Source organism: Scyliorhinus canicula, chromosome 19 (genome assembly GCF_902713615.1).
Source record: "Scyliorhinus canicula chromosome 19, sScyCan1.1, whole genome shotgun sequence".
In the NCBI taxonomy this organism is placed as follows: Eukaryota; Metazoa; Chordata; class Chondrichthyes; order Carcharhiniformes; family Scyliorhinidae; genus Scyliorhinus; species Scyliorhinus canicula.
The window spans coordinates 29,292,286-29,580,643 of NC_052164.1; the positions used below are offsets into that span (position 1 = coordinate 29,292,286).

Genomic DNA, 288,358 nt, shown 5'->3' on the forward strand with positions numbered 1-288,358 from the left:
TTCAGAAGGGGAGAGGAGTAAATGGGCAAGAAAAAAAAAAGTACTTTGTGCCTAGCCTGAATGGAGGCTTTCCACTTAAATAAACTCCCTTGCACTCAAATAAACTTTCACTATTAATAGAAACTGCAAATGAAGCATTCAAGATATACAATGCATTTTGGGAATAAAATTATGTCCTGTTCAGTTTTGTTTGATGATTGCTGTTAGTGTTTAACAACCAGGTCTTTAACAAACCCAATTCTTATAAATCTTACCCAATTTTCCAGGGAAAATAGTGTCAGTCAATATACATATTGACCATTGAATCCAGGGCACAGCAAACCACAGAGCTCAATTCTCACTGTCTCAGCATAAGGAATAAAAGCTATAATGAGCCCATCAAAAGAGGAAAATGGAACCAGACACATAATTGTTCAGTTTCGCAAGACGTTATTCAATTGTGGTGCTTGACTGAAGCTAATTTGAGGATTTGAAATGATAGACTTGTTATCTGGGTATAAATAGGATATCTCTGTGAAAATAAGAGATTGATTATTGCAGATGAGCATGAGAGAGAGCCCGGACAGAAATCTGGGTCAATACTGTAAAACACATTGTAGTGCAGCTGTCTGATTGCATTGTCCAGAACTTTATTACTGGCTCATAAGTGCAGCTTTACCGAGGCATCTTTCAGTTGGTTAGAATTAACTACAGAATGCAGATTAACATGAAAATATCAGCACAGTTTAATTGTGTAATGGTTAATCACCTATCATCAGCGTTCAATATACAAATTGAAAATGAACTGTCCACATCAGCTGTCAACCATCATCACAGAGCACAAAGACTTGTAAATTTGTCCTAAAAGTGAAAATATAGAAAGCACATTTTAAATTTATTTTGGCAATTACTTAGATGATCATACTCCAGGTGCTCATTTTATTCACATTTTTAGCACTCCTCTGACTGTCTGTATTTAGCTTGGCTTTCTACAGTATTATGAACCTTACATTTAAATCATATTAGTTTAGCTCAGTTGGATGGACGACTGTTTGTGATGCAAAGCAAGGCCAGCGGCATAGGTTCAATCCCCATACCGACTGAGGTTATTCATAAAGGCCCCGCCTTCTCAACTTTGCCCCTCGCCTGAGGTGTGGTGACCCTCAGGTTAAATCATCACCAGTCAGCGCTCCCTGTCAAAGGGGAAAGCGTCATGTTGCCAGGTTCGGCAAGTACACTATCTTATTAGATAAGGTTAGGTGGTGTTATGGGGATAAGGTGGGGGATTGAGCCTTACTCTCCAGGGAAAATAGTCGCAGTCTATCCAGCCTCTCCTTATAACTCAAACCATTAAGTCCCGGTATCATCTTAGTAAATCTCTTCTGCATTCCTTTCTAGTTTAACAATATCCTTTCTATAATAGGGTGATGAGAACTGTACACAGTATTCCAAATGTGGCCTTACTAATGTCTTGTACAACTTCAGCAAGATGTCCCATCTCCTGTATTCAATGTTCTGATTAATGAAACCAAACATGCCGAATGCCTTCTTTACCACCTTGTCCACCTGTGACTCCACTTTCCTTTTTTTAGAATTTGGAATACCCAATTCATTTTTCCAATTAAGGGGCAATTTAGTGTAGCCAATCCACCTATCCTGCACATTTTTGGGTTGTGGGGGCGAAGCCCACGCAAACACGGGGAGAATGTGCAAACTCCACACAATGACCCAGATCTGGGAGTGACTCCACTTTCAAGGAGCCACAAGCCTGTACTTCTAGATCTCTTTTTTCTCTAGCTCTCCCCAACACCCTACCATTAACTGAGTAGGTCCTGCCCCGATTCGATCTACCAAAATGCATCACCTCACATTTAACTTAATTAAACTCCATTCATAAGCCCACTGGCCCAATTGATCAAGATCCTATTGCAATCCTAGATAACCTTTTTAACTGTCCACTATGCCACCAATCTTTGTGTCATCTGCAAACTTACAAACTATGCCTCCTCAATTCTCATCCAAATCATGAATGTAAATAACAAGTAACAGTGAACCCAGCATTGATCCCTGAGGCATAGCGCTGGTCACAGGCCTCCAGTTTGAAAAACAACCTACAACCACCCTTTGTCTTCTGGCATTAAGCCAATTTTGTTTCCAATTGGCTACCTAGCCCTGGATCCTATGAGATTTAACCTTACACAACAATCTACCATGCGGAACCTTGTCAAAGACCTTGCTAAAATCCATGTAGACAATGTCAACTGCACTGCCCTCATCTACTTTGTTGCTTACCCCTTCAAAAAACTCAATCAAATTTGAGAGATATGATTTTCCACTCACATGATCTGCTTGATTCTCTTTCTAATAGTTTAAAGTTTTATACAAAGGAAGGACCTAACAACAATTCTGTTGACATGACGCATTTGTAAAACAATAAAACACAAATCATTGTTTGATTTAATGCATTTTTTTTGTCAAAGATAAACCACTCAGAATCGCAAAACAACTATTCAGCAGCCCAATTGTCTCGGCGTGAAAACTTTGTCTATAATTTAAGGAACCATGTCTATCATACTATCAATTTCATCACCATTGAATCATTTTGCTTAAACTGTCAGCAGCAGTTACCATGAGTAAAGGAATAATATATTCCATAGATTGTTGAAAGCCACCTTGAAATACCCAATTATCTTGAATTGTTTTAACTTCCCATTATTTAATACCAAGAAAAACCCAGTGCGTGAAAAAAACTTGGATTTTCAGCGCATGAATTTCTGAATTTAGCAAAGTGTAGAAGCTGAAAGAGTAATTTCCTGCAGTTTTATATCGATTATGGCGAGTCTTCTGACTTAACATTTTTAAGGCAAGGGTCAAGATCATAAAGTGCTTTGATTTTATCTTTAAATTATTTTATGGGGGAGGGCAATTCAAACATCACAGGTGTAGCATGGCTGCCCAACTTGCCAGGCACAAAGACTAATCAAGCTCTCGAATGTCTGGAAAGGTGGGGAGAGAGTGGGTGAACAGGTAGAAGCCTAAAAATCCTAGGATCAGGGAGATCCTGGATGAAATTCTCCGCCTCAGGCCGCCGGTAGCGGAGTTCCTGGTGAGGAGGGGAATCCAGAGTCGGGGAGAAGGATCAGTGCCAGGCACCAATCCATTTCTGATGCTCCAAACCCCCCCCCCCCCCCCACGTTGGTGACAGGATAAAGGTTCGTGTCCCAAGCCAGCGTAGCAGGCCGGCACCAGATTTTCCAGACCCGTGTGATTCTCCTTTCCCCTTTGCTGAATCACATGGGTGAGAATTACTAGACATGGACAAGCATGGCCCTGATGTGGTGGACCTTGCGGTCTCTCAAGGGGTAACTCCTTAAGCAAGTTTCCCTCAAAGTTCAACCGAGGGCCCTCAGTTCAAGGGCAATCAGGGATGGGTAAGAAATGTTGGCTCAACCATCTAAGCCCATATCCCGTGAATGAATAAAAAAAAATGCATCCTGAGATGGGCACCCATAGAGCAATTTCCATCTTCTGCAGTCTTGTTTTGATCTTTCATCGTAAGACTACTGCATCTCACAGTAAAGTGCTCTATTTAAGGTTAGCGATGCTTATTACTGGCCAAATGAAAAAGGGGTCTGTCACTTCAATCTCATTTCAGAGCCCTGACAAATGTGATTGCAGTTTATGAGCTCTTTTGATTGGTAGATTACACAAATGAAAAGACAACGTAAAGATTAAGTATCATTCAACTGACTTCCAGATATCAGTCCTGAATTTATCTTTTCCTAGTTTCAACCTGTGACCGTGTTGCAATTTGAATTTAATTTCCTGGTTTAACGTTTTCCATACCATTTACAATTTTGTACACCTCCACAGATTAATCTTTCAGATGTCCCTTTTCAAGAGTAATGAGTCTTAATTTCTCATAATCCTCTTGTTAAGTTGCAACAAAATTATGTTAAAAGGGATCTCTTTCCCCACATATCTTTTCCGAGTTCAATTGTATTTCTTTGTTTAGTGGGTGCCAATTTAATCAGGTTTTCTTGCGTCAAAGAGTATATTAGTCACTAAAAACCTGAGAAAAAATAACAGGACAAATACACACTGATCATAAATGAAAAGTCGAGTCCAAATAAAAGTTTAAAAGTGTATACACAATCAGTCCTTGCCTTGTCTATGATGGTGATAAGTTGCAGCCGTGATGCTGGGTGGCTCTGGTAGAGGTGAGTTGGGCAGTTTAGCAGGTAGTTTGGAGACATTGGATTATGCACTGTGACTGAAAAGCTGCCTTATTTCCATTAGATTGTGGCTGTTGCTGAGCCTTGCCCCCTTTCAGGTGCAACATCCCACGTTCTCTCAAAACTAGTCAACAAAATTCATATAAGAAATTCCAGAAAATGGTTACTGCACATCATCAGCCATTTTTTGCTCAGTCTCTTTGCTTGTATCACTTTCAAAAATGCATCTTCTTAAAAAGTTGGCTGTAAATAATTCAGGGCTGTAATCCACTATTGTGTTAATATCTAATTATAATAGTCACTTATGGCAAAGCATTCCATTTTCCAATCACCCCTTTCATGGAAAACATTCTACCAACTTAATTTTTCTATATTTCTGCTTATACAGTAATCCCCAGTAAATAGATTCAAAAGTCATGGGGAAATATTTAATTGATCATCCTCATTTGTAAAATTTTTATTTTGGTCTTCGTTTAGCCTTGCTGCTCAGCAAGAAAAGCCACAATATTTTGATCACCTTTTTCCATAACTAGAAGCACTTTTCAACCATTTGTTTGTTTTCTAGCTGCTGTCTATCCAAATTGAGTATGGGCGGTTTTTAAATTTGTCGGCAGTGCAGCAATATTATTGTGGACAAATTTTTTAAAAAATTAGAGCACCCAATTCTTTTTTTCCCCAATTAAGGGACAATTTAGCATGGCCAATTGACCTACCCTGCACATCTTTTTGGGTTGTGGGGGTGAGACCCATGCAGACATGGGGAGAATGTGGAAACCTCCACACGGACAGTGACCCGGGGCAAGGATCGAACCCGGGTTCTTCTGCACCGAGAGGCAGCAGTGCTAACCATTGTGCTGCCCTACTGTGGGCAAATCTACTATTGTCCTAATATTTAATTGGTAAATTATTGCAACACAAGTTCTAATGCAGTATGGATATTATGTTAACCTGTTTATGGAAAAGATAACGTAACTTGCTGATGTTACGAATTCGGTAATGTTCAGTGCAACCTACTACTTAGCTCCTAAAATATGGACCCATTAGCCAATTTATCATCCTTACCCAAGATATACCCTAATCCTAATAGCATCCATCTGAGTGTCAGCGTGGCTCTGTTGGTAGCACTTTTGCTCAAGTCACAAGGTCCTGGATTAAAATTCCACTCCAGGGTATGATCACAAGAATCAAGTCTGCCACTCCACTGCAGGAGTGCTGCAGAGCTGGAGATGCCATATTTTAGATGAGATGTTAAACCAAAGCCCATCTGTCTGTTCAGTGAATGTAAAAGATTCCATGGCAGTATCAAAGAACTGGGAAATTATCCCTGGTGTCCTGGTCAATATTTATCCTTCAATAGCATTACAAGATAACAAATTATCCAGTCATTATCACTTAGCTGTTTGAGGGAGGACTTCATTGGCTGTAAAGCACTTTGGGATGTTTGTGGCAGTGAAAACTGTCATATGAATGCAAGTTCTTCTTTCTTAAGCAATAGACTTTCATGTGATTAACACTTCTTACCACAGTCCACCTTGGATATTACTTATTCAAAGTCAAGAATCATAGAATTTACAGTGGAAAAGTTGGTGAAGCCTTCTGAATTCAGTGACTACTGTTAATTTATTATAGACAATAAAATGTATATCTGATAATAAATTCCTTTATTTTACACAAGATTTTTGGCAAAAAAATACATTTCCAATGCCCAAGTATGGTTTGTCACACTTCCTAATATTGGTACCACATTGGCTAATTTCAAATCTGCTGGTAACTCTTTATTCAGTGCTCCCTAAATGGTACTCCATGCTTCATAATTCGCTTCACTGGTCCCCTTGAGCACTCTGAAAGATTAGCATGTAATACTTTATGTATGGGATAATTAGGTCTAACATTGAAATTTACTGTTCTTTTGAACTCTAGCCAATCTAGGATTTCTATTTCAGTTACATCCATCAGTTTTTCCTGGGATAACTGAACGTTGTCCAGGTTTTACATGGGAATACTTGGTATAAATAATTCTTCAGTATTTTTTAAAGATCACTTTGAGTTTGTCACCAGTTTTAAGTCAATCAGTATCTTATATGGTTCGGACCTTACAGTGCTCGTGTTTAAAATACCGAAAGCTTTTTCTAAAAAAAAACTGATATATTTTGTATATCCAGCCTTGTTTTTCTAATTTTCCTGCTTTTTTCTGGGGTCTGTCACCTGATCACCTTTTAGGAGTCTTGCATGTTTTCATATTAGTCCAAATAAATCTCATTCTCTTTACTCCCTGCAGGATTTAGAGGGTTTAAAAAAAAAAAAATGTTACTATATCTAGGGACATGCCACTTCACCCGCTGGCAGAAAATCATATACTGGAATAAACAACCTTTTGGATTCTAAACCACTGTCTCAACAATATCAATATCTTAGATTCACCTGAGAAAGGAGCAGTGTTCCGAAAGCTCATGTTTGAAACAAACCTGTTGGACTTTAACCTGGTGTTGTAAGACTTCTTACTATATCTTAGATGAACTTTGGAAAAATACAAACACAGATGAGGCTTCTTGGCTCCATCATAAGAATTCCATTTTTATACAGAACACCACAACCAGCAATTCAGATTGGAAGCATAAAGTAACAGTATGCTAATTCAGAATTAAATATAATAATAATCTTTATTGTCACAAGTAGGCTTACATTAACACTGCAATGAAGTTACTGTGAAAAGCTCCTAGTCACCACATTCTGGCACCTGTTCGGGTACACTGAGGGAGAATTCAGAATGTCCAAATTAGCTAACAGCACGTCTTTCAGAACTTGGGGGATGAAACCGGAGGACCCAGAGGAAACCCACTCATACATGGGTAGAATGTGCAGACTCCGCACAGACAGTGACCCAAGGAATCGAACCTGGGACCCTCACGCTGTGAAGCAACAGTACTAACCACTGTGCTACGGTGCCGCCCTATTTGGTTCACACCCTCTGATCCATCAACTTATCTAAAAGAACAATAAATACAATAGCCAAACGAGTGTGGCCCTTCAGTAATTTACGAAAGTGATCAACCATGGCACTTGTATTTTAAACAAATTTTCACAATGCCAAGCTAAATTTACTAGAAGAAAAACCAGTGGACATACCAGCCACTATACACATCACTTGATAGCTATTTTTTCTTAAATGACATTATTCTACTTGGCCAAGTAATCTTGTGCCAAATATCCCCATTCAAAAACATTTGTTCCTCTGGCATCAAGTTACCATTAATGCTCTGCTCAATCTATACCATATCAAAAATGTGATACCTTTGATTTCTTTAAGCATCTGCGTCCTTTGGTAGAATGTTACTTTACTCCCTTCCAAAACGGCGGAAACATTCACAGGTTGGATTGTGCCTTGTTTTTAATTTCTCCGCATTTTAAAAAATCCTGGTCAGTGTTCATTTTTTAAAAAATCCTGGTTAGTGTTAATTTGTTTCTGTCTTATCAAGTAATTACATTTCCTCCAAGTGAGGAACAGAATAGAAATGTAAACTCTAAAACTTCCAAAGAATAACCTAAGGGAGAAATAAGCCACTCTTTCATGTATTAGATATGTGACTCGATCTGATGAAAGCTGACAAAATAGCAAATTTCTGTTAGAATATCAAGTCCTTTAAATTTGGATTTGTACATCATCTGGGGTATTAAAAAAAACATTAATGACAACTATTGAAAACACACTGTACAACATGCTTTATTCATAAGCAAGTACAGAAGGCATTACATCACATTTGGTACAACAAGTAATTAAGCAATGTTCATCAATTCTAACATTGGCACAGCAATGTCAGGCTGACAAAGTGTGTACCCCGGTTCAATTCTGAAGGGTAAAACATGTACCCTTCTACACAGACCAAACATTTTACATAGCCAACCTTTTGTTTAGTGCTAAGTTTAGCTGCCAGTGACATAAAAAGGTGTTACGACACCATGTGACAACTGTGCGTACTACAATACCAAATACAGCTCAACTCTCCAGCTTAGGTCTTTGAAGAGTAAAATGGGCCTATTTTATAGAAATCTTGTGAGAACCATTTAACAACTTCACCAACAAAACCTGTTTTGTCTGTATCATAAATTTTCCAATATAAAGCTCCCTATATATAACATGCACCTTCCCCCATTTAGACCAAGATTAATTTTTACTACTTAGGACAGTCTAGATCGGTGTAAAATATGCATCCTGAATTTGGGGGGGGGGGAATAGATTGCGTACCAAACACAATATGTTTGATCGAATAAATCAGGACAATAGTATATGTATATCGCACAGAATTTTTATTTACAATGGTCAAGTTTTTATATTTCAATACCTCCCATTAAGTATCACTTACGTTATCACATCAGTTGCCGAATGACTTCACAAAACAGTCGAATTATCTTGTGGTTCAAGAGCTTCAAAGACAAAGTTAAGCCTTGTTAAGCTGTGATTTTAATATTATGTGATATAGCAAGATAATTTTCAGGGAAGTCAGGAAATACTCCTTATATTTACCATAATTGATAAGACTTCCATTGTACGAACCATCTCATGAAAAATAAATGGTATTTAACAATTCTTTAATGAGTAGCCTTTATATAAACTTGAATGGAATTTACAATATATTAGCTCAAGAAGTCTATCATATTGATGTAACTAGCAGGAGCTTATCAGACTGCCACGAGTTAAACGCTGTGGCTTCAGCTTCCCTTGCGGTTTTCCAGCCATTTGTAAAGGGTACATATTTATAAAAGCCAAACTGCTTAAGGACTGCAACAGCTGCAAAGCATACAAAGTTTAGGACAGATGAGTTGGGAACATTCCTACCTAAATAAGTCTTTTAAAAACTTAACACGACTTAACAAGCAAATTCTCTCTTAAAAATCCAAATTGGGCTTCTGTCTCTATACCTGTTCATCTTTGATGTAGAAAATCTTCTTGCCCTTTTGCATTTGCTCAGAACAAAGTTGAACAGTAAACAAAAAATATATACCAGCCATTAAACAAACAAAATAGAAAATGTAACTGGCAACTTATGAAAGTTTATATTCCAGGTTGTGCAACTATAAATTTCAAGCCCAATTGTCTCTCCAAAGAGCAGGTGTCAAGCTGCTTTATTGGAAATGCTACCACAAACAACAAATGGAATAAAAGCACAACATTATATTTGCTGGGGTAGTACGCTTTCCTATGTCCTCTGCAGGACATATAGTGGTAAGGACTATAATGTAAGGCTAAAGATTCACTATGGGATCTTCTGTTTTGTGTACATGAGCTGTTACAAGGTGGTGCCTTTGTTGAGATGGAAACATTGGGCACTAAGTTCCTTTTGGCGGTGTCCATTTCAAACAACTGGAGTCTATGGTTTTGTTCCCATTCGTTCGTTTTGCTTCTTTGGCCAGCCACTCATCTATTAGATCCTGAAAAGAAACAAAAAAGGGGTTGTGTAAAAGTTTAGAGTAAATGTAGCAATAAATATACCCAGCATACTATATAACTGACAAATTGGCAAATAAACATTACAATTTAAGAATGCATATTAGCCATTTATAATTAAACAAATCTATATTTATGTAATAGTTACCTGACTCAAAATTAACTCACACCTGACTCAAAATTAATCTCACACGTGTGCCAGGCTGGTTTCTGAGTCAGAAAGTTAGGAGTTCAAACCCAACTCCAGAGACTTGATCATATTAATATAGGTTAATATTTTAATGCAGTACTGTGGTGCAATGTCAAGAGGCACAATTTTCTAGATGAGGCATTAAACTTGGGTCCCATTAGTTTCATAAAGTTGGCGTAAAACCTCTCATGGCACTACCTGCAGAAGAGCAGGAACATTCACTTGGCTCCCTGGTCAACATGTGTCACTCACGAAATGCCAGCTAAACGTACATCTCCCAGCTGCCTTTTGGACCTTGTGTGCAAATTGTCTGTCTGCGCTAGGATACTTTCTAGTGTAAAAGAGATATGAAAAGGGTATAAACATACCCTATCAAACTTAAATTACCTGTCGTTTTAAAACCAAGTGTTTTCCCTTCCAGTATTTCAGCATCTGTAATGCCTGAAGAGTGCTGACAATGTCCACAGGATTAACTGCAGTTTCTTGACTTATTTCTGCAGAAACAAAAATGCCTGTTTGATACGTTGTGTAATACTGGTACAATGTTACAAAAAAGGTTACTCTGATTAACAAATGTCCATGTATAAAGCTTCTGAATCACAAAGTAGTGTAGATGGGGGGTAATTTCAGTGTCAGCTCCTGAAAGAAAATGCTACGCTAATGATATCTGACACCACCCAAAAGAGTTTCACACTGCTTCGAGTTTGAATTAGACTGGGGTCCGACTCACTACTTTGCACAGCCAATTCTGCCGAACTTGCAATGTGAATTTAGCTCGAATATAGTGGAGTGGAATAAATCTGCAAAATGAATAAAAACCTGGTACCTGTATTCTCATACTTGTATTATAGTTATAGTTCAGCAGTATTATTTTAACACCGAAAAGGGCGAGTCCCTCACCGAGTTTTTGTCGAGTTTACAGAAATTTGTGGAATTCTGCGGTATGGCATCGCCCTGTCTGAGAGGTTGCACAACGGCTTGGTTTATGGCATTAACAATGCAGCCTCTCAGAAGAAACTGCTAGCCAAACCTTCCCTGACCTGGTAGCATGTCATTCAGACTACCCAGGAAAGTGCGGAGCAAGAGGTGCAGGAGAGACAGGGGATGAAGGTGAATGCCTGAGGACATGCCCCCTTGTGCCCCAAGGGGCCCCTTGAGAATTCACTACTATTTTACACATGCACTACTTTACACATGCACTGAAATATCTAATCTCACTGTACTCAAAAAATGGTGCATTCATATTTTAGACTTTCCAACTGAGCCAGAGACATATACTATAAATTTCCTTTAGCATACAGAAGTTTCAGTAGATCATATAATAAATTGGTCAAATGCAAATAAAAACATAGGTGAAAACATTTATTTGTACCATTGCTACAAGGCTACCCCCTTTAATTTTGAAAATATGGCTTTATAACTTACAACTGACTGGAAATTTTGCAATTTCAAATGAGATACAACAGACTACTTAAAAATGCAATGTCACTTTCCAAGATGGAAGTGAAAACCAAACTTCATCACGGTCTAAGGAAGCAACATTAAAATGGAAAGTGTTGGATATTGAAACAATGGTTGCCAGAGACAGACTGGCCCAAAACCCCTTGTAAATACACAGAGTTGAAAAAAACTGAAAAGCTGCATGCTCTCCTTCTCTTGGAAAATGTTTTGTATTATGAATTGCAAGGGTCTTGCAGAATACAACCTCCCCCGATAACGTGGCGGGGTTCCTCTAACAATATCTGGCTATGTATAAGTAGAGTCTGCCAGTAAGGTACCGACTGGTTAAGACCCAGGGAACTACTGGAGCTGTATATAATAGTAGTTGTAAAATAAAGTAAGTTTTCATTTCTACAAACTTGGTGGTCTTCTCATGGCCTTATAAAGCTGGCAACGAGGATAAAAACTGGCCAGCTATCAACGCTGCTGGTAGCCTTTCGGTCCATCGAGTCTGAACCGGCTCTTGGAAAGAGCATCCTACTTAAGCCCACACCTCCACCCTATCCCGTGACCCAGCAACCCCACCTAAGGGCAATTTAGCACGGCCAATCCTCCTAACTTTCTCTGTCTGTTAGCTTTGACAAAGAGTCATTGGACTCAAAACGTTAGCTCTTTTCTCTCCCTTAAGATGCTGCCAGCCCTGCTGAGATTTTCCAGCATTTTCTCTTTCGCTCCTAACCTGCACATCTTTGGACTTCTAACTTCTGGGTAATTAATGCATGGACGCACAGCAACCCCAGGGTACTCCTCCCCACAACCCCAGGGGATTCCCCCAACCTCATGACTACTGTATGCCATGGGACTCTTCCCCCTACCCCCTCCCCCAAACTATCCCAGGGATTGCCAACCTCCAACTATCCACCTCATGCGAATCGCCCCCATCTGCAAGGAAATACAACCATCCCAATCAAGAAACTATAACCACCATAACCCAGGAAATTCCTCCCACGTCCATGGGGACTCTTTCAACCTCATCAGGCCCAACTTTCAACCCCTCCATCCTCTCCCCCACCACCAGGCTGACTCTCACCCTCACTCCACTCCAAGCAGGAGCCAACCTGACCTGACATCCTCTCCCTCACCTCAGCAACTCTGCCATTCCCCCTTCCTAATCCTACACAATTATACTTACCTGTCAAATACCAGATCTTTAAACTTACATGGTTTAGGGCAGCCACTTAGTAAGGGGTCATGACTTCCTTTCTTATGCAAGACTCTGCAGTTCTTCAACACTAGGCCCCGGGATGTGCTAAGCTGGCTAGTACGAGTTGAAGGTTGGGAGAGATAGGATCGCCTAGATTTTAAGTAAGAACTTTTAAGCAGAGTGGCAATCCAACTCAATTGCCACTCCATCGGAAGTGAGGGCCCATTTTGCTTCTCAGATTCAGTAATTAGTAAATTTGCTCTTTCTTTAATTGAAGAAAACCTTGTTCAAATGGCTCCTGCTCTGTTAAATAGTTAAATTACATTTTGATTTGGAAAATACCTCATCTTAGTGAAATTTAAATCTTTGTTTGACCAACCGAGGAAGTGCTTTAAAATTCTTTCATGGGATGTGGGCATCACTGGTAAGGACAGCATTTATTGCCTATCCCTAATTGCCCTCGATGGAGTAGGTTGTTAGGCCACTTTAGAGTGCCGTTGAGTATCTTCCACTCAAACATTCTGAAAAAATTCATGAACTTTGTTTTTGAAGATTTCAAGATAAATGATTTTTGGATGCGCATCATACATTCCTATACAAATGGCGTCTGAAAAATGGCTGGTGCAGAAGTACATTTTATCTGGTCCCTATATGTCTGTTATCGGAACTACAAGACATTATCCATAACAAGCAACTGAAAGCTGCTGAGTTTCCACGGTAAACAGCACCGTCTATAAAGGCAAGTATATTCTACGACAATCACATGTTCATCATTTTGTCAGAACATTTGCTGTATACAATGGCACACATGACTAGTGGTTTTATATACTATTCAGGTGATAAGGCCAAAGCACTCCAGTGCTTATGGGAACAAGGGATGCTCTACAATATTCATGGATAAATTTTCTTCTAAGAAAATGTACAACTTCTGCATTCTAATCTTTTGCCCATTACAGATCTTCAAGTTCCACAAGACAGTCAATATACAAAATTAATTTCAGTAGTACATGCCAGTGGAAAATACTTGCTTTTTAAAAAAAAACTGCAGTTCATTGCCATCGTGACTAGTTTTCATCTAAATGCACATTTGTAAAAATTAGGAAGTCAAACGTGCATGGCCTTGTAGGGAGATTTGGCCTGTCTACTGGAACTGCTACTGATGGCTCAATTATGAATTTTCCAGCTTGGCTTTGAAGCACCAATCTAATCGCTCCAAGAAAAATAACTCAGCAACCAAGAGAAATTTACATAAATGCAGATGTGTTGCTGCTTCTGTCTAATTAAAAATAATCCATTCATAATTAAAAATATTACCCAATTCTTAAATAATGGACAAAGGATTTTACAAACATTTTCTAAAGACCGGCTAACTGCATCCACATATTTAACATACTCATATGGCCCCACCAGATTCTCCCCCACCCACTACATCACCTCTATATTTAAATAAATATTCACCCCTCTTTCTCTCTAAACCACATTTCAAACCCTGACCAAGAGGCACAGTAGAGGATCTGTTCTGTGGGCCTGACAATACTACTCTTCAACTAGTTGCAAAGAAGTGTGCAAATTACAAGGCGCTTTCAGCTACTAATGTTCATCTTGTTCCTCACTCACTTCAGGGGCGGGATTCTCTGAGCCTGTGCCGGGAATCGGCAGGAGGAGCATGCAAATCCGGCCACGCTGCTCCGATGCAGGGCCACCGATTGTCCGTCGACCCGCGAATCGGTGGCAATCGCGCCGGCAGGGTCGGGGGTCGTTGAAAGCGGCCCCCGCGACAATACCCGCACTCGACGGGCCGAGTTCCGCCGAGTCCTACCGCCGTCGTTCACGTGTGGTCCTGCCTGGCGGGACTTCAGCGTTCTGGCTGTGGGTCGTATTGGTTTGGGGGGGAGGGGCCTCCACGGTGGCCAGGCCTGCAATCGCTCGGCGGGCGGGCTCATTCCGGGGAGTGGTGGGGGGGGGGGGGGGGGGGGGGGGGGGGGGGGGGGAGACAGGCCCCTGTAGGGCTCCGCAAAGGTGCGTGAGGGCCGACACGCAGACGGCAATGGCGTGCGTACACGGACCCACTCAGGCCATGGCGCACATGCGGGGACCCACACTGGCAGTGCAGGGGCCCCTATTGGCAGCTGGAGCTGCGCGAAGCGCTCCAACGCCATGCTGGTCCCGTGGGTTGGAGGAATCACTGCTCCTCGCAGCCAGGTGATGCCGTCGTAAAACGCTCCGCCGTTTATGACAACGTCAACACTCTTGACACTTGCATAGTGGGTTAGCACTGTGGCCTCCCGGCGCCGAGGTCCCAGGTTTGATCCCGGCTCTGGGTCACTGTCAGTGTGAAGTTTGCACATTCTTCCCGTGTTTGCGTGAGTTTCGCCCCCTCAACCCAAAGATGTGCAAGCTAGATGGAATGGCCACGCTAAATTGCCCCTTAATTGGAAAAAATGAATTGGATACTCTAAATTTAAAAAAAAACACTTGATGCTAAAACAGAGAATCCTGCCTCAGATATCCAAACAACAGAATGAAGAAATCAGCAGATGAAGAAAACAGGGGGAATACTATACTTTCATTTTAAAGTATGGTGTATTGCAGTATCAGGATCCTATGCCACCACTGTACCCTGTGTACATAGCTTACAAGACTCACCTAACTGTCTTCTTGGCAAAGACACCAGTCAGTGAACACACATTTAATTCCTGGGGTATATTGAATTAGCTGATTGCAGCTAGGAAGCTACAATTGGTTGCAATTGGGCTGAGATGGTGCAGGTGGTGGGGGAAGACAATGCATTAGATAGCTGGCAAACCATTTTATTTAAAAGCCTTGGCAAGAACAGACCACAACACAGCCAGGAGACACCTTACGCAGTGTGTTACAAATAATTAATGGCAAATTTTGAAGTGTTCCGAGTGAAACTGGTCTGTTTCCATTAGCATTAAGCAATCAAAGGAATCGGGAGAAAAATAATTTAATAGCTGCAAAATATTTCAGAAAAAAATAAAGGACCGAGACCAAAGACATTATATAAATTATTAAACTCCATGTGTCAATCCCTTTTCACCTTTGATCGAAATTTCCTTGCCCTGAAAGTTGTGCAAATACCGTAGTAGCACTTCTTTCCAATAGCTGCGGTAGCTGATAAGCCCCAGGTCAGACAGGGGACGTTCCGGGGAACCAACCTTTTCTTCCACTTTGGAGAGCAAATAGCCTTTTACAAGAAAACAAAAAGTTTTACAAAAATTAATTGAGTGAAACATGCAGTACTTTTCAAGTTCATAGCAATGATTGTTAGGATCCTGTTAGGGAGCGGTAAAGTTGAAAGAGATTTGATTACCCAGCAGAATTAACCAACAGATCACAAGGTTTCATATTTTTCAACAAAATAAATGTTATTGTGTATCCAAAAATATTAAACAAATGGGTCACTTTAAAAATAAAGAGTCACCCATTTTGTTTTCACTCAAAGGGTCATGAGACTTTTACCCTCTTCCTGAAAAGCTGATGGAATCAGAGACTTTGAATATTTTTAAGGCTGAGGTTGATGAATGCTTGGTAAGCAAGGAGTGATAGGTCACTGGGGGTTCCTATCAAATCAGCAATGATTTTATTAAATGCGAAACAGGCTTGAGGGGCTGAATGGCCCACTTTTCCTCCTTGCCCATATGTAAGTACAAATGTAAGCACTCCTATAATTTATGAAGACTTATGTTATATACTCAGTTCTACTTTCTAATTTCCCCCCCAAGAGTTCCTTTATCTTACAAAATCTATAAGATTCAGTCATTTTTCCTTGGAACCAACTCTCCAGTGTTTCAGCTATTCACAATGAAGGTTGAATATTTCATGGGGGTGCTTCTATTAGCTTTTAGCTAAGCAATTGCCAGTTTCTTTACAGACTGCACAACTCTGAATTCTACAGCTCCAGCACAGGCCTCGCTGCATCTCCCATATATTGGCTTAAAACATCCATGGTTTCAGTTTGAAACCATAGAAGTGGGTTTTGGAAACCAAACTGATTACTTCCAGAACTCCAAAGCAACAAGGTTGTTAACTGCTTTTTATTGAGGTAAGTACAAAAGATTTCAAAATGGAAGCGGCTCCATAAGTGGAACTTAAAGAGCTGGTTTAGGAAGCCAGGGAGGATCTTAAGAGGTGGGGTACAATGGAGTTGATGTTGGCGGGTGGGGTCCCCAAGTGGTGTAAATGAATATTGTGCGGAGGCTCTTGTTTATTTTTACCAAATGTCTTTTTTTTTTTAAAAATTGTACACGATTATTTTGGACTTTGTATGGGCGGGCAAGGTGCTAAGGATTGGGAGGACCCTGCTACAGACGCAGAAGGGAGTTTGGCATAGCCAAACCTGCTTCATTACTATTGGGCGGCGAATGTAGATAAGGCGCGGCGATGGTGGGAAGGAGAAAGGGTAGAGTTAGGATGGAGCAGGAATCTTGTAAGAGGTCTCGTTTGAGGGCAATAGTGACGGTAGCTTAGCCAGTAGCTCCCGAGTAGGTATTCAGGGAGCCCAGTGGTGCAGTCCACAGTGAAGTAATGGATCAGTTGAGGAGGCATTGTAAGGTGGAAGGGATGTCGGTGTTAATGCCACTGAAAATGAAAATCGCTTATCGCCACGAGTAGGCTACAATGAAGTTACTGTGAAAAGCCCCTAGTCGCCACATTCCGGCGTCTGTTCGGGGAGGCTGGTACGGGAATTGAACTGTGCCGCTGGCCTGCCTTGGTCTGCTTTAAAGCCAGCGATTTAGCCCAGTGTGCAAAACTAGCCCCTATGCGGGAATCATGGGTTTGAGACGGGAGGGGGTGATAGTGTATACAGGAGGTGGAGGAAAGTGGGCCTGGCCAAGGTGAGGGATCTGTATTTGGAAGAAGGGTTCGCCAGTATGGAGCAGCTAAGGGAGAGGGTAGAGCTGCCGAGGGGGAGTGAGTTCAGTCATGTCCAGGTTAGGGACTTTGCGCAAAAGGTCTGGAGGGAGTTCCCGAGGTTGCCGGGATCCACTCTGCTGGAGCAACCACTGCTTTCGGATGTGGAAGGGCAGGGACGAATGGGGATATACACAAGTGGCTGGGGGAGGTGAGCTGGTGGCGAAGATCAAGGAGAAATGGGAAGGGGAGATCAATTGGGGAATATGGAGTGAGGCACTGCGTAGGTTAAACTGGACCTCCTCCTGTGCAAGGATGAGCCTGATACAGTTTAAGGTGGTGCACTGGGTGCATAGGACTCGGGCGAGAGTGAGTGGATTATTTCAGGGGATAGCAGATGAGTGTGAGAGGTGTGGATGGGGGCCAGCAAATCACACGCACAAGTTTTGAGGTTGCAGAAAATTGGGAAGATTCTGGGCGGGGTTTTTTGCGGTCTTAGCCAGGATCGTGGAGGAGGACCCAGGGCCCTTTGATGGTGATATTTGGGGTTTCAAAGAAGCCAGTGCTCATGGAGAGGAGAAAGGCCAATGTCATGGCCTTCCACTCTCTCATTGCACAGCGGTGAATTTTACTGGAGTGGCGGGCAGCATCGCCACTGGGGGTAGCGGCTTGGTTGGGTGACCTGTACGACTTCCTGAGGCTGGAGAAGATAAAATATGAGTTAAGGGGCTCTGCAGAGGGATTTGAGAAAAAGTGGGGATGTTTGTGGCTGGCTTTGAGGAGTTGTTCATCGTGGTGGGGGGGGAAAGAGTTAAAAAGGGGAAACAATTTGTACAGACTGCTGGGAAGTATGTTCCCCGGGGGTGCTTGTGTTATAACCTGTTCTTCTGTTAGCTTCCCTGAACAAAGGTTCCAGGTGTTTTTCCCATTTCCAACTTTGTCTTGTACTGAATACCATCTCCCAATCGCAGGCTGCTTCATGGATGATTGATCGAGCATGTACTCTGTGCTTTTTCTCTCAACTTCCAAGAAATTGCACAAGCCCAAAAGCTGACAGTCCCTTAGCTGCTATTCCAAACATCAGACATATGTTCTTGTTGGCTTTGCCCTGAATTCACAGAAATAAACTCAAAACTCAAGACATATGTTCCAGCCATCTCTATAAAAATGTGACACACAGCCTATTCGCAGGTAGAAATGTAAATTAACTACCTTTTAATTCCGAAGATTTTCTTAATTCTGGGAAATCACATTAATAACAAATCCTTTATGTAAATACCTGCACGCGTCACATCTCAAGTTATTTAGCAAAGTAAGACCACCTACTGTTTATGACTGTCACCCTTTTACTCTAACCTTATCCAGTAAACACAAGTTATCTTTCGAATTGGTTTTGAATCAGTTGGTGTGATTTGCCAGCCTCAAGTTGTCTACCAACGGGTATTTCCCCACTGAACTTTACATTTTAAAATTCAATTTCTAAAACTAAAAAGCTATACCTCCGAAACATACGTAATCATCACATTAGGCATACGCAAGATGCAGTAATTATTTGTCGATTCACATTTCAAAGATCAGTAAGGTTTGAAGGCCCACAATAACAGCAAGAAATGCCAGCTTATTAAGAGGCAAACCTTCCCCAATAACATGGATAATGCACATTTATGGGGTTTCTGACGATTCAAAGGTTGATGCACAGTTTCTCTTAAGAAAGGATGAAGCATCAGGCGGTCACTGTTTCTGAGGAACGAAACTGACCTGATCATCCCACAAATCCTCAAAATCACAACCAAGAAAGGGTCAGGTAGCTCAAGTGACCCCAAAATCCTGCATTAGTTGTAAGGAATAATCAAGTCCAGAATGTCCAAACCTTTTCCCCTTCTACAAAGCTTCAACTAACAATCCTTTGCAATATGCATGTGTGTCAAGTGGCATTTACCACCTAACCAGTAGTCACTACAATTATGCAAACAGAAATGTATGAAATATCCCATATGACTAGTGCAAGCTGACTGAACGTAACCTGTAAACATGATCAGACTTCTCTTTGTGCTAAATACATTAACCATTAGAAGGCACTCGATTTTACCATGTATGGTCACGTTTCTCATTCTTAATACACAAATACATCTTAACCACTTCAATATGTTGTTAATGGTAGGTAACCAGGTATTCCTGATGATCTTACACTCATACCAATTCTGAGCAAAGACGTTCTTTGGCAAATTGTGAAAAATGGAGAAAAAAAGATTGGACAAAAAGTTATTGGCACAAACTAGTCAAAGAAATATTCAAGGAAAGAATACCTCTAGCTTTATACAGAAATTTCTAAAGTAAAGTAAAGGGTCCTGAGAATTCCAGTGATCATGCTTCGTGCTATGGAACAGGGATGAAGCAGTTTAAAAATATCAGCACAGATGAAGGAGTGTAGCTCTTGCTTACACTCAGCTGCTTGTTGAAGAGTCCAGAACCTTTGTTTCAATAACTAGACCTGAATGCTGCATTCAAGGTACAGCCTTGCCAGAGTGTTACCCAGTTTCAGCAAGGTGGCTTCTTAGCATTCTCAAATTTTTTTCATTCTCTTCCGAGACCAATTTCATAATGTTCATGATGTTGTGCACAATGTTAATAGTGTTAAACTTTGCACTAATCTGCCAGAAATCTTCCTTTCATGTAAATTCTATATTCGTCTGTAGCTCTTTGGCCACTTCACAGAATCAAGCTCCTCCTTCATTTCTTATCTATGCATTTGACCAACTTTTAATACATTTCTACATCTAATTTATTATACAAACTTTCAGGCTTCGCACAATACTTTAACTCAAAATTTACTTAAAACGACACAAGCTATTATTGAATGGTAATCCATAGAATCCCCACAGTGCAGAAGGAGGCCATTCGGCCCATCAAAGAGTTAAAACTCAAATTCTGCAGAACTACACATGTTCTAAATATTCTCAAAGCAATTAAGCATTTGATATGCTGGAATAAAAACAGAAGATGTTGGAAACACTCAGCAGGTTAGACAGTGTGTGTGGAGAAAACAACAGTTAACATTTCTGGCCAATGGTCAGATGTTCTGGAAGATCTTCTGCATCAAACCAGGCATCTGCAAATGAGCAATCAAGCAACAAAATCACATTTATACAGTTCAATATCTGACAGTAAAACCCCAAAGTTACTACCATGACCCTTCAATACTTACTGAAGTCAATTAGCATTTTCCCAAATCCTTGTCTCATATACTGTGGCATTGTCAAAATGCATGACACATTATAGTTGAGGAATGAATTCTTCTCCTGAAATAAAAAATAATCACTTGTTATATACAAGACCATTGCTCAAGTTCAAAGCAGTATTCTTCAATCCTCAACCCTTTAACAAAACTATGAATATGAATGCCTCACTGAATTTGATGATGAGACCTCATGTTGACAGTTTCTGCCTGCATCAATCTCAACCAGATGCATGGTAATCACAAGTCTTTCTTTTGACAGCCCAGCACAGTGATTATGGTCTGCCATTTTCTAGGAGTGTGTTGTTTCTAAACTACCTTCATTCTTACTAGTTAACTATATTAGAAATGCATCATCCTTATCAACTAGCTACTGTTGTTTCTTGTCATCACATCCAGCACAAAAACAAGTGAAGCCCCATCAGCCAGGATCATAATAATTAAGAGAACGAGATTTTGGCATCTGTACTGAAGGCCTCAACTGCCATTTAATGTTATAAAAGTGTGGCCCAGAGAAGGTCCTCAACAAGGGGAGGCAACGGCCTTGCCAGAGTGTTACCCAGTTTTGTGACTGGAGTAGTAATCCAGAGACCCACGGTAATGCTCTGGGGACCGAGGTTTGAATCCAAGCATTGCAGATGATGAAATCTGAATTCCATAAAATAAATCTGGAATTAAAAGTCTAATGGTGTCCATGAAACCATTGTTGATTGTCGTAAAAATCCATCTGGTTCACCAATGTCCTTTCGTGAAGGAAATCTGTCGTCCTTACGGGGTCTGGCCTACATGTGACCCCAGGCCAACAGCAATGTAGTTGACCCTTAAATGCCGTCTGAAATGGCCTAGCAAACTACTCATTTAAAGGGCAATTAGGGGCTGGCTGAGCTAGCGACACCCACATCGCCTGAACGAACAAAAAAAAAAGTAGGGACTGATTGCTGTGAGCAGGCTTTACAATAATTTTGCATTTATAGTGTCTTTAAAATACAAAAACGCTCAAGTGTTTCACAGAAATTTAACCAGACAAATATTGACACCAAATAAAAGAGAGAGGTGGGGCTCAGTGTACAGAGAGAACTCCAAATTTCAGGGCCTATGGGCTTTAAGCTATGCCCTTTCATGGGGGAGGCAAGAGAATGGGGGATGCACAGGCTAAAAAAGTTGGAGGGTGCGTTCTTGTAAGGTTGTAAGGTTAGGAGAGTTTAAAGAAATAAGGATTTGCATATGAAAATTAGAATTTTGAAACCAAGGTGGACCCGAAACAAATGTACATCAGCAAGTCCAGGGGTAATGAGCAGGTAGGGATAGGCATATGTTTGGATAAGAGGAGGAGAGTTTCGGATAAACTCATTATTTTGAAGGGCACAAGATGGGAGGCAACAAAACCATGGATGAGTGTTTCTGTAGAAGGAAATTAGGCTGGTTAGGAGATGAATAATGTGTTGGAGGTGGAAAGAGGCAGTCTTTCTGATGGAAGTTAGAAATTGACTGAGGGACTCAGAAGCTCCTTTCAGGGTCAACTAGGACACAGTAGTTATGTAGCTAGAGATAGTGGCCAATGGAATGACAAAATTGTTGGGAAGAGAATAGATTTTGTGAAATCCAAAGATAATTACAGCTTTTCCAGAACTGGGCGTCGGACAAGCAGTCCAACAAAATGGAGACAATGGAGAGGTCAAGATAGGCAAGCTAATACAAAGTGTCATCTACGTCCATTGCATAATGTGGAACCGGACATCGAGTCTTCTAATGACGCTGAAGTTGATGAAAACTAAAAGGTAGGCAAAGAAAGATCCTTGGGGATTCCAGAGGTAATAGTGGGAAGATAATCCATTGCAGGAGATAGCTGGTTGCAACTGGAAAGCTAAGAGTGGAGCCAGACAATGGCTGTCCCACTCAGCTGAATAAGGGGAGTGGCAGTGGAGGAGAATGGTTTACAATGTTGAGGGCTGCAGAAAGACTGAGAAGGGTAAGGAGAAACAGTCACAAAGGATGCAATTTGCTATTTTGGTTTGTGCTGTGGCAGAAGTGGACTTGATTGAGAATTTCAAACATGCATGTTGTGAGAAAGATGTGCCTGGATATGGGAGGGGAAAACAAATTCAAGGACTTTGGGGTTTACCTTGGAATGCTAGGATAATCATGGAGTTAGCAACATCCTCTAGCAAGAAAACCCTGTCACAATGCAGTGAATTCAGTGGGTTGCAAGCATCTTGTATTATTGTCTCGGGAATAGATGTTGGCAATACCAGTAAAGTTCTTGTATTGCCCATACCTCGTTGCCATGTGATGATGGCGGATTCTCCACTCAAACCACCGCAGTCCGTGACTTTGACTCATTTTGAAGGAACAGGCATATATGTCCACCCTAGGACAGGTGTTATATCTTGAAACTAATGGCATTTCCATGAACTGATCGATCTTGCTCTCCATGGTAGAGATCCTAGGATAGTTGAGTGTTCAAGGTGAGTTGCTACAACGTAAATAATATAACCACAGTGCATCCCAGTGGTGGGGGAAGTGGATATTGAATTCACTGGAAGAATACCAAACCAGCAGATTGCTTCATCCTAAATTAGCTTCGAGTGTCATTGCAGCTGCTGCCATCCTGACAAATGATCAATAATCATCACTCCTGACTTCAATCAGAAGTTGTTCTGAGGTGAGCCACCCAAGGCAAAGTGCTAAGCCTGTGCAGGATATTAATATGGCTAACCCAAGTTACCCAAAAAATGCTGATGATGGAGAATGCAAGTATATCAGTTCCACTGAAGGTTAGGGAAACAGGCTATGTGTAACTTGGAGATGATCATTTCTTAGGTAACATTAATGATATCTGTCACTTTTCAGTACAGATTTGGAGGCTGTTGCAGTCTTCCTGATTCAACGGTCAACTGTTTGGCAGTGGCAATTTCTGGCAGGATGGTAATAGCACAAAAGATTGCATAGGTTCTAATTAGCATGGCTTAAACTGAGAACTGCTTACGTTTGGCCACATAAATCCTCCTGACAAATATTCAGAGAAAGGATGACAAGACACAACCCACAAATATCAAAAGTTAGATTCCTAAAGTTGTGCAAAGACTCAAATTTCAATACAGGATTTCATAAGATTATAAACTCTAGATCCAACTAACTGGTACATTATCAACTTACTGAGCAGCTTGGCCAAGTTGAATGGCCCATTGAGCAAATTCTTTCCAATTAATCTATAGCTTTGTTAAGGATGGGGGTCGGTTCACTCAGTTGGCTGCAGTTAGTTTGTGATGTGGAGTGACACCAATACCACGGGTTCAATTCCCGTAATGGCTGAGGCTATTCTCAATCTTGCCATTTGCCCGAGGCTTGGTGACCCTCAAGTTAAATCACCACCAGTCAGCTCCCAAAAGGGAGAGCAGCCTATGGCCCTCTGGGACTGTGGCAACATTTATGTTGTGTTAAGGATGGGGATCTGTGGGAATCCCCGAGGAGCTAAAGAATAACACAGATATAGCGTGTTACAAAGGAACCTATAATAAGGTAAAAATACTCTCACCCAAAAATTCAAAAGAGGCTTGAATCAATTCAGCACTTTACACCATGCTCGAAACCTAATTATACAGTGGACACTTTAAGAATTGACAATGCAGCTACTTCTAAAAGAACATAATTATAAGACAACGCAAAATGAGGTGGAAACTGGATTAAATACATAATTAGTAACAGGCTAAAACTGAATTCCTATCTGATAGCTCAATAACAATGATGGGGTTGCATTCAAGTAGCTGGGCTATCCTTCTATGAAGTATAGTTGATGCAACTAAGTAGTACATTTCATGTTACCCATATTTCACATCAAAGAAAAGTAGCCTCTTGTATAGTGCTGTTCAAACTGTGCGCCTGCCAGGTGGAGCACCAACGAATGCAAAAGCCTGACATCAGCCTTCTTGTTTATCAAAACCAGTTTCAATCTTGCAAGCAAATCCTGCCAGTGTCCTTCATTTGAGCATCAGCGTCACTTAGCGACACAGCAACATTTTGCTTCCTTTCTCAAGAGTTTCTAAATTCCAAAGTCAGCATTACAGCAAGAACTAAGAAGAAATATTCATCTCAACTCTTTAGTATATTTATATTTATCTAACCAGGAGTCAAGTGGAGCCTGAGCAACCAAGATTTGCATTTGGTATACTGTCGAATGGATCATAGTGGCCAATCGGGTTTTCACGATACAAGTAGGTATTGCTTTCACAGTTATGTTTCTGCACTAACAATCCAATTAAAATCCTACCATGACAATTTAAGAAGATAGGCCTTCTTTGTTCTTAAAAGATCTGGCAATAATCTGGGAATAAAAGATTGCTATCAGTGATCTTGAAGCTATTTGACTATTGCAAGGATCCAAAATGTTTATTAATTATCTTTAAGAATGGACACTTCTGATCTTACCCAGTCTAGCCTACATATGATTCCAATCCCACAACATGGATAACTCAACTGCCCTGAGCAAGACACACAGTTGTATCAAACTGCCAGACAAAAATAAAAAAGAGCAACCCAGAGTGGGAAATAATGCTGCACCTACACCCCGAGAATGACTTTGAAAATTATTCATATCTGTTCTCTTGTCAGTTACTGACTAATCCTCATGAACCCAGATTTATTTGAAATAATTTACAGACAGATTAGATAAAATCTTCAGGATGATCAAAATAAACACACGTCTTATGAGCCTAATGGTTTTAGGCCATTCTTTAGTGGATGTGAAGTTTCTTTTAAGATTTCAATGGTGCAATAAATCAAGATTTTTGTTGTACCGATGACAGGATAAAACTGATACTTCTGGAATTGCTCAGAATACAAGTCTAGAGGCTTGAGGCATAATTGATAACAGGCCGCCAATTATTTCCCAGATGGCTCGAATAACTATGTAGAATTCATTCATGTATAATACATACTCAATTTACATAAGGTCTCCTGGGTTAAATATACTCTGCATGAATCCTAAGTATGGATCGGAGATCCCTGTATACAGTCAACTGATTCTCCTGTTGATAAACACAAACATATTCAACAGCAGCTCATCTCTGAATGAGGTTAGGAAGGCTCATTAACTAAATTAAATTCTCAAGTCAATCTTCTTTTGAGGGTTTGGCAGTTGCTTCAAGTGTTTATAAATTCTAGTGAAGCTACAAAACCTAAACAGTAATTGAATATCGTAAAATGTCTCCCTTGGTAAATAAACCTCTTGTATTAAGATGCCTTATTTTCCAAATTGCACAAAGCATTTTTTCATGATTTATTACAAAAGTTGGACTAAGTCACAGTGGATAAACAAAGTGAGTTTGTTGATTAGGTAGAACAATCTTAGCGGTTAGGTTTTTCCACATAAATCACTATCCAGTACATATCTATGTATGAGCATAAGCTGGATATTTGCTGCCGCCTCCGTGTCCAATACAAAATAAGATAATTCAGGATGTTTTCAGTGCAAATGTCAACCACTTACGAATGTAACTAATAATCGTAATGTCCATAATGAGAAAGAAAATAAAAAGCTGGCAATTATTATTGAAGCTTAATGTGAAAATTAATGTCTCAATTGAAAGACTGAAGAGAGGCAGATCATAAAAATACATTGACCAATATTTATTGGAACCAGGCATCTCATGATGTGCTCAGTGGTTCAACATCATCCCACAACCATCAGCTTGAAAAAAAACCTTGCACCACAAAATGCTGGGAATTTTGCGCTCATAACGATGAGCTCAATAATGGTAATAAATAGGGCAGCATGGTGGTGCAGGGGGTAGCACTGCTGCCTACGGCGCTGAGGACCCGGGTTCAATCCCGGCCATGGGGAACTGTGTGTGGAGTTTGCACATTCTCCCCGTGTCTGCGTGGGTCCGTTCCACCCCCACAACCCAAAGATGTGCAGGCGAAGCGGATTGGCCACGCTAAATTGCCCCTTAATTGGAAAAAATTAATTGGGTACACTAAATTTATCAAAAAAGCAACTTGTACAGCCTTTACCTTGGAGAAATATCCAACAAGATGACACCCTGTGTTATCAGCTTCTGTCATCACATAAAACAAGAACGGCTCTACGTCATAATATAATGTCTTGTGGTCCAAAAATAACTTAGCCAAAAGGCACAGATTCTGGCAGTAAATCTAGAACAAAAAGAGAAAAATAAATCAGTCGGTGGTTCCATTTAAAAGAAGCAAAGCATTTTTTTTTTTTTTTAAATGTTTTCTTCAGAGACAGGATTACATATTTTTGCCATCTGCTTTCTTCTACTTTTCCATAAACCATGCTGAGACAACATTCCATGGGCACTAGCATGGCTTTAGCATATCCTTGCAGCCTTTCTTCAACGGAGCCAAGACTGTCTGTTCAGCAATTGAGGGTACACATACAAATAAAAAAGGGTACACATACAGACGCAACAGAGAGCATCATAAATAAAGCTGGTTCTCCCCTCAGAGGAACAGAGACAAGTACATCACCTCTTGTGCCATCACTTCTAAAATCAGTGCACTCAAAATAGACCAAACCTGGAATCTTCTATTTGGGGCATAGTCTTTGCCTACTTGACTATTAGTGGGAAAGGAAATCTCCTGTCTTCCTCATTGGATGGTTACCTCCTTCAGGGGTCTAACAGGAACAAAAAGATCAGTATCCTTTTTTACCAAATCCAAGTCAAGGAAGACTTGACATTCTTTCTTGCAGGAGAAACAAGTCTTAAGTTCAACTTCTGCAATATTGCAATTCTGCCTTCCTCAAATAGTTTAAGATCAAAATGATTTTTTTTCTGGCAAAGTCTTGAATTGAAGCATTCACTGGCAAGAAACTCTTTGCCACAACTCTGATGCTCAAGTTATTACTTGATTTCTGGTCCAGCACAATGAAGAAATAGGACAAAAGTTCTCAAACCTGAGAAAGGTGGGTGAAAGGTAGGGCAGCATGGTAGCATTGTGGGTAGCACAATGGCTTCACAGCTCCAGGGTCCCAGGTTCGATTCCGGCTTGGGTCACTGTCTGTGCGGAGTCTGCACATCCTCCCAGTGTGTGCGTGGGTTTCCTCCGGGTGCTCCGGTTTCCTCCCACAGTCCAAAGATGTGCAGGTTAGGTGGATTAGCCATGGTAAATTGCCCTTAGTGTTGGGTGGGGTTACTGGATTATTGGGATAGGGTGGAGGTGTTGAACTTGGGTAGGGTGCTCTTTCCAAGAGCCGGTGCAGACTCGATGGGCCGAATGGCCTCCTTCTGCACTGTAAATTCTATGAATTCTATAAATTCTATGAAAGAGAGTTGAATTCTATTTAGCTATGTATCAAATGAAGGTTGGAAACTGGGATTTCTGCCTTTATTTCAACTGATTTTTAGGACAGTCAAATGCAAGTCAAATCAAAAAGAGAGTTCATCATGTATGTCCCTGGAATGATCGCACGTGCAGATTCTCTTCTAAGGATGCACTGAAAATCACTGTCTGTTGGTGAATTCCCATGGTTTTCAAAGGATGCATTATTGGCATCCAACTGGAGTTGACGAAGCCGGTGCAATATGGATTTTCTTCATTGGAATTTGAGAACCACAATAATTGTGATGTGTGAACATAATTATTGAAGAAACAAGTTTCAGCTAAATTAATAGATGAGCCATCATTTCCAGTTATCTCATTGCTCACATCAGTTTGCAACAAATATAAGCATATCCACTCTTAGGATTAGTTTACTGCAGGAAGGAGGAAGGGGCAGAAAGGAAGACATGGAAGAAAAGGAAGGGATCAAAGTAAAAAGAAAAAGGAACTAAATTGTAATTTTTATTATCATGAAATGAATTTGTTTGAAACACAATGGCTTCAAGCATGGTGCCCATTCTAGGTACAGTCAAATTTCAAAAGCAGCAATGAGAGCAATGACGAGTTAATTTATATTTTTTGTGTACTTGAAGGAGGAATATATACCAACACTAGAGCTGTGAGATTCCTTCAGTGTCCACTTTAGACACTGGAATAGGCAGCCAGGGCTTAGCTCAACATTTTAACAGAAGGATGTAACCTTTCTCAAGGCAGCATTTCCTGGATATTGCATTACTCAAGATTTGATACCATAGTCTTCTAACCCAAAGGAGAAAATGTTACCTCTGAGCGACCTGATACATGCTAATGCTCAAATTTAAAACTGTAGCATTTTATACAAAGAACATGTGCAATTGCTGGAATGTAACCAACATTTTGATGGCTTCAAAAACAACTGAGTTTCACTTTCACTGCTATGGCACTTCGAAATCTTCCTTGGAAGTCTCACACCATAGGAACAAATAAAGGTCAACTTCCATTTATTCTCCTATTACTATCACAAATAACAATATGCTCTGGAATCTCAAGCAAAGCATAAACATAGATGAAAATTGTAGCATCCCAAACTTTGAGGAAATATATTTCTGCTTTGAAACTTTTAAAAACCATTACTTGGATGCTCTGAAATAATTAAGCCTTTGAAGAACAGGAATAGTAAAATATTTGTTATACTATGCCGACAAATTGTTTGGATTAGTAACATTTAGCGTGGAATTTCCACAAAGCTTTTAATCAATTCATAACACAAGAAATGCACATTATTCGTCCACATGATTAGCTTTTATTTAAAACAAAAAGTACCTTATTCTTCTTCCCATCCACCTCAAATACTGATATATTTCCTTTTCTATAGATTTCATCTCCTGGGGGATGCTTCCATACACATTTTGCCTAGTACGGAAATTGAAGAACAACTGAGTTTACACAATAAATAAATATGAAATTTCTAGACTTTGGATTTGAAAATTGCATTGATTTTGTGTTTTAACATGAGTTGTAGAACAAGAGCTTGAAATTCTGTATGTTGGAGCTCTGAATCTTACTTTCAAATTTAACAGTGAAATTTTGACAGACAAGGCACGTAACTTTCCCCATAGTGAAATAACCTACCCACCATTTCACCATCAATAACATAAAATTGCAACATTCATGTATACATTGCATAGAACATCAAATCAATATACCTGCAAGCAGTAAATTCTCAGATTAAGACACTGGCAATCTTTCCAAGCTGATTGCATCATCATGGGTACCTTGATTGATTTCCACTTTTCTAGCTACACTCTGTAATTGATGCTTCTGCTCTGGTTATATTGAGATGCCTAACTTTTTTCACGGTCTTGCTGCTCTTTTGCAATATTTAAATTGTCTTTGATTGGACTGCTGTCCTTCTCCTATTCTTGCTTTGATTGAAAGACTTCAATCTTGTGCTGAGCCTGTGTCTGGATACTGATTCAACTGATTTTCCAGCTTTAGTTGGCACAACAGGGAAGATACAACATGGGCCAGGTAGCTACGAGGGTTGGGGACTAGTAACCAAGGGCCACATGCGTGATGTGAGTCAGTGTAGGGTGAACTAGGCTGCAGTGGGCCCTCTTTGCATTGGGAATGGGGGCGGGGAAAGAGTGATATGTGTATGATCATGCGCAGACTGTGCTAATTTTTCACAGAAAAGCAGTCTCCAATCGTCTTGAAATCAAGGTCCAGGACTGTCGAGAGCGCATACTGGTTGCTGTGCAATGACCACCCCATGTTAAAATAAAAATCATGCACGTGTCTTTCACTCATCAAATTGAAGTTTGGGCTTGGTACCAGGACTCTCATGGGCAACTACAAGAGTGGCAGATGGAACGCTACACTGCCATCATCGCTTGAGAAGTCGGGTGCTTTGATATTGACACTGCCATCATTAAGACAATAAGACATGGGAGCAAAATTAGGCCACTCGACCCATCGAGTGTGCTCCGCCATTCAATCATGGCTAATATTTTTCTCATCCCCATTCTCCTGCCTTACCCCATAACCCCTTATTAATCAAAAATTTATCTATCTATCTTAAATATACTCAGGTATTTGGCCTCCACAGCCTTCTGCGGCAAAGAGTTCCACAGATCCACCACCCTCTGGCTGAAGAAATTCCTCCTCACCCGTTTTAAAGAATCGTCCCTTTAGTCTGAGATGGTGTCCTCTGCTTCTAGTTTTTCCGGCAAGTGGAAACATCCTCTCCACATCCACTTTATCCAGGCCTCGCAGTATTCTTTAAGTTTCAATAAGGTCCCCCCTCATCCTTCTAAACTTCAACAAGTACAGACCCAGAGTCCTCTTCCGTTCCTCATACGATAAGTTCTTCATTCCAGGGACCATTCTTGTGCACCTCCTCTGGACCCTTTCAAAGGCCAGTACATCCTTCCTTAGATACGGGGCCCAAAACTACTCACAATACTCCCAATGGAGCCTTATATATCCTCAGAAGTACATCCCTGGTCTTGTATTCTAGCCCTCTCAATATGAATGCTAACATTGCATTTGCCTTCCTACCTGCCGACTGAACCTGCACATTAACCTTAAGAGAGTCGTGAGCAAGGGCTCTCAAGTTCCTTTGTGCTTCTGATTTCCTAAGCATCTCCCCATTTAGAAAATAGTCTATGCCTTCATTTCTCCTTCCAAAGTGCATAACCACACACTTTTCCACATTGTATCCCATCTGCCACTTCTTTGCCCACTCTCCTAGCCCGTCCAAGTCCTTCTGCAGCCCGCCTGTTTCCTCAATACTACCTGTCCCTCTACAGATCTTTGTATCATCTGCAAACTTAGCAACAGTGCCTTCAGTTCCTTCTTCCAGATCATTAATGCATATTGTGAAAAATTGTGGTTCCAGCACCGACCCCTGAGGCACACCACTAGTCAACGGCTGCCATCCTGAAAAAGACCCCTTTATCCCCACTCTCTGCCTTCTGCCAGTCAGCCAATCCTCTATCCATGCCAGGATCTTACTATTAACACCATGGGCTCTTAACTTATTTAAGTCTCCAATAAGGCACCTTGTCAAAGACCTTCTGTAAATCAAAAAAAAATCACGTCCACTGAGTCTCCTTTGTCTAACTTCCTTGTTACTTCTTCAAAGAACTCCAGTAGATTTGTCAGACATTACCTCCCCTTGATGAAGCCGTTCTGACTCAGTCTTATTTTATCACTTCCAAGTACGTCGCGATCTCATCTTTAATACTGGACTCTAAAATCTTACCAATGACTGAACTCAGGCTAACCGGCCTATAATTGCCCATCTTCTGCCTCTCTCCCTTCTTAAACAGCGGAGTTACATTAGCCACTTTCCAGTCCTCTGGGTCCTTCCTGCCTCCAGTGATTCCTGAAAAATCACCTCTAATGCCTCCACAATCTCCTCAGCTATTTTTTTTTAGAAACCTAGGGTGTAGTCCATCCGGTCCAGGTGATTTATCCACCTTCAGACCTTTCAGTTTCCCCGGAACCATCTCCTTAAATGAGACATAATGTGCAAGGGATGGTCAAATGAAGGAGCAAGGCAGCGGGTACACCTTTTTATGGAAGTAACTTCCAGGAAAAGAACAAGGCCTCCACAGGTTGAGCTTCACCAAAGATCTAGTGCCGCAGAGGTTCTCATTTCGGATATACAAGCACCTCATTACTGCCCAGTTCAACCCAACCAGGAATCAGCATGCCACTGTCATCAGTGCATACACTCCTAGACTTAAGGCAACAAACAAAGCCAAGGAAGGATTCAACACCAACCTCCAGAAATCCCTAGCTTGAGCCCCAGAAGTCGGCAAACTGATCCTCCTTGGATATTTCAATGCCAGTATCAGGAAGGATACACATCTCTAGGATATGATGGGCAAGGAGCGAGCAGGGATAACTCCAAAGGAAATATCGGCTTGACAAAATTACCTTGTCATAATCAAGCCTCTGTTCTGCTAGTGACACAAGTACAAGCTCAAGGCAACACCTAAGATCCAAATTCTGGCACCTTCGCAAATAAACTGTTCAAGCAAGGACTACAGATAGCCACATCAACATGTTATGGCAGATATTGACAACTGCTGGATCACTGCCTTATTCAACCTACCATCTCCATCAGCCTGACCCCCAAACAACCTACCATCCCCATCAGCCTGTCCCCCAAACAATGGAGGCAACAGAAGCAATATTTTTCTTTGAAGTGTGCAAATATCCAACCAAGGCAGCCCTTCTCATCAGTCTCACTGCCACCACTCAGCCTCCAGGAGCTACAGCGGAACATAAGAAACAGGAGAAGTAGGCCATTTGGCCAGTCAAGCCTGCTCCACCATCCAAACAGATCGTGGCTGATCATCTACTTGAAACCATTTTCCCTTATATCGATCTCTGATTTTAACATATTCAGGGCAGCAGGGTAGCATGGTGGTTAGCATAAATGCTTCACAGCTCCAGGGTCCCAGGTTCGATTCCCGGCTGGGTCACTGTCTGTGTGGAGTCTGCACGTCCTCCCCCTGTGTGCGTGGGTTTCCTCCGGGTGCTCCGGTTTCCTCCCACAGTCCAAAGATGTGCGGGTTAGGTGGATTGGCCATGCTAAATTGCCCGTAGTGTCCAAATAAAAGTAAGGTTAAGGGGGGGGTTACGGGTATAGGGTGGATACGTGGGTTGAGTAGGGTGATCATGGCTCGGCACAACATTGAGGGCCGAAGGGCCTGTTCTGTGCTGTACTGTTCTATGTTCAATGATTGAGCTTTCAGAGTCATCTGAGGCAGAGATTTCCAAAGATTCCTTGCTCCGTGTGAAGGAATTCTTCCTCATCTCAGTCTTAAATGACCTGCCTCTTATTATGAGACTGTGTCACCTGGTTGTAGACTCACCAGCCAGGAGAACATTCTATCTACAGCTACCTTGTCAGGCCCTGTAAAGAATTTTGCAAGTTTTAATCAGGTTGCCTCTCATTCTTCAAAATTCGAAGACAATACAGGCTCCCTCGCCTTATTCTCTCCACGCAAGACAATCCCACCATCCCAGGGTTTAGCCTGAAGAACCTCCATTGCACTCCACTACGGTAAGTATACTCTTCCTTAGGTAAGGAGATTAAAACTATACACAATATTCCAGGTATGATCTTACGCAGGTTCTATCCAATTGCTTTCATGCCTAGACTGCAATTCCCCTGCAATAAAGACCAGTGTGTCTATACTGCTTAGTCAACCCTAAAGTCTACCACGATGAGCACCTGTGAGGAGGTCCTTAGCATCTCTACCAGGAAACGTTATTGACTGCTTCCATGAAAATGACCGAGATATACAGGAATCGAGTGTAGGCACAAAGCTTTCACAGGCTAGAAACTTCACCACATCACAAGAGAAAAGCAGCAGGGCAGTGTAATGGTTAGCACTGTTGCCTCACGGCACTGAGGACCCGGGTTCAATCCTAGACACTGTGTGTGGAGTTTGCATATTATCCCGTGCCTGTGTGGATCTCATCCCCGCAACCCAAAGATGTGCAGGGTAGGTGGATTGGCCACACTAAATTGCCCGTTAAATCAAAAATAAAATTAAAAAGCGAAAAGCAGTAATACTATAGGCAGCTGAAGACAGTGGTACGCATCCATCCAGTGACCAAATGATGAGTAAAAAGAGAATGGGAGACCCCATAACTCGGAAGCACCAATAACATGTAGTTTCATCAGCACGGTCAAGACGATCTATAAGCTCATGCACTCAAGGACCCACCCTGCTGAGAGCTCATCAAAGACAGGGAGGCAGTCAATGCTCACTGGAAACAACACTTTTAAAAAAACTTCTGAACCGAGATTCTGTATTTAACTTGAACGTCCTTCACTCCATTCCTCAATACTGCACGGCACAATCTTGGTATCAACCCAGTCTGCAGCAAAGTCAAAAAAGCAATCCAACAGCTGAAAAACAATGAAGTCCCTGGAGCAGATCAAAACCCTGCCAGAATTCGGAGACATAGCAGACAAACACTCATGGGATGGCTGCACAATTTCATATTCCTCATCTGGAAGTGGAGTGCATGCCAGGAGATTTCAACGATGTTGAGATTATGACATTATTCAAGAAGGAAGACAAGTCCAATTATGGGAAATACCAAGGAGCCTCCCTCTTCCCTGCTACAGGGAAATCATTGCAAGGATCCTCCTCACATGTCGTTCATTTATCTGACACCAGACCCAAAGCAACTGCTCTTCTTCGAACTCGGGCATGACAGCTGACTCCCTACAGGACAACAGAAATGCTCCAGAGATGTCCTCAAAGCATACATAAAAGTGGTCAAACATCTCTCGGGTTCATGGGACACCCTGGCTTGTGACTGACCAGAATGGAAAAGGTCCGTTCACAAGGCCCTGACCTCATTGAGAGGCTGCCAGGAACATGAGGTGAATTTGACTTGGAAAACCACCCAACAACTCATCTACCTGACTCTCCAAGCGCTACATGTGGCACAGTCGGCGTATCTCGCATTGAACTTAACAACTAGCTCTGAACCCACCAAGTCAGAATGGAAGCAACTCATCATTGATCCTGAGGGATTGTGTCAGCTGACTCCTTAATTATACCATTACAGGCGTTAGCAAAACACAAAATATTATTTCACAGCTTGCTTACGGGCACATTTCAAGAGCTAAATCTAAGACTCCCTTGACTGTTGCCCAAATAGATAGGTAGTGCCCTAAAAACACAAACAAAAGATACTAAATGATGGCTAGACCATGCCACAGCAGCAGAGGCTCTGCACAGTTTATGGACACTCGCAGGACTGAAGCTGCGGCTGCGCTTAAACTATATTCCCCCACACACTGATTGTGGCTGAAAAGATGGAATAGGTTGTGCTGGAGCACCCATAAAGCTTTTCTGTCGACTGGGGCCAGGGCGGGAGGGGGTTCACCTATACGACCCAGGGAACCAGGTTTTTGGCGGGCTGTCAGCGGCATGCACAGCCGCATGGTTGCCCTGCCGGATGTGGTAATGGTGTTGCGCACCCATCCACCCCAACCTCACAGCCCATCTCCTGGCCACCCCCCACTACTCCCCCCAGCTCGGCGAAGCACCCCGGCCAGCGGCATGACTGTCGGCGAAGTATGGTGGTGCAGACACTGTACGTACGCCACCCCCCCCCCCCTCTCAGCAGCCACCACGCCAGGCTCATGATTGTTGAGAGCACACGTGGACCACACCATCGGGAACTTGGCCCATCGGAGGTGGAGCATGAGGAGTGGGTTCACTAATGAGATGCAAACGGAGTTTCAACTACGCGCGCCGTGCGTCGCAATGCCGTAGTGTCCGAGGAGGTGGAGCATCGCGATTCACTGTCAGCCCGGCACCTGCCGTGATTTCAGCATCGGGGGCTATTCTCCGCCCGATCGCACACCCCGGTTTCGGCGTTTGGCAACAGAGATTCCCGTCCAGAATTTATCAACTAAATTGAAAAGCAGTTCTAAGCAGTCAAAATTACAGATATAGTTGGAAGAAACTGGAGAAGAATATACAACATAGATAACATTATACCTTTTCTCAGATTAACTTTTTCTCTGATTAACTATTTGACCAATGATATTAATTCCTGATTAATGGTTAAATAGAAGACAGAAATCTTTCAGAAATTAAATCCTAACAAAGTTGTTTTGTGAAATGCAGTTTGTCAATTCAATTCTGCTAACTGCAGGTTAAGATTATCTGATTGAAACAGCATGCACATTCCTCATTTGGCCAGGAATGCCAGAGGGGGTCTGTTTGTTTGTCTATCTGTTAGGACAGATGACTGCAAGCAATTAACAATTGAGGTATTCAAAAATTTCCATCAGACAAACAAATCGACACACGTAACTGGTTAAAAGGTCTGATGCTTTCAGCTGAAAAGAAAGGCTGAATCTGTGTCTCAGGTCGGTAATTCACTGCTGTTCAGTTGAGCACCTCGATCTGAACAGCTGCCGCTATATTCCATGGGCGATTCTGTTCAGCTTGAATAAGAATCTAACCACCATGCACACAGGGTGCCATAGAAAATGTTTAACTTCCATACTTTACAAGCTGTCACTTACATTTATATACGATAATCGATATATACAATAACTGTTAAAACAGTTTGTGGGCAAAAAGTAATACTGAATTGCTAATAGAAATTGATTTTTCATTCCATGTTCCAGTCTAATGTTCCTCCCATGTATTGTGTACAGTTGCAGAATTTTAAATCACCACCTTGTCTCTTACAAAGCATGCTGCACTGTTTAATTATCATTAAATTAAATCTAAATCAATTTAATGATTTGTTTTTGCTGACAAATAACTTACCATATGCCTGCGAAGGATGGTCTGACTTTTCATATATTTGAGACAGAATTCACACATATACAGCCTCCCTAGGCGAGCATACTCTTCAGGATATGGAGAATGGTACCAGGTATCCAGCTCATATCGACCAAACACTATGGTCTTAATCATGTTGCTGCCTTCTGTAATTTGGCCTTGTAACCTTAACTTCTCCTAGAGTAAAGAAAGAAAATTGACGGTATATTTCAAGTGCTGCCCAATCGGTGGTCACAGTACCGTGACATATTAGTCTCACATTTTATGGGAATAGGAACAATTATAATTACAAGTTCTACCGTAATAGATGCTATCAGTATGCTATAACAGAGAATAGAAGGAAACAACTTTGCATTCACAATTTTTATTTCTTTGCTGAAGGCGGAAAAAAGGCTGTACTCAACCAGTTGGAGTTCAAAAGAAATTACTGTAACAAATGCTATTATTCAGTTCGAGAATGTGGAGGGTAGGTGGATTGGCCATTCTAAACTGCCCCTTAATTGCAAAAAATAATTGTGTGTTCTAAATTTATAGACAAATAATAAACTGAGAAAGGGAATCATTTCCATAATTATGTTGCATGTGATTACTAGAAAAATTGTTTTAAAATGTGCATTTTGTTCATGAATTTTTCCATCAACGCTGCCACCTAGTGTCAGTATCAAGCGCTCAAAGTTACAGGGTAAAAGCTTTAATGCCTGGTTCTAAACCTCTCTATGCAGCATTGTATGTGTTATGGATTCCCCATCACATTTCCTTTTGGATTCTCAGCATTACTAATTTAATGCTAACCTGGCATTGAATTATGGTCATCCGTCGTTAGCAGAAACTGGTTTGAAACTGTTTAAACTCATTTTACAGGATATTCTTGCAGGCAACAGAGGATAATGTCAGTCAGCCATGGCTGGATTTATATCATGGTCTCAAGGTGAAAAAATACCCATTGTGGCACTCATGATCTAAAACTTAAAGAATTAAAGTTAATATTAACATCTGTTTTTTCTTTGATGTTGCTGCATAAGCAATAAGTGCCGATGAAATCACCAGAGGTTCAAGTTGGTGATCAAACCATATCTTGTGAGGAAACAAAGTTAGCACCATCAGGCATTCAATCTTCAACCCAGAGATCCTAGTAATCACATGCAACATAATTATGGAAATGATTCCCTTTCTCAGTTTATTATTTGTCTATAAATTTAGAACACACAATTATTTTTTGCAATTAAGGGGCAGTTTAGAATGGCCAATCCACCTACCCTCCACATCTTTGGGTTGTGGGGCGAGACCTACGCAGACACGGGAAGAATGTGCAAATTCCACATGGACAGTAACCCGGGGCCCCTATCGAATCCAGGGCCTCAGCTCAGTGAGGCAGCAGTGCTAACCAGTGCGCCAACGTGCCGCCCCTCTGTTTCTCAGTTTAGACACAGTAGCTCCTACAAGTTATTTTTCTCAGTAACATCAATACTAATTATTTCAACTAAAACAATTTTTCAAATCAACAGAAAAGATAAAAATCTTAAAGAATATTACTACGCTCTACTGTTCGGCGACCAATTTCCCCCCTCAGAAAATTAGAGGCAACAATTCCTTTGTTTTTCAGCAATTTCTCTTATTAAATTTTCAACAAAAACCATTAACGTTTAGTAAAATGGTTTAAGTCATTGATCGGAGTTTAAAACACAAAACTAATTTTAAGCATGACAGACTGTAAATTTCAAACTAGAAAGCTATTGTACAAAGATACAACCTACATGACATCATTCTTATAATTCTATTATTTATTGATAGGTAATATTTTTTACCGAATATGCATTGCTACCCAAAATGGATTACTGTATGGATAATTAAGTGAAATGGAATTGAATACGAATGCACATTATTGATCACCATTTTTACATCCACAACAATCTTTCTACTTTAACAGTGCCATGAATAAAGCACATGATAAACTGACATACCAGATCCTCTGAGGCTCGTGCTTGAGCTTTCCGGAATAATTCCAAGTCAAAATCAGATGTAAGATTGTCCAAGAGTGGCTCTCGCGTGCTTCCGTGTATCTGTCTGTGCTCCTGTGGGTTTAAGAACCACACAAATATTCCATGCATAATTAACAGTCATCAAAAAAAAGGTACAATATTAATATTAAAGTAGAATAATAGCTGAATTCTGAAACTCTACAAAGTTTCAGCAAAGCATCTTTGATACACCAATAAATATAGCCTAAACAATATGCTCCACAACCAACGTTGCCTCCCCGAACAGGCGCCGGAATGTGGCGACTAGGGGCTTTTCACGGTAACTTCATTTGAAGCCTACTTGTGACAATATGCGATTTTCATTTCATTTTTCAAACGGCCTATGTTCTTACTAACAAACGGGCTTCCTTAAGTTTTGGTAGATATATTCTTTCAAAAGAATTTGAAGACAGCCATGTCATAAATATCGATACATATGAAAATTTTGCAGTAGCAAATTTACCACCATACTTGGGATACTGACTGTTCATGCACAAACAGAATAAAAGAAGCTGGTTAAACATGCTTTTCAGCTATTTTTCTTGCAGTTTAATTTGGAGTTCCCCACCCCTTTCAGTCATTTAATGTTTTTATAGGTCTAGGTATGAGAACAAATCCATTGTTCTTGGAAAATGAATGAACAGCTGCAGATAGATGTTTATCATATTGCGCCTATTTGTCTTCTCCTCACAGCTTGCATTTCCACCAAGCTTTGCATCATCATCAGACTTGGATACATCACCTTCTGTTTCTTTGCTTGAATCATTAATATAGATTGTAAGTAGTTGATCTTTGCTTGCCAACTTAAAAATGACCCAGTTACCTCTATCTGTTTCCTGCCTGTTGTTTTAATATAAATTTAGAATTCCTAATTCATTTTTTCCAATTAAGGACATTTAGCATGGCCAATTCACCTCCCCTGTACATATTTCAGGTTGTGGGGGCAAAACCCAGGCAAACAAGGGGAGAATATGCAAACTCCACATGGACGGTGACCCAGAGCCGGAAAAAAACTGGGACCTCGGCACCATGAGGCAGCAGTGCTAACCACTGCGCCACCATGCTGCCCTCTTGTTTCCTGCCTGTGAACCAATCATCTGTCCATGCCAACATGGCATCAAAATTCGACATTCTGAATTCTCTCTCAGTATACCAGAGCAAGTGCCAGAATGTGGCGTCTAGGCGCTTTTCACAGCAACTTCACTGCAGTATTAATGTAAGCCTACTTGTGACAATCCATTATAAAAAATGCTAAAATAAATTCTTCAAACAAGATTTCAATTTTGTAAAACCATGTTGACTTGCTCTAATTATATTATGCTTTCTAAGTGCATTAAGTCTTCCTTAATAATGGCTTATTTTCCTGCCTGTATTTGTTAAGCTCATATCTTTAAACCAGCCAACTGGATCAACAATCAAGTGCATAAAAACATCCAAACTTATAAAGAAAGAACTTCTTGCCTTGAATTTCTTAGCAGTTGGAATTACAAATCAGGGAAACATTTTTAGAATCTTTTCCAATTCAAGTCAAAAGGTAGTGCAATCGGGAAGGGAAAAAGAAACAGGGGCGAGTTAGATATGTTCAAAAATGGCTTTATGCAAAAATAAATAGTGTTTATTTTGTAATATTTCACCTTAAAAAGCATTTGAGTAGCTTTATTATTGCAATCTTACTGTTTATTTCAGTAAAATGTATGAGCAGGATACTTGGGAGGAAAGGAATAACTTGTCCATGCAGCCTGAACTTACCCAGGACTGCAAATTAGCTGAAGCTCAATATACCAAAACTCTGTTCCTTATATTGACATTTGATCTAAAGTTGATAACTGACTTATTTTTTCGCGCCACCAAATAACTTAGTAAATGAAACATAATCATTATGATTATGCCAACACTAATCAAATTCAAAAATAAACACACGTCACACTGGTTCCGTGGTTAGCAATGTTCTGGAAATGCTTGTAGGAAATTGCAGCCATGACCTTGTGTCAATTGTGAGGATAAAGATGTATTATCTGTTCTACACTGCAGATTGTGAAGTATAAAACAGTGTTCAATTTTCTGGTCGAAATGGAAGAGAACCATGAGGAAATATTTGGATATTGACAGATTGTAAGCATAGTGCTATAATCAAGGTAGCCGAGGTGATTGCTCTGGCTAGGATTAATGTCACAGTATCTACATTTTGTACAAGATTATCTTCACCCCAGCAAGAAATAGATTCAGCTATCACTTGAAGAAATAAAATCTGTCAGACAAGTTTTACAGAAATCTTACCATATATTTTTCTTTTTGCTCTTTGGTCAATCCCGAATTCCTTTTCTTTCGAAGTTCTGTCACCTTTTCCTTGTATCTCAACTGTTTCTCTGTTGGAGCCTAAAAATAAGAGGTACATTTTAGTGCATTCTTTATCCAACTAGTCTAAAACTACCGAAAATAAAAATTTACAGTGCGTATGTTACTAGAAACACAGAAAATGGCCATTCGGTCCCTCATGCCTGATCCAACATTTAATATTATCATGGCTGATCCTATGCCTCAATGCCATATTCCCACTCTCTCCCCATACTCTTGATGCCTCTCGTGTCTAGAAATCTATTTCCTTCTTAAATATATTCAGTGACTTGGCCTCCACAGCCTTCCCTGGTACAGAATTCCACAGGTTCACCACCCTGTACAAAACTTTCTCCTCACCTCAGTCCTGAACTTCTTATCCCATATCGTGAGACTGCGATCACTTGTTCAAGATCCCCTTCCCACTCCTCCAGCCAGGAGGAACATCATCCCTGTATCCAGTCTGTCTAGTCCTGTCAGAATCTTACACGAGAGCTCAAATTTCCAATAAATGCAGGCCTAGCTGACCCAATCACTCTTCATACGGCAATGTCACCCCAGGAATCAGTGTGATGAACCTTCGCTGCATTCTCTCTATTAGTCACTGTCTGCCACTCCAAAAATGACCCTTTATTCTTACTCATCGTTTCTTGTCAGCTAACCAATTCGCAATCCATGCCAATATATTACACCCAATCCCATGTTCGTTAATTTTTCACGTAAGCCTCTTATGTGGGACTTTATATTCTGAAAATATAAATATAATACATCCACTGATTCTCTCATATCTGCTGGCTACATACTCAAAAAGTTGGCGTGTCAAACATGATGTCACTTTCATAAATCCATGCTGACTTGGACTGGGATTTTCCGCTCCCATTTGTGCCGGCCGGGTTTAGCGACGGGAGAAGAAAATATCGCGAGAACTGCAAAGTCACACTTTAGATCAATGTATTGGCATTCATGGTGGCGTGACGGTAGAATAGTGCGTATCACACCTGGTCAGTGCAGCGCTCGGGGAGGGGGATACCAAGATGAACTGGTTTGCTCTCTATGCGCCAAGACGGCCTTTAAAAATGGTGCCCCAATCCTTGCGCTTCTATGTTGTTGGCCAGGTGGACAAATCAGAGGCTACGCTGCTAGCGATACATCTTGGAACCTGTGGCTTGCCCTTTTTTCAAAGTACTACACTATGTGGTGGAGAACGCCGCCATTGCCATTGACGGCTTCAGCAGTGCTTTTCCTACCGGACACCAACTTTTGCCAGTACCATGGAAAATCCCAGCCTTTGTCCAAAGGTGTTGATATTTTATAAGTGTCCTGTTATCTCATCCTCTATAAGACACTTTCGCATTTTCCCTACCACTGACGTCAGGCTAACCTGCCTATAACGCCTGGTTTTCTCCCTCCCTCCTTTTTAAATAGTATGGTTATATTTGACACCACCAATCAACCAGGACTGTTCCAGAACCCTAAGAACTTTGAAAGGTGACATCCAACACAATTCTATGCTATTGATAATTGTTGTAAAGAATAAAGAATGCATTTCTAAGGGAAGAGTTCATTAGACTGACTTGAAGTTGATTATGGTAATACGACGAGCAATTTGTCTTTATATTGCAGCAACGCTACTTTGCTTATTGAATTTGGAAGCATGATTTGCACATTATCTTTTAAATTAAAGTTTAGAATCAGACCAGTGCCGCATGGTATAGTTTTATCAAGTAAAACAACAACAGGAAAGTAATGTACATAGGATAACAGAGATAGGTTTTCATTTAATAAAAAAAAAAAGAGCTCAATAGCTAGGTATCAGCATATTGGCAAAGTATTGACAAGTTCTCATTAGTTTCAGTGCATGTCCAGATATAACTGATTGTATTATATATTTCACAAACCAAAAAACATTATTAAGTCTAAAAATAATAGAAAATCTAACAAATTACTTTGACATTGCCAATTGCGATGTTCAGTAATGCCACATCAACGCTTTTTTTAAAAATGAGCCTGTTGAACCTTGCACAAGTAATTCGAGAAAAAACTGCGTGCACAAGGAAAAAGTGCAGCCATTCAACTTAACTGCCTTATGTCCTTCCTGCAAGAAAGCTTTAAATTGATACCCAACAACTGTTGTTTTTTAGTTCTTTGATTTAATACACTATTTAGTTTGCAAATACATCTTCCAATCTAATTTCCAATTTTTCCCTTTCCTTGAGACTATGGTCTACGTTATCACAAATTTCTCTTTTGCTAATTTTCATCATCTTTGCTGCGAAAATAAACTTGATTCTCCAAACAATTGTTTGAACTGTCTCAATTTCCAAAGTGGAAACTAGGACATTACAACAGCCTAGTCAATTTACGAACAAATCCAATGGATTGGTGAACAGGAACTGCTGAATGTTACTAATTACTGTTTAGCTTCATGCAAACAGAAGTAAATTGGAAATTCCTAATGAAGCTGGAAGCAGATTGAAAATTCTATAAAATTTTGGTAGAACAAAATTTTCCTGTTCTTCAAATAGTACATGGGATCTTTTATACCCACCTGCAGTGCAGAAAGAGCCTTAGTTTAACCCAAAAAGATTGCACATCCAGTGAATCAGTCCCTCAGCTCTCCACTGAAGTGGCGCCTTATAACATGTGCTCAAGTCTCTGGACTGGGATTGAACCAACAACCTTCTGTTTTGGAGACAAAAAAGCTGCCAACCAAACCAAGTCTGACACATTGTCACCTGCTGCGGTCTGAAAACTCATTTAAAACAATGATCCCCAAAATCAAGTCCCTGCATTGTTGCAATAGTTTGAACAGTCACAAATACACATGCCAACTGTTCAAGATTTCAGCTTATTGCTGCACCCTCTACTGGCAGGCATGGAAGGTTATAGCAACGAATACAAACTCAAGGCCATTGTTCGATGATCCACAAGAAATATTTTCTTCCAATCCTAACTCAAACCAGTGGAATTTTTAAACTTATAACAAATGCTGGTTTTTCTCCACTTGCCCACTGAATTTCATGTGACACACTTTCCTTCGATTTCTATATGGAAATACAACTATGATTTGATTTTGTTCTTTCTTCATTCCTTCCACCCCCCATCCCGCCCTCAGACAAAGTCTTTCTATTAACGGTAACATTCAAAACACCGCGCGTGATTTTTCAGCCCGACACCGAAGAGCATCACAGGGAAATTTAGAGAACTATTATCAACGACTCTCCAAATGTTCCTGTCCCAACCACAATGATAGCCACCAGTGTCAGAGCTGCAAATCCTGGCCATTGACATGTGTGCTTCTTTAATGATGGTTGATATCCCTTTTACTTCTAGCATTTGCTGTTTTTATTCCCTATATGTTAACCTGATATCTGAAGCTCTGAGCTTCTCTAAGATTTAAAATATCAAATCTAACCATTAGATCTTTAGTGCCATTTAACTAAGTTTGTTTTATTTTGAAAACATCAAGTGATTGCAACATTACAAATGTATTGTTCTGGTCAGTGGTGCTACAAGGTTAATGCTGCATTGCCTAACTGTACTGCGACAGCATTACTCCACCTTTAATTTCCCTATTTATTCAATTTGGAAACAGCTTTTAGTCTTACTTATCAAAAATTACTACACCCTGATGATCCCCAAGTTCCTGCAAAGTTTTCAAATTTGCCACCACTTAAAAAGTGATTTACTTTACTACTCCGTTCTCCACTTCACTGAAAAGAACCCATCACCCCGATTGAATTCTCATGTAAATAATGTGATAACACGAGTTCAGCTCGATATTCATGAATAAACCATACTTCCAAAGCTAAATAAACCCCAAGTTATATCAAAATATAGTTATACATCCAGGTTTAAATTTTTACATGATATGCATTCTCACATTAAAAGTGTCCATCTTCATGCTTTCCTAATTACCCTCAAACATGGTCAGGAAAGGAATTAACATGTAGCCAAGGCTTTGCACATTTGCAACAACCCAAGAGCAGTTGCTGTGACTTCTACTAACGGAACATGACCTCTTTAATAAGCCATTTTCATTGTAACTCCTTGCCCTAACAGCTTAATATACATTTGTCTGAACCTCCCTGACCCACTGGCTGCAAACCCCACTGGCAAGTACCACCCATTCAACATATTAACTCCTCTCAATCCGCTCTCTAAGCGGGCTGCATTTCCAATTCTCAGGTCAATCTCAAATCAGTTTAATTTCCCCACACATTTAGGTGACCATTAGCAGCTCCACTGGCTCCAATTCACAATACACTCCTTGTTGGAAGTAACCCCATAAGATAATCTTCCTATCCACCATAAGAACACCAACCTTGCCCATTGGCTTTATTTCCCTTCCCCCAACGGTTGGCTGACCATGTTTCAATCTATGTCAACATGATTTCTCGTTCCTCGTATCTGCAGCCTTTCCCTCCATTGATCCATTTATATCAATATTCACTCTTTATTGACTAGATTTTCCATCATTAGCAACCTCCCTTTTCACCCTTCTCCTATCTCCCCCTCTGGCCCTCTTTTCCCAGGTTCGCCCCCACTCATTCTATTCATTGGTTCAACCTGTGCACCTTCCAACCCATTCTCTTGAACCCTTGACCCTCTCCTGTCCTCTTTGGCCCCAAACGTTCAATCCATCCCTGCTCATTTACCCTTTTCTTATCTGGCCACCTTGTTTTCCTTCTTTTTCCTCTTCTTCATCCCCATCTCACTCACCTCTTCCACCTTTACCGCCTCCTGGAATCATCCACAAAGCAATCAACTAAGGATGGCAGGTTTTGTTCCCTCAAGATCAGTGAACCATTTGGGGTTGTGTGTGACAAAACACGATGCTAACTTTAAATCAGCAGTCGGAGCTTAGGGCCTCCGCACATGCGCTGGCCGGGAAGTGGCCATTTATGTGCAGTTTGGCTAAAAAATTTCCCGTATTCCCGTTTTCTGCGTATGCATCAGCCAGAGAATGGTCACACATGTGGAGTTAGTGGTTTCTCTCATCTTCAGGCCGGAAACCGGCCCTGCACCCATGTGCAGTTTGTTTCTTTAGTTCTTTAGGTGGGAACCGGCCCAAGTGACCTGAAGAGGAATGCCTCAAGAGGTATCCCATGGAGCAGGAGGTGGGAGGGGGACAGGGGAGAAAAGTCCCAAATAAGGAAGATCTTAAACTAAGGAATACGGCAGAAACAGGCTCCAGTAGAACTCCCATATAAAGGAGAAGGACAGAGATCAGAAACAAATACTGTTAAGTAAAGATGAGAAAAAAGCACAGAGCAATAAGCTTTGAATTAAAGAGCACGCTGTGGGAGCAGACTTGAAGCAAATTGGGCTCGAGAGAAGTCTGAAGATCCACGAGGGCAGGTGAAGATTGATGACTTGTAAAGGCAAAGATACCCTTTTGGATAAGTGGTGTTCTGTTCGACACTGTCAAAGACAAAAGTATGGTTGGAAGGTGAAGTTTGAGTGTACGCAGATTTCCAGAGGAAAGGAATCTCAAGTGAGATTGAAACCCTAGAGGTGTATCCTGGTTGAGGATGTCTCAGTGGAAGTGACATTAGAAGATAATGCTACGGCAAGCTCTTCAATTGCAGAGATTGGAAACACTCAAGATTCAGTGACACAAAGTGATCACAGTGTAACAAGCATCTGGATGGGTTGTTCAGCAATCCATAAAATCTGCTATGGTCACACCTGTCATTTACTTTGGAGAATATAAGATAGATATAGTATATTGTTATATCTTTCCGAATTTGTATGCATCTGCAAAACGATATCTGCAGAGAAGGAATAGTAAATATTTGAATCATTTTATTGTGCTTGTATTGAGATATCTCTATCCTGTGTGTCTGGTGTAATATAGCTCATTCATCTTGTTTAATAAATGTTTCATATATATTTTTTTAAAATTTAGAATACCCAATTCATTTTTTCCAATTAAGGGGCAATTCAGCGTGGCCAATCCACCTACCCTGCACAGCTTTGGGTCGTGGGGATAAAACCCAAGCAAACACGGAGAATGTACAAACTCCACACGGACAGTGACCCAGGGCTGGGATTGAACCTGGGACTTCGGCGCCGTGAGGCAGCAGTGCTAACCACTGTGCCACCGTGCTGCCTAAATGTTTAGTTCATCAGTAGATTCCTGTGAATTTGTTCAGTAATTTAACTCCACGGTTTAAAAATAATGTTAAAGATCTATCAAGCCAGGTTTCACGTTGGAACCCGACTTGTCCAGTACTATCAGCTGCAGTTGCAACATATGACAATATAACACCTTCAGGGTCACTTTTACTTTACCAATAATTTTGCTGAATTTGGGGATTTGAATAATTCTCTGAATTATTAGTCCAGTATTAGTCCAAGCATCAAGAACTTTTTATTTAGCACTCATGACATTGTACAACATGGATAATTTGGCTAAAGTGCAAGCATGAACTCAGTAACGTTAAATTTAATTGGTTAAGGGGCAGCACGGTGGTGTCGAGGTCCCAGGTTCAATCCCAGCTCTGGGTTATTGTCCGTGTGGAGTTTGCACATTCACCCCGTGTTTGCGTGGGTTTCGGCCCCACAACCCAAAGATGTGCAAGGTAGATGGATTGGCCACGTTAAATTGCCCCTTAATTGGAAAAATGAATTGGGTACTCTAAATGTATTGAAAAAAAATTTTTAATTGGTTATGCATCTCACTACTATTTGTGAAACCGTGCTGAGAGCCAATTGGCTTCTTAACAGCACTGGCCTGAAAAAATAATTGTCTGTCCTGAAGAAGTGAAAGGCACAATGTAAATGCAGTTCTTTCTTAATATTTCCAATTGTTGCGATAATTAGAACTTGCCTGATGCCTGGTTGCATGTCTGTTGTTTTCGTCTTGTCTCTGTGATAATGCTCTGTCATCAATCTGTCTTTCACGTTGCTGAGCTCTAACCTGCAAAGGACCGCCAGAAAATTAGCAGTTAAACTCTATAAATCCCAGAAACAACCAGATTAATGTAAGTGTGGCAAGTTGGGCATAAGACCGAGTAACTGGTATCTAAATATTTTATCAAACAGCCCAAATCAGAATTAATATCAGCAAACTTTAATAAGATTTAGATCTCAACGCTTCTTTAATTACTGAAGGTCAAGATTTTTTTTTTTTTTAAATGTAGCCGATTCAGATTCTGCTGGACACAAACGTACACAGCACAGAAAAGGGCCATGCAGCTACTCTGTGAACTTAGATCTACATGTTCATCTATAACATCTTCATTCTTCTCCCTTCACCACCTCCGCACTGTTGAATGAGTTAGAAAGGTTAAGCTACGGAACAGTATGGAGAAACTAAAGTAAAATTATTGATATATTAATTTAATTAGCTTCCCTGTGCCAGGCCCAAACCATTACTGGTTTATCCAATTGTGCTTCCGGTTCTCTCATTTAAGTCAGACTTTGTACAGTATTGGTAGTGGTTCTCCCAGCTCTGGAAAGGTGGATTCCAAAAGTGTTAGTGTAGTTTTCGTTATGTTTCCACCATTGATTCAAAAGCAGCGTTATAAATCTGGCTGAACAGTTAATGTTTATCATGTGAACCTACACGCGAAAGATTATTCTAGCACACAGCTCTTTATCACCAGCTACCAAGCATCAAGAACTTTTTATTTAGCACTCATGACATTGTACAACATGGATAATTTGGCTAAAGTGCAAGCATGAACTCTCAAATCATTTTGTGGCACAGTGCATGGGCATCACAATAAGTTATTTAAGATTTTATTGTCGAGCAAGAGAAAAATATGTATGACTGAAATGAGGTCCATCATTTTTCAGCTCATCATCATCGTGTGGTCTGTCTGAAGGTCAGGTCCTTGGTTCATTGCAGATGCTTCATCCCGAGCCTTTAGTATTTTTTTTTTTTTAATTAGTGGTGATTTGCCTTTGGGAGATGTTGTGGCACCCCTGCCTCTGAGCCAGAAGCTCCAGCTTCGAGTTCCACTCCAGGACTTGATTGTCAAGGAAAGTCTGTCCATAATGTGGCTCAACAGGTTGATTATAAACCTGCAAATCCTTCCAAATACACCTATTGCAGGCAGTTAAGAGTAGCACAGTGGTCAGCCATGCTTGATGTGGATAGACGTCCTTCAGGTTATAGCTTTTGCCAACAAGTTAGCAACCTGTTCCAGGAAAACTAATCATGGAAACAGACACAAATGTTTTCTTTGCCTGCCTAATATGTCACTAGATGAAGAAAAGGCTCAAAGTCTACGGTTTGCCAATGCCCTCCCCTCTTAGCAGCAGGGTGAAGAGGCAGATCCCAAGTCGATCATCATCAGAACAGGAATTGAACCCATGCTGTCGATGTTATTCTGAACCACATACTAACCATCTAGCCAGCTGAACTAACTAGCTACTAGTTTCAGCATACGCATATGTAAACAATACACAATAAAATCAATTTAGGAAGAAATGCCACTGTCTCACTCTCTTACTGGTCATCATGGCTTCAAACTAGACTTTACTGATAAGTGTTTAAAACCCATCATTTTAATTGCGCTAACCACAAAATAATGGCAAGTACAATCATAAAGTAATCTCAAAACTAGTAGCAGAGGGTGAAAGAGGTTTATGTGAAATGTTGCTCAAGGTGGTTACAATAATTAACTTCCCAAGGACCTGCCTCCCCCATCTACCAAAAACTGGAGGTTAAGAGTATTCTGAATTAGAGTCAACATCTGGATATGTTTCAAATTATAATGTAGAGTCTACATTACCTTACATTCGTCTGCAGAGAGATTATGGTACAATGGGCAGCCAGATATGGAAAAGTGCCTTTCATGTTTTCCAGTCAAATGACCTATGTTTAACCAGATAGGATAATCACATGATAAACAAGAACATATCTCAAAACATATTGCAGAATTTCTTTACCCATGTGGTCAATTTTGGATCCATTTTTAAATGAAAAAGTGTATAAGCATTCCAATTTCAGAAGTAATCATTTTGCTTCCGTTTCCCCATTTAGGAAATACTGCATAGGACATGCATTGTTATTGTGCAGCATGACCACTTTTGAAAGCAAGTGACAGGGCAGCACGGTGGCGCAGTAGTTAGTACTGCTGCCTTATGGCACTGAGGTCCCAGGTTCGATCCCGGCTCTTGGTCACTGTCCGTGTGGAGTTTGCACATTCTCCCCGTGTTTGCGTGGGTTTCGGCCCCACAACCCAAAGATGTGCAGGGTAGGTGGATTGGCCATGCTAAATTGCCCCTTAATTGAAAAACAATTAATTGGGTACTCTAAATTTATGAAAAAGAAATTAAAGCAAGTGTCGCCAAGAAGTATACAAAATAAAAAATGCTGTTAAACTCAGCAGGTCAAGCAACATCCAAGGAAAGAGAAACAGAATTAACATATCATGTCCATTATGACTCTTTTACATGTTCTGAAGAGTCATATTGGGCTCAAAATGGTAACTCTGATTCCCTCTCCATAGATGCTGCCAAAGCTCTGACAAAGAGTCATCGGACTCGAAACATTACCTCTTTTCTCTCCCTACAGATACTGCCAGACCTGCTGAAATTTTCCAGCATTTTCTCTTTCGTTTCAGATTCCAGCATCCGCAGTAATATGCTTTTATATTAATGCAGCATTACATATTTATATAATCATGAACAATCTTTTTCTGCTTTAAATGACATTAAACTCAACAGTTTCTCTTCCACCTGCAGTCTTTTCCAATTACTTTTGGGGTTCTAATTTTTTTCCCCCCTGTGACAATGTTTTCACCTGAGTTGGTAGGTAATAAATTAGAGCCCAGACGACAAGACTTGAGCACATAATCCAGACTGACAACTTCTGTGGAAATACTGCATTGCTGAAGATTCCCCCTTTTGGAAAAGATGTTAAATCAAAGCCCTTATCTGTTTATTCAGGTGACTAAAAGATCCGATGAGAATTGAGAAGGGAATTTGCCAGGTTTCCTTGCTAATATTTATCAATCAATTAATATCAATAAAACCAAATAACTGAACATTTCTCTCCTGATTGTCCATAGGACATTGTGGAATTAAAGTTAAGTGTGGCATTTTCTGACATTACAACAGCAAGTACATTTCAAAAGTACAACTTGTCTGCAAAGTGCTTTGGGATGTCCCAAGGCCAGTGCAAGGTCATTCTTGCATTGTAGAACTATTTCTAATTCTAGAATGCCAATTTTTGGTAAAATGAAAATCACATAATTTAGTTCTCCCCTGCAACTATACATCTGTGCTATCTTGTTCCAAAAACACACTTTTGTTGAAAATATATAAACAGCTCTATAGAAACCAACATCTAATGAAAAGAGAAATATTTGCTCAATTTAGCTAAAAATCCACTAGATGTCAGCATAGACATCAATATAGATTCTCCAGCTAGAGAATACACAAAAACCAAAAGGAAATCACAAAATGCTCATTAAAATTGTATCCATCCCAAACCCGTTGTTCACTGCCATGATAATCTCTCTAAATTTCTATTTTTTAAAACAGCATCACCATATCTCACTCCACGTTTTGTACGTGACTTTTCTTTATATTTGAAATACAGGCCTATGTACTTTTACTGAACAATGGTGAATTTCTAGAGTTCCTTAATGTGGCCCATTCTCATGTAGAACTTCTCTTAAAAGGGCTGAGAAGATAAAAATAAATTTAAAAATAAATTAACCATGGCTATTCTCATTGGTGTCCCCTAGAGCAGAATTGCGAGAAATATTGGAGCAGCTCCTAGTGCTCTCGAGAATTGGACTTGATTAGGAAGGTGTAGAAAAGCATGGTTTAAAAAGTGCGGGAAACAAAATTTTATGATTACATTTTGCAATTCATTTTATTTTCTCTCCAAGTTGATTATGCCAAAAAGGAACTCATAGTAACATCAGTGGTGTCAATATTGAACAAAACAAACATCACACATTAGGCACTCAAGTTTCGATGACGTTCCTGGTTTACCATTTAGGGGGGGAAAAAACACTAATAGAAACTAATGTTCAGTGACAGCCACTTTCCTTTGATTTACTTTTAACTGTGTACGGCCTTATTTTGGTCCCAGATAAAAGGATGCTCATGTCACCAGGCACAAACTCTCATAGGGCAGCACGGTAGCACAGTGATTAGCATAGTTGCTTCACAGTTCCAGGGTCCCAGGTTCGATACCTGGCTTGGGTCACTATCTGTGCAGAGTCTGCACGTTCTCCCCGTGTCTGCCTGGGTTTCTTCCGGGTGCTCCGGTTTCCTCCCACAGTCCCAAGATGTGCAGGTTAAGTGGATTGGCCATGCTAAATTGCCCTTAGGGACCAAAAGTGTTAGCTCGGGTTACTGGGTTACAGGGGTAGGTTGGAAGTCTGGGTTTAGGTGGGGTGCTCTTTCCATGGCTGGTGCAGACTCGATGGGCCGAATGGCCTCCTCCTGCACTGTACATTCTATGTGACGTCAACTTTCACTTACTTTATAATTGGGGAAGCAGGAGATGGCAAATTACATACACTTTCCTATTACTTATGCATCCCAGGTCTTTGTGTTAGAAAGACCTTCTATTGAACGATATTCTATTTTCAACTTATTTCCTTTGTCGTACAACTGGAAACAAATCATATGAAGCCTAAATTCGCCCTAATCTTTCTCCCTCACAGAAAGATTAAAAATTGGATTAAAAATTTAAAAAATATACAGTTCAGCAGTAATACATGCTTTCCTGAAGATAGTCTCTACCCACAGTTGGGAGTGCTTTCTGGATCAAGCAGTAGTATGCTTTAACTGTTCACACACGGAGCATGAGCATAGTTCTTACTGGCGCCATCTGGAAACAGGAAGAAAGCAGAGGCATAAATTTCTAATGCACCTTTCAAGGAGGGGACGGTGTGGGTAGATGGCAAAGGAGGCACATGGCAGTGATGCAGATCGCAGAATGAGAACTGTGATATCACCGCCTCCCCAAAGATGGAAAAGAGTAACTTTGGACCGTGGTTGTCCGCTGACACAAAGAGCAACAGCAGTAAAGTTTTGTAAGCAGGACACATGCCTCTTGTCCAGGCCAGGGAATAGTGCTCAAGAAAACCCAAAGAAAAAGTGAAATCTATCAAAATGGTAAGCAGGACACATGCCTCTTGTCCAGGCCAGGGAATAGTGCTCAAGAAAACCCAAAGAAAAAGTGAAATCTATCAAAATGGTAGTCTATTGACTGAATATCTGTAATCCAGTTGTTCTCTTCCTACGGTTTTCGAGAAAGTAGATTAGTCTAATGACTCAACAACATTCTTCAAATGTTCAGCAAGCATAGACACATGTCCTACCTAATGAATTGCAACCCGGAGTGGGGCACTTCATATTGAAATTATAACTCTCATGAAAACGTCGCCGCTTGGGCCTGTGTGAGAGGTCACTTCCAGAGTCTTTCATTGAAGCATCTTTGGCTATGCTCTCATCATGTGATGCATTTGGACTGGAAATGTCAATGTCAGATTCCGAGGATGGAGCATTGCCTGTTGGAGTACGTGGAGGAGACTCATCATGATCGACTGCAGTTTTAGTATCTGAAAGCAGACAGAAAAAAATGGCACAAATTTGTCACAGTGATCTTGTTCAACACATGCCCACATGTCCAATACAACTTGCTGATGGTATATAGGATCTGAAAAATATCTAGTTTTGAAACATTCAAGTTGTAGGCACCTTGCATTTCATAATAATAAAATACAACTTCAATTTTTGAAAACAGACACAACAGGACATCACCAAAGTTGAAAAGAATAAACTAAAACAAAATAAATGCAGTGAATAGGTAATATTATACTTGGGGTTTAAAAGTCATAAGAAAAATACGAAGGGAGGTAATCAGTTGCATGGTTTGGTAAAAGAGCAGGAGATGGAGTTAAGCATGAATTTCATGACAGGAGGGGTAGAGGAGGAGAAAAATGTGCCGAGTATCAACAGCAACTTCTATTTATAAAGCAGCTTGAACATAATAAAGCATGCCATGGCACATCACAAGATTATAAAATAAAGTATGACACCGAGTCATATAAGGAGAGATTAGGTCAGATGACCAAAACACTGTCAAACAGGTAGGTTTTAAGAAGCGTCTCAAGAAGGGAAAGTGAGATAAGAGGCAGAGAAATGTAGGGGGAATTCCAGAGCTTGGGCCTGAGGCAACTGAAGAGACACTAATGGCAAGTCGATTATAATTGGAAATGGAGACGAGAACCAATTTTGCAGTGCAGTGTATCAAAAGTTGAAAGTTCAGAGGACTGGCAAATAGAACAGCAATGATAAAAGGAGAAAATTAAGAAAAGTTTCAATAATGAGAATTCTATGGCAGGAAATTACATATAAAATAAATACATACACATGCATATTTATATACCAGGAAATTAGGTTTTGCTGGTAATCCATGCAGGAAGATCTGCAACAGCATCCCAAATTAAAGGAACATTATTCACCTGTTGTGAAAGATTCAGTTTAACACAATCAAGAATTGGGGTGAGCAGACATGTTTGGGTGAGAAAAAAATAATGCAAGTGTTGCAGGTGTTGGAAGACACATAAGAAATGTATTTAAAGCAGACTGAGTAAATTGTTTGTTCCATTTAAAAAAAAAAATTTAGATTACCCAATTATTTTTTCTAATTAAGGGGCACTTTAGCGTGGCCAATCCACCTACTCTGCACATTTTTGGGTTGTGGGGGCGACACCCACGCAGACACGGGGAGAATGTGCAAACTCCACACGGACAGTGACCCAGAGCCGGGATCGAACCTGGGACCTCAGCGCCGTGAGGCGGTTGTGCTAACCACTAGGCCACCGTGCTGCCCTGTTTGTTCCATTTTTAAAAAGTCAAATACACATTCAGCCACAAAGCTTTGACAAGACTGGAGGCTCAGAGCATAGAATCATAGAATTTACAGGGCATTCGGCCCATCGAGTCTGCACCGGCCCTTGGAAAGAGCACACTACTCAAGCCCACACCTCCACCCTATCTCCGTAACTCAGTAACCCCACTTAACCTTTTTGGACACTAAGGGCAATTTAGTATGGCAAATCAACCTAACCCACACATCCTTGGACTGTGGGAGAAACCGGATCACCCGGAGGAAACCCACGCAGACACAGGGAGAATGTGCAGACTCCACACAGACAGTGACCGGGAATCGAACCTGGCACCCTGGAGCTGTGACGCAACTGTGCTACCCTGCTGCCCTTAAACAATGGTCTCATGGTCATCATTATACTTGTAATTCTAGATTTTTCAGGATTCAAACCCGGGACCCGAGAGTATTACCCTGCCATGATTGTATACAATTTGAAAAAAGTTGATGAATTTAAAATTGAATTGTCATCAAGTGGATATAGTGATGTGTAAAATAGGTTGCAATTAAAAAGAGAAAAAAAGAGAAACAGTAACAAGCCAATAGAAAAGGTTAGATAAAACACAATGTAAAGGAAAGATTGAGCAACCCGAGAAGGAAATAATCACAAACAGAGCTTTGTTGGAGAGCGATATGAAAAGGCTCTTGGGATAATCAAGCCAGTGCTGGATGATTCATCAAAATATTCAAGAGCAAAAGTTCCAAAGGAATACTACAAAACCAACAAGTCAGCCAATAGAATGAGGCATTTGCTTTTTAAAAATGTATTCATCCATGGGACACGAGCATCGCTGGCTAGACCAGCATTTATTGTCCTGGAGAAGGAAAGGCTACCCAAAAAAAGACAAAATGGCAATCAATTAGCAGTAATTGAAGAGTTGACAACTCTTTAAGGGCAGTAGGAAAGTAAGAAGAATCTTTCTTCCACATAGGCCAGGCCAGCATGACAATTTTTTCAAGAAAAGAGGAGTAAAGCAGATTTAGGATAGTGCATAAATCAAGAGTAAGCTCAGAGATATGCATTTTAAGAATGACAGTAGGAAAACTATGAAGACCAGAAACCTTACAGTTAAGAGAGTGAAAAATTCAACTTCCTAACAAGGATAAAACTTTTTATCTCCCAAAGGTATAACAATGGAGCAAGGTTTTCTTTAGACGAAGAATACCAATATTTTGAGAGAAGTGCGCTAAATACGCCAGTGTTTCTCAATGGGAAAGGTGGAACGAAGAAATCCCAAAAGTTACAAGAGACAGCTTGGCAAAAGATCAGGAGTGGGTCACGAATGATGACAACAATAGATGAGGCCTGAAAAACATCAATCAGCCACTTTATTTAACAGTATAAAATGGCAGTTACGTCTCACATAATTCAAATGGTAAAATTTATCTTCAGGTTTAAAAATAATAATGAACACATTCCCACATCAAAAGGTCATCTTGCATGACTTAAAATAGATCATTCCTGGCCATTCTCTCCTGCATTTCAATCTTTCCAGTATTTTGCTGATAGGCTGCCTTGTTGCACACTTTCCAATAACTATTGACTTTGCTGCCTATGCAGATCTATTCTTTCTTTGCTATTCACAACAGAAAGGGAAGCACCTGCCAGACCTCTAGCCAAGCACCCAAGGCCATAACTGTTCAGCATAATGGTGTGGCATTTATTGATTATCTACATAATCTAATGAATTGTTTGATATTGACAGTTTATAAGGAACTAACTTCGAGTCGAACTCAGCACCATAACTATCTATCATTTTAGATCCTGTTCCAAACAAAAAAATGCAGAGCTATCCAATCCTTTAAACATTTTAAAATACTTTTTCCCAATCGTTTCTGTAGAAAATAGACCATGGATCTTAAATCAGAAAACATTCTCCACTGGTATAGCTTTTATATTTCAAGTGACCTTGCAGTCTCTCCAAGTGCCACCATTTATTCACTGCTGTAGAACCATTTTGCTTAATTACTTCATCTACCCTTAAGAAATAGATAACCAACTGAAAATTGTTTTTGACTTTTTAAGCATGCCTGAAGCATGTGCAGTTTACTTTTGTACCACTACAATGCCAAAGCAAGTAAGCAAAATACAGGAATTCCGTACGCCTGGCTGCACCAGTTGCTTAAATGATGCTCAACAATCGGTGCAACTTCAGCACTGACATAACATGTTCAAGTAAACTATATGGAACAAATGAGATGATCCAAGACAAATATGGTTACCATGGTTGCAACAAAAGCACATGGTAAATGCATGCTTTCAGCAGAACAATACTGTACAAACAAGCTTCACTGAAAGCATAGAACAATTTTAAACACTTCCTTTACAAGCACAGTGAAATTGAAGACAAATTCTAAGTTGGCAGATGCACGAAATAGAATCCAAAATTAAATTTAGTAGTAGCAGAATTGTTGATTTTTTTCCCTTAGAAATTGCAGCACAGAAAGGAAGGCTGAAAATCTGCCTTTATTGGCATGATTAAAAGTACCAAGGCAATTTTTTAAACAACAAACTTGGCCTGCTGAGAAAACCATGAGATTTTCGATCCACCCAGTTTTTTTTTAAATTTACCCATTGCAAGAACATATTATATAGGAAAACGGTGGTACACAGAGACAATGGGTCCATAGACTAACTGTTCTGACCAAATATATTTACAATATTTTTTTAAATAACTGGCGCATGATAAATATTCCAAACCAGAAGTAAAAACTTATTTCTCTTCATGTGCTGACAAATCCTGCAATCATTTACTCAACTTGAATAAATCACGAGCCTCTCCATATTACTTTTTCCCACCCTCCCCCAGCCAGCAAAACAACAATCACAATGGAACATCCTCATTTGCATTTTGATTAGAAAATAACCAAGAAAATGAAGGAGTCCATCAATGTTGCTTCAGCAACAAGATTCCTTTTGTGACTGCTGTGTTGGATTAGTTAGCTGTTTGGCTTGGTAATTGGGGCTTGAGTTTTTTTAGTACATGACAGCCTTCCAGGAGTAAAAGCTGCACAAAAATGGGAGAGAAAAATAAAGAGAAAAAGGAGGCTGAAAATTAGAAGAGGAGAATGAAAGAATGCCTGAAGGATTATATTAGATTAAAAGTAATTCACAAGTACCAACATTGAACAACAGAAAATATTAAACAGAATTTGAAAAACTAGCAGGTAAATGTGGCACGCTATTTGACATAACTTTGTTATAAAAACTCAGGTACTCTATGCAAATTACTATATAATCCACAGAACCCCTACAGTGCAGATGGCCGCCATTCGGCCAATCAGGTCTGCACCGACCCACCGAAACAGCACTCTACCTCGGCCCACTCCCCCACCCTAAGCCTGCGCATTGATCATGGCTAATCCACCTAACCTGCACATCTTTGGACTGTAGGAGGAAACTTGGGCATCCAGAGGAAACCCAGGCAGACAAGCGGAGAACTGGCAAAATCACCCAAAGCTGGAATTCAACCGGATCCCTGGTACTATGGACAGCAGTGCTAACCACTGTGCCACCATGCTGTCCATACTAAAGGTTGCTGCTCTACATATGTTTAAACATAAATCAGCAACATGACATGGTCAGATGAAAATACGTCCCATATCTTACCTTTGTCTGACAATTCAACTGCATGCTCTGTTTCTGATCCAGAGGACCGAGTCTGCCGCAGTGGGTATTTCTTAGGAGTGACTGGGGTTGTCTGCTGCTGGCTACGTGTTACTCTTCTCGTAGCATAGGCCGGTTCATCTGAGGCATACGATGGTATCTGGCGTACTGGACTAGAATCTGCATAAGGTTTGTTAAGACAAAGTCAGGTCCACAACATTTTAGACTGACAGAAATAAAATGCAGCTAGCTCTTACAAATTAAATGAATAATGGAGGGAGTAATTTTAGTACCTAGCCTCCATTTTCATGTTTATTATCTTAAATAAATATCTTGCAAAATTTTTAACCGCCGTTTATAACTAAATGAGAAATTTTACATCGAAACAGGCTACAAGCCAAACTAAATAGACCGGTACAGCAACTTGAAATTCAAATCAGATCCATCAATTTAAAAAGTAGATTTTAAGTACAAGATATTACATTGGTCAGCATATGCAGATAAATATAGTCAAAGTATTAGGTCTTTCTAATTAATCCAGCATCACTGCCAACCCATGCATGATCATGAACTCTAGTTAACTTTGGGACCAATAGGTGGTAGAGGATGTTCAAAGCTGAGAGATTTAAAACATGATTCATTTTATCTGAGGCCTTCCTGTCTTAGTAGTTGTCTGGTTACTGAATGATACTGCATCTTTCGTGGTTGGGAAAAGGTCAATCTAAAAACAAATACCCTGCACAGTATATGTCAACCATCACTGATGCTCATACAATTAATCCTGTACAGTGAAGTTCAAGCTTTTGTTTCATAAAAACACAAGAAATATGAGAAGCAGTAGACCATACAGCATTGCAAGACTACTTCACCTTTCAATATGATTGTGGCTGATTATCATCCCCAGCTCCATTTCCCTGCATAATCCTGAATCCCTGAGAGACCAGAATTGATCTATTGCATGTTTGAATACATTCAATAGGGGAATATCCACAACTCTTGGGTAGGGAATTCCATAGATTCACAACCCTCTGACGAAGAAATTTCTCCTCACCTCTGTCCTAAATGATTTGGCCTGAAACTGTGCCCAGAGTTCGAGATTCCCTAGCCAGGGGAAAGACAAACCCCTTCAAAATCTTGAGAGACAACCTGTCATTCTACACTCGAGAGGACAGAGCAATATTAATCAGACTTTCATAGATGACCCTCTCATCCCAGAAACCAATTTAGTGAACCTCTACTGCATCACTTCCAAAGCAAATGTGCCCTTCCTTAGATATGGAGACCAAATTTGTGCACAGTACTCCAGGTATGTTCTCTCAAAAGCACGATACAATTGCAGCAAGAATTGCTTGTTCTTGTACTCCAGTCCCCTTACAATAAAGGCCAACATGTAATTTATTTCATTATTGCTTGCTGTACCTGCATGCTGATTTCCTCTTACGAGTGCCCAATGTCTCTCTGAACATTAACATACGCACTTTGTTAAAAAAATATTGGCTTTTTTATTCTCAATACCAAAGTGAACTTTATACTTGTCCACATTATACTCCCTTGCTGCCTACTCAACTTATTTTATACACAGATTATTTAAAATGACGTTATATGTGGTTCTATTATTTGTTACACCCCAGCTTTTATGACAAATGATGGATATTCAACATTAAGACATTTGTTTTTAGCTTGGCCTTTTAAAAAAATACGGTTTCTTTGCAGACAATTTACTAAGTGCCTGTTACAAATTTGTCCCGACAAATAAGGGCAGGTAAAGAATATTTTTAAATTCCAGGGTATTTTCTTCCACCAGATGTTTCATCTCTTATCTTCTTTTCCTTGATATGGAGCTCCGGCATTGGACTGGGGTGCGCACAGTAAGAAGTCTTACAATACCAGATTAAAGTCCAACAGGTTTGTTTGGAATCACTAGCTTTCGCAGCGTAGCTCCTTCATCCTTGAATAAAGTAGTTTATTGTTCAACAGGCTGTCACTGGTATCTCAACCACCAAGTGACTATTATTCATCAGGCAACCTGCTCAGTGAATTTAATAAACTTGTGAACTGCAGCAAACATGCCCACTTTCACAAACTGATCACGAGATGTGATTTCTCAGCCAAATTTAGCCTAATTGTTTTGCAAAAAGGCTGACATTTAAGATTTTTCTGCTGCTGACACTTTCACAGGGAGTTAGGGACAAGTCCAGGTTGCTGACCCTCTGTTAATCAGCAAACTAGTTACAAAGAACTCAAAATTTCCGCTGGCTTTGTTTTAAAAGAAAGAGGTGAACATTCCACCTGGGAAAGGTTGCAGACACTGAGCTGGGAGAAAGGGGGGTGGATGGGAGGAGGGGGGCTACTATTGACCTTTTTCATATCTCTGTCTCGCCTCGGGTACCGGATACTGTAAAAACCCTAGGGTATTAACCTACAATTCTAGCCAAATTATCAAATTTCTGCTGCCCCTTCCACTCCACTAACACCAAGCTTATTGTTTTTCATTGCAGTTTTAATGTAAGCCTACTGTGACAATAACGACTATAAGATTATTATATTGATGGCCCCTTGATTTAGCCCTTAGTTTTCTCCACGCTCGCTGCTTTTTTTCATAGAGAAATTCCTAAAACACTATTTTCTACAGCACCATACAAATCCAAACCTGTTTATTTCAAGAACTTAATCGCCTACTTATCAGCCACTGTTCTGCACTCTTTAATTTGAAGCACTGTGTCCTAGCACAAACAGTACTGTAGAATTGGAAATAGTTGATTGGCTCAAGAGCAGTGCAACCATACCCTCACTGAATAGCTATTATTCAACATGGGCATACCTATTGGTTAAACTACTTCAAGTTATTTCAAAATGAAAATAATGATTAAAACTGATCATTGAAACTGATATTTGAAACATTTACAATTCAAGTGGGGAAATTATATATCGCGACACATCATGTGTTGCAATTCTGCGAGACATGCTGGATGGACCAAAGTTCTTTACTTGCCAGTTGATATTCATATTTTTAAAAAATTAAAGTAATTAAAATTTGAAAGTAATAATAGTTACTCCACTCTCTATAAATGTACTTTGAAATGTTATCGCATTAAGCTGGAACATGTGGGTTCGGTTTCATCCAATCAGTACACGGGTGCTTCTCAATAGCAATGTGGTGGGCGGGCATCTTTAACATGTGGGGATAACAGGTAGGATATTTTTAAAAGATCTGTAGAAGGGCTTTGAAAGTTCTGACCGGTTATTGATTAAATAAGTCACTAATGGGGTTTATAAATCAATCTATATCGATATATGTTTAAAAAGTAGAAATTTATGATTTTTAAACCAGATTTCTCAGAGTTTTAGAGCTGGATATGGCATTATTGTTACAAATGACATCACAATCATATCCCTATCTGTCATTAACACAAGCACTCAGCACACATCATCAGATCGTCAGATTGTCATCTGGAGCAAAAACAAGGGTTTCCCTTATTAAGGTTGTTGAGGCCAATTGTTTTACCCCACCACTAATCCAACTGCAATCAGCAAACTAACAAAATCAAATCAAGGAACTTTTTGATATATGTGGTTTAGCTACTCATCGGCTGAACAAGTAATTTCGAGATGTTCCAAGGTTCTTCAGCTTCACCGTACGAAGGAAATGTTATGATATTAATTCTGCATAATCTTTTTGACTGTAGAAGAAACTGCCAATCATTCTTTTAGACAAACATTTAGCAGACATTAAATCTAACTAAACTGTCCTTCTAAAATCAAATAACTTTTAAATTTCCTTTTACCTTGAGAACTCTGGCTGTTTCGCAATGAAGATCTGGTTAATCTGGTAGATCTCCGCGGTTGTCCATCACTCTCTGAGCTATCTGTATGGTCCAGATCAGCAGAGAAGTCAGAATCTTCTGTGCCCTCAGAGCTGCTGCCTGCCTGACGCTGAAACAGAATGCACAAAGGATCAACTGCTTAAAAATAATACTGCGCTCTTAAAACACATCTGTCCTCAAAAGTTAGCTTTTAGAAGGGGAAAGGGTTGATACGATCACTATGTTCTATTTAATTAATAACCTGATGCAAATAAGTTAGTGAGAGATTCCTTTTCCTATGTTGCCATGGTGAAATTCAGCTCAAGGTAATGGGATAAAGTTTCCTTCCCTACTCACTCTTAAGAGAGACTTACATTCACTCTTATGAGACTTACATTAAATTAATTTGGCTACTCTCAACTTAATGCCTCCTGGGAATAGGTACACAGCACAGAACTGCAATAATTTGACCCAAATTGGCAAATTCTACTCAAAGGGTCCAAACAATAGTGAGAAAGAGAAAAGTTCATAGTAGCAAAGCATGGTGTGGCATATTGTTAATAGAAATATGTGATTGGAGAAGAGCAGAATTTGTTTTATTATATATTCAGCCAATACCACACTTGACCCAAAGGAGGTCTTGTGGTGCAGTGGGTAGTGTCCCGACCCCACCCCAGGGGTTGATATGGTCAACAGGTTAAATATCAACCTGCAAAATCCTTCCAACACACCAATGACAGGCGATAACAGCAGGAGAAACTCTGGGTCAGCCAAGCTTGGTGTGGTATGGCACCCCTCAATGCACAAGCTTCTGCTTGACTCTCTGTGAAACAGTTATTCCAATTTTGGCACAAGCCACCATTTGTTAGTACGGTGGACTTACTGTCAGGGCTGAGTTGCCTTGTAGTTTTCGGTGCCTAAGTCGACACCAGGTGGTCCATCTGGTTTCAATCCTTATAAGCAGTTTGATGCAACTGAATGGTTTGTGAGGCCATATCAGAGGGCAGAAAGTGAAACACACTGCGATGGGTCTGGGGTCATATGTAGGAAGGACCAGGAAATATTTCCTTCTCCAAACGATATTTGTGAATCAGATAGGTTTCAATGACAATCAACAATGGTTTAATGGTCATTATTAGACTTTTAATTCCAGATTTTGTTGAATTCAGCTTCTACCAACTGTCGTGATAGGATTCGAATGCGAGTGCCCTAGCATTACCCCGAGTCTCTGGATTTCTGATCCAGTGAAAATACCACGAGGGGCCATCTTGGTCTTTCTTTGATCCTTTTTAAAATTCACCTCTTTAACTTAAGCTTTTAGCTGTCCCTCCTAATATCTGCTTGTTTAGTTTGAATTTGATCTTTGCTTGAATACGCAGTCAAATGCCTCTCGGAGATTTTCAACATTAAAGGTGCCATGTAAACCAAGGTTGTTCTAATTGTCGACAACAGTCGAGATGTTGTCAGTGCTGCCAACTATCCTACTTTTGCTCCCATGTTTCTCATTTTGATTTTAAAAATCACTTCTTCACCGAATCACCATGGGATCTCGTCACATTAATACCAAGTCAAGACTGCACAATGAATAAAAACTGAATCTTGTTGGCATTGTTTGACATTTGCCACCACCAGTCATTAAATGCATCAGTACCGCCCTACTGCACCCACTTTAGAGCAGATTGGAGTGTTACACAGACGTTTTCCAATCATAGATCTAATGTAACAATTCATAATAATGGTTATAGTCAGCCTGATAAACTTGGGCCATCAGGTACAGAAATCCTTTATTGATAATACAAATAAACAGTCAGCTGAGAAAAGCTATCCTGCAAACAAATAATTATAAAATAGCAAATCTGGCAATAAGTTCTAACTTTAAAAAAACAGTAAATTTTAAGATGTTGCTCCCCCAATGCGTCTCAATGTTTTTCTAGTGACCAGCTTACCCCCACAGGTCCCATGTGCGAGAGTTAGCTACCATCAGGCAGGCAGCAGCAGGACATTTTGGCCCCAAGGACCATTGGATTAGAGAGAAGAAAAGGGGGGGGGGGGGAAACAGGCAGAAAAAGTCCAAACTCCTGCTCCCCATCTGGTTTGTTCAAGGGCACGATCACCCATCAGCCATTTTTTATATAACCTGCTTCAAACATTAAAGGATGCATGCAAATGATGACAGATTGGATATGGTCCAAGAAGCATCCAGTGCCAGCAGTACAAATGCAGTTAAGAGTATGGTTCAGGAAAGAAACGTAACAAAGAAAACTTATATGAAAGGATAAAAGGTCAGAACATATATGCGCTAAGAATCCTAAAAGCCTTGATAAACTTGACAGTCAACATAGCCAAGCAATGCAGAGCACTATCCGACCATGCCCTTAATATTGCAAAGAAACAAAGAAGACGTTCAAGCTTCAGAGACAGAGCAGAGAAAAGCCACAAAGCTGATCACTGGTATTAGAAATATGAATTGTGAGAAAGATGGTCTTAAGGGGTGTTCATATACAGATATACACGGCTGTTAACAACATGGAAAAATGTTATTTTAATGAAATTATAGCAAAATAAAGACACTTTATAAAAAAGGGTAATTTGGGGACTTATAGGAAATTGCTCTTTACATAACATGGTTCATGTATGGAATAGACTGCCATACAAAGCACTGGAAATGAAACCTGAAATTACTTACAATACTTTAGTATGGAAGGATGAATTAAATGTGTGAAATACTCTTCCTTACCCACAATTATCCTGAAATCTAAGTGACTATTTAGTAGAGTATAATTTCTCTTTTAGCTACCAAGAATATGGGTGGGGCAGTGGGGAGCTCCATGGGGCTACATAAATTAAGAGGGATGGAGAATATATATTCCAACGAGTTAATACACAAGTGAATCTGGAACATAAAGTGACTTTTTGTATCACCCGAATTATCCTTTAGATTTGATTAATTCTTTAAACATTGTGTAACGACCAAATATTAAGAAAACCACGTGATCGAGAAAACTATGAACGTTTTCTGATGTGAAAAACAAATTCCAGAGAAAAGACTCCAGTTTCTTAGCCTTCTTTTCAAAACAGTTTTTAATCAAATGTTTTCTAACAACTGGCTGTAGACATGACATTTGAGCATATATGGTAGTTACATTGTGGAGGCAAATTTTAAGTGTAACGAAGAAAGATCATAAGAAATAGGAGGTTATTCGCCTCTCAAACCTGCTCTCCCATTCAATAATTTGACTGTGGCTTTAACTCAACTCCTGCCTGCCCCTATAGCCTTGACTCCCTTGTTAATCGAAAATCTGTCTGCCTCAGACTTGGATATATTGAATAACCCAGCCTCCCTCACTGTTGAAGAGAATTCTAAAATCTAACTTTTTTTTAAATAAATTTAGATTACCCAATTATTTTTTCCAATTAAGGGGCTTTTTAGCATGGCCAATCCACCTACTCTGCACATTTTTGGGTTGCAGGGGCGAACCCCACACAAACACGGGGAGAATGTGCAAACTCCACACGGACAGTGACCCAAAGCCCGGATCAAACCTGGGACCTCGGCACCCTGAGACAGCAGTGCTAACCACTGCGCCACCGCGCTGCCCAGATTGTAAATAGTTGAGGCCCCAGCACTTAGCCCCTGTGTCGCTTCACTAGTTACAACTTGCCAACCCATTTATTCCGACTCCCTGCGAGCTAACCAATCCTCTATACATGCTAATATCCTATCTCCAATACTATTAGCTCTGATCTATTATAGTAATCTTTTATGTAGCACCTTATCAAAAACCTTTTGGAAATCCTAATACATCACATTTACTTGTTGCCCATTATCCTTGCTGTTTATTACTTCTGAAAAATTTGAATAAATTAGTCAAACACTATATCCTTTTCCAAAAAACAATACATCTTGATTGAATTATGATTTTCTAAACAACCCATTACCTCCTTAATAATGGATTCCCCCTTAAGTCAGGAGCCAAAAGGGTTTACAGTAATCCAGATATGGTCTCAACTAAGGCCCTGTACAGCTGCAGAAACACTTTCCGACTTTTATACTCCATTCCCCTTGTATTAAAGGCTAGCATTCCATTTGCCTTCCCAATCAGGAGAGAGGTTAAACTAACCTACAGTCTCTGTCTACTTCATTTCTTGAAGAGACATGTTACATTTGCAGTTTTCTGATCTGCTGGGGCCTTTCTAGAAACCGAGAATTTAGGAAGATTACAACCGATGCATTTACTATGTCTGCAGCCAATTATTTTTAGACGCCAAGATACAAATCATCAGGTGCGTGGGACTTATCCCAGTACTTTTTCTCTCGCAATCCCCTTTCCCTCTTGCTTTGTGCCTTTTTCAGTAAGGACTGATACAAAGTACATGCTTCCGTTATTTCTTCATTTCCATTCTTCATTTCCTAGTCTCGCCCTCTTAAGGGCCAATGCTCACTTTACTACTCTTTTCCTTCTTCTATACCTGTAATAACGCTTACCATCTGGTTTTATATGTTTAGCTATCTTTCTCTCTTACTCTATGTTTTTAAGTCTCTAAAATATGATCATTCTCCAGACCTGTCAGTAATCTACATAGTATTGTACACATTTTCTTTCAATTTGATACTATTCTTAACCTGCTTCGTTAGTGTCTTTCTCTCTCAATAGAACATACCTTTGTTGAGCGATAAAATATCCCCTTACTGCAATATTTTACCATGGATTCCCCAATAAAGAGGAGCATAGCATTTAAGTATAGACTGCGATATAGAACAGAAGGAAAAGATAATGAGCAAGTGAATCTTTTTTAAGAGTGGAAATTTGAGGAGCTAAATGTGCGATGGATATGATGACCATTTCACCTCCTCCGCTCATTAGTTAAGTTTCTCCTTTACTACCCAAATGCATCTGAGCTATAAAGTCGGTGGTGCAATTCACTCAACAGTGTCCAATGGGAACCAAATCTAATTAAAACTGGAAGAACAATCAAAAGGATAGATAGATCATTCATAAAGAAAAGAAGAAAATCAAAGGAGAAAGACATTTATAAGCATGACAAAAGAAAAATATGGCAAAAATAGAAGTGGGGAAGTGATGAATGTAGGAATTTCAGATATATTGTATTGTGTATTTGGTGCAGGAAGGGTTAAAAGCCTGGGTTAGTGGTGTTTTTTTAAATCCTGGTTTGCAAGACAGCTAGGCATGTTGGAAGGAGAGCTACAATTAAGTTTGAGCTAATGGGTTTTTGTTTGGATTAAGAGAGTTCCCTTAGAGTATTTAAGTGGAGACCTGCGTGCTCAGTTAGAGAGATGATGCCAACTAGTGGAAGGTGCTAGAATACCAGGCATTTTAGCAGAGAATGTTCAGAAACTATGAAGGAAGTTTCTGAAGACTTCAGCTCGAGATCCTGCATTGTTCTAACAGGATCAGGTATTTTCTTTAAAGCAGTCAAAAGATCTCTCTTTCTCAAAGTGGAGTATCCAGACATCTCTGTACAGCAAGTAGTCCTGAGTGCTAACTGTATTTAAAACTGGATTGGAATCTGAGATGGTTCTGTTGTTTAAATGGAAATAAAGAAAGCAGTTAGGGGCCTCACGGTAGCATGGTGGTTAGCATCAATGCTTCACAGCTCCAGGGTCCCAGGTTCGATTCCCGGCTGGGTCACTGTCTGTGTGGAGTCTGCACGTCCTCCCCGTGTGTGCGTGGGTTTCCTCCGGGTGCTCCGGTTTCCTCCCACAGTCCAAAGATGTGCAGGTTAGGTGGATTGGCCATGTTAAATTGCCCGTAGTGTAAGGTTAATGGGGGGATTGTTGGGTTACGGGTATACGGGTTACGTGGGTTTAAGTGGGGTGATCATTGCTCGGCACAACATCGAGGGCCGAAGGGCCTGTTCTGTGCTGTACTGTTCTAAGTTCTAAGTTAAAGGTTGTGTCATTGTGTTGATTAACATTATTTAAGGGATAATTGGAAGCTGTTTTAGATATTTTAATACTGTGTTCAGTTTGTTTAAATATGCCATATCCCTATTTTGTGTGAAATCATTCCTAGAGCAATCCTCACAGATTACAAAATTAAAACAATATATTGGGGTTTCTATCCAGTATCCTAGCCACATTTGAAGTCTGGTCTGGGATAGCAACAGGAAATAGATAAATGGGAAGATTATGCAGTTTAGCACTGCTTCAGAAGACACTGCATAGAAATGACAATGGCTGCACTATCCCTATGATAACTTTCTAGCCCTATTACCCCAAAGAATACTGTTCTCACCTCAACAACAAAGTATATTTAACTTTCCACACATCAAACTCACGTCAGAGCTGGCACACTGCCAAACAGTACCTCTGTTCCTCTAAATAAACAGTTTAGAAACTGTAGCTCAACTGTGTTCTCATCTCTACGACTTCGTGCTCCACAGTTGCAGCACGTTTTCCATTAACCTATTATCAGAACTTTTTACAACATGAGACTGAAATACTCACAAACAGCATATTTATGATTGCATAACTTTATACTAAAATACAACATCCTGCTAAACAAATCCAGGCTGTCCCATTTGGTTAGAATTAAACAAAATAGAAGAAACTTTGTTTTGATTCTGTTCTGAAGAGGCTGGCTTGGATCATAACAACCATAACAACAAAAAATCAATAGTGCAATTGTATTGTTTGAAAATCGATAGAGGACGCACTTAAACAGTTGGCAGGATGTGATGCATCCTATGTTCCCGAGGGAAGCAAGGGTGGAAAAGCAGACTCTAGATTTCAAATCCTTCTTTGATACAGCATTGGAGTAGTGCCAGAGGACTGCAAGGTTGCAAATGTTACACCTCTGTTCATATAAACTGGGTAACTCTACGCCAATCAGTCTAATGTTAATGGAAGAATAACTATTCGAGAACATAACGTGATGCAAAATTGCTATTTGGAAGAAGTGAATTCAATGATAGCCAACAGTTTTATTGAAGGCAAATTAGTGCCAATCTTGATAAAGCTCCTTGTTATGTAATGGAGAGGGCTCTAAAGATAGCGTAGTTCATGCTCCACATATGGACTTTCAAAAGATGACAATAATAATCTTTATTCTTGTCGTAAGTAGGCTTACATTAACAACGTAATGAAGTTCCTGTGAAAATCCCTTAATCGCCACACTCTGGTGCCTGTTCAGGTACAGGGAGGGAGAATTCAGAATTCACCTCACAAGCATGTCTTTCAGGACTTTGGGAGGAAACTGGGGCACACGGAGGAAACCCACGCAGCCACAGAGAGAATGTGCAGACGCCGCACAGTGACCCAAGCAAGGAACCAAACCCAGGACCCTGCCATTGTGAAACAGCAATACTAACCACTGTGCTACCGTGCCGCCAATTTCAATAAGGTGTCACATAATAAGTGTTATTAATATTGAAGTCTGTGGCATTAAAAGGATAGGAATAACATGGAATCGGAATTCACTAAGAGACAGAAAGCAGAGAATAATGGTGAGTGGTCGTTTATCAGATTGGCAGACGTATACAATAGTGCCCTCAAGGGTCCATGTTGGGGCCACACTTTTGAATGGGTGTCAAAATTACACTTCTGTGAGCTTTATTTTGTTCAACTGGGTAAAAATCAACCAGCTGGCTTTTGATAAAATATTTTTGTAGTATACAAAATTTTTGTACAAGAGATTCAATTGTAACTTTCAAAGGGATTTGGATATATACTGGACAAGTTTTTAAAAATTAGCGCAAAGGGAAAGAACAAGGCTGACTAACTGGTTAGTTTGTACAAATATGGTGGGTCGAATGGCTTCCTTCTGTGCTTAGATTCAATGATTTTATGAAAATAACTGCAGAAGATGTACTCACACCAAGATATTAAACCAGAGATGCAATGGAGTAAACAATGTGATATGGAGCACATACAAGAATTGAAAATGGACATTTCATAAAACAATTAACACACTAGAGGAACAATTTGCACATTTGATCACTAGTCCAGAGACTTTTATTCTATTATTTAGTCAACTGATGAGATAATCTTAAACAAGAATACATCCTCTTCAGCTGAATTTTTCAATGTATTTTATTCTTTTTTTTGAAATTTAGAGTACCCAATTATTTTTTCCCCAATTAAGTGTTGCCAATCCACCTAACCTGCACATCGTTGGGTTGTGGGGTGAAACCCACGCAGACATGGGGAGAATGTGCAAACTCCAGACGGACAATGACACAGGGCCAGGATTCGAACCCGGGTCCTCAACAGTGCAATCCCAGTGCTAACACTGTGCCACATGCCACCCTAATGTATTTTATTCTGACAAGAATTAATGATTGTTAAAGAGTACTGTAAGTTTAGGAATAGCCCTATTACCAAATCATTGGTTGAATTTTTAAAAATGAAATTCCATTCTTTACTATTGCATTATTAAACCTTCCCTCTTCTACAAACATAGATACACACAGCATCCATACCTGCCTTCTTCGATCACTGTCCATTTACACACTAGGCTCCACTTCACCTTGTTAGGATGCTTCCTGAGGGAACACAATCGGCAACAGTGTAAACATGCCCCATTTATTCTTTGGTTCCTATTCGCTTCATGAACACATAAATGAGTAATGCTTCCTTAGGGGTCATTAGATCAAGGTTAATAAGGCGAGAATAGATTGTGTTCGAATAGACAGCTTATTCCAAGGATTTACGCAAGGATCGATCAGGGATAACAACTATAACTTGTATACAAATCAAGATATGTTAGATGGTGTTTTTTTTGCAAAAGAATTGTGAGCCTCCAGAGTCTTCTTGCTTGTCTGGTGGACAACAATTCATTGGATTGATTCAAATGAAAGCAAGACCTGCTTCTGACTGGGGCAGAGATCACCTCACCAGAAAGGTGGGCACTTAGGGTCAGTGTGATCTCTTGGATTAGTTTTGATCACCAAAGTGTGACTCTCTGACCAAGAGATATTTCCAAATTTTAACACCAGTGTCTGTTCTCCCCCCTTAATCCAGTCTGGGTCTTCATTTGCTTTCTCACCTCCACTAGGAGGTCAGGCGGTTTATGCAAGATGGGGCATGTATATATTGTAGACAGGTTGGATAGGTCAGGTCATTTTCTGTTTGTCACTGTTCATATGCCTTCTTCTTCCTGAATCTAGTTGAGTCTCAATTGTAATTCTTATAATTCCTTCCACGGAACATGAAGTACCTACAATTGACTACTGCAGATATTTTCAAAAAAGGTATGTGTTTTAATTAACAGAATGTTCTCTCCCATTCTTTCCCTACTTTATTTAATAGTCAGGCCCCAACCTTTATACAATGCATTCTAAACCTGGAAATGTTTTTAAGTAACCCAACATCTAAACCTACATTTCTCTCAACTGTGTTTTCTGCACCATTTCACATATTGGCTATATGTTATGCACAGTGCTTTGCACAAATCCTTAATTTACAACAGAATGTACTGAACAAAGCAGGCATATATCCTTACAAAATAACATTTCACATAGAATGGCAGCAGTTGCAAGATATTTTAGAAAGTAAAACATGCTCATGCTGGGGGTGACCAACAAAGTTACAATGATTACAAGTTAACAATTTTCATGTATATTACAGAACTTTGTAACAACATTTCATATACTACAAAAATATTTTATCAAAAGCCAGCTGGTTGATTTTTACTCTATTAGTTGAACAAAATAAAGCTCACAGAATTGCTATTTTGACACTCATTCAAAAGTGCTGAAACAAAAGCCAATAGAAATATATAGCTATGATGTCCAAGTCTATTGCACAAGAACGTGCTCATCGACATTTGCCAATTTTCTTATGATAGAAAGAATAAACAACCCCTTACTGATAAAAATAAATTGACAAGGGAAAAAACAGATAACCTTAATGTGGTTTAACAAAAAAACCTGAACGTAAAAGCTAGCACTTTTCCAGGAGACACATCCGGAGTGAGACTCATCCAGAGTGGGGATTGAAACTTGGTAATTTGGTGCAGTGAGGTAATTCGGTGCAGAGTGTGAGGAGGTGCTTTTTAACCCTGGTAAGTAGTCTCTCTTTTTCTTTTCATTGTCTAATTTATTTATTTTTATTTTGAAATTCTAGTTGTTTAAGTTTACCAAGGGTTTAAGACATGGCAGGAGATCCCAGACCCGTGTCATGCTCCTCGTGTGCGATGTGGGAGCTCAGGGACACGTCCACTGTACCTGGCTCCTTCATGTGCAAGAAGTGCGTTCAGTTGCAGCTCTTGTTAGACCGCTTGACGGCTCTGGATCTGCGGATGGACTCACTTTGGAGCATCAGCGATGCTGAGGAGGTCGTGGATAGCACGTTTAGCGAGTTGGTCACACCGCAGGTGAAGGTTACTGAGGGAGATAGAAAATGGGTGACCAAAAGAAAGAGCAAGAATAGGAAGGCAGTGCAGGTGTCCCCTGCGGTCATCTCCCTGCAAAACAGATATACCGCTTTGGATACTGTTGAGGGAGATGGCTCACCAGGGGAAGGCAGCAGCAGCCAGGTTCATGGCACCGTGGCTGGCTCTGCTACACAGCAGGGCAGGAAGAAAAATGGCAGGGCTATAGTGATAGGGGACTCGATCGTAAGGGGAATAGACAAGGCGGTTCTGTGGACGCAATCGAGACTCCAGGATGGTATGTTGCCTCCCTGGTGCAAGGGTCAAGGATGTCTCGGAGCGGCTGCAGGACATTCTGGGGGTGGTGGGGGGGGGGGGGGGGGGGGGGAGGGGGGTGAACAGCCAGCTGTCGTGGTGCACATAGGCAGCAACGATATAGGTAAAAAACGGGATGAGGTCCTACAAGTGGAATTCAGGGAGTTAGGAGTTAAACTAAAATGTAGGACCTCAAAGGTAGTAATCTCAGGATTGCTACCAGTGCCACGAGCTAGTCAGAGTAGGAATGTCAGGATAGATAGGATGAATGCGTGACTCGAGAGATGGTGCAAGAGGGAGGGATTCAAATTCCTGGGGCATTGGGACCGGTTCTGGGGGAGGTGGGACCAGTACAAACCGGACAGTCTGCACCTGGGCAGGACTGGAACCGATGTCCTGGGGGGGGTGTTTTCTAGAGCTGTTGGGGAGGGTTTAAACTAATGTGGCAGGGGGATGGGAACCGATGCAGGAAGTTGGAAGGTAGTAAAACAGGGACAGAAGCAAAAGGAAGTAAGGGGAAAAGTACACGGCAGAGAAGACATAGTCAAAAATCTAAAAGGGCGACAGTACAAGGTACAGTGACTGAGGGGAGTTCAGTGAATAGGCCCAGTAATAACAAAAGGAATAAAACTGGAGATGTTAAGATTCAAAACAGAGGTAAAAAAAAACCAACATAAGTGTACTTTACCTGAATGCTCGTAGTATTCGGAATAAAGTAAATGAGTTGATGGCACAAATCATCGTAAATGACTATGATTTAGTGGCCATTACTGAAACATGGTTAAAGGATGGTCACGACTGGGAGTTAAATATCCGAGGGTATCAAACTATTCGGAAGGATAGAGTGGATGGTAAGGGAGGTGGTGTTGCTCTGTTATTTAAGGATGACATCCGGGCAATAGTAAAGGATGACATCGGTGCTATGGAGGATAAGGTTGAATCCATTTGGGTGGAAATCAGGAATAGTAAGGCGAAAAAGTCACTGATAGGAGTAGTCTATCGGCCACCAAATAGTAACGATATGGTGGGGCAGGCAATAAACAAAGAAATAACTGATGCATGTAGAAATGGTACAGCAGTTATCATGGGGGATTTTAATCTACATGTCGATTGGTTTAACCAGGTCGGTCAAGGCAACCTTGAGGAGGAGTTTATAGAATGTATCCGCGATAGTTTCCTAGAACAGTATGTAATGGAACCTACGAGGGAACAAGCGGTCCTAGATCTTGTCCTTTGTAATGAGACAGCATTGATTCATGATCTCATAGTTAGGGATCCTCTCGGAAGGAGCGATCACAATATCGTGGAATTTAAAATACAGATGGAGGGTGAGAAAGTAAAATCAAATACTAGTGTTTTGTGTTTAAACAAAGGAGATTACAAGGGGATGAGAAAGGAATTAGCTAAGGTAGACTGGGAGCTAAGACTTTATGGTGGAACAGTTGAGGAACAGTGGAGAACCTTCCAAGCGATTTTTCAGTGCTCAGCAAAGGTTTATACCAACAAAAAGGAAGGACGGAAGAAAGAGGGAAAATCGACCGTGGATATCTAAGGAAATAAGGGAGAGTATCAAATTGAAGGAAAAAGCATATAAAGTGGCAAAGATTGCTGGGAGATTAGAGGACTGGGAAATCTTTAGGGGGCAACAGAAAGCTACTAAAAAAGCTATAAAGAAGAGTAAGATAGAGTATGAGTAAACTTGCTCAGAATATAAAACAGACGGTAAAAGTTTTTACACACTTTTGTTTGTACAGAACAGTACAGCAGTACTGCACAGAACAGTAGAACAGTACAGCACAGAACAGGCCCTTCGGACCTCGATGTTGTGCCGAGCAATGATCACCCTACTCAAACCCACGTATCCACCCTATACCCGTAACCCAACAACCCCCCCCCCCCCAACCTTACTTTTTAGGACACTACGGGCAATTTAGCATGGCCAATCCACCTAACCCGCACATCTTTGGACTGTGGGAGGAAACCGGAGCACCCGGAGGAAACCCACGCACACACGGGGAGGACGTGCAGACTCCGCACAGACAGTGACCCAGCCGGGAATCGAACCTGGGACCCTGGAGCTGTGAAGCATTTATGCTAACCACCATGCTACCGTGCTGCCCATTAAATATATAAGACAAAAAAGAGTGGCTAAGGTAAATATTGGTCCTTTAGAGGAGGAGAAGGGAGTTTTAATAATGGGAAATGAGGAAATGGCTGAGGAACTGAACAGGTCTTTTGGGTCGGTCTTCACAGTGGAAGACACAAATAACATGCCAGCGACTGATAGAAATGAGGCTATGACAGGTGAGGACCTTGAGAGGATTGTTATCACTAAGGAGGGAGTGATGGGCAAGCTAATGGGGCTAAAGGTAGACAAGTCTCCTGGCCCTGATGGAATGAATCCCAGAGTGCTAAAAGAGATGGCTAGGGAAATTGCAGATGCACTAGTGATAATTTACCGAAATTCACTAGACTCTGGGGTGGTCCCGGTGGATTGGAAATTAGCAAACGTGACGCCACTGTTTAAAAAAGGAGGTAGGCAGAAAGCAGGAAATTATAGGCCAGTGAGCTTAACTTCGGTAGTAGGGAAGATGCTGGAATCTATCATCAAGGAAGAAATAGCGAGGCATCTGGATAGAAATTGTCCCATTCGCAGACGCAGCATGGGTTCGTAAAGGGCAGGTCATGCCTAACTAATTTAGTGGAATTTTTTGAGGACATTACCAGTGCAGTAGATAACGGGGAGCCGATGGATGTGGCATATCTGGATTTCCAGAAAGCCTTTGACAAGGTGCCACACAAAAGGTTGCTGCATAAGATAAAGATGCATGGCATTAAGGGTAAAGTAGTAGCATGGATAGAGGATTGGTTAATTAATAGAAAGCAAAGAGTTGGGATAAATGGGTGTTTCTCTGGTTGGCAATCAGTAGCTAGTGGTGTCCCTCAGGGATCCGTGTTGGGCCCACAATTGTTCACAATTTACATAGATGATTTGGAGTTGGGGACCAAGGGCAATGTGTCCAAGTTTGCAGATGACACTAAGATGAGTGGTAAAGCGAAAAGTGCAGAGGATACTGGAAGTCGGCAGAGGGATTTGGATAGGTTAAGTGAATGGGCTAGGGTCTGGCAGATGGAATACAATGTTGACAAATGTGAGGTTATCCATTTTGGTAGGAATAACAGCAAACGGGATTATTATTTAAACGATAAAATATTAAAGCATACCACTGTTCAGAGAGACTTGGGTGTGCTAGTGCATGAGTCACAGAAGGTTGGTTTACAAGTGCAACAGGTGATTAAGAAGGCAAATGGAATGTTGTCCTTCATTGCTAGAGGGATGGAGTTTAAGACTAGGGAGGTTATGTTGCAATTGTATAAGGTGTTAGTGCGGCCACACCTGGAGTATTGTGTTCAGTTTTGGTCTCCTTACTTGAGAAAGGACGGACTGGCGCTGGAGGGTGTGCAGAGGAGAGTCACTAGGTTAATCCCAGAGCTGAAGGGATTGGATTATGAGGGGAGGTTGAGTAGACTGGGACTGTACTCGTTGGAATTTAGAAGGATGAGGGGGGATCTTATAGAAACATTTAAAATTATGAAGGGAATAGATAGGATAGATGCGGGCAGGTTGCTTCCACTGGCGGGTGACAGCAGAACTAGGGGACATAGCCTCAAAATAAGGGGAAGTAGATTTAGGACTGAGTTTAGGAGGAACTTCTTCACCCAAAGGGTTGTGAATCTATGGAATTCCTTGCCCAGTGAAGCAGTTGAGGCTCCTTCATTACATGTTTTTAAGGTAAAGATAGATAGTTTTTTGAAGAATAAAGGGATTAAGGGTTATGGTGTTCGAGCCGGAAAGTGGAGCTGAGTCCACAAAAGATCAGCCATGATCTAATTGAATGGCGGAGCAGGCTCGCGGGGCCAGATGGCCTACTCCTGCTCCTACTTCTTATGTTCTTATGTAATCCAAGGATTTTGAGCTTTTATTTCTATTCCCCTTCATGCAGTAATCAGTCATACCCTCCCCCCAGCTCAGAGGCAGTTGATTATTTAAATAATAATGAAATGAAAATCGCTTATTGTCACGAGTAGGCTTCAATGAAGTTACTGTGAAAAGCCCCTAGTCGCCACATTCCGGCGCCTGTCCGGGGAGGCTGGTACGGGAATCGAACCGTGCTGCTGGCCTGCTTGGTCTGCTTTAAAAGCCAGCGACCAGCCCCTGGTTAATAAGAACTTGTATTTATGTTTGCTTCAGCAAATCCATAAATCTAAAACCTCTGCCACAAAACAGAAATGAGATTCCGCAATGCAACCAGGATAAGTCACTGACGTTCTTGCAACTGCAGAAACAATTGAAGTTGCTTAAGCACCAGTCTGAAGTAAAACAAAGCTGAACACACCATAATTGAAGGAGGGTGCTCAATTCTTAGGTTTATCACATCATAGACATGATGGAATTTTTTCCAGTAGCTCAGTGAGAAAACTGCAATATACTAAACACACAGGTAGATTTTGGTCAATATTATTTGTTGCTGTGGGAAGGTTTAGTAATTTACAGAGAAATATTTCAACCCAGTTATGTTTTTTTCCAGCATGACACTATCTCCCTGTCAGGTTACATTAACATAACATTAAAACTACCTCCCTTCCTGCTACACAAGGCAAAATCATACGCTAAAAGTAAATACGAGCACCATCATTAAGTTACAAACTTCGACACCAAAGTTCACAAAGACATCGAGGGCCGAAGGGCCTGTTCTGTGCTGTTCTGTTCTATGTAACTGGACACAAAATAAACACAAGAAAGGTTCAATGACAGCATTCTATTTTGGATATTAATGAATTATACCATTTGAAAATACCACAGTGCCAGCCTCCTTCAAATTAATTTATACCAACGGGATTATTGTTTATGATGTTGCAGTATGACCTTGTGTAACAGACACCCTTAATTAATCAGTCTAGGATATAAAGTTATTAGAATGCAATCTATTGCAAAACTGCATTTAAATGTCAACAAAAATATGCAGCATTATTTCTGAACAAAGGGTGGCTGCAAATGTTGTGCACGACAGTTATTGTGGCAACTTACATTATGGTGGCAATGGCATTGTTTAAAAACACTGACTGCTTTGCATGACCTCAGAAGGCATGTGAATAAAATTTACATAAATCAGAACGGCCTGCAATACATTCCCAAATCTTTGACTGAAGAGCTTATTTATCGGGCACTGCAATTTGAAGCGTGCCGTAGCTTTGAAATCGCCACAACTCTGGAGCTACACATGCATGAACAAAATCAGAAATGACAAAAAAACTCATTAAAAAAATTATCAAAAAACCTTGTTTTCAGGTAACCACCATTATCAAGAAAATAAAAGTACATTGCACTACAGTACAGCAAATCTAACATTGAAGCTTGACAATTACTTGCTTACATTACATTAGATTTTACACTCCAATCGAACAAATCACCTCTCTACTAGGGTCAGATACAGCAAAGCACAGAATATAGTACTAATGTCTCCCCTAATAATATAATAATCTTTATTATTGTCACAAGTAGGCTGACATTAACACTGCAATGACGTTACTGCGAAAACCCCTAGTCGCCACACTCCGACGCTTGATCGGGTACACAGAGGGAGAATTCAGAACGTCCAGTTCACCTAACAAGCATGTCTTTTGGGACTTGTGGGAAGAAACCGGAGAGGAAGCCCACACAGACACGGGGCGGCTGCACAGACAGTGACCCAAGCCGGCAATTGAACCTGGGACCCTGGCGCAGTGAAGCAACAGTGATAACCATTGTTTTACCGTGCTGCCCTACATAATTTCACTAGCAACTGTGAACAAACTGTAACTGACACTCTCAGCCAATTTAAATTACAAACAGCATTCATTCATATTTTTCCCTCCAAAAGATATTTCTAGCAGTTTAACTAACAACAGCTGATTAATTAACATATCCTGCGTAAAACATTCTCTAAATACAATTGGAACTTCTGAACACAGCTACAAATACTACTACTGCATGCTCAAATTACAGATACCAAGTAGAGTAAAAAAAAGTTTTTATGTAACCATGGTCATACTCTCCCCTTCTATTTGTGCTTGCATGTGCCCAAGAATTGTTATTCTTCAGACCTCCCTGTACAGTCCCACCATTTTGTCTTGCAAATTCTACCTTTTCCAAATGGTACCCATTCCAACACCAAGTGTGCAAAACGGGACAAACATTTTAATTTTCTTAGTCCAATAGGTTTGATTTCTACATGAAGTCAATCCTGGTCATAATTTTGTGCTGCTCACTTTGCCCTTCCTACATCCAAGTTTGTCCCTCATCTACCAGAATAGTTGCCATAGTTTATCAAAAACACTGCTTGCTTCAAAAAATAATTTGATTATTCAAAAGCAAGCAGCTTTAAAACTGAATGTTGTTTTCTGTAGGATTCTTCTGCCACATGATCTGTCAAGGATTCAAAATGTGGATACAACATTGCATAAATTCCATTTCCAATTTAAATTAATCTTGGGATGCCCAAGATGGCATGCATGGAATGCAGGTTCAATTTACTATTAGTTGTTTATCCAAGGAAACTATTACAAATGTTACATTAACAGTTTTTTGTATGATATACTCTTGCATTTACAAAGTGTTTACTTCATGCCTTTAAATAATTTGCAAATACAATAGTTGTTTGAGTCTGTAAACTCTGATCAGTTTAATACGCACATTTCAGGGCAGCATGGTGACGCAGTGGGTAGCACTGCTGCCTCACGGCGCCAAGATCCCGGGTCTGGGTCACTGTCCGTGTGGAGTTTGCACATTCTCCCAGTGTTTGCGTGGGTTTCGCCCCCACAACCCAAAGATGTGCAAGGTGGCACGGTAGCACAATAGTTAGCAGTATTGCTTCACAGCGCCAGGGATCGGGTTCGATTCCCGGCTTGGATCACTGTGCGGAGTTTGCACATTCTCCCCATGTCTGCGCGTTTCCTCCGGGTCTTCTGTTTTCCTCCCACAAGTCCAGAAACACATGCTTGATAGGTAACCTAGGGGTGGCATGGTAGCACACTCCGGGTGCTCTGGTTTGCTCCCACAAGTCCCAAAAGACTTGCTTGTTAGGTGAATTGGACATTCCGAATTCTCCCTCAGTGTACCCGAACAGGCGCCATAGTGAGGTGACATGGGGATTTTCACAGTAACTTCATTGCAGTGTTAACGTAAGCCTACTTGTGATATTAATAAAGATTATTATTAAATGTAATATATTTTAATGCAAGGAGCCTGAGGAATAAAGCAGATTAGCTGAGGCATAGATAGGCACATAGGAGAATATCATAGCCATGATCGAGACATGGCTGAAAGATAGGCAGGATTGGCAGCTCAACATTCCTGGTTATAGAGTGTTCAAGACAAGATCGACAGGGGGATAGAAGGAGGGTCCCACAATATTGATCTAGGAATCAATTCTAGCACTGAGGAGGGATGATATATGGAAGCATCATCAATAGAGACCGTATGGGTAGATGTTAAAACACAAAAGCAGGGAGAGATAGAGGATCAAATATGTAATAAAATTTCAGAAATGTGTGGGAATAATAAGGCAGTAGTAGTAGGGAGTTTTAACTACCCAAATAGTAACTAGCATAGTTTTCGCGTGTAAGGTAGTGAGGGGGCAAAATTGCACCAAGGGAATCTTTTTAGCTGGTATGTAGAAAACTCAATAAGGAAGTGGGCAAATCTGGACCTAATATTCTGAACTGAGCCCTGGCAGGTGGAAGATATATCAGCAGGTGAGCATTTTGGGGATAGTGACCATAATTCAGTTAGATCTAGGATAGTTATGGAAAAGGATGAGCCGGGAATAAAAGTTCTTAACTGGGGAAAGGCTAATTTTACCAAGCTAAGATACAATTTGACCCAAGTGGACTGGGAGCAACTACTTGCAGACAAAACTGTGTCAGAGCAGTGGGAGGCCTTCAAAGAGGAGATGGGGAGAGTACAGGGCAAATATGTTCTCATAAGGGCAAAGAGTGGGATCAAGACGAGAGAACCCTGGATGCCAAGGGGTATAAAGGTCAGGATATAAAAACAGAGAAGCTTATGGCAGATACTAAAGGCTCAACAAGGCAGAGTCCATAGGAAGAGGATAAAAAGTGCGGGGAGAGAACATAAGTTAGGAAAGTTAAGCAAGTGCATGCAGAAGATGGAAGGTAAAATAAAGGAAAACCGGAAGAATTTTTTGAAATAAAGAGCAAGAGAATAACTTAAGGAAAGAGTAGGGTCAATTAGGGACCACATAGGCAAAATATGTGTGGACCCGGAAGACATGGGTAGAGTCTATGAATACTTTACATCGGTCTTCACAATGCAAAAGGACGACATAGGTGTAAACATCAGGCTGTTCGGGGAGTCAAAGGAGAAGATATCAGGGGCACTGAGAGTAATTTTCAAATCCTCTCTGGCCACGTGAGATGCCAGGGAACTGCTAAGATTAGCCCAATGTTAAAAAAGGGAGGAGGGGATAAACCAGGAAATTATTGGCCAGTCAGTCTAGCCTCGGTGGCGGGGAAGTTACCAGAAAGTATTCTGAGGGACAGAATATATCTGCACTTGGATAGACCTGGATTAATCAGTTAGTCAGCATGGAGTTGTTAAGGGAAGGTCGTGTTTGACAAATTTAATCAATATTGTTGAGGAGGTAACCAAGATTGTTGATGAGGGTATTGTATTTGATATGGTCTACAGCAAGGCTTTTGATAAGGTCCCTCATGGCAGTCTGGTGGAGAAAGTAAGGGCCCATGGGATCCAGGGCAAAGTGGTACAGTGATTCCAAAATTGGCTTAGGAGTAGGAAGCAGAGGGATGTTTGTGACTGGAGTCTGTTTCCAGTGGGGTTCCACAGAGCTCAGTGTTGGGGTCCTGGATGTTTGTGGTGTACATTAATGATTGGACTTAAATGTAGGGGGTACGATCAAGAGTTAACGGATGACATGAAAATTGGTAGGATGGCAAATAGTGATGAAGACAGCCATAGACTTCAAGAGTATAGCAATGGACTGGTCAGATGGGCAGAACAGTGGCAAATGGAATTCAACCTGGAAAAGTGTGAGGTAATGCATTTGGGGGAGGGCTAACAAGGCAAAGGATTACACACTATGAGTGCTCGGACTCTGGAATACATTGAAGCTCAGAGAGACTTTGCAGTGCATATCCACAGATCCTTGATGATGGCAGGACAGGTCAATAAAGTAGTCAAGGTGGCTGAAAGGATCTTTCCTTTATTAGCAGAGGCATAAAATATAAAAGCATGGGTGGGCCATGCTGGAACAGTATAAAATGTTGGTTATGCCAAACTGGTGAACTGCATGCAGTTCTAGTCACCATATTATTGGAAGGATATGATTGCACTGGAAAGGGTGCAAAGGGATTTTACCATGATGCTGCTTGGGCTGGAGGACCTGAGCTATAGGGAAAGACGACCCCCAGGGCCACAAAGTCTGAGGCATTAAAATGGGGTTTGAGTTACACCAGGAAAAAGTTTGGGCAGCATTGCTTTTGAAAAAAATGGGAGTCTCACATTTTGCAGGTTAGTCTTTTCTAACGATCTCAACATTATTTTCTAACACTAAACTGTGAATTTAATGCCTTTTAATTTTTCATTTTACGACACAACCATATGCAGATATATAAGTGACTGGAAAGTTAGAATGTAATCTAATGCCTTGCAATCATTACTGAATGATTGTAATATGAAACATATGCCTAGATTTCTATTTTACACACCATCTTTGTATAAACAAACAAACACACAGGTGCTATGCAACAAAAATTTGGTATCCCAGCAACGTAGCTGTTGCCAAGGCAACGTAGACGCTACATGTAAAAGCTGAGATTTACCTTCTAACTGACAGCCATCTATGCAGTCTTATCATTCAAGAGATAACTTGATGTGTTTGTACTGCAAGCACCAAAGTAGCATAAATGGGACACCATTTCTCTGGAAATATACAAATTTAATCACATAAAGTGTAAACCTAATCCAGTTGTATTAGGGTCACATTAATAGAATTTCAGGAAACATGGGAAGAGTGGTGGAAATGCTGGTGGTCAGTGGTACAGCATGTCGACAATGAAATCAAAATAGCAGAACCAGAGAATGCAGACAATGATGCATTGCTCGAGGGATATCAAAGACATGGAGAAACAAAAGAATTTGAAGGTGAGCACTAGCGCCTCAAATATAACTATTTGGGTCAGATGAACAGTGGAGTCTGTTGAGGACAAGGCTCTTTTGGGTGCAGCTCCAGTACAGATGAAGATATGGAATGCAGGTCTCTGGATGATTGATTTGCGAATGGGGAGGCTAATAAGGAGAACACTGGAAAGTCTAAGCCACGTGCTGGTAAAAGCTTTGATCAGGGGTTCAGTGGCAGGCAGAGGAGTGGGAGCGAGCATGAGAAATGTTGCAGATGTGAAAGAAAGATGTGAGAAGAAACTACGCTTGGTTAAAGCAGTATGCAGATATTTCCCCTTCCTGGAACTGTGAAAGCCATAATCCAGAGAATTAACAATACGAATCTAGGCTCAGAAAGCCAAGACTAACAATTGTGACCATAAAAATGCCTGGGGCAAAAGAAGAAAAATAGCTTCTACAAATCAAGTAGGGAGAACAATGAAGGTGCTATTAGATGAATACAGAAAGGTGCAGATAAATGTTAAATGGGAGATCAAGGAACAAAGAGGAACATGTGGGTAAGGTAGGACTGCACGCAGGTAAATTCCAAATTACTTCTTCCTTCAGTAGTATTCATAAGAGAAGGCCCAAACAAGCAACACAGCCTCCTTAATAGCAGATCTTGAGAATGAATGAAAAATTGGTAGATAAGAAGGTAGAAGTTATTTGTTAGAGGAATTATGTCAGGGCTAAGGGGGTCAGGAGTGAGTGCCCCAGGGAAGGCCTGACAGTGCTACCATTCACAGTTAAAACCAAGAACTTGCAGACTCAAGGTGAAAACCGATCAGGAATGTAGATGGCCAGGCAGCATGGTGGCAGTGGTTAGCACTGCTGCCTCATGGTGCCAGGTCACTGTCCGTGTGGAGTTTGCATATTCTCCCCATGTCTGCATGTGTCTCACCCCTACAACCCAAAGATTTTATATATATATTTTTTTTTTTAAATTTAGCGTACTCAATTCATTTTTTCCAATTAAGGGGCAATTTAGAGTGGCCAATTCACCTACCCTGCACATCTTTGGGTTGTGGGGGCAAAACCCACGCAAACACGGGGAGAATGTGCAAACTCCACACGGACAGTGACCCAGGGCCGGGATCGAACCCCACAACCCAAAGATGTGCAGGGTAGGTGGATTGGCCATGCTAAATTGCCCCTTATTTGGAAACATTTTTTAAAAAGGAATGTCGATGGCCTAGGTCTCCGTTCATAAAGCTTATCCTATATATTTTATAAGTGTTTGCTCAACTTGTCCTTTATTCTTCTACATGCTCTCTCAACTTGTCATGTCTTCTTCAACAATGTCCACATATATTCCCCAAGGTTCGCTTTAGAATTGTACCCTTATTTTATATTGCTTCTTTCAATTCTTCCTGCCAAAATGGATCATTTCACCCTTCTCTACATTAAATTTAATCTCCATGTCTGTCCATCCCATCAACTCAAGTGCTTTGAAAGTCTGTTATTCTCCTCACAGTTCACAATACTTCCATATTTTGTGTCAGCTGCAAATTTTGAAACTCCCGTTGGAAAAACCCATTATATACCTTCCTCTATTTTGAAAAACAACCATTCACTATTATTCTGTTTCCTGTCACTCAGTCAATGTTGTATGGATGTTGTTACTGTCCTTTTTATTCCATGAGCTCCAAATTTTCTCACAAATCTGCTGTGTGGCACTTATGCCTTTTAGAAGTTCCAGCACACCACATTATCTTCATCTACTTTCTCTGCAACCTCATCTGAAAACTCAACCAAGTTAGTTAAACACAATTTCCCCTCAACAAATCCGTGATGTTTTGTTCTCAATCAGAATTTGGGTAAGTAATTTTGTCCCAAATAATAGCTTCTAAAAACTTGTGCACCACAAAAGGTTAAACTGACTGGCCTGTAATTGCTTGGTTTATCATTACACCCACTTCTGAACAATGGTGTAACATTTATATTTTACTCGTTCTCTGCACCACCACCCCTGCATCCAAGGAGGGTTGGAAATTTAAGGCAAGTGACTCCACAATTTGCACTTTTATTTCTCCGTGTCCTTGGATGCAGCTCATCCAGTCCTGGTCATATGGATAAGCATAAAACAATACATATAAATTGACAGGCATACTTAGTCCAAAAATGTGTTTGATCGCCAACACAATGAAAAGCACTCCTGAAAACTATGGCAACTTATACCAGGATTGCCAATTAAACTCATAGCAGAAATTCATGGTCAATGTGTCTAATTGACTACACAGCATCAATCAAAACAGTAGACTACAAGTCACAAGACCTTATGCTCAAACTATGCATTTCACGAGTCAGAGCACACCTCGAGTTTTGTGTTGATCAAAGCACAAAGCAGATGTCCAAGTTTCAGCAATAGGCTGATCAAAGATTTGAAATAAGAGTAAGCACGGAGAAACTTGACCTTTTCACTCTGTTGCCTCCAGACTTAATTATTACAATGTTCTCTAATCCCCACTCTCCAAAAACTTTAGTTCATCTACAACTCTGCCATCTATACCTTATCCAAGGCCTTCTTTTTCATCATACCTTTTTCACCTCTACTCATCCCCCATCATCTTAAAGTGGAACTCCTCGTCCACATATTAAGTCTGTATATGTTCTTGCCTTCTCTATTTATGTAACCACCTACATCTTGTTTCTCTGACTCTGGCCTTTTTTGATCGACACCACCTTTGCCTTACCATTAGCAGTCATGCTTTCACATGTCAAGAGCCGATGCTCAGAAATTGTGTCCCTGACTCCATCTACCTCTCCAACCCCCTCCCTTCACCTTTAATATTCAGCTTCAAAATCTATCTCTGTAGTCATCTTTTTTGTCACCCTTTATAATAGCTCCTTCTTTACAGAGATGTACATTTCTACCTTGATTCTGCCTCTGTGAATTGCATGGGATGATTTTCTGAATTATAGGCACTACATAACTGCAGGATATTGTTTTGAAAAGGAAGCAGCTGAGATGATTTATTACAAAAAAATTCCAAGATAATAAACAGACTAAATTTGAAATATTGCTTCAAACTAAATTATGAGAGGAGGGCTAGGCTCAAACTAATGAAAGGCATAGTTGAGACTGAAGATACGTTTCCCAGAAGGGGTGGCCAATACATTTTGGAGTGAAAGGTTGGGACAGAATCCCTCAAATCATTTAAAAGATTAGATACTGCTTTAAGGGAAGAAGTGTCTTTTTTGATCATGAACTAATATAAATTTGTGTGTCTATTTTATGGCACAAATTATATTAAGAAGGCATAATCTGGGATGACATGGATGTCAGTGTCAAGGCAACAGAGGGATCAAGGAAAACAAGGAGGGACAATGAGTCATGGTTGCAGTAATGATAGATGGTTGCAGTTTGAGTGGTTTCTATCCTGGTGACAGGGTGGGAGCTTGATCTTGCAAAATGGTCCACACAGAATTGATAGAAGGATTACCACAATAGTCCATTAGCATGTCATTTTGTTTTCATCACTGAATTATGATTGCTGAAAGTGCCAATAGGCCTGACAGTTCCAATATTATTTGATTTTCGCAGTAACTTCATTGCAGTGCTAATGTAAGACTACTTGTGACAATAATAAAGATTATTATTATTTCAGAGTCATTTAACCCCAAAGAAGACTGCCACTAGTTTCCATTAGACAAATTACAAGCACAGTTTCCAGTCTTGAAATGTATCATACAATTTTTTGAGAATGAGCAGCACAATTCATGACAAAATGAATTGCAATGCCACTAATTCCCTGCTGCACTAAGCATGTGCTGCACCGTCCAAGGTGCCATCTTTCGGGTGAGACCTTAAAACAGGCCCCGTTTGCTTTCAAAGAGCAGAAGAGTTATCCTGGTATTCTGGCCAATATTCACCCCCCACCCAATATCACAGAAGATAGATCATCATATTGCTATTCGTCAAAACATACTGTGCTCAAATATGGCTGCTATACTTGCTCCATTACAATAGTCACTTCACTTCATAAAGTACTTGATTAGCTGTAAACACTTTTGGACATCCTGAGGTTGTGAAATATAATCCAATTCTATATTTTTAATCTTCTTCACCACAGCATGAACATTCATAACATCTTTAAATGGCAGTCTCATGAATTAAGATGAGAAATCTATATTTCAACATAACAAGATAGGTCAAATGAAAGCACATTTAAGGACAAGATTCAAAATAATTAGCATAAGCAAAAGACTTGATTCTGGAAATCGAACAAATACTTTAAAATACTGAGCAAGTAAGGTAAGCATAGGGAGAGGAATCAGACAAGGATTCTTCTTCAGCACTTTATCGATACTGTCTGCTGAACTGCAGTGTTGTTGTGATCTGTTTTTCTATTATACGAACTAGAAGCAAGTGTAGGCCAGTCAGACAATCAAACCTGCTCCACCACAAGATCATGGCTGATCTGATTGTAACCTCAACTCCACATTCTCGCCTCGACCCAACAACCTATCAGCCTTTCACCTATCAAAATTATATCTACTTTCGCCTTAAAAATATCCAAAGACTCTGCTTCCACTGCCTTTGCAGAAAATGTTCCAAAGACATTCAACCCTCAGATTAAAAACAAATTCTCTTCTGTCTTAGACCATAAGACATAGGAGCAGAATTATGCCATTCAGCCCATCAAGTCTGTTCCACCATTCAATCATGGTGGAAGAAGTCGAACTAACCAAGTTCACAAGGCTCATGTACAGTTGTTAAAGTGAACGTTCTATATTCCTGCCACCAAGAATCTGATTTTTGGCCTCCTGCCAAATCTTGCTCCACTACCCACCACGATCTTAGTGGACCAGAAGATTCGGTCCAATGTCTCTGATGATGTCACATCCCATTGGTAATGCACTGATACTTCAGTGTTCAAGCCCTGGAGTGAAACTGAAACTGTAACCACCTTATTCTGAGATCAGAGCACCAACAACTGCCACAGAAAGGAGGGTGTCATAGTGGTTAGCACTGCTGCCTTACAGCACCGGGTACTCGGGTTCAAGTCCAACCTTGGGTGACTGTGTGGAGTTTACACATTCTCCCCATTTCCATACGACCATAAGACATAGGAGTGGAAGTAAGGCCATTCGGCCCATCGAGTCCACTCCACCATTCAATCACGGTTGATTTCAACTCCATTTACCCGCTCTCTCCCCATAGCCCTTAATTCCTCGAGAAATCAAGAATTTATCAATTTCTGTCTTAAAGACACTCAATGTCCCGGCCTCCACCGCCCTCTGTGGCAATGAATTCCACAGACCTACCACTCTCTGGCTGAAGAAATTTCTCCTCATCTCTGTTCTAAAGTGACTCCCTTTTATTCTAAGGCTGTGCCCCCGCATCCTAGTCTCCCCTGCTAATGGAAACAACTTCCCTACGTCCATCCTATCCAAGCCATTCATTATCTTGTACGTTTCTATTAGATCTCCCCTCAACCTCCTAAACTCCAATGAATATAATCCCACGATCCTCAGACGTTCATCGTATGTTAGGCCTACCATTCCTGGGATCATCCGTGTGAATCTCCGCTGGACCCGTTCCAGTGCCAGTATGTCCTTCCTGAGGTATGGGGCCCAAAATTGCTCACAGTATTCTAAATGGGGCCTAACTAGTGCTTTATAAAGCCTCAGAAGTACATCCCTGCTTTTATATTCCAAGCCTCTTGAGATAAATGACAACATTACATTTGCTTTCTTAATTACGGACTCAACCTGCAAGTTTACCTTTAGAGAATCCTGGACTAGGACTCCCAAGTCCCTTTGCACTTTAGCATTATGAATTTTGTCACCGTTTAGAAAATAGTCCATGCCTCTATTCTTTTTTCCAAAGTGCAAGTCCTCGCACTTGCCCACGTTGAATTTCATCAGCCACTTCTTGGACCATTCTCCTAAACTGTCTAAATCTTTCTGCAGCCTCCCCACCTCCTCAATACTACCTGCCCCTCCACCTATCTTTGTATCATCGGCAAACTTGGCCAGAATGCCCCCAGTCCCGTCATCTAGATCGTTAATATATAAAGAGAACAGTTGTGGCCCCAACACTGAACCCTGCAGGACACCACTTTTCACCGGTTGCCATTCCGAAAAAGAACCTTTTATCCCAACTCTCTGCCTTCTGTCTGACAGCCAATCGTCAATCCATGTTAGTACCTTGCCTCGAATACCATGGGCCCTTATTTTACTCAGCAGTCTCCCGTGAGGCACCTTGTCAAAGGCCTTTTGGAAGTCAAGATAGATAACATCCATTGGCTCTCCTTGGTCTAACCTATTTGTTATCTCTTCAAAGAACTCTAACAGGTTTGTCAGGCACGACCTCCCCTTACTACATCCATGCTGACTTGTCCTAATCCGACCCTGCACTTCCAAGAATTTAGAAATCTCATCCTTAACGATGGATTCTAGAATTTTGCCAACAACCGAGTTTAGGCTAATTGGCCTATAATTTTCCATCTTTTTTCTTGTTCCCTTCTTGAACAGGGGGGTTACAACAGCGATTTTCCAATCCTCTGGGACTTTCCCTGATTCCAGTGACTTTTGAAAGATCATAACTAACGCCTCCACTATTTCTTCAGCTATCTCCTTTAGAACTCTAGGATGTAGCCCATCTGGGCCCGGAGATTTATCAATTTTCAGACCTTTTAGTTTCTCTAGCACTTTCTCCTTTGTGATGGCAACCATATTCAACTCTGCCCCCTGACTTTCCTGAATTGTTGGGATATTACTCATGTCTTCTACTGTGAAGACTGACGCAAAGTACATTTCTGCTTGGGTTTCCTCTCGGTGCTCTGGCTTCTCCTCTCACCAATGCCCTCGAAACCTGAAGCATAATCTCCCTACTTTTGCTTTCAATCCCCCACCACCATAAACAATATAATGTTTCTGGCTTTCCTAATTATTTGCCGTACCTGCATACATTCGCACACTAGGACACTCAGATCCGTCATGTTAAATGAAACCGAGTGGGATGAGCAATGCAGAAAATTGCTCCATCGCTGACACCTTTATTTGCAAAGCAGAATCGCTGAGGTGCCACTCCCAAGTCAAAACAGCAGTGTGGGGAGGGTGTAGTTTAAAGCAAATCTAGAGTAAAATGAGTTGCTGGGAGCATAGACACGTGCACGGAACCTTATAATTCAACAACTGCAAATGTGACGAGATTAGTTGCAATTATAACCCAAACCACAGCAATCAGCACGTATCACAGATGAGATTGCAGAAGACCTTGTTCGGATGTAAAAGGTGACCGGGTCGGTAAATCTGCAAACCGGCTCTTTTCCCCCCCTGTGGGGTTATTACCGGACACACGGCCAACATTGGTTTGGACCCCCCACCCATTGTCTGAGGTTGTTTCGGTGCATGCAGCGACAGACTGCAAAAGGTGTGGCAATTCCATCCGCTCCGTTAGGCTTGTCCTTGCCTTACCCGGGCTCAGCAGCAGCTTTTGCACAAACCGCGTCCCTCCTCCTGGGTGGGCGGGGCAACCAATCGGGCGGCGGGACGCCACCGGCTGGGCGTTGATGGTCAAGGGAGCGGGCCAATCGGCAGGCACGGGGTGGGGGCGGGACGCGAACGGGCCAATCGGCGGGCATCGAGGGCGGGGCCGCGCGCGGCTGGAACATTCGCAGGCCCATCGCGAGGCAGCGGCTTCTCGTACTTTCCACGGGACGGGCGGAGGGGGAATGAACGTTTCTTCCAACCTCCCCTCCCCTCCCCTATCCCATCCTATCCCCGGGTACAGCCTCGCCAGACCGGTCAGGCGGTGGATGATCGAAGCTGAACGGTCGCCTTGTCCCGAGATTTGAGGCGGGTGGCGGAAAAAATATTAATCGAGGCGGCGGGATAGCGAGAGAAATGGAACAAACCCACCCGGGGTGGGGTGAGAGATTGTAACGGAGCCGCGGCCCAAGGGCGACGCTCACCTTCCTCCGCTGCATTATCCACCCGATCGGAAAGCAGCTGCTCGCTCTGCCCGGGAACCGGCGGCGCCAAACTCGCAAAATACAATCGGCAGCCACTGGCGCGCCGTTGGCCGTTGTTGTCCTCCGCCACTTCCGGTGCGAGCGCGCGCATCACCGGAAGTCGAACCCCAGCCTTGGCATTCCGCCTCGTAAATATTCCCCCCACGCCGCTGCGTTTCTAGCCTTCAGTTCCGCTCCCTCTCCGGCAGACTGCCACTGGAGACCAGAAACCGAATGCCGCAGGGACGTGGAGTTCAAAAAGAGAACACTGCGGGTGGCACTCAACAGGCATAGGAGCTGGAGTAGGCCATCTGACCCTCTCGAACCTGCTCCGCCACTCAATAAGATCATGGTTGATCTTTTTGGGGAATCAGCTCCACTTACCCGCCCGCTCACCACGACCCCTAATTATTTGACTGTTCAGGCCGGTCTCGCATCCAAAGGTCCCTTTGGCGAGTCGTGTTCGCCGTTAAGTCCTGTGCTCATTGACCTATGTTCGCTCACCACCCAGAAATGGCTTATTTTCGCTGATTTTTGCTTTCACATCTCTTTGTGGCCTCGTCTCCCCATCCCATCTCCTCCTTACATCCTTCCTGGGGAGGTGGTGGTGCAGTGCTATTGTCATTGGACCAGAGGGTGGCACGGTAGCACAGTAGTTACATGGTTGCTTCATAGCTCCAGGATCGATTCCCGGCTGGTCACGGTATGGAGTCTGCATGTTCTCCCCGTAAGTTATCATGTGGGCTTAGTGCTCTTTCCAGGGGCCAGGGCATACTCGATGGGCCGGATGGCACTGTAAAATTCTATGAAATCTATGACCCAGGGTGGGGGCCTGGGTTCACACTCCACTATGACAGATGGTGAAATTTCCATTCAACAGCAATTTGGAATTAAAAGTCAAAGGATGACCATGAAAGCATTAGGATTTTTTTTGTCATTAAGGACCCATTCCGTTCATTAATGTCCTTCAGGGAAGGAATTTTGCTGTCCTTACCTTTTTTTTTTTATAAATTTAGAGTAGCCAATTATTTTTTTCCAATTAAATGGCAATTTAGCGTGGCCAATCCACCTAACCTGCACATCTTTGGGTTGTGGGGGTGAAACCCACGCAGACATGGGGAGAATGTGCAAACTCCACACGGACAGTGACCCAGGGCCGGGATTCGAACCCGGGTCCTCAGCACCGCAGTCCCAGTGCTAACCACTGCGCCACATGCTGCCCTTTGCTGTCCTTACCTGTTCTAGCCTGCACTCCAGGTCCACAGTAATGTGGTTGACTCTTAAATGCCCTCTGAAGTGGCCTAGAAAGCCCATTCAGTTCAAGGATGATTAGGGATGGGCAATAAATGCTGATCCAGCCAGCGGTGCCTACCACTCCTGAAGAAGTTTTAAAAGAAACCTGCGCTCTGCTAAATCTGGTCTCTTGTGCGTCCCCAAATGTAATCACTCCACCATTGGCAGCCAAGCTCCAATTGTTGCGTCCTGAGTGGTGGAATTCTTCACCTCCCCACCTTGTTCTCCTTTCAAAAAATTGGTTAAGGCAGCATGGTGGCGCCTTATTGCTGCCTCACAGCGCCGAGGTTCCAGGTTCGATCTGGCTCTGGGTCACCGTCCGTGTGGAGTTTGCACATTCTCCCCGTGTTTGCATGGGTTTCGCCCCCAAAACCCAAAGATGTGCAGGGTAGGTGGATTGGTCACGCTAAATTGCCCCTTAATTGGAAAAATGACTTGGGTACTCTAAATTTCTAAAGAAAAATATTCTTTAAAACAGATTTCTCTGACCAAACTTTGTTAACCTGTCCTAATAGATGACTCGCTGTCAAATTTTATTTGCCAATACTCTTGTGAAGTGCTCTGGATGTTTTACTATATAAATATACAAATAATATAGGTTACTATATATAAATGCAAATAGTTATTCCTATTGTAGGGTAATGACAGCAAAAATCATTTCATAGTTAGATGGAAATTAAGATAGGTAGAAAAACCCTGTTCCCCCTCTTTTATCTACTAGTCTTGGAGAATAAACTGAAGTAACAGAAGATTAAATATTTTCATAGCAAGTTTTTTTGGAAGGTGGCTATCCTCTTGGTTTAGGCCTTTTTTACTTGCTGTGATTAGTTTATTGTGCAGCAGTGGTGGACTTCTTTAATAGTTACTTATAGCTCCCAAAAGATCTATGAAACTTCCTTCCAGGAGCAGTAAATTTCTGAAAGAAATCCAATATCTAAATGCAGGTTGTTCTAACAAATTGGACTTTGACCGCCACCTGCTGGTCCTAAGGATAAATGCAATATATCATTTTTGAACATGGATCTGTTTTAAAGCTGACAAATGGAAAGTTAGTTAAGGAGTGTAAATTCATTTTAGTCAATTGATTTAAATTTACAACCAACATCACTGAAAACATAATCTGCTCATTATTCCATTGCTGTTTGTGGGAGCATGCTATACACTAATTGACGGCATATTTCTGACATTGCAACAGGGACTACTCTTCAAAAGTATTTCATTTGCTGAAAATCGCCAAGGGGTATCCTAAGTTTGTGCACTACATAAATGTCAGACTTTTCAAACACAACATTTAGAAGTAGTCTATGTCCAGAATTCTACTCACAGGAAAATGTTCCAAACACACTGGAGGAAAGGAAGGAAAATTGGAGAAGAAATTACCCTGGCTGATGTGCATTTCTGACAGATGGATATAGACTTCATTGACAAATGTTTGAAAGCAAGTAACCCAACGGAGGACTTTTCAATGAAAAAAATCGAATTGGCATAAAACCTGATTCCAAGTTGAATTTTGTTTAAAGCAGCATTATATCATACAAGTACAAATCGGTAAAGGTACATTCAATTCAAGGGTGCTGTTATGCTGCCACTTTCAAATTGATGGAAGCAATTTTATGCAAAAATGTAAAAGGATCAGTTACCTCCAGAGACTACAGACTGCTCTCAAGTTCTCCTGGATCCCATTTCACTTGAATGATTTGAAGCGTGTGCAATGTAACTCTAGTCTATGGCTACATGCTTACTGCTGATTCAATATGAAGTGGTTTGGAAATACACATCAATACAAACATGGCAGAGTAACTCAGAAAAGTACAAAGCACACCAAAGCTACTTTAGCCTGAGAAAAACACAGGTGTTGTACCTGGGTCTCACACACAAATTACATTTTTAAAATCCTTTCTGAGACACCAGTGGCAAGGCCAATGTTTTTTTTGCCTGTTTTTAGTTGTCTAAGGAAAGTTAGTGGTGGGCCAATTTTGAAATTCCCATTCCTCGTTTCAAATCCCTTTATCCCCAAATTAAACTTGGAAGCATTGTGAACTGTGAGGAGGCTAGTATTGATCTTTAAAGGACATAGACAAGGTAGTGGAATGGGCAGGTGGTGGCAGTTGAAGTTCAATGCTGAGAAATGTAAAGTGATTCACTTTGGAAGAAATAACATGGAGAGACAAAGGAGGAGCAAACGGGTCTGGGAGTATAGATGCATAAGTCACTGAGGATGGCAGGACAGGTTGAGAGAGCAGTCAAGAAAGCATACAGTACCCTAGGCTTTATTAATAGGAGCTTAGAGTACAAGAGCAAGGTTATGTTGAACTTGTTTAAGACACTAGTTCAGCCGCTGCTGGAGTATTGCATCTAATTCTGGGTGCCTCACTTTAGAAAGGATGTGAAGATTTGGTGGGGAGTGTAGAAAATATTCACGAGGATGGTTCAGGCATGAGGAACTTCAGTTCTGAAGTTAAATTGGGACTGTTTTCTTTGGAGAAAATAAGGCCGAGAGAAGATTTGATCGAGATAATCCCTACTTCCTTCAGATAGGGAGAAACTGTTATCACTCATGCCAGGATTAAAATTGAGATTTAAAGTAGTCGACAAAAAAAGCAAAAGCGAAAACATTTTCACCCAATGGGTGGTTAAGGTCTGGAATGCACTGCTGAAGTGTGGTGGAGGCAGGTTCCATTGAAGCATTCAAAAGGGAATTTGACTGTTATCTGAAAAGGAAGAATGTGCAGGATTACGGGGAGAATGGCACTTGGTGAGTTGCGCATTCTAAGAGCAGGTGCGGACACAATGGGTTGAATGGCCTCCTGTGTTGTAACAATTCCGTGATTCTGCTTTGACCCTCCCTATCTGTATAATCTCCTCCAGCCCTACAACCCTCCGAGACATGTGTACTTCTCAAATTCTGGCCTCTCGAGATTCTCAGATTTCAACCACCACACCATTGGTGACCATACCTTCAGTTGCCTCGGCCTCCAAGCTCTGCAATACACTCCCAACACCTCTCCATCTCTCTTTTCTACTTTAAAGCACTCCCTAAAACCTATCTATGACCACGCTTTTGGTCATCTAACCTAATATCTCCTTATGTGGCTCAGTGTCATAGTTTGATTTATAAGGTGTTCTTGAAGAGCCTGGGACCTTTTCTTTACATTAGCAGCACAATATAAATGTGAGTTATTTTTGTTGTTGCGGCAGAGCTTCTCCCACATCCACAAAACTGAAGGCACTAAGACCGGATTTAGAATGTTCAAAACTTGCAAATGAATGCAGTCTAATACTTGTCAAGTTTGAGGTTTGATCAAACCTCCAGATTAATTTGGATTTAATTAATGATTTGGTATTTATACCTGCTAAATAAATCTCAACTCCATCATCATCTCGTATTATGAAGAATTCTATTGTAAATGGCCAATAATTAAAATATTTTCTCATTCACATTTTACGCGATCTGTTAAGAGTAGTATATCGAACAGAAGTGTAACAAAAGCAAATGCAGTCAATATCAAAGTGAACATGTGCTGGCAATAATTTTTAATTCCCCTCTGGCCACAGAAGAGGTGCCAGAGAACTGGATGATAGCCAATATGGTACCATTATTCAAGAAGGGAGGAAGAGATAAACCAGAAAACTAAGGGGCAGACAGCCTAACCTCAGTGGTGGGGAAACTATTGGAAATAATTCTGAGAGACTGAATTAATCTGCACTTGGAGAGGCAGGGATTAATCAAGAGCAGTCAGTGTGGTTTTGCAAAGGGGAGATCAAAGAGGTGACCAGTGGCAAATAGTGAGGGGGATAGCCTTTTGTTTTACAAATTCAGAGTACCCAATTCCTTTTTTCCAATTAAGGGACAATTTAGCATGGCCAATCCACCTACCCTCCACATCTATGGGTTGTGGGAGCGAAACCCACGCAAACACAGGGAGATTGTGCAAACTCCACACAGACAGTGACCCAGAGCCGGGATCGAACCTCGGACCTCGGCACCGTGAGGCAGCAATACTAACCACTGTGCCATCTTGCTGCCCTGAGGGGGGATAGCTTTTGATGACAAGAGGATATAGATGATCAGTGGCAAATGGAATTCAATCTGGGTAACTATGAGGTGATGCACTTGGGCAGGACAAACAAGGCAAGGTAGTACAAGATAAATGGCAGGACCCTGGGAAGCACCAAAGATCAGAGGTACCTTGGTGTGCACATACACTGGTCCCTTACGGTAGCAGGGCAGAAAGATACAATGGTTAAGAAGGCATATGGTATACTTGCCTTTATTACCTGAGGCATAGAGGCAGGATGGTTATGCTGGAACTATATAAAACGTTGGTTAGGCCACAGCTGGAGTATTTTGTGCAGTTCTGGATTCCACATTATAGAAGAGATATGATAGCAGTAGAAAGCATGCAGAGGAAATGTAACCAGGATGTTGCCTGGGTGGAGAGTTTTAGCTATGAAGAGAAATTGGATAGACTGGGGTTGTTTTCCTTGGAGCAGAGGAGACTGAGGAGGGACATGTATAAAATTATGAGGAGCAAAGGTAGAGTAGACAGGAACAATTTTCCACCTTGGTGGAGGGATCAATGACCAGGGGGAGTAGATTTTAAAGTAAGAGGCAGGAAGTTTAATGGGGATGTGAAGAAAAATGCTTTCATCCAGAGGGTGTTGGGAGTCTGGAACTCGCTGCCTGAAAGGGTGGTGGAGGCAGAGACCATCATAATATTTAAGATGCGCATTAGCGATGGCAAGGCATACAAGGCCATGTGCTGGAAAATGGGATTAGAATACTTAGGTGGTTGTTATTAGATTGGCACAGATGCAATGGGCTGAAGGGCCTTTTCTGTGCTGTAGACCTCTATGACTATAACATGAGCTTCAAACATCTTTACATAAAATATTACTAAAAGCCTTCCATTTGATGTGCAATTCTAATTTGCAAACCTTATTTCCTATTGCCATTCTTTTTGATTACACTTGGTGCCAATGTTTACCATTGTAAATTGCTGTGTATAAAGATGAGAAAGAGCAACCAGGAAATTACAGACCTGTCAGTCTAACATTTATTGTGGTGAAGATATTAGAATCTATTACTAAGGATAGAAGGACTGAACAATTAAATAAATTTGTATGGTCTAGATAAAGCCAACATGGATGTATAAATGGCAGGGCATGTTGTCGAATGAACCTAATAGAACTTTAGGAGGAAATTACTAAAGCAGTGGATTATAGATGTAGTTTACATGAATTTCCTGGACAAGATTCCGCAAGATCAAGCGTTAGCTAAAATTAAAGCCAGTAGAATTGAAGACATATTATTTACCTAGTTGAGAGATTGGTTCAGGTAGCAGAGAGCAGGGATAATGGGTTTACACTCAAATTGGAAAGAAGTAACTAGTAATGTCCCACAAAGATCTGTGCTGGGACCTCAACTTTTCACTATAGTTATTAATGACCAAATAACACCACAAAAAGCTACATATCCAAGTTTGCAAATGACATAGATGGCACAGCAAATTGTGTCAGGAAGTAGTTGAGTCGGAAACATTAGGGACCTTCAAGCGGCTATTGGATAGGTACATGGATTATGGTAGAACAATAGTAGATTATGGTAGAATAGTGTAGATTAATTTGTTCTTAATGGCAGCACGGTAGCATTGTGGATAGCACAATTGCTTCACAGCTCCAGGGTCCCAGGTTCGATTCCCGTTTTGGGTCACTGTCTGTGCGGAGTCTGCACATCCTCCCCGTGTGTGCATGGGTTTCCTCCGGGTGCTCCGGTTTCCTCCCACAGTCCAAAGATGTGCAGGTTAGATGGATTAGCCATGATAAATTACCTTTAGTGTCCAAAATTGCCCTTAGTGTTGGGTTGGGTTATGGGGATAGGGTGGAGGTGTTGACCTCGGGTAGGGTGCTCTTTCCAAGAGCTGGTGCAGACCCGATGGGCCGAGTGGCCTCCTTCTGCACTGTAAATTCTATGATAATCTATGATTAATCTAGGACAAAGGTTCAGTACAACATCGTGGGCCAAAGGGCCTGTTCTGTGCTGTATTTTTCTATGTTTTAAGGAACATAAAATTACAAAGCAACACTGATTAAGTGAGCAGGCATATCAATTTCACCGTGGTTAAGTGTGACACCCTCCATTTTCAGATTTAAATATATTTTAAAATTGTGGAAATCTAGAAACAGATGTTTTGGGGCCCATGTACACAGTGTAGTGGTCAGGTACAAAAATAATCAAAATGGCTAATAGAATGTTAATCTGGTGATCTAAAGGATCAGTATATAAAGGGGAGGCCACTTTCTAACAGTTATAAATATTTTATGGTTTTGAAGGAACTATTTGATAGATGGTGAGAAAGTTGAGAGTGTAGAATAAGGGGATATAATCTTTGGATCAGAGTTAAGGCCATTCAGAGAACAGAAATACCTCTTCAGACAAAGCATGCGGTATGGTAACTCAATTAATTTTGAATCTGAGATTGATTAGATTTTTACAGACCAAGGGTATTAAAGCACATGGAGCCAAGGCAAGTGGATGAAGTTAGGGTCGATCATAATCATATTAAATGGCAAAACAGGCTCAAGGGGCTGAATATCCTACTGCTATCGGAAATACAACCACTTCTGATAAACTGAAAAACACGAACAGTTCTATCTTTTGATGTGATTTAATATATTAAAATATATTGAGCTTCCTAAAAAGCTTTAAGTTTAATTGGATTGTGTGGGCGTTATTTCAACAGCTATTTTTCGATTTAAATTTTTTGATTACTTGTTTACGAAGTGACTATAATCTCCCTTCTCAATTTTGCCATGTCAACTATCACGATGTAGCTGCAGTTTCTGGCCACTAGGTGACTCTTTCGAATGTATTTTTAAGTCTCTTTCAACTCCATCTCCGTCTTGAATGTGGACAAAATGAAAGCAATTTATTAGCAAATAAAAAAATATGTAAGGATTTTTTAAAAACTCACTTCAGAAATTTATGCCCACTCTTTGTGTAAAGTCACCATAGTCGCAGATTACCATAGGCTGCTTTCCACTTTGAGGTGGAGAGCTGACTGTTGGTGATTTAACCTGAGGGTCACAGCACCTCAGGCGAGGGGGCAAGGTTGAGAAGGCGGGGCCTTCATGAATAACCTCAGCCGGTACAGGAATTGAAACAAAAACAGAAAATACTGGACAATCTCAGCAGATCTGACAGCATCTGTGGAGAGAAAGGGGAGCTAACATTTCAAGTCTGGATGACTCTGTCAAAGAGACAGGAATTGAACCTGTGCTCTGTATCACAAGCTAGCTGTCTAGCCAAGTGAGCTAAGCTGATGCCCCCTATAGAACCTCTTTCATCAAAAGGAGCACATTTGAATGAATTAATACATAATAATCTTTCGTAATAATCTTTATTATTGTCACAAGAAGGCTTACATTAACACTGCAATGAAGTTACTGTGAAAAGCTCCAGTCGCCACACTCCGGCACCTGTTCGGGTACACAGAGGGAGAATTCAGAATGTCCAATTCACCTAACAAGCACGTTTTTCGGGACTTGTGGGAGGAAACCGGAGCACGCAGACACAAGGAGAACGTGCAGACTCCGCAGTCAGTGACCCAAGCCGGGAATCAAACCTGGGACCCTGGCGCTGTGAAGCAACAGTGCTAACCACTGTGCTACCGTGCCACCCCTACATTCCTACAAATTAATGGTTAAGAGTTATTTCCCACACATGAACAGATCACACAACCCAATAGGACCATTCTAGGATTTATGCTCCTCATGGTCGTCCTCTCACCCATTTTATCTATCCCCATCAACATATCCTTCCATTCCCTTCTATCTAGTGTTCCTTCAAAGCTGGTGTTGGCACTGCCCCTGTACAGCCAACTCTGCAGGGGCAGCCCCCTCTGGTAATAAACAGAAGGAAGGAGTGCGTGACTCAAGAACCATTTATCAAACTCCTGAGTGATTGTGTAAATGCGATAAAAGGCTAAACAAATAAACTCGGGAGTTTAGGTCCGTAATTTCCTGCATGTCCCAGTCGCTGGATGCTGAACTGTTCGGAGTGGAGAGAGAAGTGACCGCAGATCCAGGTGTGTGGGTGTGTTTAAAGTAAAGGAGAGTAGGGAGGGGGTCGTGTTCAACTGTGACGGAAGATCGTGAATTAAACTGGGGAGAGTAAACAGTGGGACGAGATGGGTTCTTGTCAATGTTCACAGTCTGAATAGGCCCATTGTTAAAAGGTGAGCATTGACAAAAACCATTCGGATTAATTTAGGAAACAAGTTAACATGACGTAAATTTAATTTATTTTGCTCCCAAGAGAACCTGTTTGTATTTACTGGCCCGGGGGGGGCAGTAGTTTAAATGAGAGAATTTGCAAGTCGACAATGAAGTGCCCTCCCTGGTCTAGCCCAGTGTAAGGTGTTTTTAGCGAGACCTGGTTTTGTCGCCGACTTCTCATTGTTAACAACTGAACAGCTGTTGTTTGGGTTTCTTAGATCACTATTTCTCTTTATTCTGACTCATGTCTGCCTCTGCCCCCTCCTCCATCTCATATAATCTGGAAATATACTGGCTGGCGGTTTGTGTCTCTTCAACCCCCCCCCCCCCCCCCCGGGTCTTGTGTGGGAAGAAGTTTCAGCCGTTAAATAAAGCGACAGTTCAGTCAATATTCACCTTTTAACAATGGGCTATTCAGGCACCTTTGTTCTTGGTCCATTGGTTGTTAATGGACTAGGACGAGCGAAAGGGAAGTGATCAGTGGGGTGTTCGGCAGCTGAAGGAAATCCTATTTACCAGCACAACAGAATTAATTTGAAGGGAGGAGGAGAAGAGAGAATTAATGTCTGCAGCTAAAATTATTTTTTAATGGGGATGAATACACCCTCCTTCATTCAGTGAAGGCAGGGAGAGCCCACCTCTCCCCCCGGCATGGTATTGCACCCACTGCTTGTTAAAATTGGGATAAACTGAACTACGACGTTGGAAATCTGAACATTCACAGACCATAAGACCCCATCTGAAAAGGGAAAGAAAACACTTGCATTCAGACAGCGCCTCTCCCATCCTCAGGCATTCCCCGACAATTTCCCAACAGGGGTTCACCTGAGCGACTGCTGCTCCCCCCCCCCCCCCCCTTCCCCTTCCCCTTCCCCTTCCAAATAAGCACAAAACTCTAAGGCTGGCAAGTCCAGTACAGTTCTGAGGGAACTTCGAAGGGGCTATTTCTTCAGATAAAGTGGTCAACCCAGGCCCTGTCGTTCAACTTGTTCAGAGAAAAGCAGAGGGATTCTTCCCAGGAGCTGACTCAAATTCAATCCCCCAACCAACAGGTTCAAAAACAGAAAAAACTGGTCTGACAACATCTGTGGAGAGAGAAGGGAGCTAACGGTTTGAGTCTGGATGACAAGGAGATGGGAGAGTGAAACACTTCTCAGTCTGCTCCAATCAACAAGGATCCTTGTTATCACATTAACTTTTTCCCAAAAATAAATGAACAGCAGAAACAGCACTTTAAAAAAAAAATTTAAAACTTGCCCATGAGTAAGAAGCCGTTCGAATATGATCAGGTAAACAAGTGTGACAATGAAATTAGTCAGGACCGAGTCAAGGACAGAGGAATTAGAGAGACCAGGAAACAGAGTCTTCTGAGGTGAATTTATATTTATATTTATTTGGCAGTGTTATCACAATGAAACAACCCAAGGTGCTTCACAGGAGCGTCATGAAACAAAGCGTATCACCGAGACACATGGAGAGATATTAGGTCAGATTGCCAAAAAGTTAGTCAATAAAATAGTCTTCAAGGAGGTGAGAGAGGTAAAGAGGCAGTGAGGGGTTTTGAGGCTAATCCAGAGTTTAGGGCCTGAAGGCACAAATGCCAGTGGTGCAATTATTTAAATCAGGATGCAGGAGTGGCCACAATTAGAAGAGCACAAATGAGGATTGATGGGGTTGGAGGAAATTACAGAGACTGGGAGGGCAAGGCCATGAAGGGATTGAAAACAATGATGGAAATGTTTAAAAACAAGATGTTGCCTGGCTGGGAGCCAATGTAGGTAAGCCAGCATAGTCTGAGCAGAAGGAAACCAGAGTACCCGGAGGAAACCCACGCAGACCTGGGTTGCGAACTTAGTCGTCACATTCCGGAGCTTGTTCGGGTGCACTGAGGGAGAATTCAGAATGTCCAATTCACCTAACAGGCACATCTTTCAAGACTTGTGGGAGGAAACCAGAGCACCCGGACGAAACCCACGCAGACCCGGAGAGAACATGCAGACTCCGCACGGACAGTGACCCAAGCTGGGTATCGAACCCGGGTCCCTGGCGCTGTGAAGCAACAGTGCTTATCACTGTGCTACCGTGCAGTCTTGCCAGGCAAAGGGTTGGAGTCAGTCAGCTAGTAAACTGATTCTGCAGCTGCGATGTAAAATAATAGTTTCAGTCTTCGCAGTCTTTAACTGGAAGAAATTTCCCCTCTTCCAGTGTTGGATATCGATAAGCGGTCTGAGAACTTAACAACAGTGGAGGGGTCAAAAGAGGAGGTAGACTGGGTGTCACCAGGGTGGCTGTGAAAAGTAGACCTACTTTTCACTAATGCACTGAGGGCAGCATGCAAATGCTAAGTAGGAAGAGGGATAAGGCTAAGTAACCAGGTATAAATTAGATGGTCAGAAATATTTAGAAATTGATTCTGCAAATGGTGTTTTTTGATAATGATGTTCGGAAAGCTGGATCTTGGAAAGTTATTGAGCTTGATCTACCTCCACTCTCATACTTCCTTCTGCCCCCCAAAAAACAATATTACAGCAACAACTTGCAATACATATAAAATGGTCCAAATTTCAGAAGCATTATCAAATGGGGCAGCAGGGTAGCATGGTGGTTAGCATAAATGCTTCACAGCTCCAGGGTCCCAGGTTCGATTCCCAGCTGGGTCACTGTCTGTGTGGAGTCTGCACGTCCTCCCCCTGTGTGCGTGGGTTTCCTCCGGGTGCTCCGGTTTCCTCCCACAGTCCAAAGATGTGCGGGTTAGGTGGATTGGCCATGCTAAATTTCCCGTAGTGTCCTAATAAAAGTAAGGATAAGGGGGGGGGGTTGTTGGGTTACGGGTATAGGGTGGATACGTGGGTTTGAGTAGGGTGATCATGGCTCGGCACAACATTGAGGGCCGAAGGGCCTGTTCTGTGCTGTACTGTTCTATGTTCTATGTTCTAAAATTTAACACCATGTCACATAAAAGCTTGATCAGAGACAGATTTTGACGAATGTCTTGAAGGAGGCTAGAGAGGTTTCAGGAGGGAATTTAGAAGCATGGTTGTCACCAAGTAATGTAGTGAGCTTCGGTTAAAGAGGTGAAAGGCACCATTCTACCCTCCAAAGACTAGTATTTGATGGACTATTTGGTATACGCTGGCACACCTCCTGTTCCGCAGGAACAAACAGAATATTGGCATAGGCTACAGGACATGGTGGAAAGAACATAGTTATAAAATATTTATAGCACAGAAACAAGGTATTCAGCTCAACAAATTCATGCTCCACATGGGTTTTTCCCATCTTCAACCACCCCCATCAACATACCAGGGGTGGCACAGTGGTTAGCACTGATGCCTCACAGCAGCAGGGACCCACGTTCAATTCACTGTCTGTGTGGAGTTTGTACGTTCTCCCCGTGTCTGCGTCAGTTTCCTCTGGGTGCTCCGGTTTCCTCCCATAGTCCAAAGATGTATGGTGTAGGTTGGCCAGCTGTGCTAAATTAACCCTTAGTGTCCAGGTATGTGTAGGTTAGATTATGGATTGTGAGGGCAGGGCAGCGTGGGTATGAGTCGAGTGCTCATTCAAAGGTTTGGTGCAGACCCGATGGTCTGTCGGGATTCTATGATTTCTAATTCCTTACTCCCTTATTTGTTTGGCTTTCCCGTAAATGGGTTTATGTTATTTATCTCAACTACTCCTTGTCGGGGTGGTAAGTTCCATATTTTAGCTACTTAACTTTTGTAGATTCCCAGTCTGAGTGAGCTATTATTATTGGCTAAGCAGTAGAAGCTCGAGAACTAGGTTAAATGGGGAGGAGTAAAGACTCTGTTCAGGTATCTCTTCCTGATTGCTCCCTGCTGTAAAGTGCCTAAACCCCTCATAAGAACAGACTCAGCCATTCCTGTGTAGTCATTTATCCTTCTGACACTGTTTACAGTTATGCACAACGTGTGATCTGTGGCACAATTCTCAGCTTGATGGGCCATTTGGAGATTTAGGGTGTACTTCTGTACTTGGTATGGAGATACCTAATTATTCAATCCAGACAGACAGCACACTGTTGTATTATTGCAACATAGTTTTGATGCATATTAAAACAAACTTAATTGTACAACTCAGGAGTCGGTCAGCAACCTGATTCTTGATAATATCAAGGCAAGAAAAGTGAAAATATTTCGAGGAAGTGGTATCACTTATCACTTGAGGTTTGCATTGAATCACAGGATCTTTATGGTGCAAAAGGAGGCCACTCGGTCCATCGGTTGGCATGGCTCTCTGATAGAGCATTCTGCCTGCTCCTATATCCCATTAACTTTGCACATTATTTCTTTTCAGATAGCCATCCAATTCCCTTTTGATTAAGCAAAATACTGGGGGTGCTGGAATCTGAAATAAGAGCAGAGGACACTGAAAAAACTCAGCAGGTCAGGAAGTATCTATCAGGAGAGAAAAAATATTAATGTTTCCAGTCATAGAGGGAGAATCATTCTCGCTCCTTTCAGTTCTGACATAGAGTTTGTGACTCAAACACGAAGGCCGGGATTTTCCGGCGACTGGAGAATCCCGCCTGAGGTCAATGGACTTTCCCATTGTCCACGTCTTGCCCTTGGCGATCTTGCGGTGGGCGGGGCGGAAGAATCCAGCCCAAACTCTTTTTCTCTCCTGATAGATGTTGGCAGACCTGTTGGGTTTTCCCAGCATCCTCTATCCTTGTCCCTTTTGAATATCTTGATCAAACCTGAATCCAACACCCTCTCAGGAAGTTCGTTCCTGACTCCAAATACCTTCTGGGTGAAAAAATACATTCCTCACAATGCTTTTACTCCTTTTTTCAATGATTTTGAATTTGTGCCCGCTAGTTCTTGATGCTCTCTTGAGTGGAAACAGGTTTTCACTATTTGCCATGCCCATACACCTCCGGAACTTGAATATCTTTATCAAGTCTCCCTCAGGCTTCTTTTCTCCAAGGAAAATAGTCCCAACCTCTCCAATCTATCCTCGTAGCTACAGTTCTTTATCTGTGGAATCATTGTAAATTTCCTCTGTTCTCTCTTCAATATCTTCACATCCTTCCTCAATTATGGCGACCAGAACTGAACTCAATAGTTTAGCTGAAGCCTAACTAGTATCTTATACAAATTGATTGTGACTTCCTTACTCTTCTACTTACTGCCCCTATTAATAAAGCCTAAGGTTCTATATGCTTTATTAACTGCTCTCTCATACCCGGCCATTGTAGCCACCTGGGGTGGCCACTGCCCAACACAAAATGGAAGATTGCAAGGAATGCAGGGAAAATGGACATGTTGTAAAGCAAGCAGCTTGCAAAGCGATTGTATATTGGGACGACTGCAGAAACCAGTTTTGACTGTTGCAGAAACCAGACAGCACTGTGAAAAGAAACCAGTTAACATTCTAATGAGGCGATACCGGGCGATCCCCAGATACAATGGAAACAAGTTAAACACAGATCGATACATTCTATGGAAGGCCAGACCCTTTGGCGCCAGAGAAGCCCAAAACAATAAGTCCCAAGAACCGCCCCAGTGACCGAGGAACTGCCCCATGATTGGGGGGTTCAAACATATCGATTGGGAAGAGACCCAATCGATTCCAAACAGGTAAAGGAGTCCGCCCAAAGGGGCATGGATCCCCTGGGACCTATAAAAGAAAGGACCCACACATGGTTCAGTCTTCTGCTCCAGCCTTCGGACAGCAGCCACCAACAAGTAAGTGCCTCCCAACGACCGCTACCAGAGATAGGCACTCCTGACCCCCTTTTTAATTGATACCAACCTGAAGTCTGCAGACCAGAGCAGAGCAAGAGGCCTTGTTCCCTGACCCAGCAGTTCCTTCGAGATAAGTATTAGTTATTTAGCGGTAGGAGTAAGTTTAATCCTTTTAGCGTGTGCATGGGTTGTTATTATAATTGTATTATAATAAACTCAGTTGTTTGGACTTACTAATTGGTGTATGGTTTTATTGCTTTGAACTTCACCTTGAAGCTTGTGGCGGTGTCTTAATGACACCTGGAGACTCCAGAGCTTAGAAAAGAAACAGAGCCAAATTGAGTGTTCAGCACACTCACCCAGAACGACCAACACCATCTTCAATGAATTAATGTACATGAACACTGAGATCTCCCTGTCCCTGCACCTCCTTCAGAGTTTCTGCTTTCGTTGTATACTGTCTGTGTTGAAACCTCCTGTCAAAATAAATCACCTTGCAGTTCTCTGCACTGAACTTCATCTGCCACTCATCTGCCAATCCACCAACAAAGGTTTGTCCTTTTGAAGTTCAAGACTATCGAGACTAAAAGCACTGCAGCATTGGTTACAATACAGTCTCATCCTAGTGTGAGGTCATGTCCCGGCTGGTTTAGTACACTTAAATGTGAATGTTTCTAATGTTGGCAGTGACCTAGTGTTGTCATTGACTCTGTTGTAACCGTGAAAGGAAATTGGAGTTGTGCAAATAACCATGTGCGGAACTCTTTTGTTACTGGCCAGACTCCAGTGTGGAACCGTTGGCTTAATTGGTCTTCTTACTTTGCTCTGCATGGTACGGGTACCAGTTTGACATGGGTAAATAGCACAAGAATTTATATTCAAGGGAAATTAGATGTAATCTGGTTGAAAGTGCAGGATATCATTTTTTATATCTCGCTTGCCTGCCCCAACAATTATGTGCCACTGCCCTTTCACTTTTTAAATTGAATACCACATTCAGAAAGCAAACACTCAGCTGTGCAATTGTGTCATTGATCAGGTCATTTCAAATAAGAGTAGGCGAAGTAAATATCTCAGTCAGGATTATGGTGGCATAATTCATCATATTTCTCAACTTGTGTGGTGATTTGTTTTTGCCTTTCTCAGAACACGATGGCAGTTCCAAGGTCTGTGAGCTCCTTTATCAACTTTATCTTTGGAATTGTGATAGGGGTTTTCATCTGCTCCTATTTTGTTAGCAAGGCCACATTACACATCCAGCAGAACATGCAGACTAAGCAAAACCATCGCAACTTCCATCATTACAGTTCGACTCTGAAAGGAATAACAAATTGTAGTTCAAGTAAGTAACTAATCCTTTTACTTGTGCCTGAAATTGATAAGTGACACTGTTTTCACGATTCATTTTAGCTTCTCCAGCACACAAAACTGCTACAGTTATAATTTCATTTAATCTTTTTTAATGTTTTGAAGATTTATTTAATTCTTCCATAGCCTGTGCTTCCCTTCTCACATTAACATGCTTCTCCTCAGCTGGGATAGTGTGGCACACTACCTTTGCACCGTGGGATTTGCAGGTGCCTTTTCTGGTTAAATCCATCAGAAGCTGGTTATTCAGTTGGGTACCTTCATTACCTCCCTTGGCCAGTGCCCTTGCAGCAGTTGATGACTCAGCTAACAGCACCAACTCGATACGAGAACAATCTGTGTTGCTTTCTGTCATGGTTTCAGTTGATGAATCACTAAATACTGCACTAACCCAGCAGTGAAATGCAAAGTAATTCATATTTGGACAAGCCCAAGTCACTCTTGGGCACCAGACTGCTTCACTCAATTTCCATCAGAAACACAGGATAACGCAATTCAACGGGAAAGATCTATCAGAATCCGAGAATTAACTGGAGCTTTAATTCACAATTCCAATGTTGTGATAAAAGTGTGTCACTGGAGTTTAAAATAAAGAACTTTCTGGACGGTTGGATCTATGATTGGACCATTTGGTATGTGTAGCCATCTGGGATGGCCACTTCCAGAATACAAAATGGATGATCACAATGACTGTAGGGAAATATGGACAATGTTAGGAAAGCAAGCAGGCACAGAGCCTGTATGCGTATTGAGAAGTCAACTCCCAGACGAGACTGAAACTGTAGGTTATTTAACATATTGATGACCCATCTCCGGGAACAAAGGAAATACCCTCAAGCAACCGATCTAGCTCCAGACACCCCGGCGCCAGTTCCCCAAACTGAAAGCGTAAACAAAGCAAGGCCAACGGCCACCTAGGAAATGCCCAGCCATCAGGGCGCCTACCCCTTTACTGTTAAGATCAATACCAGTGATCAAGATGCTGCCCAATTAAGCAGGGCCAAGTTCAAGGCCCGCCCAAAAGCAAATCGCTCTCTTGGACTCGGCTCTCAAAGCGGAGAGACCCGTCACTAGCTGCACCAGAAGCAAGTAAGTCCAAGGTCTGACCTTAGCTGTTCTCCTGTTACCTCTTCGAACCCAACAACCTCAGATCCGAACAACAGCCATTTTTCCTCTGACTGAGTGGGCACCCGAAGTTAAGTATAGGCGTTAGCGTTAGAGATAGTTTAGTTTGTAGTATTTTGTGCATGAGTAGATATTACTGTGTGTGTAAATAAATAGTATTGACTTTGAGCTAACTAACTGGTGCATTGGTTCTTTGATCAGTATTCGGGTTTGAACCTTGTGGCGGTATCGAAAGATACCTGGCGATTCTAGAGCAAACATAATTAGGATTCAGGAAGGCGACCATATTGACTGCCATATTTATAACCAGATAAATATAGCAACATATGGCACGGGGATGTTTAGACCAGGAAGCGTGAATGTTTAGTTCCTGACTTCTCCAAAGTTGTCTATTCAGTCGAGGGAGTAGTAAGGTGTTGCAGTTACTTGTTTTCAAGTCCAGTCCAATAAGAGGAATGATTGCCAGAGTCCCTGCTCCTGATGGCTAGTGGAGGACAGCGACTGTAGAGTGCTCAGGTTGAATGAGAAGCAGCATTGGACCTGGATGTGCTGTACCAATTATTGAATAGCTTGCTGACATTCGTTGTCCGGCTTGCAAATGATGAGTAGCCATTTAGGCCATTGTAGTGCAGGGGTTTAGTTATGAGGAGAGATTATACAAATTAGGTCTGATTTCTCTAGAATTTGGAAAGTTAACGGGTAATCTGATCGAAGTCTTCAAGACATTATCAGGAAAAGCCATATAAGCAATTTCCACTAGTGGAGATTCTAGAACAAGGAGGCATAGTCTAAAAATTAGGACCAGACCATTCAGGAGAGATGTTGGAAGCGTTTCTACATACAAAAGACTGTAGAAATTTGGAACTCTCTTCTACAAATGGTAATTGATGCTACATCAGTTGTTAATTTAAAATCTGAGATAAATATATGTTTGTTAAGCAAAGATATTAAGCGATATGAGCCAAAGGCAGGTATATGGAATTAGGCGACAGATCAGCCATGATCTCATTGAATAGCAGTGGAGGCTCGAGGGGCTGAATGGCCTACTCCTATTCCTATAATCCATGACATGTCCAACAAAAAGTCTACTTCTTCAGGACTGCAAGAGAGAAAAAATGGTTCAAGAAAGATGTGTAAAATGGGAATTAAAGGGCTGTTGATGTTGTGAACTCAATACACATATGTAATTATTACAAACACCAGAACCCTTATATTTGATATAGTTGATATTTGATGTGTATTTAATGTAGATTACTGATCATTTTTATGTTTAAGGCGGACTCGCACCATAACACAAAGGTTTTGTTCTGTTTGAATTGGGTGATGGTGTTGTATTCTGCTTTTTTATCATTGACAGGAAGGGATCAGTCTGTGGCGGATGAGTTGTACAAGAAGGTGCGCATCCTTTGTTGGGTGCTGACTGCGCCCAAAAACCTGGACACGAAAGCCAAGCATGTCAAAGCCACCTGGGGCAAGCGGTGTAGCATCTTGCTGTTCATGAGCTCAGAAAGCAATCCGAATTTCCCCACCATTGGCCTGGAAACGAAAGAGGGCAGAAAACAGCTATACTGGAAAACCATTAAAGCTTTCCATTACGTGCACAGGCACCACATCGACGAGGCCGACTGGTTTCTGAAGGCCGACGATGACACCTATGTCGTCCTTGACAATCTCCGATTGCTGCTTTCGAAGTACAACCCCGATGAGCCTTTGTACATGGGCAGACGCTTTAAAATGTTCCTCAAACAGGGTTACATGAGCGGAGGAGCTGGCTATGTCTTGAGCAGAGAATCTGTGAAAAGGTACGTGGCAGCCTTCAGCGACAAGACCTGCAATCATACTTCCCACGTTGAGGATCGAGCACTGGGCAAATGCATGGAAATACTTGGGATTACAGCTGGAGACTCCAGGGATAATCACTTACGGGAGACATTTTTACCTCTTACACTGCTGAGCCATTTGATAAAGCGTCATCCAGACAGCAGCTTCTGGTACTGGAAATTCACCTACTACAAAGCTACAAACGTAAGTCTGTTACTAATTATATGCTGCATATAATCAACAGCAACACATCAGGCCAGATGAATATAGAGGGCACCATAGCCTTATACTCACCCAGTGTCCAGTAGGAGTCACCATGCACCAATCAATAATTGGTGCTGAATAAATTTCCTCTCCCTAACCCAGAGACCCTACAATCATTTATAACACCCATGCTACTGCCTGGGGTGAGAACACTGGGCTGAGTACAAACTTGAGAGATTGAATTTGAGACCATTCTCCTTTCAGAGATGAATATCCTGGTTTAGTGATGGGAAATACATTGGTAAAAGGAAAGATGCATCCAGCAGAACTTGGTTTGAAATCCAGTTTTGCAGAGCCTTTGATGTGTTGGGCTGGCTGGGTCGATGTGGACTGCACTTGATGCAGTGTAGCGAGAGACAGACTTCCAACACTTGATGAGATGCAACACGATTCTCTTTAACATCTAAACTATAATACATGTTCAACTGTGGGTTGACACTATGCTGACTTGACTGGAGACCTGACACTAGCCTGACCAGACAAACTAGCTACCACATGGTGTTTGCACTGGCTAGCTCACGGGCTCTGACTGTCTCAGAGGCTTGGTCCCAAGAGAGCGGGAAAACTGGTGCCCTCTGGATGTATAGTGGTCGTGTCCTGTCTGGTGATTGGCTGCTGTGTTCTGTGTGCTTACCTGTGTGGTCATCCTGTGTGTCAATCACTGCCTGCCTTCACTCGTATTATGCAAACTTCTGCAAAGCTTTCCTGAAAATGGACACTTCTGGACACCCCCGTCTGTCCTGATGTGATAGGGAAGGCCGACACCAACCATTCCCTGACAAAAATGGATCCAGGACAATTTTGGGCTTGCCTTGTGGCAAATTTGGATCATGGGTTCTCCGGCTGCCATTTTTACTTTGCCCGGTTGGCTTGACAGGGTCCAGCAGTGATAAACTCGCTCTTGTTGGCAACCCATTTATACCAGACCAGGATGGGTGCTTGCCCAAAATAATTCAATCGGCCTACCCTATGGTTTGGAACTGGGTCAGGGATGTGGGCCGTGGGCAGGCGGGAGAAAATCCACCACACCCCAGTTTTGTATCACTTCCCCAGGAATTTATGGCCTGTTTATCCTCTGAGCTGTCCAAGGTTGTTGGTTTGACCTTGTTTGACCTTGTGGGAAGCAGCTAGCTTTGAGATTGGTGCGATATTGAGAGCCCGACCTTGCTGCAGATTCCAAAAAGAGAGTAAAGGATAATTTCCAACTGATTTACCGTTATTGTTGCGCTTTTGATTTACACGCTTTTGAATTACTAGTGGATAGAAGTCTCAAAACTAACTGGCACTGTGATTGTGCACAAACATACGATTCTACATATAAAATGTTTTCCGGGCCGCAACAGAAAGTACGGTTGTACATGGAGACCTGAGGGTTCATCTGCTGTACCTGTCAGAAAAAGAACGACAGACACACCAAGCTTGTGCCTATAGTGATGCCCTCACTAAAAAAAAACCTTCTGCCCTTACTCGGTCCGTATCCCTCTATTACCTCCCTAATGTTTTAATTTTTTTAAAAATCAACTTTATTGTCGCAAGTGGGCTTACATTAACACTACAATGAAGTTACTGTGAAACGCCCCTAGTCGCCACACTCCAGCGCCTGTTTGGGAACATAGTGGGAGAATTCAGAATGTTCAAATTACCTAACAGCACATCTTTCTGGACTTGTGGGAGGAAACCGGAGCACACGGAGGAAACCCACGTAGACACAGGGAGAACGTGCAGATTCTGCAAAGACAGTGACCCAAGCCGGGAATCAAACCTGAGACCCTGACGCTATGAAACACTGTGAACCACTGTGCTACTATTCATGTACCCATCCAGGTGCACCTTAAATGTTGCTAATGTATCTGGATATTTTTAGTGAGTGGAGAAAATCTACCTTTCTGTACATGATAATGAATCCCTACATCGAGTCTGCACCAGCCCTTGGAAAGAGCACTGTACCGAAGCCCATGCCTCCACCCTATCCCCATAACCCAATAACCCCACCTAACCTTTTGGACACTAAGGGGGCAATTTAGGGTGAATATTTATTCAGATCTGGGACATTTGGGGCTTGGTACTGAAACAGGGCACTTCAGACAATGTTGCATTGTTTATTTTTGAAGAATGTACTCATTATTAAAAGGGAAGAATCTGAGGTTTACTTTGATGTGATGGTGGCTTCATTACATAATTTCAATCAGTCAATCAGGAGCTTTAAACTTTGACTGGGGACTTTTCTTATGGGTGACTATCCAATCCCCAGCCAAAATAAATGAGTTAAACCACACCTTAAAGTAACACAGCAGCTCCTTTTGAGTCACCAGATCTTAGCCAGGATGGTGGTCAGGATGTTACTATTGGCCTCAGTACCTCCGGGTTAGGGAAGAGAAAATTAGAGAAGGGAAATTTAGTAAATCTCTTTCCTGAAATAAGCGGTCTCCTCATCACTCCGTGACTTCTGCCAGAGCATGTGAGAGTGTGGACGCTTGGTAGGGAGAGCACTGACTTGGCTGTAATGCACTCACAGTTGAATAAACCGCAGGCACTCTAACTGATGAAAAAAACCCAAGTGTAGAAGCAAAACAAAAAAATTTGTATTGATTCATCAGCTCCATTGATCCCATGATAACCCAAAGCACTTTACAACCAATGAAGTACATTTGAAATCTAGTCACTGTTCTCATCTACAAAATGCAGCAGTTAGAACCCCACAAATAGCAATAAATTAATGACCAGATAGTTAATTTTGGTGACGTTGGTTGAAGGATAAATATGGGCCGGGACATCAAGGAGAAATCTGCCGCTTCCAATAGTGCCGGTTTATTATGTCCACCTGAGGCAATCAGGACCTCGGTTTAATGTCGCGTCCCAAAGATGGCGGGCTAGATCCCCCGTTGCCCGACGCCAATATTGTAATCGCCGATCAGGCAGAGAATCGGCTCCGACGACCAAATCGGGGCCGGTGCCGGTTTGAAGCGGTCAGCCACGCTCCGCCCCCTCTGAAATGGCATAATCGCTTGGGCACAGTTTTGGTTGTCTTCCCTGGAAGTAGGAGAATCCCTCCATTATAATGAAGGATCCATTGACATTCAATGGCATTACCATCATATCAACATCCGGGGAGTTACCACTGATCAAAAATTGAACTCAACTTGCCATATAAATACTGTGGGTACAAGAGCAGGTCAACGGCTAGGAATCTTGTGGTGACTAACTCACCTTCCCAAAGCCTGTCCACTGTCACCTAGGCACAAGTCAGGAGTGTGATGGAATACTCCCCACTTAACTAGATGAGTGCAGCTCCACCGACACTCAAGAAGCTCAACACCGTCCATGTCAAAGCAGCCTCGTTTGATCGGCGCCCCTTCCACAAACGTTCACTCCCTTCAGTACAATCTACAAGATGTACTGCAGGAACTCACTAAGCCTCTTTCGGCAGTGCTTTCCAAACCCACGATCGCTACCATCTAGAAGGACAAGGTCAGTACGCACATGGGAACATCACCACCTGGAAGTTCCCATCCAAGCAAATCCCACCATCCTGACTGAGAAATCTGTTGCCGTTCCTTCACTATTGCTGGGTTACAGTCCTGGAATTCCCTCCCTGGCGGCACTGTCAGTGTACTTACCCCCACAGGGACTGCAGCGGTTCAAGCAACGGCTCACCGCCACTTTCTCTAGGTCAATTAGGAATGGGCAATAAATGCTGGGCTAGCCAGCAACACCCACCTTCTGTAATTTTTAAAAAGACAATGGAGGGTCCATTGCAGTTGAATGTACAACAACAGAACAAATGAACCCATTAATACACGTTGCAGAAAAATTGAAAAACATTACAGACAGTGAAACACCAGAATCAATGATTTAATCAGCCTCAAAGTAATTACCAATTAGTAACAACATCGACACCTACAACAACTGAAGCTCAGAGTGAAGTCACCCTTTCAGATCTGACCCAAGAACTTTCATTTTGCATGTTTGATTGGATAGTTGGGGTCTGAACATCCAGTTCAATTGCATACTGTCTGATGAATTGAAGATGAATGTCTGTGCCACACTGAAAGTGAAGTGATATTTTGGGTCAGTTGGAGAGTTATGGGGCTGGATTCTCCAAAAATGGGGCTATATCCTCATGCCGGCGTAAAAATGCTGGCGTTTCACTCTTGACTTTCCTTAAAAAAGTCAAGGGCGATTCTCTTACCTGCATGGGTCTGACAGGACCCCGGAGTGCTTCTCACAGCTCTGGCTGCGGATATGGGCCCCCGCACTTCCGGTCGGGAGTCCGCGCACGTAGGCGGTATGTCTCTCTTGTGGGGACCATGAATTTGATTCAATTTGAATTGGTTTTTGGAGCAGGCAAGGAGCTGGATTAGGGGTTTGCCCCTGTCCACACTCTGAGCTCTGGCTTTGTAACTCTCATAAAGTCATTTTAAAAAAGGAAGAAAATCTCTCCTTACGGTTCATCGCATTTTGCCAGTCAATAACTGAGACGTACGGATTAGGAAATTCCAGGTTCAGCTTCTTTCAGTCACCTATTCTTAGCCGGGATGGTGGTCAGGGAGTTACCATTGGCCTCAGTACCTCTGGATTAGGGAAGGGAAATTATCTGAATGTTCTCTCTCCTGAGATAGACGGTCTCCAGATCACTACCCAGTGATGCACTCATAATTGAATAAGCTGTAGACACTCACTGCCAAATCTCTCACATAATGGTAGTTTACTGCAATGCTGGAGGGTTGGGGCACTAGTGAAACTGGATCCCAGCAGGAGAGAGGAGAAGGGAAGGAGGAAGGAGAGAGGAGAGAAGTTATTGAACAAAGGAAACAAATTAATTAAAAAAATATAAAATGACTTCCCAAAAGAAATCAAGTTCATTTATTCTGTGATAAAACTAAATTAACATAAGATCCAATAGGGGAGTGTCATGTTTAATTGTTAAAATTAAAACAAATTTCTTCCTGCAGGACTACCAAAAGGCAGGATGCCTACAATTTGCCCATTCTATTGTAGGGCCAATGAATGAGGCAAGCCAAACGGTGCACTTTTTTATCAGAATAATGTCTTACCTATTGCAAGTTCACCTGCAGCAACCGGTAAAACATTTGCAGCGTATGACTATCACCCTTGTTCAGTAGATGTTTGTTGTGTGTCTTTTAATCTCATGGGCTTTTATATCTTTTGCCTCCTGGACTCAATTAATGGCAGATGGCAGGCGAGGGTTTTGTCAGCAGCAGATGTTACATATTGTGCCAAACACATGGATTTGCGAGAAATGCTTTGGGCTGGTTGTGAGATATTTTTATGACCCTGAAATGAGAACATCACATGACCCTGGAGCAGATGTACTAAGAGGCACCGGTAATTCTTATCTGTTTATTATTTTACACTTTACCCCCTATTGCAAAATAGAGACATTTCCAGGTCAGCTCGTTCATCCATAATGAAAAACATGTGAACACACAGGACAGGTGTTCAAGGATGTAACTGACCCATCCAGGCCAAAAGGTCCAAGGTTTGATTGCTGGGTTGTGCTGAATTAACTTCTCTCAGCCGTGATGAGGCAGTTGGCATCAAGATCAAAAGTTTTCCATTGATTACATGTTGATTGGTGTACCGCCTTTTCTTTGTCTGATGGTCTAGTGGCTACTGAGATTAGTGCAGGATCCAGAGTGGACCAATCGGCCCATCGAGTCTACTCTGCCATTCAATACGATCTCGGACTTCAACTCCACTTTCCTGCCTGCTCACCATATCTCTTGATTCCTGGAGTAAGAGTCCTTACTGTTTACTTCCTTTGTTCTCATTTATTTTCCTTTATTGTTTTGGTCTGTGAGCCCATAATTGGGATGTGCCTTTAAGCATAAGACTCTCAGTTGAAACAGCTTGCTTGACAGGACACACTGTTGTATTTGGAAAGGAGAAAACAGACTCCTTGGCACCAAGTGGATCTTGGGAATCAGGTTGTGGAGGGAGTTGGTTCAATTGGTTAACTGGCTACCAGTGGGTTGGCCAGGGACAGTGTTCTGCTTAACAACGGGCGGTGATGGGTTCCTGTGTGGTGCTTTCTGAGAGAACTTAGCAGAAGTGTTTGACCTTGGAAATGAAAGGAATGTTCTTTCTTTCCTGCTTGATAAAGTGAATGATGTGGAGATGCCGGTGTTGGACTGGGGTGAGCACAGTAAGAAATCTTACAACACCAGGTTAAAGTCCAACAGGTTTGTTTCAAACACAAGCTTTCGGAGCAATGCTCCTTCCTCAAGTGAATTCACCTGAGGAAGGAGCAATGCTCCGAAAGCTAGTGTTTGAAACCAACCTGTTGGACTTTAACCTGGTGTTGTAAGACTTCTTACTGTGATAAAGTGAAAGAATTGCTCTATTGTTTTGAAAGCAGTGAGTGCTGAGCAGATCCTTTGTTGTAAACCTGAAATGATGATGAGTCTGCAGAGAAAGTAGACAACACTGCCAAAGATGAAACCATCTCAAGCCTAGAACGAAGAATAGAATCATAGAATCTCTACAGCGCAGAAGGCAGAAGTACCAAAACAAAAGCCTGAACTTCAGAAAGACGTTGACTGGAAGTCATCCCAGTGCATCAAAGATCCTTACCCTTTTATTTTTATTGATATTATGTTTCCCTTCCCACAACTGTTTCCCCTCTTTGTTGCTTGTGTGTGTGTTTGTGTACATATAGAGAGTGGGAGGGAGGGTTAGGAAATGGGTATTAGATAGTCAGTCACATTTTTCTGTCCGTTTAATTATAATACTGTACGTAGTAAAAGATTACTGTGTTTTAAAGTTACAAACTTGGTGACTGTAGTTTATTGGGCTCCGGGTCAAGTAGGACTGGAATTGACTGCGCACTGACCCAGGATGTCGAGACACCAGAGGGAGACCTAAAATCTGTCTATCCCGACCTTAAACATCAACAACTGTCTGGGGTAGAGAATTCCAAAGATTCACAACCCTTTGAGTGAAGTAATTTTTCTTCATCTCAGTCACAAATGATTGGCCCCTTACCCAGAGACTGTGCCCCCTTGTGAAGATTGTTTTCATCTGGAACATAGGAATAAATCCAATGCCATGTGAACACAGTGACAATTAAGCAGCAGTAAACCTACTGTGCTGAATTTCACAATATATTTTCCTAAAGTGTCGGTCCCGATGAGAAAAGCGGGTCCGGGAAAGGGAAATGTTGCCCTATATTCAGACCCTTTAATAAAAGATTTATTTTCCATGATTTTAATGCCATGCCCATGGCAGCCTGCCTCTGATTCGCTCGCCCCGCTACAACTACAGTGGGGCTCACCATTTAAATGCCTCGCCAGCACTTTCAATCGGAGGGTCGTCACTGAGGGAGCCCTCAGCAAGCTGCTGGATAGGGTCCAGCAGAAGTGGGGGAGATCCTCTCCCCTTGATCAGGCAGCCATCTTGCCAGCAAAGTCACCAACATCACCTGGGAGACTGTGGCTGCAGTTGTGACTGCCAGTTCACAGCATACGAGGACGGGCAGGAGGGAGGCACAACTCTTCACAGCGCCAGGAACCCAGGTTCAATTCCAGCCTTGGGTGACTTTCTGTGTGGTTTGTACTCCCCCCCCCCCCCCCCCCCCCCCCCCCCCCCGTGTCTGCATGGGTTTCCTCTGGGTGCTCCGGTTTCCTCCCACAGTCTAAAGACATCCCTGTTAGGTGGATCAGCTATGCAAATTTTCCATAAGTATCCAAATGTTAGGTGGGGTTACGGGGATTGGGTGGGGGACTGGGTCTAGGGAGGGTGCTGTTTCAGAGGGTCTGTGCACTCGATGGTCCGAATGGCCTCCTTCTACACTGTAGGAGCATTCTATGTTCTTTGGCTGCAGTGTCGTAAGAAAATGAGTAACTTTCTTCATGCAGCCAGGGTAAGTCTGCCTCCTCGTGTCTCCTGCAACACTCTATAACACACCTCTGCGGAGATCTCACTCTCACCCACCTTGCTGGGCCCCAACATTTGCCATGCCAACCAATCCCGGCCCCCTCTCCATTATCCCCCCAGTAGATCCTCTGCTTCTCCCATCCTTACTGCCACTCACCCTCCACACATGCCACCCAACACCACCATCTGACCTGGCACGACTCCCACCTAAACTTTTCCCATCTGCAAGACAAACTTGAGTACTACTGTCGTGAGCGGGCACAGCCAGCCGGAGTGATGCCAGAGCTCAAGACCTGAACCCCATTCAAGGAACGAGCCCTCGAGCTTATCGGTGAGGAGCAGCACCGCACCTGTGCTAAAAGTGAGTGGGGCCAAAAACAAAAGTGAGAACCCTCAACACATCCAGCAACGGTGCAAGATTCATGTGAATGATCGTTCTCCAATCAGTGTTCCCTATCCCACACTAATGTCATCTCGTTTCTCTTCCAGATCAATCAGTCGACCATCCCAGACCATCCTCGCAGCCCCTGGACACCACAGCTGGTGTCATAGCTGTCACCCGCACCCTCCACCAGCACAGATGCTTGCACCTCGGTGGGCATAAGTGGTAGGCAGGCTTCTGGGTCACTCACTGGTGAGCACCTCACAGCTGAAGATCCACAGCAGGTGGAGGCAGGAAGTCCCAGGGATCTTGCACTTGGAGGATTGACAGAGCCTAGGACCCTGCACAACCTACAGTCGGATGACATTATCCTGGTTGTCCCAGAGCTGCTTGAGCTCATGAATATTAGGAAGGGATGTCATCATCTCTCTTTGGACTGCAAGGCCAACTGTAGGAGTCCCATCGTCTTCTGTCTGAGGAGATGATGACGTAACTCTGACGCAACAAGGCCAACACTGCGAGGATGGCGTTCCCGGTCCTGACCTCGGTGCAGGACGTGTACTCCATGGCGGGGGATGTCTGCTCCATGGTTCGGGTCATGATCCCCATAGCTGAGGGCATGAAATCGATGATGCAGGGCTTCAATTGCGTGGTGCAGGCACTAGTGGGAATCCACAGCGACAGAGGACAAGCGGTGCTTCTGGATTCCACTCTAGCTGCCCCTCCTTTCCATGGAGGAACACAGAGGCCGCATGGCACATAAGGGAAGAGGATGGGCAAGAGTGTAACCTGAGGCCTTCCACCCAGGAGACTCTGGGAGTGTCCAGCCAGTCTGACACTCCCCTCCCTGTGAGAGAAACAACATAGTCCGGCACATCGAGGGCAGCACTGCAACAACGATGTTGCCCAATAGCAAGCCAGGGCCCTCAAAGTCCCAGCCCCCCAGGGGACAGCTGCCAAGCGCATCTCGGGCAACAGGGCGTGGAAGTCAGCAGGCCGCCTCATACGCAGCTGTGGATCCTGGGGATACACCTAGACGTAGATGAGGAAGAGTAAGAAGCGATAGTCACCGGTGAAACTAGGCACGAGTAGAGAAAAGTCACCATTTCAAAATCTAGTTTGTATAAAAATTTGCTTTGTTCACCCATAAAGAGCCTCCACGCTGTCATGTTCTGCACCATGATCCACAAACCCCCGCTTACAAACTCAGCATTTCCTCCCTGTACAGTGAGAGAATGGCAGCATTGTGTCTCTCCCATCTCTCACACTGATGACGCAGTAAAGCAGCGGTGCTCCTGGCGTGGCCCCCCTCCCATCCTTGGTACAGTGCATCCTCCTCCCCCCGCCCACCCCTTATATCAATGGTCAGGCCATTCAGGCCTGCCACCATTCTCTAGAATAAGAATGCCATCGGCTGAAAATATGAGAGAGTCTGTCCACCTTATTGCTAGGTGGAGAAAGACCTGACCCCCTAGTCCTGGTCATTCCCAAACCGAAAGGTAATGATGTGGGACACCCTCTGTGGCCTGTATTGGAGGGTGTTCCCCCCGAGCCTTGCTATACCGAGCCTCAGCGGGAATTTGGGCCTCCACACTGGTGTCATCAGCCGCAATCAACAGCCTGGGGATTACCATTGATCAGAAACTGAACTAGACAAACTATATTAATACTGTGGCTACCAGGGCAGTTCAATGGCTAGGAATACAATGGTGAGGAACTCATCTCCTGACACCCCCCCCCCCACCCCCCAAGCCTGTCCACCATCTACAAGGCACAAGTCAGGAGTGTAATGGAATATTCTCCACTTACCTCGATGAGTGCAGCTCCAACAACACTCAAGAAGCTCAACACATAGAACATAGAACATGGAACATACAATGCAGAAGGAGGCCATTTGGCCCATCGAGTCTACACCGACCCACTTAAGCCCTCACTTCCACCCTATCCCTGTAACCCAATAACCCCTCCTAATCTTTTTGGACACTAAGGGCAATTTATCATGGCCAATCCACCTAACCTGCACATCGTTGAACTGTGGGAGAAAACCGAAGCACCCAGAGGAAACCCACGCAGACACGGGGAGAACGTGCAGACTCCGCACAGACAGTGAGCCAGCGGGGAATTGAACCTGGGACCCTGGCGCTGTGAAGCCACAGTGCTAGCCACTTGTGCTACCATGCTGCCCCTGCACCATCCAGGATAAAGCAGCCCGTTTGATTGCTCTCCCAACCACAAACATTCATACAATGAACAGTGGCAACCATGTGTAACATCTCAAGATGCACTGACCATCTACAAGATGCACTGTAGTAACTCACCAAGGTTCCTTAGACAGCACATTCCAAATCCACAACCACTACAATCCAGGAGGACATGAGTAGCAGATATCTGGGAACCCCACCACCTTGAGGATCCCCTCCAAGTCACTCAGCACCCTGACTTGGAAATATATCGCCATTCCTTCACTGTCACTGGGGCAACATCCTGAAACTCTCTCCCTAACAGCGCTGTGGGTGTACCTACACCAAAGGGACTGCAGCGGTTCAAAAAGGCAACTCACCACCACCTTCTGAAGGGCAGCTAAGGATAGGCAATAAATGCTGGCCCAAACAGCGACGGCCACATCCCATAAATGAATAATTAAAAAACACTCCTGAGTGGGTAACACTTGTCCCAGAGGAGCCATCCCTCCAGCCGTTGCTCTCACTCGATTATGGCTGGGATCTTTTGAGCGTCCCAAGGTGTAACTGTCACAGCACTCCTCGGGGAACGGGCACACATCTGCATAATGCATGTGGCATAATCACAAACATTCTCAACATTGAGTGAGTGGAAACCCTTGTGGTTCACGAAAGGCACCCCATGGGGAATGCAGAGCCACATAGGTGCAGTCGATGACACTGTGCTCCTGGGTCTGGCCAGCTGTGCAGGCGAAACCTGGAGTCCTGGCTCATCTGGTTCTGGTCAAAGTTGATGCACAGGTGTGCCCTTGCAAATAGCGCATCTGTGACCTTCCTTATGCACTTGTGCACTGCTGTGGGCGGGATCACTTTTTAGCAAATCTGTATATTAAAGCGAGACAGGTAGTCTAACTTTAATGTGCAGATACACGAGGCATGGTATCCATCTCCTTCGCCTCAGAGACTTCGGGTGAAAACCATTCAATAGTGGTCTCCACAAACGGGAACCAGACTGAACAGCACTCATGGGCGTCTCCCAGGGCATCGGAGGCCCCAGGTTCATGACCTTTGGGCAGGGTGGTACCCTGGCATTACTGATGCTAGTCGGGAACTCTAGCACTGCCAGCCTGGCAGTGCCGCCTCGGTGCACTGTATCAAGCTGACATTTTAAGCGTGGTGGTGATCCGACTGGGTGTGCCCTCCGAGGATGTTGTGGGGAGGGGTTTGGGGTTCCCCCTCCCACAGTGCGTTGGGGGTTCCCCTCCCATAGTGCGTTAGGGTCGCTTTGGGCGCTCCAGCGGTAATAGGGTCCCGATTTCTTCTAGACTGAGGAGTTCTGGTAGCGGAGCTCCTTAGTGCACAAATGGTTCGACTTGTAGCCTCGGCTGTGCGTTCCCCGCTGAGGCCCCCTATCTAATGTGGTGCCGTTTTATAGCATTGTGTTTCTCGGCATTGCAAGCACCAGGAAACCCGCGACTAAACGTACTCACTATGGGACATTGTACCCGTTTAATTAAATCCCACCCATAGTGTTCAATTTGCTTTATTCAACTCTTGTGCAGTGAAGGTTTTTGTTAAAAACTTAAAATATTATGGTGCAATTCTTTCAATTGATTATTGGCAGTATGAATTTAATTTTACAAGATACCGGTCTCCACTAAGATCATAGCACGCCACAAACTGATAAACTAGGCGTAGAGCTCTCATGAATTCCATTACTCACTATCATCTTTTTAATGGTCAATAACTGTGAAGAACGCAATGTAAAATTGTTTTTGAACCAGCTTAAGGACCATTAAGTTATTCAAAATAATTCCATATTGATGAAAAGAGAGACATGTTGCCAAAGCTTTTCATCTTGCATTCATCAGGACAAATTCAAGAATGCCAAATTTCAAACAAACCCAACAATTTATATTACAGGAGAAATAGGTGCTGATTGGCTGGCAAATCGACTCTGGCTGAGGTGTTGCCATGGAGAAAGCAATGGGGAGCTAGGCACTCCCGGGTAATTCAAGAAAGGCTTGAACATATTTATTTTGTTTGCAGAGAATGGGTCCCTTTGAATGAATCTACATCGCGTTAACAAGCATAAATGAGGCACATTATGACCGATAGTTAGAACTTAAAATTCCCTATTTAGTGTAGAATAAATTGTTATCATTCATAAATGGCAAGGTGGCCATCCCACCCAAACATTGTTTCATTCTCCCCTCACTGTTAACACCCACCTTCAAAAAAGGTGGCTTTTTAATTAGAGCTCAGAATAATATTTCATAGCCCAACAAATTTCTGAAATTCTAGTTTGAACATCAAAAAGTCTGTATCGGTGGTAACATAATCGAAGTGATGTGCTTGGTTTCAAAGCTTTGAGAAATAGCTGTTCTATGTTTTGGATCTAACCCAGTCCATCTTTTCCCAGGGTCCTGAGTGCTGCTCCGACTTGGCAATTTCCTTCCACTACGTAACCCCTGAGCAGATGCACATTCTGGAGTATTACATTTATCACCTTCATGCTGTGGGTTACAAATACAGAAAAAGTACAGATTTTCCAAGCCCAATCAAAACACTAGGATGAGCCAAGGAAGGGTCGGACAATGGAAAGAGATAAAACTGGTACAAACCACACAGGAATAAAAGTTTTATTTCCAACTTTATTGATGATGTCCAGCGAAAGGTATTGCATTCCATACATACTGAATTTCTAACAACTTGCATTTATAGAGCTCCTTTAATGTGGAGAAAAATCCCAAGGCACTTCACAGCCATGTGATCAAAATTGACACTGAACCACAGAAGACAACATTGGAACAGATGGCCAAAATCTTGGACAAAGAATTATGTTTTAAGGAGTGCCTCAAAGAAATTTAGGGCGGGGATTCTAGGACATGAGACCCAGACAGCTGAAGACATGGACAACAAGGTAGCGTAATGAAAATCGATGATGCTCAAGAGGCAGATGAATCCCATCTTCTGTTATTGCTATGAAACATCAAGATGGTTGATTTACAATTGGTACAATCCCAAACGAGGTCCCTCCTATAGGTATTGCTCAGAAAGTGTATCAACATATTGCAAGAGTTCTTCCAGTTGTTTCCTTTGTTTTCATTTAACTTATTTTTTTTTGGTCTGTCAACCCATCTTCGGGATGTGCCTTTAAGCAGAAGATGAAGTTAAGACGGCTTACTTTCCAGGACACTGAGTTCCCAGATTTCGTATTTTGGAGAGATGAGACCAGAATCCTCGGCACCTGGTGGATCTTAGGAACCAGCTTTGGAGGGTTAGCTTGATTGGTTAGCTGCCAACCAGTGGGTGGCCAGGGACCGTGTTCTGCTGCTTGACAACAGTCTGTGATTAGATCCTGGGTGCTGCTTTCTGAGAGAACATAGCAGAAGTGTTTAGACCTTGGAAGTAAAAACAACGCTCTCTCTCCTGCTTAATCTATTGTTCTGGAACACACTTTGCCGTGGACCTGAAATGATGCTGAGTCTACAGAGAAAGTAGACAACCTTGCCAGAGAAAACCATCTTAAGCCTGGAAGGAAGAAGTACCAAACCGAAAGCCTGAACTTCAGAAGGACATTGACTAGAAATCATCACAGTGCATCAAAGGTCCTTATCCTTTCACCTTTATTAATATTTTCTTTCCTGTTCAAAGACCCCTTCCCCTCTGTGTTGCTTGTCTCTGTATAAGTGTAGATTGTGGGGTGAGTTAAGAAAGGGATATTAGATAGTCAGTTAATATTTCTACCTGTTTAACTATAATACTGTACATAATAAAAGGTTACCTGTGTTTTTAAGTTACAAACCTGGTTACTAGTTTATTGGGCCCAACTAAGGACCTTGGGTATTTTCAATAAAATCCAATTTCACCTGCATTGCGACTCTGGGTCAAGTGGGGCTGGAATTGACCGTGCACCAGTCACGGCGTCGAGACAGTACAAAATCAAAGCACCACCCCTATTCAGGATGTTGTTTCCTGTGGAGAGGGTCAAGATTTGTTCAGTGGTGAAAATGGCAATCCCATTGGTGGCAGCCAGCTACTCACCCGAACATTAAGGAGCTCAACCTGTGAAGAAAAACCGGCAAATTAATAATTGACCGTGAAATGGTGCATGTCGCAAAGGCAACAGAATGTGGTGGCTTATTTCTCTCGCTGTACACAAGTGATAATGCTGTTATTTACGTTGGTATCTCAGACTGTCTTTCAGAAGTAAGGACAGAGAGTCCCCAGGAATGTTTGCAGGTTTTGCAAAATGGGCCAATATTAGGAGGGGGTCATACAGAGTGGGTCAATATTTGTAAGGATCTCTTGTACCGGGTCAACATTTGCATGCGGTCTCTTTGACTGTTGATAATGGCAGGGAGTCACTCCAAATGGGTCAGTGTTTGCAGTGGGTCTATTGAAGTGGTTCAGTATTGGCAGCGTTTCTTCAAACAGAAATGTTTGAACATTTTAAAATAAAAATGGACCCAAAAGAAAGTAATGACTCATTCGCTATGATAGCAACTCTCTGGGTATTTAACAATTTTGTATTTAACAATTTTGAAAGTAATTACTGCAATCCTGTTGTGGTGTATATGTCTATGTCAAGATGATGGGAAAATATAATTTAAGATAAATAGGCTGTAAAAGGTGAATATTTGAGTGTGTCTAATGCTGCAGAGATAATAATGATTCAGATGGGTTTGCATAATACCCATCTATATACCTAATTGAGATCATTCAAGATCTCCCTTCAGTTAAACATTCATCCTGATGGGCAGACAAATCCATGAAATGTTCCTGTTGATGTGTATAACCAGTTCTGATTGTTGCTCATTAAATATCTTGGCCAAAAATTATTTGCATTTCTTTTTGTGACAACTGAGTCCCTCTTTCACCCATCTATGCTCTGGGTATTGTCCCTTTTGTTTGTAGACTGCCACTACCAGTCTAGGAATGGACCGGAGGTGATTGGATGAGAACTTTTAAGGAATCTTCCATGTAACTGAAAAATCAGATGTTAATATGCAGTTTTTCTGGCTGTACACAATGTTTTAGGTTTCTCCCTTCTCCACAACATAAAAGGTTTCTACACATCCCTCGGGAAGGTTTTGAACGATGCCCAAATCTATGACCACCAGAAATCCTCTGGTAGCCAATTCAGGTGGTCACCATGAATCCAGTTGGGGAACATCTGAAGGCTACTTGGTGATGAAGGGGAGGGGAATCGCAGTAACCCATTGCTTGGTCACTCACACATACACACACTCACACACACACACACACACACGCAGACACACACAGTGACTCACTCGCTTGCTCACTTATATACATCGGTATTAAGAGCAGAAGTAGGCAATTCAGCCCTTCGAGCCTGCTCCGCCATTCAACCTATGAAGGTGATCTCTTCCTGGTCTCAAATCCACCTCCCTGCCTATTCCCCATATCCCTTTAACCTGTTCTTTAACCAGAAAAAGATCTATGTCTTTCTTGAAACCATTAAATGATTCAGTCTCCACTGCAATATGGGGTAACAAGTTCCACAAACTCACCATCCTCTGCGAGAAGTAGTTCCTCCTTATCTCAGTTTTAAATCTACCGCCTCTCAACCTATATCTGTGACCTCCCATTCTAGATTACCCCAAAAGGGGGTACCCCATTTGGTCGATGTTTACTTTTCATGTTTTCGTGTTCGTGTTAACCTATTAGTATTTTATACACCTCGATCAGATTCCCTCTCACTCTTCTAAACTCCAGTGAATATAAGCCCAAACTATTCAATCTCTCCTCTTATGTCAACCTCTTCATTCCCAGAATCAATCTCCTCTGAACCGCTGGCAATGCCGCAGCAACATCCTTCCTCAAATAAGGAGACCAAAACTGGACACAACACTCCAGATGTGGCCTCACCAACAGCCTATACAATTGCAACAGCACTCCTCTACTTTTATACTCCGGTCCTTTTTGCAATAAACACTAAAATTCCATTTGCCTTTTTCATTATATGGTGTACCTGCATACTGACAAACTTCGATTCATGGAAAATGACACCCAGATCCCTCTGCCCAGATGTATTTTGAATCTGCTTTCCATTTAGGTAATAATTTGCATTTATATTTTTTTGGTCAAAATGGATAACACACTATCTACATTAAACTCCACCTGCCAAATTTTGGCCTCATCTCCTAGGCTATCTATATCCATCTGTAAACTCTTTATCTCCTCTTCACTGCCTGCATTCTCTCCTATTTTAGTATAATCTGCAAATTGTGTTATGTTACACTCTGTCCCTGCTTGCAGATTTATATAGATTGTAAACAATAAGTCCGAGGACTTACCCTAGCGGCACCCCGCTAGTTACTGCTCGCCAGCCAGAGAGGGACCCATTTATCCTGAACCCCTACTTTCTGTCAGTCAGCCAATTCTCAATTTAATCTAGTACTCTATCCCCAATCCCCTGCGGTCTCACCTTTTGGATCAATCTTTTATGCAGCACCTTGTCAAACACCTTCTACAAGTCTGGATATACCACATCCACAGGTTCTCCATTATTAGAGTCATACAGATACATACATTTATGCACATACACACTGACGTACACACTCCAGCAGAAGACGCTGATTGCAATTAGGAGCAAGAATTCCGTCCATGTTCCCTTTGCCAGCCTGCAAACGCACGCAATTAAATTTAAAGTGTTGATTTTTACAGCAAAGCTACAATGCAACACTGCTTATTTCTGAAGTAATAATATTGCAGGAATATTCAGCACTGGTATTTGGGAGAATATTTGGGGAAAAACATTACCGTCTCAGCTCTATTTATTCTGGAACCTTCACTTCCAGCATTTTAAATTTGATCCACTAAATGTTCAACTTCTGATGCTCCGCATTGCCTGGTCTGTCTCAGCAATCTCTGCCTTGTAACAGAAAGTCTTTCACGATTCAACTTCATAAATCAGTCAGAAATGCTTGAAGGTTCCTGTCTGTTTATTTGTGGTATGAGCGCAACTTCCTGCAGACTGTAAACAAATTCAGAGCTACATTCCGCAACTTGTTCTAAAATGGGACAGTTTTCAAAATAAATCAAGTGAGAGTCCCACAGATGAAAGTAAACATTTATAGCAAACTGACTGTGGCTTGAAATGTTTTAAAGGAATAGATGAACAGACGTTTACAAATTTGAAGATGAACTTATTGCAATAGAAGGATTCCTTTCAAAAAAAAAATAGGAAGTTCTTTTGAGTGTTTACACTGCAGGGTGGAAGTTGACCATCGTTAATGTCCATTTTCCAATTGGAAAGTGTTGGCAAAAAGGATCACTTTCAGGAGTGCAAGATTTCACCCTCGATGTGCCTGCATTATTGGCGCTTCTGGATCAGTAACGGTAGCCTTTCCCAGTGACCAGGAAACCCAACCTTCAGCCCATTACAGGTGCAAGTGAGGTCAACTTGTTGAACTTGGTCAACGAGTGACCGAGCAGCTGCTGAGCCTTCTCTGCTTGGGACACTTTGATAATCCCCTGCGGCTGCCAAAAAAAAGTCAGCAATTTGAAAATATTGTTTCTGTGAGGCCAGGATGAGCAGTTATCAACTCCACAGCTCTGTCGATCATCCTCCCATCAGTTGCTTTGTGCAACTGAACAAATGCCGGGATGGGAATTCACTGCCATGTTCATCGATTCATAGATTCATAGAATTGACAGTGCAGAAGGAGGCCATTCAGCCCATCGAGTCTGCACCGGCTCTTGGAAAGAGCACTCTACTTACATAGAACATACAGCGCAGAAGGAGGCTATTCGGCCCATCGAGTCTGCACTGGCTCTTGGAAAGAGCACCCCACTTAAGCCCATGCCTCCACCCTATCCTAGTAACCACAACTCACCTTTTTTTTGGACACTAATTTATCATGGCCACTTCATCTAACCTGCACACCTTTGGAATGTGGAAGGAAACCGGAGCACCCGGAGGAAACCCACGCAGACACGGGGGGGAACGTGCAGACTCCGCACAGACACTGACCCAAGCTGGGAATCGAACCTGGGACCCTGGAACTGTGAAACAACTGTGCTAACCACTGTGCTACCGTGGTGCCCTACATGTTGTTTGTAGGGCTTCCAAACATCAGCCAGAACGACTGCTTTATTTTTATCAGACTCTTTCTTTCGAAACAAGATGCCTTCGATCATTTGCACAACGCAACAGAAGTTCTTTTAGAGCCAGTCAATTCTTCCAGTTCGATCACTGAAAACTGATTAAATTGACTTTTCTTCTAAATCTTCATAGAGTATTGTTGAGAATACTGTTGTTGATCAACAATGTTGAACTACATGCCTTAATGTTTTTGTTGAACGAGACTGGTTCATTTTTTATTTGAGTTGTGAGACTAACAGAAATAATATCCTTTTTCACCCATGAGATGTGTGTGTCATTGGCTAGGCCAGCATTTATTGCCCACCCCAAATTACCTTGAGAAGGTGGTGGTTGTGACAATATGTGTATTGTAAAAATAATGAAGGGTTAACAATTTACTGTAACTACATCCAACCACTAGATAGCGATCAAGGGCATACACATGGACCACGTGATAATCTTGATTCGGGGAGAAGGTTGTTCGGCGAGATAGAGAATAGTCGTGTTATCAGGAGCTCTGTAGTTAGAATCATAGTTTTTGTAAATCTGTTATTTTTTATATCTTAGCAAGCAAGTCGAATCTATTTATTTGTAGTGTAAGTAAATTAGCTTTGTTCAAAACTTAGCTTGATGTACTTAGCTTGATGTTGTTTGCGAGGCACTACACTTCGGAGCCACCCTCATTCAGAAAGCAAAGAACATCACATGGTATGGTATGTGATGTTCTTTGCTTTCTGAGTGAGGATGTCTTCAACGTGTGGTGTCCCACAAAGAACATCAAGGTAAGTTTTGAACAAAGCAAATTTATTCACACAACTAAATAGCTTCGACTTGCTTGCTAAGATATAAAAAATAACAGATTTACGAAAATTATGATTCTAACTACTCCTGATAACATGGCTATTCTCTATGTCGCTAACAACCTTCTCCCCAAATCAAGAGTATCACGTGATCCACTTGTATGCTCTTGATCTCCATTTAGTAGTTGGATGTAGTTATAGTAAATTGTTAACCCTTCATTATTCTTACAATAGACATATTGTCACAGTGGTGAGGTGGCCTCTTGAACTACTGCCATCCATGTGATACAAGTATCCCCATAGTGCTGGTGAGGGAGTGCCAGGATTTTAACCCAGGCACAGTGAAAGCAAGCCGATATAATTCCAACTCCGATTGGCGTGTTATTTGGAGGTGAAATTGCAGGATGTGATGTTCCCATGTACCTGCTCTCATTGTTTTCCCAGGTGGTAGAGGTTGCAGGTCTGAAAGGTGCTTGTTGAAGGAGCCTTGGTGAGTTGATGTGGTGCATCTTGCATGTGGTACACACTGCTAATATTGTGCATCAGTGTTGGAGAAAGTGGTGGATGGGGTGCCGATCAAGAGTGCTGCTTTGTCCTGGCTTCTTGAGTGTTGTTGGAGCTCCACTCATCCAGTCAAGTGGAGAGCATTCTATCACACTCCTGACTTGTGCTTTGTAGATGGTGAACAGGGAGTCAAGAGATAAGTCGGTCGCCATTGAATTGCAGATTATTGCTGAGCAAGTTCTACTTAATAGCACTTTTGAAGACCCTTTCCATCATTTTTTGATGATTGAGAAGAGATTGATGGAGTGCTAATTGGCCGAAGTGGATTTGTCTTGTTTAATGTGGACCAGCCATTTCTAATTTTCTACATTTTTGGGGAGATACCAGTGTTATAACTGTACTCAATCAGATTGGCAAGGGATGTGGCTAGTTCTGGAGGACAAGTCTTCAGCTATAAGGCCAGGATGTTGTGAGGGCTAATATATTTTATCCTATGAAATCCCTGTTTGAAAAATAGATCTTTTGAATTAGTTCTGGTTTGGCAAGTTCCTATTCCAAAAATCCTCACCATAAAATTATCCACCACCATTGTTAATCCCTCAGTGTGGATATTGCAACAATGCATATAACATGACGTTTGTTCCGCCACAATGTCAAGGGAAGATTTCCTATTATAGAACAAGATCAAACGTTCTGGAATAATGCTCGAGCTCCCTCTTGTTGTGAGTCCATGAGGTGAATTCTTGTTCATTCATTTCTTGTTGATCGTCATTCTATATTGTTGTGCTTATTCACACGCTAATCTGCTGGTAAACTTCAGTTAGCCCCAAATGGAATCTATTGCGTTAAAAGTTTAAATGTTAGCTGTTCTTATCTCATCCACTGGGTGGAGCACCACACCATGGGAGAGGGAGAGGCTGCTTCATGCTTCTGCCTCCTAATGGCTGAACGCAGAACAGCAAGTTTTCTTTGCTGTCCAACCCTTATTGGACAAGGAAGCGTTGAAAAATAAATAGAGATGGGGTAAAACAAAATCATAATCTTACTGGTGTATTGGATGCAATGAATCCTTTTCACAGTTTCTCCTTTCACTTTTAGTAACCCAGGCTGCTTCCAAACCACTAACCTACAAACATCTGAGAGCTCTGGGTCCCTGCAACACTGGGGTCTTATTCATCCTGCCCTTCCTTCGGCCCATCGTTGGTGGTCCTGCCTTCATCCGTTTAGGCCCTACGCTCTAGAATTCTTTCTTTACAGTTTCCACCTCTCTCCATTAGGTTCTTCCTTAAAACCTACGTGTTTGAATAAGCTTTTGATCACCTGTCTTAATTTCTCCTTCTTTGTCCCAGTGCCAATGTTTGTTTGACTACGCACCCGTGAAGTGCCCTGGGATGTTTTACTGGACTAAAGGCGCTATATAAATGGAAGTTGATGTTGTTGTAGGTAGCTTCCCAGCAACCCCTTGCTCAAGCTGCGCATCGCGACAGACATGCCAGCCGTTTGAGGTGACTGGTCGCTTGAAAATCCCTCATAAGAAGCCTTCCTTCCACCTTCATGGCCCGGGAAGGAGGGGGATTGCGGAAATGAATGAAAACAATCTTCGCTTGGACCTTTTAATACAGTGAAATTTCTCCTCAAGAACAAGTTCTGTCATCCGATTAGATAAGGACTGATCTGGAGCTCAACTTCATCCACCCTCCTTGGGTTCTTATAACCTAGCAGTCTTAGCTTGGACGTTTTCGAGCAATGAGCTCTGGATTTTCACTACCCCTTTGTGCAAAGAATGCTTTTGGACATCGCACCAACATGATCTGGCCACCAGTTCAAGGTTATGCTCTCTTCCCTGCATGCTTATCAGAAGAACGGATTTCTCTCTATCAACAACAACAATGTGTAGTTGTGTGGCGATAATGTAATAAACATTGCAGCGCTTTGCAGGCGAATCATAAAAGAAAATGTGGACCGAGCTAATGTTCTTGTCAGATGGCCTGATTTATATAACAAGAACACTTGTAGCTAAAGCTATAAACAATTTATTAACGTTAACTGTGGGTGGAATAAGATGAATAACAGTAAGACCAAGCACAAGCAACATCTCTCCAGTTTCCTCCAGCCAGTCTGTGGGGTCAGCTGACTCTAACATTCACATATATACTAGTGAGACTCCTAGTGGTCTGTTGGTGAAGTACAACACAACCATGATATCACTACATGAGCCATGCCAGAAATTATGAAGTCAGATGACCCAATGCAAGGTGGGTTTTAAGAAACAAATTAAAGGAGGAAAGAAAGAGGAAGAGATGGAGAGGTGTAGGTAGGGAATTCCAGAGCTGAGGCCGAGGCATATCTACCCTAATAAATCTTTTAATAAGGCACAGTGGTTAGCACTGTTGCCTCATAGCGCCAGGGACATGGATTTAATTCTGGCCTTGGATGACTTTGCGGAGTCTGCACATCCTCCTGTGTCTGTGTGGGTTTCCTCCCACAGTCCAAAGATGATGCGATTACGTGGATTGGCCATGATAAATTGCCAATTAGTGTCCAAAGATATGCAGGTTAGATGGGATTATGTGGATAGGGCAGATAGGGCGGGAGAGTAGGCCAAGGCAGGGTGCTCTTTCAGACGTTCGGTGCAGACTCTATGGGCAAAATGGCCCCCTTGTGCACTGTAGCAATTCTATGGTTCTTAATCCTTCATTTGATCACCCCTGATCTTCTATATTCAAGGGAATACAAGGCTCATCAATGCAATCTGTGCTCATAACTTATTTAACTAGTTTAAAGCTGGTGTGAGTTTGTTAACATTGAAGTGTAATCACTTCACATTTACATTGAAGTGTGTAGAACTGAATGCTCTACTCCAAATGGGCCTAAGCAGAACTCCATACAGTTGTAGCATAACTTGCCCTTTCGTTTTTGAAGGGGACTTTGAAGAGGCTTCTGAAGATAGAAAGAGACAGAGGGCTTGAGGAAGGGAAACCCAGAGTTTAAGGGAATGACATGTCAAAACCTTTGCCATTATTTCAGCTATGAAGAGAGGCTGTTTAGGCTGGGTTGTTTTCCTTCGAGCAGAGAAGGCTGAGGGGGATCTGATTGAGGAGTACAGAATGTTGAAGGGCTTAGATAGCGCAGATAGATTCAGACAAAAACCTTTTTCACCCAGAGGGTGGTGGGAATCAGCAACTCACTGCCTGAAAGGGTGGTAAAGGCGGGAACCCTCACAACATTTCAGAAGCATTCAGATGAGCACTTGAAACGCCAGAGCCGACAAGGCTATGGAACAAGTGTTGGAAAATGGGATCAGCACAGATCAGTGCTTGATGGCCAGCACAGACATGATGGACCGAAGGGCCTCTTTCTGTGGTGTCAAACTCTGTGACTACGATTAACGATGGAATAAAGTGCCAAGATATCAGTGAGTGGAATGAAGAACGCAGCTGATATGAAGCACAGTCAAAGGTTATCGAGGTTGGCTGATGAAAGGCCCTGTAGAGATTGTGGACAAGGAGGTGAAAAACACACATCCTGAGCCTTGGGTAGGGAGCCTCGTTCAGTCAGCCCATGCTGAAGAGACAGGCAGTAAGAAGAACATGCGACAGAAAGTCCCGGAGGAGTAATTGTTTGTCAACTAACAATGACGTCCGGCCTCTTTGTATGCTCAGTGAAAGATTCAGATAGCAAGGTGCCAATAATAGAAAAGTCAGCTTCCTCTTCTGTACACTCCTCATTTTTCATATCTGAATATGTCGCAGGTGGCCCTGCTTCTGTCAACCAATAATTTGCAGACCTTGAACTCAACTGGATGGTTAATAAAAATAAACTTAAATTGAATTTTTTTTTAAATTGAAGGTCTTTCAAACATGGCACTCATCTGTAAAAGAGTTGTTAGACCTTAGTAAAAATATATCTTTATACTGTGGAACCTTCTGCTGCAGGGAATAGCTGAGGAGTCAGACCGACCTTCAGGCGGAGACCTGAAGACGAAGAATAGTTGAGACAAAGATCATGTTGTGTTTCACATGACAAGTGGAGAATATGTGAAGCAGAGACGAATGGGAAGAGGACAGGACATTCTGGCTAATCTGAGATTGTACAAGCAGTAAAGTAAGGCAGTCTGAATAGTCCCAGGTGACAGTAGGCTGCTCTCCCCTTTGAGGGCCAGAGCTGACTGGTGGAGATTTAACCTAAGGATCAGCACACCTCAGGAGAGGGGCAAGGTTGAGAAGGCAGGGCCTTCATAAATAACCTCAAACAGAGCTGTGGCAAAGACATAATTAGCCTCACGTGACAAAACAAAAATATATAAGCATAGCTAAATTTGATAGATTTGAAAAATGTGTGCGGGATTGAAATGGAGCGGCACGATGGTACAATGGGTAGCAACCACTGCCTCGCATTGCAGGGACCCGGGTTCAATTCCTGTCTTGGGTATTCTAAAATTAAAAAAAGGATTCATGCCTAACATTCATACCCTCGTCTCACCCTCACATACATAGCAGGGTTGCAAGTCACACGCCCTCTTATCACAGCTTGCACACACTGCCAGCTATTCAGCTGTGCCGGGTAAATCACCAAACACATTGAACCACACCCACTGACACATTTCCCTCTCTTTCGGAGGACAAGGTGCTGCACAACAAGAGATAGCGAGGGCTAACCAGCTGCATGTCATAACTCAATGGTGAAGGGGACTGAGGACTCCGGCACCAAAATTGCAGAGGGCTTCAATCCCATCCTTTCCAGCATGGAAATACTAGCCAACTCCATTAGTTTGTGGGCCCAAGTATGATGCAGCATTTAATGGCCACTTTCTCAATTTCCATTTCAGCACAAGGAGAAGCCACTCAGCATCTGAGTGCTGCGGTGAAAGCTTAGACTTCAGATATACAAGGTCAGTTTGTTACCATGCTAGTTTTGGCTACTGCTATCATGGCTGCAGATTGAAGAAAGGAATTTGCAGGGTATCCCAGCCGTCAACCAATCTGTCTAACAGATTACTAGGATTGCTGAGGATTTCCATTCTAGGGGATTGGCAGTGCGTCCACAAAGCAGAAACCTGCTGTCCTCCCTCAGGATGGTAGCACTCACTCCCACCACCGCCGGTCCGCCAGTGCCCTTGCTGTTTTACGGTATCAGTTAGCTTCTTCCTCAACATACAATTATTGGAGCTAACACCCTTGACTTTCAGCAGCATTACTGTCACAGAATCTCCCACCATCAACATCCTGGAGGTTATCCTTGATCAGGAACTTAACTGGACCAGCCAGCTAAAAGTGGCTCGGGATTTTGTAGCGAGTAACTCACCTCCTGACTCCACAAAGCCTGCCACCCATCTCCAATGCAAACGTCAGGAGTATGTAGGAATACTCTCCACTTGCCTGGATGAGTGCATCTCTTTTTTTTAATAAATGTTTTTTTATTGGGTTTTTGAACTAGGTATAATTACCGTTATGTACACAAGATAAGAAACATATATAAGAAAAGGGCACACCCCAACATACCAAAGAGAAGAAAATAGTACATAGTAAAAAAATAAAAAATGAAATAGAATAAGTGGTAGGGTATTGTGCACCAGCTCGACAGCGGCAGCTCTGTACACCTGGCAAGATTATTTACACCACATAAGTAGGCGACTGTTTGCGGGGGAAGGGGGGGGGGGGGGGGGGGGTGGGGATTGGGGAGGCAAATATACATTTGGGTGCCGGGGAGATAATTACAGTGTGCGATACTTGGCTGTGTTTCGTGTTGTTGTCGCCTGCTTCTCCCAGATGGGTCTCGCTGCCGTCTCGTGCTCACCTCCGCTTCTGCTGCTCCTCCCGTCCTCTGTCTTTATATTCCTCGCTCCCCGCTCCTGGAGATGTCATGCACGTTTTTGTATCCAGTGTCTTCCTTCCGGCTCCCATTTCCCTGCCCCCGCACCTCGCTGGTGATGAGTGCATCTCTAACAATGCCCAAGAACCTCAACACTATTCAGTCCAAAGCAGCCCAGGCACCCCATTCACTATCTTAGACATTCATTGTCTTCACCACTGATAGACAGTGGCAGCAGTGTGTAGCATCTACAAGATGCACTGTGGCAACTTGCCAAGGCTTCTGCAACAGGACTTTCCAAACCAGTGACCACTACTGCCAAGAAGGACAAAGATACAGATGAATGGGAACTTTGCCCGTAAGCTCCGTTCAAGCCACACACCATCCTGACTTGGAATTATATCTCTGTTCTTTCACTGTTGTTGGGTCAGAACTCTGGAACTGCTTTCCTAAAAGCACTCTGGGTTGTAGTGGTTAAGGAAGGCTGCAATATTCCGCATGGGACCTATGGGATGGGAATACTTATCCTGCCCGTGTTCCTTGTGGAGAACGACCTCCCACACTAGGGGCAGGGTATCTCAATTAACTAATGTACAAAATGTTGGCCAGTAACCGCCCAGAACAGGAACCCGGTAGGGATCTACCGGATAGTGTACATATCATTTGTGTAAATAAAACTTTGGGCGGGATTCTCCGACCCCCCGCCGGGTCGGAGAATTGCCGGGGGCCGGCATGAATCCCCCGCCCCACCGGGTAGGGGAGAATGCCGCCCCATGTTTCTTATTTTAGCGGTGTGGACTCCCCGTGTCATTATTAAATAGGCAGCTCGCCACTTTAAGGGAAAGTCAGGATGGGTAATTAATGGAGGTCTTGCCAGTGACATCCACAGCCCCTGAATTAATTTTTAAAACCTATGAGATATAACCTTGAAACACAATAATCCCAGAATTCCATCAGACTGGTTTCAATGGGCTTGCGTATCAGTTTGGGAAACTGAGGTAAAATCTTTGGTTCTATTAGACCCCCTAGCATATTGATTGGTCTTCATAATGAAGTGGTGCCAAGTGCAAGTGGAATCGGCAGAGAAGAGGCTACTGTCTTTCAGAATGTCAACACCTCTGTGGTGAGAAACTATTGTGCATACTCGAACCGGTTCCCCTCATTCAGTAGGTAGCAGAGCAGACAACCATTATATAAAGACCCATCAGAGATATTGTAGCATCAGAATGGTAATGAGAGTCCACATCCCTGATATAAAAGTACATTTCTACGTGAGGAAACCACTGTAAGCTCTTCTCCAAGCCATACATCATCTTGATTTGGAATTATATCTCAGTCGGTCAACATTCTGGAACTGCCATTTGGATGTACTTGGATGTGTAATTGTAGAGTGTGCATGAGTTTGTCGTCTTGTTTCATTCTTTCGTGGGATTAGGGCATTGCTGACTGGGCCAGCGTCTTATTGCTCATCTTTAATTACCCTAGAGGGGTCATTCTGAGAGTCAACCACATTGCTGTAGATCTGGAGTCACATATAGGCCAGACCAGGTAAGGGTGGCAGAATACCTTCCCTAAAGGGAATTCAATTGACAATGGTCTCATGGTTAACTTTTAAGTCCAGATGTTTTTATTGAATTCAGATTGCACTATCTGCTATGATGGGATTCAAACCCGCGTCCCCAGAGCATTACCCTGGGTCTCTGCATTATTAGTCTAGTGACAGTACCACTACACCAAAGCCTCAAATGGGAGCGGTACATCTCCTTTACTTGGAAGCGCTATTTCAGTGCTGTAGTTGGCAGATGTTGTACCATGCTGTGAGGATACCACTCTCATTGCCCAAAGGCAGCTTGTCAGCCACATTGCCATTTCCTACAGAACATGAAGCGGAGGTTTATATTAGCACCTGGCAGAAACCACTCCACAAACGTTCTGTGAAATTCAATGCAGATGTCATACATCAACTGTTTTCTTATGTTTGGTGAATCTAAAGGGTGCAACTTCCACATCAGAACAAGCATCGTAACCAGTCATCCCGTGTAAAAGTCACAGGTACTGCCCTCGAGGTATTTTTATATTGTCAGAGTCCTGTGTTCATATCATCGTGACCTTTAAGCACAGGTTTTGCCAGAGAGATGATTTGTTTCTCAGCTGCTCAGCTTGGTGAGTCCAGCAATTCTACATTTGGATTCCAGCCTGCTGTTTCAGTCCCATGCGTGGAGAAACAAATAGGGGCCGTGTCATTTCCGCGTTTCGAGCTTATTTCATTGCTTGCCCATGTAATCTACATACAAACATATGAAATAGGAGCAGAAGTAGGCCATTCGGCCCCGTGAGCCTGCCCCACCAGTCAATAAGATCATGGCTGATCTGGTTGTGTCTCGAGTTCCGCATTCCCCATCTACTCCCCCAATAACCTTCATTTCCCTTGCCTCACAAGAATTCATCTCCATCCACCTTAAAATATTCAGAAACCCCACCTCCACCATCTTCTCAGGCTGAGTGTTGCGGAGGAGCACAACCTCTTGAGAGAAAACATTTCCCACAGCGAGTCGGAGAATTGCCGGGGGGTGGTGGGGTGTGAAACCCGCGACGCGGCTCTGACGACAGGTCGCCGATTCTCCGGCGGTCGCTGCAAAGCTGGTCAGGGGGCCGCTCAACGCGGCCCCCCGGCGTTTCTCTGCGCTCAAGAGGCCAAGTGCCTGCTGAGTTCGGCCGAGTCCCGCCGGCATCTGTAGCCACCTAAGATGGACACTGGGCTAACAAAATGGAGAACTGCTAAGACTGTAGGGAGAAAACAGTTTAGCCAGGACAAGCAGTCTGCAAAGGCTAATTAGCATTCTGCACGTAGCAAAACTGGTTTATGGCCAGGTGGAAGATCTCAACCAAAGGTGTAAATAGCAAAACGCTTTGCATAGTAATGAGGCAATCCAGATCTGGGCACACACAATAGCAACATTTGGGTTTGAATGGATACTTTGAGTGGACGCCCAGACGAAACGGCACCAAAAGTATCCATCACAAAAGACCCTAGAGACCGCCTCACCCATCGAGAAGAGACCCTCAGATTGGGGGATTTGTAAGACATCGATTGGGAAATGATCCAATCGATACATGGCAGGTAAAGGCCCGCCCCGAAAAGGCACGGACATTGAGGGCCCTATAAAGATAGACCCCGCACATGGTTCTGTCTGTTTTGTGCTCCGGCTTGGACTGCTGTTTTGACTCCGGCCCAGATCTGCTGTTGTATCCTGACTCCGACTCCAGCCGTTGATCCTGTCTCCCATCACCAGCCGTTGAGCACCAGCCATCGTTCAGTAAGTGCCAAAACGACGCTCGCTACGTGAACCCGGCATTACTTATACAGTATTCGACTATTAACGAACAGAAGGTGCAGCCCAGAAAGGAACAAAGGCCTTGTCCCCTGACCTTGCTGGTTCCTACTTAGATAAGTATTTAGTCGTTTAATAGTAGAAATAAGTATTAGTCTTTAGCGTGTGCATGCGTATTTATTATATTTGTATAATAAATATTGATCGTTTGAACTTACTGATCGGTGTATAGTTTTATTATTTTGAACCTGACCTTGAAATACTTGTGAGGTGTCTATATACGGCACCTGGCGACTCCGAGCTGAAAATACACACACAGAGCTGTAGCAGTGTTAAGCACACGGCCTTTAAACAGAGGCGTGTTAATACACTCCAATAAACGCGTAATACACTCAAGTAAAACGTGCAACACATCGTTCGCGTGTGGTCCTACCCGGCGGGACATTGCCATTCATGCTACGGGGGTTGCGCCGCCCATGCTGCCACCCATATCGGCAGCTGGAACTGCGTGAGGCGCTCCGTGCCATGCTGGCCCCCTGTGCGGCGCAGGATCTCTGCTCCTAAGGGCCTGATGATGCCGTCGTAAAACGCTCCAGCGGTTACGACGGTGTCAACACTTAGCCCCTTTATCGGAGAATCCCGCCGCCAATTTTAAAACAGTGCCCCCTAGTTCTAGATAAACCCACAAAAGGAAACATTTGTTACATGTCCACCTTGTCAAGACTGTTCAGGGTTTGATGCACTTCAATCAAGTCATCCCTCACTCTTCTAAACTCCAGCTGAAACAAGTCCAATCTGCCCAACCTAGACTCATAAGATAAATCGTTCATTTCAGTGATCAATCTAGTAAACTTCCTTTGAACCTTCCGCAACACGTTAACATCCTGAAATAAGGAGACCAAGACTGCACACAAAATTGGAGATGTGGTCTCACCACTGCCCTGTATAACCAATGTACTGATCCCCGGACCTGGAATACCTGACCGTGAAGTGCCGCCCATACTATCTTTCACGTGAGTTCACTTCAATGTGAGTGGGCGACTGTGTGCCAAAGAAAGCGGTACGTACATTCCCCAACCGGAAACCATGGCTCAATCGCGAGATTGACTCCCCACTGAAGGACAGGTCTGAGGCGTTCACGTCAGACGACCCTGACCTATAGAAGAAATCCAGGTACGACCTCCGCAAAGCCATCCGAGATGCCAAGAGAGAATATCAAACCAAGCTAGAGTCATATACAGACTCTCGGCGGTTGTGACAAAGACTAAACAACATAACGGGCTACAAAGCGAAGCCGAGTAGTATCTCCGGCAGCAGCGCACCCCTCCCTGATGAACTTAATGCATTCTATGCTCAGTTTGAGCAGGAAACCAACAATCCGCTGTCAAGTGCCCCAGCAGCCCATAACCCACCCATACCCACCACCACAGCTTCCGAAGTCAGATCGGCCTTCCTGAAAGTGAACCCTCAGAAGGCGACAGGCCCAGATGGGATCCCTGGTCGTGACATCAGAGCCTGCACGGACCAGCTGTCAGAGGTGTTCGTGGACGTCTTTAACTGCCCCTACTCCACTCTGAGGTCCCCACCTGTTCAAGAAGACCACCATCATACCGGTACCAAAGAAGAACCAGGCACCATGCCTCAATGACTACCGTCCGGTGGCCCTGACTTCAGCCGTAATGAAGTGCCTCGAGAGGTTGGTCATGAAGCGCATCACCTCCACACTCCCAGAACGCCTTGATCCATTGCAATTCGCATGTCGCAACCTGTCCACAGCAGATGCCATTTCCTTGGCCCTACACTCATCCCTAGAGCATCTCGACAATAAGGACTCCTACATCAGACTTCTATTCATTGACTACAGCTCCGCCTTCAACACCATAATCCCAGTCAAGCTCATATCAAAGCTCCAAAACCTAGGTCTTGGCTTCCCACTCTGCAACTGGATCCTCGATTTTCTGACCCACAGACCACAATCAGTAAGAATGAACAACAACACCTCCTCCACAATAGTCCTCAATACCGGGGCCCTGCAAGGCTGCATACTTCGCCCCTACTCTACTCCCTGTACACACACGACTGCGTGGCAAAATTTGGTTCCAACTCCACCTACAAGTTTGCTGACGATACGACCATCGTGGACCAGATCTCGAATAACGACGAGTCAGGATACAGGAGGGAGATAGAGAACCTAGTGGAGTGGTGCAGCGACAACAATCTATCCCTCAATGCTAGCAAAACTGAAGAACTGGTCATTAACTTCAGAAATCAAAGTACTGTACACACCCCTGTCAGCATCAACGGGGCCTAGGTGGAGATGGTTAGCAGTTTCAAATTCCTAGGGGTACACATCTCCAAAGATCTGTTCTGGTCCACCCACTTCGACGCTACCACCAAGAAAGCACAACAGCTCCTATACTTCCTCCGGAAACTAAGGAAATTCAGCATGTCCACATTAACTCTTACCAGCTTTTACAGATGCACCATAGAAAGCATCCTATCTGGCTGCATCACAGCCTGGTATGGCAACTGCTCGGCCCAGGTCCGCAAGAAACTTCAGAGAGTCGTGAACACAGCCCAGTCCATCACACAAACCTGTCTCCCATCCATTGACTCCACCCACACGTCCCGCTGCCTGGGGTAGGCGGGCAGCATAACCAAAGACCCCTCCCACCCGGCTTACTCACTCTTCCAACTTCTTCCATCGGGCAGGAGATACAGATATCTGAGAACAGGCACGAACAGACTCAAAAACAGCTTCTTCCCCACTGTCACCAGACTCCTAAACGACCCTCCTCTTATGGACTGACCTCATTAACTCTACACCCCTGTATGCTTCATCCGATGCCGGTGCTTATGTAGTTACATTGTGTACCTTGTGTTGCCCTATTATGTATTTTCTTTTACTCCTTTTTCTTTCCATTTACTTAATGATCTGTTGAGCTATTCGCAGAAAAATACTTTTCAATGTACCTTGGTACACATGACAAGAAACAAATCCAATCCAATCCAAGTATAAAATCCTTACTTTTACTCTCATAATAAAGAATATAATTCTATTGGTCTTCTTAATCACTGGCTGTACCTGCAGACTATCTTTTTGTGACTCATGTATAAAAACACCTAGATCCCTTTGCACCTCGGAATCCAAAAGCTGTTCTCCATTTATGTAATGCTCTGCTTTTTTGTTGATCCTGCCAAAGAGAACTACTTCACATTTTCTCATATTTTCCATGCCAGATTCAGATACAGAGCCTTTACTCATGTCTTTTTGTTATCTTTGTAAGTCTTGACTGTTGCTGTATTCTTAGATTGTTTCTCTCTGTCCTTTCCTGCCATTCACTGACCCTTATTGTCTATTTTACTATTTTGCTCTCCTGCCTTGACTCTATCTCAGCCTGATCCCTCACTCCCCACTCCTCCACAGCTCGCTAGAGCTAGTCCCAGTATGGTACAGGTGTAGACCGCTCCAAAAGTATGGCCTCCACTTTCCCCAGATGGCAGTGCCCCACAAACCGGAACCCAATTCTCCCACACCAGCCTTTGAGCTATGCATTCAGTTCCCTAATCTAATTTACCCAATGCCAATTTGCATGCTGCTCAGGTAAGAATCCAAATTTCTGCTTCTCAGTTTGGCGCTTGGCTCTTCATACTGACGATGAAGAAACATTTTCCTTGTCCTGTCCAATAATAATCTTCATTGCCACAAGTAGGCTTAAAGTAACACTGCAATGAATTACTGTGAAAAGCCACCAGTTGGCACATTCCTGCGCCTGTTCGGGTACACAGAGGAAGAATTCAGAATATCCAAATTACCTAATAGCACGTCTTTCGGGGTTTGTGGGAGTAAACCGGAGCACCAGGAGGAAACCCATGCAGACACAGGAAGAATGTGCAGACTCCACACAGGACAGTGACCCAAGCTGGGAATTGAACCTGGGACACCGGCACTGTGAAGCAACAGTGCTACTCACTGTGCTACCGTGCAGCCCATCTGGCATTGGTACCTACATGTACCAGACAACTGGATCCTTCCCCTCCCACTGTCAGTTCCACTCCAACCCTGAGTAGATATCTTGAATCCTGGCATTGGAGAGGAAACGCAGCTGCCTCAATTCTCGCTCTTTGCTTTGGAGGACAATATTAATCTCCCTCACTATACTGTCCCTTACTACAAACGTATTCCTGTTTGCGCCCTCCCTTCCCACCTCCTGGTTGATCAGCTTCCTGTACCATGGTGCCATGGCCGGCCTGCTCAGCCACCTCGCAGACCTTGCTTACGTCCACACAGGTTGTGAGCACCTTAAACCTGTTTCACAAATGCAACGTATGAGGGTCCACCAGTACTGCCTATTCCGTCCCTTTTCCTGCCACACTCCTGGTCACATCCTCCAGTCCCTCACTGTTGACCTAAACAGACAACCCTATCCTGATAGGCATGACTGTCTTCTGGAACAAAGTGTTCAGGTTTTTCTCCCCCTCCCTTATGTTATGCAGCATCTGCAGTTCAGCTTCCAGTTCATTAATCCTGATCTGGAATTCCTCTAGCTGCCTACTGTGTTATTCTCTGCTTTGTTTTACCTCAATGGCTTAGATGCCAGTTCACATCAACTTTACCCATTGTCCTGAAAGACTTTGGAGTCTGCAGACCCTCCATGAAGCTTTGACTGGGTATTTATTTTTCAACATTGCTTATTTTTGCTGCTGGAGTGTCGTTTTTTTTTACCACAAGTTTTTTTTACTTTCTTTGAACGTATATTTTTTTCTTTCTCCCTAAACCTGACTATTCTACTTTAGGAACCACTCTTGGTACCATGTGTGAACGCGGTATCATAATATTTCCACTCCTGGGGGCATGTGTTGTTCTCTGCTTCACTTTACCTGGATGGCTTGAATGCGTAGTGTTGAACAAAGGATAACAAGCTGAGTTAATGAACAAAACTAACTTATTAACACTACTAAATAAGATTTGTCCATATTCCTAACGTATGAGGTTACTATATTAAACTATGCTATCTCTCTAACCACAAAACTATGCTATCTCTCTAACTACAGAACTCTCAAATACACAACCGATGTCTTCTATGCCTAACCATCTTCTACCTCTTTTACTCCCCTCTCCTGGATTCTCTCCAGCTCACTCTCTGAGAAATCTAAGAGTCTGTGCAATTTATAGTACTGTCCCTTAGCTCCCTCTAGTGGCTAGTTTTAACATATCATTAACTCTTCACATGCTATACATTTGTATAATGTCACACCTACACTCTCCACAGATATGTTCGCCCTGTATTGTCTTGGTATCCAAAAAGCTCCCATATTCCACATCTGCAACATAACACCTGTCCTGCCATTGTAACTTATGTTATTTCGCTAATTTATTTGAATTATTTTCTTGATTAACTTTTTTAAAATAAATTTAGAGTATCCAATTGTTTTTTTTCCAATTAAGGAGCAATTTAGCGCCTACCCTGGGTTGTGGGAATGAGACCCACGCAGACACGGGGAGAATGTGCAAACTCCACACGGACATGAATGAAATGAAAATCGCTTATTGTCACGAGTAGGCTTCAAATGAAGTTACTGTGAAAAGCCCCTAGTCGCCACATTCCGGCGCCTGTTCGGGGAGGCTGTTACGGGAATCGAACCGTGCTGCTGGCCTGCTTGGTCTGCTTTCAAAGCCAGCGAGTTAGCCTAGTGTGCTAAACAGCCCCCAGAGCCAGGGTCGAACCCGGGTTCTCAGCGTCGTAGACAGCAGTATCTTGATTAACTTAGAGTATTTCTTACGTATGCTACAATTTACTATGCTTCTTAAATGCTAGTACCACTGACAACTAAAAGTTATATGTTTCTTGCCTACGCAGGAATGTATATTCGGTGTTTATTTTAAATACCTTGTTTAAATTTTTCAGCTGCAGTTCTTTTTATTTAAAGATCTACCTAATTTCTGTGTTCTAAGATGCCTATTAACACAGTGTCCCTAACAGTGAGGGCGGGATTTTCCATCCGTTCATGACAGCGGGGATTCTCCAGTCCCACTGGAGTGAATGGAAGATTTGGCTGAGCGCCAAATTCCCCGTGTTCGCTAGCAGCGGCAGCGGGGAGGACTCGCAACAGAGAATCTCAGCATAAGCCCTTCCTGGCCCGTCAGCCTACTATCACCTTGCAAAAGTACAGTTCCGATTCTATTGTAAACCTTAGGAATAGAATAAAGCTTGGCCGCTTAGGAGATGCTCAACAAACTGCTAGCTTCTTCACAGAATCATAGAATGTACAGTGCAGAAGGAGGCCACTCAGCCCATCGAGTCTGCACTGGCCTTGGAAAGAGCACCCTACTTAAGCCCACACCTCCACCCCATCCCCGTAACCCAGTAACACCACCACTTTTCTTCTCTTTAACCAAGCTTCTTTGCTGTGATGTCACTATTTGTCTCATGCTGTTTTCAATCTCCGAACTGCTGCTCTACTCCTGTGTGTCCACATTCCGACCTGGACCTTGATGTTAGTTCAAAGAGCAGAGTAGGAAGATTGCCAAACATTAGGCTATTTCTCAATGGTTTGAATTGTATTTTAAAAATATTACCCACTCTGATTTTGGTTTTCAAGAGCAGATTCAAGAGCTTCCGCCATTTTCTTACCACGAGAGCAAGTTGATCAAAATGGTGTCTCCTCTGGGAATTTCCCTCTACATTTTTGGAAAAAGAACAATGATTTACACTTATATAACACCTTTAATGTAAAAGAAAAAGGTACAAGGCTCGTCACAGGACATTATAAAAACAAAGTAAGATTCCAAGCCACATAAAGCGACAGTGTAAAGGAGAAAGGAAATCTAGAGAGATGTAAGGAAAATATTCCAGAACTTGGAGCCTGGGCAACTGAAGGTGCGGCCAGCAATTGTGAAGTGATCAAAATCAGGGGATGTGCAGGAGGTCAGGATTAGATCAGTGCAGACCTTTTAGAAGGATGTGGGGCAGGAGAAGATCACAGAGATAGGGAGGAGCCAAGCCACGATTTGAATACAAGATTGAGAATTTTATGATCACAGGAAGATAAACATGGGGAGGCCGGACAGTTGGCTTGCACCAGTTGTCATAATATACATCCAGGTATATGGTGGAGTGCAGACAGGCAGTGATTGACACACAGGATGACCAGTGAGCACACAGAACACAGCAGTCAATCACCAGACAGGACACGACCACTATAAAGCCAGAGGGCACCAGTTTTCCCGCTATCTCGGGATCCAGCTTCTGAGACAGACAGAGCTCGTGAGCAGCAGCCAGTGCAAACACCATATGGTAGTCAGTTAGTCTGGTCAGGCTCGCCTCAGCTCTCCAGTCACGTCAGCATAGTGTCAACCCACAGTTAAGCATGTATTATAGTTAGTTGTTCAATAAAATCGTGTTGCATCTCTTCAAGTGTTGGAAGCCTGTCTCTCTCTACACTGCATCAAACGCAGTCCACATCGACCCAGCTTACCCAACACATCACCAGTGATGCTCTGCATTTACCTGCAAGGACTTTCATTCCTGGACCTATAGGGAAGTGTATGTATCTCCACGCACGTGCCTGGAAGGACCAAGATTTGCGAACAGCACTGTGATGAATGTTTCCTTCAGATCTACAGCCAAGTTCGTCTGAAATCACAGGATTGTCATTTGCTGTCAGGCCAATAATTACCCTTCATTTTTGCTTTGGAACCATGTTAGAGTTTTACTGGTGACACTTGTGGCGCTAACAATTGCACTCAAAGACGAGAGACAAGTTCAATCGAGGCTTTATTGCTGTGTGATGCTATTCCTCCGGCTGCAACTGAAGACTAGGGTCTGAGTGACTCACATGCATATTTATACACAAGCTCCCTGTGGGCGGAGCTAGCCGGCAGGGGCTTACTGGAGGAACCTGTATTACAGGTACAGCCATACATCCCCCTACTGCAAGTATGCATATCTACAGTGCTTATCACCACAACACTGATGTAAATCAATCAGATAGCCGTGGATGTGTCAAGAAGGCAATGCCACGTTCTTCCCCTCAGGCAACGGACAGCTGCGTGAGAGGGGCTGTGCAAATTGACAATGTGGGAGGATATCCAAAGCTCCGAGGGTTACCAATTTTTCCATTATATAAGATCACCATCAAAATGATTAGCAAATGCTTCTGCTTTCACAATGTTAAATTGTTGTTGCAATCAGCTATGCAAGCGTGTGTTCACTTCCCATATAGTTGTCATGATGTCTGTTTCCTACTCCTCTTTGTCATATGCCCAATGTATCAAGGAACCTTTGGTGACACAATGGTTAGCACTGCTGCCTCACAGCACCAGTGGCCCTGGTTCGATACTGACCTCGAGTGACTGTCTGCATGGAGCCTGGATGTTCTCCCCGTGGTGTTCCTCTGGGTGCGCTGGTTTCCTCCCACAGTCTGAAGATATGCAGGTGGATTGGCCATACTAAATTTCCCCTTCGTGTTCAAAGCTTAGGCGGTGTTACGCGAATAGAGTGGGGGCATGGGCTTAGGTATGGTGCTCTTTCAGAGGACTACTGCAGTCTTGATGGGCCGAATGGCCTCCTTCTGAACTGTAGGGTGTTGTGTTCCATGTTCTTGTCTAGCATTGAATCTGCAGAACTGTTGGTGACTTAGCCAGAACTAGGATTTATTAATGTGCACGTGGTAAGTTAACGATCAGGAACAGACCTAGTTATCATAGAGTTACATTAGACTCTCCTGGAACTACCTTTATGTGTGACTGTCCTCATGAAAGCCTTACAACCTTCCGGTGGTAGCCAGAAGTCACCTGACTTATATTGAATGCCACCTGCTGGTGGGAGGTCACACTGCTGAGTACATGGCCACCTGCTGGTGGGAGGTCACACTGCTGAGTACATGTAATATTATCTACAGTCATATCACCCAATAGGGATTCTATGATTCCATCATTATTCTTTGCAGTTCAACTAACAGTGCACATCAACAATCCTTAAAGCTCTTGTCAGACAAGGCAATAAGACCTATTCAGGTGCCCAAAGCACTGTCTCAATGCACCAATTGTGCATTCCAGCACAATATTACACCTCTGGTCAATATAATGGTCACTTAACTTTTAAGGTCAGACCCCTACAATCAATCACTACGTTGAAAAAAATTAACCTAACAATCAATATCTAATTATGCCCCTTGAACTTGGCAAAATCTTTTAGATTTACCTGACAAAATGTTGCCAACTCCACAACAGGATTCACCCAGGAGTCCTGAATCCGCTAGGGTGCAGTAAACCACATATAACAAAATTGGCTCTGCTCCATGAAAATAGCGTGGGATCTAAAATGCTTATCCCTTCAATGGAGTAGGTAAAGGCTTATGAGGGCTCACTACCCGCATCCTTATCCCAGGGCCATACAAATCCCACATGCAAGGAAAATGAGGGGGGGGGGGTGGGGGTTGGGATCTTAGAATTGGGTTCCTCTTCAAAGGGCAGCACGGTGGCACAGTGGTTAGCATTGCTGCCTCACGGCGCCGAGGTCCCAGGATTGATCCCAGCTCTGGGTCACTGTCCATGTGGAGTTTGCACATCCGCCCCATGTTCACATTGGTTTTGCCCCCACAACCCAAAGATGTGCAGGGTAGGAGGTTTAGCCACGCTAAATTGCCCCTTTATTGGAAAAAGTGAATTGGGTACTCTAAATTTTTAAAAAACGAATTGGGGTTCCTCTTGTGATCTTTAAATTCCCCTTTGTCTGTTCTGACATGGATGGAGGCATGAAAATCCACCCTGATGTGCTTGGGAAACATCGATTTGCTACAATCTGCGTTACCTTATGCTACAGTTTGGGCCTTCCCACTTGCTGGCATTGAACAAACCTTGGCGGGGATTAACTGGGATGCAAACCTGTTGACATTCTGAGAGGCAGTACCAACTTCAATGTGACTGGGGACAAAAAAAAACATCAAAGGTCCTTCTCATAATTCTCCATAAGTGACCCACAAGCCTATTTAAGACAGGAAAGATTAAATGGGTCATATCGCCTTCCAAGAACCTCAAATAGTTTAAATAAGGCATTCAGCAATCCGTGCATCCTATGAAATTCTTTTTGACTCAATAAAATGTAGAGTATCGGTTACAACTGATATTTGAAAGATAAAAATCATAGTTAGATATTGAGTGTTGGCTGGATGGCTTAGCTAGATGAGAGTTCACAATTGGACCCTTCTCTCAATCCACACCATGAATGTCACAATTTCAGCGAGGGTGGGTAGAACAAGTAACCCTGACCATTTTACCTTTCCCAATCCCTGGAGGTGACACTAATTCTGTCGCCCCCCCCCCCCCCCCCCCCCCCCTTTACTGGCACCAAAATTGACCGTAGCTAACTCAACATAGACTGCTGGTCAAATCTGGGATCATTCTGTGCTGTGTGACTCAAGAACTCACTGAAAATCCTATTGGGCCACCAGGGAAGGAAGATTCAGGTGGAGTCCAAACAGCAATGGTCCCAGAATGACAACAAGTATGGCAAAACTGTGCTGTTCACATGCAGAGGAGGAAAAGAAAGAATCACAGAATCCGTACAGTGCAGAAGGAGGCCATTCAGCCCATCGAGTATGCACCGACCCTCTGAAAGAGCATCTTATCAAGGCCCACTCCTCCACCCTATCCCCATAACCCTGCCTAATCTGCATATCTTTGGACACCAAGGGGCAGCCCTACCTCGGCCCATACCCCTGTCCTATCCCCATAACTCCACCCAACCGTTGGACATTTAGGGGCAATTTAGCATGGCCAATCCACCTTACCAGTGCATCTTTGGAATGTGGGAGGAAACCGGAACACCCGGAGGAAGCCCACGCAGACACAGGGAGAATGTGCAAATTCCATGCAGTCACCCAAGGTCCGAATTGAACCCGGGTCCGTGGCGCTGTGAGGCAACAGTGCTAACCACTGTGCCACCGTGTCGCCCATCTCAACCTTAAGATGCCACCTCTGAATAAGCGCCACCTCCTCAGTCCTGTTTTGAGCTGTCAACCTGGATGATGCACCTATGAAAGGATGCATCTTAAAAAGGGATGAAAAGGAACTGCAAACACATAACTAATGACAAAGAAGCCTTACTGAAGGGGCAGGATACAAACACTAGAAATGCAAGATCTGTTAACAAAGCATTATGTATGGGAGTTCGTGCTCTCTGGAGAGGCTTTAACAGATGTATGTGTGATAATGTAAGATTATCTCAAGGGGTCATTAGTAACTCCAACTGCTCCCTCTGTGGCTGTGAAAATGACAGCAGCTGTTAACTTTCTAGCTACTAGGTTGTTCAAAACAGTCTGTACGAGAGACAAAGCACCATGGAAGGGTAAACTCCACCTACCCCATGTTTTCATTGGGAAACATGTTTGAACGGAGCATGGCTCAGAGATCCTGGGCTACTAAACTAGCTGTTCCCTTGTTCCCCACTCCCTTTGAGCACACATTCCAACCAGGAGCGTCTCTAGATGTGCTGTGGAACGCAAGAGATGACTGAAGCCCTGCCCCAACTTTTGAGGAAGTTTGTCCATTTCCACAAAAGTGCTGGAAATACAGGTCAGAGATACCGCCTCACAATGAGACCGTGTTCAACCACCAAATTTCCTTTTTCAAGCCTCTCGTGTGGCATGCGGATTTGATGGGTGGAGTGACAAGCACTGCACCCTTCCTCTCTCTCTGCCACCAAGGGCTATTAGCTCCTCCTCCCTTTGTGAATTGTACCTGCCAGCCGTGTGCATCAGCAATTTTGCAATCAGCATTGCTGGCGCATTTACGACCTGATGATTTTAATGGGATTCACATACAAACTGTTTGTCTGCTAAAATGCAACTATTGTGGCAATTTAGTGTGTTAACTAATTATCAGTGACAGATTAGGATGGTGCCTTTCACAAACAGCAGCATCCCTGCCTTGACAGCAAGTGAAGGCATTTACTGCCAGAAAAATATTTTTTCAAAACTTCAACTCATCCAAAAGCTTGGCTGTCCACATCTTGCCAAGTCCTGTCAACCCATCACCCTCTCTTACCTAAATCTGCTCCCAGTCCCTCCATGTTTCAGATTTAAATTTCTCATTCTTGTGTTTAAATCCAACCTTATTTTCGGCCACCAGACTTCCCCATTCCTCTGATTCCCAGGCCTTTGTGCAATGCCTGCCTCCACTTTGTCCCATCTTTGCTAGTCATGTCTGCAGTCACCCAAGGATTGCAGCTGTGGCTCAGCACTCTAACCTCTGAATCACGAGAGGCGTGATTCTCCGCTCCCCACGCCGGGTGGGAGAATCGCGGGAGGGCCGGGCGACTAATTTCACGCCCCCCTGACGCCCCCCGCGATTCTCCCACCCCCACACGGAAGAATCGCCGGTCGCCGTTTTTCACTCAGGCACACACAAATGTTCAAATCTGCTGATAGCTGCTGAAAAAAGGATAAGGAAAGCAAAGAAACCAAAGGGTACAAATAAGATACTGAGTGAGTGAATATGGCTGCTACAAAGTTCCCCCACCCAGTTCCTGTTCAATGAAAGGTGATATGTGGCAAAATTGTCAGCTTTTCCACTTGTAATGACAAAACTATGAGCTAAAAACAGATTTAACTTGTGGCGGGTCGAGTTCCGCCCCCTAACTGACCTCCAACAAAATAGTTTGGGGACCAGATGGTGCTGGTAAGCCAACATGTCAGCCAGCTGGACAGAATCACATGCCTGCATCCATTCTCGCCCCCCCCCCCCCATGTTGGGGCAAAAGTCCTTGCTGTGCACTGAAAAAACAATTTGGAGACTCATTAATACACCTCTTCTTTTATTCTCTGACTGTGAGAAGAGATGTGACTTGAATGGGCTCTGACAACCAGAAAGCATTTTATTCCAATGGCCCGTTTCTTAACTTTTCGAGGAGGTTGGTTTTATTCAAATAAACGCATTTATCTTTCCATTTAATGCCTTAGCTCCTTTCCTCACACCAAATCTCTGATATCAATGACAGAAAAGGTGGACCCAAGAGAGATAAAACAGCTTTTACGTATTTAAAATTGTAGGAGTCACTTAATTCACTTAAGCGTTGAGCTTTACAGTGGAATAACACATTGAGACTGTGCTGATAATCATGTGGCAGTAATCTGCAGTGATGTAACCACAGTGGGTTCTCTCAATCATTAGTATAATTCCAGCTCCACATTTATCTGTTTTTACTCTTTTGTTTCATTCAGGCTATGATATGTAATAAAAATATGTAGACATATCTACTGAGAGTCTGTACAGGCCATTATTTAAGCAAAAGACTCATCATCCAGGAAGCAATGAGTTTGTCATTATGGTTTTTAGCAATTTTTTTGTTGTTCGTTGCCAATTTTCATCATCCAATTTTGTACACTTCCCGCTTCAGGAGTAGGAATTTGACTGGTTTTCCTCTCTGTATAGTGAAGTACAGTGCCCATCTGGTTAGATTGCTTGAGATCTGCTCATTTAATACAAACCCAGGTTTTGAACATGGGGTCCTCCCAGCCTGAATGGCCCATCTACATGCTAAATTACTAGGCAGCCACATAGCATCATCAGGATCCCTGGACTAAATTACAGCTTTGCTGCTCACTCACTGTAATAATTCTATGTAATCTCGGAATCATGACTTGGAAGCTTGACAGCCCCACAGCCACTGCTTCTGAAGTTATTGGGTTATTTTTCTCCTCTTTCCCCTACTTCTCTCATTGGGAGCAGAGCAGAGCATGTGCCCTGACATCCTACTTGCCCTACACATAGGAAAGGATCTTACTCTTTTAAAACCCACCCACATGCGCAGTGTTAAATCACAAAGTCAAAGTTATGCCATAAGAATTTGGTCAGTAAACATTCTGTGACTCAATACCAAGACTGCAGAACCCACTCTTGAAGAGATCTGAAGCTCTATTTTTAACACTGTATAGAAAAAGGTGCTTCTAAACTTCAGGATTTAGATTGAATATTTTGAACCAAACGTCCAAATGCCATTTTGTAAAATTGGAATACATTGGTGAGCGATCATTTGGTAACAGCAGAATAAGATTTAAGATGAGGAAGCCCAAGTTAGACAAAGACCAAAAATGTTTTTTTTAACAACAGAATAAAGAGATGAAAACAGAACGAGATAAAGTGAATGAGAAAAACATTTGGTGAACTTGGAAACATTTAAAGACTTAATCAATAGAGTCCAAGAGAAATATATCCCGCTGAAAAGTACAACTGATACCATGGGTGAATAAAAAGAAAAAATAAACTCGAGTAAAAGGCATCCAGCATGAAAAACAAAGGGGAAGATGATAAAAGGGAATATGAAAAGGTCAGAGAAGAAAAACAAATGATAGGATTCATTTATCAAGAAATATATAGAAAAAAGCAGACATGTAAATAACAAGAGATAAAGTAGGATTGCTATCGAACCATGCAGGAATATATGTGAAATAAATCAGGTAAATATGATGAAATGGCAGAAATATTTTAAAAATTACTTTGCCTCAATATTTAGCAAGAAACCAACACAGTGGCATGACATTAGAAGAATGTGATCCAGTAGATCTAAAATCATTTAATATGGAAAGGGGAAGATAATTGATAAATTACACTTAGGATGAAACCCCCGGCTCACCCAGTGCGGAGGGGGCAAGGAAGGAGTAGGACTTCCACGTGACCCTGCTCCTGGGCCTACCCAGACTCGCCATCAGCAGGTCCAAGCGGCAGATGATCGAAGGGGTCATCCAGCCTGACTGCCTACTCCGCTATTGTGAGAGGGAGCACACAGTGTCTGCCGGGACTATCGAGCTCTTCTGTGCCCAATGGGCTGTTTTAGCAAACACAATAATCACATTTGGTTTAATGTTTTATGTTTCCTTTGTGATTTGCTTTTTGTTTGATCTGGTGTCCCTTTAAGGGACTGTTCTTTTTGATTAATCACTCAGTTTGGTTAGTTTAGTTTATTTGGTTTACAAAAAATAAAACCCTTGACCAAGCTGTATTGCATCGATGTATATTAAAATAAATTAAGGAAAAGAGCCTCCATTAAATATGTCTGAAAATTCCTTAGGAAAGGGAATAATGCCAGTGGACTGATGGACAGCTAATATAATTCCCACCTGTAAAAAGGAAGATAGATCTAAGTGCAGGAAACACTAAACCAATTAGCTTATTGTTGGTGCTAAGAAAGATAGTGGCATCTTTATTCAGAGATGTAATGAAAAAACAGCTAGAAACTGAAAATATAACAAAGGAAAGTCAGCATGACATTCAAAACACAAGGCGAAGCTTGACCAACCGTATTTACTTCTCTGAAGAAGCAATAGAATTGTTAAATACTATTGAGTTTCCCCAAAAATACTATTGGTAATATACCACAAACTCATCACTCAGGATTTAGAGGGGCTGGTTTTGCACAGTGGGCTATACAGCTGACTTGTAATGCAGAACAAGGCCAGCAGCGCGGGTTGAATTCCCATACCGGCCTCCCCAAACAGGCGCCAGAATGTGGTGACTAGGAGCTTTTCACAGTAACTTCATTGAAGCCTACTTGTGACAATAAGTGATTATTATTAAGACAAGTGTATGTCGACTCAGGGGACAAGTAGCAGAATAGATAGCAAACTGGCTACAAACCCTAGACTGTGAGTAGGAGTTAAAGGCAGATACTCAGATTGGCAAATGGAGGGAAATGCTCTCCAAATATTGGTGCGGGGACCACTGTTTACCATTTGCGTAAATGATTTGGACCAGGAATTGGATATACAAGTTCTAAGTTTGGGGTTCATGCAGAATTGAGGGTGTCATTAATACAGAGGAGGGGCTCAGAAGGTACAACTGTACATGCCCCTAAAGTTAACAATGTGGATCAGAATCTTTATTATTGTCACAAGTAGGCTTACATTAACACTGCAATGAAGTTAGTGAAGCCCCTAATCGCCACATTCTGGCGCCTGTTCGGGTACACAGAGGGAGAATTCAGAATGTCCAATTCACCTAACAAGCACATCTTTCAGGACTTGTGGGAGGAAACCCACGCAGACACAGGAAGAACATGCAGACTCCATACAGACAGTGGCCCAAGCCAGGAATCGAACCTGGGTCCCTGGCGCTGTGAAGCAACAATGCTAACCATTGTGCTAGGATTAATAAGGCCACAAAAAAGTAGACAAAGTTCTGGGGTACATTTCTGGTGTGAGAGAATGGAAAAGCAGGCAAGTTATGTTAAAGTTGTACTGAATCTCGATTAGACCACACTTGGAGTACTGTGAACAATTCTGGTCTCCATTTTGTGAGAAGAGCATGGAGGCACTGGAGAAGGTGCAAAAAGAGATTTCCGAGAATATTAGAGGTTATACCTATTGAGAAAAATAAACAGGGTGTAGCTCTTCTTTCTAGAAATGAGAAGACTGAGGACAGACCTGAGAGAGGTCTTTGAGATATGAAGGTGTCTGATAGGGTAGACATAGAGATAGTTTGTCCACTTGAAGGCATGAATAGGACCAGAACAAAGAACCATAAATCATAAGATAGTCACGAAAAAATCTAATAGGAAACTCTTGGAGAAATTGCTTTATCCAGAGAATGGATAGAAAATGGAACTTACCACTACATGGAGTGGCTAAAGCAAATAGGATTGAAGGGAATGCTGGGTAAAACACAAGGAAGAAAGGAATCAAATGATATTTTAATGGGAAGAGATGGAAAAGAGAAAGAGGGGGCATTGGAGGAACACCAGCCAGTGTAGTCCTGTTAGCCAGGCTTAAAGGCCTGATTCTGTGCTACAAACATTTCCTAACACTTGGTAACAAGAAACCAACCCCTGTGGAAACCAACCCCTTTGAATATTAATTACAAGAGCACCAATCCTTCATTGCTCTACTTGCAAAAAGAAGGAAAAGGCGAAACAGAAACAAAAACATTGCTTGGTTTTAATCAGAAAGGCCTCCCCCTGAAGTCTATCGCAAAACTAACTCAGGAAGAAAAATGAGCAAACCTTGGGGAATGACTGGCATTGGCATGAACTGGAGTTCTATTTCACCTTCCAGGTACACAGGACTAGTTCAGGCCAGTACCAGTCCTTTTTCTACGTTTTACTGTTTCTTCCCTCTAGGATACTCCTTCCTTTTCTTCTTTTGATAGTGATCTATCCAGATAAGTAGGCAGTTGTCTTTATTTGGCTCATTTTTCTTCATCTTGCCTTAAATGTGATTGAGCATCTCCGTCCTCTAAGCCAATTATTCTAAATTGATATTTTGAACAACATTTTATTTTGCAGAGAATCCCCGTTGTACTTTAATGCAACTCTAGCAATGAGAGCATCATTCTACAAGCTTGCAAGCCCAACGAGTAGCCCTGGATACACATCTTTCAACCCATGCCTGTGTTTACCCTGTGAGCTGTAAAACGGTATGTATTACTGCTTTCCAAAAAGGCGTTAGTCAAGGACAGTTCCAAAGTATATACCTAACATTCCTCTTCGTTTGTATACTTCATCCTTCCCAGGTGCTCTGCTGCATGATAGTAATGTGGTGTCTTCCATTCCCAGATTACCCTCCGGACACTTTCTGCTCGATCCGTACTTTATTGAACACCTTCCAACGAACTGGTCTTTACCTTATTTTTTTAAAAGTTGTTTTAGCTCCAAAGGATTTTTTTTGCTTACGCACTGACTCCAGTTTAAAAGTAATTAATTGGTTGCGAAAGACTTTAGGATGTCCTGAGGATATGGCATTTTTGCAAAATAAAACGCACGTTGTTGCTTTGTAACTTGTACAAACACCCATTGATCCCCTATGACACTCCTCACAGAAAATAGCACGGTGTAGTCACATATTGGTGCAGATTTTGCAGTGGTAATGATCCAAAACTGCCAGCATTCACCGTCATTACTCCTCTGACACAAATAGCAACTTCGCAAGTACAGAATAATGTGGAAATCCAGAGGCTGCAGTCTGCTTCTCCACAGGATTCTCTGTTGAGGACCCATTGAACTGCAATCAATGGGAAATCAATTCAATTGATGAGAACCTTCTCTATTAGGCTGCCCGTCTCACTGTAAAAATCCGTAAAAGAGTTACACTTCGTTGAATGTGATTTGTAATGGTGTACTATCTTCATAATACTGCCAAACACCCTCACTGGCCCTGAGGGGCTAACTTTATATTCATAAAAGGTCAGTTTTCTCCATAATGCTAAGAAGCTCCCTTCGGAAAAACATTTATTCTTTATCTTTATTTGAGCTTGTATCTTAATCCAATCTTTATCCTTTATTTGGCTATCTGGAAATTTAAATTAGAAATGAAGGATAAATAAGTGCTTTGAATTTTTTAGTTTTGTATGTGTGAATACTTCAACATAAGTGTCTCTTTACCTGGTGGCTGATATCAATGCTGCTCAATGCCAAACCATCCCCTTGATTTGGGCCTTGGTTAAATGGAAATGGAAAACCCATGCCAGAGATGTCACTAAATCCTTGAGGGAAGCTTTCTTTGAGGTCAACACCGCGTCATCAGTCTCCAATACCTCACCAGACCAAAAATAAATGTTGAATGACTTTGTCCAGGTGAGATATGGCAGGGGAAAAGATAAAATTCAAAGTCACCATGAAAAGTAAGCAACAACTTACAGCAGTCACAGATAAGGGCAGCATGGCGGCACAGTGGTTATCACTCCTGCCTCACAGCACCAGAGACCCAGGTTCAATTCCAGCCTCAGGTGACTGTGTGGAGTTTGCACGTTCTACTCGTGCCTACGTGGGTTTCCTCTGGATGTTCTGGTTTCCTCCCATGGTCCAAAGATGTGCAGGTTACGTGGATTGGCCATGCTAAATTGCCCCTTAAGTATCCAAAAGGGTTAGGTGGGATTACAGTGTTACGGGGATGGGGTGGGAGCATGAGTCTAGGTAGGGCACTCTTTCTATGTGTTGGTGCGGACTCGATTGGGCTGAATGGCCTCTTTGTACTCTTTAGCGATTCTATTCTATATGAGGATATGTCTTCCTATTACTTTTTAATTATTCTATGGCAAGACATGCACCCTGGATGGAGGCCCCTGCAATGCAACACAGTGCTGGGAGAGTGGAGGTTGTGGACAGGGTTGCTATCAGCTGGGATGTTGAGCTTGGAATGGGAAGAATAAGCTGGTGGGGACAGGGAAAAATGTGGCCATCAAATTGAAATGCAAAGTCTACCTAGCAGCAGGAAAAATGTAAAGCATCATAAATATGGACACTTCAATTGGGCCATGTTGATCATATGACTGATAATCACACGGTTCCCACAGACCAATCAGCTTGTTCAAAACTGACACACCATTCACTTTGAAAAAAATATCTGATTCAACAATTCATAATAAAACTGCCAGGAAAAATAAGTTTGCTTTTAGCATGTCGCTTTAAATGATAGAATCCTCTGATCTAAGCAGTTTTTTGTTTTTTTGATGGCAAAGATCCAGATCAGATTCTGAGTGCCATGCCTGTATTATAATCACCAGCTTTAACATCAGCTGTTCTCAAGCCAAACTCAACACATTTCCTCCAACCCACAAAAATTCAGTTGATAAGCTGGCAGAGCACACCACACATCCAGTGCTGTTTTAACCCTTTTCTGTTTGCAGTTCGCCGAGGGAGATTTATTTCCAATATCACAAAGCAATCACCAGATGGAATATGCATTTAAAAAAAAAAATATGTGCACCCTATAATTATACAGAATCATACAATAGATGGAACAAGATATCCACTGCTCGACTTGGGCCTTGCTGTTTGGTGAGCAATAAGTGTCAAATGACAGAGATTGCAGGGCTCGACAGCTAAGAAACAGGAAGGGTGCAGGTAAAGCTGACTGTGCAAGCTTCCTTATACAAAAGATCACAACAATCTCTACACACCTCCCATTATTACTGAAACTGCAAAGACCGTCTGTCAGGGTGTGATTAAACTCATCAACGTTTCCGATCCCATCGTCGTTCCTCCGATTTGAAAAACCGGCTTGCGCCGGCAACTCTAATGTTTATGCATTTAAGACCAAAAGGAAAAGATTGCCTAATGTAAAGAAAAATGCTGCCCTGTTACAATAAGAATCCCAGTGCATTGAAACCATTTTTGGAGAGTCGTGTCACTTTGTAGGATAAATTGAAAATGAACCCCAAAATTATTTTTGAAGTACTGGGACGAGAGAGAAGGAGAAAGGGGGGTAACTTGGGCGTCACTGTGTCCGCTGTCATATTTTTAGTGCTTTTCTGCTATTTTCTATATATAATGTGGTATTTCCTGTCCCCTCCTTAATGTTGAAAATTGGAACAGCGCAGCCGATATAGTTAATATTGACCTATGAGTGTTAAAGGGACCAGGAACAAATTAAATTTATATAGCATCTTTGATGTGGTAAAATCTCTCAAGATCCTCCACGGAATTGTGAGTAGAAAACTGGATGCAAAAACAAAGAAGGAAATATAAGGAATGGTGACTGAAACCTTGGCCAAAGAATGGGGTTTAGGGAAGGTAAAGAGGGAGGTGAAGAGCTGGAGGTGTTTTTGAATGAAATTCCAGGATGTGTGGCCAAAAAAAGAAATACTTTCATTTACATAGCACTTTTCAAATCCACTGCACATTTCAAAGTGTTTACAGCCAATGAAGTACTCTGAGACGTTGATAATGTAGGAAATATGGCAATCAACTTGCGCACACCGAACTCCCACAAACATCGATGTGATAATAACCAGATAATCTGTTTTTGTGACATTGATTAAAGGGTAAGTATTAGCCAGCTATAACTCCTAAAGCTTTTATTGAAATAGTTCCATGGGTTCTTTGAAAGTTTTTAAAAAATTCGTTCATGTGATGTGGGCATCGCAGGCTGCGCCAGCATTTATTGCCTATCCCAAAATGCGCTTGAGGGGGCAGTTAAGAATCAACCACGTTGCTGAGGGTCTGGAGTCACATGTAGGCAAGACTGGGTAAGGACAGCAGATTTCCTTCTTTAAAGGCCATTAGTGAACCAGATGGGTTTTTACGACAATCAATAATGGTTCCATGATCATCATTAGACTTTTAATGTGTATTGAATTTGCCCATCATGGTAACACAGTGGTTAGCACAATTGCTTCACAGCTTCAGGATCCCATGTTCGATTCCCTTGTGTCACTGTCTGTGCAGAATCTGCACGTTCTCCTCGTGTCTGTGTGGGTTTCCTCCGGGTGCTCCAGTTTTCTCCTACTGTCCAAAGATGTGCAGGGTAGGTGGTTTGGCCATGCTAAATTGCCGTCAGTATCCAAAAAAGGATAGATTGGGTTACTGGATTACGGCGATAGGGTGGAGGTGTGGGCTTAGATAGGGTACTCTTTCCAAGGGCCGGTGCAGGCTCGATGGGCCAAATGGCCTCCTTCTGCATTGTAAATTCTATGATTCTATGAATTCAAATTTCACCATCTGCAGTGGCGGGATTTGAACCCAGGTCCCCAGACCATTATCCTGGATCTCTGGTTTGCTAGTCCAGTGACAATACCACTATGCCACCATTTCCTCAAATCCAACCAAGCAAGCAGATGGGGTTTGAGCTTAACATTTCATCTAAAGACAGCACCTCTGACATTGCGGTACACCTTCACTAGTGCGCTGCAGTTTTCACCTTGACTTTTGTGCTCAAGCCCCAGTGAGGAATTTGAACCAAGAACCTCAGGCGGAATTCTCCGCTCCCGCGAAAAATCGGGAACGCTGTCGTGAACTCGGCCGAGTTTCACGATGGCCTCGGAGGCTGCTCCTCTCACCTTATTCACCCCCACCCGGGGGGCTAGGAGCGGCCCTCCGTAACTCTCGGCCGCCGGGCCTTGACGCTTGCGTCAAGGCGGCGCGCCGGGAATGACGCGGCCGGCGCGCCTAACTGACGTCAGCCGTGCATGCGCAGTTTGGCAGGCTCCAACCCGTGCATGCGCAGCTGACGTCATAACGGCTGACGGCTCAAACCCGCGCATGCGCGTTTGCCATCTTCCCCTCCACTGCCCCGCAAGACGTGGCGGCTTGATCTTGCGGGGAGGCGGAGGGGAAAGAGTGCATCCCTATGAGACGCCAGCCTGTCGATCGGTGGGCACCGATCGCGGGCCAGTCCCGTCCCGAGCACGGCCGTGGTGCTCACTCCCCTCTCCGCCCCCCACAAGCTTCAAACGGGCCTTTGGAGCCCATGTTCACGACGGCAGCGACCAGGTGTGGGGGTGTGTGGGGGGGGGGGGTGTGTGGGGGTGGGGTGGGGTGGGTGGGGTGGGGGGGGTGGGCGGGTGTGGGGGTGTGGGTGTGTGGGGTGGGGGTGGGGGGTGTGGGGGTGTGGGGCGGGGTGGGGGGTGTGGGGGGGTGGGGCGGGGTGGGGGGTGTGGGGGGGGGTGGGGGGGAGTGTGGTGTGGGGTGTGGGGGGGGGGGTGGGGAGAGAGGGGGAGAGAGGGGGAGAGAGGGAGAGGGGTTACCCCCGGGCTGGGGGTGGATGCCTGAGAACCCGTGGGTCCACAATGCCATCCCTGGATTGTGAAGACACGTTATGGAGGCAACACCAGCCCCTGCCTATCTTGTTCCACAGACCACCTATAGCTCCCACTGACTGTGGAGGCCTCTGGCTGTGCAGCTGAAAGCTATTGCGAATAGAAAATTGGCCATTGCAGTCAAATGAGCACTTCACAGTTTCCAAGTGGATTCCCGTGGGTAGGCGTGCCAAGCAGCAAATGAGAGTTATTGCCTAGCATCCCAATCAGACTTGATGCCTGGACACTGTGCCTGAGCAATGCAGGAAGTAACACCACATCCAACATCCAAACACAATGAGGTGGTCCCCAGAACCCAGGACATTTCCTTCAAGAGGGTGGGTGTGTACACCGGGGGGTGGGGGGGTTGGAACCAACAATTCTACGGACACATGCTTGTAGGATTAGAATAGCGGTTTTAATATACTCACAACAGAGCCAGCCTATTAGCCATTGAACTTTCGGTGAACTGGCCGGCTGACCATGTGGCACTGATCTTTATACAGCAGCTCCAGGGGGAGGAGTCCTGGGCGGAACCAAGGGAGAAGCCCAGTACAATTCTCGAGCATTCCCAGAGCTACTCCCCCTGGTGGTCAGGTAGTGCAATTGCACTTACAATATAGACACATGTATATACAGGTTATAATCCGGTGTGAATCACATTCACCACAGAGGGAAGACTCCCATCCAGTCTAGGTAATGTTACACCTGGGTGCCTGGGGTACAGGGTGTGGGGTCCAGTGAGCAGGGGCCGTTGTGTGTGGGCAGGGCATGTTGGATGGCGGGTGGGGGGGGGGGGGGGCAGGGGCTGGGGGGTTGCGTGGGAGGCGGAAGGAAATGGGGGAATTGAAGGTCCCCGGAGTGGAAGACACCACTGGTTGTCAATCTCTCACCTTCTCTAATTCCTTACAGATATTACACGATATGGATTATATCTTGGACCTCCCGGGATTGCTCTTGTGGTGCTTTTGGCAGGCCAGGTGGCCAGACGCCAGAGGAGGCAATGGGAGCAGCATCAATAGAGGCTCAAAGCAGCTGCCCATGTGTAGGGACTCGCCCCATAACCTGTGGACCCAGCTACCCATCGGACCAGGGAGGGACCCAGAGGTTAATGCCAGCGACAGCCCAAGGTAGAGATGTCGCTGGTCTTTCAAACAGATGACAGACAGTGTGTGCCACAGGAGGCTCCGACTCAACAAGTGGATGATGTAGCACCTGTCCCACGTACGTGCGGACTTGACAGTACGTGGAGGAGCAGGATACCCTCCTGGTGACTGTCAAGATCAGCACAGCCCGGAACCTCTATGCCTCAGTGTCATTGCAGGGCTCGAGCGAGGACTTGAGTGGCGCTTCACAAGCTACAGCTCACAAGTGCATCCATCCGGGCAGCCAATGATATAAATTTTGACATGGACCAGGCCTACTAGATGCCCGGGCAGCAGGATTTTCCACCCATGCTGGGATGCTTCAGGTCCAGGGGGTATTAGATGGCATGCATGTTACCTTACGTGCACTGAGCCATCAGGGAGTTCTCTATATCAACAGGAAGGAGTTCCATTCCTTGAACGTCTTGCTCATGTGCGACCACAACATGAGGATCATGCACATATGTGCACGCTTCCCAGGGAGTGTGCACGACAGCCGTATTATCATAGAATTTGCAGTGCAGAAGGAGGCCATGCGGCCCATCGAGTCTGCACCGGCTCTTGGAAAGAGCACCCTACCCTAAAGTTCAACACCTCCACCCTATCCCAATAACCCAGTAACCCCACCCAACACTAAGGGCAATTTTGGACACTAAGGGCAATTTATCATGGCCAATCCACCTAACCTGCACATCTTTGGACTGTGGGAGGAAACCGGAGCACCCGGAGGAAACCCACGCACACACGGGGAGGATGTTCAGACTCCGCACAGACAGTGACCCAAGCCGGAATCGAACCTGGGACCCTGGAGCTGTGAAGCCATTGTGCTATCCACAATGCTACCGTGTTGCCCCGTATTCTCAGGTATTGGGCATCTCTGATTTCTTCGAGGACCACAACCACACCAGGATGGCTGGCTGGTTCTTGGCGGATAAGGGGTACCCACTAAGGACCTAGCTAATGACGCCAGGATGGAGGCTGATGACCAACGCGGATTCCCAATTCAAAGAGGCCCTTGCGGCCACCGTTATTGAGTGGTGAGTCGGACTCCTCAAAATGCGGTTCCAATGCCTCAACTGTTTTGGTTGCACTGCAGTGCACCCTCCAGAGGGTCGCCTGCTTCATGGTGGTCTGTTGTGCCCTCCACAGCCTGGCACAGCAGCAGAGTGATGTGCTGGAGTTGGAGGGGAGGAACATATGACCATCTCCGAGGAGGCGCCAGACCCAACAATGCCCACCTGAGACTGCAACATACTCTGCAGCACCTTATACATGTCCACTTGGGACTGGGGCTTGTAGGGGCAGCATGGTAGCACAGTGGTTAGCACTGTTGCTACACAGCGCCAGCGTCCCAGGTTCGATTCCTGGCTTGGGTCACTGTCTGTGAGGAGACTGCACCTTCTCCACGTGTCTGTGTGGGTTTCCTCCAGGCGCTCTGGTTTCCTCCCACAGTCCAAAGACATGCTTGTTAGGTGAATTGGACATTCTGAATTCTTCCTCTGTGTAGCCAAACAGGCGCCGGAATTTGGCAACTAAGGAATTTTCACAGTAACTTCATTGCAGAGTTCATGTATGCCTACTTGTGACACTAATAAAGATTCTTATTATTAGCCCAGCGAATTGGACATGCTGCCATGGCGCTCAGCTATAGCCATCACTGATTGAGCCATGTCTTGAACACCTCCACTCATCCCGCTGATGTTGTGTACCAGGCTCTACACTGCGGTCGCCACCCTCGCAGTGTCGACCTTGTTGACTGTTTTTCGATCCCAACAACGTCGCCAATACTGTTGCTAATATTAATGATGTTGATGAACTACAAGCTTTCCCTTATATCGATCAAATGACCACACAACCAGTTGGTTCAAAAGATGGTTTATTTACATGCACAAGGGTTACCTCGACATGCAAACACAATATCTACTACGAGTTAAACTATACCCATCAGCTACAATAACCTATACTTAACTTCAGAGCGACTGGCACTGTGCAAATGGATAGGGCCTTTATCTGGATTTCAGATAAAGTGGTGGTTGCGGCTTATATTAAGCAGCCAAATTTCAGGGCAGCCAGTTTTATAGAGTTTCGTCCCAGAGTTCAGATGTAGTTGTGTGTAGCAGCGTGTATAGCAACCAATTGAGTCATATGTGTAAATAGCAGGTGGGGAGCGACCAGGGGGTCGTGGAAGGTAAAGGAAAGAAGGGGTGAGCGTACAGAACGTGGCAAAATGCATTCTTTAAACCACAACCAAAGGGAGAGTACAGAAGGTGAAACTAAGGCCGGCCAGAGACAGTGCAGAGTGTAGAGAGCCATTCCAAAGCATATGAAGTGACAGGGACATGAGGTGCGTGTGGGCCACTGTAGGATAAGAATGGGTGGAATCCCCGGGTAGGGCGGGGGTTGGTGCCATTACGCCACTACCCGAGCTTAACTGACCAGATGCATTTGGGGTCCTCAAGTAAGCCGGGGACCAGTGCCGTTACTCCCTACCTGGATGACCTGGGTAGACGGTAAGAGTTTGTACTCATGTGGAAACTTGTCATAAAGACTGGGAGAACAGTGATCTGTTTCCCGACAAACTTATGCCTTTAACTGTCAGAGGGCATTGTAGCCTTGAATCAGAAGAGTAATTGTGTGTCGGGCGACATGAATTAAAACCATGTAGTCGAAAAAAGAAGAAGGAAAAGGCGGGCAGGCTCCATCAGAACTTGGACACCTTAATACTTAGGCGGTGTCTCTTTCTCATCATCTGTACACCTCAGGGTTCTGTACCAAACGGTTTTGTAAAAACATTACCGAAACAAGAGTCAGTATCTGAATCATCACCATCTCCCGGTTGCCAGACTCGTGTCTGACGTTTCTGTGCCCTGGCCACGTGGGCTGTCGGATATTCCGAATTGTCGTGCCTTACTAGTCTGCAACAATTATCATGGTGCCACAGGGGGGCTTGTTTGTTGTGAAGTGTAGGGGCGGTGGGAGTGGAGGGCAAGTTACTGTGGTCGGGCGGTGGCTGTGGCGGTGGCTGGGGGTGGGCATATAGGGTGTCAAATATATCTAAGTCATGGTGCTGGGGGCTGGGGTGACTGGGGGCAGAGAGATCACCCCAGTGTTCAGGGATAGTAATCAAATCTGGGAGGCTCTCGCTGTCGCGGAGTCAGGTTCGAGGTGAAAGTCTGTACCTGTGGGCGGAGACAAGTTCAGGTCTGTGGGCGTAGACAAGGGATAAATGCCAGCGTGGCCAGGGGCGGGTTGGCATAGGGGTTGGACTAGGTTGTCAATGGGCGGGGAGTAATCGTCTCCTATTGCCAGAGAGATGTGGTGGGAGTAGCTACATATGGGATCCGTAGACTTTGAGTTGGTTAATGTGGAACCAACCAGTTTTACCATTGGGGTACATTATCTTGTACACGGAGGGGCTCACTTTGTCGGAAATGGAGTAGGGTCCTGCAAATTTGGGGGAGAGGAAAGAACTGGGGTTGTAAAGTGAAACCATTACTTGCTGACCGACTGTGTACTCTACAGGGTGGACGGTTTTGTCAAAACTGGCTTCGCTCTGCTTCCTTCTAGCACCTAATCGGATAGCTGCAGCGAGTTGTGCCGTTTTAAAGTTATCTGGAACCTGTTAGACTGCTTTTTCGAGGGTGAGGGCGGTTACTGTAGGGCTTGCCAGATCAAGGCCTAATAAATAGTCAATACCCTTCATGGGCCGTCCGGTCATGAGAATGTGGGGGGTGAAACCTGTTGAAATGGAAACAGTGTTCCGAATAAACATGAGAGCAAATGGGATGACCGTGTCCCACGTGGTATTATTCTGTTGCACCACCTTCCTAATGGCCGCTTTTAAAGTTCAATTCATTCTCTCGACAATGCCACTGGATTGAGGGTAATATGCTATATGGAATTTCTGCCTGATCCCAAAAATTGTTAAAACATTCTGCATGACTCTGCCGGTGAAGTGGGAACCTTGGTCTGACTCAATGCTACAGGAAAGACCCCAGCATGTGAATATCTGTTGGGTCAAAATCTTAGAGGTGGCCTTTGCTGTGTTTGTCCGTGAGGGAAGTGCCTCTACCCATTTAGTAAATGTGTCGATTACAACCAGCACGTGCTTGAAACCATTTCTGCAAGGGGGAAGGGGGGCAGTGTAATCGATTTGCAAATTTGTCCAAGGGCCATTCACAGGTCGGGTGTGATGTGGTTGTCTTTTCTTTGAGTAACATTCAGGGTTGATCTGAGCACAGATGAGGCAATTCTCAACATAATGGCTTACATCGCTTTTTAAATCGGGCCTCCAACACAAAAGTCTAAGTGGACAATGGTAGAAAATAAATTCTGTTTTTTAAAACTATGCCATCCTGGACAGTCAGTGGGTCCTTCCATTTATTATTGAAGGCTGGGAAGTTGCCGTCTAAAACCTGTTTGAGGGCGTTGTCTGCTCTTTGGGCTTGGGATAGATCCTGAATATTGGTCTGGGAAACCTGGGCTGAGTGTATTGGTCTGCTTTTGGGTGGCTGCTAGAAGTGACCATGGTGTGAACTTGCTTTGGCTAAGGTGTCTGCCTTTGCATTACCGGGTGAGGACGAGCGATGATGGCTTCTTACTTTAATAATACTGTATGTGCGGTCTGAGGCTGTCTTGAGAATGCGCTTTAATAATGGGGCACAGGCAGTTGATTACTATTTGCTTCAACGAAGACATCAGTTATGTCGATCAGGGACTTTGGTGCTTAACGGTTCAAAAATCTTTCTTGGATGGCAACCCTGAGTGTTGGAGCATCTCTCTACTCTTCAAGCAGTATACATGAATATGAACAATCTATCTGTTCCTCCATGTTTAATTGTACGACAGAAGTCTGATCTCAATAATTCCCAAAGAGAGGTATTCCGTTTTCAGACTTCGATTAAACCCAGGTGGCAGGCCAGAGGCCGTGTCATGATAATTCTATCCTCATCGCCAGATGTAATGAAGTACTTTCACAGACTGCATTAGAACAACAAGCGGATTTAATAATGAGAAGAACTACACAGCAATACAGCAGCCACACAGCTGCTCCTTGGATACTACATATCTCCTGCCGAAGAGAGGACTCTCCAAAGCTCTGCCCCTCTATCCCCCCACTTCCAGGGTGATTAGAAGCCAGGTGACCCTTACTCTGTTCTGTTGCCCTTATAGGGACAATCACCACAAAAATCCACAACTTACTGACGCCATTTTTCATGCTCAGGGAGTGTGTGCTTCTATCAATGGTTGGTTTTGTTGGTCTTTATTGAACTGATCTCAAGATGGCAGCTTCCAAAGGGACTGCCGCATGGCATAGTCACAGGACGACAGCAAGCCAGGTGTGACATGATTGCATTTCAAACCCAAACAATGGCCATGGCTGTGACCAGGCAGGCAGAAGGGCCTCAACGCCTGCCTGGACGGTTAGCATAAATTTTATTTTATAGATTTAGAGTGCCCAATTCATATTTTCCAATTAAGGGGCAATTTAGAGTGGTCAATCCACCTACCCTGCACATCTTTGGATTGTGGAGGCGAAACCCACGCAAACACGGGGAGAATGTGCAAACTCCACACGGACAGTGACCCAAAGCCGGGATCGAACCTGGGACCTCGGCGCCATGAGGCAGCAGGGCTAACCCATTGCGCCACCGTGCTGCCCCGGTTAGCATAAAATAAAAACAATGCTAGAAATACTCACCAGCTCTGACAGCATCTGTGGAGAGAGAAATTGAGCTAACATTTCAAGTCGAATATGACTTCTAAAGTAATATTGAACTCAAAATGTTAACTGTTTCTCTCTCCGCAGATGCTGCCAAACTGCTCAATATTCCCAACACTTTCTGCTTTTATTTCAAATTTCAGCATCTGCAGTATTTTGCCATTAATTTATTGATGTGGTGTCTTCCCATTCGTCTCCATACCCGTCCCAAGTGGGATGAAAGCACTGCCCATTAACCTTTCTCCGTTCCAAATGCTGTCTGACTTGCTGATCATGTCCAGCATTTTCTGTTTTTGTTTTCAGATTTCCAAGATCTGCAGCATTTCTAGATTTTGTTTAAATGAAAAGCATAGGGCTGCTTTTTTTCTGAGCAAATACTCAGGGCAACAGGCTAAATGGTAGTGGAATATTGAAAATAGACGTCGACCAGCAATATTACTTACATTCCTTGTGGCTCGGGGTGGTAGCCTTGACTCATTGTCAGATTTCTGCAAAGCACAATAATTACATTACTCAGATGGTCTAAGGAAACCTCATGAACATCTGCCCAACAAGATTCCCAGTGTTCTCAGGAATTGGGATTTCTTATCAGCTGATTAAAAATAAATTCTGGCTTTTATAAAATGCTTCCTAAATGTTCAATTTGAAATGTGTCAATAAACATTGGGTGGTCTTAGGACCAGGCGGTTAAAATGTTCCACTCCCTCAGTGGACCACAGGAATCCAGGAGTAAATTATTTGCAGGAGTTCAGACTGATAGCTGCAATCATTTTCATAGGGCAGGATACATGGCTTATCCTGGTTACATCGCAGTAGCCTGCTGTCTCGCCAATCAGCTTGAACTGTGAGCAGTGTGGTTAATGCTCTTCAAAGAGGAAGACCACAGCCAAGAATGAATCTTTGGAATGGAAAACATTATGCGCAATGAGCAAGCAGTACAGCTTCATTCCCACGTATCTTATTTATTGACACAGACTTGAGATTTGGCTCTGCCACTGCTGAAATCAAATTGCTTTGCGAGATTGTAAAGTCATGTCCACCAGGAGATAGATTTAGATTGCCAAAATGAGTTGCAGTTGAGGCTCTTGGAGCTGGGCAGCATTACATCCCAACAGGATGGATTGAATCGCGGAATATTTACGGTGGAGAAGGAGGCTCTTCGGCCCATCAATTTAGCACTCTATCTCCGGAAGAGCATTCTACTGAGCCCCAGAACTTGTCTAAGTTCAACTGATGAAACAACAGTATCTAGTCAAGCTAAATCAATTCACTAGCTAAAACTGTTGGTTTTTTAAATTCCTGGGTTAGGTCATCATTTTACCATCTCATGTGGTGTTGCTTCCTGTGAAGATCTAAAGGCGGGTAAAGATCATTGAAGGCAGAATTCTCTCAAGCTCCTGCTGTTGGTGGGTGGGGGAGAGAATTCATCAGGAGACCCAGTAGCACAGTGGTTAGCACCGTTGCTTCACAACGCCAGGGTCCCAGGTTTGATTCCCGGCTTGGGTCACTGTCTGTGCGGAGTCTGCACGTTCTCCCCGTGTCTGCGTGCGTTGCCTCCGGGCGCTCTGGTTTCCTCCCGCAAGTCCCGAAAGATGTGCTTGTTAGGTGAATTGGACATTCTGAATTCTCCCTCAATGTACTCAAACAGACAGCAGAGTGTGGCAATTAGGGGATTTTCACAGTAACTTCATTGCAGCGTTAATGTAAGCCTACTTGTGACAATAATAAAGATTATTATTAAAAATCAGTTTTACACCGGCCTGAATTTACAGTGGAATCTTCCACTGGTGCCCACCATGCCGCCAGGGAAGCCCACTGGAGGCCTGCATGATACTCAATTTCATCCCCTCGGAACAACTTGGCTTGCAGTTGTGAGGACTCAGCTGAACAATGCCTGGGGTTCTTCTCGAGATCAGAATGGAGGCTAGCGACAACCCTTGGCCCCAGAACACTACAGCAGTGGGTAGGGGGAGCATCGACAGGTGGACCTTCCAGATTCAGTATCCTGGAAGAGATCCATCTTCGAACTCCAGAGTTCAACTCACGTATTTAAGTGGTGGATAGCACGACCCTTAGAGAATATACTTCTCAATGTATGCAAATTTAATTGTAGACTGGAATTATAGCATGGTTACAGCACAAAGAAGGCTATTTGGCCCATTGTATTTATGCTACATTTCTGCAAGTGCAACTCTCAACTACCCTGCTTTTCCCCATAGCAATTTATTTCCTATTTGGATAATTATCTCATTCTCTTTTGAAAGTGGCAATTGAATTTGTCTCCCCATGTACCCTCACACACACACTCTCTGAGACAGCGTATTCCACATCTTGAACACTGGCTACATAAAAATGATCTTCTTCATGTCGCCATTGGTTCTTTGGCCAAGCACCTTAAATTGGTATCCTCCGGTTACCTTGCACCAATGGAAACAGTTCCTCCCTTACCAGATCCTTGATGATTTTGAACATTTCTATGCAATATCCTCTCATCCATCACTTCTCTAAGAATAGCCCCAGCTTCTCCATTCAAACCCTCTCTTATCCGTGAAAACATTCTTGTGAATCTTTTCTACACCCTTAACATGCTTCATAAACGGTGGTGCAACTTCCTTACTTTTGTGTTCCACGTCTCTATTTATAAACCCCAGGATCTGTAAGCCTTATTACTCGCTTTCTCAACTTGTCCTGTTCCCTTCAACAGTTAATCCTCATTTATCCCCAGATCTTTCTGTTCCTGAACCCCCTTTAAATGTGTAACCTTTAATTTATACTACCTCACTTCGTTCTTCCTACAAAAATGTATCATTAACCATTTTTCTGCGTTAAATTCTATCTGACATGTGTCCGCCCATTTCACCAGCATGACTACGTCCTCTTGACATCAATCACTATTCTTCTCATTGTTCACGATACTTCCAGGTTTTGCACCATTTATAATTTTGAAATTGTGCCCTGCAGACCCAAATTACAATTATTAGTATAGATGAAGAAAATAAATAGTCTTCGGATAGTGACCCTTGGGGAACATCACAATATAAATTCTGCCAGTCCAAAAAACAACCATTCACCACGACTGCCTGTTACTTGTCATCCAGCCAACTTCATATCCAGGCTGCCACTGTCTGTTTTATTCAATAGACTTTGACATTGCTGTCAAGCCTGTTGTGTGGCCCTTTATCAAATATCTTTTTGGAATCTATGTATACACCATGTGAGCCTCATCAACCCTCTCCTTTAGCTCATCATTCAGCTTCATTAAATATGATTTGCTGCGCGAGCTTTCCTCAATTAATCCACATTTGTCCAATGACCCAGATTATGGCGAGATCTTCTGGCTGTTCACGCTGACAGGATCTTCCAGTCTGCCAATGGCGCAAGCTGCCGTGGGTTTCCCAACGATGTAGTGTGGATTCAATGGGAAATCCTATTGACAGTGGCGAGACGAGACAATCCCACCACTGGCCAATGCCACGGGAAAGCCAGAGAATCTCACCTTAAATTTTCTGAAAGATTCCCTACCATAAATCTGACCAACTACCTTTAACTCCTATTCTTTGTTTGCTGTTTGGTAGTTATCTTCTTATCCATTCTGCCATTTGTCCATGACACCCCTCAGTCACAGATTTAGCATGCATACATTATCAAAGGCTTATTAGATATGTTACGGACAGAAGAGAGAGGCAAAACCAAACTCCTTTATCATTTCACCATCACTCTGTAAGCAGAGGTGTTTTTAATTGTTTAAAAATAGGCGTCTTGTATTTCCCCAATCCATCTGTTTGTGGAGTCCAGTTTTTAAAATGACTTGCAACATGATGTCTTTATGTTGAAATCAGAATGTTAGTTTATTCACACATTCAAATCCGGGGAGGGGTGGGGAAATGATTGCAATTTCACACACACACACAAACTTACAGTAAGGGAAATAGAAATGTGAAGTTTGGCAACTATAAATAACCTAACAGTAAAAAAAACCACACAGCAATGGATATCTGCCCATCTTATTTCCAAAGTCCAGAAAGTCAATGTCCAGTTGGTGGAGTTGGAACAGGGAGGGTGGGTTAGGGGCGTGGGTGGGGTGGGGGGCCTTGGTGGTGCCGGGCGGTGTGTATGTGTGGTTCCTTCTACATTCTCCCCGTGTTTGCATGGGTTTCGCCCCCACAACCCAAAGATGTGCAAGGTAGATGAATTGGCCATTCTAAATTGCCCCTTAATTGGAAAAATGAATTGCGTACTCTAAATAAAAAAAAAACAATGTGGTTCCTTCTTGGAGCAGTTCCAGTTTGTTCCAGGCAGAAGATGGCAGTGCGGGATCCCTTCAAAGTGGATGGCGATTCTGCGAGATGACATAATTGTACATAGAATTGGTTTCCTTGGCAGGGATAGTCAGAGTTTCCAGATAAACAGGCTTTGAGTGGCTGAGACTTGTTGCAGGTTGATTGGCCAACCTGGAGTCCAACTGTTGGTCTTGCGGGTTGGAGGTTTCTGAGTTCTCAACTGAATATGGAGATTCCAAAATGGTCACTTGAGTCATGTGACCTCCTTACTCCACAATTATTTCATAAAGGGATGTTCATCATTTGTCGGAACCTGGCTTTTCTTTTACGGTTTAAAATGTCCCAGTAACTAGTCTCTGAAGGAGTCATTATCCATATTAATGACCCTATTCCGTGTAGCTTCGGTAGATGCTCAGAATCCACCAGGGGGTAAGCTGCTAAAGGTGCAAGTCATAGAATCATAGAAACCCTACAGTGCAGAAGGAGGCCATTCTGCCCATCGAGTCTGTACTGACCCTCTGGAAGAGCATCCTACCTAGACCCAATGCCCTGCCCTCTCCCTGTAACCCCCACCTCACCTTTGGACACTGAAGGGCATTCATTGTGACATCCATTTCCTTCTCATAGTCACTTTTTGAAATGGCCCCTGATGGTTCCAACAGCGAGATGGTGGCTTTTAGCAGCACTGCAGGTCCTCTGGTTACATGGATTATAATAGGTTCTTACAATAAGGTGTGAGATTCCACAAAGGTTTTTTAAGGTATTTAACTCTACTATCTTCCCTGGTAGATTATTCAAAACGATACTCATGTAAATAAATTTCCCTAAGATTTAATTTAAATGTATCTCTCATTTAATTAAACGTAATGAAATCTATAAACACCAGAGAGGCATTTCCGGGTATATAGAACTTGCAGAACAAATAACAAAATCATGATAACAGAAAATTATATTAACATGATAACAGAACAACTAGAGCAGTAACTCCTCACTCAATTTAACTCTGATGTCCCTGAAAGAAATTTGCATGGAAGGGATGTTCTGTGACTCACGTTTGTATTCCAAAATGGACCATTACTTCAGAAGCTTATTTGAACAGTGATGGGAGCACTTTAAAAAAAATTGTTTAATAGCAAAACCGTTTTTTAAATGCTCTTTAAATTATTTTTTACATTGTCATCAAGCTGTTACTTGAAACTGTGATGAATGTAGGAAATGCTTACATATATTGTATAAATGTCTGTTGCAGAAATGTTATTAAAAGAACTTAGCTTAAGGTATCCATAGCTGCTAAAGCTATTGTTAAGTGGTGAACAGCCAAGCAGGTTGTGATGTCACTCATGGGAGGGGTGGGTCTGTTTTTAATTTTGTTTTTCGGCACTGTCCTGTGTGTGCTTTTAGTTTCATTTTAGAATTCTGCTCTGGGTTCTGAGGAAAGACGTTGGGTGTGATTCTCCGTTGGCTGAAGCCAAAATCGCAAAACGCAATTGGGCGGAGAATAGGTTTCAACGCTAAATTTGTGGTGGGTGCCGATTTGACGCCAAATCGCAATTCTCCGTCACCTCAACAGCGGCATCAACGCGGTCAGGAGTGCACATACAGTAAACACCGTTTGCATGTCATTAGTGGGCCCGACCCGGTATTCTCCGGAGCCTCCACGAAGCTCTGCCTCCAATGGTGCGAGTTCCCATTGGTGGGGTTCATTTCTGCTTGGAAAAATCATGAAACTGGCATTGTGGCTGCTGAGGCATAGTTTGCTGAAAGTTGTGCCACTGGCCTGGGGAAGTAACAGTGGGTGCCAGGAGGTGGGCTCTGGGATCGGGGTGGACGGGCACGGAACACCATTGCCGCAGCCGGCAAGGCTGCCATGCAGTTACACACGCTGCTAACTTAGGGCCATGGGGCGTATTGGTGTTCACCCCAGGCTACCCCCTAGGTGCTCTCTGGCCTCAGCCGACCCGTCAGCTGCATCGACATGCTCCAATCAGATGACAATCAGCGTCATCTTGTTGGCTGGGATGAGTGTGTATTGTGATTGTAATGTGTATATGCGGCTGCAGCTTGTCAGCCTCCCAAGTGTCAATCACGGACCCGGCAAATCCCACACTATTTTCCATTGGAATCGATCGTGTTTCACGTAGCACCAGTGCTAGCCTCTCCACAGTTGCTGAATCGATTCATGTTCGGCGCCAATTTTGCTGTTGTGAAAGTCTACAAATCCTGCATCAAAACCAACAGAGAATCCAGCTGTTATGTTTCTCAGACTGACTTCCAAAAGTTTCTCTCCCAAGGCATTTGTGAATAAATCAGTAAGCCATGAAGTGTTAACTTTATTAATAAGTGGCATTTGACCTGTATGTGGATTTTGCTTACTTGTAATTTTAGAAATAAATGGGAGAGTAAGCTCATAGACCTTCCTTAATGTTTTTAAGAACTATTTCACTGTTAATTGTGTAAGGGTCCTTCCTATTTATTCCTTGTTTATTCCCTTAATTCCTCTCTCTTTTATTTTTGCCATTATATTTTTGATCCATGGATGATTTATGGACATCTACCTTAAAGGCAAGCAGCCTGAGGGGCAGCACTGAAACACAGTGGTTAGCACTGCTGCCTCAAGGCACCGAGGACCTGGGTGCGATCCCGGCCCCGGGTCTTTGCCCGTGTGGAGTTTGCACATTCTCCCGGTGTCTGCGTGGGTCTCACCCCCACAACCCAAAAAGATGTGCAGGTATGTGAATTGGCCATGTTAAATTGTCCCTTAATTGGAAAAATGAATTTGGTACTGTAATTTTTAAAGAAAGGCAAGCAGTACGGATCTTTAATTCAAACCGAAGAATCCAAAAGGCTGTGCTGGTTTAAACTGGAATTGTAGACTGGCCGACACCAGAGAGCTGGGTTGGGTCTCGGTTTGATTGATTTGGCTAGTGGCCAATGAATTGGTCCAAAGGCTGTACTCTGGTAACAGATGATGATTGGAGCCTATTCCACTGGGGTACCTTTCAGAGTCCCAAGGTGTCAGTCTGGTTTCAGTTTTGATTCTGGCAGCACGGCGAAAAGATCCAGCTAACTTTCTCCAAAAAGATCCAGCTAACTCTCTCCAAAAAGCTGCTGTGAGGGCTGTCTCTCTCTCTCTCTCCAGAAAGTCTGTGGGTGCTGAATTCCTGAGATTACAGAGGCCTGAAGATAAGCCACAAACTGAAAGCAAAGTTTCTTGTGAAGTAAAGTGACTCTCCAGGAAAGTTGTGCGGACTGCATATTTTAACTGTAGAGAACTGGGATGAATGAATCTACAAAGACCATTACAGGGTGTGAACCAAAAACATTAATTTGCAAGTTTGCTGTGGAGAAAAGTGTGCTGAGAACCATCATCTGAAGATTCTTCCTACCTTTCACTTATGTTGTTTACTCCGTCCATCCTTAGTGTTTGTCTTGTGTGTGTGTATGTGTGTAGAAGATGGGGGCACGTTGAAGGGGAAATTAGACATTAATTTAACGTTAACAAGTTGCATCTGCTGTATATTAAATGAGGCACATGGGGCTAGAATTGACTGCTCACTAGCCCACGGTATTGTAACAATTGAAAAACTGGTTAATCCATGGGGTTAATCCTGCATTAATGATAAAGTTTGTTTTAAAACAATACATCCCTGTTTGTCAGTGGATTCACCCGTGGGGGTGAAGTATCTGTGCCTCACAGGTTACAAATTGAAAATTGTTGGGGTTTCTCATCTGGTTTCCAAATATAAAGTGGGGGCTCTGGTTCGATATGGTAACAAATCTCAAACACTGGACATTTTTTCTAATGCACTGGAGCTAATGGGGATTTACATTTTAACAATTTTGGTTGATTGATAGGTAACATTTTTGGTGTGAAACTGGATTTATATAGGCTTTGAGTACAAATTTTGGGGTTGGGGTGCAAGAAGAGAAAATGGTCGGGATTTTACTGACAGGGGCTATGTTCTGACATTGGGACCAAATACAGGTCTCAAGCCCCAGAGATAATCTTCCTGGTCGTGGCCTCTTTTACTTGGCAGCTGCCGTGTGAGCTCACAGTCCAATCAAGGGTAGCTGGCTGCCTCTCCATTCTGTCATTCCAAACGGAGGGCCGGAAGACCTGCATCCTCTGCAGTGCCTCCAAAGAAAGGTAAGCACCTCTGAAGCTGCAAGGAGAGCATGAGGACGGCCGCCTATTGAGGGGTCCTCATGAGGTAGGAATGAAAATCACTTTACTGCCAGGGCCAAGCAAGCAGGCCCCAGTGATTGGAGGGGTGCCCCCTATAATGTTGGCATCAAGGCTGCGGGGCCAGCCAATGTCTCTAGGCATCCTTTCCTTGAACCATGGTGCCTCTGTGTGTGATGGCTACACCCAGAAACTTGCTGCAAGGCGATTTGCATGCAGCTGTTGACCTTCCCATTTCTCCTGCTGACAAAATGCTGGTTGGCTGGGATAATGATCCTCAGTTGGTCCTTTAATTGGCCACCCACCTCTGGTTGATGGACATTGGAGCCGCTGCCCTTCCCACCAATAGTAAAATGGCTGGGCGAAAGGACTGCGCCTCCTGTGGCAGCTCCCCACCATTACACCACGGCACTCCACATCCTAGCCTGCCACCAAGGGACCAGTAAAATCTCAACTGATGTGTTAATCTGATGCAGAGAATACAGTTGTCGAATGGGTTAACAGGAACCCACAGACCTCTTAATACGGCACCAAGTGTTATATCCCTCTACGTGTCAATTGGAGTTCGATAATGAATGCAATGCTGACATTAAAAAAAAGCACTTCACAGTTTCTGGATAAACGATTTCTCCAGCTGTTTTCTTCTACATAATGTTACTTGTTAATATTTTGCCGCGCTGGCATGGAATGGGGAGCATCCACAGCTGCTGTGGAACGAATAACTGTTCACTTCCTGAGTAATCGGCAGGCAGATCACATTCCAGTGACAGGGTCATGTCACCATTCATTTCCAATTTGGAGATTTACAGAATAAGTGTTATTGAATTTTTTTTGCCTCATTATACAGGTCTCACTCACTTTTGTGCTGGAACCATTTTGCAACTTTGCCATGCATGCGGCAACCCCATTTCCTCAGTGCGCCTCCCAACAGCTGTTCACTTCCTTTTCAACAGCCTTGTCTTCTCCCCAACTTGCTTTTCTTCCATTTTCTTGTCTTTTATATCTTACTTGAGCATTCCTTTTGTTTGTCACCTGTCTCCAGTTTCAGAAGCACAGAGCAAAATGCCGATGTCATTGACAGGACCCTGCAACGCTAAGCATCACGTTATGAAGGGCAGCACCAAATTATAGAAATTCATATCATGAAAGGATTGTATCCTTGCTGGCTAACAAGGAGCCCACTTTCCAGCTCTTGGTCTGTCGCCTTGTAGGCTACGGCACTTCAGGGGCATCTCCGAGTACTTTTGAAATGTTATGGGGGCTTTCTGCCTCTACCACCCCTTCAGGCAGTGAGTTCCAGATCCTGACTACCCTTTGGGTGAAAATAATCCCCTCTAAACCTCCTATTTCTCAACCTAAATCTATGTCCGTTGGTTTGGCCTCCTCACCAAAGGGATTAGGGCCTTCCCACCTTTTTTACCGAACCTCCTCATTAATTTTCTACCCTTCAATTTGTTTCCCCCCTCAACCGTCTCTGTTTTAAAAAAAACAACACTAACCTATCCCATCTTCCCTCACAACTAAAGTCACCAGTCCAGGCAACATGTTTGTAAATCTCCCCTGTATCTGCTAATATTTCAGGGGGACAATATATACAACGGGTTTATACTTTGAGACGAAGTGTACAACATAGGCAATTATGACTTCTAAACAACACAAAAGAGCAAATTAAATGCCGTTGTACAAATTATATGGACATATAAGAAAGCATATACATTTATGGAGCACGGTTCAAACCTTCAGAATATCCCAGAACAATTTACATCTATTGGATAACTTTTGAAGTTAAGGTGCCAAGTTTTGTAAGCAAACATAGCAACCAATTTTCACATAGGAAGACTAATTAAATTAAATGACTAGCTTTGCGATTGGTGGTTTTGGTTCAGATCAATGTTGACCAGGACACCAGGAGAATCCAACTAATCTTCTAATAATGACATGGGAACTTTCGCATTTATTTCAGAGGGTGATGCACTATCAATTATGATGAGACGAGAATAGAATGTAATCGAGGCTTTATTACACAGAGATGTGTGGCCTCCTACAGCAGCTGACGAAATGGCTGCTGTAAGGGGAGCACACACATTTATACTCCACCTACTGGGTGGAGCCAACAGGTAGGGATCTACCCCATATCTGTAGTACAGCTGCCTTACTGTAAAACACACACATATATATTTATATATATATATAGTATATACATCAGTGGTGACTGCCACATTCAACCCCTGTTAAAAAATGAGTCCAGCGGGGGTGGTGAAGAACTATATACAGAAATGTTGTGTTTAAAATCACAGAAAATGTTACATTTCTGGTTACATACTGGTGCCTTGATCTGCCGTCGAGAGCGCCCCAGTGCTGGTGGCAACTCAGGCGGGGGCTACAGTGGGGTGTACCGGGGGAAGGGAATGTGGCGCAGGGGCAGAGGGGGGGGGGTGTTTGGAACCAGCTGGCGCCAGGTCCCTGAGTGAGACTGTGTCTTGGCGGCCATCGGGGTACGCTACGTAAGCGTACTGCGGGTTCGCGTGGAGTAGCTGTACCCTCTCAACCAACGGGTCCGCCTTGTGGAGTCGCACGTGTCTACGGAGGAGAACGGGTCCTGGAGCTGCCAGCCACGTTGGGAGCAAAACCCCGGAAGTGGACTTCCTAGGGAAGGCAAAGAGACGTTCATGGGGGTTTCATTAGCCGCGGTGCACAGGAGCGACCAAATGGAGTGGATTGCGTCGGGGAGGACCTCCTGCCAGCGGGAGGCTGGGAGATTTCTGGACCGTAGGGCCAGCTGGACGGCCCTCCAGACCGTCCCATTCTCCCGCTCCACCTGCCCGTTTCCCCTGGGGTTGTAGCTGGTCGTCCTGCTTGAGGCAATTCCCCTGTTGAGCAGGAACTGGCGCAGCACATCGCTCATGAATGAGGATCCCCGGTCGCTGTGGACGTAGACGGGGAAGCCGAACAGAGCAAAGATGGTGTTGAGGGCTTTGGTGATGGTGCCAGACGTCATGTCACGTCATGAGAGGAGATGCCTGGCATAGATTTTGTTAGTCTGCTGAGCGTAGTTTTCCTTCAGTAGCGCCATGTGCTTCTAGAATTGCGATGTACGCTTGAAAACGGGCTAGCCAATGTTCAAAGTCCTTTTTGGCGTAGTCTGCTTGAGGATGCAGCTGCAGGCGATCCGGCTTGATGCGGAGGTCCATCTCTGAAATTCTCTGTGTAATAAATTGGTGCACTATCAATTTCGACGAGACGAGAGTAGAATGTAATCAAGGCTTTATTACACAGAGATGTGTGGCCTCCTACAGCAGCTGATGAAATGGCTGCTGTACGGGGAGCACACATATTGATACTCCGCCTTCTGGGCGGAGCCAGCAGGCAGGGATCTACCCCCCGTACCTGTAGTACAGGGGCCTTACTGTAAAACAGATATATATACAGTATATACATCAGTGGTGACTACCACAGAGGGCAGGCTAGATTTTGGTTTCATTTTTCACCGGAAAGATGGCACCTCCAACAATGCAATCATGTTTCAGCATTGCACTGAAGTATTAGTCTAGATGATGTGTTCAAGTCCGGGAATGGAGTTTGAACCCACTGACTCAGAGGTTAGAGATGCCTCTCCGAATGGTTTCCTTTCCCTCATCCACAATTTCAAAAATTCCTCTCTGTGTTAGCTTAAAAGGAGATAAGGTGACAGTCATATCGAAGGAAAGGAACTCAAGTGAAGAATGAAGGAAAGTTGTTGCGGAAATTCTAGAAAACTGATGGGAATGATACACGTAACATTCAGATCTAGCTAAATGCCACTGTATTGATGATGGTTATAATACTGCTGAATTAAAGTTGGGCGTGATTGACTGATCTTTAATTTAAAAGATTTTTTCCACCCCTTCAGGTTTGGAAGATTGGTGAAGACTTGCTTTCAATTTGCCATCAAGATCAGTCTTTTGCTGCCTGCTGTTAGGTAAGCAACTGTCACATGACCTTTCCTGCTTTCTTACGGGGAATGACAGGTCTCAGACAGCATCACACAATACCAGGAATTAGTGTTTCAAAGCTCCACACAAATGTCAAATCATGCACAATATTAAACAAAATCCATTCAAATTGCATATATTTTACAGCAAAGGCCATTCGGCCCGACAGGTCTGTGATGGTGTTTGTACTCCATACCTTTGTCCTCCCCTCTTACTTAATCTCATCCAATTAGCCTATCCTTCTCCTCCTATCTTCCTCATATATTTACCTTCCATCCCTTACATACACAAGTACTACTCTCTGCAGGTACTCCATGTGGTTGTGCGTTCTACATTCTCAGCAATCTGTGAATAAAGACATTTCTACTGGGTTGATCAGTGACGACAGGTATATTTGAGCCCTGGTTTTGAACTCGCCACAAATGGAAACATCTGCTCTGATGTACATTTGAAGGAGACAGCGTTGTGGTAATGTCACTGAATTAATAATTCAGAGGCCGAGTTTAATGCTCCGAAGACATGGATTCAACATCCGGGGATTACCATTGACTAGAAACTGAACGTGACAAGCCATATATTACGTGACTGCTTAGAGACAGTGGACTGGTCCATATTTAAGAACTCAGTGACCAACTTAAATGAGTATGCCACCACCGTCACAAACTTCATCAGTAAATGTGTGGACGACTGCATGCCAAAGAAAGCAGTACGTACGTTCCCCAACCGGAAACCATGGCTCAATCGCGAGATTGACTCCCTACTTATGGACATGTCTGAGGCTTTCAAGTCAGATGACCCTGACCGATACAAGGAATCCAGGTACGACCTCCGCAAAGCCATCCGAGATGCCAAGAGAGAATATCAAACCAAGCTAGAGTCACAAACAGACGCTCAGCAGTTGTGACAAGGACTAAGCAACATAACAGGCTACAAAGCCGAGCACTCCGGGGAGGAGTGCAACAGTGCACCCCTCCCCGATGAACTCAATGCATTCTATGCTCGGTTTGAGCAGGAAACCAACAATCCGCTGTCAAGTGCCCCAGCAGCCCATAACTCACTCATACCGACCATCACAGCTTCCGAAGTCAAATCGGCCTGCCTGAAAGTGAACCCTCGGAAGACGACAGGCCCAAACGGGATCTCTGGTCATGCACTTTGAGCCTATGTGGACCAGCTGGCAGAGGTATTTGTGGACATCTTTAACCTGTCTCTAATCCACTCCGAGGTCCCCACCTACTTCAAGAAGACCACCATCATACCAGTGCCAAAGAAGAACCAGGCAACATACCTCAATGACTACCATCCGGTGGCCCTGACTTCAGTCATAATGAAGTGCTTCGAGAGGTTGGTCATGAAGTGCATCACCGCCATACTTCCAGAATGCTTTGATCCACAGCAGTTCACATACCACTGCAACCAGTCCACAGCAGACGCCATTTCCCTGGCCCTACACTCATCCCCAGAGCATCTCGATAACAAGAACTCCTACATCAGACTCCTATTGATTTACTACAGCTCCGCCTTCAGCACCATAATCCCAGTCAAGCTCATATCAAAGCTCCAAAACCTAGGTCTTGGCTTCCCACTCTGCAACTGGATCCTCAATTTTCTGACCCATAGACCACAATCAGTAAGAATGAACAACAACACCTCCTCCACAATAGTCCTCTATACCGGGGCCCCGCAAGGCTGCGTACTTCGCCCCCTACTCTACTCCCTGTACACACACGACTGCTTGGCAAAATTTGGTTCCAACTCCATCTACAGGTTTGCAGACGATACGACCATAGTGGGCCGAATCTCGAATAATGACGAGTCAGATTACAGGAGGGAAATTGAAAACCTAGTGGAGTGGTGCAGCGACAGCAATCTCTCCCTCAATTCCAGCAAAAGTAAAGAGCTGGTCATTGACTTCAGAAATCAAAATACTGTACACACCCCTGTCAGCATCACCAGGGCCGAGGTGGAGATGGTTAGCAGTTTCAAATTTCTCAGGGTGCACATCTCCAAAAAGCTGTCCTGGTCCATCCATGTCGACGCTACCAACAAGAAAGCACAACAGCGCCTATACTTCCTCAGGAAACTAAGGAAATTTGGCATGTCCTCATTAACTCTTACCAACGTTTACAGATGCACCATAGAAAGCATCCTATCCGGCTGCATCACAGCCTGGTATGGCAACTGTTCAGCCCAGGACCGCAAGAAACTTCAGAGAGTCGTGAACACAGCCCAGTCCATCACACAAACCTGCCTCCCATCCATTGACTCCATCTACACCTCCCGCTGCTTGGGGAAAGCGGGCAGCATAATAAAAGACCCCTCCCACCCGGCATACTCACTCTTCCAACTTCTTCCATCGGGCAGGAGATACAGAAGTCTGAGAACACACAAAAACAGCTTCTTCCCCGCTGTTACCAGATTCCTAAATGACCCTCTTATGGACTGACCTAATTTACACTACACCCCTGTGTGCTTCATCCGATGTTTATGTAGTTACATTGTATACCTTGTGTTGTCCTATTATGTATTTTATTTATTTATTTATTTATTTTTCTCCCCAAAGCTTGTTGACCTCCTGCATGCATAATTCAGGAGCGTGATGGAATGCGCTTCACTTGCCCCCATGAATGCTGCCCCAACAACATTCAAAAAGCTTCACACTATCTAGGACAAAGCAGCCCCCTTGAATGGCACTCCATCCACCACCTTAAACATTCACTCCATCCACCACAGAGGCCTCAGTATGTGCCATCTACAAGATGCACTGCAGCAACTGACCAAGGCTTCTTCAAGAGCCCCTTCCAAACCCATGACCTCAACCTCCTGGAATGTCAAGGGCAGCAGATGCATGGTAACAGCACCAGCTCTAAATTCCAGTTCACACCACACACCATCCTGACTTGGAACTATTTCTCTGCTCCTTCATGGTCACTGGGTCATATTCCCCTTCCCACCAGCACATTGGGTGTACCTATACCTCAGGGACTGCAGCATTTCAAGAAAGCAGCTTACCACCACCTTCTCAAGGACAATCAGCAATGGGCAATCAATACTGATTTGGCCAGTGACACCAACATCCCATGAAAGAACAAAGAAAACAAGCAAAATTGAAGAGCTTTCTTTTCCAAGATTGCCATCAAAATTCTAATGATAATAACTTGCATTAATATAATGCCTTTAACTTAGTAAAATGATCCAAGGTGAATCACAGGATCATGATCAAACGCAGAGGCAGATAAGGATCTATTAGCATGAACAGGTAGCTTTTTAAGGTGATTCTTAAAGGAACAAAGAGATAGTGATATGGAGAGGTTTCGGGCCTAAACCACCAATAGCGGTGTGATTAAAATTGGGAAAAATTGGATGAGCCTGGAGATTTTGGAGGGCAGTGGAGCTGGAAGATGTTGTATAGATAAGAAGGGCCAAGGTTATGAGGGAGTTGAAAACAAGAATGAGAATTTGGATAGTGAGGCATTGCCAGTTTTTGGTCAGTGGGCACAGGAATGATCAATCAGAAGGACTCATTGTGAGTTAGGATATTGGAATGCTGGAAGAGCTCAAGTTTATAGGAGGGGTGGTGGAAAATGGGGGGCTGACTAAAGAAGCGTTAGAATAGTTGGGCCAGGAATCACATGTGCACGGATAAGGATTTCAGGTAGGGTTGTCCCTACCCAGGATTGGTCTGGAGTCTCCAGGAATTGGAGAAAAATTATCGGTACATAGTCCTGTCCTGGTGTTCTTCCACAAACTCACTAGTAGTCCAGAACATAGCCATTGCTCCCAAAAGAGTTGGTAACAAACTACTCACTGTACAAAACCTTGAGTCACCACGTTGTGCCTCAAATTTATTTCCTTGTCCATTTTTCTCTTTGTCGCCAGAAAACTGTGGTAACTTGACCACAAAAAGGAAGTCAAACGTGTTGTAAAAGTTAAATCTTCTTCACTTCAGAAAACATTGAGGTAATGTTACAGTTGGGATTCAGATGCAGCTAAACGCAACTATGTACAAGCTCCTCGCAGCTAAACTGAAAATCTGCGCAAGCCCGCGTTCCTGATGACATTATACGCACATGTGCACTTTTGTTAAAGACATCCACACACATAATCAAATAGGAAGATGCTTATTAAAACACGCTATCACATTCCTCCCCTCTTAAATTTAAATTCCCCTTAAGGAGACAAAACAACAAACATTATTGCACACATGTCGCAACTAATATGTCAGTCTTTCAGGAACTTTGCGACTATGTTGTGATCTGGGTAGAACCAACTAGTGACTCAGTAGACACTGGTCTTAGTTCAGTTGAACTGGACTTGAGGGTGCAGAAGTAGGCTGGTTGTTCGTGAGAGGAAGTCCTTCAACATCTCCTAGAGTAGCATCCACTGACTGCCTCTGAGCAACAGGAACCACTTCCTGTTAAATTTCAACAGCAACATTTCCTTTTGCCGTGCGATCCGGAAACTTAGCTGTCTCAGAGTCGTGGTGTAGACGAATGTGATCTTGGTGTCTGCGGATGACCCTCCCATTCCTCAGCTTCACCACGAATGTTACTGGAGCTTTTCAATTCAGAATAATTCCAGGCAGCCATTGTTGGATACTGGCAAAAGTCCAGACATAGACACAGTCATCCAGATTGAAATGCCTCTCCTTCTGTATTTCCTGTCTCCTTCCCACTTTGCTTTGACATCAGGGTGTAGCAGATCCAGATGAGACAAGCGGCACGGTAGTGTGGTGAATTCATACCGTATTGTAATTCACACTGTATTGTATTGCATAGTATTATGTCCTTGTGGGCTCTGTCTGTGAACCGTTGCGCGGCTCTGCCCATAGGGCGAGATAAGGAGCTTGTACAGGGCTCCACCCTTGGCTCCGCCCATGGCTCCACCCATGTCCCCTCCCACTATCGGAAGTATAAAGTGCTGCAGCCGTGAGCCTGCCCTCAGTTCTTCTGGTCGCAGGCAGGCTCAGTTGTAAGACTATTAAAACCACAGTTTACTTCCAATCGTGTTCCGAGTGAATTGATGGTCACATGAGGTAGCAAAAGGGTTAGCACTGTTGCTTCACAGCGCCAGGGTCCCAGGTTTGATTCCCAGCTTGTGTCACTGTCTGTGCGGAGGCTGCACGTTCTCCCTGTGTCTGGGTGGATTCCTTCGCGTGCTCCAGTTTCTTCCCACGAGTCCCGAAATACGTTCTGTTAGGTGAATTGGACATTCTAAATTCTCCCTCGGTGCACCTCAACAGATAACAGAATGTGGCGACTATGATAACTTCCTTGCAGTGTTAATATCAGTCTACTTGTGACAATAAAGATTATTATTATTATTTGGCTTTCTACATATCAACTTTTTAAATAATAAATTTAGAATATCCAATTCTTTTTTGCCAATTAAGGGGCAATTTAGCGTGGACAATTCAGCTACCCTGCAAATCTTTTTTGCGCTATTTGGGTGAGACCCACGCAGACACAAAGATAATGTGCAAACTCCACACTGACAGTGACCCAGGTCTGGGATCGAACACGGATCCTCAGTGCTGTGTGGCAGCAATGCTAACCACTGCACTACCAGGCATGGCAAGATTCATGTGGGGGCTCATTTTCTTGCACTATGTGCAGGTGAATAGAGGTCGCAATCTTACCATTACAACCAGCGCAAACAGCCCACCAAACAAACCTAAAATGATACTTAGTCATTTTTCGGGTGAATCGCACCCTATGTCACAATCAACACTCACAAAAGTTTATTCCAATACAAACGTCTGGTTTTTGGGGAGTTTTCCAAAACGTTCAGGCACATGAGATGGCGATGGCATTGCATGACACCCAAACCAATCCCGCTAGGGTAGTGATCGCAGTGGAAAACCTGGAGCACGACGTCCACACCTTGAGTGGTGGTGTCCAAGGCATGATTCATTCTGTGACGACCATGGCTGAGGGCCTTGACATCATGTCCCAGTCGCTGAGGGACATGTCTGCCTTCAGGTGGGCATTGCAAAGGCACTCCAGGGTGTGGACCAGTCACTGAGGACCATCGCTATCACCATGATGCTGACAATGGGGAACCTCCAGGACAGGCAGTGCCACATGACTCAGAGGCTTCTGGATCTCACTCCAGCTGCCCCCCCCCCCCCCCCCCCCCCCCCCCGGCCCATTCCTGGGCCTTCCACGGAGGAGACTAAGGTGGTCTCCAGTTTTTCTGAATCCCCCCTCCTGACACCGGCACATCTCAAGGGCAACAGGCAGAACAGGGTGGTGCGGTGAGGCTTGTGACACTGGTACAGTGAGGGCTGTGACACTGGTACGGTGAGTCCTGTGACACTGGTACGGTGAGTCCTGTGACACTGGTACGGTGAGGCTTGTGACACTGGTACAGTGAGGCCTGTGACACTGGTAAGTCGACTGGGGCACTCCAGCTACAGGCTCGCCAAGGGAATCAAAGGTCACAGGGTGTGGAAAGCAGCAGGCAGCCTCCACCTCTGATGTGCATCCCAGGGCACACCAGACACTAGACCACGGAGCATCAAGAAGAATGAAGAGCACAGAGTGTGCATCTCTAATGATCTAATGTGATCACTATTCGTAGCTAGTGGGAATGGAAATCTGTCACTTTAAAATGTTCACCATTAAAACATTTCACACCTGGTACATTGAAGCCTCTGTCACTTTAGCCATATCAACAGGCCTGCCCGCACCCCCACCCCATGTTCCCTCCGCCCACTCTCTCCCCCTTGATGTCATAGAATTATCATACAATTTACAGTGCAGAAGGAGGCCATTCGGCCCATCGAGTCTGCACCGGCTCTTGAAAAGAGCACCCTACCCAAGGTCAACACCTTCACCCTATCCCCATAATCCAGTAACCCCACCCAACACTAAGGGCAATTTTGGACACGAAGGGCAATTTATCATGGCCAATCCACCTAACCTGCACATCTTTGGACTGTGGGAGGAAACCGGAGCACCCGGAGGAAACCCACGCACACACGGGGAGGATGTGCAGACTCCGCACAGACAGTGACCCAAGCCGGAATCGTACCTGGGATCCTGGAACTGTGAAGCAATTGTACTATCCACAATGCTACCATGCTGCCTAACCGTGCTGTGTTAGGCAGGTTGGTTTGACGTTGACTGCAACTGGATGCAGGGAAGCTAGAAACAAACGTCTAACACCGGAGATGATCCAACACGGTTTTATTTAAACTATGAACGGCTGTACATAGAACATAGAACATAGAACAGTACAGCACAGAACAGGCCCTTCGGCCCTCGATGTTGTGCCGAGCAATGATCACCCTACTCAAACCCACCCTATACCCGTAACCCAACAACCCCCCCCCCCCCCCCCCCCCCTTACTTTTTAGGACACTACAGGCAATTTAGCATGGCCAATCCACCTAACCCGCACATCTTTGGACTGTGGGAGGAAACCGGAGCACCCGGAGGAAACCCACGCACACATGGGGAGGACGTGCAGACTCCGCACAGACAGTGACCCAGCCGGGAACCGAACCTGGGACCCTGGAGCTGTGAAGCATTTATGCTAACCACCATGCTACCGTGCTCCCCCTAACCCACATGTTCAGCTGTGGGTTGACATTCTACTAATCCTACTGATGACCTCTTACTGGTTCGACCAGACTTACTCGCTACCACATGGCAATAATGTCCACTGACTTGTGCACTCTGACTGTCTCAGTGTCTGGGTCCTGAAAAGAGCAGGACTCTTAATGCCCTGTGAGCTCTATAGTGGTGGTGTATTGTCTGGTGATTGGTTGTTCTGTGTTGTGTGTTTATTGGTCATCCTTTGTGGCAATCACTGCCTGTGTGCATCTCAATATATACACGAGTAGAAATCAAAGGTCCCCAATGCAGACTCCATCCCGAGGATGGGTGTGAGCATGTTGTCAGCAGAAAGACTTCATCAGATCCTGAGGAACACCAGAGCTTCATCACTCTCCTGCTTGTGTAGGGACCCACTGACTGCACCAACACAGGGCCATCAACGGAGCTTGATGCTACATAGATTATTGGTTGGGGAAAAGTACAGTGCGATGAGGGGGGGAAGGGAATGGGGGGTTGCTAAGCTGACGGACACAGCCTCATTTCAGGGCAATCTGGAGGCAATGAGGTCCTCCATGGTCCTCCTTGCATGTTGGATGCTTGCCGTAGTCTGTCCTCCGTCCTCCAGCCCTTCCTGGTCCTCCTCCTCAGGCAACGCAGCATGTTTCTCTTCCTTCCCCTCCTTCTCCTCGTCCAGCATGTCACCCTACTGCTGTGCCAGATTGTGGGGGGCACAGCAGACCACCACAAAGCATGAGACTCTCTGGGGGTGTACTGTAGAACCCCACCAGAGTGGTGCAGGCAGCAGAGTAGCATTTTGAGCAACCCAATGCACCCCTTAATGACAAGCACTTGTGGCACCTTGGCCTCGTATTGTGTCTCCTCCTCGGTCTCAGGCCTCCATACTGGCACCAACAGCCATGACCTCAGCGGCTATCCTTTGTACCCACCAGCCAAACTGCCATTCTGGTGAAGTCCTCAAAGACACCCAGGAAAGCGGACACAAACATGCATAATCCATTGGTGATAGTCGCACATGATCTGAACATTAAGGGAGTGGAACCCCTTTCATCTCACAGTCCAAAGATGTGTAGGTTAGGTGGATGAGGAATGGGCCTAGGTAGAGTGCTTTTTCAGAGGGTATTTGCAAACTCAATAAGCTGAATGGCCTCCTTCTGCACTGTAGGGATTTTATGGATATGGATTACCAGAATGCTTCAAGCAGGTCCCACGTCACAACGGAGCAGAAGCTTCGCTGAATTGGCACTGAATATTTGCCAAGTTTCCCAGATGGACCTCACAGTGAAGCTGAGCAGCGAGCAGGTCAGCACTCTATTATACACAATACGTGGCTATGCAGACAATATCCTAATCAGGCAAGGGATTAATGAAATAAAAGTTACATGCAATGGAGAAATAAAAACCTCAATGGTTACTTCAATCTGCGAAAAATAAGGTTGTCAGTCAGGCTTAACAAGTGTACCCAAAGACAAGGGGTAATATTTACCAATGATCTGGTAAACCTTTGCTGCACTCCTTCTATAGCAAGAACATCCTTCCTCAGATAAGGAGGCCAAAACTGCACACAGTATTCTAGGTGTGGCCTCACCAAGGCCCTGTATAATTGAAGCAACACATCTCTGCTCCTGTACTCGAATCCTCTCGCAATGAAGGCCAACATATCATTTGTTATCTCCACCACCGGCTGCACCCGCATGCGTACTTTCAGGAACTGGTGTACAATGAGAGCCAGGTCTCATTGCAAATTCCCATCTCTCAATTTATAGTCATCCATATACTAATCTGCCTTCCTGTTTTTGCTGGCAAAGTGGAAAACATTTATCCACATTATACTGCATCTGGCATGCATTTGCCCATTCACTCAACTTCCAAATCACACTGAAGTAGCTCACCCTCCTGCCCAGCTTTGTGTCATCTATTGTGGAGATATTACATTTAGTTCCCTCATCTAAATTATTAATATACATTGTGAATAGCATCGATCTCTGCGGTAACCCACTAGTCACTGCCTACACGTGGACAAAGACAGGTTTATTCCTCCTCTTTGTCTCCTGCCAACTGCTTTTCTATCCATCTCAATACACTAACCCCAATCACATGCACTTTGATTTTACAGGCTAATCTCTTATGTGGGGCCTTGTTGAAAGCCTTCTGAAAATCCAAATAAACCACAGCCACTAGCTCCCCCTCATCAACTCTACCAATTGCATTCTCGAAGAATTCTAGTAGATTCGTCAAGCATGATTTCCCATTCGTAAATCCATGCTGACTCTGTCTGGCAGAGAACTGTGAATAAGGCAGTTTAAAAGCTTCACAAAAATAATTTGATTGAGCAGACAAGCTGAAGTCAGGAAGCAAAATTGATCAGTGATTCGGGTGGCAGGGTGAACTATATCCCAAAGGATACAGCAAAGTTTGTTGAATTCAAAAGCAGAGAGGAGGATGTACAAAATCAGGGGAGGCAGGAAGAGCATCCATCCACCGCCCCAGCTAGCTGTAACTGGTGTGGTGGGAAAGAAAACGCAGGTGTGAAAATAATCTTGAAGACGAGGCCGATTGCCATTTTTGCAGAAAAAAGGGTCACTTCCAAGCTGGGTGCTGCAGCAAGAAGGCTGTGCAGAATCAGCAATAGCCTTGAAAGTTGGCAAGATCCATGAAATATTAGATAACAGTGATATTGAGATGTCTTTCCTTGGAGAGATCCAAGAGTGGAAGCTTTTTTAGATTATACAGTGCAGAAGGAGGCCATTCGGCCCATCGAGTCTGCACCGGCTCTTGGAAAGAGCATCCTACCCAAGGCCAACACCTCCACCCTAGCCCCATAACCCAGTAACCCCACCCAACACTAAGGGCAATTTTGGACACTAAGGGCAATTTATCATGGCCAATCCACCTAACCTGCACATCTTTGGACTGTGGGAGGAAACCGGATTACCCAGAGGAAACCCACGCACACACGGGGAGGATGTGCAGACTCCACACAGACAGTGACCCAATCCGGAATCGAACCTGGGAACCTGGAGCTGTGAAGCGATTGTGCTATCCACAATGCTACCGTGCTACTGGATTCCTGACAACCGAGTAAAGGGTAACAAGAATTATTTTAAGTTTGACATAGGTGCAGAAGTTTTGGTCCTTTCTAATGTTGAACTGTGATTGGAGAAAAGTTCTCTTCAGCCATCATGCAAAAATCTACACAGGCCAAAAGGTACAGGACTCAAGGTCATAGGTCAACTGAAAATGAAAATTGCTTATTGTCACGAGTAGGCTTCAATTAAGTTACTGTGAAAAGCCCCTAGTCGCCACATTCCGGCGCCTGTTCGGGGAGGCTGGTACAGGAATTGAACCATGCTGCTGGCCTGCCTTGGTCTGCTTTAAAAGCCAGCGATTTAGCCCAGTGTGCTAAACCAGCCCCAACCAAACTGCAACCCTTTGATATATAAGGAGAAAAATCACTGGCACCTTATGGATTTATCCTGAACAAAAGCTGTTCACTCTTCGGCAGGAAAGCCTGCACTGACTTACATCTGATTTGCAGAGCAGAGGAACTCGCAAACCATGAAAATCAGTCTAAAAATTCAGAGCTGAATTTCTACAGCTGTTCACAGGATTAGGAAAGCTGAAGACAGCGTACCACATAACTCTACATCCTGAAATAAAGCAACTGTGCCTTTTGTACACCCAGAAACCTTCCTCATCCGCTCTTGCTAAAGGTAAAGCAGGAACATACGGATATATGAACATATGAAATAGGAGCAGAAGCAGGCCATTCAGCCCCGCGAGCCTGCTCCACCATTCAGTAAGATCATGGCTGATCTGTTTGTGACTCGAGTTCCACATTCCCCATCTACCCCCATCAACCTTTGATTCCCTTGCCTAGCAAGAATCTATTTACCTCTGCCGTAAAAATATTCAGATTTCCCATTTCCACCGGCTGCTGAGGAAGTGTTTTTCAAATTGTGCAACCCTCAGAAAAAAAAATTCTCATCATCTCTGTCCCAAAGTGGCGACCCCTAATTTTAAAACAGCAGCCCCCAGTTCTGGACTAACCCACAAGACGAAACACCTTTTTGATGACTGCCTTTTCAATACCATTCAGAATCTTCTATACTGCAAATCAAATCACCCCTCACTCTTCTAAACCTCAGAGGAAACAAGCCCAGTCTGTCCAACTTATCCTCAAAAGACAGCCCCTTCATTCCAGGTACAAATCTAGTAAACCACCTCTGAACCGCCTCCGATGCATTTCCATCTTCCTTAAATAAGGAGACCAAAACTGCACCCAGTATTAAAGATGCAGTCACACCACTGCGCTGTATAACTGAAGCAGAACATCCTTACCTTTATGTTCAATTTCTCTTGTAACAAAGGGTCGCATTCCATTACCCTTCTTAATTACATGCTGTACCAGCGTTTTGTGTCTCATGCACAAGAACACGTAGATCCCTCTGCATCTTGGAACTCTGCAGTTATTCTCCATTTAAGTAATACTCTGCTTTTTAATTCTTCCTGCCAAAGTGAACAACCTCACATTTTCCCACATTATACGCCATCTGCCATTTATTTTCCCACTCACACAATCTGTCTATGTCCATCCACTAAATCCTTTTGTCTTCTTCACAGCATACTTTGCTATTTGTCTTTGTGCTGTCTGCAAATTTAGCTACAAAGTCTTTGTTCCCTCATCTAAGATATTGATGTAACTTGTAAAATGTTGAGACCCCAATCCTGCAGGGCCCTACTCATCACATCCTGCCAATCAGGCAAAGATCTATTTGTGCCTATTCTCAGTTTTCTGTCAGCCTGTCAATCTTCCATCCGTGTTACCCCCTCCCCCTTAGTTTCTGGGCGCGAACTGGTGTACAATGAGGGTACATGACAGTGCGAAACGGGCGCGGGGACTACAGATTCTGGCCTCCATAGGGGGCCAGTACAGTGCTGGAGCAGTTCACGCCGCTCCAGCTTCCCTTCCCGGCGCCAAATGGGTGCCGCGCCAACCCACGCATGCGCAGTTGGGCCGTGCCAACCTGCGCATGCGCAGGGGCCTTCTTCAGCACACCGGCCTCTACGCAACATGACGTGGAGATTCAGGGGCTGGCCGCGCAACAAAGTAGGCCCGGGGGGGTGGAGAGGCCAGCCCGCCAACTGGTGGGCCCCGATCACAGGCCAGACCCATCGGAGGACCCCCCCCGGGGATGGAGCCCCCCTCTCCCCCTCACAGGCCACCCACCCCCCAATCCTTCGCGCAGAGTTCCCGCCGGCAGCGACCAGGTGTGGCCACTTGGCCCATCCGGGCCCGAGAATTGGCAGCCCCGCCGCGTACAGCGGCCCAGGACTGGTCCGCATCAAACGCTCCGGCACAAATGGCGCCAATTCTCCACACCTCGGAGAATCGCGCGCCAGGGTCAGGGCGGCGTGGCGCGGTTGCAGCAATTCTCCGGCCCGGCGCGGGGCTCGGAGAATCGCGCCCAATGTTTTCCTTACCCCAGCAGGCTCTGCGAATACTCGGTGTCAGCACAACAAGCTGAAGAATATTGCAAAATTAGGAAGCATTTTTGTACACAAAGGGTAGGGTGATCGAGCATACTGGATTTTAAAGGATTGTCTCACAATTGAGGTGATTGTTCGATGTTCTTGGCTGTATTTTGCAAGGTTGCAGTTTCTCCAGTGATGCAGTCCTTCAAGATCCTTGCAAGCACAGTACAGATCTCCACCTTTGCACTGCTCCTGGCTGCCTGGCCTGGCAGATTTTCCAGCACACACTTTTCCAATCTCACAGGTTCGCCACTGTACCCTCTCCCCACATCCCATCCAGCAACTTACGCCCATTCATATGGTCCCCCATGTCAAAGTTTTCCTTTGATTTTTGCCCCCAAGAGTTGGTCACCGTGGGTTAAATAAATCTGGGATTTCCTCTCCCAAAAGCCTATGAATGCTGAAGCAATTACAGCTATCAAAACTGAAATGAATAGGTTTTAATTTGGCGAGAATATCGAGGCATATGGAATAAAAATTAGTAAATGGAGCCAAGTTACATATTAGCCTGGTCTACTTCAATGGTGAAGCAAGCCCCGAAGGGCTGAATGGTCGATCTTCCAATGTCCCTGTGATGGGATCTTCAGCTTTCCTCAATAATTATAAAGAGTATGGGAACGGATTGGTTACCAGACCTTGTTTCAACTTTAACTGTTTGCCTTTATTTTTGCTAAGGTCTGTATCGTCGGCCATAAAACCAAGGCCATTATTCCCTGTGTGAGGTCACCAAAATGGCTTAGGGCAACTTGAGCTCTCAATGAGATGAAGATGGAGAACACAACGGCCACATACACTCATGCTGTGCATAAGCTGATGACTTGGACAGAGTGAGGGACAAAGAGGGTGAGCATCATTCCAGCCAAACATGGAACTATGATAAATGTTACAGAGCATGCAAACTGACAGATGGGTTCTGATGGACAATAAGAACATAAGAACATAAGAAATAGGAGCAGGAGTAGGCCATCTGGCCCCTCGAGCCTGCTCCGCCATTCAATGAGATCATGGCTGATCTTTTGTGGACTCAGCTCCACTTTCCGGCCCGAACACCATAACCCTTAATCCCTTTATTCTTCAAAAAACTATCTATCTTTACCTTAAAAACATGTAATGAAGGAGCCTCAACTGCTTCACTGGGCAAGGAATTCCATAGATTCACAACCCTTTGGGTGAAGAAGTTCCTCCTAAACTCAGTTCTAAATCTACTTCCCCTTATTTTGAGGCTATGCCCCCTAGTTCTGCTGTCACCCGCCAGTGGAAACAACCTGCCCGCATCTATCCTATCTATTCCCTTCATAATTTTAAATGTTTCTATAAGATCCCCCCTCATCCTTCTAAATTCCAACGAGTACAGTCCCAGTCTACTCAACCTCTCCTCATAATCCAACCCCTTCAGCTCTGGGATTAACCTAGTGAATCTCCTCTGCACACCCTCCAGCGCCAGTACGTCCTTTCTCAAGTAAGGAGACCAAAACTGAACACAATACTCCAGGTGTGGCCGCACTAACACCTTATACAATTGCAACATAACCTCCCTAGTCTTAAACTCCATCCCTCTAGCAATGAAGGACAAAATTCCATTTGCCTTCTTAATCACCTGTTGCACTTGTAAACCAACCTTCTGTGACTCATGCACTAGCACACCCAAGTCTCTCTGAACAGCGGCATGCTTTAATATTTTATCGTTTAAATAATAATCCCGTTTGCTGTTATTCCTACCAAAATGGATAACCTCACATTTGTCAACATTGTATTCCATCTGCCAGACCCGAGCCCATTCACTTAACCTATCCAAATCCCTCTGCAGACTTCCAGTATCCTCTGCACTTTTCGCTTTACCACTCATCTTAGTGTCATCTGCAAACTTGGACACATTGCCCTTGGTCCCCAACTCCAAATCATCAATGTAAATTGTGAACAATTGTGGGCCCAACACGGATCCCTGAGGGACACCACTAGCTACTGATTGCCAACCAGAGAAACACCCATTTATCCCAACTCTTTGCTTTCTATTAATTAACCAATCCTCTATCCATGCTACTACTTTACCCTTAATGCCATGCATCTTTATCTTATGCAGCAACCTTTTGTGTGGCACCTTGTCAAAGGCTTTCTGGAAATCCAGATATACCACATCCATCGGCTCCCCGTTATCTACTGCACTGGTAATGTCCTCAAAAAATTCCACTAAATTAGTTAGGCACGACCTGCCTTTTACGAACCCATGCTGCGTCTGCCCAATGGGACAATTTCTATCCAGATGCCTCGCAATTTCTTCCTTGATGATAGATTCCAGCATCTTCCCTATTACCGAAGTTAAACTCACTGGCCTATAATTTCCTGCTTTCTGCCTACCTCCTTTTTTAAACAGTGGTGTCACGTTTGCTAATTTCCAATCCACCGGGACCACCCCAGAGTCTAGTGAATTTCGGTAAATTATCACTAGTGCATCTGCAATTTCCCTAGCCATCTCTTTTAGCACTCTGGGATGCATTCCATCAGGGCCAGGAGACTTGTCTACCTTTAGCCCCATTAGCTTGCCCATCACTCCCTCCTTAGTGATAACAATCGTCTCAAGGTCCTCACCTGTCATAGCCTCATTTCTATCAGTCACTGGCATGTTATTTGTGTCTTCCACTGTGAAGACCGACCCAAAAAACCTATTCAGTTCCTCAGCCATTTCCTCATTTCCCATTATTAAAACTCCCTTCTCATCCTCTAAAGGACCAATATTTACCTTAGCCACTCTTTTTTGTCTTATATATTTGTAAAACCTTTTACTGTCTGTTTTTATATTCTGAGCAAGTTTACTCTCATACTCTATCTTACTCTTCTTTATAGCTTTTTTAGTAGCTTTCTGTTGCCCCCTAAAGATTTCCCAGTCCTCTAATCTCCCAGCAATCTTTGCCACTTTATATGCTTTTTCCTTCAATTTGATACTCTCCCTTATTTCCTTAGATATCCACGGTCGATTTTCCCTCTTTCTTCCGTCCTTCCTTTTTGTTGGTATAAACCTTTGCTGAGCACTGTGAAAAATCGCTTGGAAGGTTCTCCACTGTTCCTCAACTGTTCCACCATAAAGTCTTAGCTCCCAGTCTACCTTAGCTAGTTCTTCTCTCATCCCCTTGTAATCTCCCTTGTTTAAACACAAAACACTAGTATTTGATTTTACTTTCTCACCCTCCATCTGTATTTTAAATTCCACCATATTGTGATCGCTCCTTCCGAGAGGATCCCTAACTATGAGATCATGAATCAATCCTGTCTCATTACACAGGACAAGATCCAGGACCGCTTGTTCCCTCGTAGGTTCCATCACATACTGTTCTAGGAAACTATCGCGGATACATTCTATAAACTCCTCCTCACGGTTGCCCTGACCGACCTGGTTAAACCAATCGACATGTAGATTAAAATCCCCCATGATAACTGCTGTACCATTTCTACATGCATCAGTTATTTCTTTGTTTATTGCCTGCCCCACCATCTCGTTACTATTTGGTGGCCGATAGACTACTCCTATCAGTGACTTTTTCGCCTTACTATTCCTGATTTCCACCCAAATGGATTCAACCTTATCCTCCATAGCACCGATGTCATCCCTTACTATTGCCCGGATGTCATCCTTAAATAACAGAGCAACACCACCTCCCTTACCATCCACTCTGTCCTTCCGAATAGTTTGATACCCTCGGATATTTAACTCCCAGTCGTGACCATCCTTTAACCATGTTTCAGTAATGGCCACTAAATCATAGTCCTTCACGATGATTTGTGCCACCAACTCATTTACTTTATTCCGAATACTACGAGCATTCAGGTAAAGTACACTTATGTTGGTTTTTTTACCTCTGTTTTGAATCTTAACATCTCCAGTTTTATTCCTTTTGTTATTACTGGGCCTATTCACTGTGCTCCCCTCAGTCACTGTACCTTGTACTGTCGCCCTTATGGATTTCTGACTATGTCTTCTCTGCCTTGCCCTTTTCCCCTTACTTCCTTTTGTTTCTGTCCCTGTTTTACTACCTTCCAACTTCCAGCATTGGTTCCCATCCCCCTGCCACATTAGTTTAAACCCTCCCCAACAGCTCTAGAAAACACCCCCCCTAGGACATCGGTTCCAGTCCTGCCCAAGTGCAGACCGTCCGGTTTGTACTGGTCCCACCTCCCCCAGAACCGGTCCCAATGCCCCAGGAATTTGAATCCCTCCCTCTTGCACCATCTCTCGAGCCACGCATTCATCCTAGCTATCCTGACATTCCTACTCTGACTAGCTCGTGGCACTGGTAGCAATCCTGAGATTATTACCTTTGAGGTCCTACTTTTTAGTTTAACTCCTAACTCCCTGAATTCCGCTTGTAGGACCTCATCCCGTTTTTTACCTATATCGTTGGTGCCTATGTGCACCACGACAGCTGGCTGTTCACCCGCCCCCCCTAGAATGTCCTGCAGCCGCTCCGAGACATCCTTGACCCTTGCACCAGGGAGGCAACATACCATCCTGGAGTCTCGATTACGTCCACAGAACCGCCTGTCTATTCCCCTTACGATCGAGTCCCCTATCACTATAGCCCTGCCATTTTTCTTCCTGCCCTGCTGTGCAGCAGAGCCAGCCACGGTGCCATGAACCTGGCTGCTGCTGCCTTCCCCTGGTGAGCCATCTCCCTCAACAGTATCCAAAGCGGTATATCTGTTTTGCAGGGAGATGACCGCAGGGGACACCTGCACTGCCTTCCTACTCTTGCTCTTTCTTTTGGTCACCCATTTTCTATCTCCCTCAGTAACCTTCACCTGCGGTGTGACCAACTCGCTAAACGTGCTATCCACGACCTCCTCAGCATCGCGGATGCTCCAAAGTGAGTCCATCCGCAGCTCCAGAGCCGTCAAGCGGTCTAACAAGAGCTGCAACTGAACACACTTCTTGCACGTGAAGGAGCCAGGGACAGTGGACGTGTCCCTGAGCTCCCACATCGCACACGAGGAGCATGACACGGGTCTGGGATCTCCTGCCATGTCTTAAACCCTTGGTAAACTTAAACAACTACAATTTCAAAATAAAAATAAATAAATTAGGCAATGAAAAGAAAAAGAGAGACTACTTACCAGTCACTTACCAGGGTGAAAGAGCACCTCCTCACACTCTGCACCGAATTACCTCACTGCACCAAATTACCAAATTTCAATCCTCCACTCTGTACGAGTCTCACTCCGGATGAGTCTCCTGGAAAGTGCTTCTTAACAATGGGCTGAAAGTGCTCCTTCCACTCAGTGTCAGACAAAAGACTCTCGTGATAACGGCAGGAAATGAGTGACAGCAACATCTGCCTTAATAGAGCAACTTTGGACCCAAGTACAAGTACAAGGGGGCTGGTTTAGCACAAAGCAGACCAAAGCAGGCCAGCAGCACGTTTCAATTCCCGTACCAGCCTCCCCGAACAGGCGCTGGAATGTGGCGACTAGGGGCTTTTCACAGTAACTTCTTTGAAGCCTACTCGTGACAATAAGCGATTTTCATTTAATTTTCAAGTTCCAAGGTTGTATTCTTGTACAATGGAAACAGCTTTCTGCTTTAAATATATTTATGAGTTTACTGCAAGCCAGTGCCTCGGGGTGTGGTTGTTATGTGTAACTGAAAAGTATCACCACTTGCCAGCTGTGATGTTGCTGAATTGAAAATTCTTCCATGTAATAAAAACGTACTTCAATTCTTATAAGAACAAACACAGCTAAATTATCTATGCATGGAGCTGATGTGTGCATGGTGGATGGATGCACTCCCTATCATAGTTTATGTCGGTGTGAAAGCTTGCCGCGATCATCGCCACCTCCCCAATCAGTGGTGGGCTGCCTTTCCCACCGCTCAATATTGAAAACCTCATTTAAATGCCTTTTCATCTCATTTCGGGTCCATGTGGAGGATGTCGAAGGGGACGAGCCTGAGGATGTGCTCGAAGGAGAGGATGTCGGCCATGAGGAGGTGGCCAGGTGAGCTCGGGACATGCTGATTGCCGCTCGATTCATGGAGGGTGATGAGGACATCCAGTGAGGCCATCCCATTATCTTCATATGGCTTCTGGTCTCCCGTCTGACTGATGTAAGCATGCACCTGTCATGGAGAGGCAATGGTTGCCCATAGTCGCTACATTCCAGGACAATAATGATGACTTGCTGTGAGGACAGTGCAAAGATCCTCACAGAGCTTCTGTGAGTATCTGACTGGCTGATGGCAGCTTGCTTGCTCTCAATGACTAGGATAATATCATGGCGACGCAGCAGGGAAAGTTTCACTTTTCCTGATCTGACGTCATTCTTCGTGAGCTGTATCCTTGAGATTCAGTGTCACAGAGGCTTAGGTAGAAGAGATGGGAGGGGCCAGCCACAACTCAAATGTGCCGAGAGCACACATTGACAATGACTGAAATGAGTGACGCTAGCCCTGTACAATGTGAGAAACATCCTCAGACCCTACGGGAAACAGGCATGACTGATGTGTTCAGTCACTGTGAAGGGACACCACCAATGTGCTGGAAACCTTGCACAAAGCACATGGAGGAAGCTCTGGACTGAGCACCATGGCTTTCTCTGGTGCAGGAATCCAGTTTTCAGGTCAGAATTACAGGAATACAGCTCATCAGAACAAGGAGCCATAGAAAGGGTGCAATCAGTGAGAGTTTGTTTACAGAGGTGAACATCATGTACAAGTGCTTAACACCCATGCCCACCCATGTGCACCTAGAGCTTCTTAACCTTTCTAACTCTGCTGCTACATCTTGGTGCATCCTCAACATCCACAGAGGAGGTGGAGGCAACCTGTTGTCTGCGATGCCCTTGGCTGGAGCCCTCTGGAGGACTGAGATCTGGAGGGCCTCTGCCTGCTTTTGGGGTCCTGTAGTGTGGCAGTGCCACCCTCCTCAGCCTGTGAAGCTGGAGCTGAATTGGTCAGAGAAAGAGGGGATTCAGATGGGTGGGATGCTTTTGGAGTCACCTGGGTGGATGGCCCAGGGTGTAAACAACGGATCCTCCTCCCTATGGATGGCTGAGTACCCCCGGCTTCCTCTTTGGAAAAGGGGGGCAGCTGGAGTGAGCTCAAGAAGCCCTGTTATCCCCTGGCATTGGCAGTCATGGATCCCAACACGTGCCTGCACTATGGTATGCATGTCCTGCAGCAGTGCAGGGTAAAGGCCTGGAACCAAGGTCTCTGCAGGACCATCATCCTAGCTGTGTTGGCCTCGTTGCATTGCAGTATTGGCGCAATAACCTCAGACACAAGATGGCCAAACTCCTCCAGGCAGCCTTTCAATCCGAGGAGTGTACCAAACATCCCTTCCTGATTTTCCCTGGTTTACCCTTGGAGCTTCAGCAACTGAGGCATGAACGAGTCCAGATGCCAGATTTGTGGATTCCAGCAATTCTCCAACTACCAGCACCAAGGGCCTTTCCTGACTCTGCCTACTGTGGATCTGAGAGAGTGGTGGGCTCACCAGGTTGTGACCCTGAGATTACATTAGAACTAGGTCTCACCAAGGTGAGTGTCTCTGTGTTGGTGAAGGGTGTATGTGAGAGCTGCAACGGTTTTTCGATATCGGGGTGTGCGACTCCCTCATCTGTGCTGGTGTGGGGGCTGGATTCGAGGACCTGGACTCTCTAGGATACATCCCAGGTGTGCCAGAGACAGAAAGGAGAGTTCATTAGTGCATGGCAGCGGCCTTTAAACAGGAGACGTGACTCACAGCAGTGTTGTCTGATGGATGGTGCAGTACGGGATCCTCACTTGGTTTATTGCTGCTGACTTCACCATCAGCACAGGAGCAGTCAATGTTCTCCCCAGCTAGTTGGATGGCTCTGTCCTCAATGTCCGTGAGAACCTTCAGCTCTGGCACCCCTCCATCCCTCCGGGATCTTGCACTCTTGTTGTGAGTCAATTTATCCTGCATGAAAACAGATGGAGAGAGTTAAATCAGGATGAATGCCAGGGTGGATGATAAGGATAGAATTACAGAAGCCCTACAGTGCAGAAGGAAGGCATTTGGTCCATCAAGTCTTTACCGACTCTTTGAAAGTTCACCCTATCTAGGGTCAGGCCCCCACCCTATCCCCGTAACACAGTAAACCCACCTCACCTTTTGGACGCTAACGGGCAATTTGGCATGGCCAAACCACCTAACCTGCACATCTTTGGACTGTGGGAGGAAACCCACATAAGCGCAGGGAGAAAGTGCAAACTCCACACAGACAGTCACCTGAGGCTGGATGCTTGGCATGTGTGAATGGTGAGTGGGACCAGCGAGGTGGTGAGGACACCATTCAGAGGGGAGGTGACGGTGTGTGTGGGAGAACGAGTGTTGGTGTCCCTTGAGCTGGCAGTGAGTGAGTTCCCTGTAGATGTGCAATGAGTGTGTGAGCTGAGAGTGATGAGAAGATTAGCTTACCCTGGCAGAATGGAGGAGACCAATCATTCTCTTCCTGCATTGTATGGCTGTCCACCTTTGCAGAGGATTGGCACTCATGACCACTGCCGCTGCCTTCCAGGGTGGGTTGGTAACCTTACTGCCTGGTTTTCTTCCTGAGTGGAGTTAGAGGACATCCCGTTGGGCAGTACCTCCAGGGCATAGTCCGAAAACTTGGGGTCGGATTTCATGGCAGCCATCACTTACTGGCTACCTCCAAAGCGTGGCTGGTGTGCACTGGGGCGGCTTTTAAATGTGGTGCCCGGATGATTGCAGTGCTAAGGTGATGGTGGGGTGGGCAAATCAGAGGCTGCCCACAATCCCTAATTTACGGACAGGAGAATAGGCAACAAACTATCAAAATAGCCCTTTGGAGCGAGTGGAGCCTCCTTCTCAGGAGAAAATGTCTCAAATTTAACACTTCCCCAATTGAAAAGAGCAGTTCCTGCAGTCAAATGATGTTAAGCTGCAATAAAAAACCCCACCCAAAACAAAGTGGCCTTTCAAAAAACAGATTCCCCATTTGTCGTAAATCCCACCTTTAAGGCGTATTATTGCCTTCTGGTTGTATTACTCCAGTCAGATAGCTTGTTAACTGCCTCAGTTGGCATTTAAATTAAAATTTAAACCATGTGGGTGGGTTCTGGACTTTTTGACCTGCCCACATATGATGTTACCGTAAACAAGTGTGACAATGTCATGAACAATGCCCAATGTCATCATGCTCCAAGCATACCATGCAAAGTGGGAAATATTCCCAATCGGCAGAGTGTATTATTCAGCCCTTGATGCGGCATGCCGCATTTATCGGCAAGAACAGAGTCTACAATCCAATTCATGAGCATTTAGCAACTTTAAAATTCATTGGTATTCAGCGATTAGCTTCCTCTTTCAATTGCGAGCTGCAGTGAGGGCAGTGAAATGGATAAAATAATATAGAGCAAGCTAATTAAAGCTGACCAAGTGACGAGTGGTTTGTGTGTGAGCGCAGACGGAGGAAGTTTCCTCCTGATGGCTCTTGTGAAACCCTCGAATAATGATGAGGTGCTGCAGACATTGCGACCGTTCCCAGCACTGAGGTGATTGCACTGCACTGAATGTGGCTGCTGGGGCTGCAATATTGAACGCTGCAGCAACTCGAATCTGTCAAACTGCAGAAGTGTGAAGGGAGCACCTTCACAGGCCATCTGCGAGCCTGTTCATCGGGCCTGTCTGCTGGTACGCAAAGTGTCGAAGGCCTGAACCATGAAATGGAGAAAAATTGAACATCTTGACGTGTTCTGCACATTTGAACTTTCCGAAGCTTTCCACCTTTACTTTCTGTGATGACTGTTTGCTATCAGTAATCGAACAGAGGAAATCCAGGCAGTTAGGAATATAACAAAAAAGGCTTGTTTCAAATGACGAAAAGTAATTTGCAATGATGCACTCGAGAGACCGGGATCTGAGTTCAGATAAAAGGTTTTTTTTTCAATTTAAAGTTTTTCTTTAACTTTAAAAATATAGATTGGAACAAAATCACTTGTATTCAAAAGGAAAATCAAGTAGGCTTTCCTGAAAACACATGATGTTATCAAAGGGACATATAAAAAGAACACAGGATATATGTAAATACACACAAGAAATAAAGGGGTAAACCTCATGGGAGATGACATCTTCTGCGTATAATCTGTGATTGATATTTAAAACCATCTTGTACAGAATAGATTCATGATTTTGCTGTGCACGGCACACACAAATAATCATTCCCTCCGTTTCGCTTTCCTGACTGGAAATGGAGAGTGACAAGCGGCATTCTGCACAGGGATGCAAGGTCCCCCCAATGCCACCTCCTTAGACGCTTCTGCATGCTGACAGATTGCAACGATTTTAAGCAAGTACTTAAAGGGCAGGATTTTCCCACTCTTCCTTCTGACGGGACCTTCCTGTCCCGCCAAAAGTGCCCACCCCCCCCCTCGCCTAGGCAGCTTTACCGGCAGCGGGATGGGAGCTGCAGACATCGGCAGGACTGGAAGATCCCAGTGGCGGCCAATCAAATTGAAGGACCAAGAATTGAACAGTGCTGAGCCTGAATCAGAGAGTGTCAGATAGAGTAGTGAATTAATTGTCAAATTAGGCACAGAAAGAAGAATTAAAAAGCGAGAGGATAAAGAAGCCAGAAAGACAAAGTTTAAAAAATGGAATTTTGGGGTAGCATGGTGGCACAGTGGTTAGCATTGCTGCCTATGGCGCTGAGGACCCGGGTTCGAATGCCGGCCCTGGGTCACTGTCCGTGTGGAGTTTGCACATTCTCCCCGTGTCTGGGTGGGTTTCACCCCCACAACCCAAAGATGCGCAGGATAGGCAGATTGTCCATGCTAAATTGCCCCTTAATTGGAAAAAATAATTGGGTACTCTAAATTTAAAAAAAATGTAATTTAAAAAAAACCCCAGGAAAAAGGATGAACTGAAGTGCTAAGACTCCACAGGCTGGATTCTCCGGTTGCCGACACTGAAACCTTGTTCGGCGGTCAGCCAGAGAAACAAAGTTCCCAACCAATTAGGAGGCGGCACCGCTTTCGCGATGCTCCGCGCCCTCCAAAGTACGCGATGTATCGACGGTCTCAGGACATTGCCTGAGGTCCGCGCCCCGATGATCCGCCCCCGACAGGCCAAGTCCCCGACAGCGACGGTCGCGTGTGGTCTCATCCGTTGGGAACTCGGCGTGGCGGCTGAGGACTCAGTCCAGCGCCGCCACAGTCGGGGGGGGGGGGGGGGGGTGGGGCCGATCCACGGGCGGGGGGGAGGCGGGACTTTAGCAGGGGCTGGGAGCACTGTGGTGGGGGTGGTCCGGGGGAACGCGAGCCGGCTAGTGGGGGGCACTATTTTGCGGGCCGGGTCCGTGAGCGGCCTCCGCCATGTAGCACGGCGCGGCCGCTGCAGGCCGCCACCGTGCGCATGCGCAGCCTTGGACCTGGCAATTCTCTGGGCCATATCGGCAGCTGGAGCCGGGTGCTCTACGCTGCCAGCATGCTAACCCCCAGCCAAACAGGGGATCGGTGGCCGTTTTGGGCCATTTTGTCTGGCGTAAAATGCCACCGTTCCTACGCCGGCGTAGGGACATCGCCTCAGAATCGGAGAATCCAGCCCCACATTTATAATAGTTAATTTTCAGAGCCAGAGAGACTGTTTGACAGTAATTAAGACTTAACACACAGTTGAAAAGGTTACTAAGTCAGAGGTAAACAAGCATAAGTTTCTGTGGTGAGTTTAGTCTGCATCTATGACACCAGAATGGGAACTTCAGTATACTTGAAGGGCAGTGAGATTTCACACAATTTATGGAGAAGTGGCTTGGTGCATCTCAAACAACTTTAACCTCACATGTACATTCGCTGTGGTTGCCGTTTGATATGTGTTTAACTCACAGTCAATTAGCTTCACTCTTGTTGATTTTCTCGCATCCAGTTTCTGAAAATAGATGATGCACGTCCAAGATTCGATCAAGGATCTGAGTTAGGATGGTTCCTAGAATTATTGTTATCTTCTGTGCCCTGACAGGAGCTTCAACCCCAAATGTTGGATTCTCAAAGCCAAATCTAACTTTGAAATCTGAATTCACCCCAACCCCAATTATCAATATTGTCGACTCACATCCTGAAAAAAAACACATCACGCTCTTATCCTCTCATTTGCTCATTCGTTTGTCCTCTGCCCAAACGCAAGCCCTTGGTTCATTGTCTGCTGATCATTCTCAGTGAGTTGTCTCTTCATGGGCTTTGCCATTGTTATCTACTCTCAGGGACAAGATGAGCAGCCAGGTCCCAAATCTACCTCAGCCAGAGCAGGAATTGATACTATGCTATCAGCATGAATCCAAATTGGCTGGATGGTTAGCCATCTAGCCAACTGAGATAACCTGCCCTACTAGGGGCTTTTCACAGTAACTTCATTGAAGCCTACTCGTGACAATAAGTGATTTTCATTTCATTCCATTTCATGTCTTGGCGGTTGGCAATACTAATTGTGAATGCTCTGTTTAAATTATATCCCTGTCTTTCTTGAAAGTTAAGCGGCGGGATCCTCTGATTCATTGGCAATGCACCTACTCCCGAGGGCTTCCCGACGGCGTGGGGGTGGCCACAATAGGAAACCTCATTGGCTGGCAGCGGGATTCTCCGTTCCCGCAGCCGGTGGGGGTGCGCCGCGCTGGAAAAGGGGCGTGGCAGGGCACAGAATCCCACCCAAGGGGCGGAATTCTCCGCTCCCGCGCGGAATCGGGAAGGCCGTCGTGAACTCGGCCGAGTTTAACGACGGCCTCGGAGGCCGCTCCTCGCACCTTATTCACCCCCACCCGGGGGGCTAGGAGCGGCGCTCTGTAACTCTCGGCCGCCGGGCCATGACTCTTGCTCCAAGGCGACGCGCCGAGAATGACGCGACGGCAGTGCCTAAGTGACGTCAGCCGCGCATGCGCAGGTTGGTCGGCTCCAACCCGCGCATGCGTGGCTGTCATGACGATGGTTGACGACTCCAACCTGCGCATGTGCGGTTGCCGTCTTCCCCTCCGCTGCCCCACAAGACGTGGCGGCTTGATCTTGCGGGGCGGTGGAGGGGAAAGAGTACGTCGCTTGGAGACGCCGGCCCGACGATCGGTGGGCACCGATCGCGGGCCAGTCCCCTCCCGAGCACGGCCGTGCTGCTCACTCCCCTCGCCGCCCCCCACAAGCCACCAACGAGCATTTGGCGCCCATGTTCACAACGGCAGCGACCAGGTGTGGTTGCCGCCGTCGTGAACTGGTCGGGACCGTCAGGCCGCTCGGCCCATCCGGGCCGGAGAATTGCCAGTCGCCGTGAAAAACGGTGAGCGGCAATTCATCCGAGCGGGGGGGTGGGAGAATCGCGGGGGGTGCGTGTCGTGAGTCGCCCGGCCCTCCCGCGATTCTCCCACCCGGCGTGGGGAGCAGAGAATCGCGCCCAACGCCTTTTGGTTGAGATTTTTCTTATCCCTAATTTGATTCCTGCATCCACATTATTGTACATTGTCAGAAGGGTGTGGCAGTCCAACACTTACGATCACACCAAGTACTATTTATGAAAATGTACCAATTTCCAGGGTATTGGGGAAATAGCTGGAGTAAGGGGCTAAACAGGGCAACTCTTTCCATGAGTCAGCATAGTTATAACAAGTAGGGCCTCAGAATGGCCAGGTGTCTCCTGGAATCAGCATTAATCTGCTGGTAGACAAAGAAAGCTTCCGGGAGATTTTAAACCGCAACTTCAGATGGGCAGACTGAACTTTGTCAAGGCAGAGTTTTTTTCTTTTTCTCCTGCATTTGTTTGGTCTGTACTATCTTTACAGTAGGTATCTGACATTGTGTGCGGCATTCTCTAATAATGTCCCCACGCCGGCATGAAAACCGGCGCCAACCACTCCGGCGACAACGGTCCCCGAAAGTGAAGAATTCTCACCTTTCCAGGGTCTAGGTTGGCGCCAGAGTGCTCCCCGCAGCTCCAGCTGGTGCCAGAATGGCCCGTGCGAGTTCGCGCATGCGCAGAATGGCCGGCGTATTTTCGTGAATACGCAGAACGGCCAGCATATTTTTCCGCATGTGTGGATCGGCCGGCATGATTCGGCGCATGCATGGGGGTTCCCTTCTCTGCGCCGGCCCCCGGGCAATATGGTGGAGCCCTACAGGGGCCCAGTGCGGAGTAAAGTAGGCCCCCATGGAACCAGCCCGCCCGCTGATCGGTAGGTCCCGATTGCGGGCCAGCTCACTGTGAGGGGCCCTCCCCCGGGGTCGGATACCTCCCCCCCCCCCAACTCCTTCTCTTGGACGGCCCCCGCAGAGACACCTTCCGGGTCCCACCATGTGGGAGGTGAGTAATCCACGCCGGCGGGACTCGACCAAACTCGTCGGCCACTCGGCCCATCGGGGCCCGGAGAATTGGCGGGGGCAGGCCACTGTCAACGGACCCCGATTGGCATGGCGGCGATCCCACCAGCACCTGAAAAACGGTGCCATAGAATGGGGAAACCGGCATCAGGGCAGCGAGGCATGATTCTCGCACCCACCTGAGGATTCTCCGACCCGGCGCCAGGTCGGAGAATCCCAGCCGCCAAGTGTGGGGCCAGGGGTGTCAACAATCGCGGCCCAATGGAACGTTCAGATAATCCAGCTCGCTGCAAATCTGAAATGGGTGCTTCACTTCTTAGTGACAAGTGTGAAATTGACGTGCTCTGGCTATGATTGGTTACAGTAGCTCCGGTGGGATTTTTAAATGATCCATGCGGAGTCAGAGCCGGAGCTGAGAATTTACAGCTCGGATCCACCTTTACCCAAGACAGCCCAAAACCAGGGCTGGGAGCTTATCGTCTTCATAATGTGCACTTCTTATGTTAACTTCTTTCGGCAAGGAAATCTTTTGGTTGCTGTACGTGGTGACTGTGGTGATTCAAAGCTGCGGTACACAAGTGACAGTTGGTGAGTTTAAGCTTCCCAGTTGACTCGTGATCCGGCCTCGACACCGAGCTTGAAACGAATGCTGGAATTGCAAGCAGTAAGTTTAATTTTAACGAAAAGACGTTTGGATTCGAGCTTCCTCTGCTAAAGTTGCAAAACGTTCATATTTTCCTGGCAATATTCATAGAATCCCGACAGAAGGAGGCCATTCGGCCAATCGGGTCTGTACCAACCCTCTGAAAGAGCACCCTACCTAGGCCCAATCCCTATCCCACAACCCCACATAATCTTTGGACACTAAGGGGCAATTGATCATGGCCAATTCATTTAACCTGCAAATTTTTGGATTGTGGGAGGAATCTGGAGCACCCAGAGGAAACCCACACAGACATGGGGAGAACGTGCAAACTCCACACAGTCAGTCACCCAAGGTCGGAAATGAACCCGGGTCCCTGGCGCTGTGAGGCAGCAGTGCTAACTACAGTGCCACCGTGCCGCCCGGTGCTGTTCTTTCAGAGTTTGTAGGCTACATTTTGGAAACCTGCACCCCGTGAATGAAGTTATTTGACCAAAACTGATCTTGGTGGCTTTTTAGTCTAGTGGGAAAGATATTATATTACAACCCCACACCAGACCCCAACAGTGGCGAGGATACTCGAAAAAAAAACAATATTTTAAAACTATGCGGAAAGAATGATTTGCTCCAGGAGAAATTGCATGAAAAAATAGTGGGCGCGATTCTCCCATATGGGGAGAAATCGTAAGGCTGGCGTCAAATCCGGGCAGGTTTGACGCCAGCCCCCCCTTCCCGACCGGGAACCGATTCTGGTCTCCGGTCGGGGCTAGCATCCCGACGCCGTAAACTCCGGCATCGCGGGCTTAACGAATTTCGTTAAGCCCGCTTGCCAGAGTTAGCGCCGGCTGACGCGTCATATGACGTCAGCCGCGCATGCGCGGATTGGAAGACTCCAACCCGCGCATACGCGGATGACGTCATCGCGCATTTGCGTGAAACCCGCGCATGCGCGGGCCGGGATGCCCCTCAGCCGCCCCGCGAATGGATACTGCGGGGTGGCGGAAGGACAAAGAGTGCGCGGGCATTGGGCCCGCTGCCCGCGATCAGTGCCCACCGATCGCGGGCCCATGGCACCCTTGGCACGGCCGTGGTACTGCCGTGCCAATCGGTGCCATGGTTTTAAAAATCGACAGTTTACGGCCGTTTTTACGAACGGCCAGACCAGGTGTGTTTGCCGTTCGTAAAAACAGCCGTAAAGGGCTGGGAACTCGGCCCATCGATCAGCTGAGAATCGCTGCCGGCCGTAAAAAAACGGCGGCAGCGATTCGTATCGGGAGTCGGGCGTGGGCGGGGGGAGAATTGCGGGAGGGCGTCGGAACAGCGTGGCCGTAAAATTTTACGAGCCACGTTATTCTCCGCACCGTCGGGAGTGCGGAGAATCGCGCCCAGTGTTTTGGTATTTCTAAAATAAAACTTTATTATGAATATAATATTAAACTTTTAACTTCACACCGGAAATGAACAGCTAACAATTTAAAAAAATAATAATTTAGAGTGTCCAATTCTTTTTTTTTCCCAATTAAGGGGCAATTTAGTGTGGCCAATTCACTTACCCTTGCATCTTTTTGGGTTGTGGGATGAGACCCACGCAGACATGGGGAGAATGTGCAAACTCCACACGGACAGTGACCTGGGGCCGGGATTGAACCCGGATCCTCGGCGCCGTGAGGCAGCCGTGCTAGCCACTGCACCACCGTGCCACCCTCAGAACAGCTTACAATTACCCCTTAACACAACTATATAATGTCCTATTAAGCAACAAGACAAGAAACACACAGATCTTAATCCATCTTAAAATTAGTCGGGCATAGAGTAATACTTGCTTTATAAAACAGAATTTGCTCCAGGTTGAAGCCATTCAGACTCTGGCTGAATGTCTTCAAATAGCTGCTTCAACTAGGTTGTTTCAGCCCTTTCCTTGTCTTCAGTCAAGGCTGCTCTGCTTTAAAATATTATTAATCTTTTTTTTAATATCCTACTTGGAAAGAGTTGTGGACTCAGAGTCAGGCAGATCAGAACTTAGCTCCTCCCCCTCTCAGAGCTTCTCCAAACTCACTACCTCTCAGCCTTTCTGAGCTCAACCCAGCGATGACTGTAGCTCTCCAAGCTAAAAATTATCTCTGCAGGCTGCAAAGCACATTACCTCCCCAGGACTTCCCCAGGCAAACCACTTTGCATTAGCCCAGACTGAAAAACACATTCCTTCATCATTTTCATCCCATTTCATTTCAACTGTCTCTTACCATTTCTTTCTTTCTTGTCTTTCTTAATATATATTTAACCCCCTGATGCGACCATCAATTCACACGAGACGATTAGTAGAAGTGGTTACGGGTATAAGGGTTACGTGGGTTTAAGTGGGGTGATCATTGTTCGGCACAACATCGAGGGCCGAAGGGCCTGTTCTGTGCTGTACTGTTCTATGTTCTATGTTCTATGAACAGTGGTTTTAATAAGCTAGATCTGTGCCTGCCTGCGACTGCTCTGTACTGAGTGCCGCCTACAGGCTGCAGATCTATATCCCACCCCGAGGGGGCGGAGCCATAAGCGGAGCCCACAAGGGCATCACCATAATACAATACAGTGGTGAATTGTAGCAGCAATACGTTCACCACCCCCCCCCCATCTTATCCACATTTCCTTATCCCTTCTCCCCTTTGCTTCCCCCTTCCGCTCCCCCCACATCTCCATCTGTCACAGTTTAGCCTCTGATGTTAGTTGCTCTGCTGTTTGGCCTCTCACACCTTTTGTTCTCTCTGGGGACTGCCATCAGTACTCTTTTCCGTTGGTTTCTGTGGCTATGACCCATCTTTCATTCTCACTCCACAGTATAAATATTCCCCACATTCTCTGACTGTTAGCTTTGACAAAGAGTCATTGGACTCGAAACGTTAGCTCTTTTCTCTCCCTACAGATGCTGCCAGACCTGCTGAGATTTTCCAGCATTTTCTCTTTCGTTTCAGATTCCAGCATCCTCAGTAATTTACTTTTATTCCTTCATTATTTCACCTGCCAGCTGCTAAAGCCACCAAGGCCCTGCAGAACAGAATTCTTTCAAAACAAACGCACTCTAACCCCAGGCTTTTAAACCTTAAATTGTCCATTACATTTAGAATCCAGTATTCCGAACATCACAATTAGTACAATTGCTTACAGTAACTGAAGAAATTCCAATTAAATAAATTCAGCGTTGATTGAGTACAGTTGCATCTCCATTGCTTAACTTTGAAACTGTGCTCTCCAAATCCAGTAGAGGCAATCAGATTTGTTTATTTTACTGTGTATGTTGACATTTGCCCATTATTTAGGACAGAGATTCCCTGGAAATATGTCAGCACATTCAGACATTCCCATATGGGCTCACGCCATACTCCATCTTTCCAAGATCTCACTTCTGCCGCCATCTCCCGGAATATGTCCAACCAGAGTTGTCAACCATAACTAAAAGAAAATTGCTGCGGATGCTGGAATCTGAAACCAATTGAGAAAATGGGTCATCTGGACTTTAAGGGTCATCTGGATTCGAAACGTTAGCTCTTTTCTCTCCTTACAGATGCTGCCAGACCTGCTGAGATTTTCCAGCTTTTTCTCTTTGGTTGTCAACCCTAACGACAGGCCCAATTGCCTTTCACTGTGCTTTACGATTCTAATTAACAGTACTCAAGGGCAAGTAACCGGACTAATTTTGATAGTGTCGACCGAATGGTCACGCAGCTACAAAAAGGATTACGTGACGGGAGCAGAGGAGTTCTCCCCGGAGCGCGGGTAGAGTACGGACATGGAGTAGCTGCTCAGGTAGTGAATAAAATATTGCTTGCACAAGTCCTTCTTGTCAGTGTATGGGAACTCAGCACTTCTACAGATATAAAAGCGACCAAAGCCTTCTTCCCCCATCCCAAAGCCGCTGCCCCCATCCCCCCACCTCCAAAAAGATAACTTCAAATTATAATACCTCCCGTCCCAATTCCTGAAGATTCAAGATGCAAATAATGGTTCAATCTGAACTCTGTTAGTTTGGAGTATCCGGCACTGTAAATGATGGGCCAAACCCCATATGCATTTAAAGATTTCATTTAAACTGCATTTATCTTTTGCGCACACAACTGTCAAAGTCATCCAGCGTGAAATATTTCTGACAGCTGCGATAAAGTATTATGTAAATGAAGGACTTTCTGCAATCAACACAGCAGCCCCACTTTGCTAACAATATCATCACATAAATGAGGCAGAGCTACCACCATTGGAGGCAGTCAGGCCCTGGTGACGTGGTTTCACTGGGGCCATCAGAGGCAACAGCACATCATCGCAAAATGCAGTGCCTGGCACTGCAAGGCATAACATTTAGGCAGGTCACTGGTGCAGTCCAGCTTCTGACTGAAACATCCTCCTTCATTGGGAACAATTCACAGGGTATGATAGCACAGTGGTTAGCACTGTTGCTTCACAGCGCCAGGGTCCCAGGTTTGATTCCGGTTAGGGTCACTGTCTGTGCGGAGTCTGCACTTTCTCCCTGTGTCTGCGTGGGTTTCCACCGGGTGTTCCAGTCTCCTCCCATAAATGGCGAAAGGCGTGCTTGCTAGGTGAATTGAACATTCTGAATTCTCCCTCTATGTACCCAAACAGGCGTGAAATGTGGCGACTAGGGGATTTTCAGAGTAACTTCATTGAAGTGTTAATGTAAGCCTACCTGTGACATGATATATATTTTTTAAAAAGTCACAAGCTGCAGCTTTTCAATCGGTTATTTGTGTGTTGAATGAAGTGCTGTGGAATCCACCCCATAATATAAAAAAACAGAATTCTATCGCTCCAACAGCCGAGTATTCACTTAGGCAGCCCCTCAAGGGTGACCTCCTTCTATCCCAATTTGCTGGGTTCTGAGATGGCTGATAGCTTCACTGTGCAATCTGCAGGCTCTGCCACATGTGTAGCAAGTGCTGCTTGAAGAGTTGGTGACATAGGTTGGAGGTTAGTGAGCTCGCTCCAATGCCTCAACTTCACATCTCCACGTACCTGATGAACTTGGCTATTGCTGAACTGTGGAGATCTACCCACAGGGTCCCTCAAAAACATATTTATTTTATCACTGAAGATAATGACCAGAGGGACAATTTTACTGGATTTGTTATGTGAAATCACTCAACACAGCAGCCACGCAATTTATCATCCCTAAAGTTCTGTAATACATATTATCATTAAAATCATAAATAAAATACAATTAAAGCTACTTTTAAACTGCATGAGACCATTGCTGGCCAGTTTTGGACGAGTGGGTATCACTTAGCAAACTGCAAGGCAAATGACAAACTAGTGACACTCACCCCAACTATTGACCTTGCACGCAATTGGTCTCAAAAAGCTCAATTTTCCCAGTCTCATGGAAGTGGGTTAAAAAGTGAAATTTGTGAGCAAAATTACAGTCTCTTCCATCAAGGTTGCTGTCCAACATGTTTCCGCCTCTGAAAGTGGTGATGGCTTATTTGTATCGACACCGAGTTGACAGTGGCAGGTAGCCAATTATGCTAAGTTAAGTGTTCATTTGGGAGCAAAGTTGTGACCATTGAGGTTTTATTTTTAAATCCTCCCTTTTGGAGTCCCTGGGGTCAGCAGGCGAGAGCTGCAGCCACAGACCATCCTGTGGAGGGATTCCCCCTTTGCAATGATAGCCTGACAGTTGGGGCCACGCTAATGTTTTTTTACAATTCCACCTTTCTCCGGGGTGCACCTCCACCTTGATGAACTCTTGCATTCTCATGTCTTCCACGGCAGCTCCTGCCCCTCCTGGTGGTACTGACCGCCAGACATCGCTGTGGGCCCTCCTATTATGCATGCTGGTTCCCAGACTCCGTCATCATCCTTACCGGATAGGGCTCCAAGCAGGTACTTCTTAATTGGCCATGTCCGGGAAGATTGCAAACAACATCCCTCCTCAGCTGCATCCGGGTCTCTGACACGGAACAGAGGCCGACGTCAGGATCACAACCCAAACAGCAAAAGTTAGCCTAGCGAGTTTCACCCATGCCTCGGGAACTGGCTACATTAACAAAAGTTTCAATCGGAGTAAGAGAAGCTTAAAAGTGGCCCAGGGACCTTAGAGACCTCTCACAACCAGAAACAACCTGATTCTCGACAGGGGTACAACACCAGCTTGTCTACCCCCAGCCAACGCCAATTTAGCTGGAGGAATATCTGGATGTTAAGATGTTTAATAATCACTGTTGTGTGTCTGTGTTTTATGATTATGTGTGCTGTTTCTCCTCCTTTGCCACGTTAAGCTTTATCACAATATAAAACTACTTTCTATATTATCTTCCTCCTACAGGTTCCCAGACTCAGCCTGTGAGATATATTCCCTTTACTGAAAATGACATGAGAAAACTATCAGCTTATTTGAATAAAGGATGTTTGCATAAAGCCAGAATTACTGTGAAGTTTCAGGACACCAGTAGGATGCTCCACCCAGCATTGTGGGAAGTACTGTTGTGCCTCATTTGCTCCCCCATTTGTCCCTTAATAAACACTCACTGCGGCCAGCCAGCTTTAGAATACAAGACACTGGGGTCCAGGAATGCTCCCATTATTAGCTTTGTGATCAACCGTGGGATATGTCCTTGATCTACAGCAAGATGGATCATGACAGGATTTTTGAAAGCAGACTATTGTCTGCTGGGGCTGGTTTAGCTCACTCGGCTAAATCGCCGGCTTTTAAAAGCAAGCCAGCAGCACGATTCGATTCCCGTACCAGCCTCCCCAGACAGGCGCCGGAATGTGGCGACTAGGGGCTTTTCACAGTAACTTCATTGAAGCCTACTCGTGACAATAAGCGATTTTCTTTTTTTTTGTGGGTGATTCTTTGGTGCATCAATATATGATCCACCTGCATATGTAATTTTAATTGACCAAAATGTTTGGGAATACACCTGCAGGAAATATTGAAGAGCATGTAATAATGGGAACACCTGTCTTATAGAATATGGCATTTTCAAATTAATTGTTCTTTTTTCTCTCTGTGCACGTTTGCCATTGTCTCTGTGCTCCCTTGTTCCTTTTCAGACTCTCCAGTTTTCAGTTTCCCTCAATGATGATTGTCTGAAATAGAAGAGGTGCATTTTTTCAGGTCCCTCAGCCGCAGGCGCAAATCTCATTATGGCCGTTAAATCTCGTGAGAGGACCAAAACGGAATTTGCACTGGCAAGATCTCGGTTTGAGATCTTCACCCCCGCTCACCGGTGACATTATCAGGCTCAACCCTGGACAGGGCGTGAAACTGATTTCCATAAATGTACATGCATTTAAAGATAATTAAACGGCTTTACGCCGTAGCCTCTGGCCTCGTGGAAAGCATCTCCTGGCGACGTGACATCACTCCGGCGCAAACTACTATTGGTTTTCAAAAACGGAAACCAGTCGTGATGTACATGCCAGAGGTTTCTGGTTGTGAAAGGTCTCTAAGGTCCCTCAGCCACTTTTAAGCTTCTCTTACTCCGATTGAAACTTTTGTTAATGTAGCCAGTTCCCGAGGCATGGGTGAAACTCGCTAGGCTAACTTTTGCTGGTTGATTGTGATCCTGGGTGCAGAGGTGCCTGGAGGCCCTCGGATTGAGGGCTGGGGCTGGGCATTGCCCCCTGGCAGTGCCCATGAAAGTGCCAGTGGGCAGTGCTAGGGGACACTGCCCCCAGGGGCACTGCTGGGGCTAACCCTCCTCCACTAGGGGGACGGGATGGTATGGAAGAGTGAGGGGTGCGCACTGATGAATGCGCAGGGTGGGGAGAGGGGGGAGAGTGTCCGATCTCTGTGTAGCCAAGTTTGACAGGTTTAACAGCTCTATCAGGCCCCGCCCCACCAGAGTGACGGCGGAAATGTAGCACCCAGATTTATTTTGACAGAGTGTCAATAGATCTGATCTGACAAATTGGTTGTGTTTCTGGATAGGAGCATGCCAGCTTTCAGTCAGAACCTGACACCGCCATTATTTTTGAAAATTTCATCCGAGCTCCTGAAATGACAGCTTGCAATACTGATGTATTAATGTTTATGATGTGTACAATTAACTACGATTATGATTAACTACGACATCTTCTTCGCAGCCTTCAACACGCCATCAATGAAGGTGAACATCTTGCCAAGGTCATCCCCGAATCCCCAGTACTTGCCTACAAACAACCGCGCAATCTCAAACAAACCATTGTTTTCAGCAAACTACCCAGCCTTCAGAACAGCGACCATGATACCACACTGCCATGGCAATCTCTGCAAGACGTGCCAGATCATTGACATGGGTCCCACCATTACATGTGAGAACATCACCCACCAGGTACGTGGTACATACTCGTGCGACTCGGCCAACGTTGTCTACCTCATACGCTGCAGGAAAGATGTCCTGAAGCGTGTGGTACATCGGCGTGACCATGCAGACGCTGCGACAACGGATGAACGGACATCATGCGACAATCGCCAGACAGGAATGTTCCTTTCCAGCCGGGGAACACTTCAGCAGTCACGGGCATTCAGCCTCTGATCTTCGGGTAACCAAGGCGGCCTTTAGGACGCGCGACAATGCAGAATCGCCGAGCAGAAACTTATAGCCAAGTTCCGCACACATGAGTATGGCCTCAACTGAGACCTTGGATTCATGTTGCATTACATTCATCCCCCGCCATCTGGACTGGGCTTGCAAAATCCTACCAATTGTCCTAGTTGAGACAATTCACACCTCTTTAACCTGTGATTATCCCTCTCTCCAGTTGCTCCGTCTGGACCTGTAGACTTAATTACCTGCAAAGCCTCGCATTCAAAGTATTCTTTTGCATTTTTGAATTTGTCTATATATACATATGTTTCTGGAACCCACCTCTTCATTCACCTGAGGGAGGAGCAGTGCTCCGAAAGCTAGTGATTTGAAATAAACCTGTTGGACTTTAACCTGGGGTTGTAAGACTTCTTACTGTATTATTATTTAGTGTACAAAATTCTGGGAAATGGCGACGACACTTCCGTGGTGGCGGGGGCATCCCAGATTATTGTGAGGGGGGGGTGGCTGGAGAATGCTGGAAATTGCTCCGTGGGTGGGAAGTTGCTCTTCAATTCTGATCAGGGCACTCTTTATAGATAGTGTCCCGATCTCTGTGGAGCCATCTTTGCCAGCCTATCAGGACCCGCCCTGCCAGACTGGCAGCGAAAACCACTCCCAATAATTTTTCTTACTCAGAGAGGGTAAAGATCTGGAGTGAAAACTCGCCTGTTCAGGGGGAAAGTTACACGTCGGTTGAGCCCGGCACTTTGAACAAATACGGCAAGATTTCACCCAATGAAATAAATCTCAATTCACCCTGACATGGTGCAAATTTTTAAAAAAAGGGTGTTTATTGTCTGATGAGAGTTTGGCCTGTTCTGCTAAGATAATCAATTAAAATTATATTTTTGATCATCGCAAAGCAAATGCCAAAAGGAAGTTCAGATGTCTTGTGGCTTTTCTTTGTTCTAGCTGTGGTTAAGCACATTATGACATACGGAATAAAGCAACCATACAGAACAGTCACATGTAAAGCCTGATATACGCTCCGTTGAGTGCAGTGCTGCAGTTTACCCCATGATTTCCGGCAATGTTAATACTTCTCTAACCACCTGAAAACAGCCATTATAGCACAGATGTCTGGTTTCTTAATGCGTTACACTTTTCTGGGCAAAGGACTTGAAGAGGTTACGGATTCAAAATGACAATCCAAACCGTGCCAGAACGAGGGAGACCGAGGACCACATTAAACTTGTCCTCAGGCTTCAACATCCTAACTCAGGTATTTGAGGTCTGGTTAATAGGAGCAACAACATTGAATTTCAAACTCCCCTACCTTTTTAAAAATGCAATTTCTTTCCACCAGTAATGCACTTTTAGACCAGATCTCGTTCTAATAATAGGAGCTTGCATTCACAATTATCATGCAAGGCCATTAACAATATTGTTCGGTCTGCCTCATTCTTTTCACAGCTCCATTTTGTAGAATCTTGATATAAACACACAAGAGCCAAATGTATGCACGGTGATAAATAGCTTCATGTGCAGTTGCACAACCCTTAAGCTTTGCACCATTTACAGTCCCAATTGGCCCAAGTGCTTTATGATATCAGAGATAGGGGGCTGGATTCTCCATTTCAGCGGCTAAGCGCCTGCTGAAACCAAGTATTCACAGGTGTTTCATGACGCCAAAAGCCGTGCCTAACCCTCACCGATTCTGGGACCGGTGACGGGCTCGCGGCAACGCCGGGTGAAACTCCCAGCTCTCGATCTGAAAATGGTCGGGTCCCTGGCCGTGCACACGGCGATGACCTGCAGCCATGCATGGACCCGACATGCAAAATGCGACCCCACAGGCCACCCCCTGGCCACCTTCCACCAGTCCCCTCAGCTCTCGCGGAAGCACCCCCCAGCCAGTGGCACGGATCCCGGCCGAGTGCGGCGGCGCTAGACCCACTCCGCAGCCGCCACGCCAGGTTCCCGACTGTTCAGACCACATGTAAACCGCGCGGTCGGGAACTCGGTCCATCAGGGCCAGAGCATCGCGGGAGGGCCTGTCGAAAACACGGCAACGCCGTTGCAACGGCATGTGTGTGCAACACGATGATGCCATTTCAGAGGGGGCGGAGACTCGAAAACTGGCGTCAAACCGATGCCCCTGCCGATTCGGGTGTCGGATTAGATTCTCCGCCCGATCGCCGATTACAATATCGCCGTTAGGCAACAGAGAATCCCGCCCAGAATTGTCATCTTCATCCTGACCAATTTTAACCAGTCCAAATATCGGACAATATATTTAAATTCAATGGTAATAATATGATGATGTTATGCATCCCACTGTCCATTATTATCACCTCAATAACACTGAAAATAGCTAATTCAGTGAAAACCGAGAGGTCAGTGTTACTTGGGGCAAGGCAAAGTGGAACATAAATGGCCATAACTGAACCAAAACTCCAAGGAGAATGGAGCAAGACACTCCCAAGTCCAGAAATTACATTTGTGATGGGAAAATAAACCATCAGTGAGTTAAATGCTGCATTCAGCCCACCTCCACTGGAGACGCTGCATTGTGTGTTATTGAAGGTCACCACCATTCTATGCTTTGGGGTAATTCTATCTTATTCTAGTGCCTGGTTATTTGGACACAGATGCAACAAGCTGTGCCTTCTTGCATGAGCAGCAACTGTGTGAAGGTGATGAAGAGAGAAACCATTGCTGATTTCAAGAGATATCAGTGTCTCCGCCTGTCCATGTCCATATCTATCCCTTGTCACACTGCAAATGTTTCAAATCATCAAACCTTTCTCTGTTTGTTTCAGCTCATACACATCCCACTTTCACACATCAACTCTTCCAAACCACTTCCGATCATTGCCAAAAGCTTTGACATGTACAACATCAGTGCTGCTCAATGTTATTCACAACGTCGACTGCTTATTCTTGCCATAACGTAGCTGCTTGCTGCCAGGATGTGATATTTGCAGTTTTAAAGTTAAACTCTTGTCGCTTCTAGGTATGACCTGAATGGTAAGTTGCATGAGGTGACTGGTTGCTCGAGGAACACAGCAGCCCAATCCTGAGATAATTGAGCTGCTGCCTGCATCCCTTGAGTTGCTGCCCTGGCCCTGACTTTATTCTATCACAATTGGGAGTGGTCAGTGGGTGCATGTGCAGTCCTATCCTGAGATTGAACAGCACAATGTGAGCATGTTCCATCCATGCTACTTGTACTAGGCACTGACTCCACGTCATCACTGATTTGAAGGAGAACAGACTGGTACAGATCCTTGAAGAGATATGTCTGTCACCTTTGGATGTTAGAGGAAGAGCTGCCTTCAAACCAACATTCCAAGTATCTATGTCAGCTGTCTGGACATCCATACCAAATGCTAACTCTTCTTTGTGTTGGGGCCTGTGGTTGACAATTGGTTAGAGCTACCACATGCATCTGGATGGCATGGAGTGTTACAAAAGGATCTATCATGGTGCAGCCCAGAGACTCACTTTCCACATGGACCCTGATACCCAGCTCCACCTCACTCTCACCTCTCTCAACTTCTCCACTGTTGCTCACTTGTCAAACTGCTTGTTCGACGTCCAGTATGTGACCATCTTCCATCCTTGCACATGTGCCCGAGTGACCGGTGCCAACACCCTTGGGGGCTCTGTCTTTGAGAGGATTGCTGCATTTGTGATTGTGTCCTGCTAGGGTGCACCCATGAAGTGCCACAGGCAGAGAAGATGGGAATTATTTCACAGCCGTGTAGCAACAACAAACAAATACAGGCCTTATAGAGCAGCAGTTCAATCCTAAGAATCGGCTTGGTGTTATCCCAAGTGAGTTTCACAAGTCACCCAAAGGTGGAGTTGCTTTGCCTATGCACTTACCAAGTTCTGCAGAAAGGTACAGTGTTATAACCCACACAAGACCAGCAGGGGTAAAGCAATTAGTCCCCGTGAGCCTCGTTGAGTACGATCTCCCCCACTGAGGGGCGGGGAGCCCATGAACAAAGTACTGGACTTTGATATAAAAATCGGTCAAACTTGGAACCGACACCTCAGACCCGGCTGGAATCTGAATAATACTTGTTTGTAATCAAATTAGTTTCTCTTTTATCTACCTGCCTCCGTCTCATCTCTGGTCACTAAAGACACATTGTCTGTCACCGCAAGGATCACTGCTCCTCAGTAAACCGTGACCATAGTCTCTACTTTGAGATCCTGTTCCTGGCATAGTCTTTTGTTCGGTTGGTCGAAGGATGAGCTGGCCCATTGAAGGTGATAGTGAACTTCATTGGCTATCTGTGTCATTGTCTGGAGGAGGCTCCTAAGATAAGGAAAATGATCCACACTTTCCAGGATCTTACATTCCTGTTCAGCCATCACTCCTGGGCTCGTTAAGCTACACTGACTCCACATTAAGCAGTGACTTGATTCTCATTCTTGTTTACAAGTCTCTCAAGACTTTGGCTCTCTCTCTGTGTCTCTAAAACATCCTCTGGCCCTATAGCCCACTCAGATATCTGCCCTCTTCCAATTCTAGCCTCTTGGGCATTCCTGATATGAATTGCTCCACCATTGGTAACCATGCTTTGAGCTCTGGAATTCCCTTCCTAAACTTCTTTGTCTATACCTCTTTCCTCCAACAAGACCATCAAAATGCTCCTTGACCACTATCCCTAATATCTCCTTATGAGTCTTCGGGCTGGATTCTTTGGCTGCGCCTGCCGCAACATCGCCACGGACGGGACGGGGACCATGGAAAGGTCCGTTGACCTCGGGCAGGAATTCCCTGTTGCCAGGTTGGCGCGGCTGAAGAATTGCGGCGTCTGTATCAACTTTTGTTTGATAATGCTGATGTATAGCCTCTTGCGAGCTTTTATTGCGTGAAAGGTTCTAGATAAATACAACTTGTTTTGTTACTCAGCCCTGATAAAAAATCCCCAAGACCCTAACCTGATCCTTCTCTTCATGCACGTCCAGAATCTTCTGGTTCTATTCATGCATCAAGCATTCAGAGTTTTTTCTTTTCTTTTTTTTTGAAACCTTATCCTTCCTTGTTATCACACGGGGCTGGTTTAGCACAGGGCTAAATAGCTGGCTTTTAAAGCAGACCAAGGCAAGCCAGTAGCACGGTTCAATTCCCGTACCAGCCTCCCCGAACAGGCACCGGAATGTGGCAACTAGGGGCTTTTCACAGTAACTTCATTTGAAGCCTACTTGTGACAATAAGCGATTTTCATTTCATTTCATTTCATTTCACGTGACAGATGGTGCTGCTCCATGCATCTGTAGATAAGGATCATTTTCATTTAATAATATAGACGTGTAGTCCATATGTGCAATGCAAGAGGTTAATGGATGCAATAGTCACTTCTCCAAACGCTAATCTGTTAATTGTGCAACTCAACACTGTCAGTTCAACAATTTATTATGAACCTTAATAGTGTCAAGCCAATTTGAACTTCATGCCAGAAGAGGTACTAAACTATTCCAGGACTGTGAATCTAAACCAAGGTTCCAGTTCAAGCTATTGTTCAATATGATGTGGAGATGCCGGCGTTGGACTGGGGTGAGCACAGTAAGAAGTCTTACAACACCAGGTTAAAGTCCAACAGGTTTGTTTCAAACACGAGCTTTCGGAGCGCAGCTCCTTCCTCAGGTGAATGGCGAGGTATTCACCTGAGGAAGGAGCTGCACTCCGAAAGCTCGTGTTTGAAACAAACCTGTTAGACTTTAACCTGGTGTTGTAAGACTTCTTACTGTATTGTTCAATAAACATATTCAATGCATAAATAGAAATGTCAACATATATATCTTCTCTCTTGTTTATTCTTCAAGGCGAAGATTGCCATATTCATCATCTACAGTGTTTGGTAGGGATCCAGTGGGTAGGTAGGAGACTTCAAAGATCGACCTGACCCGGAAGGTTTGCTGCGAATCAGGGCGCACATGGCACAGTGGTTAGCACTGCTGCATATGGCGCTGAGGACCCGTGTTCAAATCCCGGCCCCGGGTCACTCGCCGTGTGGAGTTTGCAATTTTCCTCATTGCATACTCTAAATTTATTTTTAAAAAGGTTCACTGCGAATCTGGCAGGATACCGCAGACAGCAAGGTTCTGGGCTGGATTTCCTTGCGTTTTCTCTTTGCCTCTGATATGCATTTGCTTTCGTTGGAGGCTGCACAGATCTCTATTTGGTTGTGCCAGGTGTAGCGATCCTGAACAACTTCCTCCCTGGACTCAAAGTCAATATAAAAGCTCCCAGTTGAAATCGTTTAAGTGTCTTTGTAGCACTTCCTTGAGTTCTCCAGGAGTGCACCGCCAAGGTCTCTATAGAGCAGGGGTGGGCAAACTACGGCCCACGGGCCGCATGCGGCCCGCCAAAGGTCTTTATGCGGCCCACCAAGATCAAGTCATTTTAAAAAAAAATGATTTTATTTATTTTTTTAATTTTAAGGTTAATGGGGGGGGGGGGGGGGGCTGGTGGGTTACTGGTATAGGGTGGATACATTGACTTGAGTAGGGTGATCATTGCTCGGCACAACATGTGTTTCATGTGAAGTTTCTACTTTAAAATATAAATTAATAAAAATTAATTGCTTTTTTTTCTTTAAACTGAGTTACTTTGTTTTTCAAATAAATGTGTTTCATGTAAAGTTTCTACTTTAAAATATTAATTAATAAAAATTAATTGCTTTTTTTTTCTTTAAAAACCTTTTATTTTGGCTATTTTAAATATTAATTATTTTACTTAATATACTATGCGGCCCTTTACAATTGTGAATTTCTGAATGTGGCCCTTGCACGGAAAAGTTTGCCCACCCCTGCCATAGAGGCTTCCTTTCAGTAGGTGAGTGTCAGGCATTCAAGCTACATAGCCAGTCCAACTCAGTCCAAGAGCAAAGTAGGCTGGACTATTTCTCAGGATATAAATGATGCACCTCTCACAGGAGCATTTGAAAAATTCTTTGGAGTGCCTCATCCTACATCGATGCTCACCTTCACCCAGCTCTCATCTGCGGCCCGGAGTGGTTGTTAGCATGTGACAGCAACTGCACCCCAGTAAACCGCTTCGAAGGGCAGGCCAAATGAAGCGAGGACTGCCGTCGGTTCTCCTAGCCTCGGTGATTTGGGATTTGTCTATTATAGCATGCAAAGCCTGATCCTGGTGGGCTGGGCGGCTGAGACCAAATGGTCATGAAGGCTACTCAACACTGTGGTGTGAATCACGTAGAGATCAGCAAGTCACGGAAGATGTCCTGGTCACCACTGCATCCAAGGGATATACAATAACATAGTTTTTTTTCCCGCAGGCATCAATTACATGGACTGTCTCCAAAAATGATTTTTCTCTCCGTACAGAACCTATAATAATGAGGAACACATGGGGAGTGAGATAATCAGTTATTTAAAGAGAACGATAAAATGGCGAAATGGGTAAAGTAGTGGATGATGGAATTCAATGTCAGAAAGCTGAAAATCTCGGTGTAAAAAATTATGCCTTGAATTGGATAAATTTCTGTGTACTCGAAAAGCAGAGGGATTTGGGTGTTCTGGTTCAGAAGATAGCAACAGGTCAGAAGGCTGAGGCTATTAAGAGCTGATGGAATAGTGAGTTTATCGACAAGAGGCAGAGAACCAGAAAAGTTAAAATGTACCAGTGAGTTTCGATGGAACTTTACTCAGTGGCCAGATGCAGCTTTGGGCGTCACACTATGGGAACGCTGTTGAGGCATTCGAGACGATCGTTTGGAATCACAGGACACAGGTTGATAGGAAGAAATAGAAATAGGAAGACAACTTGAATCATTGAAACTGTGATTGTTCGGACAGAGGAAATTCTGGCATGACTTGACAGAGATGTTCAAAATTACAAAGGGCTGAAAAATAATAGGTAGATGCCAGGAATCTCCTCGAGAATTCTCCTGAATTCTCTGTACCTTTGACAGAACATTGCCAGAAACCATGCAACAATTTTCTATAAGTCTCCATACAATCAGGCTGACTTGATCTGTGGCTACTATGGATGAAAAGCTAAATTTAAGATTTTTGAAGAGCAATAATGAACAAGTGCCATCATATTCAACAGTGAAACAACATTTTGTCCACTTACTTCTTAATTATACTGATAATAGGTGCTTCATTTAACCAACTCTCCATCAAATGTGGTTTGCAATATGGAATAAAGCAATAGCTCGTACGACTTGTTGCAATAATGGTGCACGTGCCTGGTTTGCAGCCAGTGCAGGTGGCATACCAGTTATCTCAATGTGATCTGGTCACCAGAGTCAGCGGATTAAACGAGAAGTGGTGTTTCCAGCCCATTCATCCATCGAATCCCTACGGTGCAGAAGGAAACCATTCGGCCCATCGAGTCTGCACCGACCCTCCAAAAGAGCGTACTACCAAGGCCCACTCTCCCATCCAATCTCCATAACCCTGTGTGTCGATCGTAGCCAATTGACCTAACTTGCAAAATTTTGGACACTAAGCGGCAATTTTTAGCATAGATAATCCACATCTTTGGACTGTGGGAGGAAACCAGAGCACCCGGAGGGAATACACGCAGGCACGGGGGAGAACATGCAAACTCCACACCGACGGTCACCCAAGACTGGAGTTGAATTTAATGGAAGATCAGCCTAAAAGTGACTTGTCATCAGACAGAGACATGTAGTTTCAGCAGCCAGTGAGCTGAGCAGCAGAAGCACTTACATCCAGTGGTATACAGCCCACCAAAATCATTGCCTGTACACAGAATTCACATTGAGGAACTTAGGAGATGTAATTAGGAAACAGTCATTTCTGTAAACTTCAGGAAGTGTGCATGCAATAAAAGCACAGTTCCCACTGTCTGCATAATATATCTTGTGACCTATTGTTCTTTTCTTGACAAATACATTGATAGGATGGGTATAGAGGGATACGGCAAAAGGAAGTGCTGAGGGTTTTGGCCAAAGTTAGTATCATGACCGGTACAGGCCTGGAGTGCCGAAGGGCCTGTTCTTGTGCTGTATTGTTCTTTGTCCTTTGTTCTATTAATATTATAAAACTGTATCAAGAAGTCAGTCAACAATATTGCCCTAAGCTCCTGTTGCTTTGCAAACTTCCATGTTTATATTCAGGACAGATATACTTTTGGATCATTAAAAACAAACTGTGCATGTCCAATCTTGTGGGTGACAACTGAATCTTACTGCCGTAAGCTTTTCCCAATGGCTGGCAAAGGCTTTACAAACCAGCAGGTTAAATCCACGTTTCTGTCCTATTTTAGAAGCTGCTCAATCGGAGGATACTACCTTGAGCACCAACGTTGATAGTATGTCTGGAGTGGCACTGTCTCCGGGGACCAGAGGGAATCCGCCTCTTTAAGGAACCCAGCACCTTTAGATGTTGAAGTGGCATTTACTTTAAAAGAAGAAAAGACTTGCATTGCCATAGCACCTTTTGTGACTTCAGGATGTTCCAAAGCACTCGCCACCACCTTCTGAAGGGTATTTCGGGATGGGCAATGCCAGCGATGCCCACAGCCCTCAAAATACAAAAAAAAAGGCTTTTTGCAGCATCATCACTTATTTAATGTTGGAAACACAGCAGTCACCTTTTGCCCAAGAAGTCGCCATAAACAGCAATGTGATAATGATCAGAAAATCTGCTTAGTAATGATGTTGACTGAGGGATACTTATTGGCAAGGACACCAGGGATGGATGGAAGTTGTGCCATGGGATGTTTTACATCCACCTGAGAGGCCATATGGGACTTTGATTCAATATCTGATGGCCCTTCCCTTGAGGCAGCGCTCCCTTCAAACAGCATTAGGGTGTCAGCCGAGATTTTAGTGCTCGAGCCTCTATGGTGGGACTTGAGCCACAGCGCTGCTCTATTTGGGATTCCTGATGGCGGCAGCAGGAGATGATAATAAGGCTTTGGTGCAGGGAGTTGACTTTCATGCAAACTGTGGTTTTTTACCTCACGGTTTCAGACTGAAAGGCAAGGGGCTGGATTTTCCGATTCTGGGGCTATGTCCCGACGCGAGCGTGGGAACGGTGACCTGTCATGCCAGAAAAAATGGCGTAAAACAGACACCGATTCCCCGTTTTGCTGGGGGTTAGCATGCCGGCAGCATAGAGCACCCGGCTCTAGCTGCCAATATGGCTCGGAGAATTGCTGGGTCCGTGGCCGTGCATGTGCACGGTGGCGGCCTGTAGTGGTCGCACTGTGCTACATGGCGGAGGCCGCTGATGGATCCGGCCCGTGAAATAGTGCCCCCCCCTTTGGTCGGCTCGCGCGCCCCGGACCACCCCCCACAGTGCCCCCAGCCCCAAATAAAGCCCCCCCCACACCCCGCCCACGGATCGGCCCTCCCCTGACTGTGACAGCGCTGGACTGAGTCCGCTGCCGACACGCCGAGTTCCTGACGGATGAGACCACACGCGCCCGGCGCCATCAGGAACTCGGCCGGTTGGGGACGGAGCATGGGGGGGGGCAGGCATCAGGCAATGTTCTGAGGCTGACGATACGTGGCGTGGTGCACTCGGAGAGTACGTCGCTTCGGATGGGGCGGCGAATCACAAAAGCGGCGCCGCCCCCGATTTGGTCAAGAACTGTGATTCTCCGGCCGATCACCGAACGCGATTTTGGCGTGGGCGACCGGAGAATCCAGCCCAAGGTTCTCACAAAACCAGCAAACACATGAGCTGCGCCTTCGAACACGGCAAGTATCCCATTACCACTATCATTATCCTTCAAACAGATGCTGAACTGCAGGTTGTACCGTGTCGAAACACCGTCTGCCTTTTCGCTGTGTGCTGCGGGTTAACTGTTGAGTGTTTCCAGCTTTTCGCTCTTTTCTTATCAGATCCCCAGCATTTTGTGTTTTATGCAAGCTGTATCTCCCCACTAGACCTTTCCAGAATCAAACACGCATTGCATGAGTTCAGGACCCTAGCTGTCCGACGAGAATGGAAATTTCAAAAAGCAAGCATGAAACCTTAATTCTGTTTGCCGGGGCTTCAGTCACAGATGGCAATAGACTGCTCACCATTCACCCATTGTAGTACAATAGTCAAAACAACACTACCTTTTGTTCCCCTGTGTTAATGCACTCTTTATATAAAGCCCTGATGCTTAAATACCTAAAATTAGACAAAGATAATTCCGGGGCTTTACAAAGGGAACCAAGTGGTCCAGTAAAGTCCATTATAAGATGTAAGATCCAAATGATTTTTGGGGAGTTTCTAAACCGGCTCAACCCGCTTCAGAAACAGTTTGACATCTGTCATTCTCAGCATGCGACAAATTTGTGCTGAGGTCGACAAAAGTCTCACAGCATTTCTGAAATCTTTTTTGAAAAATCTATTTTTAAAATGCTTTTTACGCAGACATCATCAAATGTTTTTTAAAATTTAGAGTGCCCAATTCAATTTTTCCAATTAAGGGGCAATTTAGCATGGCCAATCCACCTAGCCTGCACAACTTTGGGTTGTGGGGGCGAAACCCACACAAACACGGGGAGAATGTGCAAACTCCACACGGACAGTGACCCAGAGCCGGGATCGAACCTGGGACCTCGGCCCCATGAGACAACAGGGCTAACCCACTGTGCCACCGTGCTGCCCAGACATCATCAAATTGAAAACATCTCTGTTATCATAGAATAGAATTTACAGTGCAGAAGGAGGTCATTTGGCCCTTCGGGTCTGGACTGGCTCCCTACCCAAGGTCAACACCTCCACTCTACCCCCATAACCCAGTAACCCCACCCAACACTAAGGGCAATTTTGGACACTTTGGGCACTTTATCATGGCCAATTCACCTAACCTGCACATCTTTGGACTGTGGGAGGAAACCGGAGCACCCGGAGGAAATCCACGCATACACGGGGAGGATGTGCAGACTCCGCACAGACCGTGACCCAAACCGGAATCGAACCTGGGACTCTGGAGCTGTGAAGCAATTGTGCTATCCACAATGCTACCATGCTGCCCGTGTTATACATGGAATAAAGTGGTCGCCCGGTCATTTCAGGAGATGATGCTCCTGTCAGGTTTTCAATCTTCGAGGATTTTGTTTCCAATAGCTGTTCCAAAAGACTCTGAAAATCAACCTAGACACATCAAAGGGAACGGAGCAGTTTAGATGAAAGGTCTCAAACCTGGTTGAATAGACCTTTCCCAGGCCCATGGGGGCGATTTTGGATGGGACGGCAAGAGGAAATTTGAAAGGTGCGCACTGGGTTGGCCCCTCAATTCATTCCTAACTCCGTGTGCTGTGCCAGAGATGGACGAGTGGTTTCAACTGCAACCCACCAGTCGGGAAGCCATTCAAGGCTGGAAGGAGCCACTGACCTGTAATTTGCCAGGCCACAAGAGAGGTTCTCTGGGGCAAACATCACCCTGCAGGAGCCCAGAAATGGATTGAAGCTGGATCAGCAGCAACAGGGCGCAAGCAGTGACTACTTTGAGGATTTTGGTTTATTTGCTGGCAGTGATTCACAAGTGGAAGCCTATCCCCAGCCGGCAGGGATGACCTTGGGGTCAATTCAGGGAGACTGATCTCTCCATTAATGCTTGCCCTGCTGTGAAGGCTGTTGCTGTGCTCCTACTGTGTCTCCCAAGGCACCGCCGCCAAACCTGCTGATGGCCTGGTATCACCCAATGCTGCGAATGTCCATCGATTGGACCTCCCAGCACCGGAACCCGGCTGCTGTCCCCAATTGGACGGAGCTCCTGGAGGGACTGCTTGATTGGCCACATCTGGGAAGATCGCGTCCAACAGCCCACCACAGCTTCTTTCAGATTCCTAACCCAGAAATCATCCTGATACCAGGATGGGCGAGCTAGCGGATAGTTCAGCCCGCTAATCCTGCTTCTCTTTTGTCAGGTGCTGCCAGGCCTGCTGAGTATGTCCAGCTTTTCCTGTCTTCACTTTAATTATAACTCTCTTTCACAGTATTTCATAAGACCATAAGATATAGGAGCAGAATTAGGCCATTCGGCCCATCGAGTCTGCTCCGCTATTGGATCATGGCTGATACGTTTCTCATCCCCATTCTCCTGCCTGCGCCCCTGTAGCCTCTGATCCCTTTATTAATCAAGAACCTATCTATCTCTGTCTTTTAAAAAAGCTTTAGAGTACCCAATTTTTTTTTTCCACTTAAGGGGCAATTTAGTGTGGCAAATCCACCTAACCTGCACATCTTTGGGTTGTGTGGGTGAAACCCACGCAGACATGGGGAGAATGTGCAAACTCCACATGGACAGCGACCCAGGGCCGCGATTCGAACCCGGGTCCTCAGCGCCGCAGTCCTAGTGCTAACCACTGCGCCACATGCCCCCCCCCTCCTCTGTCTTAACGACACTCTGTGACCCGGGGCGAAATTCTCCGACCCCACGCAGGGTCGGAGAATCACCCGGGGCCACCGAAAATCCAGACCCCGCCGTGGCAGAAATTCTCCGCCACCCGGGAATTGGCGGGGGCGGGAATCACCCCACGCCGATCGGCGAGCCCCCTGCGGCGATTCTCCGGGCCGCGATGGGCCTAAGTCCCGCTGCTGGGAGGCCTCTCCCACCGCCGAGGTTTGAACCACCTCTGGTGGCGGCGGGATCAGCGGCGCGAGCGGGCCCCTGGGGTCCTGGGGGGGGCGTGGGGCAATCAGACCCCGGGGGGCGCCCCCACGGTGGCCAGGCCCGAGATCGGGGCCCACCGATCGGCGGGCGGGCCAGTGCCGTGGGGGCACTCTTTCTCTTCCACCGCTGCCACTGCCTCTACCATGGCGGAGGCGGAAGAGAATCCCCCAGCGCGCATGCGCCGGTGGTGACGTCAGCGGCAGCGTCACCACCGCCGCATGCGCGAACCGGCAAAGGCCTATCGGCCAGCCCCGGCGCCGGGCGTCAAAGGCCGCTGGTGCCGGTTTTGGCACCAGTCGGCGTGGTGCCAACCGCTCCAGCGCGGGCCTAGCCCCAAAAGGTGCGGAGAATTCCGCACCTTTGGGGAGGCCCGACGCCAGAGTGGTTGGTGCCACTCCGCTACGCCGGGACCCCCCGCCCCGCCGGGTAGGGGAGAATCCCACCCCTGGTCTCCACAAGCTTCTGTGGCAACGCGTTCCACAGATTCAACACCCTCTGGCTGACAATATTCCTCCTCAGCTCTGTTTTGAAGGATCGTCCCTTTAGTCTGAGGCGGTGCCCTCGGGTTCTACTCAGGACACTTTTACTTTAAAAAAAAAGTGTCAGCAGAATTTTCTGTCATGTTCTGGAAAAAACACCCAGTGACAGGGAGCGGACATCTTGCATCCTAGAGTGACTCTCCATAAGAATCAGCTGAAGGAAAGCTGTGCCTTCTAGTCACGCCGGAGTTGTGGAGCCCCAGAATGGAATTCATGCTGGAGGCCGGGTGCCGTCTGCCTCCACCCTGTACAGCACAGAGTTTGAAAGGCCTGTTGTTCTCAGTCTGATTTAAAGTTATGGCTTCATTGTTTCCTGATGGTGAGGGCATTCAGTTGCCAACTGTAGTTGAATGTATCCCTAGAGATTTTACCACATGACCCTCAATCGCTCTGTTTAGTTAATCCGATGTTTCCTTCCCCCATCTCCAATATTTTTTATAGTTAATTGGTCTGACCCCCTTTGGGAAACCATAAAGCAGTACAACCAAATTTACTGAATGACCCCAAAATGAAGAAATTCCCAATGTGATTCCACTTTCTGTAGCTTTTACTTTAAAATGAATCAGAATTCACCTAAATTAAACTTGAATTAACAGGCAAATTGCTGTCGGTTTGAACTATAAATTTACATATAGATTAGCAGATCCAGCAAAGACTATCTCACGAAAGGCACAATTCAACGCTATCAGGACGAGGTGGTCGAATCTCCCAAGAGCCCTGTCACGAGATTTGCAAAGCTTGAAATGCCTCGTAAGGTTTAACGGAATCTCACGGGGTATCACAATCTGGATCTCGCACTTGTAAAGGTTTATGGCTTACCTTTGGGGCATCTCGCATAAGTGCATCTGTAAGGTCACAGAAGCAGTCTATTCAAGGGCTTTGGACTTCATTCACCTCGGCATGGGCCAGTCCCAGCAAGTTGAGGGCTACCGGATTCAGCACCACAGCAGGCCTGCCTCAGGTACAGGAGGCGATATACTGCATCCATGTCACTTCACATGCCCATGGCATCTGCAGTAGTCCTTTTCGTAAATGGAAGGTGTTCTATTCCCTCAATCTGCAGCTGATGTGACCACCAGATGCAATTCATGCATGTGTGTGAACATTTTCCAGAGCGCATGCATGATAGTTACATCCTCGGGCAATCGCAGGCCCCTGCATTTTTGAGGGTCACTCCAGGCTGCAGGGATGGCTTAAAGAGGATGAGGAATATCCCTGATGTCTTGATTGACGATGCCAGTCCAGGGACCATAGCAGAGGCCGGGTACAACGAGGCTCGCAGTGCTCCCCGATCTGTGATGGAGAGGTGCTTCGGCCTCCTGAACATGTACTTCTGCATACCTCAACATATCCACTGGGGCTCTCAGTACAACCTATAGGGTATCCCACATCATGGTGGTCTCCTGTGCACCACATAACATGGCTCTGTAGCAGGATGACTATCTTCATGAAGAGGAGCTGGAGAAGCGGCACGTGTCCTTGCATGAGGAGGATGGTCAGGAGGGAGTCAAGGAAAAGACCGCTGAAGATTCAGAGAATGGAAACCAGGAGATGTGTAGGTGTGCATGGGCAGGAGGGCTAGCGTCGCCCTCATTGCCTCCCGCTTCATGGAATAGGATTGTGACCCCTCTGCAACCAGGGGATGAAGGTTGCTGAGATCTTATTAGAGTGTTAGGGCTCGGGAGTGATTGTATATTTGCTGCCCAGTCAATGTAGGAGGGTGATGAAAACTCGGAGTGAGGAATGGTCTATGGTGCTCCTCAGCTACTGCTTCTGCCTGACTCCTGCCTGTCAGCTGGCAGCATGCTGACTCCCCGGCTCATGTCTGAGGGAGGTTCGTTCCTGCATTCCTTTGGCCCTTTGCTCTGGAGGAGGATTAGGGTTGAGGGTCGAGGGTTCACTGAACCATGCCCAAGTTCTATCACTGTGACTGGCACATTCACACTGAGAGGACGTAACCGTCTGGCGAGTAGGGAGCCGCAGTGAGAACAAGTGTGCCCAATGGGGAGAAGTGCTATACCACTGGGAGGACGGTTAAAATGGTGAAGAAAAATAATATTTAATTCACTGACATGTGCAGATGTTACAAGTGATTAAAAAATCCAACTACTGTGCCTAATGTCATCCATAGAATAGAATCCCTAAAATTTAGAAGGCAACCATGCAGCCCATCGAGTCTGCATCAAGCCTCAGAAGGAGCACCCATCCTAGGTCCACACCCCTACCCTATCCCCGGAACCCGAACTAATCTTTTTGGACACTAAGGGCAATTTAGCATAGTCAATCCACCTAACCTGCATATCTTTGGACTGTGGGAGGAAACCGGAACACCCGGAGGAATCTGATGCAGTCACGGAGAGAATGTGATCAACGGCATCTGGTTCTGCTCGTCCTAGAAGCCCACCATTATCTGCACCATGCAGTTGAAATGCTCAGTCATCTGAACCATGGTCCTCAAGGGCTGAGCCATGCTTCGGAGTCCTCCCATCATGGGTTTGACCTCTTGCCCCAGGTTTTTCACTGTGGACACCACGATTGCAGTGTTGGCCTGGGTACGATGCATCGCCTGCAACAGTAGACCTTTGGACTCTTCAATTCGGCCTTGCAGTCACAGTTGTGTCACTGTCAACCTCTCCTGGTATTTCTGGCTCTGCCTTTGCATCTCCAGCAGCTGTGGGACAAACGTATCCAGAGGCATGGCACATGGCTGGGGCACATTCCTGCCTCAACCTGATGTGCATCAGAAGCAGTGTGACCCAAAAGCCTGCCTGCTACATTTCCCCAACGCAATATGTATTTCAGTAATGGTGGATGGAGCAGGTGATAGCTGTAACACTTCATCCGTGTCCTCCACCGAGATCTCCTCCAAGGTGTTGTCAAGGGTGGGCAGTGGGACACTGCTGGTAGATAGGTCAAGCTCTTTGGCTGATGATCCTGCAAAGCAAGTGACATTGTTTTGGTACACGGCCTGGTCAAGGGCTGCCTGAGCCTAGTCATCTGGATGAAGGTGCAGTGGCTCCTCACTTTTCTCTCGCAGACCTTTTCTCTTACTTGATGCAGATCCTGCAACCTCCATGGCCCTATCCTTGTACGGACTTACGATCCTCAGCCCGGGTAAGAGGTTGATGACACCTGGCATGTGTGGGCACTGGGAGGGGTTCTGATGAGGAGTGTCAGAAGGGGTTTGAGATGCCGGTGGGAGGATGAGTCCTGGGACCCTGCGAGGTGGCGGCATACGTGATGAGGTGACATTGTGGAAGTTGATGGAGGGTGGAATGCAGAAGGGAGACCGGGAGCACTTACCCTGGCTGTTTTTAGTAGGTATTCATCTTTTCTCCCACGCCCATCCTCTTGGTCAGGCTGCTGGCACTAACCAGTGCTGCCACCATCTCCCAGGCGGGATTTCTTATTTTGCTGGAGGGCCTCCTGCCAGCCTGCCTCTCCTCCCCGGCATCTAGCAAATGGGTGAGGGCCCCCTCTGTAAATCTAAGGGCTGCTTCTCTAGTTGTAATCCTCCTGGCTTGAATGAGAACAAGTGCTGTGGAGCCGTTGAACTGCAGTGCCCCCTTCATTGAAGTGCTCAGATGACCTCCAGGGTGGGCAGATCAAGCGTGACGTTTTTCATGTGTGGAAGTGCCTGAACATTGTTGACAAGATCGCGCCACCGAGGCCAACAGGAATGGCACCCATTTTCTCGCTGAAAATGACACTGTAGTTTATTTTTGGAAAACTCCATCCACTGTGCGTAAAAAGGCTCCCCATAATTCTTTTGATGATGATCTTACATTTAAGCTCCCTGGTTTTGACTCCCCTCTTTGTTTTTTCAAACATTGTAACCAAGCTGGTCTACAATAAATTAGGGGACAGATGAATGCGAACGTTACTCCATGTGATTTAACATTAGTTTTCTTCGAAACATTTTGGTCCATCTCGCCAAGTATATTACATATGGGAGCACTGCAGGAGTTGCATGAATTCATTGGTGGATGCAAAAGATCTTCTTTTACCCTTATCATGTAATGTCTCTCTCATTAGAGTGGAGGAGTGGAAGGGTTAGATGGTTAAGATACATCATGTCATTCAGTTTTGCAGGCAAGCTCATGGAGACATTCTGTGCATGCTTTTAATATTTGCACTCATTGCCTATTTATTTCCAAATCCATAAAATGTGAACATTAAATAAACTCTTTCTTTCAGCCGCTTGTATATTTCACGTGGAGGAGTGTCTGGTGGTTGTATACTTTAATTCCCGCTCTCAGATATTTTATTACAAATATTTACTTGGCACGGAGGCATCCTCCGAGACAAAAATTCAAAAGTCAAATCACAGAGGGGCCAAGCTGGCAGGCCTCATGGAGCACAAGAGAATCCCCTCCGGCAGAAACATTTAGGCCTCAGGCCTTTCCTGTTTAGGCATACGGAGCCTCTGACCCAAATGGCTCCAAGCTTCCTCCATTTGAACATCAGCCCCACAGCGACATGGATTCCATGTGGGGGGGGGGGGGGGGGGGGGGGGGGGGGGGGGGGGTGGCGAGGGGTGCAGGTGTGGTTCTCTCCTGGCAAAATCGCCCATATTTAGGGCTAAAGTGTGTAAATTGGCAGTCCTCTTCCATTTATTTCCCCTCCCCCCACCCCACTCCGTCCCTGCCTCCATATCCTCCACCGTGGGAAAGGATAATTTAGACTTCACATGAATGCTTTTCCTTCTCTGACGGGCATGTTGAGACGGCTGTAATCGCCAATGCCCTGCCTAAAACAGGGCATGAACTAATTGCTCAGGATTCTTAGCCAGAAATGATGTCATGGTAAGATAATCAAAGTAAAGGGAATACATTGTTCTGATGACAACACGTAGCACAATCAACAAATATTCAAAGTTTGAAATAAAAAGGCGAGGAGAATAAGAATAAAGCGTGTGTTCCATCAATTGTCAAATTTTCCTCGCATTTGTAAAGGTTTCTTTTGTTGAAAGAACCTGGGCCGGGATTCTCCCCTACCCGGCGGGGCGGGGGGTCCCAGCGGGGCGGGGGGTCCCGGCGTGTCTGAGTGGCAGAGGGGAGGGGGTCTCATGGTGAAGGGCATGGCGGAGGCGGAAAAAAAAGAGTGCCCCACGGCATAGGCCCGCCCGCCGATTGGTGGGCCCCGATCGCGGGCCAGGCCATCGTGGGGGCACCCCCCAGGGTCAGATCGCCCTGCGACCCCCCAAGGACCCCGGAGCCCACCCGTGCCGCCAGTCCCGCTGGTCAGGTAGGTGGTTTAAACCACGCCGGCGGGAAAGGCCTGTCAGCGATGGGACTTCGGCCCATCGCGGGCAGGAGAATTGCCGCGGGGGGCCCGCCGGCCAGCGCGGGGGGTCCTCCGACCGGCGCGGCATGATTCCCGCCCCCCGCCGAATCTCGGGGGGCGGAGAATTCGGGACACGGTGGGGGTGGGATTGACGCCAGCCCCGGGCGATTCTCCAACCCCCCGGGGGAATTCCCCTGGAGAATTCCGTCCCTGCTGAGTAGAGTTCCTTTAATGTTAGATTATGGCCAAAAGCAGGCTCAATTCAAGAGATGAGCTTAGACGAGAGGTACGTCTGAAGAAGTATCTCTCAATTTCAAGGGGCAGCTTTATGTAAAGTTTTAGGCAAGTGAACACTCGGACGCTATGTCCTCGGGTACCTGCTCAACCTGGTTCTGGAGGTGGTCCACGTGCCTATTGCAGTCCTTCCCTTGTACCCACACCGTGCGCGAGAGTGGCCCGGTGCATTTTATGACTATTCCCAGAATCCATAATGCCCAGTCAATAACATTCCGGATGTAAAAGGAATCGGCAGAGGTGAATTCTCTCAAGGGCCTGGTTCACTTCGCTCTCGCTGTTCCTGCTGGTCATGGATCCTATCCCGAATGTCTGGCGAAACAATGCAAGTGACGACCCATCAAAAGCTCCGCGGGGATCACCCCAGTGGCAGCGTGTGGCATGGTCCCGTAGTAGAACAGAAAACAGGCGAGGCGGATTTCTGGTGAGCCCGTGGTCTGTTTTTTCATCCCCAGTTTGAATGTCTGTACGACACATTCTGCCAACCCATTCGAGGATAATAATAATCGCTTATTGTCACAAGTAGGCTTCAATGAAGTTACTGTGAAAAGCCCCTAGTCGCCACATTCCGGCGCCTGTTCGGGGAGGCCGGTACGGGAATTGAACCCGCGCTGCTGGCCTTGTTCTGCATTACAAGCCAGCTGTTTAGCCCACTGTGCTAAACCTGCCCCAGGACAGGTGATAAGGCGCGATGTGAACATTATGGACCCATTTTTCCTTCAAAAAATCCGCAAACTCCGAACTAGTAACCATTGTCCAACACAGGGACCTCCAGGAGTCCGTGAATGCTAAAAGTTTGCCGGAGACATTCGGTAGTGGCATGCGATGTAGTTGTCATCATCCAGCGTACATCCGTCCATTTAGAATACGTATCCACGTTCAAAAGGTATATTGCCCCCTGAAAAGGCTCCACAAAATCTACATGGATGCGGGACCATGGCCAGCTTGGCCATTCCCATGGGTGAAGTGGATTTGCCGGGGCGAGATTCTGGTGCTCCGGGAACCGGGTACACTGTTTCACTAACTTCTCGATCTCCGCACCGATACCGGGTCACCACACATATCTCCAGACCACAATTTGTATTTTGGAGACTCCTGGGTGTCCGCAGTGGAGATCCTGCAAAATTGCCCCCTGGCCGCATTCGGGGATAACCACCCGGGGATCCAACATGAGGATGCCGCCAACCGTGCTGAGTTCTGCCATTTTCGTGGTAAAAGCCCTTAGGTCCTCCAGGAGGACTCGGTGTTGGGTCCCGTATAGCACGGTATGGTGGACCTTGGCCAGCAGCGGGTCTGCCTCTGTCCAAGCCTTTACTTGGGCCGCCATAACCGGTAACGAGTCCATAAATATAAAGTTGCACCTCTTCCGATGCCGCCGGTGTTGGCACGCTGGTGGGCAACGGGAGGCAGCTGAAAGTGTCAGCGTGAGGAATCTTCATCCCTGTACGATGTTTCAAAATATACTCGTACGCCACCAGAAGGAGAGCTCAACGCTGAATGCGGGCAGATGCCACTGGGCTGAATTGCCTTGTCCTATTGGAATAACCTTAAGAACGGTTTATGGTTGGTATAAGCAATGAGCCCATGGCCATAGACATATTGATGGAATCGTCTAACGCCAAATACCAGTGCTAATCCTTCCTTTTCTATTTGGATGCAATTTCGCTCCGTCACCATCGTCGATCCTGAGTGCCAGGACGGCCCCCGATTCCATAGGGCAAGGTGTCACATGTGAGTAACAATGGCTTTGATGGCTCAAAGTGAGTCGCTGCTTTACTTGGTCAAATGCTCTCTGCTGTGGCGGGTCCCAAATCCACCGCTGGCCCTTCTTTAACAACAAGTGCAGCGGGGCCAAAACCGTCACCAAGTTTGGGGTGAACTTCCCATAATAGTTTACCAGGTCTAAAAATGAATGGAGTTCCGTGGGATCCTTTGGTACGGGCGACCGATGGCTTGAACTTTATCGTCTACTGGGTGGAGTCCCTGTCTGTCAACCCTGTAACCCAAATGGACCACTTCCTTCGTGTGGAACACGCACTTTCCGTGTCACAGCACATCCTCCAAGTTTTTCAGATGCCCCTGGTCAGAAGAATCGGTGATCAGTACGCCGTCCAGGTAAACAGCCAACTGTGGCAATCTTTGGAGGGTATATGGCACACGTTGATGAGATCCTGAATGGCAGTTGGTATATTCATATAATGAGGGTGGATGCAAAACCAATTGGAGATAGCCAGGGCTCATGTTGAGCTTGGTAAAAGTCCGTCCTCGGTTGAATCTCATGTCTGCAATCTTCGGCACCAGATAACAATCCAGACAGGAAGTTCAGTTGATTGTCATTTTGTAATCCCCGCAAAGGCAGACGGACTTATCAGGCTACATAATCGGCATGACTGGCGCAAGCCCAATACGAGTGGATGGTTCCTAACTTATCCAAGTGGTCCAGTTCAGCATCTACCTTCAGTTTCAAAGCATAAGGAACTGGTCAGGCCCAGAAATAGCGTGGTTGGGCCTCTGGGTCTACTGATAACCTGGCAGAGGCCCCTCGATGGTACCAAAGCCCTCCTAGAACATGGCTGGGAAACGTGTCAACATCCCATCTGGTCCATCGGGGTACATTTGGCATACTTGCTGCCAGTCCAAACAGGAATTTTAGCCAGTTGCGACCCAGCAAATTTGGGCTGGAACCTTTCACCACCACCAGTGGTAGATTCACCAACTGAGCTCCGTAATCCACTGGAACTTCCGAGGTGCCCGCACTTTCCAACCTTTCTCCTGTATACGTGGCCGGCCTGGCATCGGTATCTTTCAGCGCTAAGGTGCGTATACCAGAGCGAATTACGTTGTATGCGCAGTGGCTGATCACTGAGATGGTGGCTCTGGTATCAAGTTCCATCCTAATCAGGAACCCATTGATCCGGACCGTGATCTGGATAGGCGCCACCCATAATGCTGAAATGCAGTAAAGGCGGTGGGCTTCCTCCGGCTCGACGACATGCGTCCGTGTTCTGGGGCGGTCATTCTGCTGGTTTTCTGCTGGTGTCTGTCCCGTCGCCTCCCTCTGGCACCGGCGTGTTCATTCCCTTTGTCAGGTATCTCCAGTGTATGATGTCCGTTGGCAGGGAATTGGTGCCTTCTGACCTGGTCCCCTGGAGTGCACCCCCAATGGCAGGAATCCAAATCTCCACATGGGCATTCCACGTCCTGCTGGACGACCGAGGTTGAGGAAGGTCATCTCTCGGAGCTCCTGGGCACCGTGTTCTGTGCCTTCCCGGGATATCGCTGTCTCGGTCGCTTTTTTCAGTTTCAGATCAATTTCACTCCATAAACGTTCTTGGGTCGCCCTGTCTCTGATCCAGCAAACCAAACGGTCTCAGTGCACCTTGGATAACACGGGCCCGAACTCTCAGAACTCAGCGACTTTGTGCAACCGGCCCAGGAATTCCATTTTAGGTTCTTCCTGGCATTGAGAGACCTTGTGGAAATGCAAATGCCGAATGATTAATGGTGGTTTCTGAAGTGTTGGTTAGTGTAGACTTGAGAGATGAACAGACACTACTAACACTGAAGAAGGTTCAACTCAATTTTATTAACTAACTTCTAACTAACTAACACACGATGACTGCGGGTCTAAATGGTGCTAACTTAAACCAGAGACTTAAGCCTTGTCCGAACCAGTTGATTCTCTCAGCACGTGGTGTGAGTCTGTGCTGGGCTGGATGAAATGAAAAATGAAAATGAAAATCGCTTATTGTCACGAGTAGGCTTCAATGAAGTTACTGTGAAAAGCCCCTAGTCACCACATTCCGGTGCCTGTCCGGGGAGGCTGGTACGGGAACACTGTTACACGGTTACACTGAGAGGCAGCACCCAGAATGAGCAGGAACCATGGTGCGCTCTGCCTTTATAGTGTGTGTATTCTAACTAGTGATTGGCTGTGGAGTTTGTGCATGTTGCTTGGTCCTTGTGTGTGTCCATCAGTGTGTGGCTGCACCATAATATACTGGTGTATATTATGACATCCTCCCCTTTTATAAAAAAAATGTCGATGTAGGCATGTGATAATAAATAGTGCGGATGTGTGAAGAATGTATCTAACTACGTGTGAGGTGCAAAGACATATGTACAAATCTATATACAGGAAACAAGACTATGTACAAAGATGGTGCCTGGGTGCAGATGACTAACATGAACTGGAACAACCAATGAAGCTATTTACAAATCACTGGAGAACAAATTCAACAAGGAATGAAAAAAAATCTCAGAAAGTCCACATATGTGCAGAGTTCATAAGTTCAGTCTCTGAGGTGGGCGACGAACTCTGGTTGACCGCCTCAAGGGTGAGGCAGTAGCTGGCACAACAGGAGCCGGGAGGGCTGCAGCACAGTCAGGGGCGGACACAGTTACCGGAAACTCTGCACAGTCCATGGCGGGATCAGTAGCAGAGCTGGTCGGAGGATCCCGTGACGACTCTGGAACAAGGCGAAGAGCACGCCGATTGCGGCGCCGAATGGATCCATCCGGTAAGCGGACCAGGAAGGAGCGGGGTGGGGGGGGCGGGGGGTCACCTGCCTAAGAACAACAGCAGGCGCAGACCAGCCACCATCCGGGTGGTGGATGCGAACCGTGTTGTGTGGATGGATGTCGGGGAGATCAGCAGCCTGGGAGTCGTAGGAAATTTTCTGCTGCAGCTGAGACATGTGCATGCGGTGGAGCACGGGGACATAATCGAGGTTGGGGGTGAGAATCGATGGCACCGTCATCCTGAGGGTGCGGTTCATTAGTAGCTGTGCAGGCGACAGCCCAGTGGAGAGCGGGGCAGAGCGATAGGCTAACAGAGCAAGATGGAAGTCAGATCCGGCGTCGGCGGCCTTGCTGAGTAGCCGCTTAACTATGTGGACCCCCTTTTCCGCCTTTCCATTGGATTGGGGATACAGGGGACTGGACGTAATGTGCGCAAAGTTGTAGTGTCGGGCGAAGCCGGCCCATTCCTGGCTCGTGAAACAGGGGCCATTGTCTGACATGACTGTCAGCGGAATGTCATGGCGGGCAAACGTCTCCTTACACGCCCTAGTCACAGCCGAGGATGTGAGATCGTGCAGCCTGATGACCTCCGGGTAGCTGGAGAAGTAGTCAATGATGATGACGTAGTCCCTGTCCAATGCATGGAACAAGTCGATGCCCACTTTGATCCAAGCCGATGTGACAAGCTCATGGGGCATCAGGGTCTCCCGTGGTTGGGCGGGCTGAAAACGCTGGCAGGTAGAGCAGTTGAGCACCGCATTGGTGATGTCATCGTTAATGCCCGGCCAGTACACGGCTTCTCTAGCCCTGCGGCGACATTTTTCGACTCCTAAATGGCCTTCATGCAGTTGCTCCAGAACTAGCTGGCGCATGCTTTGTGGTATGACGATGCGATCCAATTTCAGGAGCACCTCGTCAACAACCGCCAGGTCATCACAGACATTGTAAAATTGTGGGCATTGGCCCTTGAGCCACCCATCTGACATTAAACGCATCACACGCAGAAGAAGTGGGTCAGCCGCTGTCTCGCGGCGAATTTGCATCAGTCGTGCATCCGAAACTGGCAAATAGGAGGCTGCAAGCTGAACTTGAGCATCTATTTGGCAGACGAAGCCTTCATGATCACATGGAGTGGTGATCGACCTTGAGAGGGCATCGGTAATGACAATGTCCTTGCCAGGGGTATAGACCAGTTGAAAGTCATACTTGCGCAGCTTGAGTAGGATACGCTGGAGTCGAGGCGTCATGTCATTCAAGTCCATTTTGATAATATTTACAAGGGGGCGGTGGTCGGTTTCAACCGTGAACTGCGGAAGTCCATAGACGTAGTCGTGGAACTTCACGACTTCAGTGAGAAATCCGAGACACTCTTTTTCAATTTGCGCATAGCCCTGCTCTGTGGGGGTCATCGCCCGCGATGCATACACAACGGGGGCTCATGACGAGGCCTTGTCTCGTTGCAGGAGCACGGCTCCAATCCCCAACTGACTGGCATCAGTAGAGATTTTGGTCTCTTTGGTCGGATCGAAAATGGCCAATACTGAGGCCGTGGAAAGCTTGGCCTTCAGCTCCTGTCATTCACGCTCGTGAGCGGGGAGCCATCGGAAATTTGTGGTTTTGTGAATCAGGTCTCTGAGGGCCGTGGTGTGTGAGGCAGGATTTGGGATGAACTTCCCGAGGAAATTCCCCATGCCCAGGGACCGGAGGACCGCTTTCTTGTCCTCGGGCATCTTCATGGACGTGATTGCTGCAATCTTGTCCTCGTCCGGACGCACCCCCTGGTGGGAGGTGTGATCCCCCAGAAACTTGATACTCGACTGGCCGAAGGAGCATTTGGCCCTATTGAGGCGGAGGCCGTGTTTGTGGATGCACCTGAAAACACGCTGAAGGCGGGCAATGTGTTCCTGCGGGGTGGTTGACCAGATAATAATGTCGTCGACATATACCCGGACGCCATCAATCCCCTCCATCATCTGCTCCATGATCCGGTGGAAAACTTTGGACGCAGAGATGATGCCGAATGGCATCCGGTTGTAGCAGAACCTGCCAAAGGGTGTGTTGAACGTACACAGCTTCCTGCTTGACTCATCTAGTTGGATCTGCCAGAAACCCTTCGAGGCATCCAGTTTTGAGAAGAGTTTGGCGTGGGCCATCTCTGACGTGAGCTCCTCACGTTTCAGAATCGGGTAGTGCTTCCGCATGATATTCTGATTCAGATCTTTAGGACCTATGCAGATCTGCAACTCGCCGGACGGTTTCTTAACGCAGACCATGGAGCTTACCCAGTCTGTGGGTTCCGTGACCCTAGAAATAACTCCTTGGTCCTGGAGGTCCTAGTGCTGTTGCTTTAGGCGGTCGTTAAGGGCGCTGGGACTCTGCGAGGTGCGTGAACGACAGGCGTGGCGTTGGGCTTGAGTAAGATTTTATACGTGTACGGGAGCGTGCCCATGCCCTCGGAGACATCATGGTATTGCTGGATGGTGGAGTCGGGTTGTGCCCTGACGTCTGTGTCAGAAGATGCAGACACATCGCTTGGAGATGGGGAGTGAACCCTCTGTACTAAGTGGAGCAGCTTGCATGCCTGCGCACCAAGCAAGGAGGCTTTTGAGGCAGCAACAATCTCAAACGGAAGAATAGCTGTGTGAGCACGATGTGTCACCTCAAGGTGGCAGGACCCGCTGGCAGCTATGGCATTGCCATTGTAGTCAAGCAATTTACACGCAGATGGCAGGACAGCAGGCTGGATGCAGAGTTTGCGAAAATCAGACAACACGATGAGTTTGGCGGAAGCGCCAGTGTCCAGGCGGAACCTGACAGGGGATGGGCTGACCGTAAGGGTGGCACACCACTCATCATCCTGTTCGATGCTGTGAATGTGGATGGGTTTGGTGCCACGCTTGGGGAACATCCTGTTCGTGGTAACGATGCCAACTTGGAACGGGACCTGTGGTTCATCGCAGGCACAGTTGGAATCAAGGTCTGGAGTAGGTACATTGATGGCAGGCTGGATAGCCCTGACGTCTCTGTGGGGCTGGGTTGACCTGCTAAAAACAGCAGGCAGGGAGGACCTGCACATAGTAGCGTAGTGGCCGCGTTTGCCACTCTGCAGGCAGCGTCGGGACTTCGCGGGACATTGCCACTTTAAGTGGGCGGAGCCACAGTTGCCGTACGTCGGAGCGTCGGGACGTTTGTCGCGCCACCGCGCATGCGCGGTGCGATCCAACGAGGTGCGCACCTGCGCGAAGCGGTCCGTGACGTCAGCACGTTCGCTGCGTTTTAGCGTGGGACTCTGTGAAAAGCGCGCGAAATGGCCGCCATCGTTCAGATCCAGAGCCTGAAAAGATTTCATCGTTTGGACCCGTTCTGCCTCGTAAGGGGCTTGCCACACCGTTTCAGCGGCCTGGATACAGGAGGAGCGGATAGAGGCCTGTTCATGAAGTACACAGGTCTCAATGGCTGTAGACAGGGTGAGCTGCTTTACTTTTAGTAGCTGCTGGCGCAGGGGCTCAGATTGAACACCAAAAACAATCTGGTCACGGAGCATGGAGTCAGAGGTGGACCCGTAGTTGCAGGACTGCGCAAGGACGCGGAGGTGGGTAATAAAGGACTGGAAAGGCTTGTCCTTACCCTGCATTCGCTGCTGAAACATGTATCTCGCGAAGCTCTCGTTAACCTCGACCTCACAGAGGCTGTCGAACTTTAAAAGGACAGTCTTGAACTTCGATTTGTCCTCCCCCTCAGCGAAGGTGAACGAGTTGAAGATGTGCAGAGAGTGATCCCCGGCTGTGGAGAGGAAGAGAGCAATCTTCCGTGAGTCCGAGGCAGCTTCCAGGTCCCTGACTTCGAGGTACAGCTGGAAGCGCTGTTTGAAAAGTTTCCAGCTCGAGCCCAGATTCCCGGCAATGCGGAGAGACGGCGGCGGGCGAACGGAATCGATTCTGTAGGATGGCGCGAGACTGGTGGAAGGCAGATCACTGAAAGGTAGGTCTCAGAAGTGCGAGCATCCCTCAACTTCTGGTACCATGAAGCGTTGGCTAGTGTAGACTTGAGAGATGAACAGACACTACCAACACTGAAGAAGGTTCAACACAATTTTATTAACTAACTTCTAACTAACTAACACACGATGACTGCGGGTCTAAATGATGCTAACTTAAACTAGAGACCTAAGACTTGTCCGAACCAGTTGATTCTCTCAGCACGTGGTGTGAGTCTGTGCTAGGCTGGATGAGTTCTTGTTACACTCAGAGGCAGCACCCAGAATGAGCGGGAACCGTGGTGCCCTCTGCCTTTATAGTGTGTGTATTCTAACTGGTGATTGGCTGCGGTGTTTGTGCATGTTGATTGGTCCCTGTGTGTGTCCATCAGTGTGTGTCTGCACCATGATATACTGGTGTATATTATGACAGTTTCGGGTTGAAATATTTGCTGACCAGCGTAACGAACTCCGCGAACTAGCAGTTGTCGGGTGATCGGGAAAAGCTAAACTTTTGATAATGCTGTAAGTCTCCATACTGCAAATCACGAGGAGGGTCACCGTCTGTCTGTTGTCCCCAACTATATTCTTCAGATGAAAATAATATTTCATTTGTTCTATGTACTGGGTCCAATCCCCTGTCTCAGCGTCGAAAGCCTCAAGTTTACCGATGAGTGGCATATTTGCCACCTAAGCGGAGGTCTCCTGAGGCCTATTCGAGGTGGGCCCAGTGCATAGGAAATGGTGCCTCCTGCAGCTCCATTTCACCCTTGTCAACAATATAAAGTGTCAGGCAAGCGACCACTCGGAAGTTATCTCTGTAGAAAAGTTTGGTTTTATGCTGGTTTCTATACAGTCCTCTTACTTCCCAAAGGGCCTCCCATACACAGGAGACCGGGGTATTTATATCCCAGCAGTTAGGAAAAGGGCAGGGTTAGCCCTGCCCCCTGATCTGGGTAGATTGTATTCAGTTGAGGCTGCAGGGTCTCTGTTGTTGCAGATCCCTGGGCCCCTGTAGAGTTATAACACTTTGGTTGTTTAGCAACTCAGAACCTGTGGATGCAAAATGCTTGGGATAGTTTTTAGGCCCACCTTTGAACATGTGACAGGCTCATCATTTTGAAGAAACTGATGGACTGAGAATACAAACAATTTAAAAATCAGACCTCAGAATTTTAATAACGCCAATTTATAAATTTGTCTACTGTGGAGCGATTGCTCTGCGGGTTCAGAGACAGATCATTGGTGTGTCCTATGTAGCTGACAATCTGAAACAGAACAAAACTCACAAGTTGGCAAATACTTTACCATGGCCTGGACTCTCCGTTGTAAGCAACCCCCCCCCCTCCCCACGCCCTCCGCCGATTCTCTGCGCTCGATGGGCCGAGGTCCGCCGGCGTCATTTGCGTATGGTCCTACCTGGCGGGACCTCGGTGTTCTGGCTGTGGGGGCAGCCCAGGTGGGGGGGCCTCCACAGTGGCCAGGCCCATAATCAGGGGCAACCAATCTGCGGACGTGTTAATACCGGGGTGGGGGGGGGGCCTATGTTCCTCCTCACCGGGCCCCTGTAGGTCTCCACCATATTGCCCGGCGCACATGCACAGACTCGCGCCGGCCATGACACGCGCATGTGCGGACCCGCGCCAGCCGTGGTGGGCCAGCTTTCAGCGTCAGAGCAGCGCACAGCACTCCAGCACCATTCTAGTCCCCAAGGAAGGGGGGAATGCCTGGGCCTGGAGGCCCGTTGATGCCGGCATCGTTCGTGCCAGTTTTGACACTGGCGTCAACGCTTGGCCGAGATTTCGGAGAATCCCGGCCCATGTATTTAACTTTATTTCCCTCATAAGGTGCACTCTAAATTTAAACTCTTTTTAATATTTTGATCTGAAAAGGTTAAAAGTTTTAATAGTATCCTGGAGCCCTGTCAGTGGGTTTCCACTGTCTCCTCCTTTATGGCTGCTCCGCACCCCCCCCCCCCCAGAAAATCCCGTTGGCGGCAATGGACACTCACATTGCGCAATATCACCATGCACCCCACTCCCTATTGCCAGATTGCCCCATTTCCAGATTGTCCCCTTGCCAGATGGTCCCCCCATCCCCCATTAATGGGACTTGCCTGCTTGGCCCCTGCAATGCTCTGAATGCCTGATTCATTTGGACGTCTGCCTGTTTTCATGTACAGAGTGGTGTTGAGCCAACAACATAACATGTGCTGGTCTGAAAGCAAGAGACAGTGCCAAACCAGCACCTGGCACATAGGGAGTTTTTATACTATAGCTATCAATTTGAAAACAGCCAGCACTTTATTTAAATGGGGCGTGATTTACCCATCACGTCCCACCAGAATCGGGACGGGACGCGTTCCGAAGATCGTGGGATAGGCCTCTCACGGGATTTTGCGAGACGTTGCGATCTGGATCCCACCCACATTGATGGGACACAGACTTGCAGAGTTAAGTGAGTTTAGAAACTCACTTAAAACCTGCCGACACTAGACTGGACCAGCTCTCGTGATCTACCGGCTCGCCGAGGAGACCCCAGCCAGGCGCTGTTCAGCACTGGCCTCCACAGAGACCAAGTGGAATGGCACTTGGGGAAGGCCGTCCCAGGCGATCGGAGACCTCGGGTGGCTGGTATCTAGGCCGGGTGGCAAGGGCACTGCCAGGGTGCGAGGTTGGCATTTTGTCCGTGCCAAGGATTGGGCATGGGCGTGCCCTGTCCACATGAGGCAGGGTGCGGATGGGCTTGACGACCCTCTTACAGGTGAGTTGGGACATTGGGGGAGCTCCGGGAGTCGAATTGGGTGCTCAAGAGATCGAGGCGCCATTTAAAAATGGTGCACAATCTCTTCCTGCACTGAAGAGCTCCTCTCATCAGAGGCTGGATTCTCCGCCGGCGGGATGCTCCATTTTGCCGGCAGCCCGGGGGTTTCCTGACGGTGTGAGGCTGCCCCACAATGCGAAACCCCATTGACCAGCCGGCATAACGGAGCATCCCATTGGCGTGCTGAAACAGAAATGTGGCGCGTGGGGGCAGAGAATCCAGCCCCAGAGCTCCTCAGTGCAGGAAACGACGGTAAGTGCGGCCTAAGTGGTATTCTCCACCAGGGCCCGAAAACACAACAGAATGCCATTAGATAATCCCGCCCAGAACGGACTCTGTTTTTATTTGGGTAGATCGCGCCCATCGTCTTGCTTCCTCCCTGGCTCTAGTTGAATTCTCTCAGCAAAGAGATAGTTCTATTTATCATGTACTCCACTGGTTAAATCAGAGTCACAGAATGGTACAGTAACAGTCCAAAGATGTGCAGGTTAGGTGGATTGGCCATGATAAATTGCTCTTAGTGTCCAAAATTGCCCTTAGTGTTGGGTGGGGTTACTGGGTTATGGGGATAGGGTGGAGGTGTTTACCTCGGGTAGGCTGCTCTTTCCAAGAGCCGGTGCAGACTCGATGGGCCGAATGGCCTCCTTCTGCACTGTAAATTCAATGATGATAAGAACATAACAACATAAGAACTAGGAGCAGGAGTAGGCCATCTGGCCCCTCAAGCCTTCTCCGCCATTCAATGAGATCATGGCTGATCTTTTGTGGACTCAGCTCCACTTTCCACCCCGAACACCGTAACCCTTAATGCTTTTATTCTTCAAAAAACTATCTATATTTATCTTTTTTTTAATAAATGTTTTTTATTGGGTTTTTGAACAAAGTATATTTACCGTTATGTACACAGGATAAGAGACATATATATATATATATATATAAGAGAAGAGCATACCCAAACATACCAAAGAAAAGAAAATAGTAAATAATTAAAAAAATACAATAAAAAATAAAATGGAATAACTGGTAGGGTATTGTGCACCAGCTCAACAGCAGCAACTCTGTACACCTGGCAACATTATTTACAACACATAAGTGGGCAACTGTTGGTGGGGGTGGAGGGAGTGGGGTGGGGGGGAGGGTGGAGACTGGGGAGGTAAATATACATTTGGGTGCCGGAGAAACAATTACAGTGGGCAATACTCGAATGGGTTTGGTGTTGGTGTTGTCGCTTGCTTCTCCTGGACGGTGCTCGATGCCGTCTCGCGCTCACCTCCACTTCTGCCGTTCCCCCCGTCTTTCGTCTTTATTCTCCTCGTTCCCTGCTCCTGGAGATGCCATGTTCGTTATTGTATCCTGTGCCTTCCTCACGGCTCTCATTTCCCTGCCTCCCCCCCACCTCCCCGGTTCTCCTCTCTTGTTCCCTGTCTCTTCCCTCTCTCCCCCCCTCCTGATTCGCCTTTCTTTCCTCTTAGGTTTAGCTGTTCCCCCCCCCCCCCCCCCCCCCCCCCCCCCCCCCCCCCCCCGCCAACCTCCCCCGCCATTCCCGGTCTATCGCTCCCTCTCATTCTTTGCGACTTTCCCCTGGATTCTTGGCTACCTGGCTATTCCTCCGCTTGTTCATTGGCCACAAACAGGTCCCGGAACAATTGCATGAATGGCTCCCACGTTCTGTGGAAGCCGTCGTCTGACCCTCAGATGGCGAATTTGATTTTCTCCATTTGGAGAGATTCTGAGATGTCGGACAGCCAGTCTGCAGCTCTGGGCGGTGCTGCTGACTGCCAGCTGAACAGGATTCTACGGCGGGCGATCAGGGAGGCAATGGCAAGGGTGTCCACCTCCTCCCCAGGAATAGATCTGGCTGGTCTGAAATCCGGAAGACTGCCACTTTCGGGCATGGCTCCACCCTCACCCCCACCACTTTGGACATTGCCTCGAAGAAGTCTGTCCACTACCCTGAAAGTCTGGGGCAAGACTAGAACATGTGGGAGTAGTTGGCCGGCCTCCTTGGCACCGTTCACATCTATCCTCCACCTCCGGAAGAACCTACTCATACGGGTTCTTGTTAAGTGGCTCCATGTACCACTTTTAGCTACGTCAGGCTGAGCCTTGCGCACGTGGAGGAGGAGTTGACCCTATGCAGTGCTTCGCTCCAGAGTCCCCACCCTATCTCAATCCCCAGGTCCTCCTCCCATTTCTTTCTTGTTGCGTCCAGTACGATGTCGGCCCTTTCTATCAGTCGGTCATACATGTCACGACAGTTTCCTTTATCTAGTATGCTTGCGCCAGTAACTCTTCCAGTAATGTCTGTCGTGGCGTTTGTGGGTATGTCCTTGTCTCCTTCCGTAGGACGTTTTTGAGCTGTAGATACCAGAGCAGCATAGACGGAGTCATCGCGCTCCTGAAAGAGTTTGGCGCCTTTTCGGACTACAAACTCAACATGAGCAAAAGCGAGATCTTCCCAGTACACCCGCAAGTAGGGGGGGGGGGGGGGCAGCACTAACGGGACTGCCGCTTAAACAAGCCCGACACAAATTCCGCTACCTGGGGAGCCAAATAGCCCATGACTGGAAAGGGATTCACAAATGGAACCTCACCAGTCTGACAGAGGAAGTAAAAAAAGACCTGCAAAGATGGAACACACTCCCACTCTTCCTCGCGGGGAGAGTCCAGACGATCAAAATGAACATACTGCCCAGGTTCCTCTTCCTATTCAGATCCATCCCGATCTACATCCCCAATACCTTTTTCAAAGCGCTGGACAAACTAATCATGGCGTTGGAATGGGGGTGGGTGGGTGGGGGGGGGGGGTGAAATACTAGAATCCCAAAGAAGGTCCAACAAAAAACAAAATCCGGGGGGGGGGGGGGGGCGGGCTAGCCCTCCCAAACCTACAATTCTACCACTGGGCGGCGACGGCCGAGCGAATAAGGGGATGGATCAAGGAGCCAGAAGCCGAGTGGGTGTGCGCGGAAGAGGCCCCCTGCATGGGGACCTCCCTCCGGGCCCACGCCACGGCAGCACTCCCATCCCCACCCAAAAAACACTCCAGCAGCCCAGTGGTGACAGCCACCCTCCAATCCTGGAACCCACTACGGCAGCAATTTGCCCCGACCAAAATGTCGGACAAAGCTCCCATCTGCAACAACCATAGGTTCACACCAGCACTGACTGAAGCCACCTTCAAAAGGTTGGGGCAGGACGGAGGGACACTGACAGTCAGGGACCTATACATGGACGGTAGGATCGCAACACTGGACGAACTGACGGAGAAATTCCAGCTAGCCTGGGGAACGAGCTAAGGTATCTATCTTTATCTTAAAAACATTTAATGAAGGAGCCTCAACTGCTTCACTGGGCAAGGAATTCCATAGATTCACAACCCTTTGGGTGAAGAAGTTCCTCCTAAGCTCAGTCCTAAATCTACTTCCCCTAATTTTGAGGCTATGCCCCCTAGTTCTGCTTTAACCGCCAGTGGAAACAACCTGCCCGCATCTATCCTATCTATTCCCTTCATAATTTTATATGTTTCTATAAGATCCCCCCTCATCCTTCTAAATTCCAACGAGTACAGTCCCAGTCTACTCAACCTCTCCTCGTAATCCAACCCCTTCAGCTCTGGGATTAACATAGTGAATCTCCTCTGCACACCCTCCAATGCCAGTAGGTTGTTTCTCAGGTAAGGAGACCAAAACTGAACACAATACTCCAGGTGTGACCTCACTAACATCTTATACAATTGCAGCATAACCTCCCCAGTCTTAAACTCCATCCCTCTAGCAATGAAGGTCAAAATTCCATTTGCCTTCTTAATCACCTGTTGCACCTGTAAACCAACTTTTTGCGACTCATGCACTAGCACACCCAGGTCTCTCTGCACAGCAGCATGTTTTAATATTTTATCATTTAAATAATAATCCCTTTTGCTGTTATTCCTACCAAAATGGATAACCTCACATTTGTCAACATTTTATTCCATCTGCCAGACCCTAGCCCATTCACTTAACCTATCCAAATCCCTCTGCAGACTTCCAGTATCCTCTGCACTTTTTGCTTTACCACTCATCTTAGTGTCGTCTGCAAATTTGGACACATTGCCCTTGGTCCCCAACTCCAAATCATCAATGTAAATTGTGAACAACTGTGGGCCCAACACTGATCCCTGAGGGACACCACTAGCTACTGATCGCCAACCCATTAATCCCCACTCTTTGCTTTCTATTAATTAACCAATCCTCTATCCATGCTACTACTTTACCCTTAATGCCATAAATCTTTATCTTTATCTTATGCAGCAACTTTCAGTGTGGCACCTTGTCAAAGGCTTTCTGGAAATCCAGATATACCACATCCATTAGTTCCCCATTATCTACTGCACTGGTAATGTCCTTAAAAAATTCCACTAAATTAGTTAAGCACGACCTGCCCTTTATGAACCCTACGTCTGCCCAATGGGACAATTTCCACCCAGATGCCTCGCTATTTCTTCCTTGATGATAGATTCCAGCATCTTCCCTACTACCGAAGTTAAGCTAACTGGCTTATAATTACCCACTTTCTGCCTACCTCATTTTTTAAACAGTGGTGTAAAGTTTGCTAATTTCCAATCCGCCGGGACCACCCCAGAGTCTAGTGAATTTTGGTAAATTATCACTAGTGCATTTGCAATTTCCCTAGCCATCTCTTTTAGCACTCTGGGATGCATTCCATCACGGCCAGGAGCCCTGTCTACCTTTAGCCCCATTAGCTTGCCCATCATTACCTCCTTAGTGATAACAATCATCTCAAGGTCATCACCAATATAGTAAACAACATTGTCAAACTTTGTAAAACTGCTATATGGGCCTTCCTATACAACTGCAACCAAGTGACGAGAGCCATCCTGTTCTCCTGGAACTTTCAGTGAGATCCGACATGGATGACTAACCAATCATCTCCCCTGCATGATCTACCATGCTATGCCCTTATTTCATTCCTAACTTACCTTTCCCCTGGGCAGCACGGTGGCCTAGTGGTTAGCACAACCGCCTCACGGCGCTGAGGTCCCAGGTTCGATTCTGGGTCACTGTCTGTGTGGAGTTTGCACATTCTCCCCGTGTCTGCGTGGGTTTCGCCCCCCACAACCCAAAAATGTGCAGAGTAGGTGGATTGGCCACGCTAAATTGCCCCTTAATTAGAAAAAATAAGTGGGTAATCTAAATTTATAAAACAAAAAAAACTTACCTTTCCCATCATAATCAATCAGTCTCCTGCAATATATCCTTCTTTCTCCGATCCCCATTCAGTTATTTCAGGAATGCCTCAAGCTTCTTATCTGAGCCCCTCCCTATTTCCCAGCTCTCTGCTGCCTGTTAGTAGGCTGAGGATTAGCTTCATGACATGCAATTTCCACTATCAGCCTTAACTCTATAAGTGTGCTGTCTTCCTGCTTACTTAGCATCAAGTGGAACAACTAGAACTTCGCCATTTTAACACTTGTGAGGCCAAAGCAATTTTGTTCAGCTCCTGACAATGACCTTCCATCCGTTTGATAAGGTGCCCCATGGATCGGTACCTGGGACTACGATGTTGTGGCCATTACAGAGACGTGGATAGAGCAGGGGCAGGAATGGTTGTTGGAGATTCCAGGGTTTAGATGTTTCAGTAAGATTAGGGAAGATGGTAAAAGGGGTGGAGGAGTAGCATTGCTAATCAAGGATAGTATAATGGCTGCAGAAAGGCAGTTTGAGGAGGATCTGTCTACTGAGGTAGTGTGGGCTGAAGTTAGAAATAGGAAAGGAGCGGTCACTTTGTTAGGAGTTTTCTATAGGCCCCCAAACAGTAACAGAGATGTGGAGGAAAAGATTGCCATGCAGATTTTGGACAGGTGCGGTAGTCACAGGGGAGTTGTCATGGGTGACTTTAACTTTCCAAATATTGATTGGAACCACACTAATTCAAATAGTTTGGATGGGGCTGTTTTTATCCAGTGTGTACAGGAGGGTTTCCTCACAGAATATGTGGATAGACTGACAAGAGGCGGGGCCACATTGGATTTGGTACTGGGTAATGAACCAGGCCAAGTGTTAGATTTGGTTGTGGGAGAGCACTTTGGAGATAGAGACCACAATTCGGTGACTTTCACTATAGGAATGGAGAGGGATAGGAACATATGGCAGGGCAAGGTTTATAACTGGGGAAAGGGTAATTCCGATGCGATTAGGCAAGAATTGGAGAGCATAAGATGGAAAGAGGAACTGTCAGGGATAAGCACAATTGAGATGTGGCGCTTCTTCAAGGAGCAAATACTGCGTGTCCTTGATATGTATGTCTCTGTCAGGCAGGGAGGAATTGATTGAGTGAGGGAACCATGGTTTACAAAAGAGGTTGAATGTCTTGTCAAGAGTAAGGATGAGAAAACAAGGTTCCGTTAGGCACTTGAGGGATACAAGATAGCTGGGAAGGAGCACAAGAAAGGGCTTAGGAGAGCTAGGAGGGGGTATAAGAAGTCCTTGGCGGGTAGGATCAAGGCAAACCCCAAGGCTTTTAACACTTATGTGAGGAATAAAAGAATGACCAAGGTGAAGTTAGGGCCGGTGAAGGAGTGGGAGCGTGTGCATGGAATCTGAATATATAGGAGAGGCCCTCAATGAATACTTTACTTCAGTGTTCACAATGGAGAGGGGCCATGTTATTGAGGAGGATACTGTAATACAGGCTGGTAGGCTGGAGGAGGTAGATATTTGGAAGGAAGATGTGTTACAACATTTTGAGAAGCCTGAGGATAGATAAGTCCCCTGGGCCTGATGGGATACATCCTAGGAGTCTTTGGGAGGCGAGGGATGAGATTGCAGAGCCTTTGGCTTTGATCTTTATGTCCTCACTGTCTACAGGAGTAGTGCCAGAAGACTGGAGAGAGGCGAATGTTATCCCCTTGTTCAAGAAAGGGAATGGGCATAACCTTGGGAATTATAGGCCAGTTAGTCTCATTTCGGTCATAGGTAAATCATTGGAAAGGGTCCTGAGGGATAGGACTTATGATCATTTGGAAAGATACAGCTTAATCCAGGATAGTCAGCACGGATTTGTGAGGGGTAAGTCTTGCCTCACAAGTTTGATTGTATTTTTTGAGGAGGTAACTAAGTACATAGATGAAGGTAGAGCAGTTGATGTTGTATACATGGATTTTAGTAAAGCGTTTGGTAATGTGCCCCCTGGTCGGCTAATCCAGAAAATAAGGAGACGTGGCATAGAGGGAAATTTGACTGATTGGATCAGTAACTGGCTATCACATAGAAGACAGAGGGTGGTGGTAGATGGTAAATTTTCATCCTGGAGCCCAGTCACCAGCGGTGTACCACAGGGATCAGTACTGGGTCCTCTGCTATTTGTGATTTTTATCAATGACTTGGATAGTGGAGTTGAAGGTTGGGTTAGTAAATTTGCTGATGACACCGTGATTGGTGGAGTAGTGGATAATGTGGAGGGCTGTTGTAGGCTGCAAAGAGACATTGATAGCATGCAGAGCTGGGCTGAAAAGTGGCAGATGGAGTTTAACCCTGATAAGTGTGAGGTGATTCATTTTGGTAGGACAAATTTGAATGCGGATTACAGGGTTAACGGCAGGGTTCTGAAGAATGTGAAGGAGCTGAGAGATCTTGGAGTTCATGCCCATAGATCTCTGAAAATTGCCACCCAAGTGGATAGAGCTGTGTGTTCACATTTATTAACAGGGAGATTGAGTTTAAGAGGCGTGAGGTTATGCTGCAACTGTACAAGACCTTGGTTCGTCCACATTTGGAATATTGTGTGCAGTTCTGGTCACCTCATTATAGGAAGGATGTGGAAGCATTGGAAAGGGTGCAAAGGAGATTTACCAGGATGCTGCCTGGATTGGAGGGTAGGTCTTATGAGGAAAGGTTGAGGGAGTTAGGGCTTTTCTCATTGGAGTGAAGGAGGATGAGAGGTTACTTAATTGAGGTGTATGAGATGATGAGAAGGATAGAGTGGAAGTTCAGTGACTTTTTCCTCAGGTGGATGTAGCTGTTACAAGGGGGCATAACTGTAAGGTCATGGTGGAAAATATAGGAGGGATGTCAGAGATAGATTCTTTACTTAGAGAGTGGTGGGGCGTGGAACGCACTCCCAGCCATGGTAGTGGAGTCGGACACTTTCGGAACTTTCAAGCGGTTATTGGATAGGCTATGGAAGTACTAGAATGATTGGGAGTAGGTTGATTTGATTTTAGTTTCAGACTGGTTCGGCACAAAATTGTGGGCCGAAGGGCCTGTACTGTGCTGTACAGTTCTATGTTCTGTGTTCTTCCACTCTAGCCCCAGATTACAGCCATTCCCTACCTAGTCAGCAGTGTGGCCTGTTTGATTTGGAGCTGAATGTCTCATGCCATTTCCTTTTTTTTTTATAAATTTAGATTATCCAATTATTTTTTCCAATTAAGGGGCACTTTAGTGTGGCCAATCCACCTACTCGCACATTTTTTTTTTTAGGTTGTGGGGGCCAAAACCCACGCAGACACGGGGAGAATGTGCAAACTCCACACGGACAGTGACCCAGAGCCGGGATCGAACCTGGGACCTCAGCGCCGTGAGGCAGCTGTGCTAACCAATAGGCCACCGTGCTGCCCCTCATGCCATTTCCAAGCTGTTGTCAAAACATCTCCCAGGCTTTCCTGAAAAACTTTACTCCCTCTTCCTATCCCAAAATTATTCCTGTTGCTGTATCACCTATGTCCTTGTTGCTTTGCATTGGTTGTACAACATCTCAATTCAGACTCCTCAGAATCATTAACATTTCCCTACAAGATCACAACCACCAATCTCTACAACATCCTTCATCCTTATTTTTCAGAATACTATCTCCCCTCTTCTGATTACAAACACCTTGTCAAAAACATTTTCTCCATTCCACCACTGGCAATAATAGATTCTTCAGATATCTGACCGCAGGGTCTGAGAAATCGTTCTGAAGTCCGATGTCTTGCTAATTCTTTCCCGACTTCCACAAACCTGCTTAAAGCTATCTTTAGTCCACGCCTTTGGTCACCTCTCGTTTGTCTCCTCCTACTGCTCAACTTTTGAGTTTGTTTCCATGAAATACTTTGGAAAGTTTATTCTCTTCAAGGTCTAGATCAATGAAGGTTTCTGTCAGCTCTACATGAGTTTAAAAAAAGTTCAGAATATCCCGAAACAGCCCGTGAGCACCTTTGAAACGGCATTGAAATATGATTTGACACTGCACCCATGATATAATCAACTAGCATGTTAGATAGAAAGAAACATAATGCGCTGAGATTTTAAAATCCATTCCCTTCGACCGAGATAAAATCAGGCCCAATAAATCTGTAAAATGGTCAATGCTTCCGGCAACTTTAACATATTTACAATCAGTCACGCTACTTAAAAAGCCATTTAATAATGCAATGGTATTGCAATCAATAGTCAACACCTTATTGAAAAGCTGCTTTGCCACTGCAGAAACAATTAGTGATATTTCAGTAAACTGAAAACACCAAGCTAGAACTGCCTCATAAATGTTTGAGGTTTTTAATGTGTGATTAATTTGGAGAAAATATTGGGCACGATCTACCTGAATGGGGACAGAGTCCCGTGGCGCCCGATTAACCGGGTGTTTCCCAGCCCTCAGAGTGCCGAGTAACACCCAGCTATCAAAGTCCCATCCGGGTAGATTGGAGGACTAAGTGGTGAATGCGTGGCTAAAGCCTCACTTAGTCCCGTTTTCTGCAATGAGCAGCGCCGCGTGCCGGAACCCCTCAGTGCAGCGAGAGATCAGGATGCCGATTTTCAATGGTGTCCGCACCTCTCAAGACCCCAACCCTGGCAGACCCATCCCCAGCTCACTATAAAGGGGTCCTCGCCCACCCCCCCCCCCCCCCCCCCCCCACCCCTGACCCCGCAACCCACTCAGGCACCTCCTGGGCCAATGCCAGGCATGCAAAAATGCCAGCTCGGCACCATCGCCAGTGCCAGCCTGGCAACCTTCCAATGCCCCTGCCAAATGGCAGTACCATCTGACCACCTTGGAAGTGCCAAGCTGCACGTAAGTGGATCTCGCCCTTGCTGGGTGTGTTCTAGATCAACATATTTAAATGCGTTATTAGGCTTTCATCTGGTGGCCAGTAGTCAACAGCCGCACCAGTGAGACCTCGAGACTGCATTGTTTAGCACTGGTTTCCGCGAACATGGACCAGGTGTGACGGCATGTTGGGGAGGTCTCACAGGCCATTAGAGACCACCCCGGTTGGTTAGGGACAGGGCAGGGTAGTACCATGGCACACCCTGGCACCTGGGCACCTTGACACTGCCAGCCTGGCACTGCCAGGGTGACAGGTTGGCAGTGGCAAAGTGTCTGGGTGCCTGGCTGATACTGCTATGGGGCAGGCCCGGGGGGCCTTGCCCATTAGAGGGGGGCATAAGGGTGGATTTCAAGGGCCTCAAGAAGGCTGGGGGGTGAAGAGTGGATCAATACAGGGAGGGTGAACCTGAAAGGGTGGTGGTGCAGAGATAGGAGCTGCCGGTCAAAATGGCACCACAGTCTGCAGGGTGGATTTTCTGCAGGAAATTGACTTAAATGTGGCCTGAGTGTGGAGAAATGCCCCGTGACCATAAAAAACCCAGCAAAGTGCCGTTGAATGGCGGGTTTATTCTTGCCAATGCAGCTGCTGAGAAACACACCGCTAAACTCACCCGAAAGGAGCATTTTAACTATTTTCTTTGTTGAATCGCTCCCCATATATAGATGGTGATCTAACAGTTCCTGAATGTAGTTTGTGGTGGGTTTTGCTGGGAGTTATTTCCAACTCTATCGACAAGTTCCCCACTTCGATCTAACCAATCTTAGTAATATTTTCTGACCCCGGGGAGTTATCTCCGGGACAGCCCACACTTAGAATTTTTTTCATCACTGGGAGCTGAACCCTCTGGCCAGAGCGGCTCCTCAGAGATCGGGCCACCATTTTTAAAGGGTTCCGCACAACACCGAACCATGGGCAATGTTACCTCCCACACACATGGGCATTAGCCCATACCCCTTCAATTGATGACACCCCGCTCTGGGGTCACTAAGGGTTCCCCCTTTTTGGCCTTCCCACAGCCTCTTTCAGGCTCCGCCCAGGACCCCACCTTTCACCCCTCCAACATTCCAGAGGCTCCTTGATTCCCTCCGAGCAACGCCCACCCTTATCCCCCACCTCCACCCTCCTTTCATGGGCATGGCACTCCTCAGGCCCTGACCCTTGGCACTGCCATACTGGCACCCTAGCACCCTGTTGGCTTTGCAGTGCTATCCAAACATAGACAGTGTTTGTCTATGTTTATAGGCATCTCTGGTTCTCCCTCTAGTGGTTACTTAGTTGTAGTGTATTTACCTTAACCCCTTGTGTATATACAGTGATGCATATCACTACATCCCCCCTTTTGTCTTGTTACATATTGTCTGTACTTTTTAAAAGAAAATTGTACAAAACAGGTAGATAAATGATGACATGTACAAGTTGTGATGATATTGATGATTATACAAAGCCAATCAATATTTATGAGTCCAATCTTAATAAGAAAAATTTATGAGTCCAAACTTTATGAATTTGTTCAGTTGAGTTGCTTTCTTCTTCTGTTGTTTAAGTGGTGATATTGATGTTGTCATTTCTTTGTGAACGTCATCAGTGTTCTTGTGTTTAAGTAACCAAGAAGTCATCATGAGGTGTTCGAATGGTCGAACCACTTAGTTGTCTGATTTAGACTTTTGTTTCTATACTTGTGGTAGCAATTCTGTATGGCATCTTTGTTGTCGGACCTGGACTTTTTTTTGTGCTTGCGGTATTGATTCTGTATGTCATCTGCCTTGAAAGCTGGTTTGCTTGTTTGTAGTGGAGCAAATCAAGATCAGGAAAACACATATGTATTATTTGCAAAAAAGCATTTTAAAACATCTCCTTAGCCCCTAATCTACCCTATAGCTACTTTGGTGACTGTGGATTACGAGGTCCAGTCAGGAACATTTATTTAGGTCTATGAGAGTGATTTTGCTGTATTAGACTCATAACACACAGCTACTGGTTGCACTTTGTATCGCGTGTTTGGATTTCTAAGAGAAGCCCCATGTGCTATCCCACCAATATAGAACTTTATCTATTCTATTTCTCAACTTCAATGCTATCACTTGACGACAGCATCCAAAAAGAATTTTTCGGATGGCAGAGGCCAAGTTGGCCTGTATCACATCCCTGCCGACTCCAACAGGCCTGCTGCCATTTCACACTCAAATGAGCATTGATTGGCAGTAGGCGGGACTTCCATCTGCACAAAACATGAAGGAGGCCTACAGTAGTTTCTCGGTACAATCTAGTCTCAACAGAAGTATCGTTTTCCGTTTCGACTAGCTAACTGAAAATGAAGGGTTAATGCTTTGTGTAGAAGATAGAACATCAAAAGAGACCCAATTCTGAAGAAGTGTCACTAAATATTCGTACCCTGAAGGACCTGCATTTTGTTTCCAGCATTTTCTGTTTTTATCTCAGATATGGAGCATTTGCAGTATTTTTCCTTCACTACCTGAAGCCTCGATACTTCAATTGTCTGATCCGACTATTGACCAATTGAGAAATCATAGGACACGTTGCATCGTGTGCATCTGCTATATTAATAACATCAATTCCTCGTGCCCTGCTGCTGACCTGTCTGCTTTCCAAGTGCTTGATCTTGTAGCCAAGCTAGCAAATTAGCTCTTTGTAAAAAGGACAAAGGGTTCCCACATGCAAAGGATAAAGTGAGATTAGGTCATTCTAATGTCCTATTAGAAGTTTGAGGGGTTTGAGACTCCTCTCAAATCATTCTGGAATAAGGCCGTTTCAGCTGGTAAAGTCATATGGTCTGACAGCAAATGCTTCCTCATTTTCTCTTTCAGAATTGGCCAGTCCAGAATTGTTTAAAACGCCAGCTGCGAATATATGCTGTGAAAACCACATTGCTCAAGTACTGGTTGTACAACATCAGCACTTGTAGATTCTACTGCAAATGAGCTGGTTGGGAATTGAACAGTAATAATAATAATCTTTATTGTCACAAGTGGGCTTACATTAACACTGCAATGAAGTTACTGTGAAAAGCCCCTAGTCGCCATCTTCCGGCGCAGGTTCGGGTTCACAGAGGGAGAATTCAGAATGTCCAAATTACCATTGACACTTCCGGCTTGTAGTCACGTCTACATGGCACATGTTGGCGTTGACAACCATCCAGGTTTGGCCTGGAGGCTCCAGGTATTGAAGATCAATCTCCAGGACACTGCTGTGCGCAAGTCTGAAGCAAAATCATCCGGACATTAAAAAAGGTAGTTTTTTTAAAATAAAAAGTATTTCAACATTCCTCTTCAGCAGATATAAAAATATTGAACATGGGGGGGAAAAAGGCTCCTTGGTTGACAGTCAAGCATCATCCAACTGGATGCTGAGCCTATTTGTTTTCTAATTACAGGAAAGCAGTGAGTCTCAAGGATGGATATGTTGGCCGGCTAATGCCTAGGGCGAGGGAGTAAGTTATGTGATGAGACCTGCAGGAATATATTTGATCACAGTTGGCAACCCTAACATAGATTGTGATTTCTCCCCTCATAAAACTATGTGCAGATAATTTGCATAAATAACCTATTGACTTTTTTTTCTTGAGATTCGAACACAGATCACACTAGAATTTGCATAACCTGCAGTGGTTCAAAGAAAAGATCTTGCCACGGCACAATTTTATGCACAAGGTTAAAACCTGGGCAGGATGCTGACTGTCGTCCAACTTAACAGTTTTATATGAATTTTACATTTTCTCTTCAAAGTCACTGGTTGGACAACTAATGTGAAAAGAAATCGATTACTAAAATTTAACGTAATCAACCATCAAATGATTCTTCTAATCCTTCTGGTGCACTCCCTATGCCATCTCCGCATACCCTTTCCAAGGCCTGGGAGTGAGCCAAACCTGAGAGAAACCCAACAAAGAGGCTTGTTTGGCTAGCCTGACATTTTAGAACATAGAACATAGAACAGTACAGCACAGAACAGGCCCTTCGGCCCTCGATGTTGTGCCGAGCAATGATCACCCTACCCAAACCCACGTATCCACCCTATACCCGTAACCCAACAACCCCCCCCCCCCCTCTTAACCTTACTTTTTAGGACACTACGGGCAATTTAGCATGGCCAATCCACCTAACTCGCACATCTTTGGACTGTGGGAGGAAACCGGAGCACCCGGAGGAAACCCACGCACACACGGGGAGGACGTGCAGACTCCGTACAGACAGTGACCCAGCCGGGAATCGAACCTGGGACCCTGGAGCTGTAAAGCATTTATGCTAACCACCATGCTACCGTGCTGCCCTAAAATTTGTTTGGGGTGTGAGTGAGGGTGCGGATGTGCAGGTCTTAACAGCCATTGGGCTAGCCAGTTGCGTCAAGAAACTTCCTGGTGGGAGAAATAGGGAGGCATTCCTACAGTCGACCACTGAAGTTCCATTCCTGAGGACTCAGCAGCCTTTGTTGGGTCAGCAGCAAAGTTGCACAGCACGTACGGCCACAGCACAACAACAGGATTGTGCACCCACGACATCAGTAAAAGGCTCCCACACGATCGCCTAGGTTAAACCTCTGTCAACAATGGCCCCACCAGCGAAACATCGCGCATTCATTGGTGCAGGAGCAAAAAAGTCGCTTCAAAGTCTGGTTACCATTCCGAACCTGTAGGAAACAATAGATAACCAGCAGCTTCCTCACACAAGTATTATATCAAGAATAGCAAGAAGGAATAGGATTATTTGTTGATCATTTGGAAGGCTGCAGTATCAGGGGTGTGGTAGTGAAAGTGGGGAATACTGTACAGCTGATATGGCATAACCAGCCCCCAGCACTCCCTTCTAATACTCTATCTAAACACAGGAATTGGTAGGATAAAACAACCAGGCCATCAGCAAAGCACCCAAAAACTAACTTAGCATATCACTGGTGTGCCTACAGAAGATAACATATTATACAATTGATGTTCTATTCTCTGTACAATTCTATGTTTGCACATTTAAAATATATTTTGAAAAAAGAAAATCAAGTATCAGGAATGATGATAATCACTTATTGTCACAAGTAGGCTTCAATGAAGTTATTGTGAAAAACCCCTAGTCGCCACATTCTGGCACCTGTTCATAGAGGCTGGTACGGGAATTGAACCCGCACTGCTGGCATTGTTCAGCATTACAAGCCAGCTGTTTAGCCCCCTGTGCTAAACCAGCTCCACGATGAAGTTAAAAGTTATTTTCTGAGAACTATTGTTAAAGGAATTTCATTAGATAAAAATATTCTCTTATCGTACTTATCAATGGTGCTAAAAACAACATCTAAACAGTTCAGTAGTTATTTCTCTCATGTTTCTGAGCTGGCCCATGCTACAATCCTCCAGCCTGGGTTGGCAAGAGCCCTCAATCTTTAGGGAGGGCTCTTGGTGGATTCAGTGTTTGGCTCTGTTTTTCTTTTACTGTAGTACAGTCAAGTAAATTTCTTTTCCCTTTGGGGCATTTCATTCTCATTGCCAGTGTGTGACCCTTTCCTCAGCCAATACATTTCCAGTACATCAGCTTTCTCGTAGAGTTATGACATTAAGAGTTTAAACTGTTTTTTAAAATATACAGAGAAACAAACTGTGTGTCCTTGTCTGTATGATTGTTACACATCATAAGACCATAATACATTGGAGCAGAATTAGGCTACTCAGCCCATCGGGTCTGCTGCACTACTCAATCATGGCTGATATTTTTCTCATCCCCATTCTCCTGCCTTCTCCCCATATCACCTGATCCCCTTCTCAATCGAGAACCTATCTATCTCTGTCTTAAAGACACTAAGTGATTTGGCCTCCACAGCTTTCTGCGGCAAAGAGTTACACAGATTCACCATCCTCTGGCTGAAGAAATTCCTCCTCATCTCTGTTTTAAAGGATTGTCCCTCTAGTCTGAGATTGTGCCCTCTGGTTCTAGTTTTTCCTACAAGTGGAAACATCCTCTCCACGTCCACTCTATCCAGGCCTTGTAGTATCCTGTAAGTTTCAATAAGATTCCCCTCATCCTTTTAAACTCCAAAGAGTACGGACCCAGAGTCCTCAACCGTTCCTCATATGACAAGCTATTCATTCCTGGGATCATTCTTATGAACCTCCTCTAGACCCTTTCCAAAGGCCAGCACATCCTTCCTACTCTAAGCAAACATTTGACCAGAAGAATAATTATTTTGCAGAAAGATTGGAACTTTACTGTTCCCTAGACACCTGTTGAAGGTGACTTTCCTATGGTGACCTTCTTATTAATCCTTTCCAACTATGCACCCACGATATTGGATGGCTTCGTGTCTTGCTGATAGCATCTCTAAACAGATGCCTTTGAGTTAAAATCCAAGTACCCTCAATTCCATCTACATTCCATGGACTAAATGTACAATGCAAACAAGCTGGCATCTTAATGGTTAGAAAGTTTATATATGGATGTTCAGGAAATTATCTTTTGGAAGATGTATTGGTAGTCAGTAGGAATGGACACCAAATCCAATTTATTCATAATTGCTCCAGAACACCTTCTGTTTTAATATCCTGCACCTTAAAAATGATGCAGCAAGCATATGGGCAGAAGGAAAATAGTCTGGATAGTGTTTACAGATGAATAATGGCTAATTGGACAGAGGAACTAGGCAGCTGCTACCACTTGTGGAACTATATACTAGAAAGAGTGGCCAGAAATCTCCAGACTTGCAATTCACCTTTCCTGCCGGCAGCGGACCCTCGCCAGCGGGTTTCTCAGGGGCTTGGGGTCGTTACAATGGGAAATCCCATTGACAAGCGCCAGCGAATGGCGCGCGGCTGAGAAACACATGGCTGGGGGACGGGAGAATCCATCCCAGTACCTTCTGAAGAGGAAGGAAAAAAATCAGGGGAATGAAAGATTCTGGGACATAGCCAGCCTTCCATAATATGACAATGACTTTGAATCTCCTCCTTGATAAAGGCCTTATGCCCATCCAGCTGTGCAACCCCCTGCATAATAGAAGGAACAGGAATATAGAAGATCTGCTATGTTGAGGCATCAGATCAAACCTCTGTCGGTTCCAATGAATGAGATTAGAAAAACAGTATATTTCTTGCATGGTGCCTGAGCTTACTATCAATTTTTAGACTTTATTACATGTTTTGCAACTGATTAACTGCCAGAAATGTAATATGTCATGCAAGATAAGCAAGGCTTTGCTGACTAGGTTAAAAGTTTAATAACGGATGAGAAAATGATGTGGAGCATGTCCTGCCAAGGTTCTCCTGTATTAAAGGATTAACTAAGTATTTATGCTTCTCATAAAAATTAGGTTTGTCGCTTCCACGGAATTTACATTTAGTGGTAACACTTCACATTTTTGAATGCTTAATGTGATTTGTAAAAGTGTATTCACTACCAAAATAAACTTGACACTTTATTATCATTGATTACATGACGCATACCATAATTACAAGATGATATTCTTCATGTGATGCAGGGATGTTCAGTTTGATGACTTAAATATAGTCAGCACATTATGGGATGGAATAGGGAAGGAATCAGAGCCTGGGTAATTTGCTGGAAATTCTCGATTTCCCCGTGACCTTGACTTCATAAACCCCCCACCCCCGACTGCGATTGCAGGCTAATTCAAGGTGTCAAAAGTTTAAGCAGATTACTCAACCTTGAGCTGTCTCCTCTGTATCTGTTCAGTCACTAAGATTGCCTTTTCCTTCCAGTGAAAAATTGCTTAACCTTCATTCCTAATCAGCATTAAAACCCCAGTTTGTCCCTCTGACAGCTCCAGGTTTGAATTCACCAACGATCTCTCAGCTGGATTCCATATTTCAACTTTTCAAAGCTTACAATTTATTCAATATGTTCCAGACCATAATCTAATCCATAGGAATTCTCTGCATTCTCTGAAGTAATACCTTTACGCAGTTACTTTGAAGTAACTTGCCACTGAACTTTTTAGGATACTAGGCGAGATTCCCTAGTCCCCCAGCCCCGTGTTTCTAGTATATAGTTCCACAAGTGATAGCAGCTGCCTAGTTCCTCTGTCCAATTAGCCATTATTCATCTGTAAACACTATCCGTGTCACCACTCACTGACTCAGGATTATATCTTCCCGTCGCTTGTCAGTGGGATTTCCCATTGTAACGTCCCCACGCTGGCGCAAAACCCACTGGAGGGGATGCATTGCCAACGGAAAAAGTGAATCGTAACGACTGGAGAACGACTGGGCGCGGGGCGATCTGGCCCCGGAGGGTGCCCCCACGGTGGCCTGGCTCGCGATCAAGGCCCACCGATCGGCGGGTGGGCCTGTGCCATGGGGGCACTCTTTTCCTTCCACCTTCGCCATGGTCTTCACCATAGCGGAGGCGGAAGTGACCCCTCCCCTGCACATGCGCGGGGATGACGTCAGCAGCCGCTGACACTCCGGCACATGCGCGGACTTATGCCGGCCGAAGTCCTTTCGGCCCCGGCTGGCGTGGCACCAAAGGCTGTCCACGCCAGCTGGCGGAGCGCCAACCACCCCGGCGCGGGCCGAGCCCCTCAATGTGAGCTAAAGGTGCGGAGACGTCCGGGTAGGGGAGAATCCCGGCCATGGTGTAGGATGTCATGAATCAAAAAATTATTTTTATTCAAGGCTTTTACAATATATATGAAAATACAGAAGACCAAAGCATAACATGAACAGAAACCACAAATCCCCAACCTCTCCCGCTACCAACACCCCACTGCAACCCGCCTTCCTAATGTTACCCCCTTATCCCTCCTCCCAGTCCCCCAATTCCGATCCCCTCCATCCACTGACCCCTCAATCCACCTTGAAGAAATGGATACGACACTCCCCAATATCATCCTCTGATAACAGCTTGTCTTGCAACACCGGAGGCGGCAGCCCCGGGAAGGATGGCAAGTCACTCCTCACAGAATCTCTCACCTGAGGCACCTAAAACCATTCCCTTAGGGCAACACGTACATTTCCTCCAACTCCTCCAGACCTGCACACTTGCCCCCTATGAACAAGTCCCTAAAATACCCTATCCCCACCTGCAACCGCCCCCCGCAACCTCGCATCCAGCCCCACCAGCACAAACCTTTAGTAGTTACTTATCGGCACCCACAACGACATGCCCTCCAACCCAAAATGCTGCCTACACTGGCTCCACACGTGTAATGACGAAACCACCACTGGGCTCATTGAGTAGCTGACTGACGAGAATGCGAGGGGTGCCAACAACAGTGCCCTCAATCTCGTCCGCCTACACAACGCTGCCTCCATCCGCTCCCACACCAATCCCTCCTCCACCACCCATTTCCTCACCATTCAAATATTTGCCCACAATAATAATTTATCAAATTTGGCAACACCAGTTCCTCTCCCTCCCCACCTCGTCCCCTCTCCAGGAACACCCACCTCACCCGCGAGGTGTTCTCTGCCCACGCAACCCCAAAATTATCCCATTCACCTTCCTGAAAAAGGACTTGGGAACAAAGATGGGGTAGTTCTGGAACACAAACATAAACCTGGGCAACACTGTCATTTTCGCCGTCTGCACACACCCAGCCAATGACAGCGGCAACACATCCCACCTCTTCAAATCCACCTTCATTCCCTCCACCAGTCGTGCCAAGTTCAATTTGAATAGCTGGGCCCACCTCCGGGTCACCTCGATTCCTAGATACGGAAAACTTGCCCCCACAACCTGGAACGGCAGCTCTCCTAACCGCCTCTCCTGCCCTCTAGCATTAATCAGGAACATCTCACTCTTCCCCATGTTCAATTTGTACCCCAAAAACCAGCCAAATACCCTTAGGATCTCTATAATCCTTTTAATACTGCCTAATGCGTCCGAAATGTATAAATCGTTGGCATATCGCAAAACTCTATGCTGGGCCAACACCCAACTCACCTTTTCCCCATACTCATGCACTGCCCCTCTGGCCCTCTGCAACAGCCCCTCCTCTGGCGCCACCAAGTACCTCTGATCCACACACAGAATCCCCTTAACCAGCCTTGCCCTCGCCTCTCGTTCCACCCTTTCCCTATGCGCCTGAATCAAAATAAATTCATCCCTAACTACTGCCTTAAGTGTCTCACACAGCATGGCGGCAATGACCTCCCTCGTGTCAATCAACTCCACATATCCCTGAATGGCGGCCCTCACCCACTCACACACCCCCTCTCATCCAACAACAGCCCCACATCTAACCTCCACTGTGGCCATTGGGTCTCCCACTGAACCACCCTCAAATCCACTCAGTGCGGTGCATGGTCAGAAACCACAATTGCCAAGTACCCCAAGCCGGCCACACCCGCGAGCTGTGCTTTATCCATCACAAAAAAGTCGGTCCGAGAGTACGCCCAGTTCACATGTGAGAAGTACAAGAACTCCTTCGCCCTCGGCCTCCCAAATCTTCTCAGATCTGCTGCACCATGCGATCAATGGACCCCCTCTACTCCCGAGCCACCACCGACACCCTCGGCAACTTAGGGCTCGACCAGTCCAAACTTGGGTCCCAAGACCATATTGAAATCGCCCCCCCATAAGCAACCTATGTGTATCCAGGTCCGGGATCCTCCCTAATACCCACCTCATAAAGTCCCTGTCATCCCAGTTCAGGGCATAAATATTCACCAGGACCACCAGCACCCCTCCAACTTCCGACTGACCACCACAAATATACTGCCCCGGATTGGCCACAATGCTTACCATCTCAAAAGCCACTCTCCTATTAACCAGCACCGCCACCCCCCCTTGTTTTCATGTCTTACCCCAAGTAGAACGCCTGCCCCACCCAACCCTTTCTCAGCCAACTTCAAGTGCGTTGTCTGCAAGAACAAAATGTCTGACTTCAAGCTCCTCAAGTACATGAAAACACGTGACCACTTAACCAGCCCATTCAACCCATGTACGTTCCACGTGACCAGCCTGGGTCGGGGGGGCTCCCGCTCCCCCTCCCCTGCCCATCAGCCATACCCCTATCTTAGCCAGCCCTCAGCCCGCGTCATGCGCCCCTCCAGGACCGCCCCAGATATCCGCTGCTATCTCTCCCTTCCCAACTGTGCCACACCAATCCCTCCTGTCAGTAACCCTCCCCCCACACCTTCCTCCTGACAACCCCCCACTTCACTCCCATTAACTAGCCCACCCAGTAGCATGGTGGCCCCCGCCCAAGGCCTCGGCCTCCCCCTCACCATCCACCCCCCAATCATCCCAACCATCAACAAAGAGAAACAAGAGGCACACACACCATCACCGCTCCCTATTCGTAACCTGCCCCAATCAACCCACCCAATATGCCCCACAGTTTACACTGAACTCCTCTCCAGAGTACAATTTCCTCACACTCCTCCCAGTCTTGGTCTCTCATCAAGTCCATCGCCTCCTCTGGAGAGTCAAGATAAAATTCCAGTTTTTGATGCGTTACCCACAAGCGGGCAGGGTAGAAAGCCTCGAACTTCATCCCCTTCATTCAGAGTGCGGCCTTTATTTTATTATGCGTGGCAGGTTCCGCAGGTCCTGGTAAATCCTCAGATCATCCCCTCCCAGGTGCATTTATTAGTCTGCCTTGCCCACCTCAGGATCTTCTCTTTATCCAGTAACTGATGCGGCCTCACTACCATCACCCTCAGCGGCTCCGCCACCTGTGGCCTCCTCCTCAGTGCCCTGTGCGCCCGATCCACTCAAGGGGCCAGTCAAAGGCCCCTCCTCCAACATACTCGCCACAATTGTGGCTGCCTCCGCAAATTCGACGCCTTCGGGTTTCCCAAAGGTCCTCAAATTCTGCCTCCTTGAGTGGTTGTCAAGGTCCTCCAGCTTCTCTCTCAGCCTCTTCTGGCTGTTCATCAAAATCCTCGGGCAGAATTCTCCCTTCTGGGGGCTAAGTCCCAAGCCCGCCGGAAAACGGGTGGGCATTTCTCCTTTTTCCTCGAAAGTCCGGGGTGATTCTCCATTTTCAAGGGGGCTAGCAGGACCCCGGCATGCATCCCGCAGCTCCGGCTGCCAGTGGAGCCCTGCAGTTACGGCCACCTGGCCACGCATGGTGGCCGGCTGCGAGTCTGCGCTTGAGCGCGGCGGCAGGCCGCGGGTCCGCACATGTGCGCGCCAGCCTTCTTCACGCCGACCCCCGTGCAACATGGCGGAGCCCAACAGGGGTCCGGCGTGGAGGAACATAGGACCCCCCCCCCCCAATAATGAGAGGGCCCGCCGATCGGTAACCACCGATCGCGGGCCTGGCCACCGTGGAGGCCCCCTTCCCCTAAAGTCGGATCCCCCCCCCCACAACTAGGGCGGCCCCACAGCCAGAACGCTGAGGTCCCACCGGGTGGGACCACATGTGAATCACGCCGGCGAGACTCAGCGAAACTCGGCGGGCACTTGGCCCGTCAAGCGAGGAGAATTGTAGCGGGTGTCGCTTTTAACGGCCTCCGACCGGCGCCGCGTCGATCGCGTGTGACTGGCGACAATTCTCCGGTCGCCAGATAATTGCCTGCTGGCATGGCAGCCTATTTTGGGTAATTCTCCACCCCCATGCCGAGCGCAATTTCGGCACAGAGGGTTGGAGAATCTCGCCCCTCATCACCGCCTCCAATTAGGTCAGCCAATCCTCATAATCCACCACTGACTCCTCCACCTTCTGGATCGCCTGGTCCTGAGCCTCCTGTCTCTGCTCCACCCGCTCGATCACCACCCTATGCGGCTCCACTACCGTGGCCAAATCCTCTCAGGCCTCTTTCATCTGCTGCTGGAATTTGCCATTTAGGAACACCACCAGCTGCTCCGTCGACCACTAGTAATGCAGCACTGCCCCCTTGCCTTCCACTATCTTCACCAGTGTCAAACCACAAAACGTTCCTACTCCAACTGCACTCTCTTCCTCGTGGCACTCCTCGTCCGCTGATCCATACACCTACCTCACCAGAGGAGTAATAATAATAATAACAATAATAATCTTTATTATTGTCACAAATAGGCTTACATTAACACTGCAATGAAGTTACTGTGAAAAGTCCCTGGTTGCCACATTCTGGCGCCTGTTCGGGTACACGGAGGGAGAATTCAGAATGTCCAAACTACCTAGCAGCACGTCTTTTGGAACTTGTGGGAGGAAACCGGAGCACCCGGAGGCAACCCACGCAGACACGGCGAGAATGTGCAGAATCGCACAGACAGTGACCCAAACCGGGAATCGAACCTGGGACCCTGGCACGGTGAAGCAACACTGCTAACCAATGTGCTAATGTGCCGCGCAGTAATACCTTCCCTGGGCACTCATACACCTTTTGCTCTCAAACACCACACAATTCGGTTGGGGAAAGACCGAGAAAATCCACCTTGAGCAGGAGCCACCAAATGTGCGACCACTCATTCCATGGCCACCAAAAGAAATCCCCAAAGCATAAGAACGTTTGTCCGAAACAGTGGCATGGAAAAAAAGTAACTGTAAATGTCCGAAAATTGTAACTGGCTGTATTAAGGTGCTCTCTGATGAGTCACAGCTCCTCTTTTCTCCTTTCTAAGTTAGTTTGGCTGAAAAATTTGTGGTCAAAAATCGTAGTCAGAGAACAGAATGTATGCTACACGCTGAAAGCAATCATCCTTCCATGACATTTGGCATTCTCATCAACAATATTGTAACAAAATTAATGGGAGCAACAACTACATCCAGTAAATGGCACATTACCTACTGGAACATTCAAGACGAGTCGGTTTGATTCCTTTGTTCTGAACAGGCCATTACCTGAAGGTTTTATAGCTCTCAGTGCTTTTGTAATAATTGGGCTGGTGATTTTCTGACTTCCAGCATCTTAGATAGTTTCACAGTCACAGGGCAGGGTTTTCACATCCATGTTCTAAAGTGCGGTGATGGGCAGGAAAAGCTGCGTTTTCACCACCTATGTGCTATGGCGATTTTTAACACCGTGTTGCTCGCTTTCCGCATCACTAATTATGCAAAACAGGAAACTTGTTGAATCACGAGTGGGCAGCCTCTGATCTTCACACCCCACCTTGATCTCAGTTGTTCTTTCCTCCGGGCGCTCAATTTAAACCATCCTCAGACACAGCCTTCTCAAGGCTGCCAGGCCAGGATAATCCAAAGGTGCCGAAAGGCAAGAAGAGTGCATCACATTTAGTGATGCGTCACTGGGCTGCACCCCAGTAATAGCTGAAGTAGGTCCACCAATGCCACCACCCTGGCTTTGGAGGCAGTGTCTCCAGTGGCCAACACAAACAAGATGCAGAAAAGGTCTGCAATCCAGTGCAGGAAGAGGATGGATGATCTCATCCATTCCGGCGAGGTAAGTCCACCATCTGATCACCCACAACTCACACATTCACAAGCTAACCAGGCCTCGGCCAGCTGACACTCCACATGGATCTCACACAAGTGCCAGCTTAAGGCATGTCACCACTCACTCTCTCACGCACACCCGATTACAATTCCAGACCAGGCCCCAACAGTGGCTAGGATACTGGATTGAAACCCCAATGTTTTATTTTAATTTGGTAAGATGATGAGGAAAGGGTACTTCGCTCCAGGAGTGATTCAACAAAGAAATAGGGATGTGGTATATTAACACAAAACTTTGCAACTACCAGTATTAAAATATTTAACATTATACCTCAAAATAGCTTATAATTACCCCTTAAACAAAACTACTCAATACAGTGAATATAATACCCTTAATTACTTTCTTTAGTCCCGCTAAAACAACAAGAAAATAGAGCATCTCAGCTCTCAATCCCCCTTAAATTGCCAATGACACAGAGTAATCCTTGCTTTACAGAGTGATTCTTTGAGAAAGAGATCTCTTTACACTGCTTTACAGCACAGATCTGACTCTGGTCTGAACACCTGCAGAAACACTGGCTGGATGTCTTCAAAAGTTGTTGTCAACTGGCTTGTTTCAGCCCTCCCTTGTCCTCAGACAAGTCTGCACTGCTTTAAATACAGTTAATTTATTTTAACTAACTTGCACTGAGAGCAGAATTGTTTCATGTACACAACTTCAACCAAATCAGAACTCAACTGAAAATACATTCTCACAAAGCCTGATGTCTTAGCTCCACCCAACAATCATATCATCTCACCAATCTGAAAATTAATTAGCTCACCAGGGAATCCCCTTAATCAAAACAAAATTGCACTCGCCCAAGCTTTTACAATGGTTAATTGCATCTCAGGTTCCTAAAAGCTTTGTTGTCTTTCAAACCAAGATTCTTTTAAAAACATGACTGTAGCATTCAAACACACTCTAACCCAGGCTTTTAACCTTTACTCCACCAAATACCTATAATCCAATTTATATGAAATTTCTACATTCATCACACCTTCACATCTCCATCTGAGCTCGTGTCCTGTGTAGAACAGGTCCACATCCTGTCCACTGCTCCACTCACCACCCACACAAGGCAGGCACCCTTATCATCTGCCTTGGCATTTGCCTGTCTCATAATTTCTCCATTTATCTTCAAGCAGGACAAGCTCACACCTAAGGCAGGGGTGGATTAGGCAACAAGGCCCTCACTTTAGCCCTCACTCCAGATGAGAAACGTGCCATTGAACTGGCCAGGGAGGACAGCAACCATTGCATGTGGTGACAGTGAGATGGGTAGTGCCAACTCAAGTGAGGACCCTACACCAGCTCATCCCTCAGACAACCATACTGAGTCCATTTTTCTATCTTCCAGTCACTTGCCTTGCTTAAGTTATCTCTACTTTCTTTCTTGCCACCTCTGGAAAACACGTGAGGGCATCAACCATCTAGGCTCTCACGTCCATCCCTGAAGACACCTCGGAGAAAGCAGAGACAGCACCATTGAAGACCTGTCACAGCACTTACCACACCCTCCACCAGCACAGATACACACACCTCGGTGGAACATAATTGTAGAGTAGCCTCAGGGCCACAATCTGGTCAGCACCGCACACAATCTGGTCCATAACAAGCAAAGGCAGGGATATCAGCTGTAGCCAGTGCTTGGCAGAATCCCAGGATTCTGCTGAGTCCGAGTCACATGATGAGCCTCCTGACTGAGTTCTAACTCAGTTGATGAAGCTGCAGTCAGTGTTCTATGAGCTGTTCTGAGAGCTAGTATGCGGTCTTGTCCATCATGCACAAAGGACCAGGTGATGCTTAAATGGAGTTAAACTTCTTAACATCCTCGGTTGCCTTTGCCCAAGTATGACATCTCAGTTACACCATCAAGGTGACACAGAATGCGTAGTCCCAATATGGCAGATGGATATCCTTTGGAGCTTTGTCAGTCTGAAGGCATACAGCTACCAGTGCATTGAGGATTGTGGAGCTGCTCATACCACGACTTGGCTTCCGTATCAACCGTGATGCTGCAGAGACAGTAGAAGAGGCAGAGCATGTGACCCTAGACAGCCCTCCTCCATGTTGGACCTCATCCCAACAAGGACTTTGAGGTTTCATCACCCTTCAAAGGACCAGGACAATGGTTTGCCAAATGGGCGAGAGCTCACTCTCAGATTGGAGTCCGTGGTTGCAAGGAGAGGGTTAGCAACAGTAGTGTTCATAAGAGAGGGCAGTTGTCCAAAAAGGATGAAGACTATTACTCGTCATCCTCATCTTGGAATCTGGTGGCCTCACAGATACACCTGCCACCCCCTGCCTGTGACACGGCCTAGTATCCTGTCACCCCAGCTTTCCCAAACTCCTCACCTTCATCCTTTTCAATCTTCTCATCAATGAAGGAGATATGCAGCTCCTCCAGATCTGTACCTTGCAAGTCCTCCCACTTTGCTGTGCCTGGTTGTGCTATGTGCAGCAGGCAAAAATGATATGTGAGACCCTCTGGGAGTGTAATGGCGTGTCATGCCAGAACTGTCCAGACATTAATCCGCATCTTCAAGATGCCAATCTTCTGTTCTACCAATATTCAGGGAGCCTTACGAGCTTCATTGTACCTTCTCTCTGCAGAATTTTGTGGCCATCCCATTGGTGTCATCAAAGCCAGGTCCTTTGTAGGTTCCCTTTGTCACTGGAACCAGCCCTGCATTCTGTGTGGTCCCTTGAAGATGTCAGAAATCTATGATATACTCAAAATATAGGAGCTTTGACTAAGAGTCATTGGACTCGAAACGTTAGCTCTTTTCTCTCCCTACAGATGCTGCCAGACTTGCTGAGATTTTCCAGCATTTTCTCTTTCGTTTCAGATTCCAGCATCCGCAGTAATTTGCTTTTACTCAATATATATGGGTTGTGGCAGCTTCCTGGGTATTTCGCACATATCTGGCATGATTTGCTTCAGACCAGCTGAACGTTGAGTGAATGGTAGCATTTCCAGTTTATATCTTGAATTGGCTGTTGCCAAGGTGATTTGATAGCCACATGAGTGCAGTTAATAGCACTCTGCAACTGTGAGAATCTATTATGGGCACAATTCTCCGCTCCCCACGTCGGGTGGGAGAATTGCGGGAGGGCTTGGCGACTCACGACACGCCACCCTGGCACCCACCGCAATTCTTCCACCCCCCCCGCTCGGAAGAAACGCCGCTTTTCACGACGACCAGCGATTCTCCGGCCCGGATGGGCCGAGCGGCCTGACGTTTCCGACCGGTTCACGACGGCGGCAACCACACCTGGTCGCTGACGTCGTGAACATGGGCGGCAAATGCTCGTTTGTGGCTTGTGGGGGGCAGCGAGGGGAGTGAGCAGCACGGCCGTGCTCGGGAGGGGACTGGCCCGCGATCGGTGCCCACCGATCGTTGGGCCGGCGTCTCAAAGCGACGCACTCTTTCCCCTCCGCCGCCCCGCAAGATCAAGCCGCCACGTCTTGCAGGGCAGCGGAGGGGAAGACGGCAACCGCGCATGCACGGGTTGGAGCCGTCAGCCGTCGTGACGTCAGCCGCGCATACACGGGTTGGAGACGGCCAACCTGCGCATGCGCAGCTGACATCACTTAGGCGCCACCGTCGCGTCATTCTCGGCGCACCGCCTTGATGCAAGCATCAAGGCCCGGCGGCCGAGAATAACGGAGCGCCGCTCCTAGCCCCCCGGGTGGAGGTGAATAAGGTGCGAGGAGCGGCCTCCGAGGCTGTCGTGAAACTCGGCCGAGTTCACGACGGCCACCCTGATTCATCGCGGGAGCGGAGAATTCCACCCTATAAATCTCAGCAAAGCCCAGTGCTCTGGCCTGCTGGCTCTCTTGATCGCTGTGCCTTCGAAAAAGGGCATCTATCATTTCATGTATGTATTTGTACTTGGCTGCTTGAAAGATCCCATATGAGTAGGACCCTGGAAGTAGCCACTCGCATCGATGTTCAGAGCAGCGGTGACTTTCAGAGGCAGTGGAAATGGATGTCCTCTCATCCCTGTGGTGCCAATTCCTGGAGAATCTGGCAAATGTGAGTCACCAGATCGATGGACATACAGAGGCATCAGCGATACTGTCTCTCCCTTATCTGTAGCTACGACATGCAAATTCTGTACACCCTTGATCTTGAGAGGCGCCTACACTCATTACTGTTTATCTCATCTTCTGCATCTGGTGCGGGTCCTGCTGTCTGCTGCTCTTCAGAGTTTAACTTCTCTTGTTGGTGAGCTTGGTGCCAGAATTGCAATTTTCTCCACCTTCTCTCGTGCCTGTGTGCAATAATGCAGCCTCCAGCTTCCTAAAGTTCTCCTGTCTGTGGCATCAAAGTATGGAGTCAGCATGCCTCTCCAAAGCGCCAATTTCTGGACATTACTAATGTGTGATTGTCGGTTCAAGGGCTTGAATCCAGTGATGGCACTTATTCAATATTGAAATACTGACCAGCACAAGGAACATTTGATGGTACACATATCCCACACTGCACTGTCATACTATACTCTTTGTGATATCCGTGAGGTCTAATGTTCGCTGAGTAACTGTTTTATTGGAGGTGGCTCTGAGACCTCTCATCTCTGAGCTCCTGCATTTAGGATGCATCTTCAGCTTGTCCAGTCGGCAAAATGCTCCAGACCTCATTATTGCTGTGGGCAATTGGCACACTTCGACCAAGAGGTTAGAGCAATGAGTTCTATTACTGCTATGGCTGGTCACTAATCTCAACCCAATGCACTTCATTGCTTGACTTTCCTGATTTCCTGCATTATCTTATAATGGGTTTTTACAGTTTTTAATTGGAATTTATTCTTAAACCACTGTCTCAGAGTGTTTTAGTTCCACAATTATATATATGAAATATCTGCCTTTGTTTCACCGCAGCTTCGCCCATAGGCATGGACTTATACAGTTGACTGCAACAAGGGTAATTTTAGTTTGTGATCTGACTATATTTAGGTTCGGACTAGTTCCCTCATTATCACCAGGCTCCGAGCATTGATGAGAATGTATCAAAACCTTTGCAGCTTGGGCGTGGTACTAACATCCTGTAGTCATTGTGGGCTAGTGCCCTCACGCATTGGCTAATCTGATGCTATCTTCTGCCTGATAGCTGAGTCAGCCCTTGATTTGGCAACTAGTTTATTTTAGGAGCCTTTCTTTAATATATGAAATGTGTTCATTTATCTGTATTGAGTCTCAACAATGGTAACCTATTTCAATGAGAAAATACCTCAGAAAGAAAACTGATGTCTTTAAATTGCCCTTCACAGGAACTGTATTGTCAGCCAGGCGCAGTTCTACTTACACATTAAGTAGGGTAAGGGTTAACTGTAGCCGGGAGAGAAAACTGGTGAGTGTTTAAACAATAATGTCCAATGACATCACTGTCACAGTTAGACCTCTATCAATATCTGAGCTGAAGGGCATGCCTTGATCCTTCCAGGGTGTTTCTGAAATATTCATAACTGCTAAATCCCATTATCAGTTGCTTTAACCCTCTGAACGACAGGGAATCCATTTCATTCACCTGGTGATTAACAAGACATTTAAGCATCTGATCGGAGATGGAAAACATTCATCTAGTTCAACCTCAAAGTATTGAAATCTGTTATCCATTCCTGCAGGATGTGTTCAGACACAGAAATGCAGTTGTGCTATTCGATATAGGGTATCATTCGATCCTATTCAGCACACATGTATGTATAAATATATCCTGATGTACGCAACATGCTTTACTTGTATGGTTATATTGTTCTGGTTTCCGAAAATGGCGATCAAAATGCTTGTTGCTAGTTGTGTAGGTATAAACGTAGAGGGAGATGCTGCATGTCGGGTTTATCTCTGACTTCAGGTTGGAATGGGATGGGAGCAGATCAGCTTTCCAAGTGCAGTCAGAAAGTGCTTCAAGGAAATGCTGCAGGCAATTGCAGCTGTGCTGTAGAGTGGAGCCATTTCCCTGCCCTGCAGCCCTCCTCTCTGCCACCCCATTCTCAGGATCGGTGAACTCCTTACTATAAAAGCAAAATACTGCGGATGCTGGAGTCTGAAACAAAGACAGAAAATGTTGGCACGTCAGGCAGCATCTGTGGAGTGAGAAAATAGAGTTTCAATTGCATATGAGTTAAAGGGAAGTAGGAATGTGATAGATTATGTACTGTGTAAGAGGGGGCATAGAACTGGAGCAGGGTAGACGAACTCTTTATTGGTAATCAATTCAACACCGGCAACTTGCCAATATTGAAGTAACAAGATCCAATCATCCGCCCAATTTGCACAATACTTGAAAATTGCACCTTCAGTCATGTTGCTAATTTAGCTACAAAGCGATTGACACTAATGTATGATCAAAATATTAAATTGAAAGACCTTTTACACCTTACTCTCTGACCTTTCAATGGATGTCGCGCCTTTGAAATTGAGGCATTGATGCATGCACTGAACAGACGGTTTTGATATTTTGGGCAGTTGTAAGAACGAGGATCAAAAGTTATTTCTGATCTGCCCAGTTCATCTCCAACTATGTCCTTTGAATTCCTGTTTAAAAAGAGTATATATTCACAAATGGTTAGCCACATTTGACAGGACTATGAAATTCCGACCATTGAAAGATCATTTCAACTTTGAAATGTCACTTGTTCCGTCATAATATCCACATTTAGGGCGGAATTCTCCGCTCCTCATGCCGTGTGGGAGAATTGCGGGAGGTCCATTCTCGTACCTCCCGCGATTCTCCCCCCCCCCCCCCCACAATGACGTGTCGCATTTTGCGACTTGCCGCTCGGAGAATTGCGGGCCGGCGTTTTTCACGCCGGCCCACGATTCTCCGACCCGGATGGGCCGAGCGGCCTGCCGTTCGCGACGGTTTTACGACGGCGGCAACCACACCTGGTCGCTGCCGTTGTGACCACGGCGTGAGATGCCCGTTTGGGGCTTGTGGGGGGCCTAGAGGGGACTGAGCACCACGACCGTGCGCGGGAGGGGACAGGCCCGCGATCGGTGCCCACCGATCGTCAGGCCGGCGTCTCAATGGGACGCACTCTTTCCCCTCCACCGCCCCGCAAGATCAAGCCGCCACGTCTTGCGGGGTGGCGGAGGGGAAGACGGCAACCGCGCATGCGCAGGTTGGAGCCGGCCAACCTGTGCATGCGCGGCTGACGTCATTAGGCGTGTCGGCCGCGTCATTCTCGCCAGCGACAAGGCCCCGCGGTCGGGTTTCCCAGCACGGCCCTCCTAGCCCCACGGCGGGGGAAGAATAGGGAGCCAGGAGAGGCCTCCGACGCCGGCGTGAACCTCTCCGGGTTTCACGACGGCGTCGTGCCTTTGGGAGAATTCCGCCCAAAGTCTCTGAAGTCATTTCAATGTCTATCCATTGGTTTATAAGCTCAGCATTGACACCTTCTGTGGAAAGGGTGGCCCATCATTTAAAGCATTAGCCTGAGACTCACCCAGATAATCCTCCCAAAATTTACCAGACAGTGGCCGCGATTCTCCCTTCCGTGATTCCACAAATGTGCAGATCGGCCGTCATCTTTTGTCACATGCGCGAGGGTTCTCTTCTCCGCACCGGCCATGGCGGAGCCCCACACGGAGTGGCACGAAAGGGAGAAATGCCCCCATGGAACATGCCGATGGGCCCCATGGAGGCCCCTCCGGGGTGGGATTCCCCTGTGCACCCCCCCCCCCCCCCCCGAGGACTACCCATGCCGACTTATCTGCCAGGTCCCGCCGTGTGGGACCATGCATAACCCATGCTGACGGTATTGGCCGTAAACGGACAGCCGCCTGGCCCATCGGGGCCCGGAGAATCGCCGGCGGGGGGGCCGCTGACAACAGCCCCGACCGGCGTGGCAGGAATCCCGCATCCACCCGAAAAACCGCACTGGAGAATCCCGCCCAGTGTTTCTCACATTTTTCAATAAACCATATTTTAATTTGGAACCATCTCATCCCATTGTAGACTACACTTATATTGTTTCACTTGTGTAATGAAACTGAAGAATCCATGAGTCATGCCTTCCATAGCTGTCCAGCACTCCCACCACTGGGGCTTATGTGCTCAATCTGTGACCATTTTACAGACAAAAGAATAGGCAGGCGAAAGTGACACTTCCCCCATGGCAACTGAAAACTTAGATGCCCAACTTCAGGGTTGAGGTTTCTTCCCACTCTCCAGCTTTCATCATATTTTCTTTGACTTCGAGACTCAATCACATGCTATTCCAGAAGAAAACGTTAAAGATTTTCTTTAATCTCCAGGCCGAGATCCCTCCGGATTAACGTCCCACAACGCGGAGACTGGTTTGGCTCACCTGATTGAATGTGCCTTCTTCCACTGACACCCAGGCACCCAACTCAAAGTCATTCTGCCCCCTTAATGTCATTTGATTGTAGCAACTAATTCACAATCTCGGAGCAGGAGGCTCCGCAAACATCTCCATCCGCAATAAGGGTGGAGATTGTTCTGAAATGTCCTTTTACCGTGGACTCTATAATAATAATCTTTATTGTCACAAGTAGGCTTCCATTAACACTGCAATGAAGTTACTGTGGAAAGCCCCTAGTCGCCACATTCCGGCGCCTGTTCTGGTCCACAGAGGGAGAATTCAGAATGTTCAAATTACCTAACAGCACTTCATTTGGGACTTGTGGGAGGAAACCGGAGCACCTGGACGAAACCACACAGACACAGGGAGAACGGCAGACTCCGCACAGCCAGTGACCCAAGCCGGGAATCGAACCTGGGACCCTGGCACTGCTGAAGCTACTGTGCTAACCACTGTGCTACCGTGCGTGGGACTTGATTAGTAGACATACTCTGGTATCTGCTTAACACTTGTTTATTTGTCTAAACGGAGTAGGCACATTGCTCCCAAGTATGATTCCAACATCTTGAGTCTAACACATGGTTGGCTGATGTCAGTAGTACATCATCATCCACATTTACATTAGCATACCCTTCTGTTCACCCTTTATACCATAGAGGTCAGCACATTAGTGTAACAAACTGACTGAAGTATTTGCAACCAACTTCAGCCAGTAGTATTGAGCGAATGATCCATCTCGGCCTCCCGCTATGTTCCCGGACATCATCGGTGCTCGTCTTCAGCCAATTCAATTTATTTCACATGATTTATAAAAACCTCATTGCATACTCCAAAGCCTGTGGGTCTTGGCAGTATGCTAGTTGCCATACAGAAGGCTTTGTCTCCAGAACGAGCTAAACTGTTGTACAGTTACAACACTGACATCCAACCAAAACATTGCCCGTGTGTGCTGACTGCAGAAAGCGGGGCAAACCTGATCTGGCAGGTTACCATCCCATCAGTATTTCAATCATCAGCAAAGTAATGGAAGATGTAATCAATAGAGTTATGAAACAGCATTTATTCAATCTGCTGACTCATGCTCTATTTCAGTTCTGGTGGGACCACTTGGCCCAAAACTGGACAAAAGAGCTCGGTTCCAAAAATGAGGCGAGGGCAGCATTTGACTGAATATGACATAGTGGTTAGCACTGCTGTCTCATAGTGCAAGAGTTTGATTCTGGCCTTGGGTGATGTCTGTGTGGATAGAATGGGAAAGTGGACATAGGTAGAATGCTCTTTTAGAGGGGGGGTTGCAGACTCAATGGGCCAAATGGCCTCCTTTTGTACTGTAAGGATAGTATGGAAGAATCCTAGAAAATTGAAGTCAATGGGAATTTGGATGCCAATGATCTCAGCCCCATAAATTTGGTGCAGGAGTTCCTCGCGGTAGTATCCTTGGCCCAACTAACTTCAGCTGCTTTGTCAATACTGTTCAGTGTCACTAAACTTCCCTCCATCATAAGGTCGGAAGTGGGGATGTTCACTGATGATTGCATAGTGTTCGATTCCATTCACAACTCCTCAGACACAAAATCAGTACAAGCCCACATGCAGCAAGACATGGACAACATTCAGACTTGGGCTGATAAGTAGCAATGTTTACGTCGCACAAGTGCCAGGCAAAAAATCCCGACAACAAAAAAGAATCTAACCATATTGTTTTGATGTTCAACTTCATTATCATCACTGACTCCCCACCATCAAAAGCCCGGGGGTTCCCATTGACAAGAAACTGAGCTCGATCAACCAAATAAATATTGCAGCTACAAGAACAGGTCAGAGGCTAGGAATCCTGCAGGGAGTAACTCACCTCCTGACTCCCCAAAGCCTGTCCACCGTCTCCAACCCCACGCCACTAGACTGTGACGGAATGCTTTATTCTTGCCCAGATAATTGTAGCTGCAACAACACTGAAGAAGCTCAATACCATTTTCAACAATATCAGGCTTGATCAGCACTTCATCTGTCATAATATACACCAGTATATCATGGTGCAGACACACACTGATGGACACACACAGGGACCAATCAACATGCACAAACACCGCAGCCAATCACCAGTTAGAATACACACACTATAAAGGCAGAGGGCATCATGGTTCCCGCTCATTCTGGGTGCTGTCTCTCAGTGGAACAAGAACTCATCCAGCCCAGCACAGACTCACACCACGTGCTGAGAGAATCAACTGGTTCGGACAAGACTTAGGTCTCTAGTTTAAGTTAGCATCATTTAGACCCACAGTCATCGTGTGTTAGTTAGAAGTAGTTAATAAAATTGAGTTGAACCTTCATCAGTGTTGGTAGTGTCTGTTCATCTCTCAAGTCTACACTAGCCAACACTTCATGGTACCAGAAGTTGAGGGATGCTCGCACTTCTGAGACCTACCTTTCAGTGATCTGCCTTCCACCAGTCTCACGCCATCCTACAGAATGGACTCCGTTCACCCGCCGCTGCCTCTCCGCATTGCAGGGAATCTGGGCTCCAACTGGAAATTTTTCAAACAGCGCTTCCAGCTGTACCTCGAAGCCAGGGACCTGGAAGCTGCCTCGGATGCACGGAAGATTGCTCTCTTCCTCTTCACAGCCGGTGACCACGGTCTGCACATTTACAACGTGCTCACCTTCGATGAGGGGGAGGACAAATCGAAGTTCAAGACCATAATTCTGAAGTTCGACAGCCATTGCGCGGTCGAGGTCAACGAGAGCTTTGAGAGATACATGTTTCAGCAGCGAATTCAGGGTAAGGACGAGCCTTTCCAGTCCTTTATTACCCACCTCCGCATCCTTGCGCAGTGCTGCAACTACGGGTCCACCTCTGACGCCATGCTCCGTGATCAGATTGTTTTTGGTGTTCAATCTGAGCCCCTCACCAGCAGCTACTAAAAGTAAAGCAGCTCACCCTATCTACGGCCATTGAGACCTGTGTACTTCATGAACATGCCTCCACGCGCTACTCCTGCATCCAGGCCGCTGAAACGGCGCGGCAAGCCCCTTACAAGGCAGAACGGGTCCAAATGATTAAATCTTTTCAGGCTCTGGATCTGAACGATGGCGGCCATTTCATGCAATTTTTGCGGAGTCCTGCGCTTACACGCAGCGAGCGTGCTGACGTCACGGACCGCTTCGTGCAGGTGCGCTCTACGCTGGATCACCCTCCACAAGCGCGGTGGCGCGACGAACGTCTCGATGCTCCGGCATGCGGCAACTGCGGCTCCGTCCACTTAAAGCGGCAATGTCCCGCGAAGTCCCGACGCTGCCTGCAGTGTGGCAAGCGCGGCCACTATGCTGCAATGTGCAGATCATCCATGCCTGTTGTTTAAGAAGGTCCACCCAGCCCCACAGAGACATCAGGGTTATCCAGCCTACCATCAATGAACCTACTCTAGACTTTGATTCCGACTGTGCCTGCAATGACCCACAGGTCCCGTTCCAAATCAGTGTCGTTACTACGAACAGGATGTTCCCCAAGCGTGGCACTGAACCCGTCCACGTCCACAGTGTCAGCCAGGATGATGAGTGGTGTGTCACCCTTATGGTCAACCAGAGTTCGTCGCCCACCTCAGAGACTGAACTTATGAACTCTGTACACATGTGGACTCTCCGAAATGTTTTTTTTCCTATACCTTTATTGTTGCATTCGTTATCCTGTGATTTGTAAATAGATTTGTTGGTTGTTCCAGTTCATGGTAGTCATCTGCACCAGGCACGTTCCTCTGTAAATAGTCTTGTTCCCTGTATATAGATTTGTACCTATGTCTTCGCACCTCATACGTAGCTAGGTGCATTCTCCACACACCCACACTATTTATTATCACATGCCTATATCAACATTTTTTTATAAAAGGGGGGATGTCATAATATACACCAGTATATCATGGTGCAGACACACACTGGTGGACACACACAGGGACCAATCAACATGTACAAACACCGCAGCCAATCACCAGTTAGAATACACACACTATTAAGGCAGCGGGCACCACGGTTCCCGCTCATTCTGGGTGCTGCCTCTCAGTGTAACAAGAACTCATCCAGCCCAGCACAGACTTACAACACGTGCTGAGAGAATCAACTGGTTCGGACAAGGCTTAGGTCTCTAGTTTAAGTTAGCATCATTTAGACCCACAGTCATCGTGTGTTAGTTAGTTAGAAGTAGTTAATAAAATTGAGTTGAACCTTCATCAGTGTTGGAAGTGTCTGTTCATCTCTCAAGTCTACACTAGCCAACACTTCATCATCCACCATCATAAATAATTACTTCCTCCAAACCTGTGCACCATGGCTGCAGAGGGATGTGTTTCAGTAACTGGCCAAGGCTCCTTCGACACCACCTTCTAAACGCTTGACCTCCACCACCTAGAAGAATAAAGGTAGCCATTGCATGGAAACACCACTTCCATATCACACACCATGCTGACTTAGATATATACCACTGCCGGTGGGTCAGCATCCTGGCGATCCCTCCTGGCAGCACTGTTGGTGCACCTACGCCGCATGGACTGCAGTGGTTCAAGAAAGAAATTCACCACCACCACCTTCTCAAGTGCAACTAGGGATGGGCAGGAAATGCCGGCCTAGCCAGGTGTCAAGAAAGGTTTTGCCCTTTAGACGCAGTGATTAAACTCCTGGAAATGGTGTAGAGCCAAGCAAATTGGGTTGTATAAATCTTCTGCAGGATTCCACCTGTCTCTGTCCGGAGTTGCACTGAGAGATTGGCAGAAGTCTCAAAGAATTTCACCCCCAGTGTTTACATCCTGCATCGAACTCTTCCAGCATTGCAGCCATTGTACAGCTTTGTTATTTTTTGAGCATTTGATTGTAAATTGATCGTAACACCTCAGCACACACCTATTATCTTCAGTATTGATATTTAATTAACTGTAATATTTCATCATTGTTGAACCAGAAGATTTGCTTTTCAAAGCCTCTTTTTCTCTCCTTCTCTGGGCGTCTTTCAATCTCATTTCGTATGCAAAGAGAGAAACACTTCAGTCTCCCGGGCACAACTACAATGCTTCTTGGAATGTTTCCTCACATGGTACAACCTATTATTAATTCAAAGGTGTTTTGTTTTGCATCGAAAAATAGCGTTATTCAGAAATTAAAATGAAGCAATTGAAATATCACATCTCAAGTGGTTTTCTTGGCACGCAAAGAATTGAATTATCAAATAATTCGGGTTAAGTGGCATTGATTTTTAACATTATGGATCCTTCTAAAATTAGATTCATTTTGAGAATAGTTTTGATTTCTTTCTGATTTAATCCAATCCTCATCTATGTACTGAAAAAAACCCACAAAAAATGGTACATTTGAATTTACAAGTGTCCAAGCATGACTTGATGTGTGATAGCATGTGAGTGTTAAAGTTATTACAGCGTGGAATGGGATCCTCGTAGTCTTTAGAGCTGAGCAATAGGGGGTTTGAGAAAGATGAATTTGAACACAGTAAAGCAGGAGTTTCTGCTGCTGCCTCCAGCTGAACAGATAATGTGGATGATTGCCCTCGTATTGTTCCAAATATTGATATCAATACTGGATGCCAGAATCAGCGCAGGGTAGACACAGTCCATTCACAATCAGAGAACAGCAAACACCCCCCAGTTCATGAATGGGAGTAAAAGTGGAGCTAAAAGCTTGGTTCAACCTATGGCATTCATGGCCCCTTCTTTTTGACTCCTGATGCATTAATAATGCAGACGCACAGGGCTGCACAACAGACTCCGAGTTCCCACACTTGCTTTGTGAGCTAAATTTGAGAGGCACTAGCGAGACCTGCCAGTGACAGGTGCTGAATAAGTGTTAATTAATAGCTGCCACTCAGTACTAGTAACTAAAGCGAGTCACGGCCTCCTCCACTGTGCCTCTGCTCCAGTCTTCCAGCCTGATCAAAAGCAGGTGGCCTGTCTGAGGGAGAAGATCTCTCAATAAATGGTATTATTTCCAAGTCTTTTATCCTAGCAAGTCTGCAATAACATTTCTCT

The 288,358-nt window shown here is 45.0% G+C and overlaps 2 protein-coding genes across 10 annotated transcripts; one reads left to right on the plus strand and one right to left on the minus strand.

Annotated features, from left to right (window-relative positions):
• Positions 1–7,912: 7,912 nt before the first annotated feature.
• kat7b (K(lysine) acetyltransferase 7b) lies at positions 7,913–91,378 on the minus strand. Of its 4 annotated transcripts, XM_038779838.1 has the most exons (16): positions 91,208–91,378; positions 70,842–70,904; positions 62,382–62,529; positions 58,600–58,776; positions 53,419–53,658; positions 49,864–49,946; positions 47,952–48,041; positions 41,060–41,158; positions 38,726–38,836; positions 36,750–36,941; positions 29,242–29,331; positions 26,611–26,751; positions 20,572–20,665; positions 15,553–15,699; positions 10,235–10,341; positions 7,913–9,641 (listed from the first exon to the last, which is right to left on the minus strand). In XM_038779838.1, the coding sequence occupies exons 2-16, from the start codon at positions 70,863–70,865 to the stop codon at positions 9,540–9,542; spliced, it is 1,845 nt and encodes a 614-aa protein (XP_038635766.1). In that variant the 5' UTR covers positions 70,866–70,904; positions 91,208–91,378; the 3' UTR covers positions 7,913–9,539. The 4 variants fall into 4 exon arrangements, with proteins under 4 accessions (XP_038635766.1, XP_038635768.1, XP_038635769.1 ...); XM_038779840.1 differs by lacking the exon at positions 47,952–48,041; XM_038779841.1 differs by lacking the exon at positions 15,553–15,699.
• Positions 83,754–157,650, plus strand: LOC119954536 (glycoprotein-N-acetylgalactosamine 3-beta-galactosyltransferase 1-like). Of its 6 annotated transcripts, none has more exons than XM_038779845.1 (4): positions 83,754–83,824; positions 107,671–107,866; positions 110,375–111,042; positions 123,983–126,401. In XM_038779845.1, the coding sequence occupies exons 2-4, from the start codon at positions 107,677–107,679 to the stop codon at positions 124,136–124,138; spliced, it is 1,014 nt and encodes a 337-aa protein (XP_038635773.1). In that variant the 5' UTR covers positions 83,754–83,824; positions 107,671–107,676; the 3' UTR covers positions 124,139–126,401. The 6 variants fall into 6 exon arrangements, with proteins under 6 accessions (XP_038635773.1, XP_038635772.1, XP_038635771.1 ...); XM_038779844.1 differs by lacking the exon at positions 83,754–83,824 and adding an exon at positions 87,359–87,540; XM_038779843.1 differs by lacking the exon at positions 83,754–83,824 and adding an exon at positions 91,756–91,973.
• The last annotated feature ends 130,708 nt before the right edge of the window (positions 157,651–288,358 follow it).

Bases quoted from the DNA above. Each gene is read 5' to 3' on its own strand.
- kat7b (XM_038779838.1), bottom strand. From the start codon at position 70,865: ATGGACAGTGATCGAAGAAGGCAG. The intron at 29,332-36,749 runs GTAAGTTATTTG...TTTCCGTACTAG, and splicing joins CCATCCTTCGCAGGCATATG to GCAAAATGTGTATGGAAGCA. The intron at 9,642-10,234 runs GTAATTTAAGTT...GTTTCTTTTCAG, and splicing joins ACTTGGTTTTAAAACGACAG to GATCTAATAGATGAGTGGCT.
- LOC119954536 (XM_038779845.1), top strand. From the start codon at position 107,677: ATGGCAGTTCCAAGGTCTGTGAGCTCCTTTATCAACTTTATCTTTGGA. The intron at 107,867-110,374 runs GTAAGTAACTAA...TATCATTGACAG, and splicing joins AATAACAAATTGTAGTTCAA to GAAGGGATCAGTCTGTGGCG. The intron at 111,043-123,982 runs GTAAGTCTGTTA...ATCTTTTCCCAG, and splicing joins CCTACTACAAAGCTACAAAC to GGTCCTGAGTGCTGCTCCGA.